General features: G+C 46.3%; 4 protein-coding genes across 8 annotated transcripts in view; 1 reads left to right on the forward strand and 3 right to left on the reverse strand.

Moving 5' to 3' along the window:
• Positions 1 to 1,230: 1,230 nt before the first annotated feature.
• LOC307062949 (nuclear envelope pore membrane protein POM 121C-like) lies at positions 1,231 to 21,994 on the reverse strand (the record flags this gene model as incomplete). 3 transcript variants are annotated; one of them, XM_079718889.1, is made up of 13 exons in its annotated part: positions 1,231 to 1,328; positions 1,684 to 1,806; positions 2,963 to 4,633; positions 5,540 to 5,710; positions 5,959 to 6,061; positions 6,176 to 6,300; positions 7,159 to 7,232; positions 7,881 to 7,972; positions 16,506 to 16,677; positions 18,113 to 18,193; positions 19,806 to 19,964; positions 20,269 to 20,484; positions 21,426 to 21,994. In XM_079718889.1, 13 exons carry the CDS (start codon positions 21,992 to 21,994, stop codon positions 1,231 to 1,233), a joined length of 3,654 nt encoding a protein of 1,217 aa, XP_079575015.1. The 3 variants fall into 3 exon arrangements, with proteins under 3 accessions (XP_079575015.1, XP_079575016.1, XP_079575017.1); XM_079718890.1 differs by lacking the exon at positions 5,540 to 5,710; XM_079718891.1 differs by lacking the exons at positions 6,176 to 6,300; positions 7,159 to 7,232; positions 7,881 to 7,972.
• Positions 21,995 to 53,947: 31,953 nt separating this feature from the next.
• Positions 53,948 to 209,048, reverse strand: HIP1 (huntingtin interacting protein 1; the record flags this gene model as incomplete). The annotated part of the gene is given in 34 exon segments (XM_079718551.1): positions 53,948 to 54,000; positions 54,759 to 54,867; positions 57,629 to 57,690; positions 58,139 to 58,262; positions 59,403 to 59,508; positions 60,182 to 60,282; positions 67,846 to 67,939; positions 68,330 to 68,388; positions 69,165 to 69,275; positions 71,042 to 71,178; positions 71,260 to 71,367; positions 71,573 to 71,659; positions 73,572 to 73,707; positions 74,155 to 74,298; positions 74,530 to 74,631; positions 75,615 to 75,731; positions 76,105 to 76,193; positions 76,932 to 77,115; positions 77,687 to 77,759; positions 78,123 to 78,220; positions 78,475 to 78,615; positions 78,715 to 78,790; positions 82,405 to 82,462; positions 84,173 to 84,313; positions 88,097 to 88,158; positions 88,614 to 88,690; positions 90,761 to 90,841; positions 98,800 to 98,856; positions 99,089 to 99,231; positions 103,187 to 103,250; positions 152,464 to 152,478; positions 152,480 to 152,512; positions 152,515 to 152,553; positions 208,929 to 209,048. Coding segments are annotated over 34 exon segments (3,201 nt in total).
• A 54,266-nt stretch (positions 209,049 to 263,314) lies between these two features.
• On the reverse strand, positions 263,315 to 264,989 carry CCL24 (C-C motif chemokine ligand 24; the record flags this gene model as incomplete). Its single annotated transcript, XM_079718894.1, has 3 exons — positions 263,315 to 263,483; positions 264,559 to 264,676; positions 264,917 to 264,989. The coding sequence occupies 3 exons, from the start codon at positions 264,987 to 264,989 to the stop codon at positions 263,315 to 263,317; spliced, it is 360 nt and encodes a 119-aa protein (XP_079575020.1).
• A 22,374-nt stretch (positions 264,990 to 287,363) lies between these two features.
• The window catches only part of RHBDD2 (rhomboid domain containing 2), a gene marked incomplete at its 5' end in the record, with an annotated part of 11,044 nt that continues 10,049 nt past the window's right edge, over positions 287,364 to 288,358 (forward strand). For 2 of the 3 annotated variants that reach the window (XM_079719192.1, XM_079719193.1), the window contains one exon: positions 287,379 to 287,556. In XM_079719192.1, the coding sequence (XP_079575318.1) occupies positions 287,379 to 287,556 (178 nt within the window). Of the gene's footprint in view, positions 287,557 to 288,358 lie in introns of all 3 variants that reach the window. The other variant, XM_079719191.1, reaches the window with a different exon arrangement.

The following is a 288,358-nucleotide window of genomic DNA, read 5'->3' on the forward strand; positions in this document are numbered from 1 at the left end:
AGTCCGGCACTACCAACATGCCGCCACTCATACAATTCAGTTCTTCCTCCAAACTCGATTCAAAGAGCAACAGACGTGAGCATCAGACAAAATAACAAACACAGGACAAGGCTTTAGACATACAATCCCGGAGAGGCAGACGAGCCCAGTGAGGCCAACGGGACGGTGGGCGAGGAGGCAGCTGAAAGCAGTGGGGGCGTCCTGCCTGCTCCAGGAGCTTCCCTCTCCTGGGGAAGGTATCACCCCTGGGTCTGCCAGGCTAACAGTCTTGAGCCACCAAGCTTTTAGGGGCCAAACTGGCAGAGAGTGTCGGGGATGAAACACCGGCTCGGACTTGGCAGGAGGAAGTGGAACAGCAGGAGCAGCGCCCACTGGGGTCTCCGAAGGCAAAGCTAGAGGCAGGATCATTTTAAATGGAATCGATCCTGCAAGGAACCAGTAAGGGATGAAGCAGCAAAAAATGGGGAAACAAGAGTCCCCTAATGGGACCAGAGGGGGAGAACCACTTTTTATAGCCAAGCCAAGCAAGGTAAAGTTTTAGGGATAATCCATCCCCCAATCCCGTCAAATGCGTATCAGAGATGCAAGTGGGTGAGGGCTCTACCTGCTGCCCTCCGGCAAAGATGGCTCTCGGGCTCCCCTGGTGGCGCAGTGGTTGGGAGTCCGCCTGCCGATGCAGGGGACACGGGTTCATGCCCAGGTCCGGGAAGATCCCACATGCCGCGGAGTGGCTGGGCCCGTGAGCCATGGCCGCTGAGCCCGCGTCCGGAGCCTGTGCTCCGCAACGGGAGAGGCCACAACAGTGAAAGGCCCATGAACCGCAAAAAAAAAAAAAAAAAAAAAAGTTGGCTCTCAGGAAAAAGGCGGGAAGGGAGGCCGCCTGACCAAGCTCATACACTAAACGAGAGTCAGGGAAGGCAGCAGACGATATGTACAGATGTTTCTTTAGTTCTCTCCAGCCTCACCAGTGGAACTGTTCAAGTAAGGTAGTAATAGGCTTCTGCCCTGCCACATCCTGCCTCCCCCTTCTCCCTCGAGAGGCCTGAGGCTTTTGCTTCCTGGAAGAGGGAAACAGCCCCTGGGGCTGCTACCACCTCCCTGGTGGCCGAAGCCAGAGGTCTGGGGCAGGTCTGTGATAGGGAACTGGAAGGGTCAGAGGCTCTTCCTAGCAGGTGCTGAGGTCCAGATTTGGGCAAGGGTGGCGGGGGTGTGGGGGGGCAGGGGCAAAGGCTATTTCTTGCGGGTGTGCTGCCTTCGGGCCTGCAGTCGCTGTCGAGCCCCTGGGGTCTTGGATCCCGCACCAATGGAAAAGGAGGGGGCCGCCGATCCTGGAAAGATTCAACAAGATCTCATCAGGGTAGCTGCTACCTGAGAGCAGTCTCTAAAGAACACCGGGTGCTGGGAGAAAGCCTTGCCAAGCTCTAGCAATTCTTCCAGGGGAGGGCTTATTAAAAAGGCAAAATCCCAAGACCACAGATAGGCTGGGAGCAAGGCCCAGGAAGGCATTTTTACCTGGCGTCCCAGCAGTCTGGCTCCTTCTCATCTCTGCTGCCCAACTCCAAACCTGGCTTGTGCTGGACTCCCAGACGGGCCTCGGAGAGCCGGAGCTGCCAGCCCACCCCACCCCATCTTCAGAGAGGAGATACGCAGGTCACACTGGCAACAAGGAGACTGGCCGCTTACCGAAAGGTCCAACTCCGACAAAGCCTTGGGCGGGTGTTGAGGATGCCCCAAAGGAGAGGCTGCTGCCTGATGTGCCCACCCCAGGGGCAGGGGTGTTCTGACCAAAGGCAGGTGTGGAGGTGCCTAGAATGAAGAGACAGCAGAGAACTGTAGAGACCAGGCCGGTGAGCAGAGGGCCTCAAAGCAGAGGGTAGTGAGCCTAGTGGGGAGGTCTGCTCCTGGCAGGGCCTTCCCCGCAGGACCCCTTAGCTCCCATTCAGCCCGCTGGAAGGAGGCCTTAACACGTGTTGCCCCAGGTGGGCCTCCCAGCCTGCTAACAGCTGTGCCGCAGTGGAGACAAGCCCCTCAGGTTGCCTTCTGACCACCTACGGCATAGGGCTTCTGCATTCCCTTGGCCACCAGACACAGCAACAGATGACCATCGGTGAACCGCCACCTCTAGCCTGACCGGGTTACCTCCCTTCCACCAGGACTGGAAGTGTTATGCCTCTTCTCCTTGTTCACCGGTCTCCTCCCCTCCACCCGGTGGGTCCCCTGATCTCCCCCCGGGGCCCACTGGGACTCAGCCGCCAGCAAACACCCCGCCCACACTGATTGCTGCTGTCCGCACCAGCTCCGCGGGGAGGGCCGCCTGCTCTCCCAGCTCTTCCTCGTCCCAGGGTGGGGGGCTGGGCTGGGGCGGGCATCTTTCTGGCTTCCTGGGGCCCGGCCTCGCCCCCGTCTCTCCCCCCACTCCCCACTCCCACCTCCCCTGCAGGCACTGCACTGGCTCCCCGCTCGCCACCGCAGCAACTCGGGCTCCTGCTTTTCCTCAGCCTCAGAGGACCTCCGGGCCACCGCCCTGCAACAGGCGGGCCTTGCCGGCTACCACTTATTTTAGGTCTGTATCTCGTAACTGAACGTCGCTGGGGAAGAACGGTGCCGACTGGCCTCACTGTAACTTCCCAAGCACGCTTTTCCAGCCTCAAAGCTGCCTGCGATCCCATTCTATCTTCTCCCCAGCTCCAAAGCGACCACTTTCAACAGGCCCTGTGGTGCCCTCACACACACCTCCCCCCAGCCACACCCCAAACTCTTCTTGCCACAGTCTCGGAGGTTAAATTTGTTACTTCCTCAGAAAGGCATTCCTCCACAGTCATTAATCACATACTTTTATCAAGACATTTATTGCTACCTGACACGCTATTTACACATTCAATACCTGTTTCTTCACTACCACAACGTAAAGCTCCACAAGAGCAGACTCTGCACAGCAGACCAAGTCAACTCCTGACCTTACCTCCAAACACAGGTTTGCTGTCCGGCGTGCTGGCCACGTTGAAGGCAAAGGGTGTGCTCTGGCTGGGCGCGCCTGAGCTGTTCTGACTCAAGCCTCCCCCGAAAGGGGTCGTGCTGCCAGTGGTCCCACTCTGTCCTGCTCCAAAGCCGAATGCTCCAGAGGCAGAGCTGGTGCCTGGGGTGGCCGCACCGATCCCAAAGCCCCCGCCACCGGCTGGGGCTGCCGGTCCCCCAAATGTGAAGGGCGACGGTGTCGTGCTGCCGAACACTGAGCTACTGGTCCCACTGCTGGCGGTCTGGGTTGTAGCTCCAAAGCCAGAGGTGGTGGCTGCACCGAAGGAGAAGGCAGCTGTGGTGCCGCCAAAGGCTGGCTGGGTGCTGGCAGGGGTGCCAAAGGCAGAGGCCGTGGCCTTCAGACCACTGAAGGCCGACTGCGCGGTGCCACCAAAGGCTGACTGGGCCGGGGCTGGCGCTGGAGCCGCAGTTGGGGCCGGGGCTGCAGAATTTCCAAAAGTGAAAGAGCTGCCGAAGCTGGGGATGAGGGCCGACTTGGCAGGCCCCTGCTGCTGCCCCTCCGCAGCCCCGAAGGCGGGCTGGGGGTTGGCTCCTGGGTAGGACGGGGGAGGCGGCTTGGCGCTCGAGCCGAAGGGAATGTTGAACGCTGGGGCGGTGGCGCTACTGAACGTCAGCGTGAGCTGGCTGCTGCTGACTGGGGCTGAGGCGGTGAGGGTGCTGCCAAAGCCACTAAAGCTGGCCGTGCTGCTGCCGCTGCTGCTGCTGCTGCTGGGGGCGGTCTGGGCGGCACTGGGAAGGGACTGGCCAAAGGTGGCAACTGCTGTTGAAGCGGGCATGGCGGGAGGCTTGCCAAATTGGAATATGGGGCCCACAGCTGGGGTGAAGCTGGCACCGGAAGCAGGGGGAGTCCCAAAGAGGAAGGGCTGGGAGGCGGAAGCGGTGGTGCTAGTCGCACTGCTCAGGGTGCTGGTCACGGTGCACACACCGAAGCTGAACGCGGGCTTCGGAGCAGAGTCTGCGGAGGTGCTGGCTGTGGTCATGGACACCACTGCAGAGGTGGTGCCAGCCTGGCCACTGAAGAGAGGGGCGCTCGCGGTAGTGGCTGGAGTAGCTGTTTGCTTGAAGGAGAAAGGAGTTAACATGGGCACAGATGCAGGTGGCCCCATGTTGCTAAAGATAGGCTTGAAAGTGAGGGGTGGGCTGCTGGTCGTCATGGGGACGGCTGAGCTGGAAGATGCCGCGGCTGTGACCTTGGAAGGGCTAGAGGGCAAGGGGCCCTCATTCTCGCTTTGAGGTGGGACCACAAAAATGGGCTTGAACATGGGAGATGCTGAAGACACAGCAGGGGCCGCAGAGGCAGGAGGGTCAGCAGGTGGGGTGCTCAGCATTCCAAACAGAATACTCTGCTTGGGGCTGGGAGATGGGGCGGACGGGGCTTGCGATTTGGCAGATGTCTCAGCCTGAGGGTCCGGAGGCGACTTGGCGTCAGTGACTGGTCCTGGGGAAGAAGCAGGGGTCAGCTCCAAGAAAGCGGTGGTGGATTTGGAGTCTGAGGAGGTGCCTGGAAGGGGTGCTGACTCTGAAGAGCCCAGAGGGGCCAGAGGGCTGGGTGTCTTCGGAGGCAAATGGGCCACAGTGGTTGCCACGCCAGCAGATTCTGGGAAGAAGAGTAGAGAAAGTGAATTTGGAATATCTCAAACATGATGCAGTGTTCAATGCCTAGCACAGTGCTAGGGATTCAACAGTCAACAATTATGAGCAAATCTATATCACAGGCCTTTAAACTTTTCATTCCTGAAAGTCAAGGAAGTGTTCATAATTTCTACCCTTCACAGGTCATAAGAAAGATACAAGAGGGTAAAACTTGGTCCAGTTGGGAGTTAAATGTGTAGAAACTAAGAAAAATCCAATTACCTGAACTCAAGTCCAATTAATTATGTAGATATACCTTATTCATCTAACAAAGATGTACTATATTACATTCACCCACCAGGCGCTAAGTACAGAGCATATGACCATGAATGAGATGGTCTCTGCCCATGAGCCCTGGGAGAGGCTGAATACCTAATATATTCTACACTATGATAAAGTGCAGTAGAGGAGTGTGTATATATGCAGTGCCAAGAAGGCAAGGGGCTGGAACAGCCAGCAGGTCCTTGGAAGCCTATTACCTTGTGCCTGCGGTCTAGCAAGCATGTGACAAGACACCTTAACCATGTGACCGTTTACACTTCAGGGACACCTCATGAGGTGAGCACTGTTCTTATTTTACCGATGAAGACAACAAGGCTCAGAGCAGCTAAGGGACTGGGTTTCAAATCAAGAGCTATTTGACTACCAAAGCTAAGCTGCCTTCCCCAGCTTTAAGTGTTGCAGCCCTTCCCTAAAATGTCCTGATTACAGATTTCTAAAGCTCTTAAGCTTGCACCAGCTCAGGTTTGGGAAGTTAGAATAGGTTCAACCTTTACAGCAATTTCCAGCAACTGATGGGCATGGTGCTTTTACTTCCACCTAAACAAAGGCTGATGTCATTACGTGCTCCAAAGTAAGCTCTCCCACTCACCGGGGAGGGATGGTAGGCCTGGGGAATTCTGCATCTTCTTCAAGCTCTCCAACAGTGGGTTAGTGCTTGGGAGGGAGGTTGGGGATGAAGCAGTCCCAGCAGCAGGCAGGGTAAAAGTGAAAGAAGACTGACTGGTAGGTGGGTTCTCAGTGACAGAGTTTGAGGCAGTATCTAGGGAAGAAAGAAAAGATGACATTGTCCTCCCTTGTTTGAGAATTCTTTCCAGTGGCATATCATAGAGCACGGGGAGTTCAGGGCCTCAGTACAACTCATTTAGAAAGGCTTCCCTTCAGTCTCAATGCTCACTGTTCTCCAGATTCCACTGAGGACCCAAATGGACTTCCCAGATGAGGAAGACCAAAATAAAACCAAAGGAAACAAACCCTCTCTGGGGTGTGAAACTGATCTACATTCCTTACCAGTCTTATCCTCCAAGACCTTGTTAAACCACTGTAAAGAAGCTTTCTTTTCCAAGTCTAAGTCTTCAGCAGTGATTGAATAACCAAGCTGGGGAGGTGGAGGCTACCAAAGAGAAAAAGAAGTTGTCAATCAGGAGAAACTGGAAGAATCCTATATTTAGCCTTCCTAAGACAGAGTTAAGCTGGGGTGGGCAGAGGTAGATGGACAAGACCATACCAAGGTCAGCTGGTCCCCTCGCCTGGAGGGCAGCAACTGAACCTTCCGTTTACGCTGCCCAGAGCTGCCAGGTGTTGATGGGGAACTCCACGAGTTCTGTTTCTTCCATGTGGTTTTATCTGCAACTAAAAAAAAGAAAGACTTGTTTTCTTCCTCCTCACTGCCAGAAATGGATAGGTTTGTCTATCCCTTTTTTTTTTTTTTTTTTTGCGGTAGGCGGGCCTCTCACTGTTGTGGCCTCTCCCCTTGCGGAGCACAGGCTCCGGAGCACAGGCTCAGTGGCCATGGCTCACGGGCCTAGCCGCTCTGCGGCATGTGGGATCTTCCCAGACCGGGGCACGAACCCGTGTCCCCTGCATCGGCAGGCGGACTCTCAACCACTGCGCCACCAGGGAAGCCCCTATCCCGTTTTTAACATTGAGTTTTCAATGGGTATCTCTGAAAGATTCGATCTTCCATGATTTGGGCTCTTGGATGGTGTCTGCAAGATTATATAGTCAAGGGCTTCCCTGGCGGCGCAGTGGTTGGGAGTCCGCCTGCCGATACGGGGGACACGGGTTCGTGCCCCAGTCTGGGAGGATCCCACATGCCATGGAGCGGCTGGGCCCGTGAGCCATGGCCGCTGAGCCTGCGCGTCCGAAGCCTGTGCTCCGCAACGGGAGAGGCCGCAACAGTGAGAGGCCCGCATACCGCAAAAAAAAAAAAAAAAAAGATTATATAGTCAAGAGGATATAAAGACAGAATTGCTCCAAATGCAGGTATACAACTGCTTGCTGGACAATAATTACCTGGATTGGTCACATTATCTGTAGCCCACTGTTACCACACGTTATACTGTACCTGTCTGTGTCACCTTTCTCCCTTACCTGACTATAAATTTCTGAAGGACAGAAACTCCTATCTCTGTATCTAACAGGCCCTTCACAAGGCAATGCTCAACACTTCCACCACCAAAAGCTACTCTAGTGCATTCATCAACTTACCCTTTTCTCCCTGGGACTCCTTGTCTGTTACCAATGGAGTTGAAGAACTAGAATGATGAGAAAGCTCCTCTTCTCTGTAGGAGGAAAAGGCAGAATTAAGTTTAAGAAAGACTTGCTGACAAAAAGTACTGGATAACTTCTTGTACCTGCTTACCTACCAAGGGGTCTAGAACAACCATGATATAAGACCTCAGTATGCCAGGACAAAAAATAAAAGAAGTCAAAAGAAAATTCCAACAGAAAAGAATGGAGGCAGTTCATGGAAACCAAGGAGAAGCCTTTGTCTTACAACAAGCACAAATCAGTGATCTTCAAAACCTTACTTACAACCCACCAAGTCCCTGAAAGTTCTAGTCACAGATCTGATCCCTAACAGAATGACATTCAACTTGACTGTAGGTACCTAGAAGGTCAGCTGGAGTCAAAAACATGAAGTCCGCTGCCCGATGACATCATTCACTCTGTTCATCCTATTCTGTGTGGCCTCTACTCTTGCACCCCCGTCACTCACGCTACGGTGTGAGGAAGAGAGCCAGAGGCCTCTACAGTTGGTACAAAAGAACTGTAAGAGATGAGAGTGATTCAGGCGGGCACTTCACTGTCCTCTAGATGTTAATTTCTTTGATCCTCCAAATCAGAGTTGCAGAAAGCCTAAGAGCCAAGTAAATGTCCCTCTTTGCCTGACCTCTCAGTAACCTATACAGCAAACAATAATGGATTACCTTATTTTCTTTGCTGGCCGCTCTGGTGTCTGGGAGCGGGATGAGGCTGGGCTAGAGAAGGGAGATGAACTGGGTCCACTCCTCTTCCACAGCTAAAAGTCAAACACAAGTAACATGACTGACCCTAGTTGATAGTTTATCATCTGACCTTCAATATAATGTTGTGGTTCTATTCATCACTGCATATAAAATCTCCTTTTAGGTAACTAAAAAAATATTTCTTTGTGAAGGAAGGCTCCTGAAAAGAAAGTCAATTGCCAGTATTAACTACAGGAGAAAAAGTCTGAAAAACTAATGGAACACAAACTAATAAATGTAGAAGGAATGAATGTACTTTTGGCGTATATTAAAAAGTGGACTGTCACATTCAGTAATGGTTTAGAGCTATGATGTGCATACACGTTTACTCTATATTGTCTGTGGAAATGATAAAAGTAAATTAAACTGTTCCAATGAAGATAAGCTAATAAACTAATTTAGTTTTGCTCTCATTAAATTTTCAGTTTTACTTTATTAACTTTATTTTTTTTAAATATACGATCATGACATCTATGACTTTTGCAGCATCAGTGGTATTTATCATTATAATGATCCATGCATCTGTCTCTTCACCAAGTGGAGTCCCCTGATAGCAAAGGTAGTCTGTTTTCATCTCTGCCTCCTTCGAAGGGGCCTAGCAGCAAAGTACTTGACAAAGAGCAAGCTCTCTGCAAATAGGTTCACTGTCTCTGGCCTATTTACAAAGATACTGAACTATCACCATAGGCATTTTTCCTATTGAGAAGCTTCTAGTGATTTCTTACTCAGTAAAATTGCATCATATAAGCACAAACAGGGAGGCAACAATACTTAATAAAAATTTTAAAAAGGTAAAGAGGGTTTTAAATCAAAGACAGGTGGTAAAGCAGTAGAATAGTTCCATAAGACTAATGTCAGGAAACCAAGGCTCAGAATGAGCTTGAGAAAAAAGCTGAAATCAATAATAGTTTTTAATGTTATGCTCAGGTAAATAACGAGAAAGGACAGCCATCTGAAAAAACAACAAATGCTTAGGCCTCACACCTGTATTTTTAACAAAGTGCTAAAGGTGATTCTAACCTTTAGCCAGGGTGGAAGACAACCTGGTTCAACAATTAGGAGGAAAATGTTCTGTCTCTACTTCATAGACTATACACACACACAATCCAGGTGTCATAAAGAACTATTTAAAAAAACCAAATGAGCTCTTAAATAACTTGGGGTAGGGAAAAGACTTTCTATTCCAGAAACAAAGGAAAGAAAACTGACAGACTGCCATAGGACAACTAAGAACCTCTCTAAATAAAAATGTCTCCATGTGGGAAGGAGACTTTACTATATACTCTGTACCATCTGAATTTTCAACCACAGTAACGTTTCCATAAACTAGAAATAAAATGTATGTGGGGGCTTCCCTGGTGGCGCAGTGGTTGGGAGTCCGCCTGCCAATGCAGGGGACGCGGGTTCGTGCCCCGGTCTGGGAGGATCCCACATGCCGCGGAGCGGCTGGGCCCGTGAGCCATGGCCGCTGAGCCTGCGCGTCCGGAGCCTGTGCTCCGCAATGGGAGAGGCCGCAACAGTGAGAGGCCCGCGTACCGCAAAAAAAAAAATAAATAAATAAAAAAAATAAAAAAAAATAAAATGTATGTGGACAGGAAACAAAAACACTCCAAAATGAAACAAAAACATAACTAGAAACAAAATTAAAAGGTTGATATATTCAACTAAAGTGATAAGCTAATATCCTTAACATGTAAAAATGAAAGTCTTGCAATTCCATATAAACATAATAAACATATCAAATGAAAAGTGGGCAAAGGCTATACCAAGGCAAGTCATAAAAAGAAACAGTCAATCTATGTATCCAGCAGTCAATTTAGTTCTGCACTGTAATTCAATTTTTGTCAAGTTCCTACTTCATAAAGGTACTATCCTTTATACTTTACAAAGAATACAAGGATAAGCAAGACCATTCCCATCAAGAAATTTACAATCTAGAAAAGAGACAGGGTGGTACACAAATTGACTATAATAGACAAGAGATGAACGAAGTCTCTAAAAAGGAGTCCAAGCAGATAAAGATTATGCAGAGTTCGGTTAGAAGAATAATAAAGGATGAAGGTGACATTTGTGATGGTCCTTCATAATCTGACAAAAACACCTGAAGAAAGACAAACTTTATAGGCTTGCAGTAGGATGGACACATGATTCCGGATGGAGAACAGAACAAGAAAAGGAAACAAAGCAGGAAGGAATTAGGTGCTCTTACAAGATAACAAATACCCTGCTTTGACTTAAATATAGGGTATATATGTAAAGGAATAATAAGGGACAGGATCAGAAATGCAAGCTAGGGTTTTGGGGTTTTGAGGTTTTGAAGGCCAGGGTTACTATTCCTACTTTGGAAAATGACAAGTCTTATATAGGACTTATGAAGATATCAATGTCATGCACAACGAGATCTAAGGACAGTTCACTTTCTCTAATTGGCACCAGTCTAATATTTGTAGTGATTTTATAATATCAAAGCTAGAACTTCTAGTTTGGGCAGCTGTGGGTTGGGTATATACTACTGCTCCTCTGGAAAAATACAATTAAGTCAAATATCTCTACTACCACTTGCACCAAATAGAAGGGCTGTCATCTCTATTGACTACTGGGGATGTTTACTGCTTCAGTACACATTTCTTTGAAAGAGAAGTTTCAACATAAAGAACTTTCATATTACTCTAATCTCCGCTTACAAAGACTTCCTCACTTTCCTGATAATTTAAAATAACTCATGCCATGGACCATTTCAAAGATAATTATGATCAAAATTGAAAGTACACTATGCTCTCCGTTCTAGAACTTCTCCTTCTGAGAGCATTATAGATTCAAATATCACACACAAACAGGGGACTGGTAACTACTTACAATAAAACACCCAGAAGCTATTAGTGTCAGTGAGTATATTACTTGCTGTAGGTCACAGGCTCTACCAGGGGTGAGGGTGCTTTAAAACAAAATCTGACCATGTTTCAGGCTATGGGTTTGTTTGTTGTTTTTTTTTGCGGTACGTGGGCCTCTCACTGTTGTGGCCTCTCCCGTTGCGGAGCACAGGCTCCGGACGTGCAGGCTCAGCGGCCATGGCTCATGGGCCCAGCCGCTCCACGGCATGTGGGATCTTCCCAGACCGGGGCACGAACCTGTGTCCCCTGCATCGGCAGGCGGACTCTCAACCACTGCGCCACCAGGAAAGCCCTGTTTGGTTTTTTTGTTTGTTTTTTTTTAATGCATAAGCACCATTTATTTAGTTTTTATTGATATATAGTTGATTTATAATGTTTCAGGTGTATAGCAAAGTGATTCAGTTATACACACATATATGTGTGTGTATACATTCTTTTTCAGATTCTTTTCTATTATAGGTTATTACATATTGACTACGTTGTTTCAGACCAACCCTGCTGTGGAGGACAAATAAAAAATTCTGAAGAAAATATAAAATACATATGTTTTTTTGTTTTGTTTTGTTTTTTTGCGGTACGTGGGCCTCTCACCGTTGTGGCCTCTCCCGTTGCGGAGCACAGGCTCCAGACGCGCAGGCTCAGCGGCCATGGCTCGGGCCTAGCCGCTCCGCGGCATGTGGGATCTTCCCAGACCGGGGCACGAACCTGTGTCCCCTGCGTCGGCAGGCGGCCTCTCAACCACTGCGCCACCAGCGAAGCCCAAAATACATACGTTTGAAGGTATGGTGGTATGGAGAGCTACCGAGGCAGTGAGACACTATGGAGGTAAGACAAAGAAGAGGAGCCAGCAGGTGAGGAGCCTCAGGGCGACTGCTCATTCCAAAAGTAAAAGCTGCAGTTGAGAGGCTGAGAAAAGCTGTTGGCAGCCCTGTAGGGCTGGGAAGACAAAAACCAGAATTCAGGGCTTTCCAAAGTAGAGGGGCCCTAATATACACCTTAGGCTTTTGGTTGGAATCCCAAAGACCCAACACAGCCAAAAATAAATAAATTTTAAAAATTAATTTCTAAAAAACTAAAAAGAAAAAAACAATACTAGAATTAAAAAGAAAGAAAAAACTGTTATTATTGTAGACAACATGATGTACATACAAAAATCCTAAAGAATATACAGATGAATATTTAGAATTTAGCAAATTTTCTGAATACAAAAATCAGTTGTATTACTATACATCAGTAACAAATTTCTAATATGCTATTTATAATAGCATCAAAAACATGTACCTAGGGCTTCCCTGGTGGCGCAGTGGTTGAGAGTCTGCCTGCCGATGCAGGGGACACGGGTTCGTGCCCCGGTCCAGGAAGATCCCACATGCCACGGAGTGGCTGGGCCCGTGAGCCATGGCCGCTGAGCCTGCGCGCCCGGAGCCTGTGCTCCACAACGGGAGAGGCCACAACAGTGAGAGGCCTGCGTACCGCAAAAAAAAAAAAAAAAAAGTACCTAGGAATAAATGTAATAAAAAATATGTAAAACCACTGCACAGATAAGTTAAAGATGATATAAATAACTGAAGACTACCCCATGTGCATGGACTGGAAGATTCAATACTGTAAACGTCAACTCTCTCCAAAATAATTGGTAGATTAAAGGCAATCCCAATCAATATCTTAGCAAATTTTTTGATGTGGAAATTGACAAGATGATAAAATTATATAGAAATGCAAAGGGCCAAGATCCAAGACAATTCTGAAGAGGAATGAGAGAAATGAGAAAGTTGGATGACTTACTGTACTAGATATCAAAACCTAAAGACTGTGTGGCATGTGGCAGAAAAACAGACCAGTGCAACAAAACAGAATCTATCAACAGAAATGGATCTACAGATATACTGACACAAATTATGACAAAGGTGGTGCTGCAGAGCAATAGGAAAAGGACGGGCCTTTCAATAAACGTTGCTGAGTCAAAGAGATACTTAGATGGAAAAATACTAAGTTTGATCCCTACCTTACATCATACATAAAAATCAATTTCAAGAGGGTTATAGATCTAAATGTAAAAAGGAAAAATAATAAAGCTTCTAGAAGGTAGCATAAGAGAATATCATCATGACCTTAGGCAGGCAAAGACTTCCTCAACAGTACACAAAATACACTAACCAGAAGTGAAAGAGTGAAGAGAATGAAATGGTGGGCCACAGAGTAGGATACTTACTTGTTGCAACACATATAATTCACAGAGACCTTGTATTCTAGAATATATAAAGACCTTATATAAATCAGTAAGAAAAAGACAGACAACCTAATAGAAAAGAGCCAAGAAACTTGAACAGGCCCTTCATAAAAAAGGACATACAAATGGCCAATGAACAGTTGATACATCTATTTCATTATTAATCAGAGAAATACAAATTAAGACCACAATGAAATACTACTTCACAGTCACTGGAATGGGTAATTAAAAGAGACAGGCAACACCAAGTGTTAGTGAAGATGTATAAACACAGGAACAAAATCTCATACTGCACTGGTAGGAGAATCAACTGAAACATCACCTTAAAAAGAATTATACAGGGAATAACCCTAGACCACTGGTGGTCCAGTGGTTAGGACTCTGCGCTTCCAGTGCAGGGAGCACAGGTTCGATTCCTGGTCGGGAAACTAAGATCCCACAAACTGTGCAGTACGGGGAAAAAAAAAAAAGACTTATACAAAGCAGCACTATTCACAACAGCCACGACATGGAAACAACCTAAATGTCCATCAACAGATGAATGGATAAAGAAGATGTGGTACATATATACAACGGAACACTACTCAACCATAAAAAAGAATGAAATAATACCATTTGCAGCAACATGGATGCAACTAGAGATTATCATACTAAGTGAAGTCAGAAAGACAAATACCATATGATACCACTTACATGTGGAATCTAAAATATGACACAAATGAACCTATCTATGAAACAGAAACAGAATCACAAACAGAGAACAGACTGGTGGTTGCCAAGGGGGAGGAGGTTGGGGGAGGGATGGAGTGGGAGGTTGGGGTGAGCAGATGGAAGCTTTTATATACAGGATGGATAAACAACAAGGTCCTACTGTATAGCACAGAGAACTATATTCAATATTCAATGATAAACCATAACAAAAAAGAATTTTTTTAAAAAAGGATGTATATGTATGTATAATCATCACTTTGCTGTGTAGCAGTAATTAACACAACACTGTAAATCAACTACGCTTAAATTAAAAAAAAAAGACTTATATAAGAATGTCCATAGCAGCATTATGCATAACAGCTCCCAACTAGAAACTCAAATGTCCAGTGGTAGAATGGATAAATTAATTGTGGTATATTCATATAATGGAACGGTATTCAGCAATGAAAATGAAAGACCTAGACCACATGCAACAACATGAATGAATCTCACAAGTAAAATGTTGAATGAAAGAAGCCAAACACAGAAGAAAGCATATTCTGTTTCCATTTATATAAAATTCAAAAACAGGGAAAACTATATATGATGCTAATATTCAGGAAGGAAGGAGGGAAGAAGTAGTGACTGTGAGTGGGTATGAGAGGGGCTTCTGCATGTTGAAAATGATTTATTACTTGACCTGGGTGGTGGTTACATGGAGCTGTACATCTATATTTGTTTTTCTGCACATTATACTCTAATTTTAAAACAGCCATTAGATAGATAACATGACATGGAATGCTATGCAATATATAATGATTAAAAAAGATGCAGAGGGCTTCCCTGGTGGCGCAGTGGTCGAAAGTTCGCCTGCCGATGCAGGGGACGCGGGTTCGTGCCCCGGTCCGGGAGGATCCCACATGGCCGCGGAGCAGCTAGGACCGTGAGCCATGGCCGCTGAGCCTGCGCGTCCGGAGCCTGTGCTCCGCAACTGGAGAGGCCGCAACAGTGACAGGCCCGTGTACCGCCAAAAAAAAAAGATGCAGAAAAACCATATATGTTATGATTCCATTTCGTTAAACAGACCAGAAATCTTGTGTATCATCTGTGTTTGCAACATAGTAGGAATGTTCACAATAGGTACCTACGGGATGGACACTGAGATAGCCAGGACAGGGGAATTTTTACTTAACAGTTATCTATACTTAAAAAAAATTCTGAAACCAGGAAAGGTAATATTGTAGCACATGTTACAAGTTCCAACAAGAATTCAGTAAAAAGTTTCCTTCCTATCCAATAGTTATTACAGTTTCTAATATATCCTGTCAACATTATTCTATGCACATCAAAAAATTAAGGAAACCAGCAGCATGAATAGAGGACACTATACACACAGTTCTGCACCATGCCTTTTAAATATAATATTTTGAGCTCATTCACATCAGTGCCTATTAAAGCTGCCTTACTGTTTTTAAGTTACACAGTATCTCAACTTATGGAAATACTGTAAGTCATTCAACCAGCCCCTTAAAAAGGTATGTTTACATTGTTTCCAAGCTTCTGCAAAAATAATGCTACAATCAACATCCTTGTATATGTCTTTGAGTATATGTGTAGGGTTAATTCCTAAAAGTAAACCTGCTGGATCAAAGGGCATGTGCATCTCTAATGCTAGTAACAATGGCCACACTGCCCTCTAGGGAACTGTAACAACTGATGCTCCCACTAGCATCCTTTTTTTTTTTTTGCTGCAGGTTGCATGGCTTGTGAGAGCTAAGTTTCCCCACCAGGGATCCAACCCAGGGCCCCCGGCAGTGAAAGCGAGTCCTAACCACTGGACCACAAGGGAATTCTGAGAAGCCTGCTTTTGCAAACATTTATTTTTATGGTTTCTATTTTACATTTAAATCTTTAGTTCATTTGGAATATGTTTCTCTAGTACTGTATATGAAAAGCTGCTCAAACTCACTCATAAGAGACACAAATTAAATACTATTCCTCACCTATCAAACTCATCTTTCATTTATATTACTGTAAGAGCCTTCTGGATTGATTAACTTATCTCAAAATTTTTCTCCCCTCAAAAATCTTCCTCCACATATGCTTCATTTTTTTCCTAGCTACTATATATTGGGTACCCACTTATTAACAGGCACTGTAATGGGTACTTTTCAAACACTACCTTCAGTCTTTACAATAATGATTTAGAAATGAGACAAAGAGAGTTTAAGTGATTTACTTGCCCAAGGCCCCAGAGCTACTAGGTGTCAGAGCCAAGACTGGAACCCACATCTGTCTGGTAGCAAAGCTTGCTCTGTTCCCCAGGCTATACTACATCCTCTTTCTAAAAAAGAATTACAACCACTTCTTATTTTAAAAACTTTCATTAAATTCTCAATGCCTATAGGATAAATTTCTTTTATGATCCAATGCAATCTGGACTCAATCTACCTTTTGATTAAATTAATATCATTTACTGAATTATTCGTCCTTTGCCCATTTGTCTTGTATCATGTTTCCACATATGATTGCTTTACTTTTTGGGCCTTCTATTCTGTTCCACTGGTCTATAGTTATCACTCAAGGGTTTGTATCTTCTGTTAGTGGTAATCCCAATATCTGACAGATAGAAGATATCTACAGATAACCAGGTAGTAACTGCCAGGTGGTAAACACTGGCTGATCGATTAATTAATGCTAGGAACCCATTTCTCCCACAGTGCAAGACAAATGTACCTGAGAGAGACCTCGAGTAGAACTGTAAGAACTGGTAATGGCATTGCGGCTGGAGCTAGGGATGCCACCTGTGTACATGCTTGTCAAGGAGCTCATAGAAGAGGTGCGGGATCTCTTATTCAAGTGATCATCTGAGCTCTGGGAATTGAGACCTCTCTTCAGAGACCCAGGCCTATTAAAAAGGGGAAAAGATAGTTAGATGTATTATTAAAGACATTCTTTTAAGGCTTTGTCCATGGACACAAAATCTTCCTTAAAAAAAAAACTTAATAAAAGAGCATAATGCTCTTAATTTTATTATTAATAGTTTGGCTAAATATATCTGACAGTCAGGAAGAGAAAGCCAAATATTTTAAAAATCAAATATATGAGTCCACTGATATAATATTCTAGAAAATGCACACTAATCTACAGTGACAGAAAACAGATCAGCAGATACCTGGAGATGGGGACAGGATGGAGGGAGGTATTACTAAGGGGCATGGGGAAACTTTTGGAGGTGATGTTTACATTCATTATCTTGACTGTAGTGATGGTTTCACAGGTGTATGCAAGTCAAAACTTATCAAATTGTACACTTTAGACAGGCAGTTTATTATTCGCCAGTTATACCTCAATAAAACTGTTTTTTAAAAAAATCAGAGTTAAGAGAAACCAACCATTTTTTCTCAGCTTCCAACTGAAACAGAAATTCCCTGTACATCTTTCCTGTAGAATAAGTCATCCAACCCATGTTATGATACTCAACCACTGACCAGTTTATTCTTATACTGGATGAAAATGTATTTCCTCTAACTTTCACCCATGGATACTATTTGGAGCCAAACCGAGCAAATTGTTTTTCTTTTTTCACATGACAGTCTTCCATATTTTGGAGACCATTATCCAAATTTCCTTATTCTCCTTGAGATTATTCTCCTCTGGGCTAGTATTCATACCCCTTCAAAACTGCCTTACCCACCACCAGCCCATAAAATCTTAGCTGCTCCACTCAGAATGAATTTCAGTTTGTGTACATCCTTACAGTGTAGTACAGCAAACCAAACACACTCCACAGACAATCTGAGAAGAGCGAAGAGGAGCAAGACTACTACTCACCAGCCTCATTCTAGTCTTTGTCCTTCTATCAGCACAGACTAGGAGCACATTAGCTTTTTTGGCAGCCATATCATACTGCTGACTCAAACTAAGCATATATGTTACCACAAGGCTTTTCACACATATTTCTGAGCCACTTTTCCTCCCAGCCAATTCCTCCTCAAATGTGTTTAAACTCAAATGTAGAGATTTAATATTTATCTTAAATTTCATATTGTTGCATTTTATCCATTGCACAAACCTTGTGATCTGTTTATATAACTGGTTATTAAATATATTTATAAACCCTCTTAGCCTTAGTGTGTTTTACCCATATTAATGAAAAATATTAAAAGGAATTAGAAGATAGTTATTGTGGCAAGTTACTCAAAATGTTCCTCTCTGACTTCAAAGATTTGAACCTGAACTAATAAAGCAATGCAAAAAAGCAAAGAAAGTCTACAGGACAGTAACTCTGATGATTCCCTTTTTCCAAACAGTCTATATCTCACCCATGGATTCTCACTTACTTAGGCACAAAAGAAGCAGGGACTCCATTGGCCACCAGGGGCTCAAATGCTGAATGTCCGCTCCCACTGCTATCATGGCGCCTAGACAAATCAAAAAACTCTCAATTAAATGAAGTTACTTTTCTTTCCCCTTAAATCATATTCCCATATTCTTGGGACCCTATACTATTCCTATGGAGCATAGGTTCCATGCTAGACAAGAAGAGGGATGCTTCAACTCCAAAGATTCCAAAAGGTAAATTTATGCTAAGAGTGTCCAGGCAGTAAGAAAAGTATGAAAATACTTCAAGACCTTTTGAACTCTTCAGGTGTATCAATTATTTGCTAACTTCTCACCAAAGTGTCAGAATCACAAATTTAACATCCTACCCTCCCCAAACTGAAAACAAAAAAAACCCTTTAGGGATTAACCCACACATCCTATAGTGCTCTAGAGGTTAATATGGCAAGTCTATTAAGGAAAAACTTTACATATCACATACAAGAAGGGCCTATGCATGGTGCACGTAATCACTGCTTATTCCCATCATGGGAAAGATAGTACAGAATCCTCAGTTATAGGCTCACTGGGGTCAAGCAAAATTACCACCCTGCAGAACATGAGAAACCTATCTGCACCATAAAAATAGTTATTTCTTCTCCCACCTCCACACCTCCCCACCCCCTGCCACTCCTACTTAGCTAGTTGACATTAGCTCAAATTGCTCACTCGTCAATCCTATCTCTAGTCATGATTATGTGATCTTCCCGTTACATACATACACTTGCACTGATTAACATTTCCCTACTCAATTTTGTCATCTACAGTATCAAAGCTGACCAATTTTGAACCTACAGGATATGAACAATCTTCTCTAGGTAATGGGGCCAATGATTTTACATGTGGGGTCCACTGTCTCCTCAGAGAGCACTTCTTTGCCCACCTTATATAAAGAAGCCCCCTTCTCATTACCCTCTGTTATATCACTCTGTTTTTTATCTCTATACACTTATAATTGATAATTATCTTGCTTATTTTATTATCCTTATTTTTTGGTCTCTTTTCCTCAAACAAGTCCCATGAGGACTCTGTCTTATTCAAAGCTCTCTCCGCTGTACCTAGAATAGGCTCTGGCACATAGTGGGTACTCAATTTATTGAATTAGAAAAATGACTGGACTCCTTAACTGACTCCTTTGCAGCCTGTTAAAGCCTTAACACCCATTTTCATTAAGTTATTGAAAACAAAATAATGAAATTGGTTTTACTCTCATTACTGATAAGTCTACCATACCCTAGTCCTCACTCTTCTTTGCCAAGCACTCCCCTCAGCACAATCACAATACTGCAACTGGCGGTTACCCAAATAATTAAACAACACGAGATTGCGAGGGGAAGACTTTAAGCATGCTCTCTCAAAAATAAAATTTAACACGTTTGTATCAAAAGTATGAGGCTAACATGGCTAATAGTGATTGGTGTATCTCTAGTACTTATGGAAAAGGTAAATTACAAAATTTATCTAACATGTGTCTTAGGAAATGAATAGCATTAAAGCCCTTGTTTCCAATCTCTTCCATGAAAGCCAAAGAACAGGACCTACTAAGGGTCACAAACTGGAGCTGCCTCTATATCTTTTGGAGAGTGATCTATATTTCAACAAATCCCGGGAGCCCACCCGAGAGGTCTGTTATTACTCTGTTGGGACTGTTACCTTCTTTTATTTTCCTGGCCATCAGCAAATATTTGGTCTTCCTCCTCCACTGTCCTTTTCTTCCTCTCTTTGAGGGCATTCAGTACGGTCTCCTTTGCACATGGGTCTGGGGCACTAGTTGATGGTGAGGACAGTGTTGAGTTGATAATTTGCTCTCGTCTACAGTGAAAGATAAGATTCCAGCATCAGGATATTTTAATTACCATGACACATAGCACAGACTTCAGTCACTGGACATCAGAAGCTAACCAACAAGCAAAAGTATAATTTATACACTCACAGAAATTGCCCTTTGCAATTAAAGCTACAGTCTAAGGCAAACAAAACAAAAAGATGGTTCAATTACTAGAATTTGGGATTTCTCATTCAAATAAGCAGCTACTTCTTTTTCTGCTTTGTCACAGGAATAACCAAAGAATAAAGTGGACAAACAGGAGTCTATTCTTCCAACGACAATACTCACATCGGAGAACGAGTCAATTTGCTGTCTGGAGGAGCAATCCTCACTGTCACTGGGCTGCACACCATTTTGGAATTACGAGCAGATAGCACAGTCTTCTTGTGGTAACCATTCCAGCATACTGTGGGAAGTACCCCCAGCAAGGAATATTGGGTCTGTTGAATTGGATATCTTCTTCGAGGTGTTATTACAAACCGATGTGATAAAGTCCCACAATCTCTGTGAAGAATGGGAGATACCAAAGAAGCTTAAAGGAATGTCAGAAAATTTAAATGACTAAAGAACCACGTGGGTTCCGATGTTTTCCAGAGAGTTTAAACCTCTTTCTAAGCAACAAAGAACACACGGTATTTTTATGGCAACTTTCCCCCATTTCGTCTAAGGGCAGAAAGTGACAGCTGCTTAACAGCTATCCCTACAATGGACTTCAACAATTTGAGAGGGAAATTGAAAACCTTGCCCACACAAGTAAACTACGATGGAAGAAAAGTGTGTGTTAGGATGTGTAGGGAGAAACTTTTCAAGAATGCTTCATTCTTTTATACTAATCCATCAGTAACATACACTCAAAGTTAAACATTTTTAACACCTAATAACACCTAAACATTCACCTTCTCAAATAAATGTACTTTTCAAGAATCTAATATTTTCACCAAATTTTTGTATTCTCTTGTATCACTCAGCTATTGGGACTAAATGAAACTCTTTGATTGGATCATCTTTATCTACCAAGTTTTATCAATCAAAGAGGTGTTTCCTGGGAACACCTCTTTGAGCTCGGCTAACCACAGAATTTCTCTTAGTGGTCCAAAGGAAAAAAATCTAACAAAACATACTCTATGACTACACTCGAAAGATAAAGACATTTTCACTAGAAGTAGGGATACTTAATGGTTTATCAAGTATTCTGCTAAATCTATACTGTACGAAAATTCAGACAGGTTTAAGAACTAAAAGGAAGGGAACAGCTGTGGCATCACATCTCATTCCAAAGGGTAAAGGGGGGCAGGAGACGACTGACACGCATCAAGGTGTTTAAGATGGCAAAACGACACAGAATCCACTGTGGACTTAATGAAAAAGAAAATCGGATTTGAAAGTCAAGTCCTCAATTCAAAGCCCGTCGACAGAGAGTGTGGGAAAGATCAGGGTTATCTTACCGGTGGGAAGGCCTCCTAGAGGATCGGAGGAGAGGAGTGGGGAGGAAGGGGTGAACTTGAACACCATGGGGATGCGCCGACTGAGCGGGCGGCGCGGTGCGGGCGGGTGGGCGTCGGCCCGGCCTCTCCCGCAGGTCCCTGCTGTCCGGGGCGGGGGCAGGCTGCGGGGGGCCGGGCTTGCCCAGGTAACTGCCCAAGAGGAGCAGTTCAGCGGGGTCGGGTCCTTCCAGCAGGCTCCGCGGCTCTAGAAGATTTCCATTTACTGCCGACTTGGCCGGAGGCGAGGGGAGCAGTGTTCGCTGACGCCTGGCGTTCCGAACCAGCGAGAAGGCGCGCGAACCCCGGGGCTCGCGGCTCAGTCCCCACCAGGCCGCGGTAGCCCCCACAGCCAGCCAGGCCAGCGCAGCCGCCGCCGGCACCAGGTACAGCACGAGGCCGAGCAGCGACAGGACGAGAAGCACCAACCCGGCCGGCCCGCCGCAGCCCCAACCCCGGCCCCGGCCGTCCCTGACACTCGCTAACGGCCGCCGTCGGTCGCCTCCTCCAGCCGCCGAAGCCGCCGGAGACATCGCGGCTCCGCGCCGCGGAGAAGACTTAAATATCCCAGCGTGCACCGCGCCGCGCGTGGCGTCACCGCGCGCCGACTGCGTCACTGCGCACGCGACTCGGACGCGCGACAGCGAAGGGAAACTCTACTGCCCGGCGACGCGCTAGACCCGACCCATTTCAGAAAATGCCGCCTCGCTAAATGCCGAGTTGTGATTCTTGTCCCGCGTCTACACCCGCACAGCACCCATCCAGAGGTGAGCCTCTTGGAAGAATCGCGTTAGAAATAAAAGCTCTGGAAAGCGACTACTCACGTAATGCTTATTTTCTAGGGGCCTAAATACCCTAGAAGAGATTGTCATCAGGCACTTTCACAACTGCTACCTGAGGCTGCGAGTTTTTTCAGTTACTCAGTTTTCTGCCAAAGTATAAACTGCTAAAGGGAGCTGACTTCAACAGCAATAGTAAAAATCAAGACCAACCCAAACTATCCACCCTCATTAAATGTGGATCTGGTACTAAAAAATTCCCGATCAAACTGCCTAATAGTCTAATAAACTGCAGATCAGACCTGAAGCTGCAATAGAAGTTTGCGTTTCTGCAGTACACATTGATAAAAGGGGGCAATTATCTACGAAATTTCACATTATGCTCCAGAATCGGGTAGATTTTTAGGATTTGTGATCAATTTACCTTTGTTAAGTTTGGTGGCCTGAGAAAGTAGATTAGTGTTTGTCTAGGTCCGGGGAGTGTGTTGGGCGTCGGGGGATGGAGAGTGACTACTGAAGGGTAGAGTTTACTTTTGGCGGGGACAAAAATGTTTAAAAATTAGATTATGGTGATTGTTGCACAACTCTGTGAAATTGTATGGTATTTGAATTATATCTTAATAAAACTGTTAAAAAAAAACTTAGTGGTCTGCTAATTCAGGCTTTGGCCTAGCTCAGCTTCCTTGGCCATTCATTCATTGATTTACTCATTCTATTACTGATAAACACATTAAAGAGAGTAATGGGGGAAAACACAGGGTCTCTGATCTCTAGAAGCCCTGAGTTTAGTAGGGAAGAAAGATGTGTAAATAGAAAGTTACAATTCATCGTGGTAACTGTGATAACAGAGGCACAAAAAGGGAAGGAATGATAAAGGGGAAGATGGGCTGGGAGGTGCTACTTGAGCTAAGAGAACTGGCTTAAAGCAGGTTCAGGGCAGATAAAGAAGGATTTTGCAGAAGCACAGAGATGGAAAGGAGTATGACACAAGAGTCTGCAAACAGTTCGATATGGCTGGAGATTAGGATGTTTGGTGGAATAGGGAGGTTGGAAAGATAGGAAAGGCTCAGAAAAAGATGCCTCTGGAGCAACTGGGAGAGATGAGAAAAACAAACTGTTCTTCTCTTCCCCAACACATTGCCAGGGCAATTCTGCTTCTATCTGTTCAATATACTGTAATTTCATATCAAACTTCATTCGAAAAGGAAAGGGTATGGGCTGTGTTCCTTAAGAAAAATATCTTGGGAATTCCCTGGCAGTCCAGTGGTTAGGACTCCGCACTTTCACTGCCGTGGGCTGGGTTTGATCCCTCATCGAGGAATGAAGATCCTGCAAGCTGTGTGGCGCAGTCAAAAAAAAAAAAAAAACTCAAACAGTACTGGTATCAGTGGAATAGTGGGACAAAGCCAAGGTGCAGTGGGTTAAAGAGTGAATAGAAGATGAGGAAATGGAGGCAGCGGCTGTGGACGTCCCATTCAAGAAACTTCAATAAGGGAAGAAGGAAGATAGTATCTTGCTCAGCAGGGGTCCTTTAAATAATCATATACTACTGGTGTTCAAGAGAGGAGCTAGATGTAAAAGCCATCAGTGTACAGATGCCACATGACTAAGTAAGATTTCTTGGGAATTAATGTAGATAAAGAGGTCCAAGGCCTGAGCCATGGGGCACCCAGTGTTTAGAGGTCAAAGAAATGGACGCACAAAAAGCACAAATCATTTAGCAAAACAAAGATAAATATGACTACATTAAAATTTAACACTTCTGTATGGGAAAAGACAGCACAGGCTGCTAAAAGACAAGCCAAGACCCGGAAAACACGATTCTAACTCATCTAACCAAAAAAGGATTAGTAACTAGAATTTATTAGGAACTCCTAAGAATCAGTAACAAAAAGATGACCCAATTGTTAAGAAGGACAGTGATATCAAATGCAATTTATTGAATAGGAAATCCAATAGCCAATAATAAATATATACATATGTTCATGTATATATATATGTATATGCATGTGTATATATATATATGTACATACACATACATATATATTTTAACTTCACCAGTAATCTAGGAATGGTTTATCAATGTAACAAGATAACATTTTGCATTCATTTGCACAAGTAGAAAAATGTAATAGTTCAACAAGATCAAATTTTGGCAAGGATGTGGAACAATTGGAATTCGTGTGCTGTATGTGGATATGTAAAATGATATAATTTGGAGAGCAATTTGGCAATATCACATAAAGTTGAAGAAATAATGTATCTCATAACCCTGTGGGTACAAAGATAGTCATTGCAGCAGCATTTGTATAATTGACAATTTGAATACATCTAAATGTCTAATGTCTACCAACACAAGAATGGATGAACACTGGTATAATTCATATAATAAAATACTACAAAAGCAGCTGAAAATTAACAACCTATCCAGCCATGATTAAGTGATACCAGACTAGTCCTCCTGCCATAAAAAACTATACAAATGGACAAAAATTTAAGAGGCAACTACTGTGAGAGTATTTCTGGATGAAGTAAACACTTGAATTGGTAGACTGAGTAAGGAAGATTGCTCTTTCCACAGTGGGTGGGCCTCAACCAATCCACTGAAGGGCTGAATAGAACAAAAGGGATGAGTCGGAATTCTCTCTGCTTGTCTTTGAGCGGGGACATCAGTCTTTTCCTGCTTTTAGACTTGGACTTGGACTAGAACTCAAACTATTGGCTCTTCTGCTTCTTGGACTGGAACTACACCAGCAGCTCTCCTGGGTCTCCAGCTTGCTGACTACAAATCTTGGGACTTCTCAGCTTCCATAATTACATTAACCAATTCCTAATTTCTCCTAATAGTAATAATAATAATAATAAATATGTGTGTGTGTATCTCTATCCTATTGGCTCTGTTTCTCTGGAGAACCCTGAATAATACAGCCAGGCTGTATATGCAGCGTGAGACAACCTGAGGCTTACCAGAAAGCAGGTATATGGGGCTTTCTGGTATATGGGGCTAAGATCAGAACAAAGATACCAGAGTTAGAGCAGTCCTTGGATAAGAGCATTGCCAAGGGAGTTGTGGCCCTGCCAAAGTAGAGGGATCTCATAAATGCATCTTTAACACGCTTGGCATCCAGTTGAAACAGTAGAAAGGTTACAGTTTGGGGTACAGACCATAGTCTAGACTTACTCTAGGTGTGCCCTAATAAAGCCTAAGTCAACCATGACAAGATCCACAGGAAAAGAGTTTGAAGGTTGAGTCTCACCAAGTTAGGCATGGGAAACACTTTAGGCTCTCCACTGATCTGTAAAAACAAAACAAAACCAAGCTTGAACAACTGTAAGATCATTAGCTAGTAATTACATTGCCTACTAAAACAAGAATCTATATACTTCATAGAGAGATAACAGACTCCAGAGTATTGTTCACAATGCACAATATTTGATAAAAGGTCATTTAGACATATAAAGAAACAAAATGTGACCCATAATCAAGAAAAAAAGCAGTATATATAAATGAACCCAAGATGGTCTAAACGTTAGACTTAGCCAACCAAGATTTTAAGGGAAATATTATAAATATGTCCAAAGAATTAAAGGAAAACATGGTCTTAATGAGCAAACAAAGAATTACAAAGAAATGGAAATTCTAAGGAAGAAACAAACAAATGATAAAACTTAAAAAATAAAATAATTGAAAAAACTCACTGGATAGGCTTAACAGAAGATCAGAGACAACAAAATAAAGTCAGTGAACTTAAAGACAGATAAGTAGAAATTGTCTCATAATGAACAGACCCTCTGGGACCTCTGAAGCACTATCAAATAGTGCTATCTATCATACGTGCTATCTATCAAATAGTGCTATCTATCATATGTGTAGCTGGACTCTCAAAAGAAAATGTGAGATTGGGGCAGAAATATTTTTAAAATAACATCCAAATTTCCCAAATGTGGTGAAAAATAACAACTTAAAGATCCATGAAGCTGAGCAAACCACATACAAATATGTTCCTTCCCATCAGAAACAAGACAGGCTAGAAGACAAATGGTTTCTTTTAAATGCTAAGGGAAAAAGGTTTATCATTCCAGAATTCTATGTTCAGCAAAAAATCCCTCAAAAATGAGGGAGAAATAAAGACACTTCCTTATGAATAAAAATACACTCTAAGAAATGTTAAAGGTTGCCCTTTAGACAAAGGGAGCTAAGACCAGATAGAAATCTCTAACTACGGGAAGGAATAAAGACCATCATGGTAAATAAATGAGTAAATATAAAAAACTATGTTTATGATAATCATGATTTAAGAATTGATTGTTTCAAATAAAAATAATAGAGATATTGTGAGATTAATACAACAAATATAGAAGAAAAAGATGTAATAACCATCACCAAAAGCTGGATTGTGGGGAGGATAAATGGAATTATACTATTGTAAGGTTATTACATTTGTGACAGCAGAAAGTGGGACACTTCAAGTGTCAGGTATGATGTGAGAAGGAATATGGTGAAATAGGAAAGTGAAGGGTGAAGACGTTCAATAGTATTCTATTGTCACTAAACATAAAAGGATTGATATAAAACAAAGTATGTTCTCTGACTATAACAGAATTACACTAGAAATCATCAACAGAAACATAAAAGGAGAATCTCCAAACACTTGATAATTAAACAACACAATTCTAAATAATCTATGGGTCAAAGAACAAGTCTCAAGGGACATTAGAAAATATTTTGAACTGAATTAAAATATAATGTATCGAAATACATGGAAAGGGACTTCTACTTCTGACCATGATGGAATAACAGGGACCACAGATTTACCCTATAACCTAAAACAACAACAAAAACTAGACAAAGTACATGCAACAGTGGTTTTCAGGACACTACACATTGGACAACAAAGGACAGAGATCACCGATAGTTGGGAAATAAATGAGATGAGCCCCACAATCATCACAGCTTACTGTCTGGAGTTTCCAGGCAGTAGCATTTACCAAAGCAGTAAAGTTTAAAAGGCAGAATACCAGAGAGGAGAGAACTACACAAGATCCCAGAGATGTACAGAGGTTCCTCCTTGAGTATTCAGCACAGAACTCAATAGTACATGTTTATGAGGAAACTACCCAAAGCCAAAGAAAAAGCCATCCAAAAGCATTAGAGGAAACAGGATCTGGCACTAACAAAGGGCCAGGAAAAGTGTCTCTTCCCACTGGTTAGACTGGGAAAACTCATAGGACATTGGGTAGAGTACTCAGGAAGGTGTTGCCTCAGTAAGAGGAAATAATCAGCCTTAGATTGAGCACTGATCTGGACCTACCTAGATCAAAAAGCAAAGCCTGAAAGGATCAAACTGTTTCCAAGGACCTTAACTGCATCCCAAAACAAAGTTCAAGAAAACATACGGGAATAAAAAATGGCCAGCACTCCACAAGGTAAACTTCACAATGTCTGACATCCAAACAAAGATTAACAGGCATACAAACAAGCAGGAAAGCATGACCCGTCAAGAGGAGAATAATCAATCAAAACTGACCCAGAACTGACAGAGATGTTAAAATTAGCAAAGAATAACATTAAAAGTTATTTTAACTGTATTCCATATGTTCAAAAAATTAAGTAGTGATATGGAAAAATACAAGAAGAAATAATGGCCCAAAACTTTCCAAACATAATGAAAAATATAAGCCCACAATTCTGAAAGCTCAATCCCAAGTACAAGAAATATAAAGAAAACTGTAACAAGTCACATCAAAGCCAAATTGTCAAAACCAGCAATACAGATAAAATTCTAAAGAAAAAAAAAAGATAAACATGATACCAAATTTCTTGTTGTAAACAATGCAAGTGAGAAGACAGTAGAGTAACAACTTTAAAGTACTGAAAGTAAAAAAGAACTGTAAATCTAGAATTATATCCCAGCAAAAAATATCTTTTAATAAGGTGTCTTCAGACATACAAAAGCTAAAAGAATTCATCACCACCAGACTAACTACAAGAAATGTTAAAGAATGTCCTTCAGGCAGAAGGAAATGATCCCATATGGAAATCTCCATCTGCACAAAGGAATGAAGAGCACTAGAAATGGTAACTACAAAGGTAAATATTTATGACTTTTTTTCTTATTATTTAAATCTTTTAAAAACATAATTGAACAAAACAAAACAGCAGAGTAGGCAGCTTCAAGCTCCCATCCCCACCCCCCAGAAACATCAAAAAACAAAGCAGTGGGCTTCCCTGGTGGCGCAGTGGTTGAGAGTCCGCCTGCCGATGCAGGGGACACGGGTTTGTGCCCTGGTCCGGGAAGATCCCACATGCCACGGAGTGGCTGGGCTCGTGAGCCATGGCCGCTGAGCCTGCGCGTCCGGAGCCTGTGCTCCGCAACGGGAGAGGCCACAACAGTGAGAGGCCCGTGTACCACAAAAAAAACAAAAAAAAACAAAGCAGTGACTGTTAGAATCCAACTTTATCAGAACTCTGGAAAACAAAAGTTTACAAAAACCAAACAAATGCTAAATAAAGAAAATAGCAATTTAAAAGTGTTAGAAAGCTTTGTGGCATTTATACTTGCTTTTCTCCCACCCATTCCCAGGCTTGGCAGCAATCTTGAAGACAGAAACCTGCATTCCCAGTGTGGGAACCTGATCCCTGGCTCCACAGGGAGCAGAGCATACCTTATTTGCAAATTATCGTGTATTTCTGCTCCAACCTGTATGGGAGCTACCTGAAGGAATAATGCAGGCACTCACCTCTGTTCTGCTGAACTTGGAACTCAGGCCAGAAAAGTAGTGGGCATTGCTTGAAAATACCGCAAGGTGAACAAACCACAGATGCCTGGGGCAAAATATGACAGTTAAGACACACAACGGACTGCTGTTATGGACTGAATTGTGTTCCCCCAAAATGTGAATATTGAACCCCAATCCCCAATGTAATTGTATTTGGAGATAGGGCCTTTAAAGATGTAATTAAGGTTAAATGAGGCCATATGAGTGGGGCCCTAATCCAATATGACTAGTGTCCTTATAAGAAGAGGTAGAGACACCAGGGATGTATGTGTATGGGGAAAAGGCCATGTGAATATACAGCAAGAAGGTGGTCATCTGTAAACCAAGAAGAGAAGACTCAGGAGAAACCAGCCCTACCAACACTTTGATCTTGGATTTCCATCATCCAGTACTGTGAGAAAATAAATTTCTATTGTGTAGGCCACTCAGTCTCTGGTATTTTGTTATGGCAACGCCCTAACAGATTAATGCAGACTGCCTAAAGTCTGGGAGGAAAAACTGGGGAGAGTTTCTTTGGGTAATCAGAGCATTCATAATCATCTATGTATAAGAGAGAATTTAGAAGGCCACGTGAATGCCCAGGGCAAGACGCATGCTCAGAAAATACCTGACAAAACAGAAACAGATTCACATATGTAGAGAACAAACTAGTGGTTACCAGTGGGGAGAGGGGCAAGATGGGGTAGGAGATTAAGAGGTACAAACTACCAATGTATAAAAGAAATAAGCTACTGGCTTCCCTGGTGGCACAGTGATTGAGAATCCGCTTGCCAATGCAGGGGACACAGGTTTGAGCCCTGGTCCGGGAAGATCCCACATGCTGCGAAGCAACTAAACCCATGCGCCACAACTACTGAGCCTGCACTCTAGAGCCCATGAGCCACAACTACTGAGCCCACACACCACAACTACTGAAGCCTGCACCTAGAGCCTGTGCTCCGCAACAAGCGAAGCCACCACAATGAGATGCCCGCGCACCGCACCGACGAGTAGCCCCCACTTGCCGCAACTAGAGAAAGCCCACGCGCAGCAACAAAAACCCAACGCAGCCAAACATAAATAAGCTACAAGGATATGTTGTACAGCACATGGAATATAGCCAATATTTGAATAGCAACTTGTAATAGCAATAAAACATGAAATATTTAGAGATAAATTTAACAATATATGTGCAAGACTTCTGCACTAAAACATTACAGTAAATCTGCAAATAATTTTTTAGAGACATTAAAGAAGATCTAAATAAATGGAGAGATACATGTTCATGGATTGGAATATTCAACATGAAGATAGCCATTTTCCTCATATTGATCTATAGATTCAGTACAATCCCAGTGAAAATCTCAGTAGGTTTTTTAACTAGAAATTGACAGGCTGATTTAAAATTTATATGGATATGCAAAGAACGCAGAATATCCAAGTCAATTTTGACAAAAGAAACAATAATAACAAAATTGGAGGACTTACACTACCTGACTTCAAGACTACAGCAAAAGTTATAGTAATCAAGATAGTATGTTGGCATAAACAAGAGTCTGTCATACAGAGTGAAGTAAGCCAGAAAGAGAAAAACAAATATCGTATGTTGACGCATATATATGGAATCTAGAAAAATGGTACAGATGAATCCATTTGTAGGGCAGGAATGTAGATGTAGAGAATGAACATGTGGACATGGGGGGAAAGGGGAGGGTGGGACGAATTGGGAAATTAAGTTTGACATAAATACACAACCATGTGTAAAACAGCTAGTGGGACCCTGCGGTATAGCACAGGGAGCTCAGCTCGGTGCTCTGTGATGACCTAGGGGGGTGCGATGGGCGGCAGGAGGGAGGTCCAAGAGGGAGGGGATATAGGTATACATATAGCTGATATACTTCGTTGTACAGCAGAAACTAACACAACATTGTAAAGCAATTATACTCCAATTAAAAAAAAACAGAAAAAAAACCGAAAAAAACCCACAGACATATAGCTTAATGGAACAGAAGAGAATATCCAGAAGAAGACATGTGGTCAACTGATGTTCTATAGTGGCACCACTGTAATCCAATGGGGAAGATGCTGGAACACTGGATGTATTTGTTATCTGTCACTGCATAACAAATTACCCCACTATTTAGTAGCTTAAATCAACAAAACTTTCTTACAGAGCCAGGAATTTGGGAGTGGCCTAAGTAGGTGGTTCTAGCTCAGGATGATGAGGCGGCTGTCAAGACATCAGTGAGGGCCACAGTCACGTGTAGGATCTGCTTCCAAGACAGCTCACTCCCCTGGTTATCTGGAGGAGGCCTCAGTTCCATGCCAGCTGTTAGCAGGCGGCCTCAGTTCCCCACTACATGGACCTATCCATAGGATTGTTTAAGTGTCCTCACCACAAGGCAGCTGGCTTCTCACAGAGCAAGTAATCCAAGGGAGAGCAAGAAAGGGGGAAGCCATGATGCCTTTTAGGCCTTAATCTTGTGTCTCACACCACCATTTCTATCATATTCTACTCATTAAAAATCAAGTGGGCTTCCCTGGTGGCGCAGTGGTTGAGAGTCCGCCTGCCGATGCAGGGGACACAGGTTCGTGCCCCGGTCTGGGAAGATCCCACATACCGCAGAGCGGCTGGGCCCGTGAGCCATGGCCGTTGAGCCTGCGCGTCCGGAGCCTGTGCTCCGCAACGGGAGAGGCCACAACAGTGAGAAGCCCATGTAATGCAAAAAAAAAAAAAAAAAAAAAAAAAAATCAAGTTTCATTGGAACTGAGACACACTCATTAGATTTTGCATTGTCTGTGGCTGCTTTTCCACCACAAGAGCAGAGTGGAGTAGTTGTGACAGAGACCACATGGCCTCTAAGCCTAAAATATTTATTACCTGGCCCTGATTTACATCATCTACAGTGCTTGGCTTAATGTCTTAAACATAGTAGGCTCTCAAGAAACGTGCTAGTGCTCATAAACCGTGCGTGTTGGTTAGTTTGTTCAATAAATATTAGTTGAGCTCCTACTAAATGCCAAGTAATATCATAAGTGCTGATTATATATAGTCAACAAGACAGCTGGTTCCTACACTAATTTTCTTCACTGCAGAGGTCCAGGTTGCCTCGGGGTGTAATACGTATAGGACTTTATTGTGCTGCTTCCCACTAGAGGGCAGCCTGAAGCTCGTCCACAACGGCGCAGTAGTCGTGTTAACCCCAACAGTACTATCAGTGAAGAACTGTCAGAAAGGACAAAATACCAAACTACGTAAGATCTGTATTTATTCTCTCAAGACTGTTGTTAACAGAATTAAAAAATGGATCAGGGGCTTCCCTAGTGGCGCAGTGGTTGAGAGTCCGCCTGCCGATGCAGGGGACACAGGCTCGTGCCCCCATCCGGGAAGATCCCACATGCCACAGAGCGGCTGGGCCCATGAGCCATGGCCGCTGAGCCTGCGCATCCGGAGCCTGTGCTCCGCAACGGGAGAGGCCACAGCAGTGAGAGGCCCGCGTACCGCAAAAAAAAAAAAAAAAAAAAAAAAAAAAAATTGTGGCTGAAACAATCAGGTGCATCTCTCACCAATAGATCAGTCAGGGTTGGGAGAAAGAAGTGATTCCCGGGGAGGGATGGATCAACCTGGTAAGCACAGAACCGCAGGCCAGAAGCAATTCTGGGAGCAGAAACACGTGCCTGGTGTCTACCACATTAAGAGAAGAAACACATACCTTCTAGTCATTAGTTCACTGTTTACTGTGCACCCACTACCTACTTTGCACTATACGGGATACAGCAATGAGGACTACAGACATAGTACCAGACCTCAAGGAGGATGTACTTTGACAGGGAAGTCAGACATTAAACAAATAGTTAGAAAAGCACTGAAACTACCAAAGTAGTAAAGACTGTTTCGGTTACTAATAGCTTAAGGAACCAATAAAGAATGCAGTGGCATAAAACAATCATTTTATTATCCTCAGAGATTCTTTGATTCTAGCTTGTTTCTGCTCCGCAATATCTGAGAGCTCAACTAGGAAGACTCAAAGGCTAGGGGTGATTGATGGTAGGGGGTTGGAATCACTTAGAGGCATCTTCACTCACATAGGTAATGGCTGTCAGCTGGGATATCTGCTGAATTGTGGGCCGGGAACATGTACACATTTCTTCTCCATGCTGTCTCTCCGCGTGGGTTAGTTTGGGCTTCCTTGGAGTATGGCAGTTTAGTTCTAAGAGCCAGCATTCCCAGATAGAAAAGTGGAAGCGCACAGCATTTTGATGACCTAGCCAGGGAAGTACCATAGAGTCACTTCTGTCCTACCTTACTTGGTTAAGGCAATCATAAAGATCTGCATAGGTTCAAGGGGAAGAGACATACCTCCCACCACTCGATGGAAGAAGCTTTAAGGTTATATTGTAAGATGAGCATACGTGATGGGAAATATTACTGTGGCCATCTTCAGAAAATTCAATCTGCCACAGGCTGTCATGATAGCATAGGAAGGGGGTATAACTTAGCCTAGGGGGTCAGTCAGCAAAGGCCTCTGTGAGGAAGTCTTGTCTTTGGTTGAGGGGATGAAGTGCTAAGAGGAGCCTTGGAAAGAGCTTTAGGTAGAGGAATCAACAGGTGTAAAGGTTGCAGTCCAGCTGCCATGGCTCACGGGCCCAGCCGCTCCGCGGCATGTGGGATCTTCCCGGTCCGGGGCACGAACCCGTGTCCCCTGCATCGGCAGGCGGACTCTCAACCACTGCGCCACCAGGGAAGCCCAAAGGTTGCAGTCCAAAGAGGCTGGTGTGTTTGCTGCGTTTCGGAGTGATGAGAGCCTGGAGGGCAAGGGAAAAGTGCTGCAGGGGAGGATACAGACAGGAGATACCATGTGCCTTGGCTCATGCCCTCCGTGCTGGATCCCCTGAGAAGAGAAGCAGCCTCCAGTCAGCAGTGTCTTAGGAAGAAAGAGACTGGAGAGGACAGAGCAGGCAATGGCTGCTCCCAAACTGGTGAAAGTGGGGAAAAGCTGCATGCTTTAGTAACTATCCTACCCCAGCGGCCCCATCATGGAAAATAAAATTGAATCTGCCCAAGTCTCATCCAGATAAAGTAAGGGAAGTCTGTAGAAATAACTATGCCTGAGGCAGCTGTGGATAAAAAGAGACCGTACAGGGCATGTCAACAACACAATGGAGGTGGGGAAATCCAGCAAGACTACAGTTAAAGACTTAAGTTGCCATCACATAAGCATCTGCTGCCCTGTACTCTTTCCCCTCGTCCTCAATCCAGATCGATGACTGAATGTTTTATTTATTTTTTCTCATTTTATACTTTGGATTGAATGTGTCTCCAGCTGCTGGTCTTGTCTCAAGAGTCAGATCCAAGAGGTTTGTAAAGAATGGACACTGTGTATCACTGTGCAGGTATTAATACATTATATAAGATGAAATTATAAATATCTGTATGCACATGACAAGAGAAAAAGCTAGAAATATATGAACTAGATAACCAACAAGGACCTACTGTATAGCATAAGGAACTATCTGAAGTAGAATCTAGAAAAGAATAGATATATATGTGTAAAACTGAATCACTTTGCTGTACACCTGAAACTAACACAACATTGTAAATCAACTATACTTCAATTGGAGAAAAAGAAAAAGAATAGATTAAAAAAAAAGCTAGAAAATTAAGTAGGGACTAGATCATGAAGGACCTTGGAAATCAGTTAGAGTCTGTCTTGTGTGCTTCTCTAAACATACAATTTCAATCCAACTGCAGACATATGACAGATTATGTGGGTACTAAACCACCTGCCACACTGATTTAAGCTTCTGAAATTTTGTTCCTACTGCTTATCCATGAAATGCCTTTATTCACCCGGGCAAAAGCTACTTACCTTCCAAGATTCAGCCTAAGTGTTACCACCTCTGTGAACCCTTCCTCAGCCCCAAACACATGGCCACTCCCACCCTGGTGTCCCCATTATCTTGCACAGACTATTTTCACTGCATTTATTTTTTTTAATATAAATTTATTTATTTTTATTTATTTTTGGCTGCGTTGGGTCTTCATTGCTGCGTGCAGGCTTTCTCTAGTTGCGGCGATGGGGGCTACTCTTTTTTGCGGTGTGCGGGCTTCTCATTGCGGTGGCTCCTCTTGTTGCGGAGCATGGGCTCTAGGCGCCCAGGCTCCAGTAGTTGTGGCACGTGGCTCTGTAGTTGTGGCTTCACAGGCTCTAGAGCGCAGGCTCAGTACTTGTGGCACACGGGCTTAGTTCCTCTGTGTCATGTGGGATCTTCCCAGACCAGGGCTTGAACCTGTGTCCCCTGCATTGGCAGGTGGATTCCCAACCACTGCACCACCAGGGAAGCCCCTCATTGCATTTATTTACTTAATTGTGCTCATTCACATATACATTACTCCCCACTCTAGTCTCTGGGCTCTTTGAAGACAGGGATTGTGTCTCATTTGTTCATCTTTTGATACTCAACGTGGTGAGCATTCAATAAATGTTTGCATGAGTGAATTTCATCTTCAAACTGAAGCTGACAAGAATCTGACTTCCCTACTTTGGTGGGATACCATAGACAGTTTGGGTTTCTTTTACTTAAAGCTGAGGCTATGCCAAATTGAGGGTATAACAACCACTACTATGATTTAAGGACTGCTTATTCTATGCTAGCTGCTGCTTTAAGTGCTTGACATGTATATCTATTTAATCTTCCCAACAGTCCTACCGTAACTTCATCAAGGGTTGAAAGGCTACAGCTGGCCACCTGGAGAAGAGGGCCCAAATGGACAGATGAAACGAGGAAGAAGATCTGGAGAGGTCTCATGAGCCCAGAGTACCAAGGCAGAGGGGCTGAAGAGTAGAGTTCTTTAGGAAGATGGTCTGGGTTGTATACTGGAGTTAGGTTTTTACTGGCTGCTGCAGTATGAGACCATGAGACATAATACACAAAATGGGTACGATTCTTCATTACACAGGAACAAATGTACTGTTACTAAAATGAGAAGTTACGCTCTAAAACTTATCAAGAAAACAATTTTAAATGCCTTATGTTGTTTCCAGTTCCATAGAAGATGGAGTATGCACATTCCATCATCTTCCTCTTGCTAATTACAACCAAAATTCCTGTTCAAAATACATGATACAACTATCAAAAAACCTCTCAAAAGGTGGAGAAAAGAAGGCAAACTGGCTGGGGCCTCAAGGGACAACTCAGTTCCCTGGGTGGTCTGTTTGTTTGTTTTGCCTCCTATATATTTTGGCTTGGGTGTTAGAGCAGTCTGCAACTAGAAAAATGCCAACAAGCCCCTCCTGAAACAAAACAAAACAAAAAAACCATAAAAACCAAGCCCTAAGAAAAGCCCATTCTGGGACTTCCCTGGTGGTCCAATGGTTAAGACTCTGCACTCCCAATGCAGGGGGCCCAGGTTCGATCCCTTGTCAGGGAACTAGATCCCACATGCCGCAACTAAAGATCCTTCATGACACAACGAAGATCTCGCACGTAGCAAGGAAGATCCTGAGTGCCACCACTAAGACCCAGTGCAGCCAAATCAATCAATCAATCAATCAATCAATCAGTATTAAAAAAAAAAAGCCCATTCTCTCCAGCAAATGACCATGAGGAGGGTAGCTCTGCAGGATGGTTACAGCCACCCTACTCTAGGCAAACACCACAAAAGAACACATACCTTTCTTCCTCCCCACCTGGTATTGCAGAGACTGTGGGACAAAGCCCTGTTGACCATCCCCATCTTGTACCAGCAAAGCAGAGGTGGCATCTCTCCGCTCCCCACCAGGTACTGGAGACTGTGGGGAGGAGCCCTGTTGGCTATCCACAACCTGTACTAATTGAATAACTGTAAAAAGTGGCACCTCATCCCCTCTCAAATAGAGAGTAGGGAGCTAGAAAAAGGGATTCTCTAAATATGTGTATGATGTACTGGTCATGCCTTCCCAAGCAGTGCATGTGTGAAACCAATTAGTATCAACACAGAAAAAGCTCTGGGAACCGAACTACAATGTGGAATACTCTGCGGTTTCAAATCGGCCTCAGGGTAGCACACAAGTGGGGCAGGCCAGAACTGCTCTGAAAAGGCTGTGAAAACGTAATTGATCTTCAAACCAGAGCCCACAAAATTGGACCAGAATGTGCATTCTGAATATAAACATATTGATATTGACTTCCTGCTAAAATAGAAGATTTACATAAAAACTAGAGCCTCATAATATTCAAAATGTCCATGATAAAATAAAAAATTACTCCTCATACTAAGAACCAAGAAAAACAACTCAAATGAGAAAAGACAATCAACAAATGCCAACTGCAAGGTGAAAAAGATATTGGAATTATTGAACAAGGATTTTAGAGCAGCTGTCATAAAAATATTCCAAGAAATAATTATGAATGCTCTTGAAACATACTGAAAAATACAAAGTCTCATCAAAGAAAAATATCTAACGACCCAGATGGAAATTTCAGAATGAAAAATTAAAATAAGTAAAAAATTCACTGGATGGACTCAATAGCAAAATGGAGATTTAAGAGGAAAGAATCAGTGAACCTAAAGATGTGTCAGTAGAAATGATCCAATCTGAACAAAAGAGACAAAACAGAAAAAAAAAAGAATAAGTACCTATGGGACAATAACAAAAGATCTAATACTCATGTTACTGGAGGCCCAGAAGGAGAGGAAAAGGAGTGCAGTGCACAAAAAACATTTGAAGAAATAATGGCTGAAAACTTCCCAAATTTGGCAAAAGACATAAACCTACCAATTCAAAGATCTGAGAAAACCCTAAAAGAATAAACTCAAATAAATCAACACCCAGATACATCATAATCAAATGTCTGAAAATTAAAAATAAAGGAAAAATTTTGAAAGCAGCTGGAGAGAAACTAAGTATTACCTACAGAGAAGGAACAATTTGAAAAACTACAGATTCCCCATCAGAAACCATGGAGGAGAGAAGAAAGTGGCAAAATATTTTTAAAGTGCTGAAAGAAAAGAATGACAACCCATAATTCTGTATCCAGTGAAAATATCTTTCAGGAATGAAAGTGAAATAAAGATATTAAGAGATGAAGGAAATGAAGTGATTTGCCACTATCAGATCTGCTCTGAAAGAAGTGATAAAGGAAAAGTTCTCCAAATGAAAAGAAAATAACAGCAGCTTGAAACATCAGAAATGAAAAAAAGCAATTTTTAGGGTAAATATCTGTGTGGATATAATCTCTTGAATTTTTAAAGTTATGTTTGATGGATGAAAGCAAAATTATAACATTGTCTCATGTGGTTCTCAATGTATGTAGAGGTAAAATTTAAGACAATAATGTCATAAAGGAAGAAAAAAGGGACCTAAAGGTGGTAAAGTTTCTACATTCATTTGAGCTGGTAAAAGGTTGATACTAGTAACCTATCATAAGTGTGTGTAATGTAATCTCAACAGCAACCACTGAAAACCTATACAAAGAGAGCTATATTTTACAAATCTATAGCCATCTTAAAATGACATACTAAAAAATGTTCAAGTATCCCATAAGAAGGCAAGAAAAGGGAAAAGGAGGCACAAAAAAACAGAGGGAATAAACAGAAAGTAAGTAAAATGGCAGACTTAAATCCTAACCAATCAAAAATTATATTAAATGTAAATCATCTAAACAGACCAATTAAGAAAACAGAGGTTATCAGAATATGTATTTTTAAAAATATGACTCAGTGATGTCACACAAAATGGCAGAGTAGGAACTAGGGGTTTGTCCCTTCACCAAAGCAATCATTGAGCTACAAAGAAAGATTGAAATCAACTATTTTGGAACTTGGAACATGACCAGAGGAGTCATTTTAACTTGGAACATGACCAGAGGAGTCACTTTTAACAACCAGAGGAGTCCTTATAACAATGAAGGGAAAGGTTGCTGATCTTTCACAAGTGAGCAACATGTGCAAACTAGTCAATATCCCTCATTCCTCAGACGTGCTGCAGCTGTATGGATAGCAGCCTGCATTCCTGAAGAAGCTGGCTGATGCCAGAGTAGATGGTGGAAACACTGTCCTCCAAAAGTTTGGGCTTACAGGGACCTCCCTGGTGATCCAGTGGTTAAGACTCCGCGCTCCCACTGCAGGGGGCGCTGCCGGTTCCACCCCTGATCAGGGAACTAAGATCCTATATGCCGTGCTGTGGGGCCAAAAAAAAAAAAAAAAAAGTTTGCAGTTACACAGTTTGATCAGTCTGATGGATCCCTGAGGATCAGATCAGCACAGATGCTTACTTTGGATTTGACCCTACTGGCAGCTTTAGCTTTCCCGGGAGCATCTATCAGATTTAAAAAGACAGAATACCCCTCTCCTACCTCCCTATTTAGAGTCAAACATTTAAGGAAATCTATGACAGGTCACTGACTAACTGCAGAGAAAATGGAACAGAAACTTCACTGACCACAGAAAAACAAGGAATACACACTTCGCAAAAACAGTTTGTAAAAGTAACAGCTCCAACACTCAACAAGCAAAAACTAGCAATCCCTAATGAGTAAGAATCACATTTTGAGAGTTACCACATTATAACACTTAGAATGTACAGTTCTCAACAAAAAATTTTAAAACAAAGAAACAGAAAAGTATGGACCATTCGAAGGAAAAAAACAATTTGACAGAAACCATCCCTAAGGAAGCCCAGACAATGGACTAACTAAACAAAAACTTTACTTTATTTATTTATTTTAATATAAGTTTATTTTTTTATTTTTGGCTGCATTGGGTCTTCGTTGCTGTGCATGGGCTTTCTCTAGTTGCGGCGAGCGGGGGCTACGATTTGTTGCGGTGCGCGGGCTTCTCACTGGGTTGGCTTCTCTTGTGGAGCACGGGGTCTAGGTGTGTGGGCTTCAGTAGTTGTGGCACATGGGCTCAGTAGTAGTAGTTGTGGCTCTCAGGCTCCAGAGCGCAGGCTCAGTAGTTGTGGCACACGGGCTCAGTTGCTCCGTGGCATGTGGGATCTTCCCGGACCAGGGCTCGCACCCATGTCCCCTGCATTGGCAGGCGGATTCTTAACCACTGTGCCACCAGGCAAGTCCCTAAACAAAAACTTTAAATCGACCATCTTAAACATGCTCAATGAGCTTAGGAAACCATGGAAAAAGAAACTAAAGGAAATCAAGAACATAAAAGATGAACAAAATGAGAATATCTATAAAAAAATTATAGAAAGGAAACAACCAAAAATTCTGGACTGAAAAGTACACTAACTGAAATGAAAAATTCACTAGAGGGGTTCACCAGCAGATTTGAGAAATAAAAGCCCAGAAGACTTGAAGAGAGGTCCTTTGAAATTATCCAGCCTGAGAAGCACAAAGAAGACTAAATTAAGAAACCAAACAGCCTGGGGTACCTGTGGGAGAGCAGTAAGAATGCAAAGAACAGAACGATGGAGACAGCTGTATAGGACCTGGCACCTCACAGAATGATGGGGCTACAAGGGTGGTTAAGAGTAAAATCTGACAGTTTCGTGCTTTAGTGACTGTGGTGAGTTTAGTGAACACACAAGAGGTGGGGGATTGGGACAGAAAGTGAACATTGTGACTTCAGATTTTAGAAGGAGTCTGAGGTATGAAAAAAGGCACACAAAGCTGCCTTACAGACAGATAAAATGCAGCCCTAGAGCTTAGAAGTCCTGTTAGTTGAGAGCACTTAAGGAACCATCTAAATCACCCTGGTAATTGAGGAGATGTTACAGGAGACCATCATCTGTTAAAAGAGGGCCAAGAACAGAACCCTGAACAGAGACATGTTGCCGAGCTGAGGAGCAGATATCAGGGAAGGAGCAGCAGGCACAGAAGGCTGAATGTCTTCCAGGAGCAGCACCTTGGGACCCACGAGGGCGGGAACATAGAAACCAGTGACGAAGACCAAGAAAGAACGGCTGGGGTGATCACTAAGCAACAAATGCTGTGCACCTACTACGTGCTGAACTGCCTTGTAAATTTGACGTGCTTCACACACACACACCCACACACACACATGGCTCTGCGTCCACCACCTCGTCGGAGTCGGAAGCCGCGGGTGACCAGCTCAGAGGGGAGCCTGGGAGACGCGCAGGGCCTAGGCGGCCTGAGGGCGTGTAAGGGGCTTACCCGACTGCGCACCTCCAGGTGATGGCAGGGCCATGGCTCCCGCAACAGGCCAGACCAGGTGGCTGCGGCCCGCAATGGCCCGACGTGCGCCAGTCCGGGCCGCGAAGACCTGCCCCCGGCCTCCGGGACCTGACCGCCCAGAGGCAGCCCGAAACCGCGTGGTCCCAGCATGCTCTGCGCGCATCTCACGTCACTGTGGGCGACTCCCGCCTGAGGCGCGAGACGCATCCGGTTGCCAGGCAACGGGGTAGGCCACTCTCTGCCCGCAGTGGGCGGGCAGAGTCTTAGGTGGAAGCGGGAAGAGCGCTTGGTGAGGATCGTTGCGTCACCACCTTGCAGACCGGGGGAATCCTACTCAGTGACTCTTTTCTACAGGAGGGGGCATCTACTCAGTCCCAGTAACCCACGCTCCCTACGGTAGTGAGTTCCTCCAAGGCTGTGGCTCTTTAAGAGCCCTAATCCCCTCTCTGCTCTGCCCTTTGCAGATGCAAGGTTTTTCTGGGACAACCCCCCTCCCCCCTAGGAAGAGCACCCACACACGGCTGGAGATTCCCCATGGTTGGTTGGCTGGATTTTGTTCTGTTCTTTGTAAGCTACGCAGATCATTATAAAGACTGCCTGGAAAACGGTGCATTTAGAACCGGCACTTATTTAAACAATTGGTAAGAGGATTTCCTCCATTACAATAATTCTATTACAAGATCTAGCCCAAACTGAACAGCTAATACCTGTTCTACTAGTCTGAGGGTTAAAGAAAAGCCCTTTTGGTGGCTTTCAAACTCTGAAATTCCTTCAAATTCTGATTCTGTCACTCCTCTCGCGCCTTCATTTTATTGAGAATAGTTCACATTCCTCCAGTTCTACTTCAAATACACTTTCATCCTTAATCCAGCCTGTAGGGCTCTCTTGCTCTAACCAGCAGCATTCTGGGCTTCTCTTCTGTCCCCAAATAGCTTGGATATTATGACCAATTATTTCAACTCTCACCTCAGTGATTTTTCACTTTGCCTTTTTGCCAGTTTCCACCCCTCGCTAAACCAGGCTGTGTGCTTTCTCCAGTCTGGCTGCAGAGATACCAAACATGGCTGGTGAAAAGCAAAGAACGTTGCTCTCACTCTTCCACAAATGTGTGCTTTCTCACAGCTTTGTGCTCCTTCCTATTGTAGACTGGAAGTTCTATCCATTCTTGTGACCTTGCTGTCATATTAACTACATTTCCCCCAAACTTCCTATAGTCTGCCACAAACTTTCCACTCCATCCCACTCTGCTTTTGGTAAGTGACCTCACCTACATCTACTTTGCATCTGTATTTTTTTATATATATATAAATTTATTTATTTATTTACTTTTGGCTGCATTGGCTCTTCATTGCTGTGCACGGGCCTTCTCATTGAGGTGGCTTCTCTTGTTGCAGAGCACAGGCTCTAGGTGCACGGGCTTCAGTAGGTGTGGCTCACGGGCTCTAGAGCGCAGGCTCAGTAGTCGTGGCACACGGGCTTAGTTGCTCCATGGCATGTGGGATCTTCCTGGACCAGGGCTCAAACCTGTGTCCCCTGCATTGGCAGGCGGATTCTTAACCACTGCACCACCAGGGAAGTCCCTTAGTCATCTATTTAACCAAAGTGACAATAAAAGATTTTAAAGGCAAATACAGAAGGTCACATGGGTGTGAACAAAACTTAGCTCTTTTGATACTGAGAAGACTCAATCAAAGACCTGATAAAGACAACATGAAGCACAGAAAATAATTACAAAACACAAAATCTGGTTTCCCAGGCAGATTACTTAAAAGATAAATCTTTTTTCTTTTTTCTTTTTTTTTTTTACAATTTCTTATTAAGAATGGACCAATAATCTAAGAAATCTTTGTCATTTTAACGGAGACAGAAAACCAAATTTTAGGTGTGTATCAGTGTACAATTAACACTAAAGCTAATTTAAAAAAAAGAAACCTTATAAATAAATCTGTCCAATCTTAGCCAGCTTTGACCACACAAAATAAGATTCCTTTTCCAAGATTCCTTTTCCACAAACCTTCAACAATTAAAAAAAAATCCATTTAGGTTTTGTCCTACTCTTTTCCTCCATCTCATTCTAGAACAACCAGTCATTCTATTTTAGGACAGAATTTCTCTTTTTCCCTTAACAAAAATATGTCCTTCATACTTTGCATGTTTGGCATATATAGCTGTTTCACTTCATCCTTATGGTTTCTAGTAGTTTCATTTACATATGTTGATTATAATTTTTACCCATTAATAATCTTTAGTTTTCTGTGAACACTAGGAAGTAAGCAATTGTGAACTGTCTGCCACGTACTATCATTCTGTAGAAGATTAATACATTTTACAAATATACTGTCTCATAATTTTTTATGGGTATATGCTTCCTTATAGTACAATTTTCAATTTTTAAAAATTGAAGTATAGTTGATTTACAATGTTGTCTTAGTTTCTGGTGTACAGCAAAGTGATTCAGTTATACGTATATATACATATTCTTTTTCCTATTCTTTTCCATTATGGTTTATTACAGGATACTGAAGATAGTTCCTTGTGCTATACAGTAGGATCTTGTTGTCACAGTACAATATTCCATGTGGCAAAATTCACGTTCACTAATAAACCCGAATATCTTTTGTCTCTGTAGAATTTAAGAAGCCCCAAATAAATAAACTTATGGTCAGCAATTAATGTTTCAGTATTTTACCTTATTTGGAAATGATCTAGATATTCATTGAATATCATTTAACTTAGAACAGCTTTAAGGTTTCAAGTTGTCAAAAGGTTTCTGAACCTATTTTTTTTTTTTTTTTTTTTTTTTGGTACGCGGGCCTCTCACTGTTGTGGCCTCTCCCATTGCGGAGCACAGGCTCCGGACACGCAGGCTCAGCGGCCATGGCTCACGGGCCTAGCCGCTCCGCGGCATGTGGGATCTTCCCGGGACCGGGGCACGAACCCGTGTCCCCTGCATCGGCAGGCGGACTCTCAACCACTGCGCCACCAGGGAAGCCCCTTGAACCTATTTTTAAGTAGACATATTAGAAAACAAAATTATTGTTGAAAAGTTTATTTATAAACTTTTTTCATTCATGTCTATTTAATTCTCTTGTTCTTAACACTTTTGAATTAGCAATGCTTGACTTGCTTGTGAAAATGTCATGAGACAATAAACAAAGCTAGCCATCATCTCAAGTTATTTTTCTCGTTGACAGATCAGGCACGTATCAAAAATATCACAGAAGCAAAGAGCCTTCAAAGTTAAACATAATTTTTTTAAATTGCCATGCTTGACACATCAAGCAATTCATTTCTATTGTGAATTTTGTTCTTAGGTTGGATTTATAGTTTTATAATCTTAAGTATCTAGTAGAGATAACTTAAGCTTGTTTGACTTAGTATAAACCTAGGTGGGAAAAAAATGTATGTCTGCATTATATTTAATGCTGACAACTCCAAAGACATGCCCGTTTTTATTCTGCCAACAATTTTAAGACTAGCTTTATTTACCAAATATTTATCCCAGATCATGTGAACTTAAAAAAAAATTGGGTTAGTTTCTATATTTCTCACTCATTTATCTCTAAGCCAATTCAGATAGAACTTCTTTAATGGATTTTATAACTAATTTGGTAATACCATCCAAAGGTAGAAAAATATCACCTACACATAATATACATGCATAGACATACACATACATACAGACAAATGCAGTGATCTAGAGCTTTCATTTTATAATTTTAAGCATGAGTCAGTAAAACTTAGTAATACAAACTCACTGGTTTATACCTACTTTATATATATATTTTTAAATACTTATTTATTTGGCTGAGTTGGGTCTTAGTTGCGGCACACAGGATCTTTGTTGTGACGCACAGGCTTCTCTCTAGTTGTGGTGCGCAGGCTCTAGAGTGCACGGGCTTAGTTACCCCGCAGCATGTGGGATCTTAGTTCCAGGGATCGAACCCACGTTCCCTGAATTGGAAGGTGGATTCTTAACCACTGGACCACCATGGAAGTTCCTATACCTACTTTATATATATATATATCTATATATCTATATCTATATATCTATATCTATATCTATATCTATATATATATATATTTTTTTGCGGTATGTGGGCCTCTCACTGTTGTGGCCTCTCCCATTGCGGAGCACAGGCTCTGGACGCGCAGGCTCAACGGCCATGGCTCATGGGCCCAGCCGCTCCATGGCACGTGGGATCTTCCAGGACCGGGGCACGAACCCATGTCCCCTGCATCAGTAGGTGGACTCTCAACTACTGCACCACCAGAGAAGCCCCCTACTTTATATTTTTAACCAAATTGTGTTTCTGGCAAATGGGACAAGTTGAGGTTACCTATTCAATATGAGGGCTAATTCTTTTTATCAATATTTGTGCAGCAAGTTTCTAGGATTTTCACTTGACCTGATAGGTAATCTCATGGAGGCTGAGAACTACGCTTTAGGTGAGTGACTGAGGAGACATCTAGCGGCTGTCTGGATGTCTCCAAAGCTCATCTGAGTGGATAAAATATTCAGCCTTTTTGCATTAGCCTTTTTCCTTTTCAGCCTCAGGTAGTTGCTTCTGGGGGACCCTCAGTCCCTTGAGAGCAGGGACCTAAAGTTCAAGTGGCTGAGGGGCTGGTGTATAACAAGGTCTGGCAGAGGTGGACGGAAGGATGGAGGAGCCAGGGGCTTGAAGGGAGTCACAGCAGAGGACTCAAGGGAAGTGATGGAAGATCAAAGAAGGCACAGGGGAAAAAGAAGCAGAAGCAATGGCAAGGGAGAGGTTGAAGAGGGGCCAGTTTGGGGAGATCTTATGTTTCCCAAAGAATCCAATGACGAGCCAATTATCCTCAGCAGCATCATGTCAACAAGAAGGAGAAAGACAGGGCTTCCCTGGTGGCGCCATGGTTAAGAATCCGCCTGCCAATGCAGGGGACACTGGTTCAAGCCCTGGTCCGGGAAGATCCCACATGCCGCGGAGCAACTAAGCCCGTGTGCCACAACTACTGAGCCTGTGCTCTAGAGCCTGCGAGCCACAACTACTGAAGCCTGTGCGGGTAGAGCCGGTGCTCCACAACAGGAGAAGCCACCGCGATGAGAAACCCACGCACCCCAACGAAGAGCAGCCCCCACTCGCCACAACTAGAAGAAAGCCCACGCACAGCAACGAAGACCCAATGCAGCCACAAATAAATAAATAAAATAAAATAAATAAAACATTAAAAAAAAAAAGGAGGATGACAGGTCTGCTGCACCATACAGTTGGCAGGGGCTCGAGAAGGGGGTTTCAGTTGACAGAAGTTCCCATGGAGCAGCAGGACCACACAAACAAGAGACACCTTAAAAAATAGCTCCTATCAGGGTCTGAATATCAGCTTCCAATTAAGCCAACTTCTGACAACAGAGCTCGTTAAAAAAAAAAATTTTTTTTTGGCGCAGCTTGCAGGAATCTTAGTTCCCCAACCAGGGATTGACCCCAGGCCATGGCAATGAAATCACCGAGTCCTAACCACCAAGCCGCCAGGGAACTCCCCTCAAAAAAAATTCTTTCAAATATCTTATTATCAGCTGAGATAAACAACAAATATTCCTGGCAGTGTTGACTACCCCTTCCTTTTTTTCTTTTTTAAAACCAAAGTCATACCTATGCCAACTGACTCAAAACCCAAACCAGTAAAAGCTGTTTATGACTTAACAGAGGACACAAGAGGCCTCCGCACAGAGGGTGCAAGTATGCAGTCCTCCTATGATCTGGAGCCACTCCCAAAGAGAGCCAAAAGAAAGGAAGAAAGATCATTGTTTCCCCCAGAGAGCTGGGAACAATTGGTAGGATGTTAGCTGCAAATGAGGTGCAGCCCAGATTTCTGTGCAGCCATATTCTTGGGGATCCTACCTGCTGGTTGGCCTCCTGCACAGGCAAGAACTGACAATTTTCATGCTTTGGCAGGAGGAAAGCCAAGACAAGCCCCCAGGACACAAAACAAGACAAACAGGGGGCTTCCGTGGTGGCACAGTGGTTGAGAGTCTGCCTGCCGATGCAGGGGACACGGGTTCGTGCCCCGGTCCGGGAAGATCCCACATGCCGCGGAGCGGCTGGGCCCGTGAGCCATGGCCGCTGAGCCTGCGCGTCCGGAGCCTGTGCTCCGCAACGGGAGAGGCCACAACAGTGAGAGGCCCGTGTACCGCAAAAAAAAAACAAAAAAACAAAACCCAAGACAAACAGGAAAGCAGGAGTTGACAAACAAGAGAGCAAGATCAATAACCAATGGGCCCCCCAAACCAAATTTAACCAGAGTCACAATCCAAATAATTTTTTAAAAATATTTATTTATTTATTTATTTTGGCTGTGCCTGGTCTTAGTTGTGGCACATGGGATCTTCGTTGCGGCCCATGGGATCTTTAGTTGCAGCATGTGGACTTCTTAGTTGGGGCATGCATGTGGGATCTAGTTCCCTGACCAGTAATCGAACCCGGGCCCCCTGCATTGGGAGTGTAGAGTCTTAACCACTGGACCACCAGGGAAGTCCCACAATCCAAAGAATTAATTTTGACACGTTTTTCTCGTGCTAATCTGAATTTGAAAAGGAAGGGACAAGGAGATATTTTTTACCTTCCTCTCTCAACTGGGCCCTACAGATGGAGATCCGGGAGAGCTGACTTGCGTAGTACAGTCTTACCTTTCACTGGTTTTGGTTAGTTTTCCCAGGATCCTGTCTACAGGCCGCAGAGCCAATGAGGTGTCCCAGCCATCCCTCTGTGGTTGCCAGAAACTATAACAGAGGGAAAAGGTCATTTCCCTTTACCCTTCTATGTTCGCAGCTGGGGCCCTTGTAACAAAAGACTAACAAGAGAAAAGCACACAAATGTCTTTGATGTAAGTTCTATGTGATGTGGGAGCCTTCATAAGGGAATGAAGACCTAAAGAGGCAGTCACACCTGAGTGTTTTTATGCTCGATTGGATGAAGAGCGGAGAATTAAGGGAAAATGGGAGAGGAGGAAAGGACATGAGCTGAGTGTAGGAAACTGGGGAAACAGCGAGGGCTGCTCAGATTCCTCTCGGCATCCCTCACGTGGAGATAAGGAGGTTCCTTTCCTCTGGGTACAAGGAGGGCACCTCTCACATGATCTGCTTCAGAGGAAGGTCAGAAAGTCCCTCCTCCATATGCCATTCTCAATCTCCTTCAGTTTCAAATATTCCACAGGCCAAAGTGCTATATTTGGGGGTAGCACGTCCTGAACCCCATCAAAACAGTCCAGGTAAAAACGAAATTCCCTTTGTACCCTACCCCAGTGGCATCCTTACATGCTCTCAGAGAACTCTGTCCTGTTCCTTTACTGCACTTCCTCCAGTTGTCGTTACACACTTGTTACTGTGATTATTTGATTATCCTATTTGTCTCCTCCCATAGCCTGTAAGCTCCAGAAGGGTGGGACCGCATCTATTTTTGCTCTCCATCCTGTTCCCAGTGCCTGGTAGAGTAGACACTTAACAACGACTAATGAATATGTTAATGTAAGGACAGGGAACGGAAAGGCTTCATTGGAAATTTCAGAGCCTGCGCAATGAACGGATGCATAAAATATGTGTATAAGTAAGAATGTGGTGTAAAAAGAGTTCATTCACTCCAAAATGTTTAAACGTACGTTGGGTAATGTGTTAGAGGCTGAGTACAACCACGGTGAGCAAGATTAAACCTCAGTGGCTTTAAGTCACAACAGTGTGGTATATATGATATTTTGGCTATATGCCCTTGGCTTCAATTTCTTCTAGGCTACCCTCCCATTTCAACCCTTTGTTCATTTTCACTTTGCCAGGGCCACCCCTAGGTCCCAAACAAGTTTGGCTCCTGTCTGTATAAACCCTAACTCCCCCTCCTTCCTTCTGTATGGCTTGTTAGCCACAAAACATTCTGGTGGCCTGATCTCACGATTCCCCGTAAGAAATACTCCACTGGCCAGAGTGACCAGCCACCCAGGCTGCCCTCTTAGAACTGGGGCCTGGCCACAGGGCCCCGGGAAGACCCCTAAGGGGGTAAGTACCAGAGCCTCTGGGGCATCTGGTCAATGTCACGTGCAGGTTTCGGGAGAAGGCAGTTCAAAGCTTGGGGCCCCTGTTTGTTCCAGGTGGTCCTCTGCTTGCCTTTCTGGACCTCTCAGTTTCACACTCAAGCTCCAGGAGTGACATGCAAGAGGGCTGTGACCAAGAACCATCCATTCTATCTGTGGGGCTTCAAATGGAGCAGGCTCACCTTTGTATCCTGCTAGAGAGAGGAGAAAAACACAGCTGTAGGCAAGTGTTTCCCATTTTCTGTATTTATCAAGATCATCTTCCCCACTGGGCACTTTCAACACTATTTTCCTTCAGTTTTCCTGATTATTTGACCTCCTTAGTTATAGACTCTACCGATGGCTTGCTTCATTCTCTCTGTCCTTTGTGAGTCATTTGGGCAATTCTCCTGCTTGCCAACCCCAGGCCTTCCCCATCTCCCTTCCTCCCTTGCAGGTCCCCTTGGCTTAACACACTGGCAGCATTAGGTTACAGACGATCCTGCCAGGGAAAGTCACCATGCAGCCGGCCCCATTCTGTCAGCTCCTTCTGCAAATCCTCTGGTAGCTGTGACTGGCTTGCTCTGAATCCCCTTATGATTGGCAGCTTCTGGCCCTGCGCAGAATTCGCCCCATCCATTTTTAAGATGGCAGATTATTTTTTCATCTTTAGGGTGGAGAAGGGAATATCCATAGCTCAAGACCCCAGATTTCATGCAGTGACCTGGCCTTCTAGATAAATTACAGTACTATATTGAACACTCAGACACTGTCTGTTTGATCACTCCCAAGGACAAGAGAGGGTACAGAGGATGGAAAAGTGCTAAGGGGTGCAAACTAATGTTTCTTTCTTCTAAAGTAGCAAAGGAAATGCAATCGTTTTACGCTTCAGAAAATGTCCTGTTTTTAAGACATATTCCCAGAGGTGCAGAGCTAAGTGGATTCAGTGAACCTTGGGATATAAATGTAGGCTTTTCACTGAAACCCCAGACCTCAAAACCACTTTGATTGGTCAGTTATCACCACTCCTCTCCATTGCCAGGTTGAAATATTTATTGAAAAATTGAAAACACAGATGCAATGTATTATACAAAGAAAAGTCTTAATACCATAATAAAAGTACTGTTGGAAGGAAACAAAACCAGTGGCTACCTGCCCTGGGAAGGTAGGCACTCAGTGAAAAATGAAGTTCATTTATAGGAACTATTCTAATGGAAAATTGGGGAAAAGGTTAAAAACAGAAGAAAAAACCCAATCCCATCCCTGAAAACCTAAACGTGAAAGTTTGTTATAAGTTTGAGACAATTGCGTCATCACCAAGATTTATCTGAACCCCCTCAGTTTGCCCCTTTGAGTAGTAATCAGCCTAATTTAGGGCCTTCAAACCTGAGGTAGTTGAGGGTCACCTGAAAGACATGTCTGGAAATCACCTACTCTCAGAATCGGACCCAACGATGTTTGACCAATTGTTTCATGCTGCTTTGGCTCCTGGGGCCAAGTTGCCACTGTGGGTTGCTAATCCTGTATTTGGTCTGGACCTGGGAGATGTGAGCAGTAGACAGCTGGCCCGGTATGCTGTGTTGACGGCTGGCAGGCCCGAGGTGGTGGTTTTCTATGCAACAGGCAGCGCGGTCTCTGGAGGACCGAGGATGGCGGAGAGAGGGCAAAGCCAGTCTGGTTGGAAGGCCAGTGCCAGGACTGAAGGCTTTCACTGGCAGAAAGGATTTCCAGAGACGCAGAAAGGTGGTAGAAGGTAGCAAGTACATCACCACTTGGTAAAGACCAAGGTAAGTGGAGCCAGGAGATCCCTCTAGACTAAGGAGCTAGCCAAGAAGCAGGCACCACCCAGGTGCAAGCCCAAAACCAGCTCCTCAGTGAGAGGCCGAAGCAAACCAACCGGACTGGAGACATGCGCTTATGATCCCCGTGGTACCCAGTGTAAACCCTGCTGTCTGCCTTGGCAGCTCAGACACTTCCAAGAAAGGATTCTCTGGACAATGGTTCTTCCAGCCACTGGGTCAGGGACTCAAATTCAGGTAGGATCCTAGGGATCCTGCTGTGGGCAGCAGAATCAGCAAACAATCTAAATTCGAGTCTCATTTAAACTCTGTGCTCAGATATAAATACCCCACAAAGGTAGGTCTTTCCTTCAATTTTTTTCCCTTATTATGTACACTCATATCCTTACTCTAGAGATATGAGACACTGTGCTACACAATTAAAATAATGGATATGGCTGTATTTCGGCCTCTCGTCAACCCTAAGCCATCACTTCACTGTTGTCCTGCCTTGCTCTGACCCATTTACACTGACCCATGAGACTCAAGTCACGAATGATGCTCAGTGAGTAATTTAAAAGGCTGTGAGGTTCATTTTTAGCCTGAGGATGTGATTCCTGTTTTAACCAAGGCATTTCACACCCAGGATAACACACTCATTTTTAGAGTAGCCAAGGTACGACATTTTGATTTGGGCTAGAGAATGGACTAGCTTCTAAGTCAAGCGATTATAAAAGTAATTATACTAATTCTGACATATATTTCCTCATGTGAGACTGAATTAGCCTGTGTTCCTGTTTAAGTGCTTTCTTAACTGTTTAATTACTCCGGAGAGGCCCATGAAGGTTTTAAAAATTACTATGGCTTCTTTTTAGAGGGAGTGTTACTCAGGGAATCCTAATCTGGTCCCATATACTAGATTTTCCCCCCAGCGGTAATTTGGAGCACAATAGTCTGAATGGCTGAGATTCTGGAAGTGAGGACCAGCCGCCTTTGGAAGTGTTGACCCATGCTGAGAACACACCAACTGGCTGAATAGGCACAGCTGGGCCAGGGATGCTACACATCATTCCTTCTGAGGCTTGGGTGGAAAAATAGTTGAGCACAAAGAAGCAGTAAACATAAGACCGGTCAATTTCTACTGCTGCTATCTCGTTAGCCCAGTATGGAGATCACACATCTGAGTCTCATAATCTGAGCTAATGGGACGCAGTTTTTTGAGTGCCCTAGTTAGAAAATGCAGAGAAAGGGAGTTGGCGGTGGGGGCTTGGGAAGGAGAGTTGATTCACAGTGATCAAACGGGAGTCTCACAACCTGTCACGTAGCAACACTCAGCAATGGTCCTTGGGGACAGGTCCTGGGAAGTGCTTGTTGGCTACTACCTATGAATTGCTACAGATAAAGGAAGGAAGACATTGTTTGTCCAAGATGGGAAGGTCACTTAAATGCCGGGGTCCATGTGGAGGTGAAGAAGTGCTGGCGGGCTGCCCACCTCCAGGACATCGTTCAAGCTCCTTCTGTCCTCATCCTGTCCGCAAGTCAGCCAGGGCCCGGGATGTGTGGTTGGAAGGGGTCAGAGCCAGTGGTCCCCCTCTCTTGTTTTCCCTGACCCAGATGCTCTGAGGAACTTTCTTCCTTCAAGATCCAAACCGGCAACGACAGATCGGGATGGCCTCTAGGTCTTGTTTCCGATTCTTGAAGACGGATGTACTCAGGCAGCAACGCAAGCCTAGCCATAGTCACACCTGAAATCCTGGTTGCTGCCAGCACTGCTGCTAATGGAGATTAGTCATAATATTCAAGGTACCAAACCAAGCCCAGGGTCTTTCCTGCTGGGAGCAAGTTGGCCTGATCTTCTGGGTCTGTCCATTAGGTAGAACATGGAACTATCTTCTTGAGATTCAAGAGGATGCCAAGGCAGACATTTGGAGAAAGGGATTGGAAACCCCTCACGTGTTCCGTCTTAGGGCCCTGCCTGGGTATGAAGGGAGGTGTCAACTGAGGGGCCATGGAAGATTCCTTCCGGGGGGAGGAAGTGTGGCTACTCTCACCGGCTGGGTTCAAGCATGGGATAAGGCTTTTCAGCCCGGTCACAAGGAGTTTCCAAGAAAGGTGGTCTCCTGAAGACCTGGGCTGTGTGCACCCTTCCTCTCCCTCTCTCTGTTGCCCCTCACTTGTGAAGGTGGGCAGAGGCTTTCGGCTGGGCTCCAGCTTTAGAAGGCAAGGCACTCGCTCTCCTTCCGCCCGACCCCGGGGAGTGGCCTCGGCCGACCCACACTCGCTCAGCAGGACACTTGGCTCGGGGGGCCGGCGGGGAGCACCGTGGCGAAGCCTAGGCAGCACCATTGCTGTGAGCTGCTGTGGTTAGGGGCCCCCAATAGCTCAGGGCTTCAGAGGCGATCCCCTGGGAGTGTTGGCTATATGAGTGAAACTTGGGGAAAAAAACACCCGACCACCATAAGAAGCAGTGGGAATCCATGGAACTGCCAAAAGAGGGGGGCACTGCCTGGCACTGCCAGGACACTCCTGCTCTTCTTCCGACTCCGTGCAGCCTCAGGGTCGGGTCACGGTTTGGAATCCACCAGTCCCCCGGTGTTCACAAGTTTGTGCAAATGATGAAACAGAAAAGGCTAAGAAGAAAACAGAAAAGAAAACGTGTAAGATCTTCGCTCTCCAGCTCAACAGCAGTAGCAACAAGCCTCCCACCCCACCCCCCAACAAGGACACCAACTGTTTGGGGGTAAAACAGGCAGGACCGGGAGGGAGGTCCCCTCTGTCGGGGTGGCCCTGGGCTTCCCTCTTCTTGGCGGTGGGGGAGGAGTGAAAGAACACAGATCATGGGCTGTGGAGGGAGTCTTCGGAAGGCTGGGCAGGTCCTCAGCACTGGATGATGGGCGTGGCGCACACTCCCAGGGTCTGGCCCATGACTGGGGGAATCACACACACACAGATGGGCAACAAGGATTTACACTCTGACCTGTGGGACGTCGGTGTGACTCTATTCTTTCTCGGTGATCGCTTCTTGCAGCGTAGGTGGTGATGCTTCTGTTCCTAAAAGACAATAGTCACTTATGTTTCACAGTGTTTGGTGCACACACACATTCATCTAGCCAACAGAAACGGCCGCCAGGTTGGGCTCTAAAATACATAATCATAACCACCTATTCCCTGGGTCAAGTGTCCAGGAATGACTGGGCGGCATCTGTGGCGGGTTCCCAGAGTCAGTGAGCCCAATGAGAATCACGATCTTGGTTGTGATCAAGTTGGCCACTTTGGATGTTCAGAGAAGCAGCCCGCACAGACTCCGGGCGACCAAGAGTCCCTGGGCTGGCGGGGTGAGCCTTACTCCACTCCACACTGTTTCTAGCTCCTGACCCTTTCTATCTCTTGCCATTGTTACCCATAGCTGGCTCTAGGCAGCCAGAAGCTTGGAATTCACTTGCCCTGTCTGCTGGACCTTCACTGACCACTATTCATTCGTTCACTACTCAACTTGATGCTGGCCTGAAACAACTCCTGGGGAGAAAAAGCAGGCTAACTGGGTCTGGAAGGCAATGGAGTGAGTGAGTGACCATTCAGTCCACTGGTCAACATTCAGGTCTTGAAAGATGACCACAAAAGCTTTCTATTCACCACAGTGTACCCCAGTTTGGGGCTTATGGGTTATTCACCACTGGAGAAAAAAGATGCCCTGTGAATAGAAGGGAGGAGGGAGAAGTTCCTGGTTCCGCTGTATGGGAGGGGGAGGCCCTCATCACACAGCATCCCCCCACCTCCCTCCCTGGGGGCTGTGCCAGTCCTTGGCTCACCTTCCTCCCAGCCCTCGGCGACACCAGCGAGCTCGTAATGCTTTTTCCGAAGCTCTCCCAGTTTTTGACGCTCCTTTTGCAGTTCGTTTTCTAGCTCCAGCACCCTAACCTGTGGGGAAAGTGGCCTTTGCTTTGAGCAGGGACCTGAGAACGGTCTCATGTCGACCTAATCCCTTTGCTCTGTGGTCCAGGACTCGCTGTCCAGGTTATCCATAGCTTACCCAGTCCTCAATTTCACCCTTGTCTCTGCTCTAATTTCTCCATCCTCTCGTTCATCCATCTATCCCAATGGCTTTTATGCTTTCTCACTGGGACCCTCTACTGGAAATGAATGATACTTTACGGTCCAAATGCCTAAATGGGAGTAGGGCTTATCTTCCGTTCCTCTGATAAATCACTAACTAAAAACATACGACTCAGCTTTTAAAAAAAAATGAAAAATCTTGCCATGTGCAACCACATGGTTGGATCTAGAAGGTATTTTGAAAAGTGATGTAAGTCATAGAAAGACAAATACCATATGATCTCACCTAAATGTGGAATCTAAAGAACAAAACAAAATAACAGGAAAGAGACTCACAGATGCAGAGAATAAACAGGTAGTTGACAGAGTGGAGGGGAGGTTGGGGGGGGTGAAATATGTGAAGGGGATTAAGAGGTACAAACCTCCAGTTATAAAATAAATAAGTCACAAGGATATAATATACAGCATAAGGAATATGGTCAGTGGTATTGTAATAACTTTGTATGGAGACAGATAATCATTAGACTTATTGTGATGATTATTTCGTGATGTATGCAAATGTCAAATCACTATGTAGTATACCTGAAACTAATGTAACAGTGTAGGTCAACTCTATTTCAATAAATAAAAAGAGAAACAATGGGAAGAAAAGGACAACTCTAATGTTTAGTCTATCTATATGATACATTCTAATCCAGTTGTAACCCATCTCCTTCAACCTCAGTTCTCTGGAAGTCTAGGCAGGAATCAAATACAATGGTTCTGGCATTTTTGAGGGGTTGGTATAACTTAGGGTTATTATTGTGCAGGAAAAGGTACAATCTCACTAAAGGAAGGGTTGGTTCTTGGCTATTCCTCCTCCTCATTAATTATTTTATTTATTATTGCAAGAAATATTTGCTGAGCACCCATAATGGACCCCAGGCTCTGTTACAGGTGCTGGAGACACAGCGGTGCCTGGACAGACAAGGTCCCTGCTTACCTCATGGCGGGAAGAGACAAGCTAATGAACAAGAAAAGACCTGATCATAAAGCAAATGACACAGGGCGACTTAGTGATAAAGACTAAGGGTGGGCAGCAAAGGCTACTCTCAGGAAGTAACTTTTGACCGGGAGAGAGTCATGAGGTGAGGTTGGAGCAATAGGCAAGGATCATTGCGACTGCGGCCCACGGGCCAGGGGGAGGAGTCTGGGTATTACTCCAAGTCCAAAGGAAGCCAGCGGAAGATTTTAAGCAGGGAACTGACATGTAGTCATTTACATTTTTACAATATGTTGAGGCTGAATGCATTGAACATGGGCAGAGTGGAAGCAACTAGACCCAGTAAGGTGGTTCGTTTTTTTTTGCTTTTTAAACTTTTTATTATGGAAAATGTAAAACATATACAGAAGGATGGAGACTGGTACAGTGAACCCCACCATATACCTTTCATGTTGTTCCATCAACTACCAACTCGTGGCCAGACTTGTCTCAGCAATACTCTTTCCTGTTCTCCCTGCCCCGCCATGGGATAATTCTAAAACACATACTTGCATACAATATAGGTAAGTTGCTTCTGCAGTAGCTCAGCAGGAGACAACAGTGGCTTAGACTAGGTTAGGGAGATGGAAGACTGGAAAGGTTAAGGCTATGTTTTAGAGACTGAGAGTTGACAGGACTTGCTGGTAGGCTGGATGTGGAGGGGGAGGGAGAGGAACCAAGGACGACTCCCAGGTTTGGGGCTCAGCACCCAGGTGGGGGGTGGTGGTGCCATTTACTGTGATGGAGAAAACCAGAGGAGGAACAGATTTGGGTGAGAGGGAAACCAAGAGACCTGTTCTGGACACACTAAGTCTGGATGCCTGTACTTCTTGGGCATGAAGTGGAGACATCCCGTAGGCAATTGAGCAAGTACAGAGCTCAAAGAGAAGAATGTGGGGACCTAAGTTGGGGAGAAGAATGGGGTATTTATCGGCACATAGATGGTATTTAAAATCAAGAGGGATGGGAAGAGAACAGAAGCAGGAGGGTGTAGATGGAGGAGACTCAGGCCTGAGCCCAGTTCTTTCAGTGTCTACAGACACCTGGCATATGACTTTTCCTAAAAATGCTGAGTGACCCACCTATAGACTTCACCAGTCTCAAGCTGGACTTTACCCCAGGACTGTGACCAGAAATTCTAGAACAAGGATGTCAGGTATTTTCCAGGATCCTATTTTGCATGGCATAACTTTACTAAAACTGAGAAATGGCATCACCTTTGATGGGTTAACAGTGGATTGACTTAAAAAAAAAAACAAACCTGAAGGTCATATACAAATAATTCATATTGAAAGTTTTCAAAAAATTGTTAATATAAGACTATTAAATACCAGTTTATGGTCTGCTTAGGAGAGAGCTGGTAATATTTTGAGGGGTGCCAGACCAAGACGGGGGGGCAAGAGTTAAGATTCTGATCTTTACTAATCACCTCTGTCCACCTCCGCTGTTTCTTCCAGCATCACTTACGTTCATTCTTGGGGTGATATGTACCTCTGTGTTCATTTCCCCCGCGAGTTTCTCTGTGACTTCTCCCCATGGGAATAATATTTGGGGTCAGTGTCATAGGCCATAGAGTCTGACCAGACTTAGAGATGGAGTTCCTACCTGGGAATCCATCTCCTGGCGTTTGATCTGGGTCAGCGTCATGCTTGAGAAGTCCATGCTGTCTGCAATGATGGAAATAGGAGGGTCTTGTCGAATGACACCCCAGCTGACACTTACCTGAGAGGTGGCCGGTGCCAGTGCTCTGCTGAAATGCTTGGTTTGTCATTTACCAACATACGCGTGAATGTAAGTGAGGGGTGGAGAGGGAGGAAGACAATGACAGGGTAACCAGGGTCAGACCCCACCCCAATGGACAATCAGGCCTGTGAAGTCATTTCTCTGAATTCAGAGAAATAGCTAAATGGAAAATCTAGCTAAGGCCTGTCCCTAGAGTGATGAATAGCATGCTTATGTGGTGTCTCAACTTTTGAGAAGGTAAGTTTGAATGTACAAAGATAAAAAATAAGACAGAATTTGGAAACAGGACTGTGGGAAATCGGAATCATGGAGAAGAATGTAATGAGCAGCCACATAGGATGGATGAGAAAAGCATTGCTTCTGAAAGGCTACCTGTGTCCTCGATCTGTGATTTGCCAGAAATGGTTGAGGCCACAACTGCGGCGGTGGCCTGATTCACGCCCCGAGAGGCCTGCTGCAGCTGGGCCAGGTTTGGGCTGTCCTTATCAGCTTTCACCTGCCAGGACCAAGCAGATTTAGGGTCACACAACATAGAGCAGCAAGGATGGAATCAGATAGTCGGTCTGATGGTGCTTGACAAATATATGGGCTCTGCTGTGGTCACCAATCAACTCAAAAATCGGTACCTAGGGGGTCAACTCCTGGCATCCCTCTAATATCAAAAATCATTCCTGGGGCTTCCCTGGTGGCGCAGTGGTTAAGAATTCGCCTGCCAATGCAGGGAACACAGGTTTGAGCCCTGGTCCAGGAAGATCTCACATGTCGTGGAGCAACTAAGCCTGTGTGCCACAACTACCGAGCCTGCGCTCTAGAGCCTGCAAGCCACAACTACTGAAGCCCGTAAGCCACAACTACTGAAGCACGCGAACCACAACTACTGGAGCCCGTGAGCCACAACTACTGAAGCCCGTGTGCCTAGAGCCCGTGCTCCACAACAAGAGAAGCCACTGCAATGAGAAGCCCGCGCACCGCAACAAAGAGTAGCCCCCACTCGCTGCAACTAGAGGAAGCCTGCACTCAGCAACGAAGACCCAACACAGCCAAAACTAATAAATAAATTAAATAAATTAATTAAAAACAAAATCATTCCTGGCTTATTTGCTTGGTGGCCTTAAACTCTAGCTTTATCACTTATTTTGGAACAACAATAAATAAGGACAGTAAAAGAACACTCCCTGGGGAACTCTACAACTCATGGAAGGATTTTGGTGATGAGCTTTGCATTAGGATTAGGTGGGGCAATGGTTCAAATTTGGACCCTTTTGAAGAGAGGCAGACATTAATTGTGGAACTTCAGAGCCAAGCCAGGTAACCAGCTTACTGGGCCAGCATTTTCCTTATTTGAGCACTCCTTGAATGTATGATTGCTCATCAGAGGTTGGCATGGCTGGACCCTTAAAGGCCACTTGCAATAAAAATGATGAAGACAAAAGGCATGCATGTGGAGAGGTGGGTTAGAGGGGCTCCCTGCTGAAAGGCTTTTAGGGGGCCCTCGGAGGCAGAATTTTTATCTGGGACTCAACCTACCTGGATACAGGACAAATAATCAGTTCTTGGGGCCAGTGCCATGGTCCAGGTATATTTTCTAACCCAGTCAGAACATAGAGTGTCCTGGGAAGCCCAACACAGGTCCTACCTTGGATGCGGCCACAAGCTGGGCGGTGCTAGCAGCAATTTCATGCGAACAGACCATCAGCTCCTCAAATTTCCCTCGGCCTTGTACCACCAGATCAGCTGCATCCCTGGTAGTCAGGAGAGAACCAGACGGGTTATGAAACTGACAGCTGCAACCCCTAATGACCTCACCTTTAGACCACTCCCATCACCCTGGCAGACAGGGAGCCCAGCCAGCCTGCCCCACCCCGTGTTGCTCCAGGAGACCCAGACTCCTTTTTTTTTTTTTAATTTATTTTTTTATACAGCAGGTTCTTATTAGTTGTCTATTTTATACACATCAGTGTATACACGTCAATCCCAATCGCCCAATTCATCCCACCCCCCCCCCCACTTTCCCTCCTTGGTGTCCATACGTTTGTTCTCTACATCTGTGTCTCTATTTCTGCCTTGCAAACCGGTTCATCTGTACCATTTTTCTAGATTCCACATATATGCGTTAATATACAATATTTTTCTCTCTGACTTACTTCACTATGTATGACAGTCTCTAGGACCATCCATGTCTCTACAAATGACCCAGTATCGTTCCTTTTTATGGCTGAGTAATATTCCATTGTGTATATGTACCACTTCTTTTTTATATTCAGACCCAGACTCCCTTTTAAACTTTCAGTCCTATTAACTTCCCTATCAACAGTTCATTTCTAGGGGGCAAATTTTTCCCCTTAGTTGTTCTCTAGGGTGGATCATTGGAAAGCAGGGTGAAGGTGAGGAGCCTTGGGAAGGACGGATACTTACACCATGACAGTGGCTCCCCAGCCCACAGCTTTAGAGGCTGAGATAAGTCCTTCTGTCCATCGAGAATTCTTGGCATAAAACTCTTTAGGGGATGCTGTACCCTAGGGAAGTGAAAAATACTATTAGCTATCTTTTATTGTGTGCCTACTATGTGCCAGGTGCTTTTATATATATTATCCCATGCAGTCTTCACAGTAACCCCGAGGGGTGAGCATTATTATTCCCATTTTTAAAGATGAGAAAACTAAGATTCAGAGAGGCAAAAATACTTTCCCTAAGGATATGTAGGAAATAAATGGAAATAAATCCTCAGCTTTTCTGACTCCAAAGCCTATAGCATTTCTATCACATCCCAATATCTCTATATTGTATATATTATATATATTATTTATATGTATATACAAATAACATGATCTGAGGGGAGTCTAGCCGCTCTCTGTGATTTGCCAAAAGAGGACAGTGAATACACAGTGAGTGATTAAAAAAATAATTGCTATGGGGTGGGGGAGGGAATTGGAGGGAGCCAAAAGGTGTAACTTCCAGTTATAACATAAATAAGTACTAGGGATGTAATGTACAACATGATAAATATAATGAACACTGCTGTATGTTATACATGAAAGATACTGAGACTAAATCCTAAGAGTTCTCATCACAAGGAAAAAACTTTTTTTGTTTCTTTCATTTTGCATCTATAAGAGATGACGGTTCTTCACTAAACTTACTGGGATAATCGCTTCATATGCGTTGTCAAAGCATTATGTTGTACACCTTAAACTGATACAGCACTGTGTGTCAATTATATCTCAATAAAACTGAAAGAAAAATACAGTAATTCCTACTTGGAATTTTAAAATGCTTTTATGCTTCGGAAGTATCTGACAGTCTGAGAATGTACAGATACTCCTTGCTCAGTCCCTCTTTCTATTTTGGGGGCAGAAAACATCACCTCTCGGACTGATAAAAAGTGCCACCAAAGCAGATACACTTTTGTTCTTTTGTTTTTTAATTTAATTTTATTTATTTTTTTATACTGCAGGTTCTTATTAGTCATCAATTTTATACACATCAGTGTATACATGTCAATCCCAATCGCTCAATTCATCCCACCACCACCATCCCCACCCTCCTGCAGCTTTCCCCACTTGGTGTCCATATGTTTGTTCTCTACATCTGTGTCTCAACTTCTGCCCTGCAAACTGGTTCATCTGTACCATTTTTCTAGGTTCCACATATATGCGTTAATATACGATATTTGTTTTTCTCTTTCTGACTTACTTCACTCTGTATGACAGTCTCTAGATTCATCCATGTCTCAACAAATGACCCAATTTCGTTCCTTTTTATGGCTGAGTAATACTCCATTGTATATATGTACCACAACTTCTTTATCCATTCGTCTGTCGATGGGCATTTAGGTTGCTTCCATGACCTGGCTATTGTAAATAGTGCTGCAATGAACACTGGGGTGCATGTGTCTTTTTGAATTATGGTTTTCTCTGGGTATATACCCAGTAGTGGGATTGCTGGGTCATATGGTAATGCTACTTTTAGTTTTTTAAGGATCCTCCATACTGTTCTCCATAGTGGCTGCATCAATTTACATTCTCACCAACAGTGCAAGAGGGTTCCCTTTTCTCCATACCGTCTCCATCATTTGATGTTTGTAGACTTTTTGATGATGCCCATTCTAACTGGTGTGAGGTGATACCTCACTGTAGTTTTTTTTTTTTTTTTTTTTGCAGTACGCGGGCCTCTCACTGTTGTGGCCTCTCCCGCTGCGGAGCACAGGCTCCGGACACGCAGGCCCAGCAGCCATGGCTCACGGGCCCAGCTGCTCCGTGGCATGTGGGATCTTCCCGGACCAGGCCACGAACCCGTGTCCCCTGCATCGGCAGGCGGACTCTCAACCACTGCGCCACCAGGGAAGCCCTCATTGTAGTTTTTTTGTTTTTGCTTTTTTTTTAATTTATTTATTTTTATTTTTGGCTGTGTTGGGTCTTCGTTTCTGTGCAAGGGCTTTCTCTAGTTGTGGCAAGCGAGGGCCACTCTTCATCATGGTGCGTGGGCCTCTCACTGTCGTGGCCTCTCTTGTTGCGGAGCACAGGCTCCAGACGTGCAGGCTCAGCAGTTGTGGCTCACGGGCCCAGTCGCTCCATGGCATGTGGGATCTTCCCAGACCAGGGCTCGAACCCATGTCCCCGACATTGGCAGGCAGACTCTCAACCACTGCACCACCAGGGAAGCCCCCCCTCATTGTAGTTTTGATTTGCATTTCTCTCATAATTAGTGATATTGAGCAGCTTGTCATGTGCTTCTTGGCCATCTGTATGTCTTCTTTGGAGAAATGTCTATTTAGGTCTTCTGCCCATTTTTGGATTTGGTTGTTTGTTTCTTTAATAATGAGCTGCATGAGCTGTTTATATATTTTGGAGATTAATCCTTTGTCCGTTGGTTCGTTTGCAAATATTTTCTCCCATTCTGAGGGTTGTCTTTTCGTCTTGTTTATGGTTTCCTTTGCTGTGCAAAAGCTTTGAAGTTTCATTAGGTCCCATTTGTTTATTTTTGTTTTTATTTCCATTACTCTAGGAGGTGGATCAAAAAAAGATCTTGCTGTGATTTATGTCAAAGAGTGTTCTTCCTATGTTCTCCTCTAAGAGTTTTATAGTGTCTGGTCTTACATTTAGGTCTCAAATCCATTTTGAGGTTATTTTTGTGTATGGTGTTAGGGAGTGTTCTGGTTTCATTCTTTTACATGTAGCTGTCCAGTTTTCTCAGAACCACTTATTGAAGAGACTGTCTTTTCTCCACGTATATCCTTGCCTCCTTTGTCATAGATTAGTTGACCATAGGTGTGCGGGTTTATCTCTGGGCTTTCTATCTTGTTCCATTGATCTATGTTTCTGTTTTTGTGCCAGTACCACATTGTCTTGGTTACTGTAGCTTTGTAGTATATTCTGAAGTCAGGGAGTCTGATTCCTCCAGCTCCATTTTTTTCCCTCAAGACTGCTTTGGCTATTCGGGGTCTTTTGTGTCTCCATACAAATTTTAAGATTTTTTGTTCTAGTTCTGTAAAAAATGTCATTGGTAATTTGACAGGGATTGCATTGAATCTGTAGATTGCTTTGGGTAGCACAGTCATTTTCACAATATTGATTCTTCCAATCCAAGAACATGGTATATCTCTCCATCTGCTGGTATCAACTTTCTTTCATCAGTGTCTTATAGTTTTCTGCATACAGGTCTTTTGTCTCCTAGGTAGGTTTATTCCTAGGTATTTTATTCTTTTTGTTGCAATGGTAAATGGGAGTGTTTCCTTATTTACTCTTTCAGACTTTTCATCATTAGTGTATAGGAATGCAAGAGCTTTCTGTGCATTAATTTTGTATCCTGCAACTTTCCCAAATTCATTGATTAGCTCTAGTAGTTTTCTGGTGGCATTTTTAGGATTCTCTATGTATAGTATCACGTCATCTGCAAACAGTGACAGTTTTACTTCTTGTTTTCCAATTTGTATTCCTTTTATTTCTTTTCTTCTCTGATTGCTGTGGCTAGGACTTCCCAAACTATGTTGAATAATAGTGGTGAGAGTGGACATCCTTGTCTTGTTCCTGATCTTAGAGGAAATGCTTTCAGTTCTTCACCATTGAGAATGATGTTGGCTGTGGGTTTGTTGTATGTGGCCTTTATTAAGTTGAGGTAGGTTCCCTCTATGCCCACTTTCTGGAGAGTGTTTATCATAAATGGGTGTTGAATTTTGTCAAAAACTTTTTCTGCATCTATTGAGATGATCATATGATTTTTTTTTTTTTTTTTTTTTTTTTTTTGCTGTAGGTGGGCCTCTCACTGTTGTGGCCTCTCCCCTTGCGGAGCACAGGCTCCGGACACGCAGGCTCAGTGGCCATGGCTCACGGGCCTAGCCGCTCTGCGGCATGTGGGATCTTCCCAGACCGGGGCACGAACCCGTGTCCCCTGCATCGGCAGGCGGACTCTCAACCACTGCGCCACCAGGGAAGCCCGATCATATGATTTTTATTCTTCAGTTTGTTAATATGGTGTATCACATTGATTGATTTGCATATATTGAAGAATCCTTGCATCCCTGGGATAAATCCCACTTGATCATGGTATATGATCCTTTTAATGTGTTGTTGGATTCTGTTTCCTAATATGTTGTTGAGGATTTTTGCATCTATATTCATCAGTGATATTGGTCTGTGATTTTCTTTTTTCGTAGTATCTTTGTCTGGTTTTGGTATCAGGGTGATGGTGGCCTCATAGAATGAGTTTGGGAGTGTTCCTTCCTCTGCAATTTTTTGGAAGAGTTTGAGAAGGATGGGTGTTAGCTCTTCTCTAAATGTTTGATAGAATTTACCTGTGAAGCCATCTGGTCCTGGACTTTTGTTTGTTGGAAGATTTTAAATCACAGTTTCCATTTCGTTACTTGTGATTGGTCTGTTCATATTTTCTATTTCTTCCTGATTCAGTCTTGGAAGGTTATACCTTTCTAAGAATTTGTCCATTTCTCCTAGGTTGTCCATTTAATTGGCATAGAGTTGCTTTGTAGTAGTCTCTTAGGATGCTTTGTATTTCTGCGGTGTCTGTTGTAACTTCTCCTTTTTCATTTGTAATTTTATTGATTTGAGTCCTCTCCCTCTTTTTCTTGATGAGTCTGGCTGATGGTTTATCAATTTTCTTTACCTTCTCAAAGAACCAGGTTTTAGTTTTACTGATCTTTGCTATTGTTTTGTTTCTATTTCATTTATTTCTGCTCTGATCTTTATGATTTCTTTCCTTCTGCTAACTTTCGGTTTTGTTTGTTCTTCTTTCTCTAGTTCCTTTAGGTTAAGGTTAGATTGTTTGAGATTTCTCTTGTTTCTTGAGGTAGGCTTGTATAGCTATAAACTTCCCTCTTAGAACTGCTTTTGCTGCATCCCATAGGTTTTGTACGTCGTGTTTTCATTGTCATTTGTTTCTAGGTATTTTTTGATTTCCTCTTTGATTTCTTCAGTGATCTCTTGGTTATTTAGTAACGTATTGTTTAGCTTCCATGTGTTTGTGTTTTTTACGGTTTTTTCCCTGTAATTCATTTCTAATCTCACCGCGTTGTGGTCAGAAAATATGCTTTATATGATTTCAATTTTCTTAAATTTACTGAGGCTTGATTTGTGACCCAAGATGTGATCTATCCTGGAGAATGTTCCGTGCGCACTTGAGAAGAAATTGTAATCTGCTGTTTTTGGATGGAATGTCCTATAAATATCAATTAAATCTATCTGGTCTATTGTGTCATTTAAAGCTTCTGTTTCCTTATTTATTTTCGTTTTGGATGATCTGTCCATTGGTGTAAGTGAGGTGTTAAAGTCCCCCACTATTATTGTGTTACTGTCGATTTACTCTTTTATAGCTGTTAGCAGTTGCCTTATGTATTGAGGTGCTCCTATGCTGGGTGCATATATATTTATAATTGTTATCTCTTCTTGGATTGATCCCTTGATCCTTATGTAGTGTCCTTCCTTGTCTCTTGTAATGTTCTTTATTTTAAAGTCTATTTTATCTGATATGAGTATAGCTACTCCAGCTTTCTTTTGATTTCCATTTGCATGGAATATCTTTTTCCATCCCCTCACTTTCAGTCTGTATGTGTCCCTAGGTCTGAAGTGGGTCTCTTGTAGACAGCATATATATGCGTCTTGTTTTTGTATCCATTCATCAAGCCTGTGTCTTTTGGTTGGAGCATTTAATCCATTCACATTTAAGGTAATTATCGATATGTATGTTCCTATGACCATTTTCTTAATTGTTATGGGTTTGTTTATGTAGGTCCTTTTCTTCTCTTGTGTTTCACACTTAGAGAAGTTCCTTTAGCATTTGTTGTAGAGCTATTCCTTCATCTGGTACATAGCCCTCTGCCTGTTCATCTTGTCTATCTTTCTATCAATGTGGTTTTTGTTCCACAGGCTGCAGGATTGTAGTTCTTCTTGCTTCTGCTGTCTGCCCTCTGGTGGATGAGGCTATCTAAGAGGCTTGTTTAAGTTTCCTGGTGGGAGGGACTGGTGGTGGGTAGAGCTGACTTACTCTGGTGGGCAGAGCTCAGTAAAACTTTATTCTGCTTGACTGCTGATGGGTGGGGCTGGGTTCCCTCCCTGTTGGTTGTTTGGCCTGAGGTAACCCACACTGGAGCCTACCTGGGCTCTTTGTTGGGGCTAATGACAGACTCTGGAAGGGCTCACGCCAAGGAGTACTTCCCAGAACTTCTGCTGCTAGTGTCCTTGTCCCCACGGTGAGCCACAGGCACCCCCCGCCTCTGCAGGAGACCCTCCAGCACTAGCAGGTAGGTCTGGTTCAGTCTCGCCTGGGGTCACTGCTCCTTCCCCTGGGTCCTGATGTGCACACTACTTTGTGTGTGCCCTCCAAGAGTGGAGTCTCTGTTTCCCCCAGTCCTGTCGAAGTCCTGCAGTCAAATCCCACTAGGCTTCAACGTGTGATTCTCTAGGAATTTCCCCTCTCGTTGCCGGACCCCCAGGTTGGGAAGCCTGATGTGCGGCTCAGAACCTTCACTCCAGTGGGTGGACTTCTGTTGTGTAAGTGTTCTCCAGTCTGTGAGTCACCTACCCAGCAGTTATGGGATTTGATTTTACTGTGATTGCGCCCCTCCTACCGTCTCATTGTGGCTTCTCCTTTGTCTTTGGATGTGGGGTATCTTTTTTGGTGAGTTCCAGTGTCTTCCTGGCGATGACTGTCCAGGAGCTAGTTGTGATTCTGGTGTTCTCACAAGAGGGAGTGAGAGCACGTCCTTCTACTCCACCGTACATTTATGATGAGCCAGAAACATTTTACTCATCAAAATATTAAACAATTCTGGAACCTGAGAAGTTCAGACTCTGGGTGCTGGCAGATTTTACTTTTGATGAGACCCTGCTTCCTAGAAGGCTGGCAGTCATTTCACTGTAACATCACGTGGTAAATGGTATAGCTTCGTTCTTTATAGGATTGTTTTTAGGCTCATAGCCCCCTCTCTGGACCTTTGTCTCCTGAGCTGCAGCCGCACATGGGGATGTGAGAAAGGAAAAAAGAGGCTGATGACACCAGCAAAGGAGCAAGAAAACTGAAGTGATGATGTTAACAGGGACGGAGGCAGAGTCTGTCTGAATCACTACGAGTTAACTGCTGTTGGAAAGAGACATGGCAGGGAGTTCCCCGGCAGTCCCGTGGTTAAGACCCTGTGCTTCCACTGCAGCGGGTGTGGGTTCAAGCATGCACAGAAAGAGACACGGGCAGAGCCCACAGTGGAGAGTCAGCACCAGGTTGACATTTCTGATTTGCCTGGTTTTAAAAGTCCTCACTCCCTTCTCCGAGAGTCCAGACTTGCAATGAACACTGGCCTTCCATGGCAGGTTCCAGTGACATCCACCAGGGTGAATGAGCCTGCCACTGGAGGCTCTGACCAACTGCACTGTGGGGACCTGGCCATGCCCCAGCTTCTTTCCATAGCATTTGTTGATGTCCATGGGAGTGGCAGCTGTGCCCTCAGGTGGGCACATATGGCTGGACGGCAGCACACCTAGACCTCACTGAATGTGTATCGAGTAGACTCCACCTCTCACTGAGCTGGGAATCAGTAACCGATGTTTGCTCTGTCTAGGGCCCTCACCCATGCTTACCCGGCCACTCTCCACTATCTCTCTCTGGAGCTCCTTTGAGGCCACGATCAGGACCTGAATAGCCTGCATTAGGCTGGTACAGGAGCCAAGGATCCTGCAATAAGCAAAAACAACAAAAAAGTCAGGGACACAAAACAGAGACCAAAAACAATGCGGAAGACTTGTTTTCTTTTTCTCTCCTGAACACACTTGGGATGGGAAAAAAGGCAGGGAATATTCTGGAGGTGAAGCTCTGAAGGAAAGGTGGGTGAGAGAGGAGACGACTGTGGATCTTCTTCATAAGGAATAGGTAAGTAGTGACTCTTGGGGTTTCTTTCCCCTATAATGCAATATTGATACCATGGTCATCATTAATACTGATATTGACAATTCCATAGACTCAGCCCTTCCCTGTGGCGGCTAATGTTCTATTCTAATCAGTATGATCCAGTGCAGGAAAGACAGATCCTGATCACCTAGGTGTCACCACGCTGCTCAGACTGACCTTTCATTCACCTCCAATTTAACTCCTGTGTCTCCAGCTCGGGATTTGCTGAGCATCTCCTATTAAAAAAGAAGCAGAGTTTCTCAGTACATCACAGGTACTGAGAACCCACTGGTGTCCTGCTACACCTGCGGTCCGACATCCTGCAGTAGCTGAGAAACCTAGAAGTGCCCACCCATGTCCTCGTGAGAGTCAGGAAAAGGACCCAGACCTCCGATCTATTCAGTGGGAGGCAGCTGGAGCTACAGTCTGTGTCTTGACATTTTGGAACCTGGGCTGATGTGCACAGAACTCTGAGAGCTACAGCACCATGCCAACAGGGGCAGCTGCTACCAGGTCCTCGAGGCAGGCAGCACACCAAGGCAGATGGCCTGAGTCTTCCATCAAAGGAGTAATATGTGACCTTTCCAATGGTGCCCGCTCAGCTTTTCCCTGAGACAACAGTTACCGTTGGTTTACTGAGTGCCTGGCACTGAGATCCATGTGCATTACCTCACTGAGCTCTTTACAACACCCCTCTGAGGAAGGTACTGTTATCATCACCATCATATAGAAACGGAATCTGAATCTTAGCGGGGTTAACGTAGCTTAGCGGTCAGTTTGGAACTTGAATGTAGGATGGCCTGACACCAAAGTATGTGATCCTTGAGGAAACTGCTCATCTTCCCTTGGAGAACTTTCTATTTTCTGTACCTCAGAGATCCCAGGGGATTTGGGTTTTGGTTTGTTTTATAGGGGGCTCTGCAGAGAACGGCTAAGATATATCCAGTGGGCAATGCTGCCGAAAGGTAGTTGCACAGCATCACTTTAGGTGATCCTGCAGAGACTTCCATACCTCTATTCTGGCCGTAGCAGTTTCAATGGCAGCGGAAGTGGCAGCCATCTCTTTGTCCACCAGGTCCCCCAGTTCCTCCTGTTTGATGTCCAGGCCTCTGGGCAGGAGCTCCTATGAACAGCATCACGAAGGCGGAAATGACCCTTTGACCTCCTCTCTACCCTCCCGTGGTGGACAGGTAACCCCCACATGACGGCAGAAGGTAGGAGGGTCCCACCATGTAACACACTTCTGCACGCCGTGCTGGGACTTGTCTGGAACTCTCTACCACGTGAGCTCTGCAACTCCACGCTCCTCCCGCCTCTATTCTCACTCAGAACCCACTTCTTTCCAGAAGGCCATCCTGTCGAACCCCACACAAGGCCATTCAGTTGCAGCCGCTCAGACCCTGACCCCACCATTGTGCAGCACTGACTGTATTTCGTGCTTGGGAGGTACTTTAAAAACACCTTCAGGGCTTCCCTGGTGGCGCAGTGGTTAAGAATCCACTTGCCAATGCAGGGGACATGGGTTCGAGCCCTGATCCAGGAAGATCCTACGTGCCGCGAAGCAACTGAGCCCGTGCACCACAACTACTGAGCCTGCACTCTAGAGCCTGTGAGCCACAACTAATGAGCCCACGTGCTACAGCTACTGAAGCCCATGTGCCTAGAGCCCGTGCTCTACAACAAGAGAAGCCACCGTGATGAGAAGCCTGCACACTGCAACGAAGAGTAGCCCCCGCTCGCCGCAACTAGAGAAAGCCCACGTGCAGCAATGAAGACCCAACGCAGCCAAAAATAAAATTAATTAATTAAAAAAAAATTCAGATGAGGGAAGTCCCTGGCGGTCCAGTGGTTAGGACTCTGCGCTCTCATTGCCATGGGTTGGATCCCTGGCCGGCGAACTAAGATCCTGCAAGCCGCTCGGCGGAGTTCGAATGAGAGATGATGAGGATATGACCTCTGGCCCTGGTCTCTTCCTTCTCTGAATTTATCATTCCCACTATTTTAGGTGGTAATATTCCTACTATTCTAGGAATTAGAAGCTGCCTTGCACTGTACTCCTTAAATAGATCTGTATCACACTGTATAGAAATGGTTGATTTCCAGGACTCCCCTGATGGTCCAGTGGTTAAGAATCCACCTTTCAATGCAGGGGACCCAGGTTCAATCCCTGGTCAGGGAACTAAGATCCCACACGCCATGGGGCAACTAAGCCCACGTGCCACAACTACTAAGCCCGCGCACTACAACTAGAGAGCCCGTGTGCCACAAACTACAGAGCCCACGTGCTCTGGAGCCCATGTGCCACAACTAGAGAGAAGCCCGCTTGCTGCAACGAAGAGCCCATGTGCCGCAATGGAAGATCCTGCATGCTGCAAGGAAGATCCCGCAACTAAGACTCAACGCAGCCAAAAATAAAATAAAAATTAAAAAAAAAAAAAAAAAAAGGTTGGTTTCTTCATTTTTCTTCCCCAGGGAGACCATGCCTTCCCCAGGGGACCTATTCGTCCTTGTACAACTACACCTGGCACAATTCCCTGTACATAGGTCATACTCACTACATCTTTATTGAGTGAATAAATATATTACCTTCATTTTAGGTGTTACCTGCCCAGCCAGATAAAAACCCTTGAAAACAGGAAAACTGTGCTCATCCTTCTCTGACACTGCTTAGCACAGTGATGATCACATAGAAGACTCTCAATTAATATCCAGTGAATTAAATATAACTGGAAAGTCATTCAGAAGGTCAAGTTTTACAGTTCTAACTCTACTTTCCAGAATCAAGTTTAAAGTACAGAAAGAACTGGCTTAGAACATCACTGATCCCTGAAGAAATCCCCAGCACTCATACCAAAAAATGACTTTCCCCAGGGATAACACTGATGATACCTCGCCAATGGCTGTGATCCTGGTGAGGCAGCTCCTCATGGCTGTGCTGTCGGCATTCTTGACGATTCCTTCCTCTTCCAGGAAAGACAGATAGGTGAGGGTCTCCCTGCCATACTGCTTACAGGCCTCGGTCAGAGCTGCAGAAGCAAGGCGACAGAGACTTTTAAAGGCCCTCTGCTGCCCGTGCTGTGGTGGTGGCCCCTCACCCTGGTACTTACAGTCGGCAGGCTCTGGTGGGGCTCTAAGGCAGGTGGTGCTGCCATGAACAATGGTGTCACTGGTCAAGTGGGCCAGGAGGGTTACCGAGTGCAGAAGCCCACTGATATCTGCCAGGAGTTTAAAGGAAACTTTCTCAGTCCTGCTGGAGGGGGAGGGCAGTCACTTTCATACCTCCTTCCTCCCCGCTTTGCAAGTTAGACACACACATTCCTTTCTGGGTGCCTAGGAAATGGTCGCCATTGCCACATTCCAGCATTTCGGACCCCTGCCCAGTTGTCACTAGTGACAGACCCTATCCTTCACCTCTCTTACCTTCTGGGCAGGCCAGATACTGGCTCCAGCATTTTTCCAGTTGCTCGATGCAGCTGGAAACGGACCTGACCTTGGAGAGTAGGTGATCTGTGAGAGGGAAGACAGGGCAAAGTCAGAGTCAGAGTTGTCTCAGCTCGCTTCATCCTTGTTAGTTAAGCTGCCTGATGGATGACCTTCCCAGTGGGGGTCCCCAGCCCTGCAGGAGCTTCCCTAAGAAGGGGGAGGGAGGAGAGGTTGATGGCTATGCTGGTACGTGATTCTCTTACTGCAGCTTCAAAGGCTGTACTTCTGAGCCTACCTGGTCCTTTGGCCAAGAACCACGGCAATGGCATCACGGTCTAGCTTCTGCCCCTCATTTCCCATCACTGCCACTGAATCAAATCTAGGCCTTTCTGTTAAGTGTTCCGATGCCCTTGGACTCCCATTACTCTTGGGCTCAGACCCCTGGCTCCATGAGGGCTAATCTACACTCATGTTCTGCCCACAACACCGTCATTCCCACTGCTGTGCCTCTGTGCACTGGTCCACAGAGACTGAATCGCACACACAGGAGTTAAAGTACAGGCTCTTGCGTCTCGTGGCATACGTGTTTTAGCTCCTGGCTCTATCACAATTGGCTGTGTTCTCAGGCCACATGCGCCTGCTTCCTCATCCAACAAAGGAGGAATAATAGTACCACCTCCTGGCATCACAGTGAGAATTGCTGGGCCAAGGCACATAAAGTGCTTAGAATTGTGCCTGGCATATTGCAAGCACTCGGTAAATGTCAGCCATTTTTATGATTATTATTCCCCACTCTTCTTCCTCTCCGTGGCTTTATGTCTCTCCTCTTCCTTCAAAACCCAGCTCGTACCATCTCTTGTGGAATCCGCCCACAGCTGCCCCATGTCCTGGTGTTCTCGCAGTAAATGAGGTACCCAGTGCGCTACTTCATTTGCAACTGTTGGATTTCCCTACGGACGGGTTCCCCACTGAACAAGATATCACAGTCCTTCCTGAAACACTTCACAGAATCGAGACCTTTCTAGCTGATAATAAAAATCACCCATCAGGGCTTCCCTGGTGGCGCAGTGGTTGAGCATCCACCTGCCGATGCAGGGGACACGGGTTTGCTCCCCAGTCCGGGAAGATCCCACATGCCGCGGAGCGGCTGGGCCCGTGAGCCATGGCCGCTGAGCCTGCACGTCCGGAGCCTGTGCTCCACAACGGGAGAGGCCACAGCAGTGAGAGGCCCGCGTACCGCACAAAAAAAAAAAAATCACCCATCAGCTGTTTCCTCCCGTCTGCCTTGTTCTGAACGGGACCTCTCAAGACTATCAAGTCCCCTCTGCTCGAAAATGAGCTGTAATGAGATCTGTTCACGGCCACGGCCACGACTTCACAAATGCCCCGGGCCTGGATGCTCTCCCATCTACTGTGCACCAAGGCCCTCCTCTCATCACGGGGGTTCCTCTGACGTCACCACACGCCCTGAGGACTCTGGGGCACACAGGGTGGGCCCTTGCTCACACCCGTGACCCTGTGGGGATTTTATCGTTTCTGCCTCTCCATGCTTAAGGATGATGACTCCCTTTCTAGATTTGAAGCTCATGGCAGCCACCTCTGCATTCAGACCACACTGTTCTCCTTAGAGACACAGAGGCCTGTCTGTTCCTCCTCCTTCCGGCATTCAGAATTGTTATCAGGCCTCAGCTCCTGGGATGCATTTCATCAGCGTGATCCACGACCAAAGCAGTAGTTATCACACCCGGGGGGTGAGGGGTGAGAGCTGGGGGGTGGTTTAGAAGATACTACTGCGCAGGCCCTGTGCTGCAGAGCTGCCGACTGAATAGAACTTAGGCGTGGGGGTGGGGGGGGCCCTGGGCATCCCCAGGTGATCCTGACATGCAGCTGGGCTGGGAACCCCTGAGATCAGGGTCTCACGGGATTCAAGGCCGACGCCGAAGAGCACTGGGCTGTAAGGATCCGGCACCTGCAAGCCGGGCAAGGGGAAGGGCACCTGCAGATCCGGCGCAGCTGAAGAGAGCGGGCTCCTCAAACCGCCTCAGGGCCTCCTGCACCACCTGTTCGGCAGCCCTCCTCGACTCCGCCAGAAGCATTTTTCGTTGGTCCTTCGCAAGTCGGTCTACAGATTCCTAGAGATGGTCCAGGGAAGTGAGAGTCGGCCATAGGCCCCCTAATGAGCCTCCATGCAGCATCCACCTGTGACACAGCTGGGATTCCTGGTACCTTAGCTCGAGTTGCTGCTAATTAGGCCGAAGCCAGTTAGCTTGACACAGAGAAAAAGCCTTTAACTTTGTCCACAGGTGTGTGCCACCGAGCACAGGAGGCTATGGGGATGGACCACAGCAGCCTGTCCTCCACCCTTGGGGAGAGAGTGCCAGGTGCATCTCTTCTCATCTGCTCTGTGTGCAGCACAGGGCACGCTGGCATTAGGAGCTATGCCCGCAGAATATTCACCTTTGCGATCCGGCCAAAGGCCCCAAACCCCTTTCACAGCCCCCTGCCTCCACGCATACACTGCCGAGGCCCATGGCTATGAAATTGGACTTGGTCAGCCCCAGTGGGTGTCCGTTACTTGCCTGTGTGCTGGACAGTTTGATCTCGGTGTATTCCAACTGTTCCCGAAGAGTGGACAGTTCCTCCTCTCGACAAGCCACAGCATCCACCAGGCTGCCCCGCTCCTTCTCCAGCTCGGCGATCTGGGCGGTCCGTTTTGCTTCTGACTGCAGGGCGACCGAGTGGGAAGAGGGAGTTGCTGGGAGAATTAAACGGTCCCCTTTCCAGAGGTCCAAACCCACCACCAGGCCACAAGGAATCTGCCCCTTCCCAAGGACACACTGATCCCAGATGGGACCAAGGTGGGCCATGTGCTCATGGTGATGGATGCCGGGTGCCAGCAACACCAAAGCCAGAGATGGAAAAGAATGAGGAAGGGAAAGACAGGTGACGCTTACCTGGGCCGAACTTTCCAGGCTGCCTTGGACAATCTGGAGTTCCTGTTTGCTGGCGGCAAGTTCTTGCTTCAAACTCTCTAGTACTTCCGTCTGTTCTTGAGTCTGAAAGAGAAGAAAAACAGGAGCGCTCCAATCTGGGTGGTGGTTTCACAGGATAAACACGTGTAAAAATTCCCAAGCTATACTTATGAGATTTGTATACTCTTTTATATAGAAGCAAGTTTTACCCTGACAAAAAGCAGGGGGAAGGCGAGAGCTCAGAATGTACCAAAAAAATTTTTTTCCAGCTTCAGGAAATGTCAACGGCGGCGGGTGGGGGGAGTTTTAGGGACATTTCCCAAATGTCATGCTTGAGCCCATAATACTAATTAAAGCAGAACGAGATCTTTAATTCAGGCATCCCAACACCCAGTAGGTATAATGCTGACTCACCCCATCTCACCGTCTTGAAACAATTTCCCTTCTTTGATTTCTAAGTGGTGTTTTTCAAAGAGCGGGTTGTGACCCATGAGTAAGAATTCACAGCTAACATTTTTAAAAGAATGCAGTAAACAGAGCTCCCCCCCAAAAAAATCCACATGCATTCACATAATAAGGATAAGTATTGCTCTGTGAAACTTTGATTTCCATTAGATGTATTTTTCACTTTGGGTCACAGGAAAGCGTGAAAGCCACTACTCTTAAGTGTACGGCGTTCCATGTTATCCACCCGACATCTCTTTACTCCAGTCGGACCTGCCGCCAACCCCATCCCAACTCATGGGAGTTCTGGCTGTGGGTCTTTATAAATGCCACTTCTCTCTGACATCCACCTGCTTCGACTTCAAAACCTCCTCGAGACTCGTCCTAGCTGATGAGCCCCACTCAACTTCAGACCCTTCATCACGTCATGCCTCTAACTCCTTACACATGGGTAACCACGTCCTGTCCTGTACGGTCCCTTGTCACCCTCCCATAGGGCTCTACCTGCTCGTGAAGCAGACGACGAGGTCTTTCAATCTGTGCAGTGCTCAAGGCCCACCTCCATCTCGGACAGACACCCTCCCCTCCCCCCCCACCAATTCCCACCTACTTCTTCTACTCACCTTCCGCTGGGCCTGGTCGCTTATGCGCTGGAAAGAATCCTCTAGCTCTTTTTTCTCTCGTTCCAAATCCACTTGGGCTTGTCTGGCCACGGACACCTGTTTGGTCACCTCTGCATTCTGTAAGAGAAGAACAGTGTCTCGAACTAGCGTATCTCCAGCACAGAGGCCATCTTCCTTCCGGAACAAATGATGGCATTCAGACCGTGAGTGCCCTAGAGTCGGACACAGACATCACTTTCCCACCTAGAAGGAAACTGTCACCTTCAGATGCTCAACTCTCCACTATTTGCCAAAATGATAAAGATGGGGGATAATGCTAATGCTAGTGGGGCTGGCACCTAAGGTGGAGCTCAAGATACAGGAGGCCAGGGAGCTGCGGTTCCCAAGAAACAGCGGGGGCGCCAGCCCTGGAGAAGCCACGTGGCGTAAGTCACCGTCTCCCCCGTGCGGCGGGGCCTGCGTGTGCCGATGGGGGCGGGGAGGGTCCTACCTTCCGCAGCAGGTCGGCGTGGTTCTGCACCAGCTCGCTGTACTTCTCCTTTAGCTTGCTGTAGCGCTGCTCGTTGGCTTGGGCTTTCCCTGTATCGTCAAGGACCAAGGTGAGGGGTCTGCACTGGCAGGGACCCTCTGCCCTCCTTCCAATAAGCCAGAACCCCTAGAAGATCGTCCCTCCTTTTTTTTTTTTTTGAGGTACATGGGCCTCTCACTGTTGCGGCCTCTCCCGTTGCGGAGCACAGGCTCCGGACGCTTAGGCTCAGCGGCCATGGCTCACGGGCCCAGCCGCTCCGCGCCGTGTGGGATCTTCCCGGACCGGGGCACGAACCCGCGTCCTCCACATCGGCAGGCGGACTCTCAACCACTGCGCCAGCAGGGAAGCCCCGTCCCTCCTTTTCACAAGCATATATACCTCCTTCTCCCTCAAAAACCCTACTGAAATAAAGTCCCCTGGGAGGTCTTCTTTAATGAAGAATTCACCTAATTCAAACCCCTCCACTGATGCATGCCTTGAGCATTTCATGCTCGGCATTTACTTTATCAGGGTTTTTGGCTTTTATGCCATGAATTTTCTTAGGCTCCCTCTCCTTCGTCATCCTCTGTAGCCCCATCTCCGTGTTCACAGCAGGGCCTCAAGTGGGGCTCTCAACCTGCCCGACGCCGATCTGCCCTTCTGACTGGTGACACTGGCATTCACGACAGCCTCCCGGACAGACTCGAGGCGGGGGCTCCGGCGCCTGGCCTCAGCCTCCATCCGGGGTCTCGCTGGGCTCCGCCCTCCCCGGCCCCACCCTCACGCCCAGCCCGGCGCTAGCCGCTCACTCTCGATCTCCGTCAGGCTCCGCTGAGCCTTCTCCGTGTCCTCTCGCTTCTTCTTGAGCTCGTCCAGCTCGGCCCGTTGGAACTCGCTCTCGTCGGCCGCCTGCTGCCGCAGGTGCTGCTGCTCGGCCAGCTCGGCCTCCAGTTCGCTGATGCGGCCCTTCAGCTGCAGCATGGCTCGATGGCTCTGCGGGAGGGCCCGGGGATGAGCGCTGGGCGGGCCGAGCGGGGCCGACCTGCCACGTCTCCAGCGCCGACCACATCAACACCTGGGTCTTCCCAAGAGGCCCACTCCCAAGGCCTCACGAGAGTGGAGGCTTCTGGTCACTACAAGCCGCCCCCCAGCAACAACGGGGGGTGACGGCAGGGGAGTTCTGATCCTGTTCGAGGGGCCTGGGAGCAGTGATGGACCAGCTGGAATGAAGAAGGAGAGGACATTTGCCGGTCCCAGGGAAAAGCCTCAGCACCAGACACTGCGAAGTGCCAGCAGAGCTATAAGTCAAACCTTCTCATCGCCAAGTGAGAAGAGTAGGTCTCTCACCGCACAGCTTCATAGCCAGCTGGTGATCACAATTATCTCCCACTATCACAGGGCCCCTGGGGCGTGGCTTAAATGCTGCTCTCAAGGATAAGTGCACTGGAAATGCATAACGACCTGGTCAAGATGTGGCCCAACAGGGTGGATGTGAAGCAAATTTAATATTAAAAGCTGTCATGTTCCAGTGAAGCCCAGACGCAGATCAGAGCCCAGTTCATACCTCAGTCTTCATGTTTTCCAGCTGTGCTTTCAGCCCACTGATCTCTCTGTACAGTTGATCAATTAAGTGATCCCTGGGAACAGAAGCAGAGCAAGTTTGCTTCCACTGTGCTTCTGTCCCTTGCCTTTTAAATGTGAGCTAGGAGACCCAGGGAGGAGGTTAAAAGCCGATGTTAATTTGGGAACAATTCTTTGAAATCCTGTAAGTTATAGGCTAAGACCATCAGTGTTTCCAGATACTAATCTACCACCCACAGGTCCATGGGTATTTCAGCCTCATTCGATTTTCCTCTGGGATTTTAAAGGGGCCAGTATTCGAAGGTCAAGACATTTACCAAAGAAGCCCAAGAATTCCTCTTTGGTTGGGTGTGGCAAGTGAGATCATGGCTTAACTTAGCTTTTGCACCACGTGCTTTAACTCCACAGCCCGGACTCACTTCTCGTCCTTGTTCACGCCATTCTGACTGTTGAAATTGAAGGGATCACTGCTGGAGGAGCTGCCAAAGATGTCATCGAACTTGCTGTCGTATGAATTCTGCGGCGACCAGAAAGGAGTAAGGACAAGGTTAGAGACCCAGAGAGGTCAGCTTGGGTCTCACGAGTGACACGTGGGAACGGATGCTTTCTTAATCTGGTTCAGGTCCACTACGGCGCCTCCTAGGGACCGCAGGGCAGCGTGATCAGCCTAGGTCAGCGCTTGGGTTAGAAGGTGGCTGAACTTGTCCCAGGTCCTCCCACCCTCCCCGGGGGCAACGGGAAGGCCTGAGCTTCCTCCTAAGTGGTCCTCACCTGCTGGGAGGCATCCATGTCCATGAGGTCATCCTTCTCTAAGACTGGCTCGCTGTCGGGGGATGAGGCCTCGGCTGGGATCACCACCACGGGGCTGATGTGCTCTGACAGGGCAGAGGCTCGTAGGAAATTGGGTGGGTTCTGAAAAGCGAAGACGCATCCTCAAACCCTGCCCACCTGCCAGCCTCTAAGACAGCCTCCAGGACTCAGCAGCTCCCTGGGTGTGGCCGGCACACTTACCTCTGGCAGCTGAGGGATCTGAATGAGCCGCTTGAAGTACTGAAGGTTGCTGGAGCGGTAGAAGAGATCTTTCAACCTAAGGGTGGAGAAAGGCCTGAGGGCTGCTGGGGGCCTTCACCAGCCCCGAGGAGGGGACACCCTACTTTCCTACTGCCTGCCCAGCCCCCGGGCACAGGCTGCCAAGGAGATGGGCTCCATGGTGCTAGGATGCAATTATGATGCTGCAGGGAGAGATTATTTATAGTCAGTCCTCACTGATCGGGGGAAGAGTAATTCAAACCACAAAATCCTTTGGAAGAGTAGACAGTCCAAAAACTGATTTCTGCATCACCGTAGAATATACGCTGTTGTTTGGCAGATGTATCTTCCTAGCAATGTTTGGCTTAGAGTAATATTAAAATAAATTTCTGAGGATAAACCAACTAATGATACGAAGAGGGAAGGGAACTTAATTACTAAGGTATCTCTTTTTAATGAATTCCCCTTATTTGAGCGCTATTTGTTATCTCCTCAACTAGACTGTAAGCTTCTAGAAGGCAGAGACTAGGCCCTGCTGAGCTAGGTTTAAAAATAGTACCGGGCCAGCCATAAAAAGGAACGAAATTGGGTCATTAGTAAAGATGTGGATGGGCCCAGAGAGTGTCATACAGAGTGAAGTGAGTCAGAAAGAGAAAAGCACATCTCGTATATTAACGCATACATGTGGAATCTAGAAAAATGGTATAGATGATCTTATTTGCAAAGCAGAAATAGAGACATAGACGCAGAGGACAAATGTATGGATACCAAGGGGGAAAGGGGTGGGGAGGGAGGAATTGGGAGACTGGGATCGACACATATACATTATTGATACTATGTATAAAATAGACAACTGATGGGAACATACTGTAGAGCACAGGGAACTCTACCTAATGCAGTGTGGTAAAATGGGAGGGAAGTCCAAAGGGAAGGGATATCTGTATGTGTATGGCTGATTCATTTTTTTGTGCAGTGGAGGCTAACATAACATTGTAAAGCAGCCATACTCCAATAAAAATTAAAAAATAAAAATAGGGCTTCCCTGGTGGCGCAGTGGTTAAGAGTCCGCCTGCCGATGCAGGGGACACGGGTTCGTGCCCCGGTCCGGGAAGATCCCACATGCTGCGGAGCGGCTGGGCCCGTGAGCCATGGCCGCTGAGCCTGCACGTCCGAAGCCTGTGCTCCGCAACGGGAGAGGCCACAACAGTGAGAGGCCCGCGTACCACAAAAAAAATAAAAATAAAGTAGTACCAGGCATGGAGGAATTACTCAGCAATATTGGTTGAAGAAAACCCATTTATACTGTGTCCTAATCTTGGATGAATATGGGAATAAAGAAACCCCAATTTTTTCTCTTCCTCAAGTCTCCATTTTGAATCTAAACACTGAAGGCCAACAAAACTGAGAGCACCAGACATATTTTCCGAGATATAATAAAAGAGGGTCAGGGATCTCAGCACCCTCTCTCTGCAGCACAGAATTTTCTCCAGCTCAGCCCAATAAACAAAACTCCTGGGGTCTCACAATAACCCTTCAGACCCCAAGGTTAGGACTGTTCCTGTGACATCACTGTTGCTTTCCCCGAATTCGGGGACATTGGGGCCTCAGCCGCCGTATCTGTGGAAGAGAAGGTGAGGCGGCACTCATGGGAAATGCTTTTATAAGCTCAAAAAATGAAAGGAAACAGGATCACCTGACCACACGTTCCCCGCTTTCTGGGCTGGAGCCAACAGTAATAGGCTCTGCTGCTTTCCTAAGCTACTGGAATTTAACATTCCAGGAAATCAGCCCCAGGGCCTGTCTCCTAGCATTTAATAAGTCATTTATTATAGAATAAACATACGAGGCTTTTCAGACTGAACAAGGAAACTGGGAGGATAGCACAACCCCGAACTTGCCCTCTCTGATTGTTGCTCAGGAACCAGCAAAAGAAGCCTAAGCTTGGGATCCGGGGGGTGGGGGTGGGGGTGGGGGTGGGGAGGTGATGCTTTTCCTGCTGTCAAGGGTGAAGAAATTAACAAGGAAAACATCATGCTCATGCTTTTCCCGGTACCCATCCCCCCCCGCCCCCATCCTCCTGTCTCTCCCTCCATTCCCTCCCTTCTTCCCGGGACATGCTTAACTGAAAGATGAGCTGGACTTCTCATCTCGTCACCAATTTTCTTTCCCAAATGCACCAGAATAATTTGCCCTTTGTCAGACAAGCTCTTCCTCTTCTAGACTAGCTGATTAGCTTATTAATTCATTCAAACATGATTGAACGCTATAGGCTTAATTAACTGCTGTGAATCAGGTGCTAGAGATACAATAATGGGCAAGACAGTCAAAAATAAAGTCATGCTAAGAACTAGGAAGGAAATAAACAGGGTGCTGTGATGGAGAATATGAAGGTGGGGTTGGAGGAGCAGAAGGTAGGGAAAAAGACCCCAAATGAGGGGCCAAAGACTGCCTTTGTGCGGAGGTGACTGAAGATGACCTGGATGGAGCTGGCCAGGCTGGGAGAAGAGCATCCTGAGGACAGGGGACAGCAAGTGCTAAGCCTCTCAGCGCAGGCTATGTTCCGGGAACTGGAAGAGGACCTTATGTGGCTGAAACACTTGGAGAACTGGAGACAAGGTCACAGATGGCAGGCAGGGGCCAGATCATGTAGGGGCCTTGCAGACCACAGAGAGGAGCTTCGAATTGATTCTCAGTGTAATCAGAAACCATTGAAAGGTTGTAAGCAAGGGATTTATGTTTTTACAGGGTCGTTCTAACTGCTGGGTGGGGATAGGATTGCAGAGGGCAGGAGCTGAAATCCAGAGCATCCCGTCCATATCAGAGGGTCCTGGTAGACAGCAATGGAAGTGGAAGAGATGGGAGATATGACCAGAGACAAGATCTCTTTGTCAATTATCATCTGAACTTGCTAATAGATTGGACATGGGGAATGAGGAAAATGGTGAGTTCCGGATCTCTGTCCTAAGTGGATGGTGGGCAGCATTTATTGAGATAGAAGGGAAAGAAAAAGGTTTTTGAAGAAAACCTAGAGTTTAGTTTGAGATGTAAGTTTGGTATAGTGATGTCAAATAGACCACTGCGGATGTAAACCTGGAATTCAGAGGTAAGGTTTGGCTGGAGTTATATCTTTGGGAGTTGTCAGCATGCATACGGTATAAAACCATGAGAACTTAGGGAGAAGAAAAACAGAAGAGGATGAAGCCGTGGGAATAAAGCAGGATGACTGAATGAATGAAACTGTCTTTCTCTATGAGATTTATTAGAGAACCGATAGCTTCCCCAGCCATTGGTAGGTTTGCTGCCATCTTCTTTTCCTTCACTTTTTTTTTTTTTTTTTTTTTTTTTGCGATACGCGGGCCTCTCACTGTTGTGGCCTCTCCCGTTGCGGAGCACAGGCTCCGGACGCGCAGGCCCAGCGGCCATGGCTCACGGGCCCAGCTGCTCCGCGGCATGTGGGATCTTCCCGGACCGGGGCACGATCCCGTGTCTCCTGCATCGGCAGGTGGACTCTCAACCACTGCGCCACCAGGGAAGCCCTTCCTTCACTTTTTAAAGCATTAAAGCAGATACCCTCACCCCTCAATGATTTAAAAGCAAGTGCTTCCTGCATGGATTAACTGACTTTATAGCACCTTTAGATTCGCCTTCCTTTCTCTCACTTAAGCCGCTTACTTTGTGAACTGCTCCATGAAGCGGTCCCGGTGGCCTTGCAGGGTGTCGGCTGGAAGACCTGGAAGAAATTGGAAAAGACTAAGAGGGAATAGGAGGACCAGAGGGCAGGCAAGACACAGCGGGAAGGGACCATCCCTCCCGGGGCTGGGGGCCAGTCCTGCAGGAAGGCATTCTTGACCTAGAGTTGCCCTGGGACTGGTAACCAAGAGGGCCCAGTGGGGCCAGCAGGGACTCTGGGGCTACTTATCAGTCAAATCTTTCCTTCTGTTTGCTCCTGGACTGCAAGCCACTCTCCGCAGAGCAGGATGGAAGTTACGTCCCTGACTACAGCAGCGGTGACCTGACCCAAGCAGCAGGGTGGACCACGGCAGGCCCCAGAGGGGGGCTCTCTCCCAGAGGTTGTGTGCACTGGGCGCACTGGGTGAGGCCCAGCACAGACATGAGTCTGGGAGAGATCCAGAGAGCCTGCCAGAGACAGGCAAAGACCGCAGGACTGAGACCCTTGGGTTCAGGGGTATATGGGAACTCTCTGAACTATCTCTGCAACTTTTTTGTAGATCTAAATCTATTCTTAAAAGAATACGTTTATTTTCAGAAAAGCATATACTGTATGGAGCATCCCTTTTTCCCTGACCACACAGTTCTCGAAGGTCTTGTGTATTGCTCTGCCTTTAAAGAAGGCCTTTAAACCCAAATAATTACCTGTCTCTTATCACAACTCACCACTTTATAGAAGGAAGTGGGGATGTCCTAGTGCACAACTGGTTCTGTAGTGTCTTAGGAACAAGTTCATCTGTATTCAGAGCTTCTATGCAACTGCCTGCCTTCTTTTCTTGGAATTTAGTCTTCCCTCTCTGCTTCCTTCAGACACGCCCCCCTGCTCCAAAACCCTTCTAACCCTTGAACATAGAATTCCAACCTCCCTCCCATGAAACCCTCCTAGATTAATGACAGTGATGCCGCTTCCCTTGTTCTGGTCCAAATAACCAGATCTACTCCTTGTCAGTGACCTGTTCCAGAGTACCCCTTGTCCTAGACTTCTGCAATAAAACCTTGCTAATATCCATTTGAGTCTTGATTTTTCTCGGTTTTCCATCATCCATGCACTCTGAATGTGTACACCCTTCACGATGGCCACCTCACAGTGTGACCCAGGGACCACCCACATCAGATTCATCTGGGATATGGTTTAACAATGCAGACCCTGAGGAAGCAGCATCCACACACATCATTTTAAATAAGAAGCACATAAACGGTTAAGAACTTCCACAAGACCAGTAGTTTCTAAAATACATTCCGTGAAACTATCCCAAGGATTTGTGGCTAGGGAAGTTATGGCCTTCCATTTATTTGAGCAGCCCTGTTTTATATTTTACATTTCTCCACAAAAACCCATTTGTACAAAGAGACTGCGTTGATGAACTCTTTGGAAACTGCTGCCTTTGCGCCTGTGGGTCTAGGCCAGGTCTGTTCTCATCTGTGTGGTCTGGAGAGTACATGACACATATGGATGGAGACGTGGTAAAGCTGGAGGTGGAGGGTGAGGACCATCCTGAGTCACTGCTCTGGCAGGCCAGATGCTTCCCTGAGCACAGCAAGGCTTGGCCCTGCTCTTCTATTCCCAAGACAGTTGGGAGCTCCAGGGCCTTCTGGATCAGGAGCAGAAAGCCAAGGGCACCGGGGGGAGCTGCTTCCCTCCAGGGACAGCCTCAGGCTGTGAACCTCCTTCCGGCCAGAAGTTTCCAGAGATCAAGCCCCGTATACTCACAGGAGTGGAGTTTGAAGAGAAGTTTGACAGTGTAATCATAGAGGTGGCTGCAGTCCAAGATGACCTGGATCAGTGGGGCTAGGCGGCACTGCCCGGCTGTCGTCACTGACACGGAACGGGACATGTCCAGGGAGTTGAACACTAGGGGACAGAAAGGGGAGAGGCAGCAGAGCTAGCAAATTAGAGGCGACCTTCTCAGACGGGAGAAGGCAGGAGTCTAACACACGAGGACCTATTCTGTGCAATCATGATCTCATGTAATGCGTTTAACCCTTTCAACACTCCTATGGGGTAGCTAAGAGTATCCCCATCATACAGGGGAGTAAGTAACTTGAAGGTGGTCACAGGGGAGTAAGTAACTTGAAGGTGGTCACAAAGCCAAGAAGCGGTTTTGCTGAGAGATGGTGAGTCAAAAGCCAGAGCCCCTGTGGCCAGCGACGGCTAGACCAGGAGCCTGTGGCCCTGGCAGCCAAGATGCTCTGTGTGTCACAAACAGGTGAAATGAACTTGCTCTACTCTGTGCACAGCCCGGCGGGAGCCGAGGAAAGGGATTTACTGGGGGAGCATCCCGAATGCCTCCTTCCGGTCTGAGGAGCTTCATGCTTCCTCCCCCACCTCCCTCCCATATGGGCAGGAAGACCACATCCCCTTTTTTTGTTTGCCGTACGCGGGCCTCTCACTGTTGTGGCCTCTCCTGTTGCAGAGCACAGGCTCTGGACGCGCAGGCTTAGCGGCCATGGCTCACAGGCCTAGCCGCTCCGCGGCATGTGGGATCTTCCCGAACCAGGGCACAAACCCGTGTCCCTTGCATTGGCAGGCGGACTGTCAACCACTGCGCCACCAGGGAAGCCCAACACGTCCCCTTTTAAGGTTTCTGATTTAATGGGGAGGTGGGCTCTTGTTCAAGGGAAGCCCTCCGTTTTATGGGGAATCAGTATTTCAGGATCGAAAGGGGCTTTGGACAGCCAATCCAGCCCTCTGTCTCAGGCATGAACTTGGCCTCACGGTGGTCTTGACCCTGAGAAGCACCCAATCTGGTAGTGCAATAGAAAACATGTGGGGAAACTATCAAACATTGATCAGAACACGAAGGAGGAAATAATTCAGCCTTGGCTTCCTGCTGGCTTGTCACAGGGTTCTTGGAACACCACAAGGGGGGAAATGCAGGAACCCTGGTGGACAACTGGAGGAGAGGCTGCGAGGACCCAGGGCAAGGAGCCAGGAAGAGGACGAGCCATCAGGATCAAGGCTGACGGAGGTCCTTGGGGGAGCCGGTCAACGGAAGTACTGCTCTCCACTCTCCCGGGCTCCAGAGAGCAAGCTGCTCCCACAGACCCCTCCACGTTAACCCCCTGCCCCTTGCCCCTCGCTCCTAAACCAAGCAACTAGATGCCTGGCCGTGGACCCTGAGTGCACACCACTGGCCAGGGCTGATTTCCTCCCTGCAGAGGCTGCCCACCGCCTCCGGAGACCCTGCACGTGGCCGGCACCGAAAGACTTTCCCTGCAGTCCCTCAGCGAGTGGGACTGCCCCGGAGGAAAGCCCAGAGCCACTGTGCTCGGCCTTCCCTGGCTGTACTAGTCCCTGTTAACAGGTTTAGTCTGGCAAGTGAAAGAAAGAAAAAAAAAAAAAGCCCAAACGGTTCTAATTAAAAGGCAGCTTTTCTTGACACAAATTAAAAGCAGCTGTCACTGCGAGGTGGCCATCCCCAAATCTCCTGGCTTCCTTAGGCTCCATGCTGGCAAGGAATCCCAGGCTGCTCCATCTCCCGGCCTGCCTGCCGCTTTCCAGGAATGCCCCTTGGCATCTAGTAACATCTAGAGCTGTGTGACCGTGGGCAAGTTACTCAACCTCTCTGTGCCTCCAGATGCTTTTCTGTAAGATGCAGATGGTTCTGATAGCACATACCTCTTAAGGGTCTTGTAAGGAGGTCTCGTAAGGATTAAATGAGAATGTCCTATAAAGTTCATGGTAACAGTGCAGTGGTCCTTCCCATTTGCATTAAGACTGATTAAAATCACCTGGGGAAATTTGAAAACTACTAATGTCTGCCTGCAACTCCTCCATGCCCCCTTCTTTTTTAATTGGTCTGGGGTAGGGTTGGGGCATTAGTGGGTTTCAAAAGCCCCCCAGGTGATTCTAATATGCAGCCAGGGTTGAAAACTATTTTCTAGCTCAGTGCTTCTCAAACTGTAGCATGCATCAGAATCCCCCCATAGGATCACTCCAGTAGAATTCTGTGATGATGGAAGGGCTCTGTACGTGTGTCCAATATGCTAGCCATGTGTGGCTGCTGAGTGCCTGCAATGTGGTGAGTGCAACTGAGGCCCTGACTTTTGAATGTTACTTAATCATAATTAATTTAAATAGTCACACCTGGCCAGTGGCTACCCTGTTGGACTGCAGACGTGGGGAGTTTGTTAAAACAGATGGCTGGGCCCCACCTGCAGAGATTCTAATTCAGAAGGTCTGGGGTGGGACCCGAGAATGTGCATTTGTAATACGTTCTCAGGTGATGCCGATGCTGCTGGTCCAGGGACCACACTTTGAGAATCACTGCAAGTGCACCAAATAAATGTTAATTGTAATTGGCCCACGTTTCCCACAGTTGAAAATGCAGGGCCTCCTTCCAAAGGTTCTGGTCCCAATCTCACAGGGTCACAGACTAGGACTCAGAAGCTGGACAGACTTCTTCTAATACCAGCTCTCTCGATTTCTGTGGCTCACAAGAGGTGACTGAGGATGGGGAGCGGGTGGGGAAACGTGTAGAGGACGCTCTTGATTCCAAATCACTGCTCTCTGGGGGATGAGAAAACCACCGCCATTTATCCATGGAAGAGTTTGTGCGAAGACTTGGGGGAGCTCTCTCTAGAAAACTCTAGCTAATTCTCCCCAGATAATTCCAGAGCATTCAGCTGGATGTTGACAGTATTTTTTTAAAATAAATTTATTTATTTATCTATTTATTTTTGGCTGAGTTGGGTCTTTGTTGCTGCCCGTGGGGGCTACTCTTCATTGCGGTGCACGGGCTTTTCATTGCAGTGGCTTCTTTTGTTGCAGAGCACAGGCTCTAGGCACGCGGGCTTCAGTAGTTGTGGCTCGCAGGCTCTAGAGCACAGGCTCAGTAGTTGCGGCTCACTGGCTCTAGAGCGCAGGCTCAGTAGTTGTGGCGCATGGGCTTATTTGCTCTGCGGCATGTGGGATCTTCCTGGACCAGGGCTCGAACCCGTGTCCCCTGCATTGGCAGGCAGATTCTTAACCACTGCACCACCAGGGAAACCCGTTGACAACATTTTATGAACTCTGTCCACCTGTTGTTTCTTCACTGCTGTTCACGCAGAAGGCAAGCATTCTAAACTTGGTTGTTGAGCACTTGCTACATGCTAGGCATGGGGCTAGAACAGAGGTGAGCAGGCATGGTTCCTGATTTTTGAGGAGGAGCTCAGTGTCTATTGCTAATAACCCAAGTGATCAGTGCATATGGAAACAGAGCCAGGTATCATGGGATGCGGGGGCAGAAAGGGTGACTGCACAGGCCACCTGGGCAGAAATACACCCTGAGGGCCAGCCCAGCTGAGCAGCACGCAGGCCTGGGCCAAAGGACCAGCCAGTGCTGGGGCCACAGTCTAGCGTCTGTCAGAGGTCGCAACTGTCTTTGGACTCTTGGAGGCCTGGGCTTAGCGGGGAGGCCAGCAGGGTGGGGATTGCAGTCTTTCCGCTCACATGAAAATGCCCTTGGGCTTCAGCCCTCCCTGCACCAGGGCCAAGAGAACAGACACAGTGTGGGCAGCTCCATCTCCCTGGCCCTGAGCTGCACAACTTGTATGGAGATGGGGGCTAGGCCAGCTGGTCCAAGCAGGGAACCAGGCTGGGGGTTAGGTGATGCCCAGGAAAGCCTGGGCCAGACGGTAGGGACAGACTCACCAGTTTGGAAGAGGTTAAGTTCACACTCCAGGTAGTCGAACATTTCCACTGTCAGCTGGAAACTGGACCCAAGAGGAAAGAGAGCTTATACTCCACAGCCTGAGGCCAGCGCTCCACCTGTCCCTGCCCCCAAGCCCTGTACTGCCGCCAATGTACACGTGTGCGCGCGCGCACACACACACACACACACACACACACCAGCTTCAATTCTTAGCCCCGACCTAAGTGGGTATTAAGGCCATTGGAAGTTCAAGCAGGGCGAATTCAACAGTGACAGCAGCAAAGAAAGAGGGCAGAGGGGCACAGAGAAGGGAGGCCTGGAGTGGGAGACGCCCTGGAAGGGTTCTTGAGGAGGCGCCAGGAGTAAGTGGCTCCAAGGTCAAGTCACTCAGGGGCTTTAGTCCCCACCCCAGCCACTGCCCTTGCCCTCAGGCCCTCTGTGACCCTAACCAGAAGTGACAGCATCTACCCAAGCTTTCTTTCTCATAGAGTCCAGAATGTGAGGACAGCCACTTACAAGTTGTTAACATCACTCTCTCCGGCCTCGTCCAGCTGCCGGTCACTCATCTGAAGGTTGCCTGGGAACCTAGGATTCTGGAAGGGAGGCAGAGGAAGTCAGAACAGGGCACCTCAAGAGCTCTCTACACAAACCAACTAAGCCGACATCAAGCAAGCCAGCCCCGCTGAGCTCAGGCTGCAGCAGGTGGCTTCTGCTTGGTGCAGGTGCCTGCATGCTCCCTGAGGAGGTGTGGCAGCGCTCACAGCCTCACACACGCACACACAGGTCCTGTGATTGGTTCACGGCAAAGAACACCCACCGCCCATCATCATAGGGGAAGGCTTCATCCCAACACTGGGACCCAGGGGAGGACCCCTCGCTCACAGCCTGTGCCACGGACATCTTCTCTGTGGTGCAATGACACCGAGCGTGTGAGAGTGGTCGGTCTTCAACTTGACACCCACACCATGCAAGCAGTGCAGCCTTTGCTTATTTCCAATATGTTCTGAGTACTATCCAGGCTTCCCGCTGCCCTCTGGCCATTTCCTGAAGTGGCTATTGTGAGCTCAGGGCAGGCAAACCCATTCTCATATTAACTTTAGCAAAACATAATCAGTCAAATAAACTTGAAGGCTGGAAAATATTACATCAAGCACCTGCACGCTCAGGGGAAATTATGTGGGACCATCAGCTGTTAGAGTATCTGTATCCCACTCTCTTCCTCGGTGTGGTCTGTCTGGAGCGGGTGGAACACAGGGCAGCGGGGCAGGTGGAGGGGAGCACAGAGAGATGGGTGGCCAGTCCACCAAGGGGGCTCTAAATGCCAGTGTGAGTTCTTCAGGCTCTGAAGACAGAAATCCTCCACTCCGGCACCTCCCTCTCTGGCTGTAACACCCGGCGCTCTGCCCTTGCAGCCCCTTCCTGCCCTCAGGCCCACCACCCCTGCTCATCTGCCTCAGAGACTCAGGCCGGTGCCTTTATCCTTCTGGTCGCATTTACTTCCTCACTCAGTCTGGACATTATGATGACCTGGTCCCCTTCTCCATTTCCACCACCAGCTCCCTAATTCTGGCCATTTTCCCTCCCACCTGGCATGCCATTCTTCCTTACCTCCTATGTGCCTCATACCCACCCTTCAAGGACCACCTCAAGACCCAATTCCTTCATTCTGCCCTTTAGGATGCCATATCCCTCCATCATTTCAAAACATCCCTGGCACTTTTCTGCAGGCACACATACCTGCCCGGCACCATTACACAGCTACTGCAAGTGTATAAACTTCTCTCTTCCACAGATCTGTAAACGCCTTAAGAGTAGACCCTTTTTTCTTATTCTTATATGCCACTTGGCACAGTTTTACATGCATTAAGTGTGTAAGAAATACCAGCTAGGGCTTCCCTGGTGGCGCAGGGGTTAAAAATCCACCTGCCAATGCAGGGGACATGGGTTCAAGCCCTGGTCCGGGAAGATACCATGTGTCACAGAGCAACTAAGCCTGCGCGCCATAACTACTGGGCCTGCGCTCTAGAGCCCACACGCCACAACTACTGAAGCCCACGCGCCTAGAGCCTGTGCTCCGCAACAAGAGAAGCCACCGCAATGAGCACCGCAACAAAGAGTAGCCCCCGCTCGCCACAATTAGAGAAAGCCCGCGTGCAGCAAAGAAGACCCAATGCGGCCAAAAATAAATAATAATAAATAAAATAAATATTAAAAAATCTTATATATAAAAAAAAGAAATATCAGCTAAAGTCATATCTTGATTAGAAGGTCCTGTGTGGAAACTTACTATATAAATGAAAGGCGTTGTTTCTATTAACAGTCTAGTCAGTGCTTCTGAAGTATTTTTATAAGGCCACCTGGTGAATCGGGTTCCTCTTTCTATTTGCAAAATGGGGAACAAAAGGTGCAGAAGACCTAGGCCAAAATCCCAGGCCCCTTGTCACATCCCAGGTGCCTGACTGCAGTCACTCTATAAAATGTTTCCTCTTACATAGCTGGGATATGGTGTGAACACTCCCTGAGAAACCAGGCTATCTCATTACCTGGAAAACCTGACAATTAAGCCCAGCCAGGTGTGAGGGGACAGGGCGAGGAGGTGGGAGAAGCGGGGGCGGGGGGAGTGCATGGCTGACAGTGGCAGCAGAATTGTCACAAAGACTCACTTTGGTGTGGTACTCCATCTTCGTTCTCAGCAGTTTGAGGTAGATGCTGCAAAGCTGCCCATACCCCTCACTCAGGTGGCCCTTTCAGGATGAGGAAAGAAATCAGGGTGTCAACATGAAGAACATTGGGTTGAAAGATCTACAGCCAGGATTTCTTTTTGAAAGAATATATATTTTTTGTGAGTATGAAAATAACATACATCCGCTGTTGAAAATTTGGAAAACGTAAAAAAGTACATGTGCAAACAAATCACCCTTAACCTAACCATCAGACATAATCATATATACACTATTGATACTATGTATAAAATAGATAACTAATGAGAACCTACTATATAGCACAGGGAACTCCACTCAATGTTCTGTGGTGACCTAAGTGGGAAGGAAATCCAAAAAAGAGGGGATGTATGTATACATATTGCTGATTCACTTTACTGTACAGTAGAAACTAACACAATACTGTAAAGCAACTATACTCCAACAAAAATTAAAAAAAAAGAACTACAATGAAATACCATCTCACATCTATTAGGAAAGCTAATATCAAAAAAAAAAAAAGTGCTGGGGAGGATGTGGAGTAATTGGTACCCTTGGACACTGTTAGTGGGGATGTAAAATGGTACAGCAACTGTGGAAAACAGTATGGCAGCTCCTCAAAAAATTACAAATAGAATTACCATATGATCCTGAAATTCCACCTCTCAGTATATACTCAAATGAATTGAAAGAAGGATCTTGAAAATATTTGCACACCCATGTTCATAGAAGCATTATTTACAATAGCTAAAACATGGAGGCAACCAAAGTGTCCATCGACAGATGAATGAATAAACAGAATGTGATATACCCATACAACAGAATATTATTCAGTCTTAAAAGGAAATTCTGACATGTACTACAACATGAATGAATCTTGAGTACATTATGTTAAGTGAAATAATCCAGTCACAAAAGGACAAATCGTGTATGATTCAATTTATATGAGGTACTTAGATTAGTAAAAAATCTTGAGACAGAAAGTAAAATGGTGGTTTCTAGGAGCTGGAGGTGGGGAGGGGGATGGGGAGTTATTGTTTAACGGATATAGATTTCCAGTTTTACAAGATGAAAAGTTTCAGACATGGATGGTGCGATGATTATACAACAATATGAACGTACTTAATACCACTCAACTGTACACTTAAGAAATGGTTAAGGTAGTACATTTCATGTTATGTGTATTTTACCACAATAAAAATTTGGAAAAATTTTAATAAAATGTTGATATACATTGTAAAACAAAATTGAAAGAACATTTGGAAAATGTAAAAAAGTATATATGCAAACAAATCACCCTTAACCTAACCACCAGATATAATCATGGCTAACATTTTGGGGCTCACAATGTTATTTTTTCAATTTAAACAGACTTAATTTTTTAGGGGAGTTTTAGGGTCACAGCAAAATGGAACAGAAAGTACAGAGATTCCCCATGTCCCCCCTGTCCCCACACATACACAGCCTCTTCCACTGTTAACATCCCTCACCAGAGTGGGACATTTGTTATAATTGATGAACCTGACACATCATTATCACCCAAAGTAAAGTTTACATTAGGGTTCACTCTTGGTGCTGTACATCCTATGGGTTTTGACAAATGTATAATGACATGGATTTACCATTATAGTGTCATACAGAGTAGTTTCACTGCCCTAGAAATCCTCTGTGCTCCACCTTTATTTTAAAAGATAAAATGGGATCAATATGGTTTTTTTCAATTAATATACTGCAATTTTCCCCATCTTCTTAAATTTTCTTTTGTATCATTATTTTTCATGACTACCCAGTACATTATAAGTCTGTACTGTAATTTATCAGACCAGCTCCCTACTGTTGTATGTTTTAGTTGTAGACAAGTTTTTCTATGGTAACTATGTTTCGATGAACATTCTTACAGTATCATCTTGTGTACAAACATCCTTTGGGTAAATTCTGGACGATGCTTCTCATTTAAGAACCTTAAGTCTCCCATCCTTAGTAATCACAGTCTGACCATGGGCTATCTCCTTCCTTTTGTCTCTCTATCTAAACACAGGAGAGGAAACACCTCCTCCAGATGGATTTCAACAGACTAAGAGCATCTATGGTATTATACCTGGGATGGGGGTTTGAAATGGGACTAAACCCAGCTGGTAAAGAAGAAGCCTTCCCATGGAGTGTGCCCATGCAGTCACGTCCTAGGTGCCTGGGCAGAAGCTAGGCTTAGCAGAGTGATGCTGGCAACTCCCCATTATATACAAAAGAAAAGGGAAATGGGGCACAAAGAACCTTAAACTGAATAACTGTGGCTCCCACGTGAGTCTTGACTTCTACATTTTCTTCTAAGTGCATCTACATCCTCTAGAGTAGACAAATCCTTTGAAAGATGCCTCAAGGGGCACCAAAGAGAGCTGAGTAATCAAAGGACTTTAAAAACATCAATGCCAGAGATGACAGTATTTCATAATGTATTAATTTTCTATGAAAATTCATATTTTATGATATACTTGTTCATTATAGAAAAATCAGAAAGTAGTGAGAAGTAGAAAAAGCAAAAATACACTCATCATCAAAGACAACTATACTTCATGTGAAAATGTATGAGGATCAAAAAGGTGGGGACTTCGCTGGTGGTGCAGTGGTTAAGAATTCGCCTCCTAATGCAGGGTACGTGGGTTAGATCCCTGGTCAGGGAACTAGATCCCACATGCATGCTACAACTAAGAGTTCCCATGCCACAACTAAGGAGCCCGCTGGCTGCAACTAAGGAGCCCACCAGCCACAACTAAGACCTGGAACAACCAAAAATAAATAAATAAAATGAATAAAAATTTAAAAAATGAATTATATTTTTAAAAAAGTAAAAGGTGAATGAATCAAAGACTTAAATGTAAAATGCAAAACTATAAAACTCCTAGAAGATCACAAAGGAGAAAACCTGGATGACCTTGAGTATGGTGATAACTCTAGATACAACACCAAAGGCACAACCCATGAAAGAAATAATTGATAAGCTGGGCTTCATTAAAATTAAAAACTTCTACTCTGGGACTTCCCTGGTGGCGCAGTGGTTAAGAACCAGCCTGCCAATGAAGGGGACATGGGTTCGAGCCCTGGTCCGGGAAGATCCCACATGCTGCAGAGCAACTAAGCTTATGAGCCACAACTACTGAGCCCACACACTGCAACTACTGAAGCCTGCGGGCTCTAGCGCCCGTGCTCCGCAACAAGAGAAGCCACGACAGTGAGTAGCTCGTGCAACACAAAGAAGAGTAGCCCCCACTCGCCGCAACTGGAGAAAGCCCGCGTGCAGCAATGAAGACCCAACATAACAAAAACAAACAAACAAACAAACAAAAACGTCTACTCTGCAAAAGACATTGTCAAGAAAATGAGAAGATAAGCCACAGACTGGGAGAAAATATTTGCAAAAGACATATCTGATAAAGGACAGTTATCTAAAACATATAAATATACTCCTAAAACTCAACAATAAGAAAACAAACAATCCAGCTAAAAAATGGGCCTAAGACCTTAACAGAAACCTTATGAGAGAAGATGTTTAGATGGTCAATAAGCATATGAAAAGATGCTCCACATCCTATGTCAACAGGGAAATGCAAATTAAAACAATGAAATACCACTACATACCTATTAGAATGGCCGAAATCCAGAACACTGACAACACCAAATACTGATGAGGATGCAGAGCAACAGGAACTCTCATTCACTGCTGGTGGGAATGCAGAGTGATACAGCCACTTTGGAAAATAGCTTGGTAGTTTCTTACAAAACTAAACATACTATTACCATATGATTCAACTATGGAGCTCCTTGGTTTTCACCCAAAGGAGTTGAAAACTTAAGTCCACACAAAAACCTGCACATGGATGTTTGTAGCAGCTTTACTCATAATTACCAAAACTTGGAAGCAACCAGGATGACCTTCAGTAGGTGAATGGATACATAAACTGTGATGCATCCAAACAGTGGAATATTACTGAGCAGTAAAAAGAAATGAGCTATCAAGCCACGAAGAGACGTGGAGGAAACTTAATTGAATATTACTAAGTGAAAGAAGCTAGTCTGAAAAGACTACAAACTATATGATTCCAACTATATGACATCTGGAAAAGGTAAAACTATGGAGACTGTAAAAAGATCAGTGGTTGCCAAGAGTTGGGGGGGTGGGGGTGGGGAGTGAGTATGGGTGGGGTGGGATGAACAGGTAGAGCACAGAGGATTTTTAAGTTGGTGAAAATATTCTGTCTGATGTATACATTTGTCCAAACCCACAGAATGTATACCACCACAAGTGAACTGTAACGTAAACTATGGACTTTGGTGATTGTGATGGATGTGTCAGTAGGTTCATCCATTAGGGGAGGCTACGCATGTTTGGGGGCAGGGCAGGTATATGGAAACTCTGTACTTTCCACTCAATTTTTCAGTGAACCTAAAACTGCTCTTAAAAAAAAATAAGGTCTTAATTTTTTTTAAAAAAAGTAAAAGAAGTTTCTAACTTCAGAAACTCTTAGTCAAATGGAAGAGACAGACTACATAGGAAAAAAGACCTAAAAGAATTCTATTTTGGATAACAAGGCAGGCAGGCTAGGTACCTGGGTTGACCTTCCCACTGAAAACTACTAACAATATTGAGTGAAGGGGCTTCCCTGGTGGCGTGGTGGTTGGGGGGTCCGCCTGCCGATGCAGAGGACGCGGGTTCGTGCCCTGGTCTGGGAGGATCCCACGTGCCGCGGAGCGGCTGGGCCTGTGAGCCGTGGCCGCTGGGCCTGCGCGCCTGGAGCCTGTGCTCCGCAGCGGGAGAGGCCACAGCAGTGAGGGGCCCGCGTACCGCAAAAAAAAAAAAAAAAAATTGAGTGAAATATTAAAAATGCTTTGAAGGCGTTAATGAACTTGCAAGAGAGTAAGGAATACTCAGGCCAGGAACTGAGTAATCCAGATATTCAGAGAGCAAATGACTTGATGGGGTCAGGGAATGGTGGGGAGGGGGCATTTTGCCACACCAAGTGAACCTGAGTTTTGGTTTTCTGGGCCTTAAGGCCCAGGTGGTGAACAGGAGGCAGGGCTCTCACCTGCCCAACTTGAGGAGTCTAGTGGAAGAGCCAAAAGACTTTCTCCTTGGTGCAGGGGAATTAGGGGTAAATTGGAAATAACACACATGTACTCCTGCACTGAAGGAGTCCTCCCTGAGGACTGCAAAGAAAATCTACTGCCTTAAACCACTGTTGTGATCAGAGGGCGGAAAATACTACTGCTGAGAATTGGACCTGTGAGCCAGTCCTCAAGGGGATCTGCTCAGAATTCACAAAACTTTTAAGCTGAGAATTTAATTTAGAGTGATCTTAATGGATGCAAGTGCCAGTTCCCTCTGGAGGAAGCTGCCTTTGTTAGAATTCAAAGAATTTCCATCAAAAAAATCTCCAGGAAAATGAGCAGCTCACAGTAGAAAAGTAACTAAATACAAAAAGAAACTACATAGCAGGAGCAAAATTCATCAAAACAACAGATGGCAGAAACAGACCTCTAAGGGCTTTAGATACTAGAATTATAAAAAGTGATATATAAAACCACTATATTTAACAAGCCTAAAAAAATTAGAGACTGTTTCAAAATATATGCAGGGCACAATAAATTATAAAGAATGCCAAGCAGATTAGAAAAAACCAAACCAAACCAAACCTAAAATTCCAAAAAATGAGGATGATACTAAAATTGAAAACCTTATGGAGAGGTTTAGCAACAGATTAGACCCAGCTGAAGAGGGAATAAGTGAACTGAAAGGTAGATTTACTGAAATTATCCAGAATGCAGTATAGAGACAAACAAACAGGTAGAAAAAAATCAAATAGTGGTTTAAAGACATGGGGAATAGAGTGAGAAAGTCTAAAATACTGCTAACCAAAGTCTCAGAGGAAAACAAAGAATGAAGCAAATCAATATTTAGAGACAATGAGAATTTTTCATAACTGATAAAATATAATAATCTACAGATTTAAAAAGTCCAAAGAATCTAGAATAAATTCACACCTAGATAAATACTAAGAACTTAAAAACAGAGAAACAAACACAGATTAGCTTCAAGGAAGCAATGGTAAGTCTGACAGCAGACTTCATAAAAATGATGGAAGCCAGAAGTCGGTGGAAGGACATCTTGACTAAAATCTTCCATGTGCTGAAAGAAAAGAACTATTATCCCAGAATTCTAAAGTCAGAGAAAATATCTTCCATGAATGAGGGTGAAATAAAGACATTCTCCATCAGGTAAAAGTGGTTGTTTGCCACCAGCAGACTCTCACTAAAGGAAGTTCTAAAGGAAATAACTCAGGCAGAAAGAAAGAGATCCCAAATGGATGGCCTGAGATGTAAGAGGAAATGAAGAGTGCAGAATAAGACAATTAAAATAAAATATCTTCTAGGGTCTAAAAGTAACAAAAATTAAAATGCATGACAACAACATACAAGGGAGTGAATGGGGTTAAAATATTCTAAGGTCTTTGTGCTATACTGGAAACAGATATGATATCTAGACATTGATATGAATTTTAGACATTGATAACCTAAGCATGCACTTTGTAATTATTAGATAACATTATCAAAAAATTTAAAAAAAACAAAACCTCTGCTTTTATTTTTTTATCTTCCCACTAGTAATGAGGGGGAAATTGAATGAGAAAGAAAATACCCAATCAATCCAAAAGAAGGCAAACAATGAGAGAAACAGAAACAGAACAGATGGGACAAATAGCATAAAATAAGATGGGAGATATAAATCTAAACATATTATGAATTATAATAAATGTAAACAGAGTAAGTGTACAGTTGAAAGACAAAGACTGCCATCTTGAATTTTAAAAAATCCAACTAAATGCTATTGACAAATATATTTCTAAGACAAAAGAATATAGAAAAGTCAGTCAATCACTATGCTATACATCTGAAACTAATATAGTATTATAAATCAACTATACTTCAATTTTAAACAAAAACTGACCATGAGCTAGCTCACACAGCAAGTCTCAAAAAAACTTCAAAAATCAGTATCATTGATTCTCTGGCCACAGTGCAATAAATATATATGTAAAAAATATTAAAAAGAATATAGAAAAGTCAAAAGTAAAAGGATGAAAAAAGATATACCAGATAAATTCTAGCAAAAAAAAGGAAAAAGACCTAACCTTTCCATGTTACAGAAATATAACAGAAAGCTCTCTAGCATACAGTTGGGAGTTTTGGGGACAAACCTCTGCTTTGTTTAGGTTAACTAGTCTTGTGACATAGGAAAAGCCGCTTCCCTCTCTGGGCCTGTATTTCTCATCTATAATGGGTAGATTGGACAACATAATTGCTAACATTTTGTGAGTGCAGACAGACACAGGTAAGAATTTGAAGGAAAGGGCTAACATAGTAGTTCTTAACCAGTGGGGCAAAATGACACATCAGAATCACCTGGAGAGATTCTTCAAAAGGCAAATTACCTCCTGTCCATACACATACTCCTTGAATCTAGAGGGATTCCAGTATGTGTACAAAACCACTCTTTTCAATGTATTCTGATATTGCCACCTACCTCCTCCCTCTTCCTAAGGCAATGAGAATCCCTAGACAGGAAAGAAAAACCACTGGCATTAAGGATTGGGAATGCCAATTCTCAATGTACTGTGACCCCAATGGGACCAGTAGAAGGAAAGAAGTAGGAGCTGTGACAGTGTCACTGCCGAAGGATCCCAATGCCCAGAGAGCATTATGACATGAGCTTCCATCAGCAGGAGAAGCTCCCAGGCCCTAGAACTTCCCTACAGCTTCCAGGGACCCCAGGTAAGACTGTGGATATCATGGTTCCATTTGGGGGCATCTTTGACTCCCTCCCTGATGTTCATGAGAGAAATCCTAAACAAGCTGAAAGAGATGAATTTGCTCCATTCCACAGTCCTTGTTCTGTGGCCTCTGGGAAAGGAGAAGGTGGCACAGGTGGCCCCTGGGTGCATGTCCAAACTCACCCACATCCTGCTCATGTCACTCAATTCATTTTTGTATCTCAGAGAGTCCTTCAGGACCTGGAGAGAGAGGGAGAGGAAACAGAGGATGGTGAAACATGGGGCAGAGGAGAGAGGGTGATGGGAGAGAGACAAAACCGTCTATGAAATTGGTACCCAGGAGGCCAGGAGATGGGGGCAGCGGCCATCCCCTGTGCAAGAGTGGACAGTGGCTCTTGTGACTCAGGCAACTGCACTTTCCCCACATGGGTCCCTGGATCCCTGCCCATCCCCTGCAGCCCCAGGAACTCACGTTTGGGTGTCCATCCCGGAGGAGTTTGTGGAACACGTGGCAGAACTTCCAGCAGAGCACGGCGTTGCTGGAGAGGGGCAGCCGGTTGACAACAGACCAAAAGGTCTGTGCCCCCTTTTCATGGTGGGTGCCCAGTATGCACGGTGAGGGAAGGTCATGGAAAACAAAGGCAACCAACCCTGGAACGAAGCCTCTAAAGGCCACTGCGGGGGCTGTGTGTTGTTCATGGCGCCTGGCACTACCCATCAGAGGGCACCGCTTATAATGAAGGCACCACAGATCTGTACAAGTATCCTGGCAGTTTTTGGCGGATGGCAAAAAAGTGCCTCCTTCTAATAAAATCCATTTTATTAGATGATTTCCAAAGAGACAGCCATGTCTTTTGGGAGGGGTGTCTTTTCCTAATTTGCACAAGTACATTCTGGGCCAGCAGTGGCTCTGGTTGGCCTTTAGTGGGAAGATGCTTTGGTTGGAATTAGGGCTTTGCTGTGGGAAGACAGACTCTGCCCTTCCTCTAGGTTTGCTGAGTTTGTGGTGGGGCCTTTGTGGGGAGGTGGGTGGAGGGTGTGGTGTGTGCGCATAATTACAGCTAACATTTTAACAACACAATACAGCCTCTCAAAATTCTTTCTTATGCACTATTCCAAATCAAGGGTGCGCTTCAGCTCTTCAAGTGCCCTGGCCCCTGCTGGGGACCCTACCCACTGGCTACTGACACCCTTGGCTTCTCTTCCAGGTAGCGTCTGACTCCCCTCCCATTAGGCACTGTGCTCTTACCCTGAAAGCGGCAGTCTTTGTTTAAAATGTATTTTCCCTAAATTTAAAAATGACGCTTTCGGGACTTCCCTGGTGGCGCAGTGGTTAAGAATCCGCCTGCCGATGCAGCGGACACGGGCTCGAGCCCTGGGCCGGGAAGATCCCACGTGCCGTGGAGCAACTAAGCCCGTGCGCCACAACTACTGAGCCTGTGCTCTAGAGCCCGTGAGCCACAGCTACTGAACCCATGTGCCACAACTACTGAAGCCTGCACGCCTAGAGCCCATGCTCAGCAACAAGAGAAGCCACCGCAGTGAGAAGCCTGCGCACCGCAACGAAGAGTAGCCCCCGCTCACCGCAACTAGAGAAAGCCCACACGCAGCAACGAAGACCCAACACAGCCATAAACAAACAAACAAACAAATAAATAAAATGACGTTTTCACTCCACCTCTTCTAAAAACCTTCCTGGCCTCGTTCAGGGGTGCCTTCATTTCCCAACACCTTGAATTCCCTGTACGCAGACTCCTGCCTGCCATGCTTTGCGTGTAATAAATGTCCTTCTGGCCTCGAGTGACTTTAACAGAGCTCCAGGCCTCCGTGATTAGGGAGCCCCCCCCACTTTTTTTTTTAACTTGGAAGACATTTACATTTATTTTTACTTTCCCACATCACCAATCATGGATGAGTGGCTTGTATCTCCATCAGGAAAATATAGCACTATCGAGTTACTATTAATATTATATCCAATAGAGAACTCAATCTTTGGTCACAGCGTTAAGAGCTCCTGGATTTAGTCCCATCGGCCCTTTCTGAAATGACCTAAGGGAGCCCTTTTTGAGGCAAGTAGAGGATTTCCGCATTTCTTTTGTAATGGATGCTTACACAGGCCTCACACACCCAGTAACTGGGCACCATTAACCCAAGAATGGCAATGTCATCAGAACTTTCGGCTTTTTAATCCAGGCTCAGGTAAGAAGCACCGCACCATTTAGGAAAGACTTGCCTCAGGTTAGAAACTATAGGACTCCCCTGAAAGACATGTCGTTTTGCTTCTGAGCTGGAAAGTGTGGTAAAGTTCCCTCCCTGGACTGAAATTTGCATTTTGAGAGGGGCTGCCTTGAAAACGGACTTTTGGGTCTAGAAGCTGAAATCAGCTTTTGGTCTTAGAGTGATTCCGAAATAACTTACGGTTTCACTTCAAGCACAGCCCCCTGGGACTAGAAGGAAGCCAAGAGGAGAGATGGACAGCCCCCTACCCTCATCTGAGATGATTTCTTACAGTAGGTTGTGGCTCCTTTACCGGAGAGCAATCTCCCGAAACAGAAGCCAGGGACGTGTGGAGCTGGCCGGGCACCCCGGCTTGGAAAGAGGCAAGCAGACCTTTCTGTCTTTCTTTAATTTTCTGAGCATTTTAACGCACCCAATTCGTGTCAGGCACTTGGGGATATAAAGAAAATAAGACTTCAGCCCTCAGCCCTCCAGGAGTGGATACCACAGTCGGGGGTGTCAACGTGTTCACCAGGCACCAGGGATAAATGGTTGTCTGAACAGCATTTCTAAATGAAGCCAGGTTTCCAAATGCTCATTCAGTTGGTAGTGAGGGTAGCTGATGTTCTTTAAAAGTATTGATAAAGAATAAATGTTTTGTGAGATCTTTAGGCTTTAAAACCCTACTGTATGGAGCGGATCTTTTCAACATGTATCCGCCCCTTAGAAATTGTGAGGCAGAGAGACTCCCAGAATGTCAGAGCTGGAATGTTAGGCCTTTGAAAGCTTCTTTAGCCAACACTTTCAATTGACAGACAAGGGAATTAAGGCTCACAGAGGTCTCACTGGGCCCACTCGAGGTCCCAGAGAAAGTCAGAGAGCTCCAGAGATGAGATTTCAGAATCTCCCTCTAGGTCTGTTCCATCGCCCCAGGGAGCCTCCCTGGCAAGGTGAGACCTGGCCCGGCCACTACAGGCCTGGCCCTCTCTGTGCTCACACCCATCCAGAGGAGCACACTGTCCTGTGACAACTGTCTCTCTCTTACTTCATATCTTGAACCAGACTCACTGATCAGTATGCTTAGCAGGGAAGGGTCAAGACTGGGTAACTTCCCGTGAAAATCAATTGGGCCATTAATAATGAGGGCTTTTCTTGGTTTGGTTTTCTTGACTCAGTAAAGCATCAAGGGAATAAAAAGGCAAGGTCTGGCCAGGCTCACGGTTGGGCCAGGCTTCTGGGGTTCCCGGTAGAGGTTCTATAGCCCCATCTTGCAGCAAAGCCTTAATTCCAACCAAAGCATATTCTGCTAAAGACAAGCTGCTTTCCTTCCAGTGAAGAGCAGTACATGCTGTTAGCAACATTTCCTGAGGGCCTGACCTGTTCTGGGCATCGCACTGGCAGTGCCGGGCTTCCATGGCCTTCTAACCTGGAGGGTCTCCTCCACGGAGGGGCGGGTGTGGGATGACTTCAAGATAGGTTGTTCCAACCCAACTGGCTGTGGTGCAGCCACCATGCTGAGCCCCGGCAAGAAGGAGCTTCCCCTCGCAGACAAAAGCCCAGCCTCCCCTTGTCCTGTGCTTGGCCCCAGCACACACAGAGACCAAGCCTTGGTCCACTGGCAGCCTCTTCTCCAGGCTTTGGGGATTAGCCCTCGAGCACCTGGACTTGACCTCAAGGGCAGGTCCGGAGGGATCCATTGGCCAGGCTGGTGCACTTTCCTCCAAAGCCACAGACCCATGACGGTGGTCGCCCAGGACCTCCAACAACTCGGCATGGGGGGCTTGGCGAAAATCTTCAAATCATCACTTCCCTAGTCCACCCTGACCTTCTCATCTTCTTCCCTCTGGTTTGGGGTGAACCAGTTCACACAAGTGGCTCTTATTTCCATGGTAGAGCCCTTGTGTCGGCTTAAGGCCAACCGCTGCCGCCAAGGCCTCTATTTTGCTTTCATGTTCAGAGAAGGGCATTTGAGCACGTCCCCAAGGGGGTGGTCAGTGTGGCAAGGTGCAGGGCCAGAGCACTTTGATGGTACAGGTGAAAACCCCTCTGGTGCCCCGAGGAAATCTCTCAAGGGAGAGTAAGTTCAAAGGACTCGGCAGTTCTGAAAAGCTAAGTCCCAGGAGAGAGGCAAGACTGGGCCAGATGGCCGCTTTGGTCCCTTCCACCTCAACAGGCTGTGGGCTCTGAGGCCAGCTGTTGCCAACCCACACTGTTCAGACCCTGCTGGGGCCTGGCCGGTTCTCCTTCCTGAAGCTGAGCAAGGATGGCTCACCCCGACCTCATTCCCCACCCCCGCCCCCCGCCATTTGACCCCCCTTGGGGTCCGTCCTCCGAGCAACATCCAAAAGGATATTTCTGGCGTGTTTTTCCTTTACAGCCACTTCCTGCGTATTAATGGCCTTATTGATGCTGACAGTCTGAAAAACAAGAGGGAGGGGGGAGGGGAAGGAGGATGACATGAATAAGCTTCTGACAGTTGCTGGGACCCTCCCAGACGCCCCGCCCCTTCCCCTCCCTCCGCAGACCCCTCTGCTCTACTGTCCCCTTGCAGGGCCCCCTGCGGGGGGCAGAGGTGGGCAGCACTCCCAGGCCAGCTGGCCCGGGCTGTCCTAAGGCAGCGGGCTTTGCTGCCTGGCATTGGCTGTGCCCAGCTGCTGCGCCCGCATGCCACTCATTCACTTGGCCCAACATGGCAATTAAAGCCTGCACAAAGGGATGCCTTTCATCTCCCAGGGAAACATTATTTCTCTGGGAGCAGGAGGAAGAGGCGCTGAGATCAGGGAGGGGCTGTGGCTCAAAGACCGTCCAGCCACCCCTCTCTCACAGCTAGAACCTTCCATGGAGCCTACCCTAGCTGGCCCGGGTTGACAGTGGTCACTCTCCTCTCTTGTTTCCCTGCTCTTGAGCAGTTTCCAGCTCCTAACCAAATTCCCTTTTATTTTCTTACTTCTATCATAGGGCATGCTGAATATTCACTCCTTTCTGGTCGTTTTAAAAATCGTAACTCTCTTCTGAAGTAAGCAAAGCACGTTATACATGTAAATATAACTTACACACACACATACATGGGATCGTATCATGTAGGCTGTTTTTTGAAATACAGCCTTTTTCTGTTTTGCTTTGCTTCCTTCCACAGACATCATTCTATCCCCAACCCATGTTAACAACCTGTTATGCATCCTGCACACGTGCACGCACACACACACACCCCTACATTCCAAAGGACTTATTTTTGTCACTGTTCTATAAAACTGGGACTGTCATGTACAGACTTTTTTACATCTTGCTCTTCTCACTTGAAAATATCCCATGAAACATTCTCCAAGTGAACTGGTAAAACGCTAGTTCATTCTTTAAAAAGATAACATAATATTCCATGGTGTGGGTGGATGTGATTTATAGCATCCCGTATTGGAAGGCAATTTATTTCCAGTAAACTATTTTAGTAAACATTCTTATACATATACCCTTATTAATTGAGGCTTTCGTTTCCAAGGGATAGAGTATTAGGAGTGAGATTACTGGGTCCACTTTTTTTTTTTTTAAACTTTTCATTATGGAAAAGTCCAAGCACACACAAATATGATGATTAGTCTAATAAGCCCTCATATAGTCAGTCCCCAGCACCAATTATTATGAACTTGCAGCCAAACACGCATCCTTATGGGTGAGGGGTCACAGACATTTTCTGTAGAGCCAGTTAGTAAATATTTTAGGCTTTGCAGGTCACATGGTCTCCATCACAACTATTCAGCTCTGCTGCTGGAGGGAAAAAGCCACCTCAGCGATACTAAATGAATACGGAACTGAATGACTGTGGCTGAATTCCAATAAAACTTTATTTACAAAACCAGGAGGTGGTCTGGATTTGGCCTGCACCTCTAGTGTGCTGACCCTTGCTTTATACCATTGGTCACTGATTCCCTTGCTCCCTGGATTATCTGAAGTAAATTCTAGGCGTTATACCATTTTATCAGTAAATATTTCAGTATGAACTTCTAAGAAAAAAAAAAAAAGACTCTTTAAAATTTAACCATAATACTATGATCACACCTAAAATTTTAAGGATAATTTCTTAATGTCATCAAATGGTTAGTGTTCACATTTCTCTCTTGTGTTAAAAAAACAAACAAACAACTTTCTTGCAACTGTTCTAATCAGGATCTAAACAAGGCTGTCATTAGGCTTTGTAAACAGGCTCTAACAATTAACATTTCCACTGGCGATGTTCAAAAGTATCCCCTCCGGGGGCTTCCCTGGTGGCGCAGTGGTTGAGAGTCCGCCTGCCGATGCAGGGGACACGGGTTCGTGCCCCGGTCCGGGAAGATCCCACATGCCGCAGAGCGGCTGGGCCCGTGAGCCATGGCCGCTGAGCCTGCGCGTCTGGAGCCTGTGCTCCACAACGGGAGAGGCCACAGCAGTGAGAGGCCCACGTACAGCAAAAAAAAAAAAAAAAAAAAAAAAAAAAAAAAGTATCCCCTCCAACAGGGGTTATCACTTCTTTTCATTTTTGTCGGTCTTACGGGTGTAGCGACATTTCATCATGAACTTGTAATTTCCTGACTGCTAGTAAGTTTTGAGTATTTTCTTATATGTTCTCATGGTTGTTGACTGCCTTACCTAGTGAAGTATGTTCATCTTATCTTTTATAGCTTCTATGTTTACTTACGGTTTCTCCTGCCCCATGTTTATACTGATAGACTCTTACGTTTTCCTCTAAGTGTTTTATTGTTTGTATTTTATTGTTTGTGTTTGAATCTTCATCTGGAAAAAATACATACTTATGTATATGTCATATATGTATATGTCCATGTATATGAGTATATTTGGTACAAAACAGGTTATACTAAGATATGGTCTTTTATATCTGGTTTACATAACTTTTGGGTGTGTTCTTTAAGTCCACTATTGCACGTATTTTTTTCCTCTACCAGAATCAACTCTTTTTTTTAAATTGAGATATAGTTAATTTACAATGTTGTGTTAGTTTCAAGTGTACAGCAAAGTGATTCAGTTATACATATATATATATTCCTTTTCAGATTCTTTTCCCATGTAGGTTATTATAAGATATTGAGTATAGTTCCCTATGCTCTATAGTAGATCCTTGTTGTTTACCTATTTTATATTGGGTTCGCCAAAAAATTCATTGGGTTTTAAGTACAAATAAAAGATGTTTTTCATTTTCACGAAGAACTTTATTGAACAATGTATTCACTAACCGAACGAACTTTTTGGCCAATCCAATATATAGTAGTGTGTATACGTTAATCCCAAACTCCTAATTTATCTACCTCCCTCCCCCATCCCTTTTGGTAACCATAAGTTTGTTTTCTATGTCTGTGAGCCAGACTCAACTTCTTTAATAGCATAAGCTCTGTTGTGGGTTGAACTGTGTCTTCCCAAAAAAGACACGTTCAAGTTCAAATCCCCCAGCGCCTGTGAATGTGATCTCATTTGGAAACAGGGTCTTTGCAGATGTAATTAGTTAAGATGATGTCATACTGGATTAGGGTGAGTCCTAAATCCAGTATGACTGGTGCCCTTATAAGAAGGCCAAGTGAAGACACAGGGACACAGACACTCAGGAAGAAGACAGCCATGTGAAGATGGAAGCTGACACTAAAGTGATGTGTCTACAAGCCAAGGAATGAGAAAGACGGCCAGCAACCACCAGAAGTTAGGAAGAGGCAAGGATGGATTCTTCCCTAGAGCCTCCAAAGGGAACACGGCCCTGCTGACACCCTTATTTTGACCTTCTAACCTCCAGAACTGGGAGAGAACAAATTTCTGTTGTTTTAAGCCACACATTATGTGGTAATTCATTATGGCAGCCCCAGGAGACTAACAGAGGGTCCTTTCCCCATCATGCTCAGTCACCTCCGAAGACAAGGAGAGTGCAGACACTCCTTTCCCTCTTCCCTACAGCACACGCAGGGGGCTCCACTGAGCACAGCTGTTGGCTGTCAGTGCAACGGTTAAGACCAGTCCAGAAGGAATCTCATATAAGAGATGCTGCAAGAAAGAAGTAAAAAGTTTATCCCCCTAAAATCTCCCAGTGAGGCAGCACTTGTATCCTGTGGAGACCCAGTGCTTCCAGCTTCCTCTTCACAAGTCCTTCCTTGGAACTTGTTTCTCAGCTTCTGCTTCCAGGCCTGTCCCACGTCATCCTCTTTCCTACAGATTTCCTCAGGTGAGTTACATGCTTTCAACTATGTTTCTCTCCTGGCTCTAGAACCATGATGGGATCCTGGCTGCAGACAGACCTCTGGGCAAAGTGACCACATTTGCCGAGCCTTTAAAGGTTGCCTGCGTCCATAAGGAGTTATAAGGGACCTAAATATGTAAGGTGACACCAAGAGATGCAAATCCAGTACGGTGCGAACTGGATGTGGTCAAGTTCTAGGTGGTTGGTAGAGACAGCCAGTAGCACAGGCTGTGATGGAAAAAGAGAAATCCATGTTGGCCGGAAATGCTAGAAACTGCGTCAGGGCCTTGAGGGAGGACTGTGATGGGTGGGGTTTAGACTTAGTCCACAAATATCTATTTATACTGATGGACCAAAGACCAATTGCCCAAGCTTGTGGTCAGTATGAGCCTTGCTTACAAAAATAAACAAAAAATCCTTAAAATTCCCTTAAGCCACATAAAATAATATACCATGAGTTTGTAACTGTAGACTGTGTGTGTGTGTGTGTGTGTGTGTCTGAAAACTGAAAATATCCTATACTCTACATGTTGAAAGGAGAGATCCTGTGAAACTGCGATGCTGCTCAGGGAAACTTTGTCAAAGGAAGAAAGGGGTCACCTGTCTGTCCCCGGTGCCTCCCCTGCCATTGACTGACTTCTCTCAATGACGCTGCCTACAGATTCGAGGGCACTTATGGTTGTTGCACAGAAAGGCTAAGCCACTTGCCCAAGGTCATACTATTCGGGTGGCCGGATCCTCGAGCCCAGCTCCGGAAAAGCTTGGAACACGAGGGCCGGTTCTGCTGCAGGGCCACATGTGTGCAAGGGCAGAACGGGGGATGAAGGCAGAAAGGGAGGTAGCACTGGGTGTGCAGGGCCAGTGGGCTTCGGAGGGGGCGGGAAAGGATGGAAGCAGCTGAAGGGAAGAGAGTTGAAGGAGGCAGCTATTAATAGCAGAGAAGTGAAGGAATAAAGGGCTCAACCTAAAAGATGGAAGTGAAATGGAAAGAACCCGACACAAGGTGGGCTATGACGCAATTACAATAGGATTGGCCAGTAGGAGCTTCCAGTTACAGGGAACATAACAGAAGGAAGAATCAAAGATGCTGCAGAGGTTTTGAAGCTGGGCAGGTGGCAGAAAGAGGCAGGCATCTGGGGCTGAGGGGACACTGTAAGCAAAGGACAATGAGGCTGGGGGGGCTTGGGGGTGAGAAACAGTCATTTTTAAAAGATTGAGGAAGTGAACTAGCAGTAGCGGTGGTTATAATCATCAAGATAATGGCAGCTAATGAGTGCTTACTACCCAGCCCTGTGTTAATAAGTATTTTGTATGAATTATCTCATTAAAGTCTTATAACTCTACATCCTACAAGTGAGTATTAGTATCAATCATCTTCATTATACAGATGAGGAAACCAAGGCTTAGAAAGGCTATGTAAATTGCCCAAGGCTGCTCTACCAGCCAGTGTAGAGCTGGAACTCAGACTCGGAAGTGGGGCTCCACAGCTCAGGCTCTGGATCACAATCCCCACATGAGACATGGCCCTCCACACCACAGAGACACAGAACCAGAGTCCAAATGATTTCCACAGACTGGAAAAATGGGTGAAACTTCACTAGATGCAATCTAGCAGGTATAAAGGAAGTTTCCTATATTTAGGTCTAAACTCACTGGCACAGGGGAGATATGAGTCAAAGCAGCACTTGTGAAAATGATTTAGGTGTTTTATTTAGCTTCCAACTTAATATAAGCAACACTGTGATGTGGCTGATCAAAATGCAAGTCTGAGCTCTGGATGTATTAAAAGGAGTACAGTGTTCAGAATGAGGGAGAGGATGGTTCTAATTCTCTATGAAGATAAATTCACATGTAAAACACTATTCAGTTTTAGACCTTGTACATTATGAAGGAAACCAACAAACTAGACTACTTCTAAAAGAGAGTGACCTGGACTGGGATAAGCCTGGGGCCTGAAGAAAACTTAGAGGAATATCAATATTCTTAAAGGTGGTCATGTGGAAGGAAGAATAACTCCAGGGATCAAAACTAGACCAATGGGTAGAAGTACAGTCAGGCCATTTTTGGATAAACTTAAAGCTGTCTCATGAAAGAGAGAATTCCCCATTATGAGAAGTATATAGGCAGAGGCATGGCAACGTCTTCTTAGGGTTACTGTGAAAAAGACTTACAGGCTCAGGCTGGATTAGGTGATTTTTAGGTTCCTTCTCACTGTTAGACTCTGTAAACGTCCTTCAGATGATGGTGGGCTTTGTATATAAAGGCAAGAAATTGTGATCTGGTGGACACTGAGATCCACAGAAGGCTCTTCTGTTTTGATGTTTTTTATTTTTGGCCGTGCTGTGGCATGCGGGATCTTAGTTCCCTGACCAGGGATTGAACCCATGTCCCCTGCAGTGGAAACACGGAGTCCTAACACTGGACCACCAGGGAAATCCCAACAGAAGGCTCTTGAGCAGGGGAGGGACCGGATACAAACGCCACTCCGTCCTCCTGAGTTTGAGGAGTTACCTTTTCAGTGCCCTGAAAAAGGAAAGTGTGAAACAACTTCTGTGTGGACATTCAGAGTCACAGCCCCAGTACGAGCCCAGGACCCCAACACAGCACCTAGCCTAGCTCTGGGCTATGGAACGAAGTCTCTACCCAAATCAATAGCTACAAGACACCTGCAAGCCTTGTCTGCCCTGGTCAGGACTGCCCCAGACCCTTCTCTTGCAGCTCTGGCAGGTTCCTGGGAGTGCCCACCCACTGCAGCCAACATGCCCGAAGTTCTCCAACCAACGCTTCCCTACCGAGAAGTCGGGCAGGGTCCAGTCCACAGCTGCAGGCCCACCACCCGGTTTCTGTAGCAGGCTTTTTGGGCTCAGAGGCAGGGCTGAGCCTCTGGGCCCGTAAAGGCAGGCTGTGGTCCTCCAGGGCCCTCGGAATCTCAGACACCGGATACATCCAGGGCGGAAGTTCCACGCTAGGCTGAGTTTCCTGTACTTGTGCAATGCTCGGTGCCTGGGATGCCACCCCACGTCACACACCCCTCACTTCCTTCTGCATCCCAAATCCTGCCCCGTCTTCTGAGCACAGTCCAAACTTGACCTTCCTTTAGACTTGCGAGGCCACTCTGGCCAATCATTTCGAATTCGTTCCTTCTTTCTTTTTAAATTCCCATTTCTCTTCGTGTGTTTGACAACAAGTATATTGTCTTACCTCCCCGCCAAGATTAAAATCCCAAGGGCGAGGACCCTGCCTTCTGACCTCGTGGGCCCGCAGCTGCTAAGGCGGGGCAGAGTCTTAATAAATTATTAAATCATTAAGGACTTAATGACTGCTTCCCAGTGCGCCTGCCTCTAAAAAGTACCAGGTATGTGATTCATGGTCTCTTGAGAAAATCTGCTCTCTTTCCCTTCCCTCCCCAGACTCTCTCTGAAGTAAATAATTGGGTTCGGAGCTGGGCAATGCCTGGGGGGCGCTCCCAGGGCTGAGGGTGGGAAGTTCGGGGCTCCACTGCCCACCTCCGGCCTAGGTTAGAGAACATCCTCTGAGAACAGGCTGTTCTACAGATTTCGCCGGAGTCACACAGGACCTCAGACCGTGCAGTGTCCCCCCTGAAAGAGCAGCATTGTACACCACTTCCTGACCCAGCTGGCCCTCGCGTCCCAGGCTGGTTCCGGAGGGCCAATTATCAGCAGGCACCGTAGGAAGGGCGGCTTTCCGCTCCCCCCCACCCCCAACCGCCCCCGGCCCTGTCCTCTGCTCCCTCAGACAGCCTCAGCCAGGCTGCAGCCAATGGGAAAACTTCGGGCTTTGCTTCTGCGGGGGGCCAGGCCTGGGCCCGTGCTGCGGGGGCAGCTGGCCACAGTCAGGTCACGCACACAGCTGCTGGCAGGGACCAGCGCTTGGGCTGCCAAGGCCGGGCTGGCTCGCAAAGGTTCCATGGCAGGGGCAGGCACGGAGGATGTGCCCAGTGCGGGAGGCAGGTTCCAAAGCCAGGGACCAGAGGGCCCAGTGCCCGGGCCAAGTGTAGGAAAACCTGCGACCAGGCAGGGCAGAAGGAGAAAGGAGGAAGTAGGCTAGAAAGGACACAGAAGGAATGAAAAGGGCATCAGTGGGCGGGAGGCATTTGCTCAGCAAAGCCAGAGGTGGCCACCACCGATGGCCTTGGTGATGCTGCCCAGCACGGGGGCTGCACGCTGCATGCCTCACCGCATCAGGTTTGGAGGCTTGGGGTAAACAGATGAGGCAGGTGGTCCTGTTAATACCTGCTGCGCAGGGTAGAAAGGGATGCTTTGGGCCGTCAGCTCCTCCTGGAGAGGAACAAGGCTGGCAATGGGGGAGGGTGGGCTGTGATGCCGGAGAGAGACAGACTCAAAAGACTGCTGGGGCACGTCATGGTAATGGTGGGGGCAGCCTGAGCGAGGATGACAGATTCAGAACCGAGTCGCAGTCACATGAGGCTCGGGGAAGAGACAAGCGAGGCACAGAAGACCGAATATAGCCTTCAGCACTGAGTGAGACTGCTCTGGTCTTGGCCATGATACTTGGAAGTGGATGTCCGACATCAAGTCTTTTGAATTCTTCTCTTGATCAGAAATAATAATAATAGAATGTCGTCATTGTTGTCACCGGATTGATTAGTGGTAGCAGCTGAGCCCCTACCAGGTGCTGCACGTGGGGATTTGCTTCTGATCCTCCCTCCCCTGTAGGGCAGGGAATCTGACCCGTTTTCCAAGTCAGGTTGCCCAAAGCAGCACAGGCAGCCATGGGTGGAGCCAGAATTCAAACCCAGGTCCCTCTCCCCACACTGTGCTACCTTCAGCAACTTGGCAGCCTCAATGCCATCCACCTGACTGACTTTCTCTCTTTCTTTTTTTTTCTTACTTTTTGGCTACACCGTGTGGCATGCGGGATATCTTAGTTCCCTGACCAGGGATCGAACCCGAGCCCCCTGCAGTGGAAGCGTGGAGTCCTAACCCCTGGACCTCCAGGGAAGTCCCCTGCCTTGCTTTCTACCCCACAGCAGCTGCGCCCCAGATCGCTACTGCTCCTGAGTGATCTCAACCAGGCCCATGGCTTTGAACTCTTCATTTCTGCCAACATGCCCCACTGCCCAACTATTCCTCTCCCAGTCTCCCTAGAAGTCACCCTTAACTGCTGCCTTTGTCTCAGTGCTCCCATCCAACCCATCAGCAATGCTGCCCTTTCCGCCTCCCAAATCCCTCTGTTATCTCTCCATCTCCTCTGCCTCCAGCCAAGCCCAAACCTCTATCATGTCCCCACTGGACCACTGAAATAGCTTCCCAAGTGCATTAGCCCTCCCCAAGCGTCTCTCTGCCCAGCAGCCAGAGTGATCTTGATAAACCACACCTGAGATCACGCCACCTGGAGCAGAACCCGCCACCACCAATGAAGCCTGCCCTCCCACAAGGCGGACAAAGCCCTACACTGGCATCAACTCCCATTCGCCCTCTTACTTGTTACACCCCGACCACATGGGCTGCCTCTTTGTTCAAACATTTCAAATTCTTTCTGTCTCTGATGCTCCTTATGCCTGGAATGGTCAGATTTTTGCCTCCCATTCTTTGCAAGGCTGGATGTTCCTTCTTTTCCAGCCTGTTCAAATACCACCTCCTACGCAGCCTCTCTAATCTAAAGCATCTCCCAACCCCTTGGCCTGCAGTACCTCTTTATCATGACACAACCATCTTGGTTATTTCCTGTAGAGGCTCTTATCTCAACCTGAAATTCCCTTGTTGGTTCCTTTGCTTGTTGTCGGTCTCACCACTAGACAGTGAGCTCTGTGCTGGCAGGGACCATGTGATCCTGCTGTTCCCCCCCCACCGGTGCACACACTGTGCCTGACAGGTGGATGGGCTGACAGAAGAAGAAGGCTGCTCGGCCCGGCCCTCTCCAAGCAGATATCCTCATCAGCACGTGATACCTTGTTTGTTCCACTCACCTGTCTAGAAACCTCCATCTTCCCCTTCCCAAGTCACATTTCTTTCTCTCCAATGAAAAATCTTGCTGATATTTAAATATAAGCTGCCTTAACTAATGATATCCAGATATCCTTTCTTACAATCCTTTAGCACTTAGCTAGGCTCCATATGGCTAAATACTTTGCCTCATTTAAATGCTTTTATAAAAGGTATGTGCTATGGGGCTTCCCTGGTGGCGCAGTGGTTGAGAGTCCGCCTGCTGATGCAGGGGACACGGGTTCGTGCCCCGGTCCGGGAAGATCCCACATGCCACGGAGTGGCTAGGCCCGTGAGCCATGGCCACTGAGCCTGCACATCCGGAGCCTGTGCTCCACAGTGGGAGAGGCCACAACAGTGAGAGGCCCACATACCACAAAAAAAAAAAAAAAAAAAAGGTATGTGCTATGGACTGAATTGTGTGCCCCCCAAATTTGTATGTTGAAACCCTAACCTCCAGTGTGATGGTACCTGGAGCCTTTGGGAAGTACTTAAGGTTAGATGAGGTCATGAGGATGGGGCCCCCATGATGAGATTAGTGACCTTAAAAAAGAGACACCAGAGCAGGCTCCCTTTCTCTTGCTCTCTTTTTCTCCACTATGTGAGGACACAACAAGAAGGTGGCCGTCTACAAGTCACGAAGGGAGCCCTCATGGAGATCCAAATCAGCCAGCACCTTGCTCTTAGACTTCCCAGTCTCCAGCACTGTGAGAAATAAATTCCTATTGTTTAAGCCACCCAGTCTATGACATTTTATTATGGCAGCCTGAACAGATTAAGAGTATTTTTTTTCTTTTTTTTTAGTATTTTGTGAGTCTTATCTACTTCATAAACTGAGGACTATTGAAATTAGGATCACATCTCCCCCTCCCCTCCCATTCTAAAGCCCCCAACTATCCTCTGGCTTCTGGAGATGTGGTGAGTAATCCAGTTATCTGGACATGCATATTTCGAAGGGTTTAGCAAAAGGAAAGGCACTCGCTCTTCTGCAGTCTGATAATCTGGAGGGGAAGATGGAGTAAGAAAGTTGAGAAGATTAAAAAATGTCAGTCAACTCTGTAATAGGTGTACAAACCTGTGTTGGGAGCAGGGTGGCCAGGACTGTGAAGCACCCAGAACAACTGAAGAAACAAGCAACCAAAGTGGAAAACACTGGGGGAAGCCATCCAAGTGTCCATCCACAGAGGAATGGGTACACAGAACATGGTCTATCCACACAATGGAATATTATTCAGCCCTGAAAGGAAGGAAATCCTGACACCTGCTACAACATGGTTGAACCTTGAGGACATTATGCTGAGTGAGACAGGCCTGTCACAAAAGGACAGACCCTGTTGGATTCCACTTATATGAGGTACCTAGAGCAGTCACATTCAGAGAGACAGAGGTAGAATGGTGTTTGCCAGGGGCTGGGAGGAGGGGGAAGTGGAGAGTTATTGTTTAATGGGGACAGAGTTTCAGTTTGGGAAGATGAAAAAGTTCTGGAGATGGATGGTGGTGATGGTCACAGAGCAATGTGGAAGTACTCAATGCCACTGAACTGTACACTTGTAAGTGATTAAAATGGTAAATTTTATGGTATGTACATTTTTACCACGATAAAAACACACACCCACACACAAAAAGGAGGCACTGATTATGCTATAACAGGGATGAATCTCAAAAACATGATGCTAAAAAGCCAGACACAAAATGTCACATATTGTATGATTCCATTTATACAAAATACCCAGGATAGGCAAATCCATAAGAGACAGAAAGCAGATTGCTAGTTGCCAGATTCAGGTAGGAGGGAGAATGGGGAGTGACTTGCTTGATGGGTACAGGGTTTCCTCTTGGGGCGATGAAAAAAATGTGCTGAAGTTAGATAGTTGTGATTGGTGGCACAACATAATGAATGTACTAAATGCTACAGAATTATATACTTGATGTTGGCTGAGATGGTGAATTTTATGTTATGTGTAAAACAATTTTTTTTTAAAAGGTGGAAAACATGGAGGAATTATGATTCTGACTGAATACCTACTTTTTGCAGGGCAGGGCCGCCATCTAGGCTGTAGGACTATGCTACACAATTCCAGGTGGGCCTCTCCCAGACTGTGAGGGATGATCCCTGTACCTAGACCCGCTGCCTGGGTGCAGGACACCATACGCAGTGCTGCTGGAGACGCGGGAGAAAGTGGATCTTGTCGCCAAAGAGTTAACTGTTTATAGGGAGATAAAGACCATCCTCTTCCTGTTCCTCTTTCTATTCTTTCCTTCCTTCTCCTCTGACTGCAATTTCAGAAGTACTTGATGAAAAAAGAAAGCAGCATGGGTGCACATGTTACCTATGCCTGTGTGTATGAGCAGGATCAGAAAGCTAAAGCCAAAATGAGATGAGGCTTCCAGAAAATGTGTGGGACCCCCAAAAGGGCTACTTTATTAAACGAAAAGCAAAAAGAACAAGAAGGGATGGGCACGCTGCTTTCAGCAATGGTGAGATGTTGATGATAAACTTTTTTCTTTTTTCTTTTGGCTGCGCCGCGAGGCATGTGGGATCTTAGTTCCCCCACCAGAGATCCAACCCGCGTCCCCTGCATTGGAAGCAGGGAGTCTTAACTGCTGGACCTCCAGGGAAGTCCCAATAAACTCCTATTTTGCTTCTGTCTTTTCTGTCCAGAATGATCTTTGAACTGAAAAAGGCAGAGAGCGTTGAAAGAGCAAACCCAAGGTGAGTTAGGAGACTGTCAGAGAATTCCCGGTGCTGAGTGAGCTCAGGCTTCCGACTCGGACGAGGAAGACACGAGGGGTTAAGAGTAACACGCTTGGCGAGATTGTGGGGAAATGGAGCGGTGCCCAAAGACCACGCAGGGTGAAGATAATCGTGATTTACCGAAAGAGAAGGTGGCAAAATTCCACCTGTTATTCGTGAGAGATTCCCAAAAGGAAAGGCGGCGCCGCTCACCAGGCACCAACTTACGTTCAAGGAAGCAAGCCAGGCCAGACTGACCTCGTTTCCTCGTTAAGACTCTAGGCCACCGTTTCGGGAAAACATCAACGTGTGTGTCTGATTTTCCATCATCAAGGTGCTTACCAGTCTCTCTCTCTTTTTTTTTCCGGTACGCGGGCCTCTCACTGTTGTGGCCTCTCCCGTTGCGGGGCACAGGCTCCGGACGTGCAGGCTCAACAGCCATGGCTCACGGGCCCAGCCGCTCCGCGGCATGTGGGATCTTCTTAGACCGGGGCACGAACCTGCGTCCCCTGCATCGGCAGGCGGACTCTCAACCACTGCGCCACCAGGGAAGCCCTTACCAGTCTCTTATAACATCTCATTGACAAGGATGAGAAAGAACAGGGGCTACTGGGGGTCAAAACCACTGACTGCCAGCCAAACCTGACCTGCAGCCTGAGTATAACCTATGAGCCGGGATTGGTTGTGGGATCTTAGTTACCCGACTAGGGCCACCGGCAGTGAAAGTGCGTAGTCCTAACCACTGAGCCTCCAGGGAATTCCCCTGGTTTTTACATTTTTAAAGGAAGCAGAGGAGGTGGATGAGGAGGAAAGAGGAGGAGGAGGGGGAGGAGGGGGCAGGAGTAACAGCTGCAGGAGCAGCTGGCCACAAAGCTAAAACTATTTACTGTCTGGCCCTTGGCAAAAAAAGTTTGGTGTCCCCTGAGCTAGACAGGGAGGTCCATGAGGGTCGATGTCCGCCTTTACAGGTGCTGGTTGCTGGCTACCATCATCTTGATGTTGGGAGTAAATGCATTTGGATGATACTGGTAGACCATGACCATGGGCTAAAAACAACAAAACAGAATATTCCTGGGCCCAGAATCCTAGTACATATGGGCGAACAGCAAACCAGGTGAAAAGGACCGCACTTATTCCTGGTAAGTTCGTTAACAGTACGATGTGACCACCATAATAAAATAAAATTTAAGAAGGTAATTTCATTTTGAGCTACATCAACAGAATTATAACATCTAGAACAAGAGCCAATCCTTGGTTTTACAGCTTTCAGCCTCACCTGGAGTACTGCTTCATCCTACCACGTGCGGAGAGGCTGCTGGGCAGCGAATAATGCGTTCAGCTCCGGGCGCCCCATTCTAAGAGAATTACAGACCAAGTGGGCGTGTGCAAAGGAAACCAACTAGGATGGTGAACCACAGAAGGTCAGATGAGAGAACAGAAATCAGGGAAAGTGGTGGTGGGGAGGAGTGATGGGGAAGAAAGGTCACAGGTGTCTTCAAATATATTAGTTCCCGGGGGCTTCCCTGGTGGCGCAGTGGCTGAGAGTCCGCCTGCCGATGCAGGGGACACGGGTTTGTGCCCCGGTCAGGGAAGATCCCACATGCCGCAGAGCGGCTGGGCCTGTGAGCCATGGCCACTGAGCCTGCGTGTCCGGAGCCTGTGCTCTGCAACAGGAGAGGCCACAACAGTGAGAGGCCTGCATACCGCAAAAAAAAAAAAAAATTATATATATATATTAGTTCCCAACACCCGTGAGAAATGGAAGGTCTCAGGGCCAGATGGGGACCCTTGAGTGAGGATGAAAAGAAGCCATATTCCGTCTTCATCACCTCCCCAAACTGGGAACAATCCCAATGTCCTTCCACCTGGGGACAAACTGCGGTATAGCTACACCACGGAAAGCTACTCAGAAAGCTACTCAGAAATAAAAGGAAAAAACTACTAATTCATGCCAACTATAGGATGAGTCTTAAAAGTATTATGTGAAGTGAAAGAAGCCAGTGTGGTTGGTGTGTTTGGGGAACAGCTAGAAGGCTGGTAAGGCTGGAGCAGAGCGAGAGGAGGGCAGGAAGCAGCCAGACTAGGCAGGGCCTTGAAGGCCATTAAGAACTTTAACCAGAGGAGGAACAGGATCTGATTCTGTTTTTGAAAAGGAAAAGAGGCCCAGATGGAGCCCTGGGCCATTCCATCCACATCGGGGAGGCAGGAGGAACCAGGGAAGGAGAGGGAGATAAAGCAGCAAGCCAGGCAGGAGGGGAATGGAGGCAGCAGGGGCGTGGGGAGGGGAGCAGAGACCCGGAGGAGGTGTGGGAGACAGTGGGGACAGAACGGACGTCTCCTCCCCTCCCAGGGCCCGGGGCTCAGCGCTGGGGCTCTTGGGGCATATGAACAGCCCCTCAACTCCAGGCCCCCCTCCCCCACCAGTGACCCCATTTAGAACCAGCTCCCTGGCTGGTTCTCCATCCCCTGATGGGGTCACATAGACAAGAAATACAGACTCCCTGTCTGCAATCTTTCTAGATTGGGTGTAGAGAGGCTGCAAAGAACACTCTTTTTCCAGAGACAAATACCTATATTTCCTTCTCTGAAAACTATCCAGGATGCTCGTAAATCCCCAGAGAAGTGATCTCCCTTTCTACATGACAAGACCCCTCCCCAGCCATGGTTCCAGATTCTGTGGGGACAGAGTGAGAGAGCTGACGGAAGCGGCCTCCCTCCTGTACCTTCAAGCCTCTGAGAGGCCTTCCCAGGGCAACCCGGGCCCCTTGCTGTCGTGCAGCCCTCGTCCTCTTGTTTTCTCTGCCACTATGCTGGGAGAGAACCCCTAGCTCTGCATCCCCAAAGGTCCCCAGAAATTTCCTACAGACTGTGAATCAGACCATCCAGCACAGGGGCAACTGATTACAGAAAGGGGGACCCCAACGTGTCCTCCTGACCCGGAGAAGTAGCCAACAAGCTCCGTCTTCCCTCCCTCATTTATCAGGACTGCTGAAGAGTCCCCTTCAGCCAGGTCATCCTGCATATCCTCCGGCAAAGATCAGCATCTTCCCTGCACTTTGTCCCCCAATGTAACCCAAGCTCAGGTCACCCACCAACTTGAGCAGCCCAATGTCTCCTGTGGGTCTCAGCCACTGTGCACACCAGCAGCCTCCTCCCAAGGGAGAGAGTCTGTGACAACCACAGGGTACCCACGTGGGCCTTCAGAAGGTCCCAGGATGTAGGGCAGGAGGGTTAGATACTGAAACGCCGGGTCTCAGGGAAAAGGAGATGCTGGCCCATCTTCCCTCTTCCCCACCTGCAGGCGGCTGTGGCTCCAGAGAGGCATGCCCTGGCCCCCACCATTCTGTTTCTCTTGTCACAGAGGAAGCCTTGGTTCTGCCTTCCTAGTGACCCAAACTGCACCACCACGTTCACAGGGGCTGCACCAACTCATTAGAGTCCCTCTTAGGGCCAGGCCTCTGCCTAGAAAGTGATGTCTGGGGCCGGCCCATCAGACGCATCCCGATCATTCAGGAGGCACCGAGCCAAGCTCGAGTGGCCTTTCGCAATGGCCTTGGTTTCCAGATAGACAGCTGGTCTGCAAGAGTGGAAACCCTGCACTGTGTCTTTCCCCAAGTCACCAGCATTGCTCAACTTCCTCTCCTCCCCCCACCATGCCCTCCAGCACTCTCCACCTCCCAGATTTCTAATGGGGAGGTTAGTTTTGTTTCTTCTCTTTCAGCAGCACAGAGCAACTTTGCTCGGACTCTCTCAAGACACAGGGGGGAGGTAGTGGCACAGCACAGGATCCACCCTTCCTCAGCTCCGTGCCTCTCCCAGACCCCATTCCTAAGAGTGTCTCCGTGTCAAATGAATGAGCCAGGAGGCACTTGAGAGACCTAGACAATGCCAGAGCCTGCCACTTCCCGCCCCCCAAACCTCTTTTATCTTCTATTTCTACAGCAAACTCACCCCCATATTACTATATAACTGACCCTCTACCTCTACTCTCCACCACTACGGACCCTAATAAAGCAGCAAGAATAACTTTCCTCCTGAGTTCTCCCAGCTGAGAAAGCGAGGGGTCCCTGATCTCGTGAAATCCAAACTCTCCCACGTGGCTTCAGCGACACCCCTCGCGTCTCCTTCTTCAGCTTCACTTCTCACTTCAGATGGTGGTCTTCACAAGACTGTGACCCAATTTTCCCGAAATGCAATTTATAAATAAATAGGGTCCCATTGTACACAAGAGGGCGGCTGCGGGAAGATATGTTACTTGACTCCAACAATGAATTCGGTAACCTTAGATCTTCCCAATTCACCTGTTTGGCTCATTCAAATGTGTGAAGACCAGGTGTGCATGGAATATGATGACAATAGCATTTCTCCTCTATTGTCTAGCCCTTCACAGTCTGCAAAGAGCTTTCATTTGCAGTCTGACTGATGTTGAGAAACCCTGGTGAGAGAGCTGGGCACACTTTATAGGTAAACAAGTGGGCTTGGAGAGGTCCAGCCACACCAATCGGGCACATGCTCTACACTCTACAACCTATATGGTTACAACTGAACGCTTAGCCAGAGCCAACTTGTTTACTAACCCCCTGCTCTGACCTCTGATGAGAACCAAAAGGAGAAAGTTTTTCAGAAAACCTAGAGTGGGTACCTGAAGAAGACCATCCCTGAGGTCAAACAACCTCTCAACAAATCAGCTTGTACTACTGTCACGGAAGCAGGCTCTGGTCTTAGTTGCTTGCACACCTCCCACCAAACCCCCATAATACACAGTTTTATTCTTTCTTGGGAGGAACCTGTTCCAGTCTGAAGGGAGACAGATTGGATGTTGGGCCTGTGAAGTCCAAGGTCACTGCAGGCAGACACTGTTGAGAGCACCTGGACTAAACTCCATCAGGCAGAGGTCCCAGGAGCTTGCTCTCTTCTGAGATTTCCGCAGGTGGGTGACGTACCGAGAGGGGATAGTCCACAGCCCTGAACTCCAGCCCCCAGACAAATCAGCCAGTCCGGTCACAGTCTATGGCCAAATTCACATCAAGCACCTTCTGCAAAGCCCCATAGGGGATGCCCGTCCAGCCTCATTCAACAGCCTCAAATAGCACACAGTGTTTTTTTGGTCAGTGGTTCTCCAATCTGGCTGTACCTGAATATCACCTAAGAACTGACCCCTGTACCCCCCGTATGCATTCACCCACCCCTAACAGACTCCTTTGCTCCACCCAGGATTGGACTCATCTGGTCTGAGAAAGGGCCACTGTTCATCACACTCTAAATCTGGCCGTGTTACAGAAGAACATTCTATGTCAGAGTCTAAGGGAGGAAAAAAGCTCAGCTAAAGGACAAGCAGGAATGAAGAGGGGGAAGAATGGGAGGAGCAAAGAAAAAGGGAATAATAAAGACTTTATAATATTGACTTTTATAATAATAAAGTGGAAAAATGGAAAATGAAGAGATTTCCTCAGCTCAGACAAGCATACCTTGATTTAAGTAAATATAATTTTTTTTCCGGAAAATATGAATTGACACTAAGGACAAATAAGGAGATTAGTCAATTTACCAAAGAATTTGACATCAGATTCCTTTAAATAGCAATCTCTGCTAGTACATTTAAAATAGGATTCCTTTTACAGAAGTGTGATTTATACAAAACCACATCTGTTGCAGAAACCTCAGAAAAAGAGCTCTCTTGCCATATACTCTGCCTAACTATAGAACTGGCCCAGTACAGATGGTCACCTGTTTTCTTCCAAAAGATACCCAGCCCTGCTCTCTGTCACCTATTTCTCTGTTTTACCTCATTATGGTTCATTGATTCCTAAGGGCCACTGGATTCTTCCAGTCTTCCCTAAACTCAGGGAGCAACTGCTCTGAATTTTCACTCATTCATTCAACACATATTTCTTTTCTTTTCTTTTTTTTAACATCTTTATTGGAGTATAATTGCTTTACAATGGTGTGTTAGTTTCTGCTTTATAACAAAGTGAATCAGTTATACATATACGTATGTCCCCGTATCTCTTCCCTCTTGTGTCTCCCTCCCTCCCACCCTCCCTATCCCACCCCTCTAGGTGGTCACGAAGCACCGAGCTGATCTCCCTGTGCTATGTGGCTGCTTCCCACTAGCTATCTATTTTACGTTTGGTAGTGTATATATGTCCATGCCACTCTCTCACTTTGTCACAGCTTACCCTTCCCCCTCCCTATATCCTCAAGTCCATGCTCTAGTAGGTCTGTGTCTTTATTCCCGTCTTACCCCTAGGTTCTTCATGACATTTTTTTTTCTTAGATTCCATATATATGTGTTAGCATACGGTATGTTTTTCTCTTTCTGACTTACTTCCCTCTGTATGACAGACTCTAGGTCCATCCACCTCACTACAAATAACTCAATTTTGTTTCTTTTATGGCTGAGTAATATTCCATTGTATATATGTGCCACTTCTTTATCCATTCATCTGTTGATGGACACTTAGGTTTCTTCCATGTTCTGGCTATTGTAAATAGAGCTGCAATGAACACTGGTACATGACTCTTTTTGAATTATGGTTTTCTTAGGGTATATGCCCAGTAGTGGGACTGCTGGGTCGTATGGTAGTTCTATTTGTAGTTTTTTAAGGAACCTCCATACTGCTCTCCATAGTGGCTGTATCAATTTCCATTCCCACCAACAGTGCAAGAGTGTTCCCTTTTCTCCACACCCTCTCCAGCATTTATTGTTTCCAGATTTTTTGATGATGGCCATTCTGACCGGTGTAAGATGATATCTCATTGTAGTTTTGATTTGCATTTCCCTAATGATTAATGATGTTGAGCATTCTTTCATGTGTTTGTTGGCAATCTGTATATTTCTCTGCAACACATATTTCTTGAAGGCCTATCATGGGCACTACTCTAGGGGTACAGCCGTGAACAAAAAATGATGTCTCTGGTCCTGTGGATCTTATATTTTAGTGGTAGAAAGAGGGTAAATAATTAAAATACACAGTATGTGAGACGGTACTCTATGGAAGAAAAATAAGGTCTACAATGAGGCTGGTGCACACTAGGCTGGTGTTAGCACCTCACACAGGGTCATCAGGGAAGGCTGTACTAGGAGACAAAGGGCTGCATTTGTAAGTGATGAGGAAGCAAGCCCAGCAGACACCTGGGGGAATAGTTCCAGGCAGAGCCCACCTGGCAGGTATGAGGAACAGCTAGAGGTTAAGGGTGGCTGTCGTTGAGAGGTCAGAGGTGGGAGGGGCCACATCACAAGGGGCTACTGTAAGGACCAGCCTTTGTTCTGAGAGAGACAATAGCCACTGGGAGGTTTTTGTTTTTTTTTTTTTGCGATACACGGGCCTCTCACTGTTGTGGCCTCTCCCATCGCGGAGCACAGGCTCCAGACGCGCAGGCTCAGCGGCCATGGCTCACGGGCCTAGCCGCTCCACAGCATGTGGGATCTTCCCGGACCGGGGCACGAACCCGTGTCCCCTGCATCAGCAGGCGGACTCTCAACCACTGCGCCACCAGGGAAGCCCTGGGAGGGTTTTTTTTAAGATTCTTTCCTATTGGTTTCACATTAAAGCGAGACAATCTCTTTTTAACATTTATTTATTTTATTTATTTATTTTCCTTTTTTTGGGGGCTGCATCAGGTCTTAGTTGCAGCACACGGGATCTTTTTCGTTCTGGTGCGGGGTCTGCTCTTGTTTCTCTCTAGTTGCAGTGCGCGGGCTTCTCTCTCGTTGTGGCGCGCGGGCTCCAGAGAGCATGGGCTCTGTAGTTTGCAGCACGCGGGCTCTCTCGTTGAGGCGCGGAGCTCAGTAGTTGCGGCACGTGGGCTTAGTTGCCCCGCAGCACGTGAGATCTTAGTTCCCCAACCAGGAATCGAACCCGCATCCCCTGCATTGGAAGGCGGATTACCACTGGACCACCAGGGGAGTCCCCCTCACGTTTTTTTCTTTTTGAGCAAAAGGGTGACATTATCGGACTCAGTGTTTTAGAGGACCCCTCTGACTGCTGTGTTGAGAAGAGGCTACAGGGACCAGCCTGCAAGTGGAGGGGGGATGATTAAGACTGCTGCTTTAATTCGGGCCAGAGATGATGGTGGCTCACATGCAGCTGGCAGCAGTGGAGGTGCTGAGATGTGGTGGGATTCGGATACATTTTGAAGGTAGAGCTGACAGGATTTGCTGCTGTTTGGACGTGGGGTATGAGGAAGGAAGGAGTCAAGGAAGGCACCATAATTATTTGCCAGAGTAACGAGAGGGCCCGAGTTGCCATTAACAAGATGGAAAGAATCACGGGATGGCAGGCATGGGGCGGGGCAGATTGGAGCTTGTTTTTGGACATGTTAAATAAGAGATGTCCATTGGATATCTAGACAGAGCTGTAAATGAGCCGGGGGATATGCAAGCCTGGAATTCGGGAGAGGTTTACGCTAGATGCATCAATTTGATAGTCATCAGCATATATAGAGATGGGATTTAAGAATGGATAAGGTCACCGAGGAGTAAGTCCAGATGAGAAGTCTGGGGACAGCCTGAGTACACTCAACGTTCAAGAAAGAGAGACATGAGGGAATGAGTAACGGAAACAGAAAAGCAAGCAGGAGAGGGTGTGGCCTCCTGGAACCGCATGAAGAAACATACTTGAACTTCAGTGGTGCTGGACGCTGCTGACAGATCAAACAGGATGAGAGCTGAAAACTGACCACTGGCTTGAACATCGTGGTGACCTTCACCAGGGCTTTTTGGTGGAGCAGAAGAGAGAGCCTGATGGGGGGTTCAGGAGAAAAGGGGTAACAGGGGCACTGGAGGCAGCAAGTGCTGGTAAGGGGGGCAGAGAAAGAAGAAGGTGGGGTCTAGGTTTCCTTGTTTTAAATGGCAGAAGGTATGACCTGTCTGTATAGACGTGAGGGGAGAGAAGGGAGAGGGTCGCTGGGATGGGGAACGGGTCCAAGGCACAACAGGAGGCAGCCGCCCTGTTAGAGTAACAGGCCAGGTCACAGAGTACAGACACAGGTGTAAGCAGGTGCGCTGGAGACAGCTTGTGTGATGTGAGCTCTCTTGGGATTGCATCTCCTTTCACAGTGAACTAGGAAGCAAGGTCAAGGGCTCAGCGTGAGGGCAGCAGAGGAGAAGGCAGGAAGTACTGCTGAGGAAAGTGGAGGGCTGCTTAGACTGCGGGGATGCACAGGCCTCTGGGAGCAGCACCAGCACCCACCGAGGAAGGAACTTCAGCTGGCCCTCTGCCTCCTCTTCTCCCAGCCAATTCTCCTCCATCCCTTTCACTTTTCCTCACACCAACTCTTCTCCTCCTTCTCTTTGCCTTTCTAGATTTAAAACAGTTTGGACCTTGATGGACTCAATACTCAGATATACTTGGTCACTCTGGTGCCCTTCTTCTTCTTCTTCTTCTTCTTCTTCACTGAGGCCTTGCAGGAAGGAGAGGTGGGGTTGACCTGTGCTTGCTTTCAGAACATGGGCACCAGGGACTTGGTGGTTGATGTGTTTGTTTTCAGGGGATGAGGTGGGGTCAGGAGTCTGGGGGAAGCAAGGGAAATATAAGGACAAAACATCCAGACTCCCATCACATCAACAAAAAAAAAGATAGAAACTACATGATCATCTCAGATGCTGAAAAAGCATCTGATAAAATTCAACATCCAGTCACGATAAAAACTCTTGCCGAAGTGGGCACAGAGGGAACATATCTCAACATAAAAGCCACTTATGACAAACCCACAGCCAACATAATACTAAACAGTGAAAAGCCGAAATCTTTCTCACTAAATTCTGGAACATGACAAGGATGCCCACTCTCACCACTTCTATTCAACATAGTATTGGAAGTTCTAGCCACAACAATCAGACAAGAAAAAGAAATAAAAGGTATCCAGGGCTTCCCTGGTGGCGCAGTGGTTGAGAGTCCGCCTGCTGATGCACGGGACACGGGTTCGTGCCCCGGTCTGGGAAGATCCCACATGCCGCAGAGCGGCTGGGTCCATGAGCCATGGCCGCTGAGCCTGTGCTTCCAGAGCCTGTGCTCCACAGTGGGAGAGGCCACAACAGTGAGAGGGCCGCGTACCGCAAAAAAAAAAAGAAAAAAAAAAAAAGGTATCCAAATCAGAAAGGAAGAGGTAAAACAGTCATTATATGGAGATGACATGATACTCTATGTAGAAAACCCTAAAGACTCTACACAAAAACTATTACAACTGATAAATGAGTTCAGCAAGGTAGCAGAATACAAGATTAATATACAGAAATCTGTTGTATTTATTTACGCTAACAATGAAATAACAGAAAGTAAAAAAACAATCCCATTTAAAATCACATCAGAAAAACAAAAAACAAAAAATCTAGGAATAAACCTAACCAAGGAGGTGAAAGACTTAAATGCTGAGAACTATAAAGGAAATTGAAGATGATCCAAGGAAATGGAAAGATATCCCATGCTTCTGGATTGGAAGAATTAATATAGTTAAAATGGCCAAACTACCCAAAGCAATCTACAGATTTAATGCAATTCCTATCAAATTACCCATGACATTTTTCACAGAACTAGAACAAATAATCCTAAAATTTATATGGAACCACAAAAGACGCAGAATTGCCAAAGCAATGCTGAGGAAAAAGAACAAAGCTGGAGGCATAATGCTCCCAGACTTAAGACAATACTACAAAGCTACAGTGACCAAAACAGCATGGTATTGGCACAAAAACAGACATACAGATCAATGGAACAGAATAGAGAGCCAAGAAATAAACCCACACACCTATGGTCAGTTAATCTTCAAGAAAGAAGGCAAAAATATACAATGGGGAAATGAAAATCTCTTCAGAAAGTGATGCTGGGAAAGCTGGACAGCCACATGTATATCAATGAAGTTAGAACATAACCTCACACCATTCAGAAAAACTCAAAATGGCTTAAAGACTTAAATATAAGACATGATGCCATAAAACTCCTAGAAGAGAACATACACAAAACATTTTCTGACATAAATCTTAGCAATGTTTTCTTAGGTCAGTCTCCCAAGGCAATAGCAAAAATAAACAAATGGGACCTAATCAAACTTATAAGCTTTTGCACAGCAAAAGAAATCATAAAACGAAAAGACAATCTAGGGGCTGGGAGAAAATATTTGCAAATGATGCAACCGACAAGGGCTTAATTTCCAAGATATACAAACAGCTCATACAACTCAATAACAAAAAACCAAATAACCCAATCAAAACATGGGCAGAAGACCCAAACAGACATTTCTCTAAAGAAGACCATCTGGCCACAAGGCAGATGAAAAGATGCTCCATGCTGCTAATTATTAGAGAAATGCAAATCAAAACTATAATGAGGTATCACCTCACACCAGTCAGAATGGCCACTATCAAAAAGTCTACAAATAATAAATGCTGGAGACGGTGTGGAGAAAAGAGAATCATCCTACACTGTTGGTGGGAATGTAAACTGGTGCAGCCACTATGGAAAAGAGTATGGAGGTTCTTTAAAAAACTCAAAATAGAGTTACTATATGATCCAGCAATCCCACTCCTGGGCATATACCCAGAAAAGATGAAAGCTCTAATTTGAAAAGATACATGCACCCCTATGTTCATAGCCACACTATTTACAATAGCCAAGACATGGAAGCAAACTAAGTGTCCATCAACAGATGAATAAAGAAAATGTGGTACATATATACAATGAAATATTACTCAGCCATAAAAAAAGAATGAAATAATGCCATTTACAGCAACATGGATGGACCCAGAGATTACCATACTAAGTGAAGTAAGTCAGATAGAAAAAGACAAATATTATATGATATCACTTATATGTGGAATCTAAAGAAAAGATACAAATGAACTTATTTACAAAATAGAAACAGACTCACAGACCTAGAAAACAAACTTACAGTTACCAAAGGGGAAGGGAGGAGAGGGATAAATTGGGAGCATGGGATTAAAAGATGTTCACTACTATATATAAAATAGATAAGGACCTACTGTATAGCACAGGGAACTATATTCAATATCTTGTAATAAACTATAATGGAAAAGAATTTTAAAAATAGATATAGGGCTTCCCTGGTGGCGCAGTGGTTAAGAATCTGCCTGCCAGTGCAGGGGACACGGGTTTGAGCCCTGGTCCGGGAAGATCCCACATGTTGTGGAGCAACTAAGCCCATGCACCACAACTACTGAGCCTGGGAGCCTACAGCCCGTGCTCCGCAACAAGAGAAGTCACTGCAATGAGAAGCCCGCGCACCGCAACGAAGAGTGGCCCTCACTTGCCACAACTAGAGAAAGCCCGTGCGCAGCAACAAAGACCCAATGCAGCCAAAAATAAAATAAATTTTAAAAAAGAAAAAAAATAGATATATACATATATCTATATATAACCAAATCACTTTGCTGTACACCTGAAACTAACACAATATTGTAAATCAACTATACTTCAATTTTTAAAAGAAGAAACAAAGAACCCATCCAGACTCCCTCCTCAGTTCTCTCACCTTCCTTCCTTCTCTCCTGTCACCCCCTCCCTCCTTTTGGTTCTCAATTTTCTTATCTAAAAACACAGACTAAAGAGTCACTTACCTCACTGTGGCTCAGGTGCTAATTCTCTATTTCAATTAACCTGTCCTGGCCTGTAATAGATCCCAGATTCATTTGCGTGCCTTCTTTCATGTAACCCTTAGAGTAACACTGAGACTGCTACCTCCATTGACTGGATGGGGTAACTGAGACTCAAGAATGGTTAAGAGACTTGTCCAGCTAGTTGTGATGCCTGACTAGCTAGATGACCCGGCTGGTAAGTAGCAGAGCCAGGATTTGAACCAAGATCTCACTCCAATTTCAGGCCCATCCATCCCAGCAACATTGTTCCAGGCCTGGGAAGGATCATTCTGACTCATTTCCACTGAGAGAACACACAGGTCAATGTCAAGCCCAAGGTTCCAGGAACTGAAGTCCTTATTAACATATAACTAAAGCACAGGCTCACTGAACTCAGCTCAGACCCAAAGAGAAGAGAGTGGAGTGAGTAGGGCAGGATCTGGTTACCCCCAGGAGGCCATCATCTGTCCCAGCTGGCAGGCAGAAACCCGAAGGATATTTCCAACCCCAGACCCAAGGAGTAATAACGAGCTGGGGTGGATTTGCTAAACGGTTTTCTAAAGTGGAGAGACGGGTGGTTGTTAATTCTGTAAGTGGATTTCGTCATCAGCTGTAGGGCTGTGATGTGACTTCCTCAGAAATCAGAGCAGCCAGAAACTCTCACTTCTGTTTCTCGAGGGGTGAAGGAGAGTCCTTCCTCAGGGGAAAAGCCACAAGGTTCAGGAGAAGTGTAGGGGTGTAGAAGGAGACACCCAAAGGGCCCAGGCAGGGTGAACCCCCACTGGGCACCCAGGCCTGACATCTTGCTGGTTTCTGGGCTACCAGCACCTGGTGGTCATGACACGGCCAGACCTCTCTTTCTAAAGCACAGCTCCTGGACTTCCCTGGCGGTCCAGTGGTTAAAACTCCGCGCTTCCACTGCAGGAGGCACGGGTTCGATCCCCAGTTAGGGAACTAAAACCCCGCATGACACATGGCACGGCCAAAAAAATAAATAAACAAATAAACAAACAAATAAATAAATAAAGCCCAGCTCCAGCGATGCCAGACACGTCCAGGGGCTCACAGCTGCACCCCAAGCCTTTGCTTCAAGCCACCCCTATAATCTAGATTAACCCCATCTTCCCCAAACCATCTGTTTAGTTAAGTCCTGTCATTAATTAGTCAGTCATGATTGTATTCATTCAATAAATTCAGCCACCAAACAAATACTGAGCACCTATGTCAAGTGCTGTACTAAGTTAACTCACAGATGAGTGAGACTTAAGTCCTGGCTTCAAAGAGAGTGATCTAGGTGGGGAGAAAAATGGTAGCATTGCATACACAGCCCGTGGGAGGAGGCGTTGGTGGGTGCAGGTGGTAGGGAGGGTGGGGTGAGCATCGAACCAGGCTGAACGGGTCAGACCCCGCGGCACTTCCCTGGACCCAGTGAGCCGGCCTAGAGAAGGGGCCTGTAGGGGCATTCAGGGGAGAGGCCAGCACCCGGCACGAAGGTGGGGGCCAGTGCACAATGGCAGTGTTGCCGGAGTGTGAAAAAGAGAAGAGGAGGCCGGGCCCAGAGAGCCTAGCGTACAGTTTTACGGCAATGGAACAGAGAACCGTCCAAGCAGCTTTCCCTGTAAGCACCACTCAGCCCAAAACACACCAATTAAGCCCAAATCTTTTTTTTTAAATTAATTTTTTTATTTTTGGCTGCATTGGGTCTTTGTTGCTGTGCATGGGCTTTCTCTAGTTGCCGAGAGTGGGAGCTACTCTTGATTGTGATGCACAGGCTTCTCATTGCAGTGGCTTCTCTTGTTGGGGAGCACAGGCTCTAGGCGCGCGGGCTTCAGTAGTTGTGGCTCGCGGGCTCTAGAGCGCAGGCTCGGTAGTTGTTGAGGACAGGCTTAGGTGCTTCACGGCATGTGGGATCTTCCTGGACCAGGGCTTGAACCTGTGTCCCCTGCATTGGCAGGCAGCTTCTTAACCACTGTGCCACCAGGGAAGTCCCAAGCCCAAGTCTTAAAGCCCAAGTTATTGAAGTGTAAAGCAGTGACCAGATAGACACCCTTAGATATGTGTATAAGGATCTCACCTCAACTGTGGAAAACGGATACAGCTAAATGTCTATTAGTGGGAGAGTGATTACAATGAAACGATACATGGCTCTACTCATCTGGAAATATGAATTGCTAACAGTTGCTGAATCTGCCTTCACAACAACCCTCTACAGAGGTTACTGTGATTATCCCACTACACAAGTGGGAAAACGGTGGCTCAGGGAGCCTCGGTCCCCTGCCCCGGTGAATAAGTGGTGGCTACGGAATTTGAACTCCAGGACCGATGCCCTTCACCACTCTGATATAACTGTTTCTAGATCTAAAGTGTAGTGAAAGCTAAAATACAAGTTTACAAAACTGTATTATGACATGGCCCCGTTTTGTTTAAATATGTATTTGTCTATGTGTATATGCCTGTATTTTGTTAAATCAAATGAACATTTGGCCATTTTTGACTCCTAAAACATCCTTTGTCCTTTCATATGGTTCAACCTAGCACAAGTGCATGTGTGTTGGCGTGCACACATTCACACCCACGAATAAAAAAGTCTGTAAGGATCTATACCAAATTATTAGTAGTTTTGGATGGTGGGAGTATGCCTGATCTTGTTTTTTTTTTTTTTTAACACTTTTTCATATTTTCTGAAAACTAGCATAAGTTAAATGTTTTCCTGAGGGTTACCTGCTTCCTCACCACAGCTGCTGATGACTACAGCTATGTGAGATTAAAATGTACCGAAAGTGCAGGAGCCCAGCCCTCCTAAATTACAGCATCCGAGGCCAGTACACTCATGGCCATCTCCCCTCGGGAGCTGAGAAGTCAAAGCATAGGCAGAAAGTTGTCACAGAAAGAACTCAGAGTCTGCTGATTCAGGGGACAATGCTGACATATGCATAGGACAAAAAAGGATGATAGCCAGGACCCTAGCTGACAGCACTGGGAAAATCGCCGTCCAGCACTAAAACTGCTGACACAGACCTTTGAGCTAGGGGGGCCAAGGAGGCAGTGATTTGGTAAGACTACTTCCCTAAGAACCCAGCCTGGGAGAAATCCAGCAAAAGAAAGCTATTTTAGGTCCCAGAAAATGAGGCTGAACTCGTGCTCCAAAGAGAGGTCAAGATAGAAAGTTAATGAAATGCTCATCTCCAAAAAACTTTCCCCCACCCATGGTGTGCAGCTCCCACGCGTATCCTGGCACCAGCAAGGGCCACCTCCAGGCACTGGGACCAGAAGCAGGTGTAAGCCTGTTGGCCAGAATAGCACTTTCGGGTCTGACTGTTCAGTGGAGACTGCCTCACTTATGCAACACCTGCTGATTATTTTTAACTTGGACCCTCACTCCCTGCTCCCACTCATCTCTCCTCTCTCATTCCTCTGGCCCTACTCCTGAAAAACCTCAACATCCGTTCACCTGCACACAACGCCACTCTCCTAACCGGAATGTCTTCTCACCACTTCATCACCCATTCAATCAGCACCTACTGTGCGCCATGTATTTTCATCAATGAAATCACCACTCCCCAGACTCACAACACAGCTTAAACACCACCTCTTTCCAGGAAACACAACACCGAGGTATAAAGATTTAGACCCAATGTCCTGGGAACTTTGCTAGTCCCACGGAAATAGGGACTGCACCTAATCTTCTGGTATAAAGAGCTGGTGGTTCCCGAACCCATACAGTGGTCTTGTGACCTTGCGCCCTTTTGCACGCGTGGCTTTCTCTGTCTGGAATGCTCTTACCTTCCTTACCCTCTGGGCAAATTCCTTCCCCCCCCCCTCCTCCAGTTTTCTCAGTGAGCCCCTTCCTCCAGTGCCAGGCAGTTAAGCCCACCCTCTCCCACCCTAGCACATCCCTCAAAAGTACCCTGTGCGTTTTACCACTTGTACTGTAATTACTTATAACATGTCTGATTGCCCTGATTACCAGCAGAGGGGTGGTCCCGAAAGAAGGACTGTTCTACTCCTTCACCTAAAGTTTCAAGGTTTTATTTGGTCCCTCTTGGAAATTGATGGCTTAAACAACACAAAAAGCAAAATACAAAGATAAAGAGATAGATTAAGGTTAAACTAATAAATATATGGAGAATTCACCCAACAGAGAACAGACATCCTTTTTGGGTGCACATAGATCACTCACAAAAATTAAACATGGACTAGGCCATAAAGGAAGATTCAGTAAATGCCAGAGAATCAACATTATACAAACCATGTTGAGACCATAACATAATAAATTTTTAAAGTATTAACAAAAGGATTGCTTGTAAATCCAAAAAAAAGATTTTATTTGTTGCCTAAATGAATAAGCAAAAATACTAATAATTATAGCCATGGCTTACGAAGCCCTTCCATGTGCCAAGAACTGTAAACAGGCCATCTCAGCCTCTCACAAGTTGGCAGACACCAATCGATCTGAGAAAGTTAGCTGATGTATATAGCAAGGTCAGCTAACCTGTCCGTGGTCCTAGAGTGGCAAGTGGTGGCATCAGGATTTAGCCTCTGGCCTTTGTGACTCCAAAGCCCCTGGTCAGCAAGTAGGGCAGTCTCAGGACACAGAAGTCACCTCCTGATCCTCTGTGTGCAGGGGGCAGTGCTGGCTCCCACTCACGTTTATAAATATGCCTCCCACCCTGTAATCCCTGTCCTATTTGCTCACAAGCAATCACCTCCAGATCAAAGACTCACTAGGATTTAAGAAATGTAGAGGAGACACGGAGATTTTTTTTTTTTTTTCCTTAAAATGGCTTAATTTCGGGGCTTCCCTGGTGGCACAGTGGTTGAGAATCTGCCTGCTAATGCAGGGGACACGGGTTTGAGCCCTGGTCTGGGAGGATCCCACATGCCGCAGAGCAACTAGGCCCGTGAGCCACAACTACTGAGCCTGCGCATCTGGAGCCTGAGCTCTGCAACAAGAGAGGCCGCGACAGTGAGAGGCCCGCACACGGCGATGAAGAGTGGCCCCCGCTTCCCACAACTAGAGAAAGCCCTCGCACAGAAACGAAGACCCAACACGGCAAAAGTAAATGAATAAATTAATAAACTCCTACCCCCCATATCTTCTTAAAAAAAAAAAAGGCTTAATTTCTTTGGTGGCCCGGGGAACATGAATTTTGTCTGACTGCGAAAATCCTTTGGTTCAGGGGCAGCTGCCAGACTACGTGCCTGTCTGGCTTTGGACTGGGACCTCTAGGGTAAGAAATAAGACAAAGGTAGAGCGGAAACAGCCCCTGGACGTGCTCTTCAAAAAAATCACCCAGGTGTGTCTGGGGGGATGGGGTTTGGGGTGAGGGGAGTGGAGTGGGGGGAAGACGGCAGGGAGGGTCGGTCGGCAGGGAGGACTGGTCATCTGTGGGCTGGGCTGTCTTAAAACCTACATGTGCATCTGTGAACTTAGGACACTAAATCCTGTTTCTTTCCCAAGGCTATTTTGAGGGAGCAAATAATCCAGCTGAGAGTGTTCCATCAACTACAAGTGTCTATGAGTCCTCCCACTCAAAGCATTTCAAGGAAATCTGTCTCCCTCTCTTGACTCTAAGCCTTGCAAGAGCCAACTCGGCCACCCTCAGCTCTGGGTCCCCAACATCTTAAGACCCACCCCCCAGGGGCCTGAGCATACACTGAGGATTCAACATGGTCTGAACTGAACGGAACCTCATCCGGGTAGGATCAAATCTTAGTGTTCAGTGACAATAAGAGACAGCAATCAGATGGTAAATCAAAAACTCTTTTTTTCGTAAGCATTTTAAAAAGAGGCAAATAACAGATTTCCTTCCCCACTGGCACTTGGCTGAGGCCAATGTCATCTCTGATCCCTGACCTTATTCCACGGGCTGTTTGGAGAAGGTGGCTGGTCCGTGATGCTCTGCTCAGTTTGAGAAACTGTGCTTGGTGATGCATAAAGCTCACTTCTCTGGAACTGCTCCCCAGTGTGAAAAGGAGCTGCCTTTCACCTGGGGCCAGCCACACCTTAGCCGAGGAATGACAGGTCTGAGGGCTGTTCCTGAAGTCTGAGCACTGAGCCAGAGTCTCTAGGTTGGCAAGGACTCGGAGGCCATGCTCCTCCAGGGTCCTTCAGCAGCTCCAATGGCCAGGGAGGTGCTCTCCCTCTTCAGGGAGTTGATTCTGCCATAGGATGCTCTGCTGTGGGGCGGTCCTGGTCAGCCAAAGCCCCATGTCCCAGAGCTCCCCCCACCCCCGCCCAGTACATAAACCACCTCTTCCTCCCCACAGCCCTCAGCTGTCAATCAGCCTCTCTGCGGTCTTCCCTTCCACAGACTGAACTACTCATTTTACGAGGCTGACATCTTCCTCACCGCTCTCTGGACAGCCTCTAGTCAGAGGCTTCAAATCTTCTTTGACTCTGACCACAGTATAAAGCACATCTTACAAGGCCAGTCCATGCTTGTGTGTGCGTGTGTATACAACCAAACCAATTTCATGAACCTTCGTACATGTAATATACTTGGATGTTTTCTAGTCTGTTTCACTCTTTCAAATGCTTAGCTGCAACCCACTAAACCGATATTTTGTGACCCAGAACTGAAAACACTGCTCTGGTTTCACCAAGCCGGTCATCCATGTCCAGCTTTGACTGATTATTTAGCTCAGACACTAAGCCTTCCTTTCCACATGGTTTAGCTGATGCAAGCTGTGGGTAGAGTCCTGGGCATCATTCTACCGTGGGATCTCTCTGGCTTCGCGTTTCCCTCTACCACGCCTCTCCTCGACCCAGCAAATACACACGAACCTCAGCAGACAGAACCTCAGCAGGCGGCAGGTTGGCCTGAAGCTTCTTCCTGCCCCACCATCAACATCATTTACTCAGAACACCTGAGACGCTTCTCTCCCCTTTTTTCCTGACCTCTTCCCATCTTCCTGCTGTGTAAGCTGGAAGATCCCAGGGGTCAGAAGTCTCACATTTAAAGCAGGCAGCCGAGATTCATAAAGAAACCCCAAGCATTAAAAACAGCTGTAGATGCCTGACGAGGGGCATAGTCCACATAGATGGGTGCTAATCCCTTCTCCCTGAATCTTCTCCCCTCGGGGACCCAGAGGCCAAAGGCCTCCACGTCCAGCTCATCGTTTTAGATTAGCTTCTGTCCATCCTAGAATCTGTTCACTAAATCTTTTTCCTTACCCTTTATTGGCTTTGTCATAATTTTGGTGATGTGGGGAACTGGGGATACCACATCTTCCTCCAGGATTTCACTTTTCTGAACTTCAGTTTTCTTATCTGTAAAATGTGGCTAATTCTTTCTGCCTTGCTTTTCTCATGAGATTGTGGTGAACAGGAACAGGTGTGAAATGCATTGTAACCTGTAAAGCACTATGTAAATATAAATCGTTACATAAACTATACGTCCTCTTGCTAAGAAATGACAGCGATGTCTCTGATCCCCTAATTACAGCATGGTGCATTCATGCTCTGTATTCAGTAAAGGCACAGACCCCATCATCAACCCCCAAAAGGCATCTGCACTTTACCCCTGAGTGCCGGGTTAAACCAGCTCTCCCTTGGGCAGATATCTGATGTCATCAAAAATTCATTGGGTCACAGCAGCTGGCGAATCCATTGTCTCCACTCATTTGTACCTTCATTCAGAAAGATAACTAGACCTGGGAGAATTGGTCCCCAAAGCAGTCAACTGAAATACAGCCTAAGTTCAGCTCTTTAGGCCAATCAAGAAAATAAAGGCTGTGTGTGTGGGGGGGTGTGTGAGGGGGAGGTCAGAGTCATCTTAGATCAGACTTTGGGGACCATCATTATCATAATAGCCACCATGTATGGAGGACTTACTATGCTAGGTCCTGTGCCTTAAAGAATTATTTCCAACCTTGATGAGGATGCTCAAGGCTCATTTTACACACGAGGCTAAAAGGTTAAGAAACATGCTCAAAGGGAGAAACTATAATCTGCTTTTTCTCATTCAGCAATAAGCAAGTGAAACCCCAAGGCTGGTGTTGGGCTTTGCCAAGGATGTGACTGAAATGCTGGGTTTGAGGTCTACCCTGGAGCCAAGGGCCCCCAGAATGAGGACTTTAAACCGGAGATGGGGCTTTCATGGTCAGAACAGAAAGTAACTTCGGCCTTTTGCAGGAATAGGAAGCAGATGCCAATTCCCTGGGGTGGGTAAGGTTCTTGTTGCTACACAGTCCAGGGTCTGTGCTCTTTACAAAGAGCTGAGAACAATTGTTTCTGGGCTGGAAGCTTGGCTGCTCAATGATTAATGAGAATCTAATATCACTTTTGTTTGGACCCCAAGCTAAAAGAGGAAAGAGGCAACACATGTGCCTCTCCTGTGTCCAAAATTCTCTGAAGGTTACCCACTGCCTACAGGCCAAAGTCGGAATGCTTTGGCTGGCGTTCAAGGCCTTTCTGGTTGGGCCCCAACCAGAGATCTTAACATTTTCTGATCTCAAACCTCTGTCCCAGCCAGACGTCCTCAGCCTCACTCAATGGGTTCTGCCCATTTGTCTTCCTGCAACTCCTAACAGGCAATGCCCCTCACTGCTCTCAGCAGAGCTGACTCCACTCAGCCTTGAAGACCCAGCCTAGGGCCTCGTCTTTCTTCTGGACTCTGCAGCCCATCCCTTTGCAGACCACACAGCCTTCTGATCGGGGCCTGCACTAATAGCTGTTAGGTTGACCTGCATCTCTCTGGACCCCTCACCCAGATGCTAAGGACCTGAGGAGCAAGGAGGCCATACGTTACGTTTCTGTGTCCTTCACGCAGCACTTGCTATAGAAATGACAGGAATTAAAGAAACACTGTTGAGTTAAAGAGGGGATGGAGGGAGGTGGTAGTGTCAGAAGTGGACCAGATCTCTAGAGACAGAGGTCCCTAAACCCTGTAAGCTGGTCCTCACAGACCAGCCTTTGGAAAGAATCTAAGCTCAGGGACAGAAGGAAGCTCAGAGGTGATCTGGTTTGGCAGCCACTGGACTAGAACCTCAGGTTCCCTGTCCCTCCCACCCGCCCTCCCCCAAAGCCTAGACGGGTGACTCTGGTCTTGCTAAGACACCTCTTGGAAAGGGCCTGGCTGCTGCTCAGCTTTCCACCTTCCCACCCCCACCGATGCATAGATGACTTTTTTGAGGGGTATTTCTAATAGTTACCCAGAGAAAATAAGCTTTCACGATACACACATAGGGAATGGTGGTCCAGCCTCTTGGCATTGCCCAACCATGGGCAGGTTTGTGTCCTCAGACAAAGATGAGAGCCAGTGAGGCTCCTTGCCCCAGGGGCAGCACTCAGTTTGAGAGTGGTCTCCTGCCACGGGAAGGAAGGACTCTCACCCGTCCTCTGCTCCCTATCCCACTGTCGCCTACCCAAGACAGAATGCCAAGGCTTGGCAGGGCCCAGAGCTTACTGGTCTTCTCCAAAGTGATGGCTACTTCCAAAGGACACTTTGTGGGAAAAACTAGCCTAATTCTGTACAAGACCAACTGAAATTCCAGTACCTTCCCTTCCCTAAGGTATACGCAGATCCAGAGTCCCCCTTCCCCAGACACACCCCAACCCAGGTGTTTTCCTCTGAAGCCCTGGGGCCCCCATGAAGCACAGGCCATCATGGGGTACCTCTCCAACCTGAGGCACCGGCCCTCAAAGGTTGTAAGGCTGGGGTGTGGGTCTAAAGCCAGGGTCAGGGTGGTAGTGTCTCAAGGACACCTTTAAATCTTCATTCAGAGTGAGAGCCAATCAGAACTCCTAGACAAACCTGCCCCAGGTCTCCAAGTGCTCCCAGAGAACCCCTCCCTTCAGAGTCCCCCAAATCACATCCCACCGCTACTCCCACCCCAACCCCCAGGGCTGTTCCTCAATCAATCAATGAACAACACTGTATTCTGCTCCTACTGTGCCCCTGGGGGAGTGGAGGGCTGCCCTGGGGGAAGAATCAGCTCCCTCGAGAATTAGATGCTTAAGAGTCAATGGTGTCTGCTGCCCCCTAAGCCAAGGCAGTTGGGGGTCTACAAGTGGTAAATCTAGAACACCCCTCCAAGGATTCTATGCCAAGGGCTCCATCCCTGTCCCCTCACCCTGCAGGATGGTTAAAGCCCGGGCTTCTCCTCACTGCTCTCCCAGGAGGCCACCCACCTGTGCCCTCCTGCCCACTGGCTCAGTCCAAAAATCTTCCCATAAATCTCAAATACGTGTGAGAGCAGGGGCTCTGGAGGAGGTAGGACGAGCCCCCTTCCCGCAGCCCTGCCCTCCCTCCACCAGGCTGGTTCCCCAGTGTGGGAGGCGAGCTCAACAGCCCTCTCTCCCTGGAGTCTAGCGAGCTCTCCGGGGCAGCCCTGGCGGCAGCGCGGCGGGAAACCGGGAAGCCCAGCTGTGTCGGCCACCCGCCTCCAGAATCCTGGCCCCGCTCCCTCCTCCAGCACGCCTGGAGTTGGGGCCAACAGGCAGGATCAACCATCCAGAAACTTTCAATGGATCAAGCCGACTGGGAGGGAGAGAGGGACGGGGACGCGGACGCGGAGGTTCCAGGGCAGAGCCCCCGCTCTACACTTACCATCTTGCTCACATCCATGACCGAGGCTGCAGGGCACCCCCCGCCCCTGGAGATCCCGCGTGCCCCGAACGCTGCTCCCGGCTAATTCAGCCCGGATGGTGCCATGCTGCGGCTCGGGCGGCCGGCAGGGCCCCCGCGGACCGGGGAAGGCGGCGGCGGCGGCGGCGGCGGCGGCGGCAGGACCGAGGCTGGTCCGGAGAAAGGAAGGGGAGGAGGAGGGGAGGCGGGGAAGGGGAGGGGGCCGCGCGCCGAGCCGCAGCGCGCACCGGGGGCGGGGGAGGCGCGGCCCGGCGCGATGGAGCGCCCGGGGGCCGGGGAATCCCGAAATCTGCTGCAGGCGCCCGAGCCGCCGCGGCGGTGGCGGTGACGGTGACGGTGCTGGAAGTGCGGGGATGCCGGGCGGGGTGGGATCAATGGACGGATTCCCGGGGCCGGAGCCTGCGGCCCGGGCGCGCGGCGAGGGTGTGATTTGAATAACAAAAGGTCGCTTCTCCCCGAGGCCCGCGGCCAGGATCGCTGAGCCCGCAGCGAGGCCGCCGGGGATTGAGTGTGAGTGTGAGTGTGTGCGCGGGTGTGCGCGTTTGGGTGGTGGGGTCAGTGGGACTCAGGAAGTGGGCGGCGGAGGCGGCTGAAAAGCGGGGAGAGCTCGGGGGCGCACGGAGCCGACATTCCAGTGGGGGCAGGGGGTCTGCTCGGCCCCTCCCCACTTGGCTTCACTGGACAAAGGCGGAATTCAGACCCAGTGGTTAGCCGCCTGCGGCTAATCCGGAGGGGACGCCCAGAAGAGTCTGGGGTCCGCAAACAGATGGACGAATAGCAGGAAGTGGTACAGGTATCCCCGGAAGGCTCCGAGGCCCCCCGCAAGGGAGCCCAGAGCCAACCTGCCTACTGGCTTCTAAATGATGTCTGCCTTGAGCTCAGAGCCCCTTTCTCTCAAGCCAGAGACTCCCTTACTCAATGCCTAGTCTGCCTAAGACAAATGGGAGACAGACTCCTCTCTGCAAGGAGTTGCGGCTGGTGGCGGAAAAGGGCTCCTGGCAAATGCTCTTTTGGGGCACGGTCTCCAGAAAAAGGCCGGAGGCCCAATGGTTTCAACACAGGCTGCCTCACATCCTCGGAGGAGCAGGAAGAAGCAGCCTTCAGCTCAGCGGAGTCAGCACGGACCTCAGTCCACTTATACCAACCCTGCTTTACAGGGTAAGGAAACTGAGGCCCAGAGAAGGGGAGTGATTTGCCCCAGGTCACACACCTGGCAAGAAATGAGGGCAGAAGAAACCTCACTAAGGACAGTGCAGCCCAAGCCCAAAAGAGCTTCTCATGCTGCCACGGAGTGAAATCCGTTTTTATAAACAGGTGACAGGATGCATCCACAACTCTGGCCCTCCGACCCACACCAAGGGGCTGGGGAGGCAGCACTGGTAAGTCCCCCATCCTGGCCCCAGGGCCTGCTGGGCTGACTAGGACAGCACCCTCCCCTTCAAAGCTGAGTTCTTGATCTATGTCATAGGGGCTGTTTCTCTGCCTGCCTTCTAGGGGGATGTGAGAACCCCATGATATAAAAGATGATATAAATAAGATATAAAAGCAGAAGTACAGGAAGGTCAGGGGCTTTTTGTCATGGTGGTTATTTTTACTTCCCAGCTCTGGAGCCCAGTCCAGGGTCCCTCAGCTTCAGGAATAGGCTCTCTGGGCCCAGGTCTCTCTGTCTAACCCTGAGTCTGGACCGCACACTGACTCTCCCGCCCCACCCCAGGGCTGCCCCTGGCAAGCCCAGCTCTTCCAGCACTGTGCCCCAGCCAGGGAAGGCAGGAGGGTGCCCTGGTCAGTTCTGGTATTCTGGGCTCCCATAGACCCTGCTACTGACATGTCCACAAGAGTCAACCCAAATGAGGTACGAGGCAGGAGGGAAGCATGCCACCACTTCCTCATCCTCCAACCCGGACACCCAAGGGAGGTCAGGGCCAGGTGAGCCAGCAGGAGTCACCCAACGCAGAAATGAGTTTTGGATTATCTGCTGGCTGTTTAAATGGACAACCACCGTTTTTCTTTAAAAAAAAAAAAAAAAATAGATTTCATGTTTTAAAAATATTATGAACCCGGGACTTCCCTGGAGGTCCAGTGGTTGAGACTCTGTGCTTCCAATGCAGGGGCCACGGGTTCAATCCCTGGTCAGGGAGCTAAGATCCCATATGCTGTGCCTCGTGGCCAAAATAATAATAATAATAATAATAATAAATGAAAAAATGAAAATAAAAATATTATGAGCCCTTAGACCTGGGGTTGATCAAGGTCTCCCAATAGATCTTGACATTTTAGCTGGCAAAGCCCATTTTCTCATTGCTAAAATGGGGATAGTGACACCTGCTTCACACACAGGTGTTAAGGGTTGAATGAAAGATCTTTCCCAAACCTTACCTGTAGTAGGTTGAATGATGCTCCCCCACCGCCGCCGCCACACACACACCACCAAAGATATCAGGTCCTAATCCCTGGAACCTGTAAATACTACTCTATGTGGCAAAGATCACGTGCACATATGATTAAGCCAAGGCTCCTGAGGTGGGAAGAAGACCCTGGATTATCTGCGTAGACCTTTGATGCAGTCTTGGGCATCCTTGTAAAAGGGAGATATGACACACAGAGGATGTGGAGATTAGAGTGATGCGGCCACAAGCTAAGAAGTGCTGTCAGCCACCAGAAGCTGCAACAGGCAAGGAAGAGATTCTCTCCTAGAGCCTGTGAAAAGAGTGGGCCCCGTCAACACCTTGATTTTGGCCCAGTGATGTGATTTCGGACTTCCGGCCTCCAGAACCAGGAGAAAATCAATTTCTGTTGTTTTAGCTACCAAGTTGATGATAATTTGTTACAATGGACACAGGAAACTAACATACTGCCCAAAGGCAGTGAGGGCCAGTGTCACCGCTCCAGACAGGCGCCTGCCTCAGGGCTGCTCTCTCTGCTGGACTTCTTTGCTGGGGAGCTGCTCTTGTGAAAGAGAGGCCAGCAGGAGCCATGAATAGGGCTGTTCCTCTCCTGTTCCATTTGGGGGGCAGTGTGGGCACCCTGGCAAATAAGAAATTACCTACAGGCAAGCATACGGATGCACGTGCGCACACAACATACAAATACAGGGAAGGAGCAGACGGCTTCTTAAGAGAGCCTGGGCTTCTTTGCCTTGGCTAACCCGTCACCTGCTAGGCCTGCCCAGCACACAAACATCTTTGGGTGCCTGCCTTTCCTGCAACTCTTCTTGGGGTGACAGGTTCAGACTTAGAGAAGAAATGAAAAGATGGGGGCTTTGCATTCCCCATTCCACAGCGGCTGTGCCACGAGGCATCTGTGGTCTCAGGGGTTTTTTTGTTTTTTGTTTTTTTTAGCGGTACGCGGGCCTCTCACTGTTGTGGCCTCTCCTGTTGCGGAGCACAGGCTCCGGACGCGCAGGCTCAGCGGCCATGACTCACGGGTCCAGCCGCTCCGCGGCACGTGGGATCTTCCTGGACCGGGGCACGAACCCGCGTCCCCTGCATCGGCAGGCGGAGTCTCAACCACTGCGCCACCAGGGAAGCCCCTGGTCTCAGGTTTTTAAGGAAAGGCATTTCTAATTGTGTCACTACAGAGAGAAGCAATTTGAAATATGCATGAAACCCAGCTCAGGCTGGAGGAGTCTCTTTTGAATAAACTGGATAGAAAGAGAAACAGTAGGTCAAAATAAAAATGCTGTGCCCCTCAGGCTGCTGTCCTTTCTTCATCAGCTCCAGGTCACTGTATTCAACTGTCTACCGGACATCAACACCTGGGGAAGTCTCACAGGCACCTCATACTCAAGGAATCCAAAGATAAAATTTTCTTTTCCCTCTGTTTTCACAATCTGCTCCAGCTCCTGTTTTCTGTCTTCACTAATGGTTCCACATCCACTTAGTTCATCAGGCTAGAAACATCAAGGTCAGCCTTAATTCCTCCATTGACAACTGCCACTCTCACCCCATCTAATCAGTTCCCGTGTCCATGCAGTTCTTTCTTGCCAACTGTTTCCAGTCTATGTCTTCCCTCCCCATACCAATTGCTCCTGCACTGGATAAGACTTTAAACCACAGCCTCCTAACCGGCCTCCCTGCCTCCAGTCGCTACATGTCCAGTGCATCTTCTACACCTTTAGCTGTGACTGCTTACTGGCTGACCCCAAATGGAAACAAAAACAAAATGAAACAAAAAACCCTTGCACAGTTCATCTGGCCCTCAAGGTCCTTACTAACCTGGCCTCATCCCCCTCCATCCTAGCCACCTTCTCCCATCCTTTCCTGTCCACCCCATCAATGAAGTCCTGGCCCACCGCAGGACACTCCTGAAATGCCCTTCCCACCTCCTCAGCTTGGAAGATTCTTTCTCACCTTCTAGAACCCATCTCAAACATCACCTTCTCTACAAAGACATCCCTGACCCATCCAGCCAGTCACTCAGAGTCCCTTCCTGCAATGGACAGCCTCTGGGTATAGCCTGCATCAACCTTGGATGGGGGTGGTCCTTGCCCTGGGCTCTCTCTGCTCACCTGTGAGTTCCCTCAGGCAGAGGCTGAGCCTCCCTGAGTGCCCCACCCCATACTTACTTACCTGCCCCAGGCCTCTTGTCAACCCAAATTCCACACGGGAATCACTGCTCCACCTAACTTCAGCTAAGAAGTGCTTAATGGACCCAGGAAGCCGGTACAGAAGGTACAGAGGATGTGTCCTGGTGGAGGGTGACACCTACTGGAGAACCGTGGTTCTGCCGCCTAGCCCTACAACGACCACACTGAAGACCCCGCTGAGAGGGTCAGGGCTGGGCGCTCAAGTACTTTGAGGCATGAGATTCCATTAATTCCCAGTAATGAGGTTTAAACTAAACAATAGGGACATCCCTGGTGGTCCAGTGGGTAAGACTCCGCCCTCCCCATGCAGGGAGCCCAGGTTCAATCCCTGGTTGGGGAACTAGATCCCACATGCCTGCCGCTCAACTAAGAGTGCACAAGCCGCAACTAAAGATTCCGCATGCTGCAACTAGGAATTCCACATGCCGCAACTAAAAGATCCTGCGTGCCTCAACTAAGACCAGCGCAGCCTAAATAAATAAATATTTAAAAAGCAAAAAACAACAATATTCCCTACAAAATGGCCTTATATATGCATGTTACTATGCTACCTGCTACCACTAACAGTAAGCATATACAGAGGGCTGCAAAGTTTATAAAATGTCTTTTTGCCCATTATCTCATTCAACTCAGGTTAAGGCAGATAGAATAGGTATTATTATTATTACAAGACTTATTTTGCATGTGAGGTGTTGTAGAAGAAAGCAAGCCGGAAAAGGCACTGAGATGGGGAGTGGAGGTCCAAAGCTTCTTTAGCTTTGCCTCACGTGTTTTAGCATTTCATAAGGAGAATGTAATGAAAGATTTTACCTGCATCATAACGGTGGCTGTTAAATTAAATGGTGGCTGTTACATTTCTTTCTCGAAAATGTAGGCTCCGGAGTGAGACAGACCTCAAGTTGAAATCTGGCTGCATGACTTTCTAGATATGGGTAAGTTCCTTAACCTCTCTGAATTTTAGTTTTTTTCCCTGAAAAGAAATAAATATTCTACCTCCCAGGACTGATGTGAGAGTGAAAGCAAACCAGTGCCTGTAAAGCACACAGTACCGTGGGAGGCTGGCCCCAGGCTTGGCTTTAGCACACTCATCTCCCCATTTCCTGGGTGGCTAGTTCCTGAAAAGTTCTAGATATTTTCTTCTTAAAAAGCTGAATTCATAAGAAAAAAGAAACCAAAAAAAAAAAAAAAAAAAAAGCCAAGGATAACAGTAGTCATTCTGATTTAAATGACAGTAAGTTAATAGGTTTATAGGGAGAAAAAATATAGAACTACAGCCACTATACCCAGCCGAGCCACAGAGGACATTAACCAGCAGCCACCAGCTGAGTAGCTCCTAATATTCCCGTGCGGGCACATCTGCAAACAGAGGCTTGGCCAGGGTGACTGCGATCCCAGCACCGCCTGTGATCCTGCTGGCTCCATCATGGAGTATTTCCATGGGTCTTTCTTTGGACAGAACTTGGCCTTTTCAAGGAGTCACTTTGACTCCAGAGGGAAAAGCCTTCCACTGCCTCTCTCTGCAGGGGCATGATTACCCCTAAAAGTTGAAAAAGAAAAAAACCTCAAGATGCATAAAGAGTCCCCTGACCTAGAATGTATCTCAGGATACCTGAAGGGCAGGGCATCACAAGGAGAGTGGGAAGGGGGGTGCTGCTGGCAGCAGGGGTGGGAGGTGAGGGGGCACTGTGTCATGCTGTGAATAATAATAGCAACTGATAATGTCTCCTGAGTTCTTGCCAGGTGCCAGGAACTATGACAAGTACTTTACAGGCGTTCTTTCTTTTAGTCCCCACAACAACCCTGTATACTAAGCGTTACTATTATTATCCTTATTTTACAGATAAGGAAGGAGACCCAGAGAGGTTAAGTGCCTTTGCCAGGGCCCCATAGCTAATAGGCAGGGGAGCCAGGGTTGAACGCAGGCAGTGTATTCCAGGGCCCCCGCTCGTAGCCCCTACTCTGCTCGTAGCCCCTATTGCGGGTTCACGCTGAATTGCACTGGGCAGCATCCTGGGCACCTGGCTCTGCCCTACCTGTGGGAAACCTGCCCTCACTGGGGTTGGCAGGAAGTGTGAACTATGTTATTGTTAGTATGTATTTTAATTTACGGGGTTGTTTTTCTTCATTTAAAAACTTTGTTTATTAATTATATATTAATTACACTGAATTTGGCTGCCTTCCCCTCCTTCCCCTAAGTGATTTGCATAAATCCCCAGTGCCAGGTACCGCAGGGCCTGCTAGCTGCCCCTTGGACTTCAACCCTTATTCCCTCTTCGCTGTGTGTGCTGCTGTATAATAGGCTTATCTGCTATGGATATGCAAGGATGGGCCCTAAGAAATGACTCCTTAAGTAGTTGAAACATTTCCCCTGAACACACCAAACAGGCCTGTATCTTCGAGATACCTGGCATTGTCCCAAATTCTGAAACTGAAGTTAAAATAAATATTGACTATAACATGCCAGGGAGAGAGAAAATGATTGCAGCTTAGGCAGGAAACTGTAATCAATGAATGAGATATCTGGGCATGACCAAGAAAATCCCTTAACCATAAGGGAATGAGGGGAAGTAAAAGAAAAGCAGAGAATGCAGAAGGGAGACCCCAGAGTTAAGAAAGTACTAGAAAAGAGAGTGAACTACTAGGTAGTGACTAAAATTCCCACCTCCTTGGTGGTTACAAATGTTACCCCAGCATCTGGAGGTTACAAAGGGAATCAGCCTCCATCCCCACATTATCTTGCCAAAACCTCTCAGCTGGAAGCAGTGGGAAGTCTTTCCCATGACCTCTTGGAGCATACCTCTAATTTATATGGAATCCTAGTTATTTGCTTTCAATATGCAAATTTCATTCTATAGGAACCTCTCAGCAATAGCCAGGTGCTGGTGACAATGGTGACAATAAAATGTGAAGCTGATAACTCTCTTGGGGAAGCCCTTGGCTGGCAGGGGCAGCTGGTGGCAAAAAGGTTACCCACCTGGACGTTTCTGCCGAGCCCTGGATCTCAGTGGGCATCCGTGTGAAATGACTCAGCTCAATGAGTTGCCACAGCTGCCCCCAGAAGCTTCATCCTTTGTGGTCCTGAAGGGCCAGGTTGTCAGAAGCTTAACTCATCTGATTGGAGTCCCAAGCTCACGCCACAGCCAGGTACCGGGTCTGCAGGAACCCCTGGCTTTCTTGTGGACAGGCCACCAGCCCTCCTCACCCGGGCCAGCCTCAGGTGTGTTGATGTTCACAAGAGGCCCAAACAGGAGCATGGGTGGTAATCTCCATAAATCTCCATTTTGGGCACTGAGCAGGCAGTGCCACCAAATTGGCACAAGGGCTCTGGCCTGGCCTCTGAGCAGCCGCTCAATAAAGGTTTAGCTACTGAAGGGCAGTGTTGAGCCTGCATTAAAAGTAATAAACATCTGTGAGTGGCCTGCCCATCACAGGGTACATGGGAGCAAGGAACTCACCTGCAACGTGCCAGGCACCAGACCAGATGCTCTGCCTACACTGTCCTGTCTCATCCCCCCAGCTCACAGATATGGATGCTGAGCTACGGAGAGGCCAGTGTCTTCCCAAGGTCCCATAGATGCGACTATGACAGGTCGTCTGCCTGCAAATTCCCTGCTTTCCCTCTGTATCCACAGCCCACTTTCGCAGGGTAAACTCGGGCACTGCTGGGGCTCAGATCACTGTCTGCTGACAGCTTGTCAGCCTTCCAGGAGCAAGGCCATGGAAGCCCCTCCATCAGCTGGGATGAGTCTGCCCCTGCTGGGACTGCTGGAGATGTCACAGCTACCCCTGGGGACCCTCAGCATAAATGAGTAATGAGAAGAAGCCTGAAGTGCCACTTAAGAGTTGGGAAAGGTCAAGGGCTCTGCTATCATCAGGCCCCCTCCAGCACCAAGGGAGTTGTGGGCACATACTCGGGAGCCCGGGGGTGCAGCTCCTGGAAATGCCCCCTCCTGGTCAGGGAAAGGGCCATCCTAGGAGGAAGGGCCAGTGGTCTGGGGTACCCCCTCACTCTGGCACTAAGTGTGCATGAGCCTGAGTGCCTGAGCCCCGGTTTTATCATCTGTGAACCTCCAGATCTAGAATTCTATTTCCAGTCCTGCTTACCAGTGGCTCCCTTTGGGACTTCAGTTGCTGCAGCTGCTAAAGCATCCGGGAAATGTGCTTCCCTCCAGAGAAATGATACACATAAATGGGCTGGGGCATGAGTGGGCAGACAGCAGTTTCAAATCGAGAAAACCAGAAGCTCTCAGGCAATTTATGAGGACTGTGCAGGGCTGCTACCAGGTCCCTGCCAATCCTGGAGCAGCTCGTGCATCTACATGGACAGGGACTGCCCTACACCCCATTTCAACTGCCAGCGCACTTGAACTTTCCTCCTGTGGGGTCCGGGAAAGGAGCGTGTGGATGGAACTGTGGCGGGAGATGGGCAGCTGGGGAAAATCGGAGCACATGCAGGAAGACTGGGCAGCAGGGCTGAGCAGGAGGGTAGCGTGACCAAGCGTGGCGAGTGAAACAGGCCACGTGCATCTGTGTGGAAGCGGAGCTGTCTCACCGAGCAGGTCCACGGGGAGGGAGAGGGAGTCCCAGCTAGGACACTCAGGCTCATGTGTAGGCAGCAGAAAGACAGACAGGCTGCTGTGTACGAAGAGCCAGACACAGACTCAAGAGGTAAAGCAGGGCTAGTGACCCTTGGCTTTCGGAGCTGGGCTGAGGCTGGCTGGAGCCCCTGGTGAGGGTGGAGGGGAGTTAGGCCATAGAGGGTGGGCTGAGTGATGGCTCCTGCTGCCCCTCCAGCCTGTAGATCCTCTCTTGCCCCGCTGTGTTTGAGGCCAGCCGCTGGGAGTGCTGCCTGGGAGGCTCCAGGGAGGAGACAGGCTGGAAGCTGCAGGTGGTCAAGGGCAGCAGTGGGGAGCCAGGAAGACAGGGCTTCAAGAAGGGGACAATTGGGAAAGGGGGAAGCTGCAGGATGAAGGCGGGGCAGAGGAAGATCTGACCCTGGGGGCTGGGGGCAAGTGGTCCTGTAAAGAGGAATCAGGAGGAATTAGGACAAGGGCCCTGCTTTCCGGGGCACTGCGGAGAGGAACGTGGTCTTCACTGCATTAAGTCCGCCCTGCTGGCTGGCCACGTTCCCAGGGAGGGCCTCTGGCCACGCTGCAGTTTGCGTAGGTGGGGCTCAGAGACGCAGATCCAGGAGTCTCCTGGGAGTCAAGGGAGCCAGGAGGGCCATCTGGGAGGCTCGCTTGGTCCTCAGGACAAGAGAACCCAACTCAGGCCAGGCCCAGGTGAAGGCAGTAAAGCTCTCAGAGGATGGGTCATTTGCTGGCTGTGGGTGAAGGGGAACCTTTGTTTCTAAGCCCCTTGGGGGACTTCCCTGGTGGTCCAGTGGTTAAGACTCTGCACTTCTGGGCTTCCCTGGTGGCGCAGTGGTTGAGAGTCCGCCTGCCGATGCAGGGGACACGGGTTCGTGCCCCAATCTGGGAGGATCCCACAGGCCACGGAGCGGCTGGGCCCGTGAGCCATGGCCGCTGAGCCTGTGCGTCCGGAGCCTGTGCTCCGCAACGGGAGAGGCCACAGCAGTGAGAGGCCCGCGTACCGCAAAAAAAAAAAAAAAAAAAAAAAGACTGCACTTCCACTGCAGGGGGCGTGGGTTTGATCCCTGGGGAACTAAGATCCCTCATGCCAAGTGCACCGTGGCCAAAAAATTTAAAAAAAAAAAGAGCCCTTTGGGACCTTAAGTACAACTTTCAAACTGATCTTTTCCCTTCAGTATTTATAGGGGACTCTTTTTTTTTTTTTTTTTTGCGGTACGCGGGCCTCTCACTGTTGTGGCCCCTCCCATTGCGGAGCACAGGCTCTGGACGCGCAGGCTCAGCGGCCATGGCTCATGGGCCCAGCCGCTCCGCGGCGTGTGGGATCCTCCCAGACTGGGGCACGGACCCGCGTCCCTTGCATCGGCAGGCGGACTCTCAACCACCACGCCACCAGGGAAGCCCTAGGGGACTCTTTTTAATGAAGTCATAGAAAAGGACTTTTCGAATGCTTCTAGTCCCTAGAGTGTGGCCTCAATTGTCATCATCATCGTCATCATCATCATCATCAATGGCACAGCAGCCCTCAACATTATTTACCAAGCCCGTTATGTAAGACATGATGCTTGGTGTGGCAGTGCCCACCTCTGAATTTGAGAAATCAGAAGCTGAGAAGCAAGGCGGAGGGTGGAGGAAAACAGAGGTTATTGCCAGCGGTGGCTCACCACCCCTGCTGCATGCTGCCATCACCTGGGAAGGTGGGGCCCCACCCCAGGGATGCTGATATAACTGGCCTGGGGACAGAGCCTGGGCACTGGCATTTTCAAGCTCCCCCAGGATGTGCTGATGTGCACCCGAGACTGGGAACAACTGAACCACCGACCAACCACACAGCTGGGGCGCAGGAAGCCCCGCCCCAGTCCTGGCTGAAGCCTAGGGGGGCAGAAGACTAGGAGGTGTGGCGCTTCCCTTAGCACTTCTACACTGGGAATTTCTGAGCTTCCACCTGGAATTTTCCATCCCTTGGCCAAAGGTTCAGCATAAGCGGGGACCTCTGAACCCTTTGCCCCTGGTAGGTTTCTTTTCCCGCTTTACATTGCCATTCCATCCCCCCTCCCCCCGCCATATTAAACACCAGTGTCCCCTTCTACATATTTGACATCACAGGGGAAAGAGACCTCAAGCACGGCTGAGCTGTACAAAAATGCCTGGCATAGCCCCAGAACCAATCCATTCTGCAAGACAGACTCTGCCAAGGAAGAAACGTAGCCCACTCTCAGGATGCCGCTTTTAGCTGGCGGGTTCTGGGCAGCAAAGATCTGCTGGATTTCTAAATCCTCTCCAGGCAGCCTGTGGGTGGCTGGTGGGGGTAAGGGGCCTGTTAGAAGCACAGAGACAGATGCGAGCCATTCAGCCAAGTCCCTGAGTCAGTAGACGGCCTGGAAACCTCGATGCGGGGGCCCAGGCTGCCAGAGAGCACTCCGCTCCTGCCCTCCAGGCTCCTCCCTGGAGGCAGGAATTTGGGGCTCCCTCAAATGGCCCAGCCCAGAAGCTGCCAGCCTCTCACTTGGAGGGCTTTTTCCACTGCTCCTCCATGGGGAGGACAAGTTCAGGAATCTGCCTCGCCCAGTTATTTGATGAACAAGGACCTGTCCCAGAAGCATGGACCAGGGCAGGAAGGCAGCAACTTGGAGACGTCTGTAGTGACCAACGGCCGCCAGGCTAATTCCGTGTTATTACAGCCTTACAGGAAGCCAGCCTGGCCCAGCTGTCAGCCAGCAGCAGTTTATGGGCCTTGGGGGCAGAGGGAGGGAGGGAGAGGAGAGAAAGGAAAACACAGACCTCTCCCCACCCCAATCCACCCCACCCAAAAAATTGATCTGGAGTTATTTTTAGGTGCTTATTCATCCCACACATTCCTTTTTAAGAGCCAGGACATGGGCTCTGTATAAAAGCCATTTAGCAGAAGGCAGTTGCTCACACAGGCAGATGGGGCAGGGGACACCTGTGAGCACAGAGCCTGCGGGAGAAGGAGGGAGAGAGTGAGAGGGTCTTCGAGGACCCCCTCACAGTAAAAACATCCCAGGATTCTGAAGGCAGAGTCAGAAGTCTGGATGAATAAAGGTTTTTAAATCCAAATTCCCAGGTTCAAGTCCAACCTCCAGCTTTCTCTTGCCATATGGCCTTGGGCAGCTTACTGGGAAAGTCAGATAAGACCCTGGGCTGCAACCCTGGCCACATGTGGCCTTGGGCAAGTCACTCAACCTCTCTGTGCCTCAATTTCCCCATTGATGAGAGGAGTCTAGTTAATGTAGGTAAAACACAGAGAATTGCCTGGTATATCCAATGTTATGTAAGAGTTAGCTGTCGTTTCTATTATAGCACCACACATATGTTAATTATCGCTGTCAGTAATAATAATCATTAAAATAGTACATTGGAGTAGGATGGAGTATGAAGCCACAGAAGGTCTGAGGTGGAAAAGAGGTAAAGTTGCAGCAAGTTGTAGTCACGACCCAACACCTGCCAAGGATGGGAAGAGGCTTTGCTCTGTTTAGGTGTGAATGCTGAGACTTAGTTTCTCTTCTTGTATGTAGGGTAATACCCACTCTTGGGGGGCAAATGGTTGCACATTGCACGGCCACAGCGGGGTGCTTGGTAATACTAGTTGACTCTGAAATCACCTAGCCTGCTGTGATGGCTAATTTTGTGTCAACTTGACTGGGTCACAGGGTGCCCAGATATTTGGCTAAACGTTATTTCTGGGTGTGTCTGTGAAGGTGTTTCAGGAAGAGGTTGAATCAAGAAACTGAGTACAGAAGATGGCCCTTCCCAAAGTGCGTGGGCATCATCCAAGGTTGAAGGCTTGAATAGAACAAAAAGGCAGAAGAAGGGAGATTTCAGTTCTTTTTCTGCCTGATCACATGAGCTGGGATATCAGTTAGGCCTGGAACTTACACCACTGGCTCCCCTGGTTCTCAGGCCTTTGGACTTAGACTGAATTACACCACTGGCTTTCCTGGGGTGTCTAGCTTGCAGATGGTAGCGTAAGCCAATTTCCTATAATCAATCAATCAATCAATCAGTGTGTGTGTGTGTGTGTGTGTGTGTGTTGTTTCTCTGGCTGCCCAGCCAATCAGACCCACATCTGGCCTCTCTCTGCCAGCCATCACCCTTATTTGCACGGGCCACCCTCCACCTGCCCCCTCCCCGACACCCACCTGCCTCACTTGTTGCTCCTTCTGCCCTCGACACCCCTTACATATTAACCCAACTTTTACTAACCTCTCCCTTCTAGTTCCATTCAGTAAACCTTTACTGAGTGTCTACTATATGCAAGGCACTGGGCTAAGTGCCATGACTACTGAGACAAATAAAGCCAGGGTCTCAGCCCGCAGATCATTTCAAGCCCATGTGAGGGTTACCTGCACAAGAAGACAGTGCAGGTGGCCAGGGAGCACCAAGCAGAGGCTGGAGGCAGGTGGGGGAAGGGGCAGAAGGCCAGGGACATCTTCCTACAGGAAGTGACAGATAAAGGTGTTCCAAGCAGCAGTGCTCACAAGCAGGGAGGGGAGATGCGGCAGGGGGCCTGCAGGGGAGGCACAGGGAGAGGAAGCGAATTCCCACAGCTCTCACTGCCTGTGGCCCTCACGTTGGCCCCTGGTCAATGTGGTCCGAATCCCACTCTTTCCACACCTGTTCACCTCCGTTGGGGCTGCTCCTTCCTCCCTGAAATTCTCCCAGGCTGAGCACCTCAGCAGAGACTCAAGGGCCAGGGTCCACTTCTGTCATGGTCTTTTGGTCTTAGGTGGCAAGATGCTGGGGACAGTGGTCTCCTCTCCTCCAGATTCCCCATCTGCCACCTCAGGGATCATTCAGAAACAGGCAGATCATGCCCTTAAAAACCCCAAGAGCTCCCTACCCATGGCTTTCGAGGGAGAATCCCAAGGGCCTTCCTCTGACTCGCTGCCCCTCCAGCCTCATCCCACATCACTCCTTCCACAGGGCCTCTGCATGAGCCGGCCCCTCTCCCTACAAGGCCACCTGTGTTCCTGTCTCTGTTTCACCTCTTCTGTGACGTCTTCCCAGACAGGGTTAGTCTCCCCACAGCACTTTGTGTACATCTCTAGCTCTGGTGGGATTACATGTGCTGGCTGATCGTATGGGGTCAGGAACCTCGTCTCATCCCAAGCCCAGCCCAGCCCAGGGCAAGTAGCTCTTCCAAACTTCAGGTGAGACCTTGAGGAATATGTGCAGGAAAGATTCTGCCATTACTAAATATACTGACATCACTGGGGGTGACAGTCCCTTTAATAAATGATGATTGTATGAAGGCAAAGCTAGGTTCATGTTCCAGAGAAAAGACTGGTAAGTAACAAATATATGTCAATTGCATTCACTAGAATACATGCTTTGAGTAATAAAGGTGTGGGAAAGAAACAAACTGTGACCTCATTAGGCTGAGGAATTCCTGCTCCTCCTCCGGGCTGGGGTCACCTCTGCTCTGAGAATCTCACAGGAAATGAAACACTTGATAAGGCTGTTGCCCACAACTGTCAGGTTGCCCCCCCCCCACACACACACTAGCAGTGTAATCTAGGGCACTTACTCTCTGTCTATAAAATGGGTATAAAAACCATTGCTCTTGTGGGCTTCCCTGGTGGCGCAGTGGTTGGGAGTCCGCCTGCTGATGCAGGGGATGAGGGTTTGTGCCCTGGTCCGGGAAGATCCCACATGCCGCGGAGCAGCTGGGCCCGTGAGCCATGGCCGCTGAGCCTGCGCATCCGGAGCCTGTGCTCTGCAACGGGAGAGGCCACAACAGTGAGAGGCCCGTGTACCGCAAAAACAAAAAAAACCAAAACCATTGCTCTTAAAAGAGGTTGTTATAAGGATCAAGTGAAAAAACATGTGAAAGAACTTTGGAAACTACGTATTAGTGCCCATAAAATTTTCCGAGCTCCAAAAAAATCCCTTTATTGCTAAGTTTATTAATAAATCATAAAACCTGTCCTTGTGGGTGTAACAGGTTTTGTTACCTAGAGTCTCCTGCCAATTCTTACCCTATCAACCTTGCTGCTCCTCCCTTTGCCTGGCTTCTGGGATCTGGCTCAACTAGGGTCCAGGTAAGAGCAAGGATTCTGGCTCTGTTGTGCATAACTGCGTGACCCAGACTGAGGCCATTACTTTCCCTGAGCCTGTTTTCCGGAGGTGATCAAGGGCTGTGGAGAGGCTTCAATGAGATGATTGATATGCAGTGCATGGGATGTGTGCTCAGTGGCCATGAGCTCTTGGGTCACCTCCAAGGGCTCCTGAGGGGCAGGGCTCAGTGACCAAACCAGATAAGCCAACCTCTGTCTCCCATGGGGCCAAGCAGGGCCAAAGTGTCACCAGCAACATTCCTAGGCAAACCTAGTGTTGCAGAGAGCCTGGTGACAGTCGCCCTGATTCCCACCCCTAAACTCCTGCAAGAAGAGGCTTGGAGGCTCTCACATTTTTCCTGTGGGTGGCAGTCAGGGGAGTATCTGGAATCTTTTCTCTCCCTTTGCTTCACATAGAACCCCCCAAAAGCTCCCCTCCCTCACGGCATTTCAAGCTGCTTGATTTGCCAAGTACCTGGCCTATTCTTTGTTTTACATTTTCAAATCCATTTTTCTCCTTAAAGCTGGAGACACCTCCTTAAAATATAAGCTCTCCACTGGCATTTCTTGCTGTGTTTTTAAAAAGTCTAGAGTTGGTACCAAAAGCATTGGGAAGGCAGTTAGGACTCTTGGGGCTTGTTCTTGGATCTTGTTCTTGAGCAGATTGATGAGGCCAGGGCCTTGTTGTCTCTCTTGCTCATGGCTGAAGCCCAGCCTCCAGAACACTGCCTGGCACAGAGCAGGCACTCAGTAGACAGTGGTTGGATGAAGGAATGAACGCATGCAAGAAATCAGTTCACCGATGTGCCAGGCTCTATTCTGAGTGCGGGGTACACATGGGACTCTGCGATCTCTCCAGCCAGTGAGTGCCTTTGACTTCAGCAAAGGGCTTTCATACCCAGATCTCATGTCTCAACATCCTGTCCAGCAGGAGTGCAGTTGCCTTTCACAGCTGAGCTAAACAAGACACACAGAAACTAAGGGCTCATGTAAGAAACAGAACTCAGGTCTCTTGTTGGATGCATGCAGCAATAGTATGGCTGCAGGCTCTTTCCATTGCTTCTTGCTGTCTCGTTATACAGTCAGGGAAAATCTTGCTCTTCCAGTGGTCTGGAGTTCATCTGTCCATCCACCCACCCACCCAGGCTGGCCTTTACTTGGTACCACCATGTGCCAAGTTCTGTGCTTGGCTCCAGGGGTGGGGGGAAATGTGGGCAGGTGAATGTAAAAATGGAGTAAGAACAGGACTCAGGGACTGATCTTTCTACTAACAGTGAAGGAAATGACATCTCCTCTGTGGCCACCAAGGAAAAGAGTTAAATACAGAATTACCATAGGACCCAGCAGTTCTACTCCTGGGTATATACCCAAGAGCATTAAAAACAGGGACTCAGGTAAGTGTACGCCAGTGTTCAGAGCAGCATTATTCACAATAGCCGAAAGGTAGAACAACCCAAGTTGCCCGCCAACAGATGAACGAATGTATAAAATGGAGTATATCCATACAATGGAATATTCTTCAGCTATAAAAAGAAATGAAGTTCTGATATATGATACAATGCGGATGAATCTTGCAAACTTATTCTAAGTGAAACAAGCCAGACACAGAAGGACAATTATTGTATGATTTCACTTATGTGAAATCTAGAATTTGGAAATTCACAGACACAGAAAGTAGGGTAGATGTTACAGGGCACAGGGTTGGAGGCGAAAAGGGAGCTATTGTGTAATGGGTAGAGAGTTTCTATTTGGACTGATGAAAAATTCTGGAAATAGTGATGATTGTTGTACAACATTATGAATGTGATTAATGCCACCTGTATATTGTATACTTAAAACTGGTTACTTAAAACTGTTACTTAATACTTAAAACTGGTTAAAATGAAAAATTTTATGATTATATATATATATATATAAAACCACAATTTTTTTTTTAAGGACAAACACACTCAAAACATGATTGCAGTAGTACAGGAGCAAACATTGGGTTAGTGAAATAGAACAGCAAGTCTAAAAACAAAGCGGACTATTCAGGTGGTACCAATACAATGGAAAAAGTCCCCCTCCCTGGGGCGGGGTGTGTGGAGCCAAATGTAAAAAGCAAAACTACAAACTTTGAATAAAATTAAAGAAAAATCTGTTTATACCTTTAGCAATGAGAAGACCTTCTTATGCAAGACATGAAATGATGACACCAAAAAAGAAAACATTTTTCCTGTGGTAGTACATACAGTCTTTGATCTGGACAATCTGCCAGGATCTAATAAAATTTCAAATACATATAAATATATATATCATCTAACCCCTGGGCATCTGTCCTAGAAAAATGCTCCCATGAGCCATGTTCAAGGGCATTCCCTGAAACATTGTTCCTAGGGAAAAAGCAAAAACAACTTAAATGTTTCCACAAGAGCAGAAAGTTCAAACAAACTAGGGCACGTTAATTCTAAGGAATACTATGCAGTAACCAAAAATAATTAGGTTGATCTAAAAATGCTAACAGAAAAAAAATCTCAAAAAAAAAAAAGAAAGAAAGAGAAAGATACCCTGGATCACTCCAAATGGATCTGCTTGCTGGCTTACCAGCTTCTTCCTCATTTTCAAAGAATTTTGCAGGTGGAATACCCATCTGCCCAGCTCCACGATGACACTGTGTGATGCTATTTGAAGAGCTGTCAGACTTGTGATAAGACCTTGGAACGTCCTACCCTAGCAGCTGAACTCTGAGGGAGGGAAAGTAAGGAAGGGGGCACCTGGATTGGGTAGTGGTATTCACGCATGTAGTGGGGGCCAAGGGAGGGAGGAAAGCAGAGAAAAAACTATAAAAACAGCTGGAAAGCAAACTAAGGCAAGCCGGTGTGAAGGCCAAAAGGGCGATACCAAGTGCAGAAATATTCTAACCACTGGCCCGTCATTTATGGGTGGAGACACATCCTGTGATATCAGCATGTCCTCAGATGATGCTTTAGGTCATTCTGTCTCCTCCTACTTCTGACCACTTCCAGGGCTGAAACTGTAGATCATTCATGGAGGATCCTGGGTTACGGCAAACGAGGGCAGTCTCGCAGATGGCTTTCCCCCAAAGCCTGCAAAAATGCTTGGCTTTGGTCTCACTGGGTGTCCTAGCGTCCCCCACGCTGGTGCCCAGCCCACTCCATTTTTCCCAGCTCCTTTCATCTCAGGAAGGGGAGGGGACTCACATTTCTTGAGCATCCAATATCACATTTCATCCTCACGATTACCGTAATTAGAAAGGTAAGCAATGTGCCTGAGGTCACGCAATGAACAAGGATCAAGGCCAGGATCAGCATCAGAGTCTGGGTCTGTTTACATCTAAGACTCATGCTCTTCCCATCAGCTGATGCTCCTGAGGAACACTGAGTACCCCCTACATGCAAGCATCTCTGTTAAATGTTCCAGAGTTAAAATAAGTCAAGTCCTGATCTCCAGACAACCTAAGTGAACTGATGGACAGTATGAGCTACAGTACGTGGTAAAATGACTACAGTGCCATATTTGACTGGTAAGAGAAGTATGACCAGAATGATACAAAGGTCACGAGCGGGGGGTAAGACACAACAGGTAGAGAAAGACCATGAGGCAAAGAAAGTTTGGGGCACGTCCAGAAAATAGCGAAACCAACATGTGGCTTGCTGGTCTCCTTCCAATCCTTTTTGCTGTACCCTAAGGAATCCCTCATGCCATTCTGCCCAAACCATCCCCCCCAATAAAAAGCCAACAAAAACCCAGCAGTACCACCAAACCAATCCAAAGAACTCCCCCTATCCTCAAAGTCTTCTCAGCACCTCTCTTCATCTCCTTGTTTATTATTATAGATAATGGAGAAAGTGTCAAGAAGAGAAAAGACCGAGGACAGGGCATTGGGGAAAGTCTCCATCTAGGATGGGAGGAGCGGCCACTGCAGGAGCCCAAGAAAGTGCAGACAACACAGTAGGAGAAGATGAGGACCAGGGGCTGCCCTAGAAGGAGGAGTTGGCCAAATCCTTCAGGGAGATCCCCGAGGATGGGAACCAGGGGGAGAGGGGAAGGCAAGGCACTAAATTAAAGATGCTGGGAATTCCGTGGTGGTCCAGTGGTTAGGCTTTCACTGCTGAGGACTGGGGTTCAATCCCTGGTCGGGGAACTAAGATCCTGCAAGCCGTGTGGCATGGCCAAAAAAAAGAGAGACGCTGGATAGGTCTCTGATGCCATCTGGGGAGCAGCCGCAGCAGAGGAATTCAGGCCTAAGTCAGACTGTGAGATGTTGAACATCTGGGGAGAGGGGAAAGGGGGAGGCAGGGAAGTGGCCTTCTTTTTGGAAAAGGCTAGTGGTGAAGGGCAGAGGATCCCAGGAAGTTCCTAAGGGGATGGAAAATACTTGAGAAGGCAGTCGGGTGTGTAAGGAAGGGGAAGATCTGTACCTGCTCGTGGGCAAAGCGGAAGGAATGGGCAAGAAGTGCAACAGAAGAGAGATGGACGACTGAGCAAGGAGGAGGCGGGCTCAAGGGAACCAGGGAGTCGGTGAACCATGGTCAGGGAGAGGTGGGGAGGGCGGGGTGTATCTGACGACGTCATGGTGGAAAAAATCAGAAATGGGCAAGCAGTTTGCATTGGAGGGTCTCCATCTTTCCCATAAGGCTAAGTTAGCTCCTGGAAGGAAGGAAGAACCAAGAGAACGTGGTGTCCTGGAATCAAAGGTGGGAAAAGGGTTTTCGGATAGTAAGCAAGGGGATGGTGAGGAGGGGAGGCGGTGAGGATCTCTTCTTTTGAGAGTGTGAATGGAAAGGATGGGGAGGGAGGCATCCTGAGGAAGTGGGTTTTAAAGGTTGGGGGACACATGGGCATGTTTACAGGCTGAAAGGAAGGATGGGAGGGAAACTTACTGAAGAACGAGAGAGAATGGGGACAATGACAGAGCAACGTCTCCGGGACACCAGCTGGGCAGGCCAGCATCCCAGCAGCGTCCTGCAGCCTCACCACACTGGCGACCCACCTCGAGGCTGCTTCCCCAGTGAAAATCCCCACCTCTTATCACATGAACTGCTGTAAAGCCATGGTGGTCCACCGAAAATACACACGCCTGTTACTTTTGGATGTAACTACAGGAATTTACACTTAACCTAATGACATTTCATAAATTGTCTTTATGACCATCTGTTCCAGTACAATGATCAAGAAAACATTAAACTCGGTCTATGGTTTGCCAAGTCCCTTTTCAGTTCAGCTGTAGCACTGGGTACGTGCCAGGCCATGTGAAAAACAAGACACTATCCTTGCTCTCAAGATGCACATAGTGTAGTGTGGGGACAAAGACAGACCATTTTAATACAGTTTCAATATAGTGACAGATGCTATGAAGAAAAGAAGTGGGACGGTTCCCATTGCCCTAGAATTGGCTGCTGGGACCCAAAGCTGAGGTTCAAGCGGTGATATGAGCTCTACATGCTAGAGTCACCTCCCAACCAGCCTCCTAAGAGGCATCCAGACCAGCAGGCTGCTCAACAAACCACTTAGGAATGTGCAGGATGCTAGGATTACCTGGAGGAGGGGGTGTCACGTCCCCAGCCTGGGGCTCAGGGCCGAGGATGGCTGAGCCGCCGGGTGAAGTAGGGCAGTAAGCGTGTTCTTGGAAGGAGTGGGGTAGGTGTGTGGCACGTTGCTGTCACTAAGACATAAAGTCCAAGGCAGGTGAATCTGGGGAGCTGGGCAGTTAGGGGTAGTGGAGGAGAGGGCTTTGCAATGGCAAGCTATCAAGGTCTGGGACTCGAATGGCATGGGAGGCTTTTTTCCAAATTATAGGTGCTCCCTTACCAACAAGGGGATTCCTTCCACACGGCTCTGACCCCCAAGCTACAGCAGATGAGACTGACCTATGGCAGGGGATGGGAGTAGGCCTGGGTTTTAGATGCTCCGCTGGCACCTGTGCGGAGGACAGCATCAAGGATGGCCAGGTTGATGGTGGTCCAGTGGTTAGGACTCCATGCTTTCACTGCCGAGGGCCTGGGTTCAACCCCTGGTCGGAGAACTAGGATCCCACAAGCCACGAGGCGCAGCCAAAAAAACAAGGATGGCCAGGTTGAAAGAGACCAGTGAGGAAGCTACTGCAATGGTCCAGGCGTGAAATGATGAGGCCTGCCCCCAGAGAGCGAAGGGAGAAAAGAGAGGAGAGGGCAGAGACAAGATATATCTAGAAGGTAAAACCCAGCGGGCCGGGGTAATACACAGGCTGGGAGCAGCAGGGAGGGCAGGCTGACTTGGGCAATTAACAAAGCCACAGTCCTACTAGAGCAAGATGGGATGGGATCCCAGCACAGAGGCGGCGTTAGCTTCAGACAGGAGGGGAGACGCCTGTTATAACAGGTGGGAGGTGGAATGGATGGGTTTGAGTTCAAATACATTTTGAGGTCTGGTGGTGGAAGCAGAGAAAATTTGCACCTGATGACTTTGGTTTTCTGTGTAAAGTACAAGCCGAGCAAATGAGAGAGTCACGGAGCAGTGTTAGAGCCCCATTTGAATGTGGAGGCTGTTTTGTCTTTTGACTTTGCTTATGGTATGTTTTCCTATACTGAAGCTTCTAATTTTTACATAGCCAAGTCAATCAACTTCTCCTTTATAGCTTTTAGGTTTCATGGCATGCCTTGAAAAAGCCTTCCCCCTATATGGCAATTTAAAACAAACAAAATGAAATAAACAAACAAAACAAAAGCAAGGCAGTGCCCTATGTGCTGATATAAACGACATCCAAGATGTATATTGTTAAGTGAAATAGCAAGTCCACGTTGACAAAAAGCTTGCAGATGCACAGACTGCCTCAGGGAGACAGTCCAGAGACTGTAAGGGAGCTGCCTCTGGGCAGTCAACTGGTTGGAGTGGATGTTACGGAGGTCATGGGGCGGGGGGTGCACAACAGATCGGAGGGTATGAGCAAGATGAACTGACAGCAAGGATGCTGCTGGCCAAGGGGAAGGGGAGAGGATGTGTTTCAGACACAGAGCAGTTCCTGAACCCAGGAACAGAGATCACCTGGTCTGAGAGGAGAGTGCACAGGATAGACCATATTTTGCACTAAGGTTTGTAATAGCTAATATTGTTCTAAGGTACAAAAAGGCTTAGTAGCATTGACAAGGGCGCACAGCTAACAGGCCCTTTACATTCCGGCTTAAGGGCCTAATTAACCTTCACCACAAGGCCATGCCACGTCTCACAACATCATACTATGTGAAAAAGCAAGACACAACACTGTTTATAGTATGAGTACAATTTTATTAAAAAATTATTAATATATATGTATGTGTATATATATGTGTGTATGTGTATATATGTGTGTACATATTTATAGGCAGTATATTTATTTATAGGCAGATACTGGAAAGAAATACACTAAATTGTTAACAGTAGTTATCTGCATGGGATTAAAAACAAGTTTTTCTAGATTTTCTACAGTTAGCATTAATATTATTAACAGAAAAGAAATGTTATTGGAAATAATCACTGGAGTGGGCAAGCATTAAAGACATTTTACAAAAATAGACTTTCTGGAAAAAGATACCTTGGCAACATACCCTGAGAATTTGAATAGACAAAAAAAGAAGTACTCTGCTTGATTCATGGGCTAATAGTGGAAAGAATGTGAGATTTAGGAGACCTGGATTCAGACTACTTAGAAAAGTGTTAACTCCCTAAGCCTCCATTTCCTTATGTAAAATAAGTGTGAAAATAATAAAACTTGCTTTACGTGGTTGTTGTAGAGACCAAGTGAGACACTGCAGGTGAAAAAATTATGTCAATCAATTAAACCATTAATAATCAATTAATATTATTAGTCATGCTACCTTATACTCTTTTATTAATGCATATACCCAATTCAGATGGGCATACACCCAATTCAAAATTAAACTGTGGACTGATTCACTTTGTTCTAAAGCAGAAACTAACACACCATTGTAAAGCAATTATACTCCAATAAAGATGTAACAAAAAACAAAATTAAACTGTGGGGGATTTCCCAGGTAGTCCAGTGGTTAAGACTTCGCCTTCCAATGCAGGTGGCGCAGGTTCGATCCCCGGTCAGGGAGCTAAGTCCCACATGCCTCGCAGCCAAAAAACCAAAACATAAAACAGAAGCAATATTATAACAAATTCAATAAAGACTTTTAAATGGTCCACATCCGAAACAAATCTTTTTTTTTTTTTTGGCTGCGTTGGGTCTTCGTTGCTGTGCACGGGCTTTCTCTAGTTGCGGTGAGCAGGGGCTACTCTTCGTTGTGGTGCGTGGCCTTCTCATTGCAATGACTTCCCTTTTGTGGAGCATGGGCTCTAGGTCTGCGGGCTTCAGTAGTTGTGGCACGCGGGCTCAGTAGTTGTGGCATGTGGGTTCCAGAGTGCAGGCTCAGTAGTTGTGGCACATGGGCTTAGTTGCTCTGCAGCATGTGGGATCTTCCCAGACCAGGGCTTGAACCCATGTCCCCTGCACTGGCAGGCGGATTCTTAACCACTGCACCACCAGAGAAGTCCCCCCAAAAAAATCTTAAAAAAAAAAAAAAATTAGGGCTTCCCCGGTGGCACAGTGGTTAAGAATCTGCCTGCCAATGCAGGGGAGCCCTGGTCCGGAAAGATCCCACATGCCACGGAGCAACTAAGCCCGTGCACCACAACTACTGAGCCCACGTGCCCCAACTACTGAAGCCCGCATGCCTAGAGCCCGTTCTCCGCAATTAGAGAAGCCACCACAATGAGAAGCCCGCGCACCACAACAAACAGTAGCCCTGCTCGCCGCAACTAGAGAAAGCCCACACGCAGCAATGAAGACCCAACACAGACAAAAAAAAAAAAAAAAAAAAAAAAAACTGTGATTGTAAAAATACAAGGCCTATTCTTGACTAATCAGTCACTTTGATTTCATAAAACAGAATTAAAATCAGGCTATGGCTTGTATTATTGAGCCATAATTATAGAATACCACAAGTTTCCTCTTATTCTTTTTTTTAAACATTTTTTTAAAATTGAAGTATAGTTAATTTATAATGTGTTAGCTTCAGGTGTATAGCAAAGTGATTCAGATTCTTTTTCAGATTCTTTTCCATTATAGGTTATTACAAGACATTAAATATAGTTCCATGTGCTATACAGTAGGTCCTTCTTTCTCTATTTTATACATAGTACTGGGTATATGTTAATCCCAAACTCATAATTTATCTCCCCCCCACCCCCATCCCCTCTGGTAACCGTAAGTTTGTTTTCTATATCTGTGAGTCTATTTCTGTTTTATAAATAAGTTCATTTTTATCAATTTTTTAGATTCCACATATAAGTGATATCATATGATATTTGCCTTTCTCTGCCTGACTTACTTCACTTAATATGATAATCTCTAGGTATCCCCCTGTTGAAGTTTCCTCTTATTCTAGCTCAAAAATCACTGTTAGGTCCAAGAGGACTGCTTCCTTGACATGCAGCCCTGTATACCCAGTCTCAGGGCTCCTGATCTTCCTGGAAGCCAAGGCCATGTTCTCTGCTTGCCCACAGCTATTTCAAGCTTCCAGACATCATCTGCCCACAATGGCTCATAACCCTTTCTGTACCAAACCAAAAGACAGATTCAATTTTCTAGAATGCCTACCCCTGTGTCTACATTCCTTCTTCCCTCTTACTTCGGTGTTGGGAGTTGTCCCTCTTCCTGCTGAAGCCAGCCTCTCCAAAGGATTCCTGTCCTGAGCTTTCCTATCTTTTTAAAGTCATCACGTCCTTGGCCTTAGAGCGCCATCAGCTCACCACTAGACTAGACTACAACAACCTTCCAGTTCCCACTCTCAGTTGCCTATGGTCCATCCCTATATGCAGCCAGAATAATCTTTTTTAAAAAGTTGAGATATAGTTCAGATACCATAAAATTCACCATTTTATACTCCCAAAGTATGAGGATTCCAATTTCCTTGATGGGAATGCTAGGCCAAAAGGATGATGGCATTAAAAGATCTACATTTCCTTCTAAGGGTTTTATAGGCTTAGCTCTGACATTTATGTCTTTGACCCATTTGGAGTTCATTTTTGTATAAAGCATGAAGTAGGGGTCCAACTTCATCTTCTGCATATGGATATCCAGTTGTCCCAGCACCGTTTGTTGAAAGGACTATTCTTTCCCCATTGAATGGTCTTGGTACCCTTGTTGAAAATAAACTGACCATAGACATATGGGTTTCTTTCTGGACACTCAATACTATTCCACTGATCTGTATTTCTGTTCTTGTGCCAGTACCACACTATTTTGATTACTATAGCTTTGTAGTAAGTTTTGAAATTGGGGAGTATGAGCCCACCAACTTTGTTTTTCTTTTTCAAGATTGTTTTGGCTACTGGGGGTCCTTTGAGTTTCCATATGAATTTCTGTATCAGCTTGTCTATTTCTACAAAAAGGCATTGAAATTTTGATAAGGATTGCATTGAATCTGTAGATCAGTTAAGGGAGTACTGCCATGTTAACAATATTAAGTCTTCTGACCCACGATCATGGGATGTCTTTTCTTTATTTAAGTCTTCTTTAATTTCTTTCAACAATGTTTCATAGTTTTTAGTGTAGAAGCCTTGCACATCTTTGGTTAAATGTATTCCTATTTTATTCTTTTTGATGCTATTATAAAAGGAATTATACCCTTTATTTCATTTTTGGATTTTTCGTAACTAGTGTATACAAATCCAACTGAGTTTTAAAATATTGATCTTGTAACCTGTAACCTTGTTTGATTCATTTATTAATGTAATAGTTTTCTTCCTTTTTTGGTTGTTGTCATTGCTGGACTCTTTAGAGTTTTCTATACATGTAAGATTATGTCATCAACCAATAGAGATAGTTTCACTTCTTCTTTGCCAACCTGGATGCTTTTTATTTCTTTTTCTTGCCTAACTGCCTTCATTACGACCTCCAGTACAATATTGAACAGAAGTGTAGAAACAGACATCCTCGCTTTATTCCTCATCTTAGGGGGAAAACCTTCAGTCTTTCACTATTAAGTATGATGTTAGTTGTGGGGTTTTTGTAGATGCCTTTTATCAGGCTGAAGAATACCTTAATTTCTCCTTCATTTTTGAAGAACAGTTTTACCAAATATAGAATTTTTGATTGGCAGTTCTTTTTCTCCTTTCATCAAATGAATACATCATCCCACTGCCTTCTGGCCTCTGTGTTTTGTCTTGTTTTTTAATGAGAAATCAGCTGTTAATCTTATTGAGGATCCCTGTACATGATGAGTCACCTTCCTCTTGCTGCTTTCTCTCTTTGTCTTCGGCTTTTGGTAATGTGATTATGATGTATGTAGGTGGCGATCTCTTTAAATTTACCCTACTTGGAGTTCGTTGAGTGTCTTAGATGTGTAGATGAATGCTTTTTCATCAAATTTTGCATGTTTTCAGCTATTATCTTTTCAAATATTCTATCTGCCCACCCCTCCTTCTCTTTATGGGATTTCCATTATGCATATGTCAGGTCACTTGATGGTGTCCCATAGGTGTCTGTCCCACAAGTTCATTTATCTTCATTCCTTTTCTTTCTGTTCTTCAGACTGGATAATCTCAATTGACCTATCTTCAAGTTCACTGGTTCTTTCTTCTGCCTCCTCAAATCTGCTGTTGAGCCTCTCCAGTGAATATTTTTGTTTGAATAATTATACTTTTCAATTCCTTAATTTTCTCTCTGGTTCCTTTTTATAATTTCTATCTGTTGATTGTCTCTATGTGAGACTCCATTTTCGTACTTTCCTTTCATTGTTTACATAGTTTCCTTTAGTTCTTTGAACAGATTTAAAATAGCTGATTTAAAGTATTTGTCTAGTAATTCCAGCTTCTGGGCTTCCTCAGGATCAGTTTCAATTAATTGCTTTTTTTCCCTCCTGTGTATGGATCATATTTCCTTATTGTTTCTTTGCATGTTTCATAATTTTTTGTTGAAAGCTGGATATTTCAAATAATATAACGTGACAACTCTGAAATCAGATTCTGCCCCCTCCACAGGGTTTGTTGTTGCTTCTTATTGTAGTTGTTGTTTGTTTAGTGACTTTCCTTAAATAATTCTGCAAAGTCTGTATTCTGTGTCAGGTATACCTACTGAAGTCTTTGCTCAGTTAACTTGAGTGGTCAGTTAATGATGAGGCAGATATTTCCTTAACCTCCTGGAAACAATAAATTGTCCACTCTTCACTGAGGGGTTCTGTATGTGTGTTGGGACATACCTTTACCACTCAGCCAGGCAGTTTATAACTCTGCCTCAACTTTCATGTCCTGCTTGCACAGAGCTTCAAGGGGATACAGAGGTGACAGATTATTGCCTTCCCAAGCACACGGCCATCACATGCACATAGATTCCAGGAATATGTCAGAGCTTTTTAAAGCCCCCTATGGACACTTCATTCCTCAGCCTTTCCTTTTTAGTTTTATGTTAGTTTATTGTTTACGCCAACTGTTATCCATTGCCTCAGGCAGCTGTGATGTCAAAATCCTTGACAAATGCTCCCAGGAAAGGCATTGGGACAGTTCAAGTAAGGTCAAAAAAGGACAAGCCTTCCAAGTGAGGTCTTCAAGGGAAGCACTAGTCAGGTCAAGTAATGACTATTCTGCATGATCTGGCTGCTGCCTAACTTTCAACTTCATCTCCTATCCTTCTCTGCCTCACTCACTCTGTTCTAGATACTCAGGCATTCTTGCAGTTTCTTGAACAAGCTTGTTCCTGCCTCAGGACCTTTGCACATACTGTTTCTGCTGCCTACAAAACTCTTTCCCGGGCTCTCTGCTTGGCTGGTTCCATCACTTCATTATGGTTTGTGGTTAAGTGGTACTTGATCAAGGAGGTTTTCCAACTACCCTCTCTAGTATAACCTCCTTCTTACCCAACCCCCACCTCCAACACTCACTATTCTCTTTCTCTCTCTCTCTTTTTTTTTTTTTCCAAATAGTACTTTTCACAGTCAGGCATCATATCACATATGCATTTGCTATTGTCTGATTTTCCCGCTGGAACCTCAGTTCTATAAGGACGAACTCTGTCTAACTTACATTGTATCCCCAGCTCCTAGAACTGTGCCTGGATCCACTAATAAACGAATACTTGCCTAAAAATAAAGTCACCTCCTAGGATGGATTTGTATTCTGTCAGATTAGCAAAACTGAACTACACTTTCCTTGTATAGTTCCAAATTAGTATGAGACTTTGCCCAAGGTTTGGAAGGCAGCCATGAAGGAGCGACCATGCTCCTTTATGCTCAGAAGTTGGTGCAGGGCACCAGGCACGGCTGTAGCTCATGCACATTGCCAGGGTCATCTGGCTGCCCTGGAGCAGCAGCTGGGCCTGCACCTCCTCCAGCCCTAGCTTCTCTAACTCCTGGGCCAGGTGCATGTTTAGCTCTGTGACAAACACCAGTACCCCACACGACATCCTCATTATCCAAGTTGGAGGAATGGAGTCAATGAGAAATTGACAAGGGTTCCAAGCCATCTTTGTGGGTTCCAGCTCAGCCTATAAGGTTCCAGCTTTTTCTTGCTTTCTCCACTTCACATCCCTCTTCCCTTCCCAACTGGCCTATGGCCTTCAAGGTCCCTGTGGCCTTCAAGGTCCAGCACCAGACACAGAGACAACAACTTCTCAATGACAGGGTAATGGGCTCCCACAGCTGCACAAGGTCAAATCTTTATGATAGATCTCTTATTACATGTATCTCTAATCTGCTTCTCTGATTGAACCTATCTAATATGCCTCCTCTGTCCTATAACTTCAACCATTCTCTATTAATTTATCCTTATCTGTTTTTTTTAAAAAAGTTCCCCAATTAAAAAAATTAATTCCCTCCTTGAACAACCCCTTCTCCCTTTCCTAGTCAAACTTCTTGAAAGACTGCACTCACTCACTGTCTTCATTTCAAGAACTCCTCTTGCTCTTGCTAGGTCAACAGTAAGTTCCATTTGCAAAATCCAAAGGACACTTTTTTTTAGTTCCGTCTAACTAGAGCTTGTCACTCTGACCTCCATGAAATTCTCTTCCCTTCGTCTCCATGGTACCAAGCTTTCCTGGTTTCCCTCCTTTCTCTCTTCATTTTCATTTCCTTGGCTGGCTTCTTCTCAACCTGTGTGTTAAATGTTGGAGTCCTCAGGGCAGTTGCAGACCCCCTTAGCCCTCTGCACTCTCTCCTTCAGGGGCCTCATCCACCCCCATGCCTCCAATTACCACCCATACACCAGCATAACTTCCATCTTGCTGATCTCCAGATCTTAGCAATGCCACAGTGACCTCAGACTTAACACGTCACAAATCCACCCTGACCATCCCTGCAAATCTAAAAACACCATTCTGCTTTCAGTTGTGGCCAAAACCAGAATCCTGAGGATAATCCTTAACCAGTGACCAAGTCCTGGCAATCCAGTCTTTTAATGCACCCCACCCCAAGTCCATGTCTCTCTGTTTCTATGGTTACCACCATCATCCTTCTAACTGACCCTTTGCCCCCCCATCCCATTCTTCGCAATGAGGCCTTCCTTTCATCCTGTCCTACCACCTCATTCAAAAATTTATAGGGTCGCAACTATATGCCAAAAGGATCTTTAAAAAGTGCAGGGGCAATCATGACATTATTTTGCCTTGAAGGTTTTCCATTGTCCTTAGGATGAAATATAACACTCTCAACACAGCTTCAAGGCCCTGTGCATCTGTCCTGTCTCTTCATCCCTACCTTAAGCCCTTTAACCCTTCCTTGTCTACCCTGCAGGCATGCCACACCATTCCTGGAATGAGCAGCATCTTCCTAACCCTCTGGCCTTTGCACCCTGGAATTTTCTTGACCTTCTCTTCCAGCTAATTCCTGCCCTTCCTTCAGATCTTGGCCTGAATCTCCCTTCCTGCCATCCCCAGACCAGGGTGGTTTTCCTATTATTCACGCCATAGTACCTGCTCTTCTTTATGGCCACGACATGTTTGTCATTACACGTTGAACATCTGTCCACCCACCAGACCCACGAAGGTGGCACCCGGTCCTGCCTTGTCCACCCACCATAGGTGCCAGCAAGGCTGGCACAATGCCTGCTCATAGCAAGCAAGCAATAAACGCCTGTTAAATAAATAAATTTAAAAGGCTTGAAAGCTGTTTATCTAGATCAATATCCTCATTTTACACACACACACACACACACACACAGAAACACACACACACAGCCCAATACAAATTAAAAAATCCTGTAGCCCAGAGGGAATTAATATTCCTGTTTTCCAGGACACAAGAGTTTTAGTTGTTTCTTCAGGTCTTTGACCTTGGAATGCTTAAGGAGGCATTAACAAATACATATATACACACACTGGAACATTCCAAAACACACCTGCTACAAAACTCATAAACAGAAGCAAACTGTTCTGACCACGCACCCACCCCCTCCTTGCTAATGTGTCCCCAGTTGCTGCCCTAGAGGGATTTGCTGCTAACCCATTCTTGCTCTGCTGGTCAGGCAAGGCCAAGGTACCCGGGATGGGGCATGCTATTCAAGGACTTTAGGAGTGAGGCTGGAGGATTTAAATGAACTCCAAGTGGCAAACGTTAGTATTCATCATCCACGTAAGATTTATGAAGGACTGGGAGGTGCCTGGAGTGGGGCACTGTGGAGAGGATCTAAGCATGCATCAGATGAGATTGTTTGACCAAATGAGCTGTGAAGGTCCCTTTGGACCCCAAAAGGCTGTTCCTGTGAGGTTCCTGGGCAGGAACTGATCGGAACAGAGTGAGGAAGATGGTTTTGGTAGCTGTCTACACGCTGGAAGAGAGGTGGCCTGGCAGAAGGCACAGGCTTTCCTTCAGGCTTGTGGCAGAGACGCATAGGACAGCAGGGCGTGTGCATGTGCATGTGTGTGCGTGTGTGCACACGCATGTGTGTGGATGTGCCTCAGGGAAGCCGTAGGGGCAGGAGGAAAACAAGCTTGGAGGAAGAAATGAGACCACTTGGGGCCTCTACTTTTCGGGCATGGAGGAGAGAAGCATCTTGAGGCTGTAAGCCTCTGGAAGTGCAGCTCGTGGAGGTTCAGAGCTCACGGGCATCTATGTATCCTGCCCCTGCCCCTGCCCATGTGGCACTGGGGAGAAAAGAGCACCTGGTCCCCATTTATTAAAGGGTCTCTTCTGGTCTCTGAAGTTCATCAAGGAGGAACGAGAGACAAAGGACAATTTGTACAGCCCTTCACAGTTTATAAAACCCTTTCGTGGGCATTATTCCAAAATGGGAGGCAGTGTGGCTTGAGTCAAATCCCAGCTCTGCAGCCAACCAGCTGGTGAACTTGGACCAACTACTCCCCGGAGCCTCAGTTTCCCCATCTCTAAGTTAGGGTTAGAGATCACCTCTAACCACTTTGTGGGTTGCTGATTAAATCTGGGAAAGTACAGCACAGCATCTGGCTATATACTTGGAATTTATTTTTTAGTTTGGATATAAAGTAAGATTCTAATCTTGTTTTATGTTTCTCCTATGGAAAACCAGTTGCTTCGGCATCATTTATTGAAGAATCCATCTTAGTTTGGGTTCCCACAGAAGCAGACTCCAAAGATAAAAGGATTCTAGAGCAGACAGTTTATTTGAGAGGGGTCCCAGGCAACCCTGGGGCAGGGGGTCAGGAAGGTGAGTTGAGGAATTCCTCTTACTATCGGATGAGCACTTCTATGCATGTGAAAGGATATTTGTTCTCTTTATTTCACGTTTCTAAGTGTTTGGGGCACCAGGGTTTTCAGGTTGTCTGGTCCACTCTGAGGCTGTAACCAAAAGTCTCCAGCGGCTCCAGGACCTCTCCCCAGGAGCCCAGCTGGCGCCTCATATCTGCCCCCTCATACCACGCCTTTAAAATCTAGGGTGACAAACACACTCCATCTGGGCCCAAACTTCCTTCCCAGCTTCATTTCCTCTGTGCCTCACTCCCTTCCCAACCTGTATCCCCAAACTCTCCTTGATCCCAGAACACTGATCTCTTTCATACCTCTGGGTCTTTCCACATCATGTTTTCTTCACTGAATCTTTTCTTTGGTGCCCTCAGCTGTAAGACTTCTTCAAGGCATGGCTCAAGGGTTACCTCCTCTGTAAGCTTATCCTCCCTGTCTATTAAGAGTCCTTCACGTCCCTCCTAGAGCCCCTAGAGCATCCCTACAGCCCTCAGCTAGCACATTCATTCTAGCTGGGGATGAGTCTCTCCTCCAAGAAACTGGGTGCAATGCTGGTATCTTTCCTCCATCCTGGACCCAACACAGCACCTGCCCAGGCTGCTGATGCCCCACCCTGTGAGCCACAATCCCAGAGGTACTGTCTGCAAACCCACCAGAGCGTCCTTGCCTTGAGCCGGGTGGGACCTCACAGAACTTTCTGTGATCGGAGAGTGAGACTCCCACCACCATGAAAACAGAAGGCTCTCAGCCCCACAGTGAGTGGGCAAGGCTGTGAGGACCCAGAGAATGTGGAGCCCGGGTTCCAAAGGGGTGCCCACCTTGCTGGGTCTGCAGGAGGGGGGTGGGGAGGGGCTCTTGACAGAGACCCTCAAGGAGTGAGTGGCTGGAAGGCGGCCAAGTGCGGCCTGGAAGAGAGGGAGCTGGGTTGAGGGGAGATGTGCTTGGCCACCCCTCCAGATGAGGGCACCCAGGACACAGAGCTCCACCTGTCAGGCTCCATGCAAATCCTCCACCTGCCTGGTTCTCCCAGGCCTGGCCCTGTGCCCGCAACCAGCAGCTGCCACCCTCCCTCCCTTGCTCCCTCCCTCCCTCCCTCGGGGGCCTCTGGTCCTGTCCCGGGGACAGCTGCACTGCAGCAGCAGGCGAAAGGGGGTTTATCATAGGCCTCCCACTCGGGCTCCTAAGAGCAACGTTCAAATTGCTGGATCCTCCCTGGCAGCCAGTGGCAGAGAGTGGCCCCATGGCACCTGGTGTCCTCAACTTGAGTGACAAGCAAAGGACAGGTGCTTCCAGCTGACTGGTTGACCAGAGGCTCTCTTCAAGGCCCCCTTCATCCCCTGTGAGCTCCGCTGGCACAGCTCCACACTGTGGCTATGCCTGGGACCCCTGTTCTCCCTCTGCAGAGCCTTCTGGACACCCTGCAGCCAACCCAGACAGCAGGACAACAGAGCAAACACACAGAATGAAATCCTAAAGAGAAATACAAAGCAGACTCTTTTTAAATTTTTTATACAGGCAATACCCGCTCATTGTACAAAATTATGTATACATGTATAGATGCATTCGTGTATAAATTTATGTATACACATACATGTAAGAATGGATACCATAAATAAAAATTTTGGCTGTGCCCTGGCACTGGGGGGCAGTCTCCTTGGAGTACAGTCAGTGACTGCGTCTGTGTTTCCATGAGGAGCCCAGGCCACAGACCACGAGAATAAATAGAGGGTGACGACTGTCAACAAAATGAACACTCAGGTATCTTAGAAACGGCTGCAAGTAGAGAGATGTCAGCTGAGTGGGTTGTGACAGGTGCATGCACGGAAGATGGTCTGGAGCCCTGATGGATTTTATTTGATCTTGCATGTGAACTCCGTGGTGTGAGAGGTTTCTTGAACTTTGTGTCCTTGGTCCTTGGTGCAAAACGGGTGCTGGTAAGAGCTAGAGAATAAATTTCATGCATTTTGCATTTCCCAGCATGCTCAGAGTGAGATGCCCCAGCCCCAAAGAAGGCAGAAAACTTTATGTAAATAATCATACAGGGGCAGCGAGAGCCCAGCCCAAGCTGTAGTCTCCACTTTCTGCTCATTCTCTCCCCCCGCCCCCGGTGACAAAATCCTGGGGAAACTCTCCTAGCTGAGACAGGTTGGATGACTGTGCAACAGCTAAGGAGATGGTGTATTTTTGATTATTTAATATTCCACCACCCAGAGGTAACATTTTTATTTACTTCCTTCTTTTCCCTATGCTACCTTTTCATCTTTATTTTTACCTAATAAATAAAATCTTTAAAAAAAGAGATGGTTGGGAGACTAGGAACCAAGATGGTGGAGTAGAAGGACGTGCTCTCACTCCCTCTTGTGAGAACACCAGAATCACAACTAGCTGCTGACAATCATCGACAGGAAGACACTGGAACTCACCAAAAAAGATACCCCACATCCAAAGACAAAGGAGAAGCCATAATGAGACGGTAGGAGGGGCACGATCACAGTAAAATCAAATCCTATAACTGACGGGTGGGTGACTCACAGACTGGAGAACACTTATACCACAGAAGTCCACCCACTGGAGTAAAGGTTCTGAGGCCCACGTCAGGCTTCCCAACCTGGGGGTCCGGCAATGAGAGGAGGAATTCCGAGAGAATCAGACTTTGAAACCTAGTGGGATGTGACTGCAGGACTTTGACAGGACTGGGGGAAACAGAGACTCCACTCTTGGAGGGCACACACAAAGTAGTGTGTGCATTGGGACCCAGGGGAAGGAGCAGTGACCCCAGAGGAGACTGAACCAGACCTACTTGCTAGTGTAGGAGGGTCTCCTGCAGAGATGGGCAGTGCCTGTGGCTCACCATGGGGACAAGGACACTAGCAGCAGAAGTTCTGGGAAGTACTCCATGGCGTGAGCCCTCCCAGAGTCCGCCATTAGCCCCAACAAAGAGCCCAGGTAGGCTCCAGTGTTGGGTCGCCTCAGGCCGAACAACCAACAGGGAGGGAACCCAGCCCCACCCATCAGCAGTCAAGTGGACTAAAGTTTTACTGAGCTCTGCCCACCAGAGCAACAGTCAGCTCTACCCACCACCAGACCCTCCCATCAGGAAACTTGCACAAGCCTCTTAGAGAACCTCATCCACCAGAGGGCAGACAGGAGAAGCAAGAAGAACTACAATCCTGCAGCCTGTGGAACAAAAACCACATTCACAGAAAGATAGACAAGATGAAAAGGCAGAGGGCTATGTACCAGATGAAGGAACAAGATAAAACCCCAGAAAAACAACTAAATGAATTGGAGATAGGCAAGCTTCCAGAAAAAGAATTCAGAATAATGATAGTGAAGATGATCCAGGACCTCGGAAAAAGAACGGAGGCAAAGATCGAAAAGATGCAAGAAATGTTTAACAAAGACCTACAAGAATTAAAGAACAAACAAACAGAGATGAACAATACTGAACAATAACTGAAATGAAAACTACACTAGAAGGAATCAATAGCAGAATAACTGAGGCAGAAGAACAGATAAGTGACCTGGAAGACATAATGGTGGAATTCACTGCCATGGAACAAAATAAAGAAAAAAAGAATGAAAAGAAATGAAGACAACCTAAGAGACCTCTGAGACAACATTAAATGCAACAACATTCGCATTATAGGGATCCCAGAAGGAGAAGAGAGGGAGAAAGGACCAGAGAAAATATTTGAAGAGATTATAGTCGAAAACTTCCCTAACATGGGAAAGGAAATAGCCATCCAAGTTCAGGAAGTGCAGCAAGTCCCATACAGGATAAACCCAAGGAGAAACACGCCGAGACACATAGTAATCAAATTGACAAAACTTAAAGAAAAAGAAAAATTATTGAAAGCAGCAAGGGAAAAATGACAAATAACATACAAGGGAACTCCCATAAGGTTAACAGCTGATTTCTCAGCTGTTAACTCTACAAGCCAGAAAGGAGTGGCATGATATACTTAAAGTGATGAAAGGGAAGAACGTACAACCAAGATTACTCTATCCGGCAAGAATCTCATTCAGATTCGATGGAGAAATCAAAAGCTTTACAGAGAAGCAAAAGCTAAGAGAATTCAGCACCACCAAACCAGCTCTACGACAAATTCTAAAGGAACTTCTCTAAGTGGGAAACACAAGAGGAGAAAAGGACCTACAAACACAAACCCAAAATAATTAAGAAAATGGTCATAGGAACATACATACTGATAATTACCTTAAGCATGAATGGATTAAAAGCTCCAACCAAAAGACACAGGCTTCATGAATGGATACAAAAACAAGACCCATATATATGCTGTCTACACGAGACCCACTTCAGACCTAGGGACACATACAGACTGAAAGTGAGGGGATGGAAAAAGATACTCCATGCAAATGGAAATCAAAAGAAAGCTGGAGTAGCAATACTCATATCAGATAAAATAGACTTTAAAATAAAGAATGTTAAAAGAGACAAGGAAGGACACTACATAATGATCAAGGGATCAATCCAAGAAGAAGAGATAACAATTATAAATATATATGCACCCAACATAGGAGCACCTCAATATATAAGGCAACTGCTAACAGCTATAAAAGAGGAAATTGACAGTAACACAATAATAGTGGGGGACTTTAACACCTCACTTACATCAATGGACAGAACATTCAAAATGAAAATAAATAAGGAAACAGAAGCTTTAAATGACACAATAGACCAGATAGATTTAATTGATATTTATAGGACATTCCATCCAGGAACAACAGATTACACTTTCTTCTCAAGTGCGCATGGAACATTCTCCAGGATAGATCACATCCTGGGTCACAAATCAAGCCACAGGAAATTTAAGAAAATTGAAATCATATCAAGCATCTTTTCTGACCACAACACTATGAGATTAGAAATGAATTACAGGGAAAAAAATGTAGAAAACACAAAGATATGGAGGCTAAACAATATGTTACTAAATAACCAAGAGATCACTGAAAAAATCAAAGAGGAAATCAAAAAATACCTAGAGGAAAATGACAATGAAAATACGACGATACAAAACCTATGGGATGCAGCAAAAGCAATTCTAAGCAGGAAGTTTATAGCTATACAAGCCTACCTCAAGAAACAAGAAAAATCTCAAATAAACAATCTAACCTTACACCTAAAAGAACTAGAGAAAGAACAAACAAAACCCAAAGTTAGCAGAAGGAAAGAAATCATAAATATCAGAGCAGAAATAAATGAAATAGAAACAAAGAAAACAATAGCAAAGATCAATAAAAGTAAAAGCTGGTTCTTTGAGAAGATAAACAAAATTGATAAACCATTAGCCAAACTCATCAAGAAAAAGAGGGAGAGGACTCAAATCAATAAAATTACAAATGAAAAAGGAGAAGTTACAACAGACACCGCAGAAATACAAGGCATCCTAAGAGACTACTACAAGCAACTCTATGCCAATAAAATGGACAACCTAGAAGAAATGGACAAGTTCTTAGAAAGGTATAACCTTCCAAGACTGAATCAGGAAGAAATAGAAAATATGAACAGACCAATCACAAGTAATGAAATTGAAACTGTGCTTAAATATCTTCCAACAAACAAAAGTCCAGGACCAGATGGCTTCACAGGTAAATTCTATCAAACATTTAGAGAAGAGCTAACACCCATCCTTCCCAAACTCTTCCAAAAAATTGCAGAGGAAGGAACACTCCCAAACTCATTCTATGAGGCCACCATCTCCCTAATACCAAAACCAGACAAAGATACTACAAAAAAAGAAAATTACAGACCAACATCACTGATGAATATAGATGCAAAAATCCTCAACAAAATACTAGCAAACAGAATCCAACAACACATTAAAAGGATCATACACCATGATCAAGGGGGATTTATCCCAGGGATGCAAGGATTCTTCAATATATGTAAATCAATCAATGTGATACACCATATTAACAAACTGAAGAATAAAAACCATATGATCATCTCAATAGATGCAGAAAAAGCTTTTGACAAAATTCAACACCCATTTATGATAAACACTCTCCAGAAAGTGGGCATAGAGGGAACCTACCTCAACTTAATAAAGGCCATATACGACCAACCCACAGCAAACATCATTCTCAATGGTGAAAAACTGAAAGCATTTCCTCTAAGATCAGGAACAAGACAAGGATGTCCACTCTCGCCACTATTATTCAACATAGTTTTGGAAGTCCTAGCCACAGCAATCAGAGAAGAAAAAGAAATAAAAGGAATACAAATTGGAAAACAAGAAGTAAAACTGTCACTGATTGCAAATGACGTGACACTATACATAGAGAATCCTAAAGATGCCACCAGAAAACTACTAGAGCTAATCAATGAATTTGGGAAAGTAGCAGGATACAAAATTAATGCACAGAAATCTCTTGCATTCCTATAAACAAATGATGAAAAATCAGAAAGAGAAATTAAGGAAACACTCCCATTTACCACTGCAAGAAAAAGAATAAAATACCTAGGAAAAAACCTACCTAGGGAGAAAAAAGACCTGTATGTAGAAAACTATAAGACACTGATGAAAGAAATTAAAGATGATACCAACAGATGGAGAGATATACCATGTTCTTGGACTCGAAGAATCAATATTGTGAAAATGACTATACTACCCAAAGCAATCTACAGATTCAATGCAATCCCTATCAAATTTCCAATGGCATTTTTTACAGAACTAAAACAAAAAATCTTAAAATTTGTATGGAGACACAAAAGACCCCGAATAGCCAAAGCAGTCTTGAGGGAAAAAAAACAGAGCTGGAGGAATCAGACTCCCTGACTTCAGACTATACTACAAAGCTACAGTAATAAAGACAATATGGTACTGGCACAAAAACAGAAACATAGATCAATGGAACAAGATAGAACGCCCAGAGATAAACCCACGCACCTATGGTCAACTAATCTATGACAAAGGAGGCAAGGATATACAATGGAGAAAAGACAGTCTCTTCAATAAGTGGTGGTGGGAAAACTGGACAGCTACATGTAAAAGAATGAAATTAGAACACTCCCTAATGCCATACACAAAAATAAACTCAACATGGATTTGAGACCTAAATGTAAGACCGGACACTATAAAACTTAGAGGAGGGCTTCCCTGGTGGCACAGTGGTTGAGGGTCCGCCTGCTGATGCAGGGGACACGGGTTCGTGCCCCAGTCCGGGGAGATCCCACATGCCGCGGACCGGCTGGGCCCGTGAGCCATGGCCGCTGAGCCTGCGCGTCCGGAGCCTGTGCTCCTCAACGGGAGAGGCCACAACAGTGAGAGGCCCGCGTACCGCAAAAAAAAAAAAAAAAAAAAAAAAAAAAAAAACTTAGAGGAAAACATAGGAAGAACACTCTTTGACATAAATCACAGCAAGATCTTTTTTGATCCACCTTCTAGAGTAATGGAAATAAAAACAAAAATGGGACCTAATGAAACTTCAAAGCTTTTGCACAGCAAAGGAAACCATAAACAAGACTAAAAGACAACCCTCAGAATGAGAGAAAATATTTGCAAACGAATCAACGGACAAAGGATTAATCTCCAAAATATATAAACAGCTCATGCAGCTCAATATTAAAAAAACAAACAACCCAATCCAAATATGGGCAGAAGAGCTAAATAGACATTTCTCCAAAGAAGACATACAGATGGCCAAGAAGCACATGAAAAGCTGCTCAACATCACTAATTATTAGAGAAATGCAAATCAAAACTACAATGAGGTATCACCTCACACCAGGTAGAATGGGCATCATCAGAAAATCTATAAACAACAAATGTTGGAGAGGGTGTGGAGAAAAGGGAACCCTCTTGCACTGTTGGTGGGAATGTAAATTGATACAGCCGCTATGGAGAACAGTATGGAGGTTCCTTAAAAAACTAAAAATAGAATTACCACATGATCCAGCAATCCCACTACTGGGCATATACCCAGAGAAAACCATAATTCAAAAAGACACATGCACCCCAATGTTCATTGCAGCACTATTTACAATAGCCAGGTCATGGAAGCGACCTAGATGCCCATTGACAGACGAATGGATAAAGAAGTTGTGGTACATATATACAATGGAATATTACTCAGCCATAAAAAGGAACAAAATTGGGTCATTTGTAGAGACATGGATGGATCTAGAGACTGTCACATAGAGTGAAGTAAGTCAGAAAGAGAAAAACAAATATCATATATTAACGCATATATGTGGAGCCTAGAAAAATGGTACCGATGAACTGGTTTGCAGGGCAGAAATTGAGTCAGATGTAGAGAACAAACATATGGACACCAAGGGGGGAAAGTGGTGGTGGGGTGGGGGTGGTGGTGTGATGAACTGAGCGATTGGGATTGACATGTATACACTGATGTGCATAAAATTGGTGACTAATAAGGACCTGCTGTATAAAAAAATAATTAAAATTAAATTTAAAAAAATGGTTGGTCCATATTCCAGATAAACTTTTAAATGTCATTTTTGCCTTGAAGCTTAAGAATTTCATATTATTAAAAATAATATAAATACAATTCCAGAAGATTGCATAATATCTCATCCTATGGATGTTTCGGTTCATTCAGCAACTACTTATTTTATGCCTACTATGTGGTAGGCATTTTCAAGCACTGGGTGTATCAGAAATTACTCATCCACCATCTGTTGAATGTTTAGGTTGTTTGCAATTTTTTATTCTTAAACTAACACTATGATAAACATCTTTGTATGTAAGAGAGTTTTTATATTTCAAGTTATTTTCTTAGGGTAGATTCTTAGAAGTTGAATTACTGGGTCAAAGAGCAACAATATTTTTAAGATTCTCAATACATTGTGCCAAATTGTTTTCCAAAAAGGCGTACCAGGGACTTCCCTGGTGTCCAGTGGTCAAAACTCCATGCTCCCAATGCAGGGGGCCGGGGGCCCAGGTTCGATTCCTGGTCAGGGAACTAGATTCCACGTGCCGCACCTGAAAGCCCACATGCCTCAACGAAGACCCGCTGCAGCCAAATAAATAAATAAATATTTAAAAAACAATGAGGCATACCAATTTGTACTTTCTTTATCAGAAGAGTATCTATTTTGTATATCCTGACATTATTCAATTTTGTCACTAGGGAAAAAAGTACAAATATCTTATTAGATTAATTTGTATCTCTTACTAATTTTTCTTGTTTTTAATTTTTTTTTCTTCCTTTGTGAGTCATCTATTCATGTCCAGTTATCTATTGGAGTCTGTGTCTTTCTTAGAGGTCTGTATAAGTTTTTTATATACTAAGATAGTTACTTTATCATTTTAAAACATATTATCTTTAAAAAATAATATCTATGATTTTATTCTTTTACTAATTTTAATTTTTTAATAAAGATCATCAAAATCACACAGGAATATAGTTTTAAAATCAGATGGTAACACTATCAAGAAGTGAAAAGACAGAATGGGAGACAATATTTGCAAATCATGTATCTGATCAGAGTCTAGTATCCAGAATATATAAAGCACACTTACAACTCAGCAACAAGAAAAACAATCCAGTTTAAAAATAGGTAAAGGACACGAATGAACATTTATCTAAAGAAAATATACAAGTGGCTAAAAAGCACCTGAAAAGATACTCAACATCATTAGTCATTAAGGAAATACAAATCAAAATCACAAGATATTACTTCACACCCACTAGGATGGCTATTAAAAAAAAACAGAAAATAACAGATGTTGGCAAGGATGTAGAGAAACTGGAACCCTAATACATTGCTGTTGGGAAATGTAAAATGGTGTAACTTCAGTGGAAGAGTTTGGGAATTCCTCAGGAAGTTAAATATAGAATTACCACATGACCCAGCAATTCCACTCCTAGGTTTATACCCTAAGAATTGAAAACAGGTGTTCAAACAAATACTTGAACAATGAATGTTCATAGTGTCACCATTCACAACAGCCCCAAGTGGAAATAACCCAAATGTCCTTTAGTTACTGAATGGATAAACAAACAAAGCTGGTATTATTCAGGCAAGAGAATATTATTCAGCCATAAAAAGGCACGAAATACTGAGACATGTTACAACACGGGTGAACCTCAAAAACATCATGCTAAATGAAAGATGCCAACACAAAAGGTCACATACTGTGTGATTCCATTGAAATCAAACTTCCAGAATAGGTAAATCAGTAGACAGAAAGCAGATTAGTGGTTGCCTGGAGCTGGAGGGTGGGGGTAAAGAGACAGGGGGTGGGGAGGGGCTGCTTGATGGGTATGTGGTTTCCTTTGCAGGGGGGCATGAAAATGTCTTAGAACTAGACAGGGGTAGAGGTTGCACAACACTGTGAATGTACTAAATGCTACTGACGTGTATACTTTCAAATGGTTAATGGTTCATTTTATGTTATGTGAAATTTTACACCACCACCACCAAAATCAAGTGGTAAGGACAGTTTGTAATCATCAACAAGCCGTCATCTGTTCCATCCTCCCGATTCTACTTCCCAAAGGCAGTCACGCTTTTGATTTCTTTTCCCTTCTCATAATGAATTCGAGATATCCAATTAATATACTTATGCTGCCATTTCTTCATTTACTAATTTTAAATGTTACCTAATGACTTCCTATTATGACAGATAAGATATAATTCCCTTAGCTCTCCCACCACCTCTCCTTTCTCATCTCTCATCATAGTTATACAAATATTTTAGTGAAATAATCAGTGTTTAAATGATGAGAAATGTCACTCAGGACTTCCCTGGTGGTGCAGTGGTTAAGAATCCGCCTGCCAATGCAGGGGACACGGGTTCGAATCCTCGTCCGGGAAGATCCCACATGCCGCGGAGCAACTAAGCCCCTGTGCCACAACTACTGAGCCTGCGTTCTAGAGCCTGCGAGCCACAACTACTGAAGCCCGCGCACCTAGAGCCCGTGCTCCGCAACAAGAGAAGCCACCGCAATGAGAAGCTCGTGCACCACAACAAAGAGTAGCCCCCGCTCTCTGCAACTAGAGAAAGCCTGCGTGCAGCAACGAAGACCCAACACAGCCAAAAATAAATAAATAAAATAAATTAAAAAAAAAAGAAATGTCATTCAGCACAGATCCAAGTGGAAAGGGATGACTACATTTCCATTCTTGCTCAATTTTTTACTTTTCTGGGAGTTAACAATTCCTCTGTTCTTTTAGTTGCATAATTTTCTACATACACGTTCTGAAAGTTTCCCAACTGCTCTGTTGTGTCGGATATTGTGTGGGGTGTCTCATCTCCAGGAGGCAACCCTCACAGCATCCTTTGCCACTTGCCTGTGCTGGATCCACTTTTCCTGAATCTCACGTTCCCCCTTCCTCTTGTCTTACTGAAGTCCACCTTCCAGTAAAAGGAGTCCCAGAGATACATTTTTTTGCATCCTAGATTATCTGGAAATATCTCTGTTCTGCTTTCACACTTTATTATTAGTCACTTGGCTGGGTATGAAATTGATAGAAAATCCTCTTTCCCCGCAACCCCGGGGGGCATGCGACACCTAGCCTCCAGAGTCACTCGAAAAAATTTGGTCCCATCCAACTCTCATTCTTTGGCCTGATGCCTGTTTTTCCTCTCTGGAAGCTTGTAGAACCTCATTACGCCTGGTGTTCTAAAATTTCACTACATTGTGCCTTGGCGTGTCTTTTATTATGCTGGCAACTGGTGGTCTGCAATTGTGTTCCTTGTACAAATTCTCTGATTTCCTCACCTCTGTTGCCTCTGTGTCTCTTTCCAGAACTCTAAGTGTGTTTATACTGAACATTCTGGATTGATTCTCCATGACTCTCATCTGTTCTTTTCAACTCCTTGTCCTTTTTTGCTACTTTGTGAGAGATTTCTTCCGGTTCAGCTCCTCTACCTTCTACTGAAATTTTGAGTTCACTGCCCCCTTGAACTCTATGAGAATACTACTTGGAAGTTCCTGAAGTTTTCTTCTGAACTGGCATTTCGTTTTTTATAGATTGCTCTTTCCTGATTGTTAAGTTCTTTTGTTCATGCAGGGGCTTGCCTTTCTTTATCCGACAGCTAATCCTTTTTTTTTTTAATTAAGTAATTAATTTAATTATTTTTGGCTGCATTGGGTCTTCACTGCTGCGCGCGGGCTTTCTCTAGCTGTGGTGAGCAGGGGCTACTCTTCATTGTGGTGCCTGGGCTTCTCATTGCGGTGGCGTCTCTTGTTGAGGAGCACGGGCTCCAGGCGCGAGGGCTTCAGTTGTTGTGGCATGAAGGCTCAGTAGTTGTGGCTCACGGTCTCTAGAGTGCAGGCTCAGTAGTTGTGGCGCACGGGCTTAGTTGCTCCACGGCATGTGGAATCTTCCCAGACCAGGGCTCAAACCCGTGTCCCCTGCATTGGCAGGCGGATTCTTAACCACTGCACCACCAGGGAAGTCCCTGATGGCTAATCCTTGATTAGCTGTTTCTATTAACTGTGTGGCTCTAAAAAGTTAATTGGAAGTTCCATGTGGAAGTTCCAGGGGGTGTAATGTATCAACTGGCAAATTTCATTTTAGGGAGGGTGCACAGGGAGCCAGGCCACCTCTGGGCCTCCCAGAGATCAGGCTGGGGAGGGTTCTGCTCTGAGAACTTGAATTTCTCCAGAGAAGCACCTTCTGATCACCTGCCTGGGAGGTGGATGTACTTGACTCATCTGGACGGTGTGAAGGTTCCAGGCTAATCCCTTGTTTTCAATACCCTCTGCTACATGGAGTTTCTTTTCTTTTTTTCTTTTTTCTTTTTTTTAGGGTGTGTGTGTGTGTGTGTGTGGCTGTGCTGCGGGCTAGCAGGATCTTAGTTCCTCGACCAGGAATCGAACCCGTGCCCCCTGCAGTGGAAGCGCAGAGTCCTAACCACTGGACTGCCAGGGAATTCCCAACAAGGAGTTTCTGAGTGAGGATCTCTCCTGGGTCAGTTTCTCCCACCTGGTTCACAGCTGCAGTATAAATACCTGCCTGCTTGAATACAGCGGGCGCGGCAGGGGGGGTGGTCAGTTCTTACAGACGGACATCCTCTCCACCTGACTTCAGTCCCGCCTCCCCCCCTACCCCCATCCCCACCACGATGCCTCCAAGCTCAAGCGCATCTGCACCCAGCAGAACACATCTGCCCTCCTCCTGTCATCATCTCTTCCATTCTCTCCAAACTGTGTTAAGCATCTTATTTGATAATGACCCCTTTCTCATTCTTTGTCTTGGTGGGTCTTCATCATTCTTATTTTCACTATTATTGTAGCAAATCTTGGGAGATGAAGGTGTGCAGCCAATCCGCTACTTTAGCTGAAGTCCTGTGTTGTGCTTTGACACATGAAGCCAGCGATGAGTTAAATGACGTCCCCCAAAAAAGATATGTTGAAGTCCTAAACCCTATTACTGCAGAATGTGACCTTATTTGGAAATAGGGTTGTTGCATGTGTAATTAGTTGAGATAAGATCACACTGGTTAAGGATGGGCCCTTAACCCAATATGACTGGTGTCCTTATAAGAAGAGAGAGACACAGAGACCCACAGGGAGAACTCCACAGGAACACGAAGACAGAGGCTGGAGTGATGCACCTATAAGCCACAGGCTACCAAGGAGTGCCAGCAAACACCAGAAAATGGGAGGCAAGGAAGAATTTCTTCCTGTAGGTTTCAGAGGGAGCATGGCCCTGCCGACAGCTTGATTTTGGACTTCTAGCCTCCAGAACAGTGAAACAGTAAATTTCTGTTGTTTTAAGCCACCTAGTATATGGCACTTTACTACAGCCAACCTAGAAAACTAATACAGAACCCTTAGCTTTTTGTGATTACATAAATCATAGTTGTTTTCACTTGTGATTTTTTTTTTTTTTTTTTTGCTGTGTTGGGTCTTCATTGCTTCACACAGGCTTTCTCTAGTTGCGGCGACCAGGGGTTACTCTTCACTGTGGTGCACAGGCTTCTCATTGTGGTGACTTCTCTTGTTGCAGAGCATGGGCTCTAGGCACGCGGGCTTCAGTAGTTGTGGCACACGGGCTTAGTTGGTCTGCGGCATGTGGGATCTTCCCGGACCAGGGATCGGACCCGTGTCCCCTGCATTGGCAGGTGGATTCTTAATCACTGTGCCACCAGGGAAGTCCTCACTGTGATATTTTTGACTGCTTTAAAACTCAAAGGTCCTCCTCTACCCCAAACTTCCTTCTACCTTCTTCAAGTGTTTTTCTAATGGTTTGATTTTTTCCCCCTCAAATTTTTTTTTTTTTTTTTTTTTTTTTTTTTTTTTTTTGCGGTATGCGGGCCTCTCACTGTTGTGGCCTCTCCCATTGCGGACGCGCAGGCTCAGTGGCCACGGCTCACGGGACCAACCGCTCCGCGGCATGTGGGATCCTCCCAGACTGGGGCACGAACCCGTGTCCCCTGCATCGGCAGGCGGACTCTCAACCACTGCGCCACCAGGGAAGCCCTCCCCCTCAAATTTAACTTTTTTATCTGTTTGGAATTTATACAGGCATGCAGCTTGAGGTGAGAATCTAAAACACGCTCTTCTCCCAAACAGCTAACCAAACGAGCCCCACCTAATTTATTAAATAATCCCTCCATTCCTATTGACTTGTGAGGTTACTTTTGACATAAAATTAATTTACATGTGTATAAAGTATGTTTCTGGGCTATTTATACTATTCTACTGATCTACTTATTCTTAAACGAGTCACTATTTTAATCATTAAAATGTGTTTGGATATTTAGTAGGGAAAGTTTCTCCTCACTGCAATCTTTTTCAAAGTTTTAACATTTTTCTTTTTCTTTTCTAAATTTATTTATTTCATTTATTTATTTTTGGCTGAGTTGGGTCTTTGTTGCTGCGCACAGGCTTCCTCTAGTTGTGGTGAGCAGGGGCTACTCTTCATTGCGGTGCGCGGGCTTCTCATTGCAGTGGCTTCTCTTGTTGCGGAGCGCGGGCTCTAGGCACGTGGGCTTCAGTAGTTGTGGCTCACAGGCTCAGTAGTTGTGGCTCGCAGGCTCTAGAGCACGGGCTCAGTAGTTGTGGTGCATGGGCTTAGCAGCATGTGGGATCTTCCCGGACCAGGGATTGAACCTGTGTCCCCTGTGTTGGCAGGTGGATTCTTATCCACTGCGCCACCAGGGGAGCCCTTAAAATTTTTCTTTTTTATTCTTCCTGATAAATTTTAGAAAAACTGAAGCTCCAAAATAAATTCTACTGGGGTTTTGGTTACAAATAGGACAAGTATAAATTACACTAGGAAGAGCTGACCTCTCTACGAATTCCATAGTTTCCATCTGGAAACAAAGTACGTCTCTCCACTAGCACATCTGCTTTATATCTCTCAGTAAATTCTTATAATTTTCATCAGGACCCCTCTATCACATATACCCTCCCCCGCCAAAGTCACTCCTTATTCCTTTACCTTACCCTGCATGTATAGTATATTCATCATTATAAGAATAATAAGAAAAGCAGCTAATATTTAGGGGGCTCACTAGATGCCAGACATTGTTCTAAGCCCTTTTATAAGCATCATCTCACTAAATTCTTGCACCAGTATAAGTTGGTACCTAACATTTCCACTTACATATGAAAACAACTAAGACACAGAGAGATAATTAGTTCAAGGTCATAGAGACAGAACCAGGTTCAAATCCAAGCAATTTTAGTCTGGAGTCCATGGTCTTATCTCAAATCAATATTTTTACTATTCAGCTGTAAAAAAGAATGAGGAAGGCTTTTATTTGCTGATATATAAAAACTGCCAAGATAGCTGGTTAAGCGAAAAAGTGATTCTGAACTATCATTTATATAAAAAGTGGGGAAGAGGGTAATATTCCAGTATATGTATATTTGCTTATACATAAAAATAAAATATTTGAATGGACACAAAAAGAAATTAGTGGGCTTCCCTGGTGGTGCAGTGGTTGAGAGTCCGCCTGCCGATGCAGGGGACACGGGTTCGTGCCCTGGTCTGGGAAGATCCTACATGCTGCGGAGCGGCTGGGCCCGTGAGCCATGGCCACTGAGCCTGCGCGTCCGGAGCCTGTGCTCCGTGACAGGAGAGGCCACAACAGTGAGAGGCCTGCATACCTCAAAAAAAAAAAGAAAGAAATTAGTAAGTGAGTGGTTCTCTCTCTTGGAGTTGAGCAGAAACTAGGCAGCAGGGGGACAGGAGTGGGAGGGAGACATTGTGCTTTTTTTTTTTAATCAAGTAAGTGTATTACTTCCTCAAAATTAAGTGAATTAAAAATTTTTTAATTTAAAATAAAATACATAGCAGACACTCAGTAAATATATTATAAGTGAAGGATTAACGATTACATAGATTCTTACAAAGATATTTTATGGTCTTGCTGCTTCTCTGAATAGGATCTGTTTTATAGTATAGTTTCAAGCTGCTTGCTAATATATAGGAAAATATGTTATTCATTTTTATAATCTCACTCCTAACACTTTTATTCCTTATAGTGAACTTGCTTATTAATTCTAAGACCCTTTTCCATTGGTTCTTCTGGGTTTTCAGTGAACAGGGCAGGTCCATAAATGTGTTCAGACAGGCCAGGGATGAAAATGAGGAACGGTAAGGATGGTGGTAAAGGAAAGAGTGTGTTTTCCATGTAAAGACACTGAGTTCCATTTTTAAAAAAACACCGTGTGGGCCAAACGAAACAAGCCCACAAAAGAATCCAGCCCTCGGGCTGCCAGTCTGCGGCCTCTCCTCTGCTTGCAGTATTCCCTGTTCACTCATGCTTTCCCGCTCCCTCTTCCCCTCAGCTACACCGGCCCTATGCCTCCCCCCGCCCCGCCTCCCCCCACCGCATTTTCCAAAGCCTTCCTCCAGACCCACCTGCCCCCAGGCCTCCCCAGCTCCTCCAGTCTGCATGGAGCTTTCTACTCTTCTCCACAGCTGTCAGGTTTAGAACCACTTTTAGAATCATGGCAAGACTCAGTGTGGCCCCGGGCTCTTTAATAAGCAACTTGAGACAGTTAATCCTGCCCTGCTGGGCTCCTCCCACCCTTGCCAGCATCCTCTGCTTCTGTGGTTAGCGGATCACATCACAGTGACCGTTCAGCCCGCCCATTCTTCCTGGGGTCTAGGAGCAACTTAAACTCAGCAATCAAGTCTGATTCATGCACGACGCCTGGCGCCTGGCACTGCAGGCGCTTGGGAAACCTTGTCTGCTGAGTGACGAAGGCCGTCGGGCAGGTCTTCCTCTTGGCAGGCATTCCAACTAACCCACGCATCCAAAACCCTGATGGAACTTTGTAGAGCAATCCAAAGAGGATGATGGCACCCCTGTCCTCCAGGGACCAGGCACAGCCTCCATGAGGGTGGGATCTGGTTTTTACACCTGTCATGTAGAGCAAGCCCTCAGAAATGTATTTATTGGCTGGCCGACATGATGTTTACCACCCGTACAGCCACCCAGAGGGGAAAAAAAAAAAGGACGTATGAGGGACACCAATAAGAAGGGGGTGAGAAAAGTCTCACGGGGCTTCATGACCCTGGAGCACCCATGGAGCCCCTCACTGAGACGTGAATACTTTTGCCCCTAAATGAGAATGATTGCCTTCGCCCCTCCCAAGGCTGTGCGAACATTCACATTTTATTCTAGCAAAAACTCTATCTTCTATGGTGGTCCTCACTTTAGAGATGAGAAAATAGAGACTGGGAGAAGTTAAGTGACTCGTCCAAGATCACACGGGGAGTGTGCCCTGCAGCCAGAACTGGGACACTGAACTTTGACTCTACCTCCACCGTTCTTTCCTGGGAGATTCCAGGTAGGAATTCTGAAGAGAGGTGGCAGGGGTTTGAATGACGTGACCTGCAGAGGAGAAGCCTGGGGTTAACTGCTGTCCCACTGTGCTGTGGTAGAGACTGAGGTTGTAACTGCAAGCAACACAGATCCTTCCGTTGCTCATGAAGCCCCCATTCTGGCATTGGTGGTGGGAGGGAGACAAATGATGAAACCCGAAAACAAATAAACAAGGTGACTCTATACCCAGTGGTAAGTGTCATGAAGAAAATACAATGAACTGATGAGACAGTGAGTGGGTACAGCTTTCTGGGGAGTCAGAAGAAGCCCCTTTAAAGAGGTAGCAATTGGATGGAAAGCAAAGAGCAGATGCGAAGTTTCTAAGACAGAAGCAAGAGGCTGACACATGGTAAGCAAGCTGAGGTTGGTGAGGGTGTGGGCAGCTTACAGAGGACCTTACAGTTCAGTTAACGAAGGTGGATTTTATTCTAAGCAATTAGGAAGCCCCTGGAAGGTTTTAAGCAGGACAGTGAAATAATCTGATTTATGTTTTTGGTTTTTTTTTATTTTAAGCTCTCTGGCTATGCTGCAGAAGATGAATAATGGGGGACTAAGACTCAGATAAAAAGAGCAGACTGAGCTGTCATACATATGACCTCTCCCACATAATATGTAGACGTACTAGAAAAAAACACATTAAAAAAATATCATTAACATGGAAATGAACTTGAAAGCATCTCCAGGTACCAGAAAGCTACCGTGGCAAATGAGATTTGAAGCCACATGCTACGGGATAAACACACCAGATATGTGCTATGAGGCAGGGGTACCTAACCCCTGGGCCACGGACCAGTATCCCGTGGCCTGTTAGGAACCGGGCCACATAGCAGGAGGTGGGTGGCGGGCGAGCGAGTGAAGCTTCCTCTGCCACTCCCCATCGCTCCCCATCACTCGCGTTACTGCCTGAACCATCCCCCCGCACGGTCCGTGGAAAAATGCTGGTCCCAGGAGTGGGCAGAGCAGCTCTTACACCTCCCTGTGCACTCCACCTCCCCCCGCCCCCCGCACCGTGCCGGGCTTGACAGGGAGGGCACACTCGTCCGAGGTAACTCTCCAGGACAGGAGGTAGTTTTAAATACAGACGAGAAGGAATTAACAAGAAATGACTCCCTGGCCCCAAGCACTAAGCCGGTGATTTCATAATTAAGACACTGACACCATACCTGCACTCCACTCTGCTCCCTGTGGACCCACAGAAAATCTGGTATAACTTCACTCTTCTATCAAGAAAAAAAAAGTTATTTTCTTCTCCTTCTTCTCTCTTCAGACATAACATCATCAACGCAGCTCTTTAAATATCTGTGCCAGGAGGCTATATTTAGTGACTGTTTGGCCCTTAAAATGAGCCTGATTTCCTGTGGCAAAAAGTTCTCAGCAACAAGGAGAGAGGCCTGGAGAATTCTGAAGACAAACAGCTTTAAAGCTGGAGATGTTCAAACAGTGCAAGAAAGGAGTTGACTGCTTTTTTCTTGAGCGATGACTGGCGTCCAAGATAGAGGGAGAAAAACCATAATAAAAGGGTGCTCGCTCTGAACGCCACCAGCCACCAAAGTCGTTCGAGAGAACAGCCTGACACCAGGCAAGTATTTGGGCCGATAATTGAATGTGGTACATAGTCTTCTTTCAGAAAGGCAGGAGGGAGATCAGTTGTACTCATTCATTCACTCACTCACTCACTCATTCATCACTCACTCATTCACTCATTCATCACTCACTCATTCACTCATTTATCACTCACTCATTCACTCATTCATTCATTCACTCACTCACCCACTCATTTACTAACCCCATTTGTGCATTTCCCCACGTGCAAAGCCCTTTGGTTTACAAAAGCTCTAAGTCATGGGGCAAATAAGATACACAAACCATGGGACTTCGAAGGGTGTCCCTAGAAAGGGCCCTTGGAGGGACACAAAGTGACTGCTGTGGGGGACCTGGAGGGCGATGGGCACTTCCACGGGGGCCGTTCAGGAAGGCTTCATGGGGAGGGGAAACCACCACCAGCACTGGCTACTGCTCTGGGCCCTCTCATCCAACCCACTCACTGAGCCCGGATGTCAGTACATTACCCCATATTCCAGATGAGGAGTTTTCCCAAGGCCCCCCCAAGATAAGTAACCAAACTGGAGCTGGAACTAAGCTTGTTTGACTGCTAAGTGCTCAACTACGTGGGCCAGGCCGTCTGCAGCAGAAGGAGGCCAATAGAAGTACATCTGCCAGACTGCAGACAAAGGTCTTACGCCACTTCTCCCTTCAGGACCTGGGGCACTCACAGCAGCTCCTCTCTGGAAAAGGCACGGGATCTGCTCCCTCCTCCAATGCAACCTAGACTTTCCACACTTTCCCTCCTCAGACACCACTGTCCTGTCCCTCTGCATGTGGGGTGTCTGGGGTCTCCACAATGACCCAAGGGAGTAGAGGAATGCACATTTACTTAGCCCTGACTAACGTTTGCCAAGCAACATGCCATTCTTTTTTTTTTAAAACATTTTAGTTTGAGATAATTTTAGACTTTCAGAAGAATTGCAAAAATAGTACAAAGTTCCTGTACATCTTTGCCTGGCTTCCCCTTATATTAACTAACATCTTATATAACCATAGGAAAAATCATCAAAATGAAGAAATTCACTTCGGTACAATATTATTAACTATACTACAAAATTAATTTGGATTTCTCTAGTTTTTCCATTAGTATCCTCTCTTTTTTTTTTAACTGAAGTATAGTTGATTTACAATGTTGTGTTAGTTTCAGGTGTACAGCAAAGTGATTCAGTTATTTTATATATATATATATATATATATATATGCACATATATATTCTTTTTCAGATTATTTTCCATTATAGGTTATTAGAGAACAATGAGTATACTGGGACCTCCCTAGTGGCGCAGTGGTTAAGAATCCGCCTGCCAATGCAGGGGACATGGGTTCAAGCCCTGGTCCAGATAGATCCCACATGCCATGGAGCAACTAGGCCTGTGGGCCACAACTACTGAAGCCCATGTGCCTAGAGCCCGTGCTCTGCAACGAGAGGCCACCACGATGAGAAGCCTGCACACCGCAACAAAGAGTAGCCCTGGCTCACCGCAACTAGAGGAAGCCCGCGCACAGCAACGAAGACCCAGCACAGCCAAAAATAAATAAATAAATTTATATATATATAAAAAAAGAATATTGAGTATAGCTCCCTGTGCTATACAGTAGGTCCTTGTTGGTTATCTATTTTATATACAGTCGTGTGTATCTGTTAATCCCAACCTCCTATTTTATCCCTCCCCCCAGCCCCCAGTGTCCTCTTTCTATTTCAGGATCCAATCCAGGATCCCAGCTTGTATTAACTGTCACATATCCTTAGTCATTCCTGGTCTTTCATGACCTTGACATGTTTGAAGAGGACTGTTCAGTTATTCTGTAGAACATCCCTCAATTTGGGTTTGTCTGATGTTTTCTCATGATTAAATTGAGGTTATGCACTTTTGGCAAGAAAGCCACATAGGTGATGTGCCCAGGTCAGTCTACATCGTCATTCATTTCAATACACTGCCCTCTCTGACTTTCTCTGCATCCTCAGGGCAAATCCATTCGAGAGGTATTACTACCCCCACTATATAGATGGGAAAACTGAGGCAAAGAAGTTAAGGCATTTGCCCAAGGTCACAGGGGTGGTAAGTAACAGAGACAGGATTTGAACTCAGCTCTGTCTTTGGATCATGCTATTACACACCAAGCTGCTACTTCAAGTCTTTCTAGTTTAAAATAATTCATCATGATCTTGACTGAATATAGGAAGTTGGACTTGGATGTTAATATAATTATTCCTAGTTCTACAAGTGTGATTCTAAAACCAATGAACAATAAGGATAACAGCTAACATTTACTTATTGAGCACCTACTATTTCCCTGGCATAGTACTTCATCTTTTCCATCTAAGGTATTGTATTCAGATCCTTCCAACAACACGATGGAGTGGGCACTCCAGGGCACAATCCCTTATCCCAAACTCTTGGGGGCTGGTGTGTTTGGGAATTTGGGGGTCTGGGTAACACCTTCTACTCAAACACAGTAACATCTTTCTTTGCAGCGTATCGTATGACCATCCATTCTAAGATGGGCAAATAACAGACTATAAATAGGCCCAGACAAGAACAGGTTGGGTACCAAACTTTGAAAAGAACTTGAGGTTTCCAGAACCTCTGGGATTTTGTGGGGATAACAGACTGCAGGCCTGTACTATTATGTAAAGTAACTTGCAAATGAGGAAACAGAGCTCTAGGGCGTCTCACAGCCAGTCATTACCCAGGCCTGCCCCCTCACTCTGAGGCCTAATTCCCGTGACATTTAAGACTCTCTCCTATCACTTGGTTTTTATTCCCTGTTTTCCATGACAAAACACATTCTAAATATACTCAACTGGCACTCAGAATAAACGAAAATAAATTTTCAAAACTCCTAGGCTCAGCTGTTCCCGGAGCAGGGGTCTGGGAGAGATGCAGGTTGTTCTCAATGACATAAGGACACGCTTAATTGCTCAGACTTTCCTTCATAAGTCCCAGCTACATCATCTATGACTTGATCCAAACTCCTCATGGACCTGGAAACACGTGTAGCCTATTTTGCCTCTTGGGTTGGATGTGCCTTAGTCCCCACTCTTTTCACAGGGAGGTATCCTTTCATTTGCCCTATAATTACTGTCCAGTTTGAAGGTTTGTGAAGAAAGTTCCGGACTGCAGCCATTATCCCAGGTCTAGGTCATCTTCATGATTCCTGACTCCTTACCAAGCCCCTGTCCATCCGCATTCTCACTTGACCCGAGGATGATGAAACTGACAATACATACTGTATTAAGTAGGTGGCGATTTACACACTGGAGGGATGGTCCTAGATAAATCAGTGATGAACCCAAGCAAACAAAGACAATTCATTACTCCAGGAATAACAAAAATGCATGCAGGAATGTATATCAAAATATAGGAGGGGGGGGCTTCCCGGGTGGCACAGTGGTTAAGAATCCGCCTGCCAGTGCACGGGACATGGGTTTGAGCCCTGGTCCGGGAAGATCCCACATGCTGCAGAGCAACTAAGCCCGTGCGCCACAACTACTGAGCCCGCGCGCCACAACTACTGAAGCCCACGTGCCTAGAGCCCGTGCTCTGCTCCAAAGAGAAGCCACCGCAATGAGAAGCCCGCGCACCACAACGAAGAGTAGCCCCTGCTTGCCGCAACTAGAGAAAGCCTGTGCGCAGCAACAAAGAGCCAGTGTAGCCAAAAATAAAAATTAATTAATAAAAAATATATATATATATAGAAGGGGCTCAGCTGTCTCTAGCATGGACAGGGTCATGATAAAGTTGACACTGAATACAGAGTTAAAACTCTGGGGGGATAATGAAGGGAAAGTGATTGTCAGGGGATGGAAGGCACCTATATTAATGAAAGCGAGATCTTTCTCTTATGTAATGGCAGGTTCATACTAATGGCTATAATGAAAGCAGTTTAAGCAGGAAATAGTTGGGGAGGGAGAAAGAACTGGGCCAGGAGACTGCTGGTTTTTGGTAACAAGCCTGTGGAACTGACTCTTACCTCCTGTACGTGTATACCTTTAAGGAAAATAAAATCACACAACTAGTCATGGGTACAGCCTCGACCCAAACCCCATGCCCTGCCCTGGGGTCCTGTGTTCTCTCCCGTCTGCATCCTTGCTTCAGCCTCTGTCTTTCCAGACTGGGCAATTCTCACTGCATGCCCTCTGTCACCTTAACTGTCACCTCTGAGCCAGCTTTGTGCCTCAATGTCTTTCCTGAGGCCTTAGAAACAGAAATGCAGATTCCTCCAAGCAGGCGGTTCACCCGAGATCCTGTGCAAAGGCAGGCCGATGTGTTCAGGTCATGGTCCAGGAAAACACCTCCTGAGATCTCTGGGTAATTCCTCCTGTGGTTCTGCACACCACCCTCTGAAACGGCGCCCCTGAAAACCCGGGGACTTCCCTGTGTAGGTCCTCGTCTAGATGAGCCTCAACCCAGGCCTCATCAGGGAGCAAATAAACCAGACCAAGACTCATCCATTTACTTATCCAACAGCCACCTACACTCTGTGCCAAATAGTGCACTAACCCCCAAACTCAGATGTTACTAAGTACAAGTAAGAGAATAATTATAAGGGCTGATATTTCCGAGTGCTCACCACGTGGAAGGCAACGCATTCAGCATCTTTCATGTATTATGTCATTTGATCCTTTCAACAACCCTATGAGGTAGGTATTTTTATTACTATAGATGCTCTTTCAACAAATCTCTACTTCATTGATCCAGATTAACCTATGCCCACCAGCATCTCTGTAAAGCGGGCTGCCTGGGACCCCAGGCAGGTAAACCGTCTGGCTCTAAAGCCCATGCTCATCATGTCTACAGAGTCTTGGGGCACAACCCAGACCCAGACACAACTGGGTCTGCCTCAAATTTGGGCACTGACTTGCAGTATGGACCCTATTTTTCTTTTCTAATCTTCATTTCCCTCTAGGAAACTGGATTGAATCAGAGGCCATATCTAGATAACAACAGGAACCAGGGGGGTAAGGTCAAAGCATGAAGCAGGCTGGCAGAAGCCAACAGAGAGTGGTGGAGACTGGAAAATCAGTGTTTATGCGCTGGCTACAGGTTTCAGGTTTATTTGTAAAATTTAAAGAAACACATCTGTAGCTGCTAGCTTGAATCTCGTACATTCCTTCTGGCTCTAACACTCTCTAAATCGAATAGATTTCATAGGTCGGGCCTCAAGTTCACTGCAACGGCATAATGACAGACACTCCATGTGGCCTCTGATTCAGTGTCAAAGAGTTTTTCTGGAAAAAAAATTTATGCTACAAAGTTAGGCCTGATGGGTTACCACTGGGAAGGTGAAAATCAAAAGACACTTCCAAAGTTGTGCAGTGCTCAGCCTGGGCAGACGTACCTGGCAGTTCTAAGCAGAAGACAGAAGATGGTGCCTGGGCAGAAGTGACCAATTGCAAAGGACTTCTCACTGGGTGTTTTCTCAGTGACTTTGGGAGGCCAGTTCTTTTGGTGGGGGGACAGGTCCATCTGACCAATGCAGAAGAAGTTACCCATAGAAACTAAGTGCAGCCAGGGTTATCCAGGAGGAAAGGTCTCACACAGAGAGGAAAGCCAAACAGAATTCAGTGTCTGAAGCTGAGAATCAAAAGCTGGGGTAACAATGGCCAGGTGTTGTTAGAAGGCAGTCAATTCTGACAGGGCTGTTGCTTCAGTAACTACACTTGCAAGGAATCCCAATTTTCTAAGCCTTTGGGGCAATCTTATCCAACCCCCTCACTTCACAGACCTATAGAGGGTAGGGAACATGGCAGAACAGAGAGAACCACAGCCAGGAGAGGCCAGGCTTCCCAATTCTTAATCCCGAGTTCCAGGACCTCCTGGCTGCTCTGCAGCTAAGTCCAAGGATACGGGAACATTCCAGACCACCAGCGAACCTGAATAAGTCTCAGGACACAGCAGGCCCACCCTGAGGGAAGCCCTTCATTTATTCCCACCTGTGCTTCCTGCCTTTAAGTCAGTTCCCTCAAGCAAAGACACCATCAGGATCCTATAGTAACACTGGGATTTCCCACCTGCCTTTTTTTTTTTAATAGACAGCACAGCACTTGATCAAAAAAAATTTTTTTTAAGGCTAAGTAACTTACATCTATGATCCTCGAACTTGGAATTGCACCAGAGAACTCCATGGCCCAGCAGGAAAGAATGTTTCGAACAGGCTGCTGAATTGTTTTTTCCAGGATAAAACACCTGTGAATAAGTGCCAAGCGTGGAGATCCAATGTTTTATCTATGGCCACAACAAGCATGGATGAAATAACAAGTGTTCCTCTAGGTTTAAAAGCATGGCCTGTCTGTGCAGCGAGGCCTGGGCTCCACTGGGCTTCTTGCCCTGGAGCATGCGTTACCTGTTACCATCCTGTATTAGCTTTTAACACTGCTGTAACAAATTATCACAAACTTAGCAGCTTAAAACAACACCCATTCACCATCTCACAGTTCCACAGGTCAGAAGTCCAACAAGGTCTCACTGGGCTAAAATCAAGGTGTCAGCAGGCTGCATTCCTTACTGGAAGCTCTGGGGAAAATTCACTTTGAAGCTCACTCCAGTTGTTGGTAGAATTCAATTCCTTGCTATTCGAGACCCGAGGTCCCCATGTCCTTGCTGGTTGTCGGCCAGGGGCCACTCTGAGCTTCTGGAGGCTTCCCTTGGGTCCCTGCACGTCGGCCCCTCCATCTCAGAGCCAGCAATGGCACATTGAATCCTTCTCTCACTTGGAATCCCTCTGACTTCCCCTTCTGCCATGTCTCTCTTCTGCTTGGCAGCCAGAGAAGATTCTCTGCTTTTAAGGGCATGTGTGATTAGACTGGGCCCACCTGGATACTCCAGGCTCCTCTCCGTATCTTGGGGTCCTTCATTACATCTGCAGAGTCCCTTTCGCCAGGTAACAGAACATAGTCACAGGTGGATATGTTGATGGTGGGGACGTTATTCTACCTACCACATTTCACTTCACATTTCTGAGCTGCAGAAAGAACACCTATCAGTCCACCGACAGAACATAAATCAGGCTCCCAGTCCGCTGGCTCTAGGTGTACCGTGCCTGCACACGGAAGCCACCTCTGTAAATCTGTCCCTCCCACTGAATTCTCCACTCCTAAAACACGCTCACCTTGAACCCACCAGTGTTGCCAAAACTTTCGTTTCAGCCCAATGTGACACGGATCAGATGCGTTCACCTCGGTGTTAAGCGCCTGCCTTGGGGTGGGAACTGGGCCCATTCCCTTTTCCGTTACAGCAACAATCAAATACAATTAGGTCCTTAAGATGCATCATTAGTTCATTTGACAAACATCTCCTGAGGTCCTACTGGGCACTGAGCCCTTTGTTCAGGGTGGGGAGCCTACAGAGCAGGCTAAGCTACAAGAAAGCTCACGGTCCAGTGTGGGACAGACACCCAGATAAACACGGTAGCACAGAACACACAGCAATAGCAGTCAGTAAATCTGCCTGGGCGGGGGTGGAGGGAGACTTCCCAGAGGAGGGGCCATAGGGGGTGGGACTTAACAGATGAAAAGAGTTTGGCAGGTGGATGAAGTGGGAGAGGTGTTCTAGGCAGACGAGAATGCTGCCACCTGGAAAAACCCAGGAGTGAAGCAGCCGTGGGCTGTGCTGGGAAAGCGCTAAGGCGCTTGGTAGGGCTGCGTGTGTTAACACTAAGGCTGGCCAAGCTGGGCTGTGTGCCGTGACAACGAGCTTGGGTTTCAGCTTAGAGTAACGCATAACAAACAGAGGTTGTTAAAACCTGGAGTGATACAAACAGTTGGACCTCTTAAAACCAAACTCTGATGGCCAAGGAGAGGGTAGATCTCATGAGGGTCGAGACTGGAGAGCAGGAGGGCCGGGTGGGCCATGCAATAAGTAGGTCGGGCTTGAGATGAAGGCCTGAACTAAGGTGGAGAAGGCGGAGGCGGTCGTGGAGAAGTTGGGGCAATACGGCGTGCAATCAAGGAGGCAGGAACAACAGGCCTCTGTGACTAGCTGCAGGGGTGCAGAACAGAGGGGTCTCCTAGGATGACTGGCAGAATTTCAGGTGGAACGGCCCGAGATGGTTTATAAACTGAGATCTCTGAAACTGTGAACAAAGGAGAATGAGCAAGTCTGTGGCAGGAGATGGAGACCAAGTTTAGGTGGGTGGGGTTTTTCTTTTTTTTTCTTTTTGTTTTTGCAGTATGCGGGCCTCTCACTGTTGTGGCCTCTTCTGTTGCGGAGCACAGGCTCCAGACGCGCAGGCTCAGCGGCCATGGCTCACGGGCCCAGCCACTCCGCGGCATGTGGGATCTTCCCGGACCGGGGCATGAACCCGTGTCCCCTGCATCGGCAGGCGGACTCAACCACTGCGCCACCAGGGAAGCCCTCTGTTTTCTTTTTTGAGTTGGATTTTTCTTATCAGCAGTAACAAGGCCTTGGCTGTACAGGGAGATCCCATCCTGGAATAAGGGTCTCAAAGGAAGCAGGAGATTGCAAGTCACTGCCGAGCATGAGTCAGGGAGTTGACATTCAATAGGAAGTCCCCAAGGACCACCCACAGTTACATCAGAGAGACGGTGTCTTCAGGGTCCCTCTTGGTGGCTCCAATTGTGCTCATGTGACCCCAGATTCAGGGTTCACAAATCAGGGTTCACATTTTAGAACTGGGACCAAAAATGGTTGATGCACATTTAGTCCTTCACCCAAAATATTTTATCCTTCATTCCACGAACCCTTATCAAGAGTTGCTCGGGGCCAGACACTGCGCCAGGAACTTGAGCTGACAAAGAAAAGGCACTCAACATATATATTTTTTGAATTTCTACCATGTGCCAAGCCCAGAGAGGTGGAGCCCCGAGATGACCTGTGACTCCAAGGGAAGCTGATCTGGATCTTGCTCGGAGGGAAAACCACAGAGCTCATGCCTGTCTCTTCCTGAAGGATTATGGGAAATGGGAGGGAAGAATATAGCAGTAGTTAAGCCAGATCCAAGGAAAACCGAACAGAGAAGGTATTTGCTTCCAGGCCAGTATGGGAGAGGGGACACGTGACAGCCTAGTAAGACATAATAACACACACAGTAACTGTCTAGCCTAAGAACTGTCACCATGGGCTGGCCTCAGGGACCACACAGCCAGACGGAGACCTCAAAGAACCACTGTTAGAAGGTCAGCGTTTCTGCCATGTTCCCAGGTGACATTCTCCAAGCTCCCAGATTCTCACAGTGGCTCACCATGCCTGGCTTGATCTAAAGCTTTGGAACAGGAGCCAAGCCTGAGGTTCTGTGTTTCAGAAGCCTATCACCCAGGTCTTTGGTTTATTCAAATGTGCTTCTTCTGAGCCTAGAGGCACGCTTTCTTCTCTCATTCTCTCCTTTGAGAACTTCTCACCGCCTAATTTATTTCGTATTTAACAGACATCCTGAGCTTTGGCTGGTGTAAAGCCCTCTGCTAGACACTGGGGCAACTCACCAAAAGATGAGTGAGAAACGAAGGCCTGGGACTTCCCTGGTGGCGCAGCGGTTAAGAATCCGCCTGCCAATGCAGGGGACATGGGTTCGAGCCCTGGTCCGGGTAGATCCCACATGCCGCAGAGCAACTAAGCCTGTGAGCCACAACTACTGAGCCTGCGCTCTAGAGCCCCTGCTCCGCAACAAGAGAAGCCACCGCAATGAGAAGCCCGCGCACCGCAACAAAGAGTAGCCCCCAGTCGCCACAACTAGAGATAGCCCGTGCGCAGCAACGAAGATCCAACGCAGCCAAAAATAAATAAATAATTTGAAAAACAAAAAAAGAGAAATGAGGGCCCGTCTGCCACGAAGGAAGGTAGACACAAGACACACATGAACGGGAGCCAAGGGCACCATGCCTAGTGTGGGCTAATGATAGGTGTCAACTTCCCGGCTACGTGTTACAGCAGGGCTCAGGGTGTGCTGCTTGCATATGCGTGATTCATATATCAAACATTTCCCAGTTCTAGGGCAGCATCAGAAGTGCTTTCACGGGGGAGGCTGTGTTTGAGAGAGACCTCAAAGGGTGGGTGGATATCTAAATGGCAGGTTCTTACTTAGCCTCCTTAAGACTGTCTCCTACTCCCTGGGAAGAGCCTTTTTATAATCCTTTGTATTCTGAAATATATAAATAGAGAAAACTGCATGAAGCAAAAATGGACAGCTTAATGAATTATCATAAACCACCACCCAGGCCAATAAACAGATGGATGGCAGGACCTCAGAAGCTCCCCTGTTCTGAGCATCCTACCCATCACTAACCTCTCCTGCACCCAGGGATGACCTTTATCTGGACTTTTATAATAATCACTCCCTTTTTTTTCTTTTCAGTTTTACCATCTAAGCAAGCACCCCTAAACCCCAGTTTTGCTTTGCCTCTTTTTTTAACTTAATATAAATGGAAGCCTTCAGAGTTATCCTTTGGGGTCTGCCTTTTTTCCCCTCAACGTTATGTTTGCAAGAGTCACCCGTGTTGTTGAGGGAAACTACAGTTTGTTCATTTTCACTGCTGTATAGTATCCCAATGAGAGACCAGATCACAATTTATTTATCCATCTACTGCTGATGGGCTTTTGGACTGTTTCCAGTTTGGGGTTATTATAAGACATGATTATGAATAGTCTTCTAAATATCTTTTGGTGCATGTGCATGCATTTCTGTTGGGTATATAGCTCACTGTGGACTTGCTGGGTTACTAAGTGTGCTTATCTTCAATTTGGGGATAATACCAGGCTGTTTTCCAATGCAGTTGCACGAGTGTACACCCCCCTCAGCAGTGCATGAGTGCTTTCACTGCTTCCCATGCTTGCCAACACTTGGCACTGTCAATTTTTTTTTCATTTTTATTTCAGCCATCCTGTATCTCACTGTAATTTCAATGTTCACTTCCTTGATTTATAACGAAGTTGCACACTTTTTCATATGGTTACTGGCCATTTGCTTATCCTCTTTTGTGAAGTACCTCCTGCCTGTTTTTCTATTAGGTTGTCCTTTTTTTTTCTTTTAAGTTTTTTTTACATATTCTGGATAAAGGTCCTTCGATAGTTACGTGTGTTGCAAAAAACCTTCTGGGAGGAATTTCAAATGTCCAAATAAGTCAATTTGGAAAAGACCTGGGGGGGGGGGGAAAGAAATCTCTGTACCTTTTCTAAGTTACCAGCCCCAGGCCAGGCTTCAGTTTTAGAGGGAAGTATGGAAAGGAAAGTGTACAATTTGAGATCAGACCCACGAGGTTCAAGCCTCAGCTCCTCGGGCCACTTCCTGAGCGCTCTTAGGCAAGTCACAGAGCTCTCTGGGCCTCAGTGTCCACACTTGAGAACTGACCAAAATTACCTCCTGCACGGTTGTTCTGTGGCTAAAAAGAGGTTCTGTGTAAACGTACTTTAAAAACTGCACATGGTGGTAGCTGTAGTTAAATCAGAAGCAACTGGCCACACTGGCTTCCTGAACGGCCCGACCAGCTTCCTGAGTTGTGTCCCAGCACTAATAGCAGAGGTGGCAGCAGCCACCTTTCAGATCCAAGAAGATCCCTTCTCTCTTTCCCGCGGGCTAAGCCAGAGGAACCTTCAATCCCCAGCTCTCTCCCCGCAGTATCAGACTGTATTGCCCACAGACTGGAACAGGGCTCCTCCCTGCCTGCCCAGGCAGGAAAACAGGAAGCAGTCCCCACCCTGCCAGGAGGTGGGGCTGACTACTTCCCTCTCCTAGGTGGGCATCTCTCCAGGACATCAACCCTTCTGGATGCAGGAGAAGCACTGACCGCTGGCCAAGCTGTGCCCTATGCCCCGCCCAGGTCACTCCCACACTTTGTCCCGAGGTAGTGGAATAAGTGGGTCCATGCATGGGGAGCATAAAACAGGCCTCATCAGTGCCTCACAAGCAATGAACCCTTTCAGTGCCCAAGTGGGGCTGGGAATCTGCTCTCTTGGACCACACGGACACACCCTATCCCTTCCCAAGGTCCACTAGCATCCTTTCATGAGCCCCACATCACTGGTACCTGGGGCCCATTCCACATACAGGGGGCAACTGGAAACCCCTTTCAAGAGAGCAGTTGAGAGCTCAGAAGAAATGTGTGTCCTTATTCTAATGGCAAAGGCTGCTTACAGGAGTTTTATAAGCTGAAATATTTGAGAGCTGGAAGGACCCTCAGAAATCTTTTCCAGCCTCCTCATTTTGAAATGAGAGACGCAGGGGCAGAGCCAGAGATAGATTTCCTGTCTCTGCACTCATCCTAACATCCCTTATGCCCTGCTGCAAACTACAGCACCTGCACGCAGGTCACTGCCATCAGCCACGTCCAGGGGCCCGGGACACTAGGCCAGTTTCTCTCCCTTCCCTGTAACCTCTTCTAGCTCAGAAAGATCTGACCTGAAGCAGAATGAAGCCCTGGGAAGTCCAAGACCATAGTTTGGGAACGTTTATCAAGTGTTCTGAATTTGACGGAAATTCAAACTGTCAACCTTGAGCCCTAATTCTGTTTCCAGCCCCTGCAGGCTCTTTCCTAAATGAAGTCTCCAACCTAGTGGGCCATGTACTTCCATGGTACCCTGGGTGCCCAGGCCTGGCACACAGGGCAGGCACTTCGTGAGATATGCTCATTGGGGAAGTCAAAGGAGACAGAGGGAGAATCTCCAAAATGTGCAAAGGAAAAGTACTCTGCAAGTGGAGGTCTGCCTGCAGCCCCCAGGCTGCTGTAGATCCTCCAACTGTTGTATGTTCACATGTTTGGCAAACAGGCCTCATGCAAGGGCCCACTGGGCACTGAAACCCAGACCCTGCCCTCAAGACCTTCCAGTCTGGAAGGGAAGCCAAGATGTGCACGTGGATGAATGGGAGGGACGTACAGTAGCTAAGGGACCCTGCTCACCTGAACCAGACTGCAGGGGCTGCCTGGTGGAGGGATGCCCTGTAAGTTAAGGCCTGCAAATGACAGGGACTAGGGACCCTGATGGTGCCACATCATGTGGGGTCTCTGGGCAGCCAGCAAAGGTTCCTGGAAAAAGGGAGTTATACGGGCAGTGCTGGGCTTTAGAGGCAATCCATCTGGCATGAGGTGCTTTGGGAGGCAGGGAGGATGGGATTACAACGATGCAGGCAAAGGAGGAAATAAGGGCAGCGACAGCGAGAAGCAAAGGAGGGAAGGACAAGAGAAACATCACAGAATAGAGTGTGGCTGTGAGGGCAAGAGGCGGGGAGGGCTCAGAGCTGATGCCCGGGAGATGATGGGACTGATGAGGACCAGGCACAGGCGTTCACAGGCTGGGGAGGCCCAAGTAGAGTTTGGGGCATGTGTGGTTTATCAGGGGGCAGATATCCAATGGGAAGTGGTCACACAGGCCAGGAAGTCAGAGAGTCGGCGTCATTGAGGTGAGAACAGAAACCATCAGATGGAAGTGAGGACAGAGGAAGTGGACAGGAGGAAAAAGAGAAGTGGGGTGAGGACAGAGCCTTGGGGACCCCAAGTGTTAGGGGAGGAAGGAGGACGAGAGCTGGAGGGGGCCAGGCAGTGCCACAGGGATGGCAATCGGGGCCAGTTTTCCTGGGTTTGAGTCCCAGCTGTCACTTACTCACTTCAGAACCTTGAGCTGGTTATTAACCCCTCTCAGCCTCAACTGCCTCATCTGTAAAATAAGGTTTATAACCCATAAGTTTGTTGTAAGACTTGAAAGGGGAGATTTGTGCAAGGCCCTTACACTTGCACAAGAGTAAGTGTGATAAGTGCAGGCTTTTCTCATTAGTATCAGTGTGAGGAAACCAGAAGAGGACAAAACCACAGACCCAGAGAAAGCTCTTGGCATCCTTTCTAGTTTTCAATACCAACTAAGGGAGCAAGCAGGGGACAGGAGAGGTACAGCACCTTGTATGTTAGAAACCATTCCTGTGTAGCCAGGGTTGGGACCCACTGATCCCTCTAGCCCAATCCTAAAATTTTTCAGCTGGTTAATCGAAGGTTGAACATCTTCTGAAGATCATGAACGAGATGGCAGAAACACCCCCTGACTTAAACGTGAAGAAGAGGACTTGTCATCTCATTTTGAAGCTCTGGTTTGTCTGTCTACTTGCTATGTGGCCTTGGAAAAGTCACTTGGCCTCTCTGAGCCTGAGCTATTAAATAGGTTAAAGGCTGTAAACCCCCTAGCATGTTCCTAGGACCCAGCAAGCCCTGCATAAATATTTGTTTCTGTTCCTGGCTCTTCCCAGTGTATGACTGGTTAGGATCCTTTACTCTATCGTGGGCTCCATCCAAGAGATTGTGATTAACGGTTTGTTCCTTCCCCTGTGTTTCCAGAGCCCCATCCTCTCCTCTGATCCCAGGATTCACCTGCCACAGAGCAGAGCTGCTCAAACTTCTGTGTCTGATTGAAATGCAGGCTCTGATGCAGCAGGTCCTGCCTTGCTAATGGCTCCAGTGATGCCAGTGCCACGGGTCCTCTGTTCCCCTTGCAGAGAAGGCCCGCAGTGGCCGGTCCACCTCCCTGCTGACGCATGAGCTCCTCTGGGGCCACTCTCTTTATACTACTCATCTCTGAGTTCCCTTCATGGTAAGTACACACTAAATGGATGTGGAAAAAACAAGTAAACCATACAGAAAACCATTTTCCAGATAAGTAAATACAGACAGGGTATTTTGTTTGTGAGTGGCAACCCTCCAGATTCATTCCAGAATCGCCCTCTTGCCCGACTTGAGGACAGTGTGGTGGGCCTGAGACCTGGAACCTGGAGTCCTGGGTTTGAATCCTGACCCTTTCACTCACCAACCAGCGGCCCTGGGCAAGTCACCAAGCTGTCATCCATAAAATGAGGGTGATAACACCCAACCACAGTGCAACCTCAAGGATGGCTAAAACCTGCTTTATAAACTGTAAAGTACTCCAGGCAACGTATCATTATTACTGCAGCTTTTTTGAGGGCGGGAACTACTTTTTATTTCCCTAGAGCCTGAAGGTTGCTTGTGATGGGATGGGTGGGAGACACACCAGGGGTCTGGTTGCAGGTGGGGACTGAGGCAGGCAGGGCAGGGGTCCCCACTCTGGCAGGGACACTGGCCACGTGAAGTGTGAGGATGATCCCAGGAGAGTCAAGGAGGGAAGTCTTCCCGGAAGAGGCTGGCAGTGGTGGGGAAACAAGGCGGGTCTGAGGGCACAGGCAGCTGGGGAACGGGCCTGACCGGAAGGAAGGCAGAGAAATCAGAGTCCCCTGATAGGCCTGGGGCAGGGCTCCGGACTGAGACTGTAGAGACAAGGCAGGACCAGGAGGGAACTTGGGGCCATTAGGAAAGAACATCAAGTAATTACAGATGTTCCCTGCAGCCCAGAGCTGAGTTCCCCATCCAGGCCAGGCCTCCCTGTGGGACCAACCAGTCACTTTGTACCCTTGACTACAGCCACTTCACCACTCACATGAGCCTCAGGCATGTGAGGACAGAGGCAAGAGCAACAAGACACAGTCCCGCCCTCAGGAAGCTCACAGTTTACTGAGGGTCACAGAGAAATGGGGACAGGACAGGTGGCAGGTGCGAGGCGTTCAGAGGTGGAAGGGACCAATTCTGCTCCTGTCTCCACTCAGCCAGTAAGTCTCATCCACACCCATCTCCAGACCATTCCCCATTCCTGGAATGCCCCTGTTCCTCCTCTCCACCCAGCAAGTGCTAGCTCAGGCTGAAGGGTGGGGTTCAGACCTCAGAGGGCGCCCACCCCCTTCCCACCCCCATAGCCTGTACTTTAAGCACACACTCTTAGTAATTATTGCGTTAACTAGTAGCACTTCTGCCTTTTTACTGAAGAGTTAATCACAGCCCGCCCCAGTACTTACCCTTGGGCTTTTTTTCAGGTCCCCTCTCCCCCTCAGAGTATAGCAATCATCACTGCAACAGTGCTCCTCAAGTTTACAAAATGCCTTCACGCATATTATTTAATTGAATTCCCCACAATCAACCTGTGACGTAAGTAGTATCCTTATTTTACAACAAGGAAACTGAGGCTTAGAAAGGTTAGACAGGAACTTCCCTGGTGGTCCACTGGTAAAGAATCTGCCTTCCAATGCAGGGGATGCGGGTTCGACCCCTGGTCGGGGAACTAAGATCCCACATGCTGCGGGGCAACTAAGCCTGAGTGCCACAAACTACAGAGCCCAAGCGCTCTGGAGCCCATGCGCCACAACTAGAGAGAAGCCCACGTGCAGCAACGAAGACCCCATGTGCTGCAACTAAGACCGGATGCAGCCAAAAAATAAATAAATAAATAAATAAGTTAAATAAAAAGAAAGGTTAGACAACTTGCCTGGGGCCACACCACCCACCCACGTGCCTGGCAATCAAACTCCAACCTCTTCTAGCTCCCATGCCAGTGCTCTGCCCAGTACTCAGAGGCCACACAAGGTAGTAGTTAAGGCCACACAAGGTAGAAGTTAAAGGCTGGGATCAATTCCAGCTGTGTGACCTTGGGAAAGTTACTTAACTTCTCTGTGCCTCAATTTCATCCAGGTAAAATGTGGCTGATACCCACCTCATAGGTCCTTATCAATACTACCTCACAGGACCTTACTGAGATTAAAGAAGGAAATATAATAAAGTACTTAGAACAGTGCCAAACACAATAATTAGTTACAATTATCATTCTACCGTCGCTAATTCTCATGGTTTCTTAACTCATTAAAAATTTTTTTTCTAACTCATGTTTATATCTCATAATACATTTCATAGGTAGTCATTAAACAAAATACATTTTTGCAGCTTGACTAAGGTGAGGTTTTAGGATTATCCTCTTTCCTTTTCTTCACTCTCCTACTCCCCTAATAGTTTCAACAATAGAGAAACTCTCTTTTCCTGATTCATTCTACCTCCCCTCCACACTACACACACACAGACACACACACGCACGCGCACACATGCACACACAATGCACGTGCACACACACACATGCATGTGCACACACACACAAGCCACTAGGTCAAATTTGGCCAATTATCAGTGTTCCATAGAATGTAAAATACTGGCAAACACTGACCTAGACTCTCCTTATTGGGCTGTCCCTGGATAGCTAGAGAAGCTTTCATAAACCTAATTTCTATCACTATAATGGGTCAAAGTCTTACGTGTATTTCTCTATTGCTCCAGTTTTTACTTATTTGAGACTCTAGAAGGAATGAATTACCATTTATTTTCCTTTGCCATTAAAGAAAAAAAAAAGATTCACACTGTTTCCTGGAGCAAAAAGCCTCATGTGCCCAGGCAGCTAGTTGAGGCCATAATGCCCACAGCAGACAGGTAGCTTCCTTCTTTTCTGGGGTCCAATCCACAAAGCAGAGAATAAACCTTAAACCCAGCTGGGCCCTGGGAGACAGAAGTGAACAGCCGTCTCTCCCATCCCACCTGGGGTAGGATGATGACCTAGGAAGGGGACACTCCCTATTTTACATCACCCAAACACACCTGTGAAGGGCCTGGAAAAAGAAGAGGAGGAAGTCCTCTGGGATGAAAAGCTTCATTTTTTGCAAGATTCTCTATATAGAACACTCAGTCAGGACCTCACCATCTGTATCTAAAACCCCAAAGCCCTTCCCTCACACGGTACTGTATTTGGAGGTGGGGGGCGGGGAGCAGAACACAGCAGGAGAACCAGCCTCTGGCAGTGGAGGTCCCACTGGATCTTCCAAGGTTCCACTCTGAGAGCAAGAGTGAAGAAAAAATGTGCCCATACAGCTTTGGCCCTGGGATTAAAAGAGGTACTGTGCCCTTAGAAATGGATTTTGCATACAAACGAGCCAATGAACACCATAAACATGTCAGCTTTATTCAGTCCAATCAATACACAAGGCATTAAAACTCTGAGGTAAAAATGGATTGTGGCTTTTTGTTGATGACAGTGAGGAATTTGGGCCCCCAGCCCTGCTCAGGCTGGACAAATGGGGCAGTCTGCCTATTAGTTGTCAGGCACATCTTGGGGGATGAAACCAAAACCCCAATTCAGGGTTCCGGGCACCCCAGGGCAGCTCAACTTGACCAGCATGGAGCCACTGGTCCAAAAGCCTCAATTCCTGCCCCCGGGCCGGCCCCCTCCTCCAGCCCCCAGTCATCTTCCAAACTCGGCCACACATCACATTTCCCACATTCCTTCTCACCGCTCAGACCCCTTCAGCCGGGCCCTCGGAGACCGACAGCTGGGGGTGGTGTGAGCCAAGCAAGAGGCACAAGGAAGGAGGTGCTAGGGGTGGGGGGAATGTCAGCGCAACCCTGAAGTGATCGAGAGGGGAGGAAAGGGCTCCCCACCCTTCACATCCCCGACCCACTCTCGGCCGCCAGTAGCCCCCTCAGTAGCCTCAGTAGCCTCAGCTACCCTCAGTAGCCCCCCAGTGAGCTTCCCCAGCCTAGGGGCAAGCCTTCCATTCGGCTCCTTTTCGGGTTCCTTCCCCTCTCACCGCCCCTGTGACCCCTGCCTTGCCCCGCCGGGATCGGCTCCCCTCGGTCGCGCCGCACGGATCATGTCAGCTCCTCGGAGCCGCCCTGCCCTCTTCCCCAGGACAGCCGGGTGCCCCCGGGGTCCCCAACCTTCCCTGACCGCCCTGACCTGCGCACCAGATGCCCTCTCTCGCGGCCCCCTTGCTCTGTCCTTTCCTGGGTCTGCAAGATCCCTACTCCCTTCAAGTCCGCTCCAGGACACTGCGTCTCTCGGGATGCCCCAGCCATGCGCGACCCGGGGTCCCCCGGTCCTCACCTGAGTCCGCTCGAAGCTCTCCCGCTCCGCCGCCTCCATCCCCGCGCCGACCCCACGTCGGCTCAGCACCTTTGGCAGGGGGTTGGGTACTTGCTTCATGGAGCTAGTCATCCGGTCCATGTCGCCCCGCGGAGCCGAGTCAGGGGCCCTCAGCAGCCCCGGGATCCCCACTGCTCCGCCCGCCCCGCCCTACCCACTGGGATCCGGCGCTAACGGGACGGCTCGCGCCTCCCATTGGCTGAGAGGACTGCTACTCTCCTGAGGCCCCGCCCCCGCCCAGAGGCTTCCCCGTGCGCTCCCGCCCTCTCCAGAGCCCCTTGACTCACCCTACCCGGCTGGGCCCTAGGGAAGGTGAGGCGGGCCGTGACCGGCCCGGAGGCCTGTCCGTCACCGGGCCCCACCTCCCCGGGCGGGGGCGGGCCTGGGGCGGGGCTTGGGGCCGGCCTGACCTGCCCTCGCCCTCCCCTCCCCCGACGCCCAGCGCACCGCTTTCCCCGCCCTGCTGGCTCCCGAGTCTTCCACGCGACCAGCGCTCTACCAGTGTCGGGGCCGCTGCGAGATCCCGGCTTGGTGGGCGGGGGTCAAGCTGGCGGGGACTCGGACCGCCCGCAGGGAATCCGGGCCCGCTTGGGACTGGCCTGTTTACTCCTTTCGGGCCGGGGACGAGAGAGCGCGCGTTGGACCGGCTCGGCGGCCGGAGTCCCAAGATGCGCTGCCTTGAGGCCCGGCTTGCGCAGGTTGGGTCAGCTTGTTGCAGACCTGGCCGCCATGGGTAGCGACTCCCGCCCAGCTCCCTCTGCTTCCTCCCTTATCCTCCCCATGCCCCGAATCCCTGCCCATCCCTTTTGTAATGTTCGCAGACCAGGGAGTGCTGGGCTAGGTCGGGTCAGTGGAAACTTCTCGACACCTTTCCAAACCTCTCATCATCTGGATCTGGCCAGAACGTATTCAGACACTTTATATTTATCCCCGGCTCTGGGACACCCCTCCCGTCCTGCTCAGTCATCAGCCAGGGAACCGACAGGGATCCTTAGCGGAGATGCTGAAGAAAGTTTAAAAAGTTTTCCGTTCAATGCCAGTTTTGGTGTTTTTAAAATAAATGCTTTTGAAACTCAAAGCCGTTACTTTTTAAAAAAAAACGAAGAGCTTTTGATAAAAATTTGCACATTCAATAGAGAAGTGGAAGAGGGGGTGGGCCTCGGTAGGCACTAGGGAGCTACTGAAGGCTTTGCCAGCTGGCATTGTGTGGATGGGATTATGGGGGCGAGAGGGAAGGGAGGGAACCAATGCGGAGACTCCAGCAGTAGGTGAGACAACGAGGGCCTCCACTAGCGAGGAGCGGAGAGAGTTCGGTCCTGTGGGAGGTTCTGTGAATAGGTTTGGACAAAGGGAATGCGGGGAGGGAGTGTCGGGGCCAGAATTTCTGTAGAAGAAGAATTTAAGGGTGGCATCGTGATGAAGGGGAATTGCATTGAGGCTACATTTGCATAAGAACCCTGGTTTCGCCTTCTTAGATTGTGTTTTTAGGGGAGGACTTAGGAGTGGCTCTCCTTGGGTTTCTCTGGGATGGGGTTAGCTGTCACCTAGTTTTGGGTTCTTTGCTCTAGTCATGGGAGAGGAGGCACCTGACAAGAATTGTGACCTAAGGTAGAAAACCAGTCACCGGGAGACGGCAATCTCTGTCTTTCCCCTCCTCTCATTTCCTACTAGTGCTTCCCCCTGGCCAAACCCAGCTGGAGGCAGTGAGGGCGAAGGGTGATGGGTCAGGTACTGCCTCCTCCCCTCCTTGCAGGATCAGAGCAGAGTGGAGAAGAGTGGAGGCTGGATCTGGAGGTTCCCAGCATGGGGTGGGGGTGGGGAGGGGCTCACAGGAGTCTACCTACAAGGAAAACAGACAAGCTTCCTAAGCTTTACTTCTCTGTGCCCGTTCTGTTCTGTACCCACCTCCTGCTCTGGACCCAGCTAAAGAGTGATTTATGATCCTTTGCCCTGAGTTTATGGCTTCAATAAACAGCGCCCCTTTAAACAGGGATTAAGGGATCAGCCTACTTCTTATTAGAATAAACCAGAGTAGGAGTCAGGAATTTGTGGTTTGGAGGCACCCTGTGGAGAAAGATTCAAGCGAGTTACCTTCCACTGTGAAACTCAAGAGTAAGTTAAAAATAAGATTTCCCACTTGCCACAGCAGCAAAACCCTTTGCCAAGGGTGGAGGGAAACCCACCCCCAGGAGGTAAACTACAGGACTCTGCCTGCTTCCTTCAGCTCTTAGCATCTCTCCCAGCAACGTTGAAACCACTTGTTTTATACGTTCTAGGGATGCCGTTTCCAGACGTGGAATCTATCTCTGGGAAACCCATAGGGGGATCATAACTGTCTTATTACCTGCCTCTCCACAACTGGTGAAATCTGCCCTACCCCACACCTAGTTTGGATCTGATTTAATATCTTAGGATACATAAGCTGACCACACTGTTCCTACGGGTTCCTGGAGCCCAAGTATACATATGTTGATAGCTTGATGAGATATAATTAATATATATTAAACTGCATATATTTAAAGTATACAATCTGATGAGGTTTGACATACATATATACACTCATGAAAACATCACCACATCAAGAACATATTCATCAACCCCAAATGTTTCCTCATGCCCTTTTGCAATCCAGTCTTACTTCCTCCCAAACCTCTGTACTTAGGCAATTACTGATCTGCTTTCTGCCACTACAGATTAGTTGCATTTTCTAGAATTTTATATAAATAGAGTCATACAGGATGTACTCTTTTTTGTCTCCCTTTTTTTCACCAAGAATCGTTATTTTGAAATTTATGTATATTGTTACATGTATCAATAGTTTGTTCCTCTTAATTGCTGAGTAGTATTCCAGTGTATGGATAGTCCACAATTTGTTTATCTATTAACCTGCTGATGGACATTTGGATTCTTTCCAGTTTCTGACTATTACCCTCCTCCCCGAAAGATGCTATGAACAGTTGTGTACAAGTCTTTGTATGAACATATGCTTTCATTTCTCTTGGGTGGGTATCTAGCATCGAATGTCTGGGTTGTATGTATGTTTAACTTTTTTAAAAATTGCCAAATTGTTTTCCAAAATGGTTGTGCCATTTTACATTCCCACCATCAGAGAGTTCCAGTTGCTTCACATCCTTGTCAACACTTGACATGATAGACTTTTAGATTTTAGCCATTCTAATGAGTGTGTGGTGATCTTATTAGTTTTTAAATTTGCATTTCCCCAATAACTAATGATGTTGATTGTCTTTTCAGATACTTATTTGACATCTGTATATTCTTTCTGGTAAAGTGTTTATTTAAATATTTTGCCCATTATAAAAACCTTTTTGTATTGAAATAAGAATAGACAGAGTTGCAGGATGGTGGTGGTGTCTATCATTTTTCTCCACTGTGAAGTTACTGTTTTTCCTTTTGTAATAAATAAAAGTTGGGGGGAGATACTTTGAGGCTATGCCAATACGCTGCTTCTCCTTAAATATTTCACCCATCTTTTAATTGGGTTGTTTGTCTTTTTATTGAATGAATAAGTGAGTTTAGCAAGACTGAAGGAATCAGAGTCAATATACAAAATTCAATTGTATTTCTGTACACTAGCAGTTAACAATCAGAAAATTTAAAACAATACCATATAGAATAGTATCAAAAATATGAAGTACTTAGGGATAAATTTGACAAAAGACATGAAAGTCATGTACACTGAAAACTAAGACATTCCTGAAAGACATAAAGAAGACTTAAATAATGGAGAGCTACACCATGGTCATGGGTCTGAGACTCAATTTTGTTAAGGTGCTAGTTCTTCCCAAATTGACTTACAGATTTGATGTAGTTCTGATCAAATTTCCAGCAGCTTGTTTGTAAAAGCTAATAAGGTGATTCTAAAATTTATATGGAAAGGTAAAGGATCTAGACTATACAAAATGACTTTGAAACAGAACACATCTCCACTATTTACATTACAAGATCAAGACTTATAAGGCTACAATAGTCAAAACGGTGTGGTATTGGTGAAAAGGTAGATATATCAATCAATAGAACAGATTAGAGAGCCCAGAAATAGACCCACACATACATGGTCAGTTGATTTTCCGAAAAGGTACCAGGAAATTCAACGGAAGAAGGATAATCTATTTTAACAAATGGTGCTAGAACAATTGGATAACCATTAAAAAAAAAATCCAAATACTTCAGTCCTTTCCTCACACCGTATATCAATACAAAAATTAACTCCAGATGGATCATAGACATAAGTCTGAAAACTAAGACTAAAACTTATAAAAGAAAACAGGAGAAAATCATAGTGACCTTAGGTTTGGCAAAGGTTTGCTAAATACAACACCGAAAGCGTGAAGTACAAAAAGAAAAAAAAATCAATAAAAAGGACTTCATCAAAATTAAAAACTTTCGCTCTTCAAAAGACAGCTATGGGGCTTCCCTGGTGGCGCAGTGGTTGAGAGTCCGTCTGCCGATGCAGGGGACGGACACGGGCTCGTGCCCCGGTCCGGGAAAATCCCACATGCCGCGGAGCGGCTGGGCCCGTGAGCCATGGCCGCTGAGCCTGCGCGTCCGGAGCCTGTTCTCCGCAACGGGAGAGGACACAACAGTGAGAGGCCCGTGTATCGCAAAAAAAAGACAGCTATGAAAATGAAAAGGAGTGCACAGACTGGGAAAAGGTATTTGTAAAACATTCATCCAACAAAGAATTTGTAACGAGAATATATCAAGAATATATTTTTAAAGTTTGCGTGGCTTGGATTTTAAATTGTTCACACAGATCAGGATGACCCAGGCACAAGAAGACAGTGTAGGGAACTACATACAGACTTTACAAGGACAGGGATCTGAGTCTGAGCTGCTGCTCCACTAAATTTTTTTTTTAACATCTTTACTGAGTATAATTGCTTTACAATGGTGTGTTAGTTTCTGCTCCATAACAATTTAGAAGATAAAATTAAGAAAATGTAAACATAATAGTTGATAAACACAGAAACAACAAAACACACCCCAAGAAGTGCTTTTAATGTCGGTTAAAACAGACTCTCAGCTTATTACCAGCTGGTGCACAGTAGGAGCTCCAAGACTGAAAACTTTCCTTAGTTATGCAGGGATGACTTATACTTTATTATCCAAAGGCTTTGCCAGATCTTGGAATGTTCATGCTGGTACTCAAAATGTTAACTCTGTGTATGTGTGTGTGTGTGTGTGTGTGTGTGTGTGTGTGTGTGTGTGTGTGTGTTGTAGGGGAGTCAGGATAGATTGGAGAGAAGGGTGGTGACCAGTAACAGGGCAGCAGAGACCTACCAGGAATGGTCTGGGGTGCCCCACACCTGACCAGGCCAGGTAAACTGGAATGGGGCACCTATCCTGGTTGAATCAGAAGCTGAGGCAGAACCTGATACTGGAGACCGGGGCTGTGTCAAGTCAGAAGCCAGGGAGACAGGAACTAAGCCAAAATGGGAACCCCAGCTAAAGCTGGACAAGCAGCCTGCAAACCAGGAGTGGGGGGACAGTGCTGAACTGACCCCAGTGATGGACCAGGGTCAAGTGTCTGCAGGGCAAGCTGATCTTCTCCTGCACTAACAAAATAATGCCATTAACCGAGATGAGGAATACATTCAGGGAAAGATAATGAGTTCACTTGTGGACACTCCGGGGTTCAAATGCCACACAGAGATGTACATCAGGCTACTGGAGCCTCAGAAGGGCTGTCAGAGCTGTAGATGGAAGCTGAGTGTCACCCTCATAGAGAGGAGAGGGGAAGCTGTGGGCCTGGATACAGAGAGAAACTTGGAGCAAGCCACACACTGGGAGAAAATATTTTCAAAACATGTATCCAATAAAGGACATGTATCTAGAATATACTAAGTATACATGTTTAAAGTTTACCTGGTTTTAAATTATTCACACAGGTCAGGATGACTAAGGAGCAAGGGGACAGTGCAGGGGACCAAGTCAGGGATTTGCAACAACAAGGATCTGGGTCTGAGCTTCCACCCCACCGTGTTTAGTTATCACTTGGACAAGTGATAAGAAGCATCCACAAGAAATGGTCAAGGAAAAGGAGATTGAGAAAACGAGGACAGAGAAGTAGAAGGGAAGCCAGCAGATCTCAGTGCCATCAGAGCCCAGGCAGGAGAGCATTGCAAGAAAAAAGGGGGCCAATAAAAGTGTCAAAGGTCACAGAGGATGAATGGGAGAGGACCTCGAAAGTGGAAAGTTGTGCCTCTGATGCAGCAGTTTGCGTATGTGTATGGATGCTGCAATGTTCAGGGGTCCCCAAGGTTTGATAATTCACTGGAAAGGCTCACAGAATTCACTGAAAGCTGTTAGACTTGTGGTTACAGTTTATTACAGTGAAAGGACACAGATCGACATCCTCTAAGGACAGAGTCCAGGAGGGCCCTGCACTTGGAATTTCCAGTTTTCCCTCCCAGTGGAGGTGTGGGCAGTGCTAACTTCTCCCAGCAATGACATGTGACAATATGCATGGAGTATCACCAACCAGGGAAGCCCCCCACCCCCAAGCCTTGTGTGTGGAATTTTAATGAGGCTCCATCACATAGACATGGTGGTTGCCCTTTAGTCTCCATCCCCTCCAAAGGTCAAGCTGATACTGTGTGGCCCCACGCCCCCATGATAAATCACACTGTTAGACGGTCCAGTGTGGCCAAGGCCCCCAGGTAAACAGAGATGCTTTTATCAGACAGGATGCTCAAAGGGCTTTGAGATCACCACCCAGGAGCTGAAGCCACAGCCAGCCCTCTCCTTGGGTAAGGTCAATGCTTTAAGACACAGATGCTAACTTGCAGTGAGTTGAGAAGTGAACTAAAACATGAGCAGGGGAAGTTGTCACTGTACCTCTATGGCACTAATCCAAATCATGTGTCAGGAAAAATGAAGGTGGAGAAATGGGGAGGAGGAGAAAAATGGAAAGATGATGAGGGGCTACAGGAATGCAGAGATGCAGGCTGCCACGAAAGCACAGAGTGGAGTCCAAGGCCATGAGAGAGGAGACAGGTGGAAGACACTTAGGTTGTGTCCAGAGAGGGGTAGGATTGGCAGAGGATTTCTGCAGGGAAGATGAGGTTCCCCATCTGGCAATGAGATTCTAAAGTGGGACCAGGTATCACCTCCGGGAAAGGAGGAGACAAAGAACTGGGGGTGAGAGTTGATGGGGCCATTCACACTGGACGTGAGATAGAGCAAAATCAGAAGAAAAATTCCCTGAAGGGAGAAATCTGTGACTAGGGGTGTGGCAGGATAATACTGAGTTGGCCAAAAATTTGTTCAGGTTTTTCCATTAGACGTTACGGAAAAACCCGAACGAACTTCTTGGCCAAACCAACATTTTTGCAATACATCACTGAGGTCCTCCCTCACCACGCTTCCCACAGTATATTCCCTTGCCCCTTACCCAGGGGCATTTACTGCCTCAGGGGAAGAGAGATACAGCAGAAAAGCAGAAAGAAATGCTTTGGGGTTACAGAAGCCTAGAATTTGAGTTTCCAAAGCCTGGAAGGGCACAGTTATGCCATAAACAGTAGATAGGAAAGAACGGAGGAAAGATCAGGCTTTCCCAGCCTCAAACCAGAGAAGTCAGAATGTCTCCCATGGACCCAAGAGCTGTGGGCAGTGGCCCAGGGAGCTGGCATCGACTTGTGGGGACCATGCTCTGAGGGCACAGAGGGCATAAGGATGTCTCGGGGGTGTCATTGTGGCCAGATGCTGACAACCAAGGACCTGATGGCTCCCCTCCCCCCAATTCCTTAGCACTATAAGAGCCCCCTGGAGAAAGGCACCATGAGGCCCTGAACTGCTGGAGATGGGCTCTGCCCTCTGGAAGACCAGGAGCTCAAAGGAGAACTCCAGCTCGCTTATGAAAAAACAGGTACATTTCATCAGACTGTGAATTTTGCAATCTGGATAACTAACACGTGTAGACTAGGGAAGGACTTCTTTCTGATACAGTGTTTGGACCAAACTTCCATCCTTATTTGCCCAGGGTTCCATTTTATAATACCCATCCGTTTTCTTGATTATGGGGAAACATAGCCTTTCTTGAGTAACACTTTTTTCTCTGTAGTTTCTAATGGTCTCCAACCAATAAAAAGGGCTGCTAAGGTCATTTTCAGGAAGAACTGAAGGAGCCAGCCAGACTCCAGCAGTAGTGAGTAAGAGAGGGTGGAGGGCTTCTATCGGCAGCAGTAAGCAGGGTCATGGTGGGTGGCAGGGCACATGGAAAATAGGGCCAAGGGTGATCCCAAGTCCTCAGTTACACTCTGGGATGAAGCAAGTTCCCCTACAAAACCTCTTCCTTGAAAGACTCTTTTGTCCTTTCCAGGACCATGTCTCTGTGCTCCTGACCATATGACAGGGCCTGTTTGGCAGCCTTTGCCCCCACCCATCTCTCCATCATTTAGCAGCAATGGGCTGTTATGGGCTAAATGCGTCCACCCAAATTCATGTGTTGAAGTCCAAACTCTCATTTCCTTAGAATGTAACTGTATTTGGAGATAAGGGTCTTTAGAGAGGTAATTAAATTAAATGAGGTCATTGGGGTGGGCCTTAATCCAATGACAGTTGTCCTTATAAGAAGAGGTGATTAGGACACCAAAACATACACAGAGGGAGGGCCATGTGAGGACACAAGGAGTAGGTGACCATCTACAAGCCAAGGAGAGAGGTGTCAAAAGGAACCAACTTGCTGACACCTTGATCTTGAACTTTTAGCCTCCAGAACTGTGAGAACATAAATTTGTGTTGTTTAAGCCACCAGGTCTGTGGCACTTTGTTATGGCAGCCTGAGTAGACTAACACACCTGCTACTCAGAACACTTAACCCTCACCCTCTAATGTGGGGATATAACCTCCTTTCCAGGGACTTACATACCTGTAAAAATATGTTCAGTTGAGAAACTCAGGAGAACAGAATTTCGCTTGTGTTTTCATCTTGCCTCTTGCCATCTTGCCACAGGAGGCTCCAATCCCATTTCTCATTCATTCAGCTAATATCCATGGCTGATTTTGTGCAGGAGGACTACTCAGGCAGAGAGACAGACATGGTCCTTGCCTGCATGGAACTTGCAGTCTGGTGGCAGGGCATTGTCAGCCTGAAAAATAATACAGGGCCATAGACACACAAATGCCACAGATTCTAAAGCAATATGAATCATCTGAAATAGAATGGTATAGAGAAGAGAGCATGAGCTTTGGAGTTAGACATATCTGGGTTTTCATTTTCCTTTCTTGTCTGTTCTTTTTTTCAATTAAATATTTAATGACCACTTGCTATCCCTGTCCACAGACGTAGGGATGGCCACAGAAGTTACTATCTTTCCCCTTAAGAAGCACATAATCAGAAACTGTTCTTAGGATCTGATATATAATTTACATTTGTGTCAGTTTGCATTCATCAAGAAACACTGGCTCAGTGTCTCTACATGCTGGTCTAGTGTGCATACAAATATGAATGGGAAAAGTTACTCTATCATAGAGCTTTAGTAGAAAGAAAGAAAGAAAGAAAGAAAGAAAGAAAGAAAGAAAGAGAGAGAGAGAAAGAAAGAAAGAAAGAAAGAGAAAGAAAAGGAGGAAAGGAGGGAGGGAGAGAGGGGGAAGGAAGGAAAGAAAGAGGGAGGGAGGAAGGAGAAAGAAGGAAAGAGTTAATAATTCTGGCTCATTCAAACACACGGGAATTTATAGGAAGACTATCTGGCAGGCCTAGTTACATAATTTGGAGAGGCCAGTGCAAAATGAAAATGCAGGGTCCCTTTTTCAAAAAGTATCAAGAATTTCAAGACAGAAACAGCAGAGCATTGAACAAAGTATGGGACCCTTCCAACTGCAAAGCCTTGTAAAACTGAACACACAGGTCATAGGCCCATGAAACAAAGCCAGCCCTGCTATGCAGGAAGGGCAGGCAGGAGAATAAGGCTTGCAAATGGGAAAACCATGACAGCTACAAAGGACTCATCAGTGATTTCAAGTTATGTTCACAAAATCTTTAATCCACACTTTAAGGGGTGGAGCCTAATTCTCCTCCTCTTGAATGTGGGCTGGACATAGTAACTGGCTTCTAATGAATAGAACAAAGCAGAAGTGACAGAGTGTGAATTTGGGGACTGGGTGGTGAAAGGCACTGCAGCTCACTGGGGGGAAGCCAGCTGCCATGACATGAGGACATTCAAATGGCCCAGGGAGAGGCCCACAAGGCAAGGAACTAAGGACTTCTGCCAATAGCCACATGTGTGAATGAATCACCTTGGGAGCCCATCCTGCAGCTGCATTCGAGCTTTCAGATGACTGCAGCCCCTGGGGACACGTTGGATGAAACCATGGGAAACCATAAGCTGGAAACACCTAGCTAATCTACTCCTGAATTCTCAACTGTGAGGTAATGAATATTAACTGTTTCTGTCACTACTTTTTGGGGCAATTTGTTACACAGCAGTAGACAACCAACACAGCACAGAAGCTGGAGCTACATGATAGGTCTTACAGTAAACCTTTCTGGTGGATCCATCCCTTCCTTCTTCAGCCTTCAAGCCCTTGCTCAAGGTGTCCCTTTGACAGTTTTCTGTCTTAATGGGCAGGTACTTTGGGTTTACCCTCTCTCTGAGGTTGTCCATATTGGGAGAGGAGTGCTGTTGGGAAGAGAAAAGGGCCCAGGTACAACAAATGTCTGCTAGTTCTACTTAGGGAACACAGATCAGATTCAATTTTTTTTTTTTTTTTTTTTTGGCCACAACTGGTGGCTTGCAGGATCTTAGTTCCCCAATCAGGGATCGAACCCAGGCCCCCTGCAGTGGAAGCTTGGAGTCGGAACCACTGGACCTCTAGTGAATTCCCAAATCCAGATTCTTAACACATGAAAGAGGACTCACAATAAAAGTGGCCAATGAGCATCAAGGGAGAGTCCTTGCTTTCATGATGGCTGTGGGGTGGGAGGTTCTGTCCTCTCTTAAAGGAGTTTCAGGCATCTGTAGCAGACAAGGAAGGAGATGCTGGGCCTGGAACCTTCCCAATGTCCATGCACCAGGTGGCTGATCATTTCTTCCTTTGACAGTGAGCCTGTGCAGCTGGGGAAGCACAGATTTTGGGGTCAGCCGACCTGAGGCCAAGTGCCAGACCCACTTGCTAACTATGTACTCATCACTTAACCTCTTTGACCCTCAACTTCCTCATCTGTAAAATAAGTATTTAACTAATTCTTACCATAGTAAACTCTTAGATCCAAGGAAATCAAGCTGGAATTATCTTTCTTTTTTTTCCTTTAAATTTTTTTATTTTTATCAAAGTTGTAATGTTTAGAGTTTTAAAATATCAAATAGTAGTTCTCTAAGGCTAGTAAACCAAAGAATCAGCCTCCTCCCCTCCCCTCCTTCTCTCCCCTCCCCTTCATGATGGCTGTGGGATGGGAGGTTCTGTCCTCTCTTAAAGGAGTTTCAGGCATCTGTAGCAGACAAGGAAGGAGATGGGTCTGGAAACTTCCCTTGGGACCACCCATCCCAGGTCAGCTAATTCCTAAAGATGGCAACTTCCCTGGGAGTGTACCTTTCATATGCAAACCCCGTACCCCAGGGTTCACACCTTAACCCACTCCTTTATGGAGTGCTCATTCCAGGCTGCTACCCACCTGCCCTCATCACCCCTGGGCCAGGTACCAGACAACTAGGGACGACCCTGTCATACCCCAGAGGCCGCTGAAATTATCCAAAGGAGCCAATCCTAAACCTATTGACCCTGCCTCGCCCATTAAAACCACAACAAAGGCTCTTGCCATTTTCCTTTCTCCCTCTGCCTTCTGATGGGATCTGTGAGTTTAACAAACTACTTTTTCAATGGCAGTCATCTCCCGATCTGTCAGCCTTGCCAAACCTGAGTAATAATAAAATCTGCATTTTAAAACATTGATGATTCTATGTTCCTGGCTCACTGTCACTCTCATCAACATTACTCCGTCTTGATTCCTGGTGATTTCCATTTGCATGCAAATCATCCTCCCGCATCCCCGGTTCTCAGTTCCTTGTCCTCCACCCAATCCCAGCCACCCATTCCCAAGTTCATACCCTTGACTTCATAGATATCAATCACTCAATTTTGTGCTTTCCACTCACTGACCACCACCTCTTATCCTTCCACCTTCCTCCTCTAGAACCCGACTCCAGTTCTGTGGGGTCTGCAATCCTTTGAGTCTACCACCTCATTGCCCCCGCTGCCACAGTCCCCCATTCCTCTCTTAGCAATGAAACCAAGCAGGACACTGTGGGGCTCCTGGGCACAAAAGGCTTTCTGTGTCCCCTGTTTCTTGTGTGTAGGAAATAGACTTCATTCAGCCTCCACGATCTTCCCTGAGTTCCAAAGGGCAGGTTCAAACAGTTGCTAAGCAGGGAAGGGAGGCGATGCAGAGACAAGGGAGCAGAAGTCAAGATACAATAGTGCAGCCTTGGGGCAGGGCCCTGGTTCCCCCTCAAGGGATACACATAACTATATCTTTGAGCTCTTATGCAGAACTAAAGTCCCCAACAAATGGAAGATGTTAACTGCTAGATGAAGCATTCTTCACTCCAGAGAGGTCACAGTTCACCCATCACCAACTGATGCCAGATGATCTCTGGATTGAAGGAATGTGGGCCCTGCAGGCACCCTGATCCTTATCAACAACCCCGCCCCTGGTTTATAAGACTCCTCACACACACACACCCCACCCCCATCCCCAGGTTGCCACACTCAGTTTTGCGGGCATTAGCCTACTGTGGCCCCCTTTACCTGGTACAGCAATGAAGCTATTCTTTTCTGCTTCACCCAAAACTGTCTCTCAGATTCAATTTCGTACCAGTGCCCAGTAAGAGCCGAGGTCTTGACAATAAGCCACAAGACCCTGCATGCTTTGTCCCCCATTATCTCTCTGATGTCACCTGCTAATCCTCTTCACTTCATTCACTTCTCTTTCATTATACTATCTCCTCTAACAAAGCCAGGCACACTTCTACCTCAGGCCCTTTGCACTGGCTACTGCCCATCCCTGGAACATTCTTCTTTCAGATACCTGCAGAGCTCATGCCCTCACCTCCTTCAAGTCTTTGCTCAGAGGTCACCTTCTCATTGAGACTTTGGCTGAGCACCTCCTACCACTTCTATTCTTTCAGAGCTCTTACCTTCCAATGCACTATCTAGTTTACTTATTTATTATGCTTATTGCTTATCATATAGCTCCCCTCCCCCCACAAATGTGAAGGCAGAGATTTTTCTCTTTCATAGCTGTATCCTCAGCCTCTAGAAGAGTGCTTTGCATACAATACATGCTCAATAAACATTTAATGAATGAACAGAATTTTAGCCCCTGAGAGGACCCTGAGATCATCTTGTCCGACTTTCTCATTGTAACAATAATAAAGACAACAGGAGACCCCGCTGCAGCAACTGACATAGTTAATCACTGACCATAGACCCGGCCCTGCGCTCTCAGCTTTTAATGCATTACCTCATTTAGACCTCAGAGCGACCCCTTGAGCTTAGTGTCACTACAATCTCCACTTTCCTGGTAAGGAAACCGGGGTTAATGGAGAGTTCAGGTTCAGGAACTTATCTTAGATACGTAAAGTGATAAGCGGTGGTGCTGGGCCCCGAGCCAGGCAGCCTAAATCCAAGCCCGAACTCCCAGCCACCGGCTCTGCTGCCTGCAACATGCAGATCACGTGCAGAACGTCCCGGAATGAGAAAACTGCTTCACAAGCAGGAGGAATTATTATGTAGGACGCTGGGAACCTGCTTGGTGCAGACGTCCTTAGTCAAGCTCCTTGAATTTGCTGGGGTTCCTGGTTGGGGGGAGGGGTGGGGAGTGGACAGGCAGGCTGGTGGGTGAGTGGTGCCTCTCTGCCCACACCCTCTCCACTCTAATGCACTTGGTGGAGCCTGACAGTCCCAGGAGAGCCTTAATGGACCTGCAGAGTCACAACTTCAGCTGAAACAGTGGATAATAATGGAGGAGGCAAGGTCATTAAGGATCAGAGCAGGGAGGGAGAGGAAAGAAGAACTGTGATTGGCTTCTAAAGATCCAGCCCCACTCTGGCCAATCCTTGGCTCCTATCTCTCCATCCACAGCTTCTCTCTTTTCTGTTTCAGGGTCCCAGTGTCTACCAAGCCGCCAATCCATCCGTATGCCTGGGTTTCTCACCTGCCAGGAGTCCACCTCACCTGATTGCTTATCCCCCAACCTCCATCCCACCTGAGACTGCACTGGAATTTGGGCGTGGCGCTGGGACAGGATTCCTTGAAGGGCAGGAGCAAGTTTATGTAGTAAAAGCTTCCCTGTGATTCTACGATGCTACTCCCTCTCTGCTGTGTCTGCTGAGAGCCACTGCTGCGGAGTTCCGGTTTTTTTATTCCTTCCTTCCTTCCTACAATACATTGGTATTAAGAATTTACTGTGTCAGGCATTAGCCCAGGCACTATATCAAAGATGTATTAGATAATTGGACAGCTACATGTAAAAGAATGAAATTAGAACACTCCCTAACACCATACACAAAAATAAACTCAAAATGGATTAAAGACCTAAATGTAAGGCCAGACACCATCAAACTCTTAGAGGAAAACATAGGCAGAACACTCTATGACATAAATCACAGCAAGATCCTTTTTGACCCACCTCCCAGAGAAATGGAAATAAAAACAAAAATAAACAAATGGGACCTAATAAAACTTTAAAGTTTTGCACAGCAAAGGAAACCATAAACAAGATGAAAAGACAACCCTCAGAATGGGAAAAAATATTTGCAAATGAAGCAACTGACAAAGGATTAATCTCCAAAATTTACAAGCAGCTCATGCAGCTCAGTATCAAAATAACAAACAACCCAATCCAAAAATGGGCAGAAGACCTCAATAGACATTTCTCCAAAGAAGATATACAGATTGCCAACAGACACATGAAATAATGCTCAACATCATTAATCATTAGAGAAATGCAAATCAAAACTACAATGAGGGGCTTCCCTCGTGGCACAGTGGTTGAGAGTCCACCTGCCGATGCAGGGGACACAGGTTCGTGCCCCAGTCCGGGAAGATCCCACATGCTGCGGAGCGGCTGGGCCCGTGAGCCATGGCCGCTGAGCCTGCGCGTCTGGAGCCTGTGCTCCGCAATGGGAGAGGCCACAACAGTGAGAGGCCCGCGTACCACAAAAAAAAAAAACTACAATGAGATATCATCTCACACTGGTCAGAATGGCCATCATCAAAAAAATCTACAAACAGTAAATGCTGGAGAGGGTGTGGAGAAAAGGGAACACTCTTGCACTGTTGGTGGGAATGTAAATTGATACAGCCACTATGGAGAACAGTATGGAGGTTCCTTAAAAAACTACAAATAGAACTACCATACGACCCAGCAATCCCACTACTGGGCATATACCCTGAGAAAACCATAATTCAAAAAGAGTCATGTACCAAAATGTTCATTGCAGCTCTATTTACAATAGCCAGGACATGGAAGAAACCTAAGTGTCCATCAACAGATGAATGGATAAAGAAGATGTGGCACATATATACAATGGAATATTAGTCAGCCATAAAAAGGAACAAAGCTGGGTTATTTGTAGTGAGGTGGATGGACCTAGAGTCTGTCATACAGAGTGAAGTAAGTCAGAAAGAGAAAAACAAATACCGTACGCTAACACATATATATGGAATCTTAAAAAAAAAAAAAAAAAGGTCACGAAGAACCTAGGTGCAGAATGGGAATAAAGACGCAGACCTACTAGAGAATGGACTTGAGGACACGGGGAGGAGGAAGGGTAAGCTGGGACAAAGTGAGAGAGTGGTAGTGTATATATATATGGACATAAAAACACTACCAAATGTAAAATAGATAGCTAGTGGGAAGCAGCTGCATAGCACAGGGAGATCAGCTAGGTGCTTTGTGACCACCTAGAGGGGTGGGATAGGGAGGGTGGGAGGGAGGGAGATGCAAGAAGGAGGAGATATGGGGACATATGTATATGTGTAACTGATTCAATTTGTTATAAAGCAGAAACTAACACACCATTGTAAAGCAATTACACTCCAATAAAGATGTTAAAAAAAAGATGTATTAGATAATTCATAGTAGTAGCATAATAGAAGCAGACAATTTTAGAATAGAATCAAAGCATGTGAGCCCTGAAGAGGATCCAGGTGGGAACAGCAGCCTCTGGATTTGAACTCTGGGTGATGCAGGAGTTTATCTCTCCCCATCCTGCCCCCGCCCCCCCCCCCCCACCGCCATCCTGCCTGTGTGCGGCCCTCAGCATTTCTCACATGGACTCTGTAGCAGTCTCCCTACCATTTTTTTAAAAAAATTAATTTATTTATTTATTTTTGGCTGCATTGGGTCTTCACTGCTGCGCGTGGGCTTTCTCTAGTTGTGGAGAGCAGGGGCTACTCTTCCTTGCGGTGCGTGGGCTTCTTCTTGCGGTGGCTTCTCTTGTTGCGGAGCGTGGGCTCTAGGCGCATGGGCCTCAGTAGTTGTGGCATGAGGGCTCAGTAGTTGTGGCTCGTGGGCTCTCAAGTGCAAGCTCAGTAGTTGCGGCACACGGGCTTGCGTGCTCTGTAGCATGTGGGATCTTCCCGGACCAGGGCTCGAACCTGTGTCCCTGCATTGGCAGGCGGATTCTTAACCACTGCGCCACCAGGGAAGTCCCCTCACCACCATTTTAAAAAAGCTATTTTTCATTGTGGTAAAATATACATAACATAAAATGTATCATTTTAACCATTTTTAAGAGTACAATTCAGTGGCATTAAGTACCTTCACAATGTCATGTGACCACCACCACTATCCATTTCTAGAACTTTTCCATCAAGCCAAACAGAAACTCTGAACCCATTAAATAATAACTCACTACTCCTCCCTCCTGGTCCTCAGTAACCTCCCTTCTACTTTCCATCTCTATGAATTTGCCTCTTCTAGGTACCTTATATAAGTCAATCATACAGTATTTATCCTTTTCTGTCTGGCTTCTTTCATTTGGCATAATGCTTCTCCATGTTGTGTTATGTATCAGCATGTGTCCCTTTTAAGGCTGAATAATATTCTATGGCATGTATATTCCACATTTGGGTATCCATTCAGTGGTTGATGGGCATCTGGGTCATTTCCACCTTTTGGCTATTGTGAATGATGTTGTTATGAACACAGGTGCATCCCTGCTTTTGATCGTGTACCCAGCCTGTTCTCCATACAAATGTCAGACATGATCTCCTAAAATACAGATTTGATCATTTACTCTCCTACTTAAAATCCCCCAAATGCTCCCTGTTGTTCACACAATCGAGTCCACACCTGACCTCGGTGTTTGAGTCTTTTCACAATTCCAGCCTATGCTTTCTGCTCCCCTGTAACCTTCCCCTGTGGTGCTCTGTGTGTTCACCCTGCCCTTCCCAGCTCCCGATGTTTCTGCATGTGCTCTTCTCTGCTTGCCAAGACACAGCATAAACACCAGCCTTCTTCAATCCTGATAGTGAATGAACCCTACCTTCTGCCATGTCCTGGCTCTGAGGATAGACAGAAGGGATAGGAATTCCCACCTCTGTCACTTGTTAGCTGGTGACTTTGGGCAAGTTTCTTAACCTCTCTGAACCTCTTTTCTCATCTCTAAACTATATTATTGAAAGATAACTTTCAGAAAAAGGCAAAATCATGGCTTCATACAGGTATAAAAATGAACACACGGTAAAGATTTTATTTTACTCATAATAAGGGAACCAGGCAGACGTTAATGACTGGTTCAAAAGAGAATCTGAGAAACAGACACCTTTACAGATCAAGAATATTGAAATGAATATGCAAATAGAGACAAACTGGTTTTTCCACAAAGAGAGAGTGCGCTTAATTTAACTTCTGTCAGATGGAACAGAATTCACATGTCTATCAGTTACCTGCACCTTACAGAGTTGTAAAAGAGTTCCCATAGAATCAGAATCTGATAGAGCGAATGGTATGCTATAGATACTGCATTGCTCTCTCTATTTGACTTTAGTTCCCATCAATATTTTTTTCCTTTCTGGGCACAAGGAAGACGACTTCCAGGCCCCCTTATGGTTGACTGAGGTCTTGTGGGGGATCTGTACAATGAATGGACAGGTGTCACTATGGGCCACAACATTTAGCTGCTGGTTCAGAGTTCATTTTATCCTGTCGTTGCAATCACAAAAGCGAAGTCAAGATGGAACCTCAGTTGGCCTGAATCCCTGAGTGACCATGTGAGCAAAGCTTCTTGCCCACCCATGTTAGAGTGGGACATGTATGAGTGGGACATAAACTGAGATTTGGGCTTATTTGATCTGGAGCATAACTTAATTTGTCCTGACTGATCTCAAAGGAAGTTGTGACCAAGCCCTTTATGCAGGGCTTAGCATATAGAAGCTACCCAATCACTGTTCTTACCTTCCTCAACATTCTACTGTAGCACTTATTACATTGCAACATAATAATATGTGTCTATCTTTTTTGCTAGAACATGATTGCCACAGGCTAGGGAGCATAATTTGTTGGCCTCCATATTCTCAAATAGCACCTGGTCATCCAGTGGTTCGTAATAAATATTTACTGATTGAATAAATCAAGTATCTGTTGAATTCAAGCTCTGTCACTTGAGCTAGTTATAAATTTGGGGAGCCTTAGTTTTTTTTTTTAATCTCTAAATTAGAGGGAAAAATTTCCTAACAGAGTTGTAAAGAATGAAAAAAAATCATGAGGGTGTGGGAACATGTTATCAGTTTTAAAATTACATGCAAGTGAGAGGGATTATTATAAATTAAAAAACTAAATTATAAATTAAAGGTCCCCAAAGATGGAGTGACTGAGCTCAAACCAGGACTAAAACTTGAGATTTTGAGACTTAAAAGTTCAGTGTTGAAGGGACCCTGAGAGGCCTTCTGGAAGTCTCTTTGGGGGCATCAACCATATGGATCTCCAGGGTCCTACATGAGTATACTCCTTTTTTGACCAAATGGAACTGGAGACTGAGTGACTCACTGCTGATGTCAGGGGCTCAGCAGGGAGGGGCAAGTGTCTCATGAGATTCCCAGCAGCCTGGGATGAGTTTGAGGGTCCCTGGAGAGCCAGTAACCATGGGACAGGGCAAGGACACCAGCTCCTGGCAGTCACTCTGGGAGTATATGCTACCCAAGTAGCCCAGGATTTCCCTCAGGGGACCAAGAGGTTTGTTTGTTCCCTAATTAGTAAAGAGTAAAGGAGGCTTTTTCTGATGTTCTGGCCTGAGAGCCAAGATTTTCGATTTTGTAGCTGACCAGCGGGGTCTTATTGCAGCATGAGGAAGTAGACAAAACCACAGGATATGGATCTGGAGAAACTGGTGATAGCCTATGTTCCACCACTCCCAGAAGTGTGACCTCAACCCCAGTACTTCATGTTTCTACCTCTGCTTCCTTGAAAATGGGAATACTTGTCTTCCTCACCTCACAGGATTGAGGAATACTCTAGATGTGTTTTTTAAACGATAAGGCAATAGGTATATCAACGTTAGCTATTTTGACAATTCTTATCGCATGGCACTGTACAAATTTCACTGTAAATATTCGTTGGCATGTCAGTTCTCCGTTAGACCATGAACTCCTAGGAATCAGGGAAAGTCTTTGCCACTTTTATGTGTCACTCCTCCCCCGCCTCAGGGCCCCCAGCACCTAGCAGAGTGTCTAGCACAGAGCCTGTGAAAGTGGCTGAGAAGAAGAAAGGACTGAATGGGAAGAACCAGGTGCAGTATGGACAAAGATGTTTATTTCTACAATTGCCTCTCCCTTACCAAATCCTGCCCATCTTTCTGGACCCAGCCCCAGTCTCCTTCACAAAACCTTGCAGAGCTAAATGTGCACATGGTGATCTCTCTTTTAGCATCTATTCCAACCTTCTGATTTTACGAATGAAGAAACTGAGGCCCAAGGAGATTGTGTCTCCACTCAAGCTCCCGCAGGTCCCGTATCTTGTAGGGGATCTTAATTGTTTTGTGTGCATTTCCTTCCCACCCACTCCAGACCCCCAATCCCTGAACTGTACCCTCTGAAGACTGAGCCAAGTCTTCCTTTTCTCATATCTCTCCTTTGCCTTCCTCCTCCAGTGCCTGTGTGTGACCCTGGATCTCAGGTAGATCCTCAGTAAAGACTCAGAATGGACTTCTGTGCAAATTGGCCCCTTGGCAGGGAAGAGGTAACAAGAGTCTTGGAAAGATGGTAAGTGACTGTTGCCATCTTCTGGTAGCTATGTGGAACTACAGACAAAAGTCTTGCAGGCTTGCATGTCTTTTGCCCTCTTCCTGTATATAAACCACTGTTACTGGAGCCAAGGCAAAGAGTGTCTGGCAACGTTCGCGGCATAATCCACAAATGTTTGCTGAGTCCTTCACTTCTGCAAAGATATTTACACTTAACTCCTGACCTCCAGGAGCCTACAGTCTGGTAGAGAGCTAAGAACATCAGTAAATATGTCACAATTGTAAACAAGTACTGTAGAGGAACAAACAAAATATGCCAGTGTCCTCCAAAGGCAGGAGAGGTCTGCTACTGTTTGGGAGCATGGAGGAAATCACCAACACCCTATGGAAAATCTCAACATTCTCATCAAAGGGAAGGAGCATTTTGGCATTTGGGGTCTCATTTGGCAAATAGAATTTTGAAGGGATAGACTGGGACAGAGAGGGATGCTTTTGTAGAGGAAACAGCATTGAGAAGATGGAAGGCAATTACCACTTGAAGGCCTGAAGTGAGCTAGGGATTGTCTCTCACGTTATTCAGGAAAGCACAGAGTGGCCCAGTGTGTTTGGTTGGGTAAGTCGGCTGGAAAAATAGGCTGCAGCCTCGTCCAGTGAAGCTGATGTTGTCAGTGCCCCGCTCATAAGCCCTCAGGCCTTACCACTGTATCCCAGCATGCCAGCATCTGCATCTCTTGAAGGGTCTCTCTGGTGGCCCACTCTGCCCTCATACACAGCAGAGAGGAAGGGCATCCCTCCTGTACCCCAGCATCCATTAGCCCATGACTGACTGGAATTGGTATATAAATACCCCTGCTCCCTTGCCCCTTGTGTTGGGTTAACTCTGAGACATACGTTCGACCATCACTTCCTAGAGGTCCCCCAACAGGACTAAGCTCAGTTGCCCACAGTGGCAACTTGCCTAATAAGACACCCTTATTCGTTGCCTTCCCTTCCCTGACTCACTTCACCATTTCTTACTGGTGTCTCCTCAGACCACTTCCACAATATATTATATACTTTCAAATTTTTTATCTCAAGGTCTGTTTCCAGGGAAAGTCAATCTAAAACATCATGGAAGACCTGGGATGTAAGTTAAGACGATTGGACTTCGAGCAATAAGTGCTTCCTTAATGCCAAGTCATAATATAAATGTTAATTATTATTATTTTTTTAAAGTAGCTTTTCTTTTATTTATTTTTAATTTTTTTAAAAAAATTTTATTTGGCTGTGTTGGGTCTTTGATGCTGAGCACCGGCTTTTTTTTGTTTGTTTTCTAGTTGTGGCGAGCGGGGGCTACACTTGGTTGCTGTGAGCGAGCTTCCCATTGCAGTGGCTTCTCTTGTGGAGCACAGGCTCTAGGCACGCGGGCTTCAGTAGTTGTGGCACGCAGGCTTCAGTAGTTGTGGCACACGGGCTCAGTAGTTGTAGCTCGTGGGCTCTAGGGTGCAGGCTCAGTAGTTGTAGCGCACGGGCTTCATTGCTCCGTGGCATGTGGGATTTTCCCGGACCAGGGCTCCAACCCATGTCCCCTGCATTGGCAGGTGGATTCCCAACCACTGTGCCACCAGGGAAGTCCCCATGTTAATTATTTTGAAAATCCTTATCTCATTGCACCGTACAAATTGCACTGTGATTATTTGTTGGCGTGTCGGTTCTCCCATTAGACTTTGCACATTATTTGCAGATAGTGTCTTATAAACTGCCATCCTCTCCTCCACATTCTCTCTTGTGGCTGTGGGGCTCTCCCAGCCAGTCTGCACTTAGCTGGGCACATATACAGTGACCCAAGAATGAACACATCCTAATCTCTGCCCTTACTTTGAAGATCTAACTCAGCCTGATGGAAGGCTGCATTTTTTCATCTACTATTGGTCACAAATTTCCAAGATTCCTTCTTTTATCATTTCCCTTCTGTTTAAAGAACTTCCTTTAGCCATTCTTTTAAGGCAGGGAGCCAGGACTTTCACCCGCTCCCAGCAGTCATTAGGTATTGCTCCTTACTGTAAATGGATTAAATGTACCAGTTAAAAGAAAAAGATTGGCAGAACAGATTTTTTTTATTTTTTTTTGGCTGTACTGCTCGGTTTGCAGGATCTTAGCTCCCCGACCAGGGATTGAACGCGAGCCAAGGCAGTGAAAGCGCTGACTCCTAACCACTGGACCACAAGGTAACTCCCCAGAATAGATTTTTTTAATGACAAAACTATATGCTGTCTGTCTATAAGAAACTCAATTCAAATATAATGATACAGGTAGGTTAAAAGTAAAGGGATGGAAAAAGGTCTAGCATGCAAATATAAATCAAGAGAAAGCAGCCAGGGTTATATTAATATCAGATAAAGTAGACTTCAGAGCAGAAAAATTACCGAGGACAGAGAGAGACATTACATAATAATAAAGGGGTCAATCCACTAAGAAGGCATAGAAATCCTAAACAGCAGACCTGCAAAGTGTATGCACCAAACAGCAGAGTTGCAAAATATGTGAAGCAAAAACTGATAGAAATGAAAGGAGAAATAGACAAATCCACAATTATACTTGGAGGTCTCAACACCCCTCTCTCAAAAACAGATAGAACAACTGTACAGAAAATCGGCAAAGATATAGAAGAATTCAACAACACCATCAACAAATAGGATTTAATTGATGTTTATAGAGGGCTCCACCCATCAACAGCAGAATACACATTCCTTTCAAATACCTGAGAAACATACATCAAGATACACTCATATTCTGAACCATAAAACAAACCTCAGATCAAAAAGAATTGAAATCATACAGAGTGTGTTCTCTGACCACACTGGAATAAAACTAGAAACTAATAACAGGGATAACAAACACTTGGAACAAATATTTGGATACTAAACAACAGACTTAAAATAATCCATGGTTCAAAGAGGAAGTCTCAAGGGAAATTTTAAAAATATATTGAGTGAAACTACAACATATTAAAATGTGTGAGACACAGCTAAAGCAGAGGAAAACTTATAGCACTAAATGCGGACATTAGGAAAAAGAAACAGTCTCAGATCAATCATCTAAGCTACTACCTTAAGATATTAGAAAAATAAAAGAATAAACCCAAAGCAAACAAAAGGGAAGAAATTATAAGAAGTAGAAATCAATGAAGATTGAAAACAGAAAAACAATAGAGAAAATAAAAGAAACCAAAAGCTGATTCTTTGAAAAGGTCAATGCAGTTGACAAACCTCTAGCAAGAATGACAAAGAAAAAAAGAGAGAAAATGCAAATTACAAAATTCAGGGATGACATGGAGGAAACCACTATAGACCCTGCAGACTTCAAAAGGTTAATAAAAGAACACTTGGAACATCTACGTGTAGAACATCTACACGTACGAATTCGACAAAGATGAAATGAACCAGTTCCTCAAAAAATACAAACTATCACATCTAAACAACAATATGAAATAGATAATTTGAATAGCCCTGCAACTGTTAAGGAAATTGAGTTTGTAATTTAAAACTCCTAAAAAAGAAATCTCCAGGCCCAGATGTTTTCATTGGAGAATTTTGCCAAGCATTTAAAGAGGAATAAATGTCAATTCTACACAATCTCTCATAGAAAGTAGAAATGGAAGAAGCACTTCCCAATTAATTTTATCTAGAACTACTCTGATACCAAAACCAGACAGACAGTACCGAGAGAGAGAGAGAGGGGACTACAGACCAATATCTCTCATGACTATAGACACAGAAATCCTTAACAAAATCTTTCAAATAGAATTCAGCAATATATACACCATAACAAGTGAGGTTTCTTCCAGGGACGCAAGACTGGCTCAATATTTGAAAATCAATCAACATAATCCATCATATTAACAGACTAAAGGAGAAAAATCACATAATCATTTTAATCCAAAAAAGCATTTGACAAAATTGAACACTCATGATAAAAGTGTTTTTCATGATAAAAACTCCCAAAAATAGGCATAGTGGGGAACTTTCTCAATTATGAGCAAAAAAAAAACAAACCACCTAAACAACTAGAACTAACAGCATCCTTAACGGTGAAAGATTGCTTTCTCCCTGAGATTGGGAACAAAGCAAGGATGTCTACTCTCACCACTCTTATTCAACAAAGTACTTGAAGTTCTAGCTAGTGCAAGAAGTCAAGAAAAGGAAATAAAAGGCATACAGATCAAAAAGAAAGAAATAAAACTGCCCCTTTCTGCAGTTGACAAAACTGTCTGCTTAGAAGTTCTAATATCTAATAAGGTTCCAGTATTTAGAATATATAAATACCTCTTACAACTCAACAGTGAAAAGACAAAGTCAAAGGATTTGAATAGACATTTCTCCAAAGATGTACAAATGGCCAATAAGCACATGAAAAGATGCTCAACATCATTAGTCATAAAGGACATACAAATCAAAACCACAATGAGATACCAATTTCCATTTACTAAGATGGCTAACATCAGAAGGACAGACAAGGGTTGGCAAGGATATGGAGAAATTAGAATCCTCATACATTGATGGTGGGAATGTAAATTGATGCAGCTGCTGTGGAAAGCAGTTCTACAGTTTCTCAAAGAGTTAAACATAGAGTTACCACATATCCAACAGTTTCATCTGTACATGTATACCCAAGAGAAATGAAAATATATGTTCATAAAAATTTGTACACCAGTGTACACCATCATTCATAATAGCCAAAAAAGTGGAAACAGACCAAATGTCCTTTAACTAATGAATGGATAAACAAAATGTGGTATATCCATGCAATGGAATATTATTCAGCCATAAAAAGGAACAAAATACTGACATATCCTACAACAGGAATGAAACTTGAAAATATTATGCCAAGTGAAAGAAGCCAGATGCAAAAGGCCACATATTGTATGATCTCATTTATATGAAATGTTCAGAATAGGAAAATCTATAGAGACAGAAGTAGATTTGTGGTTGCCAGGGCTGGGGGATGGTGGGGGAAGAGGTTGCCAGGGCTGTTAGGGAGTGAATACTAACAGGTATGGGGTTTCTTTAGGGAAGTGATGAAAATATTCTGGAATTAGTAGTGATGATGGTTGCAGCACTTTGTGAATATACTAAAAATCACTGAATTGTACACTTCTAAATGGTGAATTTTATGGTGTGTAAATTAATCTCAAAAAAATTTTCTTTAATTGATTTTATTTATGAAGCAGATGAGACAGAATACAGCCCAGATATAGCTCCACACAAGAACTGAAGGGCAAAAGCAATTCAATGGGGGAAGAAGAGTCTTTTCATTAAACGGTGCTGGAGCAATTGAGTTGGTAGGTAGGTAGGTAAGTAAATCAATCAACCAACCAACCAACCAGTCAACCTTGACCTAAACCTCACACTTATATAAAAACTAACACCCAATCTACCCTAGGTTCAAATGTAAATGTAAAACTATAAAACTTTAAGGAGAAAACATAGAAAAAAAAATGTTTGGGACCTAGGGCTTGGTGATGAGTTCCTCAGGATGACACCAAAATCATTCTCCATAAAAGGAGAAAATCAATAAATTAGACTTCATCAAAATTAAATCTTTGAGGCTTACCTGGAGGTACAGTGGTTAAGACTCCCCACTTCCACTGCAGGGGGCACGAGTTTGATCCCTAGTCGGGGATCCTTCATGCTGCACAGTGTGGCCAAAAAAAAAAAAAAAAATTAGATCTTTAACTCTGTGAAAGACACTGTTAAGAAGATGAAAAGACAGGTTACACACTGAGAAAAAGTATTTGCAAACCACATATCTGACAAAGGACTCATATCTGGAATTTATCTGATAAAGGACTCATATCAAAACTCAACAGTGCTGGGGCTTCCCTGGTGGCGCAGTGGTTGAGAGTCCACCTGCCGATGCAGGGGACGTGGGTTCGTGCCCCGGTCCGGGAGAATCCCACATGCCGCGGAGTGGCTGGGCCCTTGAGCCGTGGCCGCTGAGCCTGCGTGTCCGGAGCCTGTGCTCTGCAACGGGAGAGGCCACAACAGTGAGAGGCCCGCATACCGCAAAAAAAAAAAACAAACAAAAAAACAACCTCAACAGTGCTATTTACAATAGCCAGGTCATGGAAACAACCTAAATGCTCATTGACAGATGAATGGATAAAGAAGATGTGGTACATATATACAATGGAATATTACTCAGCCATAAAAAGGAATGAAACTGGGTCATTTGCAGAGATGTGGATGGATTTAGAGACTGTCATACAGAGTGAAGAAAGTCAGAAAGAGAAAAACAAATATCATATATTAACGCATATGTGTGGAACCTAGAAAAATGGTACAGATGAACTGGTCTGCAGGGCGGAAATAGAGACACAGATGTAGAGAACAAACGTATGGACACCAAGAGGGGAAAGCGGCAGGGGTGGTGGTGGTGGGATGAATTGGGAGATTGGGATTGACATATATACACTAATATGTGTAAAATAGATAACTAATAAGAACCTGCTGTATTTAAAAAAAACAAAAAACTCAACAGTGAAAACAAGCACTCTAATTAGAAAGTAGAGAAAAAACACAAGAAACATTTCACCAAAGAGGATATATGGAAGGCAAATAAGCACATGAAAAGACATTGCATAGTGATAGCCATTCAGGAAGTGAAAATTAAGACCACAATGAGATTTTCAACTGGAGCAGGGCCCTATGGTCCTTGCCCCGCCATGTCCTCAGCCTGCCTTTTGTCTGTGGAAAAACTTTAGCCAAAGAATAAGTTTAATCAGAGAAATTAGAAAATGCAGAAACAAAGGAAAACAGTCAAAGGAGACCAAATAATAATAGTTTAGTCACTAAGCATAGTCAAGGACCTTTAGTTCCTCCCCACAGGCTACAGATAATATTCTGAGTCATATCCTGTAAGTTGTCTTATAGATACTGAAACCCACACCAGGGGGAAGAAGTTAACTACATGATGACCAGACTGTAGCCATGACGTAAGCTGCCGCAGTTCCGAGAACTGGCTTCAAGGAAATGGGAACAAACCGACCCTGGAACTGAAGACTAACTGTACTTAAAACAATCAAGGGCTTCCCTGGTGGCGCAGTGGTTGAGAGTCCGCCTGCTGACGTAGGACACACGGGTTCGTGCCCCGGTCCGGGGGGATCCCACATGCCGCGGAGCGGCTGCGCCCGTGAGCCATGGCCGCTGGGCCTGCGCGTCCGGAGCCTGTGCTTCGCAACGGGAGAGGCCACAACAGTGAGAGGCCCACGTACCGCAAAAACAAACAAACAAAACAAAACAAAAACAATCAAGATGACGCTGGTCAGACCACTTCATGATTAATTCCAAGATGACTGTCAGAGCTGACTGTGCTGTTTCTGCACGTAGCCCCCTCCCCCCGCCTATAAAAGCTCTTGCCCCCTGATTGTCAGTGGGGGGAGTCGGCCTTTGGACAGGCGTCCGCCCTCCCCCACCCCCATTATCAGCATCCAAAATAAAGCAAACTTTCCTTTCCACCAACTTGGCCTCTTTATTGGCTTTTGAGCGATGAGCAGTCAGACCACACTTTCAGTTACAATATCACTACACACCTATTAGAACAGCTAAAATGAAAAACAAGTGGGCTTCCCTGGTGGCGCAGTGGTTGAGAGTCGGCCTGCCGATGCAGGGGACACGGGTTCGTGCCCCGGCCCGCGAAGATCCCACACGCCGCGGAGAGGCTGGGCCTGTGAGCCATGGCTGCTGAGCCTGCGCGTCCGGGGCCTGTGCTCCGCAACGGGAGAGGCCACGGCAGTGAGAGGCCCACGTACCACAAAAAAAAAAAAAAAAAAAGTGATAATACCAAATGCTAGCCCAGATGCACAGAAAACCGGTGGAAACATATGTTACTCGTGGAAAGGTCAACTGACACAGTCATTCTGGAAAATGGCTTGGCAGTTTCTTTTAAAAAAAAAACTAAACATACATTTAATTTATGACCCCAGCAATTAATTGCATGCCTGGGCGTTTATCTCAAAGAAATGAAAACCTATGTCCACTTGAAAACATCTGTGTGCATGATTGTTCTTATTAGCTTTATTTGTAATAGCCCCAAAATGAAAACCTACAGGAGGGTAGTGATTAAATAAACTGCAGTGTGTCACTCCATGGAATACTAGTTAACAGTAAAAAAGAATAAACTATTGAAACCCACAACAACTTGGATGTATCTCAAGAGCATTGTGTGAAGTTAAAAAAAAAAACAGTATCAAAAGGTCATGTATGATATGATATGATTGTTTATATAACCTTCTCGAAATGACAAAATTACGGAAAAGAATAGATTAGTGGTTGCTAAGGGTTAAGGATGGTGGGGGAGGGGAGATGTGACTGAAGAGAGAACACTGGTGAGATCTTTGTGTTGATGGAAAAGATCTGTATCTTGGTTGTAATGGTGGCTACACGAATCTACGCCTGATAAAGTAACAGAACGATACAGACACTTTATACCAATGTCGATTTCCTAGGTGTGATATTGTACTGTAATTATGTAAGATGTGAGTTGGGGAAAACTGGGTAAAAGGTACCCCTGACTTCCTAGTATTATTTTTGCAACTTCTGGTGAATCTATAATTATTTTTTTTAAAGTTCTTTAGGCTATACAGACATAGGCATCTTAGGATTGGTAGGTAGACAATATTCATGCTTATTAATTAATGCCTTATGAGAAAACACAGCCCAATATGGATGCATTTCATATACCCGGCACCAACAGGCTATGAGGTGTTGTACAGAGTTTAATTTTCCATACAACATAAACTTATCTCTCTAAATAATGTTAAGACATTTCATGGGCATTTTGCCAAAATATATTAACATTGTCCCTGCTTTTTTTGCCCAAACAAAAACATAAGGCAGAATTCAATACCAGGGTCAGTTTAGGGATTGGAGACTTGCCAGGCAGTCAGCTGCAAATAACGACTGTTTTATTTTCTTTGAAGAAAACTCAGTTTTTATTGAATAAGAATGTTTATTGAGCAAGTGAAATCTTTATTAAAAAAAAAAAAAGACTGGTGAAAAATATCCTCTCCTCCCCACCAGACCCATGCAGCCTTCTGTTGGAGAAATTCTCCAGGCTCCACCAAGGGGGGCAGAGTCAAGAAAAGAACAGGATCCAGGCGTTTTGGACTGAGAATTCAGCGGTCACAGTTGTTGCTGGGCTCTTAGTAAAGAAATGTATTTTTGCACCCATGCTTCCTTCGGTGTGGCACAGAGTTTCTGGCCTCTTTTGGTGGTGAATCTACGGAAAAGAGATGCTGACAGTCAATGCTAAAAACTTTTGCCTCCCGGAAAGGGATGGAAAGGGAGGGGCAGCCCCCCATCCTGATCTTCTTGCTCACTTTGCTGTACCCCTGTCACACTGTCCCTGCTCCCTCTTCTGGCCCTTAACCTCCCTCTTCTCTGCTACCCTGTTTTCCACTGGAAACCACACTTCCTGGCCCACCTTCACCAGGAAAGATGTAACAACAGCTCTGGTCTGAAGCAGGTAATCTGCACCTTGCCTCTTAACTCTTTCATTTTAATATAACAGTTTTGTTGGGATATAAGTCACTAATTTGCCCACTTAAAGTGTACAATCATAATTCATTGGTTTTAGTATATCAACAGATGATGCAACCATCACCACGATCAATTTTATAACATTTGTATTGCCCCACAAAGGAACCTCTTATGTACTGTACCACTTAATTCTTAATCACATTATCGTGGGTTGTTAGCCACGGCTGCTTATATGGATATGATTCTTGCCTTCCTTACCACACTGTGAGCTCATTAAGACTGGGGGTTGTGGTTGATGTCCCTGAATGGCTTCCAGCCTTTACTCCCTGAGAGTACTTGGAAGTGACAAGAGCCTAGGTCAGGGGGTGCTCTAACCTGGAGCAGGGGAGAAGAGCCAAAAGGATGGGGAAATAAGAGAGAGGAAGGGCTTTGTGGGTGTTTGAACATCCATGTGACATTGCTCCCATTGAGAGATGGGAGTCTATGTCCCCTCCCCTTGAATTTAGGCCAGTCTTAAGGACTGGTTGACTAATAGAGAATGGCAAAAGTGATGCTGTGTGATTTGGTAGCTAAGTCATAGAAGGTTGTAGAACTCCTGCCTGGTTCACTGAGCACTTACACAGGAGCTTTGGACTTCCTCATAAGGAGTCCTACCACCCCAGCTCACCATATGAGGAAGCCCAAACTAGCCCAACAGAGAGACCACACAGAGGGGTCCTGGAGGGAGATGCCTCCAGCCCCCTGAGCTGTTCCAGCTCCAGCACCATCTGTCTGCAACCACACAAGAGACGCCTATCCAGAACCTTGCAGCCAAGCCTTTCAGGAATTCCAGACCCATGGAAACCACGAGAGATAAGAAGATGACCATGGTTGGATTAAGCCACTAAGCTTTGGGTGGTTGGTTATGCAGCAACAGTTGACTGATAGAGGCCCCTCACCTTCCTTCTACAAATGAGGAAACTTGATTTGCCCAAGGTCACACAGCTTATAAAATGAAAGAGCCACTGCTTTGAGCTCAGCTCAGGGCTCTTTGCCAGCTGTTGGTTAAGTGTTGGTGTCTTTAAAACTCCAGAAAGCCAATCAAGACACAAAGGAGAAGACCCAGGACATCCTGAGCCCTGGAGCATCCCCCTCCATATCTAGGCACTTGAGTGCCTCTTTCCCGTCCTTAACTGTCTCAAAATGATAACATTCAGCTTCGTCCCTGGAGCCCGTTTTCTCCCTTTCCGCACCGTTCTCTCATGCTCAGGAACTCAAGGTCCCCTGATTGTGTATTTGCACTTAAAGATCGCTTCCATTTGCTGAACATTTACTGTGTGCAGGCTCAGCGCTAAATTCTTTGCATATATTAACCTCATTTAGTCCTGCCAGGGACCCTTCCAGGTGTGTGTCATCTCTCCTGCTACCGATGAGCTTGGCATGACATGCCTCCTGTCTACCTGTCTGCCTAGTCAGTAACATGTTCATCCTTCTCCCCTCCACCATGCTCCTGCCTGCCCCCTTCACCTGGGCCACTCTCGCTTAGCCTTGGGGGGTCTCAGGGTAATTGTCACTCCATGCAGGAGACCCTCCCAACTCTAAGTTAGGTCCTCCTGTGACTATGATGAAGGGTGGCCGAATATGCCGCCCCCAAATATGCCAGTTTGACGTGAGGATTATTTTGAATGAAAGACACTAAAAAAAAACCCCATTGAAACAAAACAAAACAAAAAAACCCCAGCAGGGGGCAAGAAGAGCGTTCTGACCTCCCCTTTTTTCCCTGAAAGCAGGAGATGAAACTCCCATGTGAAAAATGTCCTCCTTGTACCAGGAGGAAAGACATATTCTTAACCCCAGAGATAGAGTCAAGGCCAAGAGAAGTCTGTAAAAACAGATCTTGTTACGATAACTCTTATCAATCTTTAGCTTTCTCCACCCCCATATATTTTAATTACTTTCCCACAGTTCCTTCCTTGTTCAAAAGCATGCAGGTTTTGTATAAAAGCATGTAGCTTTTGCCACTTCTTTGGGTCTTCATCTTGCTGTGGGGCTCCTGTGTGCATGTAAAAAGCGATATGTTTTCCTCTTGTTAATGTCTTATGTCGATTTAATTCTAAAGCCCAGCTGGAGCCCGTAAGAGGGTAGAGAGAAAGTTTTGCCTGCCCTACAATATGCTCCCTCCTGCTCTCTCTCCTGCTGTCTTTTTCAAGCACTCATCACAATCTTGATTATTTTGTGCAAATGTCTTTTAATGCCCTCTTTCTTATGCTAGATGTAAGGTCTGTAAGGGCTGTTTATTCTTTTATACCCAGCACTTAGCACAGTGCCTGGCAGGCGCCCGGCTCATGGTCTGCAAGCTAGGAAACCAAGCTCAGGGTTACGCTTCTTAATGCCCGAGGTAAGGTGATAACCCAAGTCACTGGGTTCCCATCTTGAGGCTCATCCTGGCACTGCGGGGGTCTTCCCAGAATCCATCCAACAGCATGAATGGTAAGGGACCCTAAAAGCCCAAAGGAGAAATACTCACATCACAGCCTGCTGGGAACAGCTGTTCCTGGTGAATTCATAGTTACTCACCCACCTCCAGGGAGGAATCTTGTGGGTGTATTGAAAGCAGCAGAACTTAGCCACGTCACTGCCACCTAAATAAACAGGGAGAGAAAGGAGCTTGGAGATGTCCCTTTGCTTCCATCCCTAGTCAGCCTGGGAAGGGAGTTGGACAGTGGCGTACGTGCAGCAGCTCCGAGATGGACGCTCAGGATAAAAACCAGGAAAAGAGGGAAAGCCGCGGGGAAGTTCTTCATGGTGCTACAAGCCGGGTCCTTCACAGCCTTCTTCCCAATTCCTCCTGTCTCAGCAGTACCCTCTTTTATGGGGCTGAGTGGTCCCTGAAGATAATTCCAGAGAATTTTATGGTAGAGCGCAAAAGCAGCTCTTTTATACTACAGTGGGGAAGCAACCTGATACCCATGAAAAGGAGAGAGATTGGGAAGTGAGGAGGTGTCATGGGGCGGGAAGGGGAGGTGTCAGCACACCCTTGAGAGTCTCCCAGCCAGTGCAATGGTCTGAGGCAATGCTTGATTGCTCGCAAAGCAAAAGCAGAGGAAATGAAATAAGAATTCCAGAGAATTGACCTTAGTTGTTCTAGATAAATTCTTGGCTCTTGGCCAGAGTCGTCTTCTCTTTTTTTCCCCGCATGGCATGTAGGATCCTAGTTCTCTGACCAGGGGTCGAACCTGTGCCCCCACATTGGAAGCATGGAGTCCTAACCGCTGGACCACCAGAGAAGTCCCTTTTCTTGGTTTTCTAAACATTGTTTATCTCTTGTTGAGGTCTAGACAGTCTCAGGACAGGAGCATAGAGCAGCCTGACCACACAATGGATGTTCAGGAATGAAGCTCCTGGAGAAGAGCTTCAAGATGGTGGAAGAGTAAGACGCGGAGATCACCTTTCTCCCCACAAATATATCAGAAATACATCTACATGTGGAACAACTCCTACAGAACACCTACTGAACGCTGGCAGAACACCTCAGACCTCCCCAAAGGCAAGAAACTCCCCACGTACCTGGGTAGGGCAAAAGAAAAAAGAATAAACAGAGACAAAAGAATAGGGACGGGACCTGCACCAGTGGGAGGGAGCCGTGAAGGAGGAAAGGTTTCCACACACCAGGAGCCTGTTCGCGGGCGGAGACTGCGGGTGGCGGAGGGGGGAAGCTTCGGAGCCGCGGAGGAGAGCACAGCCACAGGGGTGCAGAGGGCAAAGCGGAGAGATTCCCGCACAGAGGATCAGTGCCGACCGGCACTCACCAGCCCGAGAGGCTTGTCTGGGCTGGGAGCTGAGGCTCGGGCTTCGGAGGTCGGATCGCAGGGAGAGGACTGGGGCTGGCAGCGTGAACACAGCCTGAAGGGGCTAGTGCGCCACGGCTGGCCGGGAGGGAGTCCGGGAAGGAGTCTGGAGCTGCCCAAGAGACAAGAGACTTTTTCTTCCCTCTTTGTTTCCTGGTGCGCGAGAAGAGGGGATTCAGAGCGCCGCTTAAAGGACCTCCAGAGACGGGCGCGAGCCGTAGCTATCAGCACGGACCCCAGAGACGGGCATAAGACGCTAAGGCTGCTGCTGCCGCCACCAAGAAGCCTGTGTGCAAGCACAGGTCACTATCCCCACTTCCCCTCCCGGAGCCTGTGCAGCCCGCCACTGCCGGGGTCCCGGGATCCAGGGACAACTTCCCCGGGAGAACGCACGGCGCGCCTCGGGCTGCTGCAACGTCACGCCGGCCTCTGCTGCCGCAGGCTCGCCCCGTACTCCGTACCCCTCCCTACTCCCGGCCTGAGTGAGCCAGCGCCTCCGAAGCAGCTGCTCCTTTAACCCCGTCCTGTCTGAGCAAAGAACAGACGCCCTCCGGTGACCTACACACAGAGGCGGGGCCAGATCCAAAGCTGAGCCCCAGGAGCTGTGCGAACAAAGAAGAGAAAGGGAAATCTCTCCCAGCAGCCTCAGGAGCAGCAGATTAAATCTCCACAATCAACTTGATGTACCCTGCATCTGTGGAATACCTGAATAGACAACTAATCATCCCAAATTGAGGAGGTGGACTTTGGGAGAAACGCTATATATTTTTTTTTCCCCTTTTTCTCTTTTTGTGAGTGTGTATGTGTATGCTTCTGTGTGTGATTTTGTCTGTATAGCTTTGCTTTTACCATTGTCCTAGAGTTCTGTCTGTCCTTTTTTTTTTTTTTTTTTAGTATAGTTTTTAGCGCTTGTTATCATTGGTGGATTTGTTTTTTGGTTTGGTTGCTCTCTTCTTTCTTTTTTTTATTTAAAAAATTCTTTCAATACTTATTTTTTATTTTAATAACTTTATTTTATTTTATCTTCTTTCTTCCTTCCTTTCTTTCTTTCTTTCTTTTCTTTTCTCCCTTTTATTCTGAGCCGTGTGGATGACAGGCTCTTGGTGCTCCAGCCAGGCATCAGGGCTGTGCCTCTGAGGTGGAAGAGCCAAGTTCAGGACACTGGTCCACAAGAGACCTCCCAGCTCCACGTAATATCAAACGGCAAAAATCTCCCAGAGATCTCCATCTCAATGCCAAGACCCAGCTCCACTCAACGACCAGCAATCTCCAGTGCTGGACACCTTATGCCAAACAACTAGCAAGATAGGAACACAACCCCACCCATTAGAGAGAGGTTGCCTAAAATCATAATAAGGCCACAGACACCCCAAAACACACCACCAGACGTGGACCTGCCCACCAGAAAGACAAGATACAGCCTCAAACACCAGAACACGGGCACTAGTCCCCTCCACCAGGAAGCCCACACAACCCACTGAACCAACCTTAGCCACTGGGGGCAGACACCGAAAACAACGGGAACTACGAACCAGCAGGCTGCGAAAAGGAGACCCCAAACACAGTAAGTTAAGCAAAATGAGAAGACAGAGAAACACACAGCAGATGAAGGAGCAAGGCAAAACCCCACCAGACCTAACAAATGAGGAGGAAACAGGCAGTCTACCTGAAAAAGAATTCAGAATAATGATAGTAACGATGATCCAAAATCTTGGAAATAGAATGGAGAAAATACAAGAAACGTTTAACAAGGACCTAGAAGAACTAAAGAGCAAACAAACAGTGATGAAGAACACAATAAATGAAATTAAAAATTCTCTAGAAAGGATCAATAGCAGAATAACTGAGGCAGAAGAACGGATAAGTGACCTGGAGGATAAAATAGTGGAAATAACTACTGCAGAGCAGAATAAAGAAAAAAAATGAAGAGAATTGAGGACAGTCTCAGAGACCTCTGGGACAACATTAAATGCACCAACATTCGAATTATAGGTGTCCCAGAAGAAGAAGAGAAAAAGAATGGGACTGAGAAAATATTTGAGGAGATTACAGTTGAAAACTTCCCTAATATGGGAAAGGAAATAGTTAATCAAGTCCAGGAAGCACAGAGAGTCCCATACAGGATAAATCCAAGGAGAAACACTCCAAGACACATATTAATCAAACTATCAAAAATTAAATACAAAGCAGCAAGAGAAAAACAACAAATAACATACAAGGGAACCCCCATAAGGTTAACAGCTGATCTTTCAGCAGAAACTCTGCAAGCCAGAAGGGAGTGGCAGGACATATTTAAAGAGATGAAGGGTTCCACATATATGCATTAATATACGATATTTGTTTTTCTCTTTCTGGCTTACGTCACTCTGTATGACAGACTCTAGGTCCATCCACGTCTCTACAAATGACCCAATTTCGTTCCTTTTTATGGCTGAGTAATACTCCATTGTATATATGTACCACATCTTCTTTATCCATTCATCTGTTGTTGGACATTTAGGTTGTTTTCATGTCCTGGCTATTGTAAATAGTGCTGCAATGAATATTGGGGTACATGTGTTCTCTTGAATTATGGTTTTCTCAGGGTATATGCCCAGTAGTGGGATTGTTGGGTCTTATGGTAGTTCTATTTTTAGTTTTTTGAGGAACCTCCATACTGTTCTCCACAGTGGCTGTATCAATTTACATTCCCACCAACAGTGCGAAAGGGTTCCCTTTTCTCCACACCCTCTCCAGCTTTTATTGTTTGTAGATTTTTTGATAATGGCCATTCTGACCAGTGTGAGGTGATTCTTGTGATATTGTGATTTATAATAATAAATAAATATTTGGTCTACATCCCCTGGCACACAGCTCCTAAAACCCTTGTAATTTTCTAAGCAATAAGAGGAATGGGAGCATCTTTTGATTCGATATTGGGTCTTTTGTCCTCAGTTCTTGAAGTAGCTCCAGAGCAAAAAGGTGAAAAGAGTGTCTTTATTCACAACAAGCCCCTTTCAACCACACCTGAGTTTATGTTAATGATGTGATTTTGGAAAACCCCTAGATAACCACAGGATGGGGGCTGGTTGCCAAGGGAACCAACCATGTGATTGATTACAGGGTTGGAACTGTCAGCCCCACTCCTTAACCTCCAGGGAGGGAGAGAAGCTAGAGGTTGAATTAATCCCCAATGGCCAATGACTTAATGAATTATCCTACACAATAAAGTCTCCATAAAAATCCCCCAAGAACAGGGTTTGGAGAGTTTCTCGGTTGGTGAACACGTAGAGGTGCTGGGAAGATGGCATGCCTGAAGATCTGTGCCCCTTCCCATACTTTACCCTATGTATCTCTTCCTCTGGGCTGTTTCTGAGGTGTATCCTTTATAATAAAGTGGTAATCTAGTAAATAAATCTAGTTTTCCTGAGTTCTGTGAGCCACTCTCATAAATTATTAATCCCAAGGAAGGGGTCATGGGAAGCTCTCTGATCTGTAGTTGGTCGGTAAGAAGCACAGGTGCTTCCAAACTCAGGTTCGGCTACTCGTCACTCAAGAATCCCATACTGAGAGACAAGTGTTGGGTAAAAGGAAAGATAGCTTTATTGAGGAAGCTGGCAATCCTGGGGAGAAGGAGGACTCATGTCCCAAAGAACCAACTCCTGACTCCCCAGGTTTTACTCAGAGATTATATAGGGAAAAGAGGAAGGGGCTATGTGCTGAGGAGGGGCTAATCTTCTATTTTCAAAGATGATTGTCCCTATCACACGGTTCCAAGTAGCTGTCATGTCTCACTTGTGTTTGGAGCATTATCTGAGCCATAAATCTCTGGTCAGCTAGTCCTTCTGCTTCCAACAGGTGTGGGGTCTATGTGCTTGTGGGCAGCATACAGTTAACTTCTTCCACCTGGTGGAGGTCTCAGTATCTGCAAAATAGCTCAAAGGATATGGCTCAGAATATTATCTTTAGACATTGAGGAGGAACTAAAAGTCCTTGACTTTGTTTAATAGCTGAACTGTTATTATTTTGTCTTGCTTGACTGTTTTCCTTTCTTTCTGCATTTTTTCATTTCTCTGATTAAATTTATTCTTTGGCACTCAGGGAAGGCCTAGGAGGCTAAAATTTTTCTACAAATGAGAGGCTGGCGGAGGATAGAGGTGGGGTGGGTCTGTCCCGGGAAAGACCCATAGGGTCCTTCTCAGTTACAAGGTGGCAACCTGGGCTTTCAATGGGCATCTGAAGTGGGGGCAATCTTGTGGGACTGAGCCCTTAGGCTGTGAGATCTGACACTATCTCCTGGTGGATAGTATTGGAATTGAGTTAAATTGTAGGATACTCAGCTGGTGTCTGAGAATTTCTGGGTATGAGGAAAACCCTCCCATATCTGGTCAGAAGTGAACTATTGAGAGTAGAGTGCTGTAGTGAGTAGACAGGAAACAGAGAGTATTTTCCCCTGTCAGGTCTAAAAACAATGACTGGTGTCCCTATAGGAAGGCCACGTGAAGAGGCAGAGGGACACACAGGGAATAAGCCCACGTGAGGACAAAGGCAAAGTTTGGATTGATGCAGCTACAAGCCCAGGAATGCCCAGGATCTTCCAAAAGACAAGAAGAAGCAAGAAAGGATCCTTCCCTAGAGCCTTCAGAGGGAGTGTGGGCCTCCTGACACCTTGATTTTGGACTTCTAGCCTCCAGAAACATGAGAGAATAAATTTCTGTTGTTTTAAGCTACCTGGTTTGTGGTCATTTGTTTCAGAAACCCTAAGAAATGAATGCAACCTATTATCTGTAAAAGGACGAGAATTCAGAATATATAAGGAACACTAGAAATCAACAAGAAAAAGACGGACAACCCAATAGAAAAAAAAGGTGGCCAAAACTCAAACATTTTATGGAAGAGGAAACCCCAGTGATGAAGGGAAAGGGGCTTGATTGTATGAGTCATCAGAGAAATGCAAACTTAAACTGTAATGTGATATTACTTACATACCCACCAGAATGACTAAAATGAAAAAGATGGAAAATACTGAATGGCAACGAGAATATGGCACACAGGAAACTCACATACTGCCGGCGGGAGTGGAAAACTCTTGGCGATAGTTACTAAAACTGAACATACACATATTCTACAATCCAGCAATTCTACTCCTAGGTGTATACCCATCAGAAGAGTGTACATACGTGCACCAAAAGACATTGTTTGTAATAGCCTCAAGCTGGAAACTACCCGAATATCCATCAACATAGAATGGCAAATAAATTGTGGTTTATTGTTGTAATACAATACTGTACAACGAGAATGAACTGCAATTACACATAACCATGTGGATGTATCTCATGACCTAATGCTGAGGAAAAGAAGCCAGACATGAAAGAAAAATATTGTAGGGTTGCATGTATATAAAGTACCAAATAAGAAAAACTAACCTATAATGATGGAAGTCAGAATAGCGTTACCCCTTGGACATAGTGACTAGAAGAAAGGAACATCCAAGGGGGAGCTCTAGGGGGCTGGTACGCTCTGTTCCTTGATCAGGGTGCTAGTGGACCCTTTTATCCTTGTGAAAATTCATTGAGCTGTACCCTTAGGATTCGTGTATTATATTTCAATAAATTAGTGAAGGGAAAGGAAATGATACTGCAAATAAAGCAAATCACTATGCAATGAAGAAAATGTTTTATCAGAGTCATGACCTTCTCATTTCCTTTCCTTCCTCCTCCTTCTTTTGTATTCAGAATGTTTCCCATTTCAAAGAAAAGCGCTGGCTGGCTGTCATATCAGTCTGCATCTTGTTTGCACTGTTTCTGCTTTCTTCTTCCAAACCCTGACTCTCCCGGACCTGGCAGAGTCCATACCAAGAGTCATGGCTCAACTGCAACTTCTAGACTCCTGCTTGTCCTCTAGAGTTTGCCTTTTCTGCCATAGTCCCTGGATCTGGGGCACCCCAGGAGTCCAAGTTAGGACCTCTTCTTAGCTTAAATATTATATCTGCAAAAACCCCTATTTCCAGATAAGGTCACATTCTGATGTTCTGAGTGGATGTGAATTTGGGGCGGGAGTATGATTCAACCTAGTACATATGTATTGCAAAAATCTTTTGTGGGCCTGCAGATTGCTTTTTCACTCTCTTATTGGTGTCTTCTAATGAATATAAGTTCCAAATCTCAATGTAGTCCTATTTATCATCTTTCCCGCCTTATGATTAGTCATTATGTATTTATGAGACATTTGGATCCCTTCAGCCAAGGAGCATGTCTATAAGTGGACTTCTGCTGAAACCCCTCCTCCTTGGTACTTGTGTAACAGGCCCATCTGGCCAGGGCCTTGAGTATGTCCTTAATGCCAGCCCATGACTGGTGGCCCTGGGTCCCACTGTTCCTCCCAGCCCCTTCCCTATGGCTGAAACCTCTGCCCCTACCTTCCAACCTGCTGGCTGGGCTCCCAGCACATATGTAGGGATTTCTCAGAGCCTCCATCCCATGTGGTTCCCAAGTTCTGAACTGTCATCTGTATTTCCACTGCTATGGACACTCTTTTAGAATCAGGCCTACTGTTCTGTTGTCATGGGCACTGGGCTTCAGCAGCCTACCTTGCCTCTCTAGGCCCTCCTTTCTTAGATGAGTTGCTTCTTCCTAGTTCCCCTCTTTATGGACTGAATTGTGTTCCCCTCATATTCATATGTTGAAGCCCTAACCCCCAATGTGACTATACTTGGAGACAGGGTCTTCAAAGAGGTAGTTAAGGTCAAATGAGGTCATAAGGTTGGGGCCCTGATCCAACAGGACTAGTATCCTTATAAGAAGTGGAGGAGACACCAGGGATGTGCGTGCATAGAAACAAGATGGTATGAGGACACCAGGAGAAGACGGCTGTCTACAAGTCAAGGAGAGAGGCCTCGGAGAAGCCAATCCTGCTGACACCTTGGATTCCCAGCCTCTAGAACCGTGAGAAAATAAATGTCTATTGTTTTAGCCGCCCAGCCTGTGGTATTTTGTCACAGCAGCCCGAGCTGAGTGACACAGCCTCACACTTCAGTGAAGGCTTGTCCCCTCCTCCTTGTTTCTAGGGTTGGGTTCTCCCAGAGGCAGATCCTGAGACAAGAATTTGAGTGCAAACATACTGGGGTGGAAATTTCGGGAAATGCCAACTGGGGTGTGGGGAAGTGAGACAGAGATGGGAGGGCAGCTGATAAAGAAAGGGCACTTTGGGCTTCCCTGGTGGCTCAGTGGTTGAGAGTCCGCCTGCCGATGCAGGGGACACGGGTTCGTGTCCTGGTCTGGGAAGATCCCACATGCCGCGGAGTGGCTGGGCCCGTGAGCCATGGCCGCTGAGCCTGCGCGTCCGGAGCCTGTGCTCCGCAATGGGAGAAGCCACAACAGTGAGAGGCCCGCGTACCGCAAAAAAAAAAAAAAAAGAAAAAAAAAGAAAGGGCACTTTATCAAGCATGTTCCTTGTAGGCAGCTGGGGCTCAGTCAGACCTGTGGACTACAGCCAGAGTCCTTGCAGTTGAAGGCAAGGAAGTTGCAGCCTTCCCACCCATCGCCACTGGCTGGGGGCACTTGGGCCGGCCCTGCACATGGGCCAAGAGGGAGCCCTCAGGTGGAGCACCTCAGGTGCATGCTGATGGAGGATAGAAGGAACAGTGAGAATGGGAGGGTGGGTGCTGAAGGATGTGAGCTGGGCACCCCCAGTATCTGCTACATGTGGACTCACGGGTAGGGACCGAATATCCTTCCACTGGGGGCAGAATGCCCCATTCTGTGTCTGCAAAGACTTCACCCCTCTGTACCTATGACCTGTGTCACCAACTCACAGAAGCTTTCCTCCATCCTCCATTCCAAGCTGGACTGGGTAGCCCTCCCCTGGTTTCCAGAGAACATTGTGCCATGTTGAATCACAGACACCATCCTCATCCCTTGCACACTCATCAGCCTTCTTATCTGCCCTCCTTCCTGGCCAGTGAATTCTTTCCATTCATTTCATCACTGACTCATTCAATAAACTTTTTTGTGATCTCTGCACTATGCTAGATGCTGAGATCCACAGGTGAACAAGACAGACACTGTCCTTGCTGTCGGGAAGTGTATATTCTAGTGGAGGGACTAGACTGAGCAGAAAACAATTACTCAATAGATTATTAATGCTACCTGGGTGGAGAAGCACAGGGAGCTTTAAGAGTGTAAACTAAGGGCATGTGAACCAGGCTAGGGAGTCAGAAAATCTTCCTTTAAAGAAAGTGGCCTTTGCACTAAACCCTGAAGGACAGCGTGCTGCTTATTCTCCAATTGCATGCACGCACACGTGTTTGCGAGCACGTGCGCGCACACGCGCGCACCCACACACACTCTGCCCCTGAAATGTGTCATTCTCTACCCTCCTCTGCCCTGCTCAGTGCTTGGGGTTGACCGCCATGGACTGCATCTCCAAGCTTCCTGGCCCTCTGACTGCCTCCTGGGTCCTGCTCATCCTGCTCTCTCCCTGCCTGGCCATAGCCTTGGCAATGACCTGTGTCTCTCCATGGATTGAATTGAATCATGCAGGACCCTGTTTATCAGCAGAGAACCCTTGGAGCTGGCTACACGCCAGGTACTGTCCTACAGTGCTTCACCCAGTGAGCTCCTAACACAGCCCTATATGGCAGATCTGTTACTACGTATTCTCTTTTTACAGGCGAGGAAACTGCGGCACACCTGTAAGTGGTGACACCACAATGTGAATGCAGGTAGTCTGGCTCCAAAACTCATGCTCTTCACCTCCAGGCTTAGGGGCGGATCTGGGTGTGGTGGAAACTAACGCTTATACAATTTGGTGGCCCTCTTTTTTTAAAAAAGACACAATGCTACCAAATGAGGCGCAAGGCTCTCGAAGGGACCCTGCAAGTGAGGGGCCCGTGGTGAATCCCCTCTGACTGCATTCTACTGCCTCCTGTACAGAGCATGGGTCGAGCATTTTCCTCTTTATCCTAAACACTATGGGGAGATATTAAGGAGTTTAAAGCAGGGGATAAAGTTAGAGGAGGGATTTATAAAGACTTCCCTGGCTGTTGTATGGAGGATGCACTAGAGAGGGACAAGGTGGGACGTGGAAGACCAGTACGAAGCCTCCTTGTTTGTCTTCACAAGCCTTCAGCACAGAGTCTGGAACCCATTTATGGCACAAACGTTTGTTGAGTTCTTACCGGGGGCCCAGGATCTGTCAAAGGCTCTGGAGGTGCATGGTAGACAAGACCCCAGCCCCGTCCTTGCCAAAGCTGAGTAAATGGACGTGAACCCCCCACCTGCTGTCGCAGTGGGACCTCGATCAGGGAGGGGGAGAGGCCAGAAGGAGGCACAGTGTGTTAGGAGGGTTTCGCCAGAGCTGAGAAGCTCCCCCAGGAGGTAGGCAGTGTCCTAGTTTGTGTCTAACAGAAGCTGGATGGAATCAAGAAAAGAAAACATGTTTCCAGGAATTGGAAATAGACAAACCTTTTTTGGTTTGTTACCAGCTACTCCATCTATCTTCATAGCGGTTCTGTGAGGGAGGTTTTCTTATCCTTCCTTTTCATCCAAAGAAACTGAGGTTCAGAGAAGGGAAATGATTTGTTCAAGGTCACACAGCTAGCAGGTGGCAGAGCCAAGGTTCAAAGCCAGGTCTGTCTTATGCCTGTGCCTTGTGCCTCTGAGTGTCTTAGGGTCCTGTCCCCTGGGCCCCTACCCTGAAAAAGAGCCTTAAGGTTAACTTGCTTCAGGCTCTGTCCTGGAGCCAAATGACTCCGCAATTAAGCAGGACATCAAAGCAAAGGGCTAATAAGGACTGAATAGATAAGGTGCAGGTGCACCTGTCAGGCTGCGAGGGCTGGCAGACTTTCAATGAGCCAATACAGAATGGAAAGTGCAATCAGTCCCAAGATTCACAACATAAACAACATAAAAACGAACCGCTGGTTGCATGGGATTCGTGCTCTTCCCAATTCTGAGGCCCGAGAGAAGTTTATCCAGGTGACTCTTGGAAAGAGGTCACTGGGTGATATCTCAATGGGGCCATACCCACAGCATCCTGACAAGAAGTGCTTGTTCCACAGGGCTTATCATTATTCTGAATTTAGAAAGCCAGGAGAAGAATGGTGAGATTTCCAGGGAAAGCCAGTCACAAGATATTTTTTCTCTAGAATCAGGAAATGTAGAGGCCAAAAAAAGCTTTTTTGAAAGTGGTTATTCCCCTTGGCAAAGTGGGAAGCAGCAGCATAGCACAGGGAGATCAGCTTGGTGCTTTGCAACGACCTAGGGGAGTGGGATAGGGAGGGTGGGAGGGAGACTCAAGAGGGAGGGCATATGGGGATATATGTATACATATGGCTGATTCACTTTGTTGTACAACAGAAACTAACACAGCATTGTGAAGCAATTATACACCAATAAGGATGTATTAAAAAAAAAAAAAAAAAAAGAAGGAGCAGCAAGAGTAGAAATGGGATTGGTCAGGAGTCGAGGTGGGGAGGGTGTCTGGGGTCACTTCGCGGTCCCGTTTTCCTCCGAGTCTTGCCTGTGTCTTGGGTGGAATGCTGGGTTGAAAGACCCAGGCACACAGCTTTAGGAGAGCAAATGCTGCATATATTCTGAAGGGATTTCCTGGAAACTGATAAGCCTGTAATTCTGGGAATTTAGATAACTCCCTTTTTTTTCTTTGGCTGCTCCGCTTGCAGGATCTTAATTCCCTGACCAGGGATTGAACCTGGGCCCCTGGCAGTGGAAGTGCAGAATCCTAACCACTGGGTGGCCAGGGAATTCCCAGATAACTGCCTTTTAACAAGGCCTTGGAGAAACAAGGCCATGGAATTCTTTGGAACAAATAGCTTTGCAAGAGTTGAGAGTTAGATCTGCAATGAGTCCAGAAGTTCTGACAGCAAAACATCTTCCTCTGCCAAACAAGCCTCTTGCCAATAACCTCTCCCGGCACATCTGTTTCCAAGAAAGAAGTGGGAATGGGGAAGGAGAGAGAGGCTGCCTCTCTGAGGGAACCAATCACCGGGCGGACAGCTGTGCAGGGACTCGCATCGTCACATGGTTGTCCTCTCAAGGTGGGTGGAGCCTTGCTGAACCCAGTCAGAAGACTGGCTGGTGGGAGAGAGGAGAAAAACCCAGGGAGGAGGAGAAGAAAGAGGAGAAGGGAGGGGATGAAGCTCTGAAAACTTCAAAGGCTTTGAGCAAGTATAAGACTTTATGATGTGGATTTGGAAGAATTAACATTGTTAAAATGACCATACTACCCTTGGCAATCTATAGATTCAATGCAATCCCTATCAAACACCAAGGGCGTTTTTCACAAAACTAGAACAAATAGTTTTAAAATTTGTATGGAAACACAAAAGACCCCGAATAGCCAAAACAATCTTGAGAAAGAACAGAGCTGGAGGAATCACACTCCCTGACTTCAGACTATATTGAAACTGTGCAACTCAGATTGGGACTTGAACCCATGTGCCTGGACTTGAACCCAGACAAAACCCAGATTGGGATTTGAACCCATGGTCTTTTAACTGAGATCACTCACTTGGTCTCAGGACTTAATGAAGCTCAGGTTCTTGATGTCTCATCGCAGAAAGAATTCAGTGAGAGACAAAGTGATAGGTAAGAAGTGGATTTATTTAGAGAGAAACACACTCCACAGACAGAGTGTGGGCCATCTCAGAAGGCGAGAGCAGCACCAGAGTATGGGGTTGTCAGTTTTTATAGGGGTGGGTAATTTCATAGGCTAATGAGTGGGGGGAGTCTTCCAGATATTTGGGGGAAGGGATGGGGATTTCCAGGAATTGGGCCACCACCCACTTTTGGACCTTTTATTGTCAGCCTTGGAACTGTCATGGCACCTGTGGGTGCATCATTTAGCTTGCTAATGTGTTACAATGAGGCTCAAGGTCTAGTGGAAGTCGACCCATCCACCATCTTGAACCTATTTCGTTCTAATCAGTTTATGTTGTGTCCTCGGGCTATGTCATTCTTTTAAAGGTTGTGCCCTGCCCCCTTCCCTCCTGTTTCATTACTACAAATGACAGTAATCAAAACAGTATGGTTCTGGCATAAAAACAGACACATAAATCAACAGAACAGAATAGACAGCCCACATACTTATGGTTAATTAGTCTATGACAAAGGAGGCAAGAATATATAATGGAGAAAAGACAGTCTTTTCAATAAGTAGTGCTGGGAAAACTGGAGAGCTACATGTAAAAGAATAAAATTACAACATTCTCTAATACCATATACAAAAATAAACTAAAAATGGGTTAAAGACCTAAATGTAAGACCAGAAACCATAAAACTCCTAGAAGAAAACATAAACGGAACACTCTTTGATATCATAGCAATATTTTTCTGGATCTGTCTCCTAAAACAAAGGAAATAAAAGCAAAAATAAACAAATGGGACCTAATTAAACTTAAAAGCTTTTGCACAGCAAAGGAAACCATCAACAAGTTGAAAAGACAACTTACTGAATGGAAGAAAATATTTGCAAATGATATGACCAATAAGGGGTTAATATCCAAAAATACATAAACAGCTCATACAATTCAACATCAAAAAAACAACCCACTTAAAAAATGGGCAGAAGACCTGAACAGACATATTTCCAAAGAAGACATACAGATGGCCAACAGGCACATGAAAAAATGCTCAACACTGTTTATCATCAGAGAAATGCAAATTAAAACCACAATGAGATATCGCCTCACACTTGTCAGAATGGCTATCATCAAAAAGAACACAAATAACAAATGTTGGTGAGGATGTGAAGAAAAGGGAACCCTTGTACACTGTTGGTAGGAATTTAAATTGGTTCAGCCACTGCAGAAAACAGTATGGGGTCTCTCAAAAAACTAAAAATAGAACTACCATATAACCCAGCAATTCCACTCCTGGGTATAGAGCCGAAAAAAAAAGAAAACACTAATTTGGGTTTTTTGTGGGGTTTTTTTTTTTTGCTGTACACGGGCCTCCCACCGTTGCGGCCTCTCCCGCTGCAGAGCACAGGCTCCGGACGTGCAGGCCCAGCGGCCATGGCTCACAGGCCCAGCCGCTCCGTGGCACGCGGGATCCTCCCGGACCGGGGCACGAACGCGTGTCCCTTGCATCGGCAGGCGGACTCCCAACCACCGCGCCACTAGGGAAGCCCAAAAACACTAATTTGAAAAGATACATGCACACCAATGTTCATGGCAGTACTATTTACAATAGCCAAGATATGGAAGCAACCTAAGTGTCCATCAACAGAAGAATGGAAAAAGAAGATGTGAGATATATATATATATATATATATATATATATACACACACACACACACACACACACAATGGAATGGAATATTAAGCCATAAAAAGAATGAAATTTTGTCATTTACAACAACATGGAAGGACTTGGGGGTATTATATTAAGTGAAATAAGTCAGATAGAGAAAGACAATTACTGTATGATATCACATATGTGGAATCTAAAAAATAAACTAGTGAATATAACAAAAGAGAAACAGACTCACAGATTTAGAGAACAAACTAGTGGTTACCAGTGGGGAGAGGGACTGGGAAAGGTGCAATATAGGGGTAGGGAATTAAGAGTACAAACTACTATGTGTAACAAAAATAAGCTGCAAAGATATATTGTACAACACAGGGAATATGGCTGATATTTTACAAGAACTATAAATGGAGTATAACCTTTAAAACTTGTGAATTTCTATATTGTACACCTGTAACATATAATATTGTACACCAACTATACTTCAATAAAAAATTAAAAATAAATTAAAAATAAAACAAATTAGTGAATATAACAAAAAAGAAACAGATTCACAGATATAGAGAACAAACTAGTGATTACTAGTGGGGCGAGGGAAGGAGGGAGAGGAAATATAGGGGGAGGGGATTAAGGGGTACAAAGTACTATGTGTAAAATAAATAAGCTACAAAAGCATACTGTACAAAACAGAGAATGTAGCCAACATTTTAAAATAACTATAAATGGAATATAACCTTTAAAAAGTGAATCACTATGTTGTACACTTGAAACTTATATAATATTGTACATAAACTATACCTCAATTAAAAAAAAAAGACTTTATTATGACCCCAACATTATTTTGCCGCTCCAGCTGCCACCTGGAAGGAGAGGTGGCTGAGACCAGACTCTGCTCAACAACTGCCCCTGCCCCCAAGCAGGGGTCCTGAGTCACTTAACCCAGCTCAGCACTTTTCAACTGGTCCTCCTGTGCCAGATGAAGCCCAAGGTCCCTCTCTTCTCCCCGGTCCCTTGTCTGCCAGAGTGGGAGATAAAGTCTGTCAACCTGGCTGGCCGTGACAATCGCCTGGACTACTTTTTTTTTTTAATTGCAATATAATTGATGTATAACGTATTCATTTTAGGTGTATGACACAATAATTTGATATATGTATACACTCTGAAATGCTTGCCACAACAAGTTAACATCCATCACCACACAGAGTTACACATTTTTTTTTCTTGTGAGCAGAACTTTTAAGATCTACTGTCTTAGCAACTTTCAAATATACAATACAGTATTGTTAACTACAGTCACCATGCTGTACGTTATATCTCCAGGGCTTATTCATCTTATAACTGGAAATTTGTACCTTTGACCTCCTTCACCCATTTTGCCCAACCCCGAGCCCCCACCTCTGGCAACCACCAATCTGTTCTCTGTATATATGAGTCTGGGATTTTTTGTTTTATTGTGTTTTAGATTCCACATATAAATGAGATCAGATGGCATTTGTCTTTCTCTGTCTATCTTATTTCGCTCAGCACAATGCCCTCAAGGTCCATCCATATTGTCGCAAATGGCAAGGTTTCATTCTTTTTTATGGCTAACATTCCACTGTGTGTATGTGTGTGTGTGTATTTTTTTCTTTATCCATTCATCCTCCAGTGGACACTTAGGCTGCTTCCATGTCTTGGCTGTTTTAAATAACGCTGCAATGAACATCGGGGTGCAGATATCTTTTAAAGTAAGTGTTTTCATTTCCTTCCGATAAATACCCAGAAGTGGAATTGCTGGATCGTATGGCAGTTCTGTTTCTACGTTTTTGAAAAAGCTCCATACAGTTTTTGATAGTGGCTGCGCCAACTGGGGCAACTTCTTCAAGAATGCAGATTTCTGGGCCACATCCCAGCAGAGTCATCACGTATGGGGCAGGGCCCAGGAATCTGCATTTTAAGTCAGATTCTGATTCTAAAGCCCCGCTAGGGTTGAGAACTGCTGTTCTGTGGGTCTTCTTTGTTCCTCCTCCCACCCCTTGGACTCAAGGTCTCACCTGTGCTTGCTTCCTCTTCCACCCTTGGATTATGATATACCATATAGTATATGAAAGTATGATATACTTTTTGATATACCAGCCGTGGGCTATAGCAGAGCTTAATGAACTCAGTTTCAGTGAGTCATAGGACAGGTTTTGTCCAGGGTGGAGCACTCTCCCAAACACAGACCAACTTTGGCTTAACGTGGCCACAAACTAAGCCCGGTCCCTCCCTGACCACAGCAGCTTCTGGCACCCCTCCATCTCCAGAATATCTCAAGGTAGCTTGAGAAAGACTGTGGGTGACTCAGTGCATTGTCATTGTGCTGGTGGTCGGCCCAGAACCAGGGCAGGAGATGTGACCTCCCCACACACAGACTGGCCATCCACGGCCAAGGCTCGCATCCCAAAGCAAGATCGGGCCAAGGCAGGCCAGGATTTCTGGTGGACAGTTCAGGTGCCCCATGATCAGCACTCCAATCAGTGCCTCCTTTCTCCAGAGGCATTTAATGGCCACCAGAGAAATGAGATAGGAGGAAGCAGGGAGCACAGAGCCACTGGAGTGGCCATAGAAGTATTAGCTGGGTGTCCTGGCCACAGCAAGACCAGCTTCAGCTTCTCTGCCTTTTGCCTAAACTTGAGCCTGCCCACAGCCTTTACTATGTGCCAGGCATTCAGCTAAATGCTTCCCATGCATTAATTGCCTGTTTAATACTCACAGACCACCCATGAAATAGGTACTTCCATTATGCTCATTTTACAGATGTGGAAACTAAGGCCCGAGAGCTCAATTAGATTCCTCCAGCACCACACAACCAGAAACCGAGGAGGCTGGGATCAAATCCAGGTCCATCTGACTTCCTAGACCAAGTCATTTCTCCTTTATTTATTTATTTATTTGTCATCTAAACTAGTTGACTTGGTTTGTATTCTCCCAAATACAAACCCTGGGACAAGGGTTTGGGAGTATGTAGTTTATTCAGGAGAGGCAGAGACACCGGCGAGAAGGGCAGGCAGCCAGAAGCGTGTGTTGTCAAGCCAGTGACTGATTGGGAAACAGGGCAACGATTGGCAGACAGCGGAGAACACACTCCCTAGAGCTATTCCGACCAGGGAGTTAGGGACCTGGGATGGTGGTTAGACACCCACTTTAATTAGCTGCTGGTTGAGGGCTGCCCGGGGGCTGTTCATTCCCTGGCACTCCTGGCCTGACCCAGCAGAGCAGCCTTTGGGGCGAAGCACCCAGGCCCAGAGACGCAGATCCTCCTGGCTGTTGGAAGAAGTCAGGAGCATGATGAAAGATACAGTCCGAGGGAAAGGCACACGGGCAATGCATCGACAGCTTCTGTACACTAGTTTTTATTACAAAAGGAATAAATGCACATAGCAAGAAGTTTAAACACCCCAGAAAAGTACTGATAAAGATGTATCTTCTCTCTCCCTGACTCCCAGTCTGACTTGCCTAAGGCAACCACCTGTCACCTACAAATTGGCACTTGCCCTCTACCTCTACAAGGATCAAATTATGAGCTGCTGCAGCTGATGACCATTGACACCCCCTGAAAGGAGTTCAGGGTGGAGATCAGGAATGAGGCCCTCTGTGCTCTGGGAAAAACTGGCAGAACATGTCTTTAGATAGTTAGATATTTTCAGGAGAAGACTTTATGAGCCCAACTCTTGCATCTCCTTGTACCTAGAAAAGCACTAAAATCCTTCATGGTGACATCTGCTCCTCAAGACTAGCAGAGCCTTCTGCAAAAAATATGTGCTTGGGCTTCCCTGGTGGCGCAGTGGTTGAGAGTCCGCTTGCCGACGCAGGGGACACAGGTTCGTGCCCCGGTCCGGGAAGATCCCACATGCCGCGAAGTGGCTGGGCCCGTGAGCCATGGCCGCTGAGCCTGCGCGTCCAGAGCCTGTGCTCCACAACGGGAGAGGCCACAACAGTGAGAGGCCCGCGTACCGCAAAAAAAAAAAAAAAAAAAAAAAAAAGTGCTTGATTGCATGTACTCCCCCTTCACCAAAATCACATATATACTCGTCTTCCCCCCTACCTCTTTGGAGCAGTTTCTCAGAGCTATCTGAAATGCTGTCTCCTGGACTATAGTCCTCATTTTGCCCCTCATTAAGTTTGTAAAACGTAACTCACAACTCTCACATTGTGCATTTTTTTCAGTCAACACAACTTTGATAGTTTGCATCCATCAAGTTGCTAAGCATATGTGTATTTTTTTTTTTTGCATGAATAGGATCATACAGTGCATGTCCTTGTGCACCTTGGTTTTTTTCACTTAAAAACATATCTTTGCTGAGTCCCCTATGAATTGGCAATTAGGTTGTTGCTAGTTTTCTATAACCACAAGTAGTGCTGCCTGCATCCTTGTACATGAACCTCTGTGCAAATGTGTAGGACACATTTCTGGAGGTGGAACTGCTGGGTCAATGGCATATGTGTGTATGTATGTATATATGTATGTATGTATTTATTTTGGCTGCGTTGGGTCTTCGTTGCTGTGCGCGGGCTTTTCTCTAGTTGTAGCGAGAGGGGGGCTACTCTTGCGGTGCGCAGGCTTCTCACTGCAGTGGCTTCTCTTGTTGCAGAGGGCAGGCTCTAGGCACGCAGGCTTCACTAGTTGTGGTGTGTGGGCTCAGTAGTTGTGGCTCGCAGGCTCTAGAGCGCAGGCTCAGTAGTTGTGGCGCACGGGCTTAGTTGCTCCGCGGCACGTGGGATCTTCCTGGACCAGGGCTCAAACCCGTGTCCCCTGCGTTGGCAGGCAGATTCTTAACCACTGCACCACCAGGGAAGTCCCAGTATGTGTGTCTAGCATTTTAACATATGCTACCAGACGGTCCTCCAAAGAGGCTGGCTCAGGAGACACACCTGCCAGCAGAAGGACAGGGTTCCAGCTTTGCACACTCTTGGAGGCTCTCCAATCCTTCCATGGCCCTGGCTGCAACTGTACCAGATTTTACAGCTTCCCTGATGAAATAAATGAGAACCATCAGATGGGAACCAGCAAAGGTAGTTTATTTAGTGCTTGCCTAGCAAGGGAATCACACGCATCACCTGTGTTTGGCAGAGACTCACAGGCCTCCAGGGAGTGGGAGAGCTTCAGAGAGGACCAGAGGGAAAGCACAGGTATATCTTGAATGGAGGCTGTTGGCCCGGGAAGCTGGAGGCGGGATAATTAGAAGCAGACATCTATCTTCTGTGATTGATTCGGGAGTATATTTGGCCTTCTCTGGTTGGTTCTGAGTTGGAGAAAGGGGACAATTAGGAAGCTGGCAGTCACTCGCCAATCTCATGATTCTGGGTTTTTGCTGCAGAGGCCGTGCGTCAGAGTTCTGCTGTCACCTACAGGCTGACCAATGTCTATTTGTAGTTCCGTCTCTCACCTGAAGACACCAGCTCTCTTCCATCCTTAGAAAAACATTCTGTGGGAATTCCCTGGTGGTCTAGGGGTGAGGACTCTGTGCTTCCACTGCTTGGGAACTGGTCGGGGGTGAGGGTGGGGAACTAAGATCCCTCATAGCTGCGCGGCACAGCCAAAAAAAAAAAAGGAAGCAAAGACTTTTTAAAAAGAAGAAGAAGAAACACTATTCTTTAGAGAGTGAAAGCTCAATCACCGTTCAGAGGCCAGCTCTGGGCCGAGGATTTCTGCAGGCTCTCTTCCCCCATCAGAATGTCCTTTCTTGCTGTTTAACGCTACCCTTGATTCTGCTTTGTATCGAGTTAAAAGAAACTTCGTCTGCTGCCAGGACTTTCCTGTGCTCTGCAGACTCTCTGCACCTGAAGGCTTGTTTTGAACCGTGGAAGGTTGCCCTGCTCCCACCTGCAGGAAGACAGACCCTCCCCGCAGCTGACAATGACTAATGGAGGGGGTGTGATTCTGAGGGGTGGGTCTCACACCACTGCCCTGTGGCTGGAGCTCTAATTCCCCTCTGCTTGATAACACACTCTTACTGGCAGCTTTCCTTCCCTTGTATTACCTCCTCATTTTCCTGGTGTTGTTTCCTGTACCTCCCAAATATAATATCAGAACCCAAATCTTTGTTTTCAGGGACTGCTTCTGGGGAAAACTCAAACAAAATGGAAAGGTTTCCTTATCCGCATTTTACAGATGAGGGAAACTGAGGCTCAGAGAGGTTAAGTAACATATTTCAAAGTCATGCAGCTTATCAATCAGGATTGGTATTAAACCCACACTGCTCTTGATTTGTGAGTGTGGATGTGTTATTTTTCTCCCTAATCCTTTGAAGCCAGAGGCCAACCGCCATTTATAATTTAATAGTCTTTTGATGCCTAAACAGCTCCTTGTGCAATAATATGTTCTGTCAAAATTTTTTACAAATTTAATTGAATCCAGCTATGCATGTATGTTTTTCAGGGATCATAACAGGACTCCCAAGGGCAGACCAAGACCACTCCTGGGATACCCTGTGCTCAGGCTGTCTTCATTCCCCCCCAGCCTCAGATGGGCAACTCAGGGTGATTTCTGGGGCAGGTGCTCCACTGTTGACACCCCAACTCTGCCACCCAAGGGAGATGAGAACAGGCAAGACACGACCACCTTCGAAGGAGAAATCACATTTTACTTAGATTGTTATTTGAGAACAGCAAGTGTGTCCATCTACACTCGACATACAAATCACATAGTATAGAAAAAAAAAGAAAAAGCTGGGATCCTCTCCCCCCTCAGCTCCTACCCCATCTTCCCCTCACCAAAATGTGGGCAAAGACCAGCCTTAAAGGCAGAGAGGGTCTTTGTCCCCAAAGTAGCATGGAACACGCTGTGCCATGAAGCAAAACATCTCCTTAAACCCATATCTTCACAAAGGAATTCAACTCCCCAGGCTGGCCCCTCATCCAGGTCCTCCAGGTCCATTTCATTATACAAAAACCAATGAGTTCCTGAAAAACTTTATTAGTCGTATCCCACGAGAGGTGTGCAAGGAGGGCCAGGATCTGGCAGTGAACGCAGCAAAGAGCCCTATGCTTTTGTTGGGTTTTTATTCACCTGGGAGGCTGCAAGTGGGACAGGCCAGGAGCATCCCCACTGTAATGGAGAGCTATGGGTGTTGAGAGGTCACCCATCCCCAGACAGATAGACAGACAGCCCGTAGGCCCCACTGTAAGACCAGAGGGCCCATAGAAGACAGCTGCAGGCTAAGGTACAAGCAGAGTCTGTCTGTAGGGTAGGACTCATGCACTTGGGCTCTGATGGAACCCAGAAGTCAGAGAAGTGCCAGCTCCAGCTCAGGGTGAGGACAAAGGACTGCCATGGCCCTCCTTCTGGGACCTTCTCCCCCAGGTCAGGAAAGGCAAGAGGCCCGGGATGCTTGGAGCCCTCATTCAGCCCCCAGGAGCAGGCCTCCCCTGCCTTGGGTTTTTAAAATAGATTAGACACATCCCCTGAGAATGATGCTAAGAAACAAGACCGTTAGCCCTTTGCCTATCACCGCTGGCTCACCAGGCCCCAAGCAGCCTTTTAGGAGGCGAGACCCAGGCCCAAGCTCAGGGCTAGGGGCCGGGCAGGGGTTAAATGAAGGTACTGTTGGCAGGGTGCCTCTGGACAGCGACTTTGGCACCCATCACTCTGGTCCTAGTGGAGGCTTTCTTCTGCTTGGCATCCAAGTTCTTCATGTACCTCTGGACCCACAGCAACTTGGGGTTGCCACAGAACCTCTGGCCCTTCCTGGTGGTGAAGCTGTGGGAAGAGTGACAGGGCACATGTGAGGTCTGGCAGGGGGTTTGGATCCCTTCACTTTCTGAGGAGGTCATGTGGAAGCCCAGAGGACACGCTGCTGTCCCAGCCTCCTGGCAGGTTCCTGACACAACGTCTCCTCTCTGTGCGTCTGCATCTTTTTGTTTCAATAACCTCACGTTCACATTCAGTAACCTCCTTGTCATATGGGGGAGGCCCAGCCCTGCCTTTAGATAACACTGGGTCTGAAGAGAGAGACACAATGTCTGCTCACAGGGACAAGAGAAGATGCATTGAAAACCCCAAAGAAAAAAGACCTCCAGTTCGCACAGTGTGCAAGGAAACGTGGCCAATAAGGATGCCAGAGCTGGGAGTGGGCAGTGGGATGCCATTTTCCAAGCCAGCTCCGAGCGGTGGATGCCAGGCTGTGGAGCTGGGTCTGGAGACAGTGGGGAAAATTACGGTTAATAATTAATTTTTTTTCTCAAAGATGAAGACAAAATTAAGATTCAAAGTTTTAATTAATTTCCATACTGATAAAAATAATTCCATGAATTCTGTAAACCATTGCATAAATGCTATAGTGTAAAAAAATTTAAACAAGTATTAACAACTTTAAACAATTCACTACAAGTAAATGATTATGCATTATAAATACTACCTTCTGGGTTAAGAAGAGATCACATTTCTAGGGCATGCCACTGTTTACACAGTGAGCTCACATTTGCTGTCTTGTAACTGAAGTTATCTGGAGTCCTAAGTGACCTTGAATAGGTCACCTTTCTGAGCCTTAATTGCCTCCTGTAAAATGAGGATAATCAATCCTAGCTCATAGAATGGCTGAGAGGGTTAGATAAGGGAATGTTATATGGCCCGAATGGTGCCTCTTATATATTTGGTGCTCAATACATGATTATTGACTCTGAATCCTCTTCCTAATCTTACGGATGAGGAAGCTGAGGCTCAGAGAGGTGAGGTGACCTCCCCAGGATCACAGAGCAGGGCTCTCAGTGATCCTGAAGGCTCATGTCTCCCTGCCCACCTCCTGCCAGGTGGCCGAGGAGCAGTAGTTTCTTACATCACTCCTGCCTTGGGGCAGACACTCCTGTTGGACAGCTGGTAGTTTATTACTCGTCTCTCAGGAATTTTCTTGGAAATGAAGGCTATGCAGCAGGAAGGGGGGATGATCATGGAGCCTAAAAGACAGGAGAGAGAAGAGCCAAGTTCTTTGCCAGCCTGCTCTAGACTCTGGGCTTCAACATGGAGCCTGTCCCCTGCACTAAACACCTCCAGTCCAGCCACTGGGCTGCCCCCTTCTCAGCAGTCCCCTCCAGACCCAGGCTGCTCAGTCCTCCATCCTCTGCTGTGCCATTCCAGCCATGCCCTTGGGACGGCTGTCCTGCATGAGAGACCCAGGGTGGGGTCAGAGATCTTACCTGCAGGGACAATGCAGTAGGTGCACAGCGCCATGAGCAGGAGGCTGGTTGCCATGGTCATGGGGGCTGCCATGTCCTGGAGAGCAGAGGAGGCAGCTCAGAGCTCAAAGCTGGGGGCAGGAGGGGCGGGGCTGGGACAAGGGGTGTGGTTCCCTGCGAGCACTCCAGATACCCTCTGGCCTTTACCAGGGCAGCTAGGAGGAAACATGTGCTTATATAGCCTCCCCGGGGAGCCTTCCCCTCCCCTCCTTCAAAGTCCTAGAAGCCTCTGAGATCTGCAAAAAGGAAGTCGTTGCTAGCTGAGTCAGGGGTTATCTTGTACTCTAAGAAAGGGCTGGGGGGGAGGGCATTGCCCTGCTAGGGCGAAGTGCAAATGCATTGGATGCATGATGGGGATCCTGGCTGCACTGCTTATTTCCTGTGGGACCCTGGGTAAGTCATTCACTTCACTGAGCCTCAGTTTCTTCATCTGAAAATGAGTAAAGTTATCCTCTCTCCTTCCACTCATTCATTCATTCATTCACCAACTCTTGTTAAGCATGTGCCATGTGCCAGGCTTCTACTGTGGAGGCAGATGTGAGACCAAGTGTGCAGAATCAACTATTACAGGTGCTGGCAGAGTGGGCATAGAGGAAAGCAGATGCCGTCATTGTTCATTACTATCTCCTCGGACCCCTCTCCCATGTTCATGCGGCACCGGCTCTTGGTGACCTTGCATTCCCAACCCCCAAGCTGCCGGAGCCACCTAGCCTGCAGGCTCTAGGAAAGTGGGAAGTGCCTGGAAACTTACATCCTCAGGGAAGCCCTTGACCAATGCCTGCTGGAGGGGTACAGACTCCAGGTCCAACGTGACATGTACTGTTTCTCGAGTTCCTGGAGGGGTGGAGCCAGTTTCCCTCTGTGAGGCAAGACTTGGCTGTCCCCTCCCCTTCGGGGTCTGCTTCCCCCTCCCCTACTGGCTTCCCCTGGAAGCTCTGCCTGATAAACGACTGGCCCACGAATCCTCGTCTCAGGATCTCCTTTGGGGACCCCAATCTGAGACAATGGGTATGTGTGAGGGAGTGAGGCACATAGGGAGGACTGGCCAGTTCTTCTTGGGGGAGAGTGGTGCATGCACTTGTGGAGTGTGAGGTTGGCTGTGCTGAGGTTTGGAAGACGAAAGGCAGTGGGGACCGCACTGGGGCTTTGTAAACCATAATACTCGGCTCAGGTGTCAGACAGAGTGGGACATGCCACCCACCCACCCTCCGCCCCCATTCCAGACTCCCAGCCTGGGACCCCATGTTTAGAGACTCTTGTCACTGCTGCTTCCATTCCCAAACCCTTCGCGTCCTCTCCATTTCACCTCTCATGGAAATACTTGGTTTTCTCCAGCCTCCCTGCTGTGGCCTCCCAGGAGCACACCTGTGTGGCAGCACAGTGGCCCACATCACCTGGCTGATGATGACCAGCTGTGTGTCTACATCTCCCACTTGACCACGAACACCTTGAGATCAATGTCTCATTTCCACGCCCACCAAGTCCCGTGCAGATCACCTGTCCCATGGCCAGTGTTTGTAGAATGAATATATAATGGACCGATTCTGAGTCACTCTCCTTTGGATCAGGGACTCCCATGTGGTCTCTGCCCAGCATGACTGGGGTCAGTGCGTACACAGGGGAGCCATGCAGCAGGTCCTCTGATGGGGACAAGACTGAAGTTGGGGAGGCCAGCAGTGCCTGATCTCATAGTCCTTATTTATGGAGTGAAATATGGTGAGTACCCCACTCAGCTCTTCACTAGCTTTGCACATTCCCCTCCCCAGCCAGCAGTAACGACCCTCACCTGGCAGAGGATGGGGAGCATTCAGTGAGAGCCCTTTACATATGCAAGGGCTTCTCACTGAGTCCATTTTAGGAAGCTGCTTCTAATCTTTGCTCCTCAACAATTCAGAGGGGATAGCCTGCTTTCTGTCTGGGTTTTATAACAGGGGGCACTGGGAGCGGTGGCTGGAGATGGAAGAGACGGAGGCAGCACGCAGGAGAAGGGTGAGGACTGGCCTGAGCAGGGTGGGAAGCTGTCGCGCGTTGACCATGTGTTGCAACTTCACTGGGATGGCAGAAGGTCACTGGGCAGGAGGGTTTGGGGTGGGGTGCCTCACCCCAATTAGTAACACTATTTAGGGGCTTTCCCAAGACGCTTTTTTTTTTTTTTAAGGCATTTCTTTTTAAGTTTATTTCTTTTATTTATTTATTTTTGGCTGCATTGGGTCTTCATTGCTGCACGCGGGCTTTCTCTAGTTGCGGCGAGTGGGGGCTACTCTTCGTTGCGGCACGCATGCTTCTCGTTGGGGTGGCTTCTCATGCTGCGGAGCAAGGGCTCTAGAGCACAGGCTCAGTAGTTGTGGCTCACGGGCTCTACAGCGCAGGCTCCAGTAGATGTGGCGGACGGGCTTAGTTGCTCCGCAGCATGTGGGATCTTCCCGGACCAGGGCTCGAACCCTTGTCCCCTGCATTGGCAGGCAGATTCTTAACCACTGCACCACCAGGGAAGCCCCCAAAGAAGCTTTTTAAAAAAACACCCAGTCTCGCTGCTCTGTCTGGGAAAGTAAGTAAGGCAGGGACTACCAACCCATTTTACAAAAGGAAAAGCTGAAATCTACAAAAGGTAAGTGAGTAGACGCCACCACGGAGCTACTTATGCTGACTCCCAAAATGGGAAATGCACGTTCCTGCTGGAAGGGGGGATCCCAACAGCCCGAGCAGTTATGCAAAGTAAGAGTGGGAGAAGTAGGAGGTCCCAGGAAAGAATAGAAAGGGATAACTAGTGTAAACAGTGCTGCAATGAACATCGGGGTGCATGTAACCTTTTGGACCATGTTTTTCTCCAGATATATGCGCAGGAGTGGGATTGCAGGATCATATGGTAAGAGAGCTAACATTTAGGTAGAGAAGGAGGAGGAGAAGGAGAAGGAGGGGAAGGGGGAGAGGGATAGGGGAGGGGAGGGGGAGGAAGAGGAGGGGGAGGGGGAGGAGGAGAAGAAGGAGGGGGAGGGGGATAGGGGAGGGGAAGAGGAGGAAGAGGAGGGGGGACGGGGAGGAGGAGGAGAAGGAGAAGGAGGGGCAGGAGGGCAAGACAGCAGATGCAGGCAAAGACTTGGGGAACGGGGCTTCCCTGGTGGCGCAGTGGTTGAGAGTCCGCCTGCCGGTGCAGGAGACACGGGTTCGTGCCCCGGTCCGGGAAGATCCCACATGCCGCGGAGCGGCTGGGCCCGTAAGCCACAGCTACTGGGCCCACGCACCACAACTATTGAAACCCGCGCGCCTAGAGCTCGTGTTCCGCAGCAAGAGAAGCCGCCCCAGTGAGAAGCCCGCGCACCGCAACGAAGAGTAGCCCCCGTTCACCGCAACTAGAGAAAGCCCGCGCGCAGCAACAAAGACCCAACTCAGCCAAAAATAAATAAATAAATACATTTTTTTAAAAAAAGAAAAAATATATTGTCTTATTTATTAAAGAGGTAGTTACTATATTTCAGCAAACAAAAAGTGGTCATTCTTGTTTTGTTGTTTTTATTACAACTTGTTTACAAGCTGGTGAACTGACTAAGCAATCCACAGGCTCTTCCGTGACCTTTAATATATCATGGCATTTAATCTAATCTTTACAATAATGACCCTGTGGAGTAGATAACATTCATTTTGTTGCACAGAGGTGAAGTAACTTGTTCTGGTCACAGTCCCTGACTGCACCTTGTTTGCAGCTGAAACCTGAAAACAAGGGTGTTAGAAATATGGGGAAAGTGAGGGAGAAAAAGGCTAAGAAAGAGGAGGAAAATGGACAAGATGATCCTAAAATTCATGTGGAAATGCAAGGAGCTCAGAACAGCCAAAACAATCTTGAAAAAAGAAAGACAAAGTTGGAGGACTAGCACTTCTGGATTTCAAAACTTACTGCACCCTAAAGTAATCAAGGTAGTTTGATACTGGCATGAGAATAGACATACAGATCAACAGAACAGAGCCGAGAGTCCGGAAAGAAACCCTTACATTTATAGTCAATTGATTTTTGACAAGGGTGCCAAGTTCATTCGATGGGAAAGAACAGTCTTTTCAACAGTTGGTGCTGGGACAACTGGATATCCACATGCAAATAAATAAAGTGAAACCCTACTCCATACCACATACAAAAATTAATTCAATATGGAGCAAAAATCTATGGGCTTCCCTGGTGGCGCAGTGGTTGAGAGCCCGCCTGCTGATTCAGGGGACACGGGTTCGTGCCCCGGTCTGGGAGGATCCCACATGCCGCGGAGCGGCTGGGCCCGTGAGCCATGGCCGTTGAGCCTGCGCGTCCAGAGCCTGTGCTCCGCAACGGGAGAGGCCACAACATTGCGAGGCCCACATACCGCAAAAAAAAAAAAAAAAAAAATATGGAGCAAAAATCTAAATGAGAGATAAAACTATAAAACTCTTAGAAGAAAACAGGTGTAAATCTTCATGACCTTGGATTAAGTAACAGTTTCTTTGATGTGATATCAAAAGCACAAGCAAACAAAGGAAAAATAGATAAGCTGGACTTCTTTAAAATTAAAAACTTTTGTGAATCAAAGCACACTGTCAAGAAAGTGAAAAGCCAACCCACATAATGGGAGAAAGTCTTTGGAAATCACCTGATAATTCTAGTATCCAGAATATATAAACAAGTCCACAATACAAAGACAAATAACCCAATTTAAAAATAAGCAAAGAATTTAACTAGACATTTCTCTGAAGAAGATATACAAATGGCCCATAAGCACATGAAAAGATGCTCAACTGTGGATTGCTTAGTCAATAGGGAAAAGCAAATCAAAACCACAATGAGATATCACTTCACACCCACAAGGATGGCTATGAAAAAAAAACAACAACAACAGAAAATAAAAAGTGTTGGCAAGGGCTTCCCTGGTGGTGCAGTGGTTAAGAGTCCGCCTGCTGATGCAGGGGACACGGGTTTGTGCCCCGGTCTGGGAAGATCCCACATGCCGTGGAGCGGCTGGGCCCATGAGCCATGGCCGCTGAGCCTGCGCATGCGGAGCCTGTGCTCCGCAACGGAAGAGGCCACAACAGTGAGAGGCCCGCGTACCGCAAAAAAAAAAAAAAAAAAAAAAAAAGTGTTGGCAAGGAAATGGGAACTCTCATATATTATTCATGGGAATGTAAGATGGTATAACCACTATGGAAAGGTTTGGCAGTTCCTCAAAAAGTTAAACATAGAGTTACAATATGACCCAATAATTTCACTCTAAAGTATATACCCTAGAAAACTGAAAATATTTACACAGAAACTTGCACATGAAGGTTCAGAGCAGCATTATTCATAGTAGCCAAAAAGTGGAAACAACCTAATGTCCATCAATTGATAAATGGATAAACGAAGGTACAATGCAACATACAGTGGAATTTTATTCAACCATAAAAAGGAATGAAGTACCGATATATGCATTATGTTAAATGAAAGACACAACAGGCCAGATATTGTATGAGTCCATTCATAAAAAATGTTCATAATAGACAAATCCATAGAGACTTAAAGTAGATTACTGGTTGCCAGGGGCCTGGAAGGAGTAGAAAGTAGGGAGATACAGGGTTTCTTTTGGGGGTGATGAAAATATTCTAGAATTCGATAGCAGTGAGCGTTGTACAAATTGTGAGTATACCACTCCCAGGTACACTTTAAAGGGGTTAAAATGATGAAGTTTATGTGATGTGGATTTTATCTCAATTAAAAATTAGACGAAAAAAGAAAGAAAGAGAAGATGCTGTGGAAACGTTCAAAATGTTTGTTCAAATGGTGGGGCCTTTATTAATGGCTTTATTAAAGCTGCACCCAGTTTCAAAGATCTCATCTGACTCCCTCATGTGGTCTGACTTTCATCAAACAGTCTGATATATTAGACTAGAAACCGAGAGGGCACAGGCAGTGGGTTTTCCCCCGGTCCTCCCTTACCTTGGTCACACTTCCTGGCAAGCAGGCTGACAAGGAAGCTTCCTTTAGTGGGTCCCATGGCCGAGTCCTTAGAGAGTTGAGGCTTGAGGGCCCCATTCTCTCTCTCTTTTTCCTCCTGTGACTGTCCTCAGACCCCAGTGCCTCCTTACTCCCTCCATCCGTTCTTACATCAAAACCTACTTTATAGACAGGCAATAAAAGGCACACATTCCCTCGACACCTAAGTGACTGATAACAGCTTAAAATAAGAGGCTTCTTGTATTCTAGGCCTCTGCAAATGAGGACCATTGAAGCCAGGTTTCTGCTTCTTGGAGAGGGGCATTGAATATATGCAAAGGGGGAAGGAGTGTGTGAACCCAAGGTTGCTGAATTGAAAGCAGAGGTATCCATGTATATATCATCTTTTATAAACACTGATATACCAATAGCGATGAGCATACCTAGCAAAGATATTTCTCCTTGGAGAAATAAATGATTCTAGTCCTGGGTCAAAGAAAGTAGAACCTGGAATATCTTTTTGGTGCCAGAAAGTAAGAAGTTGCTCAAAGAATCATGGGGATATGTCAAAAGGACATAGGAGCCAGCTCTCAGGGGCTCACACTGGCCAAATCTGAGACAGTGGGACCAGTAATAGTTGATAGTGATGTATTGAATAAAATAAGAAATCAATCAATCAATGAACAAACAAAGTAAGTTTGAGGTTGAATTTTGTCTCCCCACAAAAATGAATGTTGGGGTCCTAACCCCCAGGACCTCAGAATGTGACCTTATTTGAAGATAGGATCTTCACAGAGATAATCAAGTTAAAATGAGGTCATTAAGGTGGGCCCTAATCCAGTATAACTGGTGTCCTTACAAAAAAAGGAAAATTGGACACAGAGATAGACACGCAGAGGGAATATGATGTGAAGATACAGGGAGAAGATGGCCATTTACAAACCAAAGAGAGAGGCCCGGAAGAGATCGTTCCCTCAGAGCCCTCAGGGAAGAACCAACCCTGCTGACACCTTGATCCCAGACTTTTAGTGTCCAGAACTGACTGGGAGCAAATAAATTTCTGTTGTTTAAGCCCCTCAGTTCATGGTGCTTCGTTATGGCAGCCCTAGAAAACTAGGGAGAGAAGAGAAAGCTTTACCCTACAGTAGGATGCCAACTAATAAATATAGAAGAAATGACGGAGTTAGAAAATCATCCATGGATGCTAAAATTAGTGGGTAAACGGGTGATGAGAGATGGGATATTTACATAGTCTCAAAGTATCTCCCCACAAATCACATGTTAATTATAAAGAAAATCTCGGTGACTCAACAGTGAAGAAACCTGGGAGACAAATTTCTTAAAAACCATGTGAGTCTTCCTAGGAAGATTTGGAACTGGATTGGGGATCAAGGAGAGAATCAGCTATGGTATACTGGAATGTTCTGTATCCAGACCGTGAAAAACTAGCTGTGTAAACTTGAGCAAGTCACTCACTTCTCCCAAGCTTCAATTTCCTCATCTATGTAATGGGCAGGGGGTGTGGGTGACATGATCATGAGACTCCAAGGAAGTTATATGGATATGAGAGCTTTTAGTAAACTTCAAAGCATGGTGCCCCTGCAAGTCTTCACCATCTAACAGCAATCAGAGCCTTAAACTAGAGGAATTAAGCCCATTTCAGGCATTAGACAGCAGAGGAGCAAATATATGGGGTCATTGAGGCCTTTCTTGGGCCCCTAAAATTGAATATCAAGGCAGTTTGGCTGTGCTGGCTCTTTTTCTTTTCTGGGCCGCACCACATGGCATGCGGGATCTCAGTCCCTCTACCAGGGATGGGACCCATGCCCCATGCAGTGGGAGCCTCAACCGCTGGGCCACCAGGGAAATCCCTCTGCTGGCTCTTGAATGGGCTTTAAGGAAGAAGGGAAATGACTTGGAAGATAGGACCAATATTGGTCTTGCCCTTTTCTTGGGATCTGGGGTCTGGGTGACAGACAGCTGTTTCAAGATCCTTCCTGGGGTAGATGAAGTGGATGTGTTTTAAGAGGTTAAGAAAAATCTGTCTCCTGGCCCTGCTAGTCTGATACAGATAATTGACAATTGCCCTCTTAAATAACTCACCCTTTGTTAAAATGCAAAGGTGTTGCTTGGTAGGGATAACAAATCCCTCACGTAAACCCACTAATAAAACTTAACCAGGGCTTCCCTGGTGGCGCAGTGGTTGAGAGTCTGCCTGCCAATGCAGGGGACACGGGTTCGTGCTGCGGAGCGGCTGGGCCCGTGAGCCATAGCTGCTGGGCCGGCGCGTCCGGAGCCTGTGCTCCGCAATGGGAGAGGCCGCAGCAGTGACAGGCCCGCGTACCGCAAAAAAAAAAAAAAAAAAAATAGATAGATCAGATTGACCTCTGTCACCTCCCCCAGCATACTCACTTACATCTTTTAATTCCTCCAGCCAGTGGGTGCCTTTACCATCTACTGTAAACAGGCTCTCTCTCGGATTTCTCCTTTAGGTTCCTACCTCGCAGCAGTGAGGAGTTTATACTTCACTTCCGGTGGTGAGGAAGTCACAGGTGGGATTTGAGCCCTATCTGTTTTGGGAGGAGATTGATCTGGTACTAGTGGAGGGTCAATAATCACAGCTACAATTTTTTGGCCACTTGCTTTGTCATGTATCTTACATATATTACTTCTAATGTTTTGAGGGAAGCTTTATTGTACCCATTTTACAGATGAGAAAGTTAAAGTGAAGAGGATTAAGCCAGGTCCCCAGCTGATGAGTGGCAAAACCAGGATTCAACCCCACTTCTATTTGGCTCCAGCATCTGTGTCCTTCCTGTGTCCTCTCCAGAGGGGAAGCTCCTGGGGAAAATGGAGACCTAACTGAGGACAGCACAGTGGGAATTTAGTGCATGTGGAGAGGCAAGATGTAAGTCCTCGGGAATGCAGTCTGGGTTGGCTGGGGAGTGGAGGAACTCCAGTAAATTATTTTTGGATAGCACGTTATAAAACACTTCCACAAATATTAACTTGTTTGTTGCTCTTCACAGATTTGGGAAGTAAATCCTATTATCCCCTTAAGTTCAGGTAACCTGATTCAAAAGCTGATGCATGTATTCCCACCTTCTCACCCTCCCACCCACTACCAGCAGCACAAACTCTAGGGAATAAACTCCTATAAAAGAGATTTGACTCTTAGCTCTGGTGTAATTTTGGGTAAGAGCAGTGGCAGCTATAACAGGGTGGGCAGGATATTTTCCATCCCCCAGACACACCCTCCACCCTTCTCCATCCTTCTCTGTGGAGTAGGCTGACCTTTATGCGTCACATCAGGAGGCTCCGTGGCCATCTGGCTTCAGGGACATTGACCAATGTGGGGCACCAGGAAGTTAGCTCATCCCTCTCCTGGTACAGCTGCCCTCATCAGGCCCAGGAATGACACCCTTCTCTTACCCTTCAGGCCCTGGAGGTGTAATGACTCTTAGTCATTCCCAGCCCTGGGGTACCTACCAGCCTACCTGGCCCACACCTTTACAAAGAGTCCCTTTACTAACTTTCCCTCAAGGACCCCATTTTGAGTGCGTCTACCATCCTTTTACTCCAGGGCCTTAATAAGAAAGATAGACCTGCAAATCTCAGTGGCTTGACCCAATGAAAGGTTATTTCTTGATCATGTCACAATCCATTGCATGTCTGTGTATGTGTACACATGTATAGGAACTCTGGGGGAGGAGATGGAGGAAGTTGGGTTAGACAGTATAGAAAAAAAGTTGTGGGTGGAGGGTTTGTTTCTCTGGAAGGCTTAGGGCATGCTGACTCAACTTGACGTTTGGCCATAGTTCAGAAAGTGACTTTGCAGGTCAATGTGCGTTCACCGTAATGAAGGTTCGTCAATCACAGAGAAATAGAAACCTCTTGTCAGCATTAAGCTGTGGAAATGAAAGAGTAATTGCCCTAAAGGTGCTGATGTTTGCCCAAAGAAAATAACTTTGATTTAATAATCATTTACTTTAATCTGCAACTTCTAAGCATAAAGCAATGTACTCACCTCTCTGGGAGTTATCAATTTGATGCAGACATAGGGTCTACCCTCAAGAAACTTGAAGTTTCTTCATACTTAAAATTTATTTTTAAATTCACACACAGGAAAATTCATTCTTTTTGGCCTACAATCCTATCAGGTTTTTAGTTTATTTTAAAATTTGTATTCTTTTGCACATATTTTCATTGCGATATAATTCACATACCATAAAATTCACCATTTTAAAGTACCCAGTTCAGTCATTTTTATTTTGTAATTATTTTAATTTTTATTTTTTTGGCCGTGCTGTGCGGCTTGTGATCTTAGTTCCCTGACCAGGGCTAGAACCTGGGCCCACAGCAGTGAAAGCACAGAGTCCTAACCACTGGACCACCAGGGAACTCCCTCAATCATTTTTAGTATATTCGGAGTTATGCAACCATCACCACTAATTCTAGAACATTTTTATCATCCCCAAAAAGAGACACCATACCTGTTAGTACTCACTCTCCATTCTCTTCCGCGTCTGCCACCCCTTTGCAACCTCTAGTGTATTTTCTGTCTCTGGATTTGCCTACTTTGGGCTTTTCATAAAAATGGAATCATACAATATGTCCTCCTTTTGGACTTGTTTCTTTCACTGAGCATTATGTTTTCAAGGTTCATCCATGTTATAGCATGTTTCAGTACTTCATTCTTTCTTTTTTTTTTGGCTGTGTTGGGTCTTCATTGCTGCACACGGGCTTTCTCTAGTTGCGGCAAGCGGGGGTTACTCTTCATTGCGGTGTGCGGGCTTCTCATTGCGGTGGCTTCTCTTGTTGCAGAGCACCAGCTCTAGGCGTGCAGGCTTCAGTAGTTGGGACACGTGGGCTCAGTAGTTGTGGCACACGGGCTTCGTTGCTCCGTGGCATGTGGGATCTTCCCAGACCAGGACTTGAACTTGTGTCCCCTGAATTGGCAGGCAGAATCTCAACCACTGTGCCACCAGGGAAGTCCCATTACTTCATTCTTTTTTATGGCTGAATATTTCACTGTGTGTATACACCACATTTTGTCTATCCATCCATCAGTTGATGGACATTTGCGTTGTTTCCACTTTTTGACTATTATGAATTATGCTGCTATATACATTCCTGTGCAAGTTCTTGTTTGAATGCCAGTTTTTCAATTCTCTCAGGTTTGTACATAGGATTAGAATTGCTGAGTCATATGGTAATTCTACGTGTAGCTTTTTGAAAAACTACTGCTGTTTTCCACAGTGGCTTCAGTATTTTACACTCTCTCCAGCAGTGTATGAGGGTTCTGACTTCACATCCTCACTGACACTGTGATTTCCTCTCTTTTCTTTTTTTTTTTTTAATTATAACCATCTTGGGGAGTGTAAAGTGGTATCTCATTATGGTTTTGATTTGCCTTTCCCAAATGGTTAATGATGTTAAGCATTTTCTTATCGTCCATTTGTATATCTTCTTTGGAGAAATGTCCATTCAGACACTTTGCCCAGTTTTTTAATTGGGTTTTCTTTTATTGTTGAGTTATTTATATATTCTGGATACTAGACCCTTGTCAGATATATGGTTTACAAACATTTTTTTCCCATTCTGTGTATTGTCATTTCATTTTCTTGATGGTGTCCTTTGACACATAAAAGTTCTTAGTTTTGGACTTCCCTTGTGGTACAGTGGTGAAGAATCCTCCTGCCAACGCAGGGGACATGGGTTTGAACCCTGGTCCGGGAAGATCCCACATGCCGTGAAGCAACTAAGTCCGTGCACCACAGCTACTGAGCCTGTGCTCTAGAGCCCATGAGCCGCAACTACTGAGCCCACATGCCACAACTACTGAAACCCACGGGCCTAGAGCCCATGCTCCACAACAAGAGAAGCCACCGCAGTGAGAAGCCTGTGCACCACAACGAAGAGTAGCCCCCGCTCACAGCAGCTAGAGAAAGCCTGCATGCAGCAGCGAAGACCCAACACAGCCAAAAATAAATAAATAAATAAATTTTAAATAAAAGTTCTTAGTTTTGATGACTTTCAACTTATCTATATTTTCTTTGATTGCTTGTGCTTTTGATATGAAAACTAAGAAATTAGTGCCAAATCAAAGGTCACAAAGATTTACACCTATATTTCCTTCAAAGAGTTTTCTCCCATTCTGTGGGCTGTCTTTTCACTCTCTTCACAGTGTCCTTTATTGCACAAAAGTTTTGTATTTTGATGAGCTTCAGCGTATCTATTTTTTTTTTATTGCCTGTGCTTTTGGTGCCATATCCAAAAATAACTGCCAAATCCAATGTCATGAAGATTTTCCCTGTGTTTTCTTCTAAGACTTTTGGAGTTTTAGGGTTTTAATCCAGTTTGGGTTAACTTTTTTTGTATATGGTTTTTTGTATAAGGATCCAACTTCATTCTTTTGCATGTGACATCCAGCTTTCCCAGCATTATTTGTTGAAAAGATTATTCTTTCCCCATTGAATGGCATTGGCACTCTGTCAAAAACCAATTGACCACACATGTGAGGGTTTATCTATTATGGGACCTCTGCTTCACACCACTCATCCATATGCCTGTCCTTATGCCATACCACACTGCTTTAATTACTATAGCTTTGTACAGATCATTCCTCATTCATCCTGCTTCCCTGTTTCTAATGCCTTCCCTGCCCTTTCAGACTCTCCCAATCCTTCCCCTCCTTCAAAATGATTTCTGTTGTTGCCTTAGTCTTCTTCTCCCCCTTAGTTTTCCCCAGATCTTCAAGGGGTACCACAATTCATGTAGGCATTCCCCTTGACTTTTCTCTTTCTCTTACTCTGCATATGCACTCCATCAGCTAAATCATAGGTGCCACCTCCAAATTATATTCCAAATCCACTTATTTCTCTCCACCTTGGCTGCTGTGTCCAGCCATGGTCATCTCTCTCCAGGACATCTTTTTTTGGTTTCATTTTTAATATTTTATTTGTATTCAAGCATTTCACAAAATGACCATGATCATTAGTCATCATGGAAATGCAAATTAAACCAAAACGAATACTCCCCTGTATTGACAAAGATGTGAAGCAACTGGAACTCTTATTTACTGCTGGGGGGAGTATAAAATAGCCCAACCGCTTTGGAAAATGGTTTGGCAGCTTCTACTAAAATTAATTTTATGCTGGTGCCGGCTGGGTTTTCTGGGAAGCACATTCTGAGAGAGAGGTGATCATTTATTGGGAGAGCGCTCTTGGGATCAGCACCTAGGGAAGGGAAGGGAGCAGGACTGGAGAGAAAAACTGGGGTATGATGCAGTTTGGGTTAACTTTTGTATATGGTTTTTTATATAAGGATCCAACTTCATTCTTTTGCATGTGACATCCAGCTTTCCCAGCATTATTTGTTGAAAAGATTATTCTTTCCCCATTGAATGGCACTCTGTCAAAAATCAATTGACCACATATGTGAGGGTTTATCTATTATAGGACCTCTGTTTTACACCACTTGTCCGTATGCCTGTCCTTATGCCGTACCCTAGTCTTCTTCTCAGTGAAGGCCTCAGTCTGTAACCGAACACAGGTTCGGCCCCTCGCGTCACTAAACAGCCAATTAATCGAGGGACAAGCTTTGGTAGAGAAGAAAGGTACTTTATTCAGAAAAGCCGGCAATCTGGGGAGATGGTGGACTTAATGTTGAGAGACCAACTCCGAAGATTCTGCTGAGCCATGACAATTTTTGAAGGGAAAAAGGGGAAACGATCTCAGTTAATCATTAAGGCAAGAGGTCAGACTCTTTGTCATCTTTCCATTGTATGCAGACCTGCTGACTTCTCTTGGTCTTACTTGGGATGCTGTCTTGTTCACGTGGTCTGCCTGCAAGTTTACTAAGGGTAAGCTAGGGGTAGAGGATCATTCATTTTTTAACTGCTTAATTCTTTATTCTTACTCCTTCTAATTCAGGAAAGGAATCAACAGGTTCCTTTCAGGAAACAGGAAAAGTGTCATATATATATATATATATTTTTTTTTTTTTTTTTCTTTTGGCCACGCTGCATGGCTTGTGGGATCTTAGTTCCCCAACCAGGGATTGACCCTGGGCCACAGATGTGAAAGGGCCGAGTCCTAACCACTGGACTGCCTAAAATGTTGTATATATTCAGTAAAGCAGAAATCAGGAGCTAAATTTAATGTTTTCTAATGCTCTCATCTCCTTGATTAATATCTAAAGAAAACAGGGATGATCAAACAGAAAAGAGGCAAAGGAGCTGCTTACAAGTCGACCCCTGGGGAGTTTGAAGCTGCCATGATCCTTCAGAATTGTCACAAGTTGGGGTGAGGGATGCACCTTTATGCTCCCAGTTTATGTCATTGAATGTGGGCCACCAAGGAAAGTGTTGTGACCTCAAGCAAGGCAGCTTGCTTTAGCCGAGCCAATCTCCATAGAGCGCCCATAGTGGAGGGCTTTCTGCAGGTAGCATGCCTAGCAGTTGGGAAAATAGGCCTTTGTTTCTAAAGGGCTATCTGAACGGTACATCACTGTGTCCACTGTGTCCACCACATACACCTGTCCTCCACTCCTAGATGTAAATACCCAGTGCAGATGTATACACATACACACACACACACACACACACACACAAATCATGTATAAGAATGTTCATTGACGCTTCATTTATAATAACCAAAGGAAAAGAACAACAAAAAAGGAAAACAACCAAATGTTAATCAACAGGAAGATGGAAACATAAATTATGATTTATTTATACAACCCAATATTACACACAGCAGTAATAATAACAACAGGACAAACTACTGCTACTTAGAACAATGTCAATGAATCTCATAGATAATATACTGAATGAGGGAAGCCATACATAAAAGCATACTACTATATGATTCCATTTTTATGACGTTCAAGAAAGGTCGAAATGAATTCATGATAACAGCTGTCAGAATAAAGGTTATGGGGGGGTAGGAGGGAGGGGAACGGCTTGGGGTGGGGCAAGGTGGAAACTGAGAAAGGGCAGGAGAGGACCTGAAGCGATGCTAGAAATTCTCTTCATCTGGGTGAAAGTCACATGAGAGATATACATACATATATATGTGTGTTAAACTTGCCAATTATACTTAAGATTAACTTTTTACTGTAAGTTAGAGATGCTTTCATAAAAAAATTACTGAGTAAAAACATTTCATTAATTTTATTTACTTTTTAAAATAGGGGGCTTCCCTGGTGGCACAGTGGTTGAGAGTCCGCCTGCCGATGCAGGGGACACGGGTTTGTGCCCCGGTCCGGGAGGATCCCACATGCTGCGGAGCAGCTGGGCCCGTGAGCCATGGCCACTGAGCCTATGAGTCCGGAGCCTGTACTCCACAGCGGGAGAGGCCACAACAGTGAGAGGACCGCGTACCGCAAAAAAAAAAAAAAAAAAAATAGTATTACTTGCACATATGTCTTAGTCCACTTGGGCTGCTATAACAAAATACCATACACCACGGGGCTTAAACAACAGACACTTCATGGGACTTCCCTGGAGGTCCAGTGGTTAAGACTCCGTGCTTCAAATGCAGGGGGCGCGAGTTCAATCCCTGGTCAGGGAACTAAGATCCCACATCCCTCGGGGCGCAGCCAAAAACAAACAAACAAAAAAACCCAGACACTTCTTTCTTAAAGTTCTAGAGGCTGGGAAGTCCAATATCAAATTGCTGGCAGATTTGGTTCCTGGTGAGGACCCTCTTCCTGGCTTGCAGAAGACCACCTTCTTCCTATGTCTTCACATGATTCTGGTCTCTTCCTCTTTTTATAACAGTAATCCCATCATGGGGTGACCACTCTCATGACCTCATATAAATCTAATTACCTCCCAAATGTCCCACCTCCGAATACCATCACCTTGGGGGTTAGGGCTTTAACGTATGGATTTGGGAGGAACACAAACATTCAGGCCATAACAAAATTTTAAATGTACAAAAGAGATTACGAAAGAGCAAGCCTCCCCAGTCACTCAGTTCCTCTCCCTGGAAGCCTCAGAATTATTCCACTCAGAGTAAAGTATTCTTTTCTCCCCACCTCTTTATATTTATTGTAGCACACTATATCCACTGATAATAGCCTTGCTTCTCCACTCAACAAAATATTTTAGGTATCATTCTATATTGATACATAGCTTTCTCAGTTTTTTGTTTCTTTTTATGACTGTGGAGTATTCCTTTGAAGGGATGTACCATCATTTATTAATCATCCCCGCAATGACGGACACCTGGGCTGTTTCCAGTAGTTACTGTTGCAATCAACACTGCAATAAATAGCTTTTTACATGAGACATTTCCCACGATGCAAGTATGTCAGTAGGTTAAAATACTAGAAGTAGGATTGCTGCATCAAAGATATGTGCATTAGTCTTTTTTTTTTTTTTTTTTTTGTGGTACGCGAGCCTCTCCCTGTTGTGGCCTCTCCCGTTGCGGAACACAGGCCCCGGACGCGCAGGCTCAGCGGCCATGGCTCACAGGCCTAGCCACTCCGAGGCATGTGGGATCTTCCCAGACCGGGGCACGAACCCGTGTCCCCTGCATCGGCAGGCTGACTTTCAACCACTACGCCACCAGGGAAGCCCTGCATTAGTCATTTTGAAAGATGCTGCCAAACTTCCTTCTACAGAAATTGTACCAATATTCGATCCTCTCAGCAATGTCTGAGGGTGCTCATTTTCCCCACTTTCTAAACCATAAATGGTTGATGACACTCTGGCATAACCCCTCTAAACTTCCCACTTTCTTGGAATAACATCCGCATTCCTCACCACAGCCTGCAAGGGCTTCCACTGTTTGGCTGCTGCCAACCTTTCTTCCCGGGCCCCACTGAAGCCAAGTGTTGGGGGAGATCCAAGGAGGATCATTGTAGAAAGTGGGATGCCAGCCAGAAGGGGTCAGGGAACCGGCATTCCTTTCCCTGGGGGGATGTGTGTTTAGGCAGTGAGCTTGCTGCCGTGCACCCCATGCTATGAGTGTGGGAAAAGAGAGCTGGGGCGAGATGGCATGGCACCCGAATGCCACGGAGGACTGAAGTTACACTGCTTTGGGGGTAGCCATCCAGGATTTTGGACCTACTCAGCTGTCCCCGAATTTAAACCATCCGTCTGAAAGAGAAAGACGAATACCGTATGCTAACACATATATATGGAATCTAAGAAAAAAAAAACCGTCATGAAGAACCTAGGGGTAAGACGGGAATAAAGACACAGACCTACTAGAGAATGGACTTGAGGATATGGGGAGGGGGAAGGGTAAGCTGTGACAAAGCGAGAGAGTGGCATGGACATATATACACTATCAAACGTAAAATAGATAGCTAGTGGGAAGCAGCCGCATAGCACAGGGAGATCAGCTCAGTGCTTTGTGACCACCTAGAGGGGTGGGATAGGGAGGGTGGAAGGGAGGGAGATGCAAGAGGAAAGAGATATGGGAACATATGTATATGTATAACTGATTCACTTTGTTATAAAGCAGAAACTAACACACCATTGTAAAGCAATTATACTCCAATAAAGATGTAAAAAAACAAAAACAAAAAACCCATCCGTCTAGATGTGGGCTGCTTCCCAGGACAGCCAGCAGGGGGGCAGTATTCTGCTTTGGGATGTGGCCTCTTCGCCAACAGACTAGAGGAACCCTACACAGGGTTGTCCACCAGGGGCCAGTAAGGACGTGCCTTGGAGGCTCCACAGCAGCTTTTTGAAGCTGGAATTGGGAACTAGTTAAGAAACGTCATTCTGCACCGCTGCCATCCTCGGTGGAAATGAGGAGGAAAGAGAGGGACTTGTGGGCCAGGAAGGAGCAGCACTGCTCAGTGGGGTCCGCCCAAGAGGGACCCGAGGGACCTGCTCTCCTGTGCCTCTGGAACTGCCCTTGGGGATGGATGAGGTCCAGTCCCCACCCTACCCCTAGCCCCCCAGAGCCCTTCGGTCATTCTGTACCTTCTGCAGACGTGCACTGGGGGTGGGGGGCGGTAAATCCAGGAACATCCCTGCCCCATCAAGTTGGGTGGTTGGCACTGGTCCCAGTGCTGCCTCAGCTGTGTGAAGTGAGACAGCTGGTGTTTGTTTAACACCTCCTCAAACCCTCCACAGCCTTTCCTTCCCCACACCAGAGACACCAGCTGTGGAGAGCAGGGACTAAACAAGTATTTCTGGGTACCATCTGTGTGCCAGGCTCTATCCTAAGTGCTGGGATATGGCAGGTCCCTGCCCTCAGGGAGCTTGTAGTCTAGTAAGAGTGACAGTTAGATAAGTAAAGACACAAACAGGGGAGTGCACTGAAAGAAGTAACAGGAAGAGGTGACCTGGGAAGGCCCTCATGAGGAACAGCATCTGAGCTGGAGACCTGATGGCTAAGAACGTGGCCACTATACTAAGAGCCAGGAGAGCATTTCAGCAGATGAAAGAGCATGTGCAAAGGCCCTGAAGTGAGAACGACCTTGGCTTGTTTGAAAAACAGAGACCAGTGTAGTGAGTGAGGGAATGAATTCATTTCTTATCATTGCCATAACAAATTACTACAAACTTAGTGGCTTCAACAATGAGAAGCCCGCGCACCGCAATGAGGAATAGCCCCCACTCACCACAACTAGAGAAAGCCCACACAAAGAAATGAAGACCCAATGCAGCCAAAAATCAATCAATAAATAAAATTTAAAAAAACAACAACAACTTAGTAGCTTAAAACAATACAAATTACCACTTTGCACCCATTAGGATGGTTACTATCCAAGAAACAGGAAATAACAGGTGTTGACAAGGATGTGGAGAAATTGGAATCCTTGTGCATTGTTGGATGGAATGTAAAATGGTGCAGCCACTGTAAAACAGTATGGAGGCTCCTAAAAAAATTAAAAATAGCATGACCATATGATCCAGCAATCTTACTTCTGGGTATATACCCCAAAGAATTGAAAGCTAAGTCTCAAAGAGCAGCATTATTCCAATAGCTAAAAGGTGGAAACAACCCAAGTGTCCATCAACAGATGAATGGATAAAGAACGTGTGGTCCATCCATACAATGGAATATTATGCAGCCTTAAAAAGGAAGCACATTCTGACACCTGCTACAACATGGATAAGCCTTGAGGGCATTATGCTAAGTGAAAGAAGCCAGTCACAAAAAGCCAAATACGGCATGATTCCACTTATATGGAGTACCTAGAGTGCCTGGAGTACCAAATTCATAGAGACAGAAAGACACATAGTGGTTGCCAGGGACTGGGGCGAGTAGAGAGTGAGGAGTTATCATTTAATGTGTACAAGATCCAAAGAATTACAGAGATGGATGGTGTTGATGGTTGCACAACATTATGAATGTACTTAACACTACTGAACTGTACACTTAAAAATGGTTAAGATAGGGCTTCCTTGGTGGTGCAGTGGTTGAGAGTCCGCCTGCTGATGCAGGGGACACGGGTTCATGCCCTGGTCCGGGAAGATCCCACATGCTGCGGAATGGCTGGGCCCGTGAACCATGGCCGCTGAGCCTGCGCGTCCAGAGCCTGTGCTCCGCAACGGGAGAGGCCACAACAGTGAGCGGCTCGCGTACCGCAAAAAAAAAAAAAAAGGTTAAGATAGTAAATGTTGTGTGTACTTTCCTACAATGAAAAAACATTGGGAAAAAACCCCACATGCATTTATAATCTTACAGTTCTGGAGGTTAGAAGTCTGAAATGGGCTTTACAGGGCTACTTCAAGGTGTCAGCAGAACTGTGTTCCTTCTGGAGGATCTAGGGGAGAATCTGTTTCCTCGCCTTTTCCAGCTTCTAGCGGTACCCTCATTCCTTGACTCGTGGCCCCACCTCCGTTTTCAAGCCTCATATCTCCACCCTCTGCTTCTGTCATCACATTGCTGTCTCTCCCTCTGACCCTCCTGTTGCCTTAAAAGGACCTTCACAATTCCATTAGGCCCACTCAGATAACCCAGGATAATCTTCCCATCTCAAGAGCCTTAGCTTAATCATACCCACAAAGTCCCTTTTGCTACCTGAGGTAGCATATACATAGAATCTGGGGATTAGGACGTGGACAGCATTGCTCGTGGGTTTCATCTAGAAATGTCCACACTGGTATGTGTGCTCCCTGAGAAGTCACCTGTCCCCCAGCCTCCAAGTCTGGCACGTGGAAAACTAGACGCTCTTCAAGGAGGTGGAACGTTAAAAAAGGCATCTCCCGGTAGCACATTTGAGACCTGAAAATGTTTGCAGACCAAGAGTGAAAAGACGGGACAAAAAAGATTCATGGTACTGGGTTGCCCCCTCCCCGCGCCCTCTGCTGAAGAAGGCTCTGCTTTGCTCATGCCGGTCCTCTGTCCCCTGAGCTGCAGAGAAGGTCTTGGGGTTTTCTGGGGACATAATTGGACAAAATGAGAAGAGGGAGGCAGAATCAGAGAGAAGGGAGACCATTGGGTGCTCCCTGCATTAGACTACACAGCCCTTGGCTGTAGGATATGTGATGTCACCACAACTCTCATCCTGCCAGGAATCCAAATGCAATTATCCCCAACCCCCCTGGTAAGTGGCAAATGTATCAACACTCCATACGCTTGTGTTTGTATATGGAGTCTTAGAACTGAAGGTCCAAAAAGATTTTTAAAGGCATCTAGTTCTACCTCCAAACTGATGCTTGAATCACTTCAATTTTCTCATCAAGTCCCCAGATTGCCTCTGCTTGCACACTGTGGTCACAGGGAGCTCACTACCTATTAAGGCAGCTTATGCCATGGATAGACAATCCAAACTGTCAGAAAGTTCTTTCTTTTTTTAAAAAATTTATTTATTTATTTATTTGGCTGCATTGGGTCTTCATTGCTGTACATGGGCTTTCTCTCTAGTTGCAGTGAGCAGGGGCTAGTCTTTGTTGTGGTGCACGGGCTTCTCATTGTGGTGGCTTCTCTTGCTGTGGTGCGTGGGTTTCAGTAGTTGTGGCACTCGGGCTCAGTGGTTGTGGCTCACAGGCTCTAGAGCACAGGCTCAGTAGTTGTGGCGCACAGGCTTAGCTGCTCTGCGGCATGTGGGATCTTCCTGGACCAGGGCTTGAACCCTTGTCCTGTGCATCAGCAGGCAGATTCTTAACCACTGCACTACCAGGGAAGTCAGAAAGTTCTTTCTTAAGTCAAGTGTGTCGCCCTATCATTTCCAGGTCTCCCCTCTGGAGTAACACAGGATAAGTCTACTCCCCCTCTTCAGGAAAGCCCTTCACATAGTTAGAGCCAGTGGTCTGGACCACTGAAGCTTCCCCACGGAAGTCTCCCTGGTCCCTTTAATTGTCCCTCGTCAAGATATGATTTGAAATTTCCCCCTTTCCTCCCAGTCCTAGTCACTTTTTGTTGGACAAGCTCTAATTTTCTACATCCTTTTTCAGAATATATGTCTGAAAGTAGACCCAGAACTCCTGGAGTGGCCTGATGGGCACAGAGGAGATGGGACCACCACCCCCTTCCTCTTTCCAAGGCCCAGACTTTGGTTCCAGCAGCCCAAGTCCCCACTCGCTATTTTTAGCTGCTCCACCACACTTCTGATTCCTGTTTTGCTTCCTGTTGAGTAAAACCTTAATTTTCATGCCCCCTGCTGCATCGTGAGCAGCATTAGTTTAAATATACGTAGCATTCATTGAGATATGTCCCATTGCTGTATATTTATATCCAGAAAATTACATGGTTATATTTTAGTACTAAACGCAAAAGATGAAAATAATCTTAGGTTCTCTTCCTGAGGTTCATGGGCACACAGACATTGCCAGAACTACTGAGGGGGGCAGACTAGGGCTGGGAACGGATCTGAATGTCCAGCACAGACAGTGAAGCATTTGTTTATTTTTTAGTAGTCGAATTTACATACATGTAGCAGTAGGCAGGATATTAGAGGGAAGTAGTGAAAAGGGAAGAAAATCGGGGCCTAGCAAACAGGAATTCAGATCCTAGTCCTACTGCTTCCCACTTGTGACCTTGGGCAAGTCACCTTCCAAAGCATCTGTAATCAGGGAAACCATATTCCAGTTGGCTACTTTAAACAGCTGTTCTCTGGTGAAGGTGCTTTTCAGACTTTAAGTGCTGAAATAGACCTTGGTTATCACTGTTGTTATATTACATCCCTTCGGGGCCTTCAGTAGAATCCCTCCTTCCTCTCCCACCCGTTTCTCTAACCCAGTCGCCTTGCCAGGAGCCACTTCCAGGCCATACCAACGGGGGGAACCTGAGTTCTAACTGTCTTTGCCATTTAACTGCATTACCCAGGCACCAGTTTCTTCATTGGTATAATGGGGGTAAACACAGAAAAGAGGGGGCGCTGCCGCCAGAGGGCGCTGTCCTACGCGCGGGGGAGACTGGCCAGCGCGACCGGATTGGGCAACTCTGCATGGGGCGGGGCGTCGGGGAGGCGGGGCTTCCGGCCACCTCCTCCGCTGTTGCCATGGGAGACAGCCGCAAGGAGGCGGAAGGAGCCGAGAACCTGCCGGAGCCGCCTAGGGGAGCGGGATACTTGGCGGCCATGGCGGTCTCGGAGCCCGGGTACCGGAGCTGGTCCCTGTGGCCCGAGGTGCCATCCGCCACCTTCTTCACCGCACTGCTCTCGCTGCTGGTGTCTGGGCCTCGCCTGTTCCTGTTGCAGCCGCCCCTGGCGCCCTCGGGCCTCTCGCTGCGGTCCGAGGCCCTGCGCAACTGGCAAGGTGAGCAAGGCGGGGCCGGGCCCCGGGTGCCAGCCCTTTTCCTCCGACCTCGCCAGGCCCTGGGCTCTGGCCTTCCAGCATCCCCGCCACCCCGTCTCCGTCTGCATCATCATTCTGCCCACCTGGAAGACAGCCCCATATTCCACGTCTTTGTGCAGAGCCCCATCTTCGTCACCACTGTAATGCTTCCCTACCCAGATTTGTTCCCTTCCCTGTCGCCATCCGACTGGTCAAGGCCCCCGTATCCATTCGTAGCAAATAGGTTTCATTCACCTCTGCTCGATCTCCAAGGAGGATTTTTCTGTTCCCCTCCCTTGTCACATTCACACCTACGTCTGCTTTAGGGCCCAACCCCCCACTGAAAAAATTTTTTCTTTCGCCTTCGTCAAGACACTTGAGCTTTATCTGTGGCCACCCCTATAAGATCCTGGCTTCCTGGGGTTTCGAATTTCTTGTGCTTCTTCGTTTTTATCTTAATCCTCACTCCGATTCCCTGCTCATGGCGGGAGGGGGTATCTTGTACCTTTGGGAGAGGTGTTTGTTTTCTCGGGGAGGGTGAGAGATTTTGCAGACCAATTAAGTATAAACATCTGCTCATAAAAGATGTTCCTAGTCTCTGTTTCTTCCGCATTCTTTTCTGGGGAGGAAAATGGGAAATTTGTATGACTTGTTTTGCAAAGCACATTCACATGCATTAATCTCATTTAATCCTCACGGTGATCCCATGACGTAATGTAGGCTTTATTGTTGCCCATTATTCAGATGAAACTGAGGCTTAATGCGAAGACTCGCAGAGCTGTTG

Source organism: Hyperoodon ampullatus, assembly GCF_949752795.1.
Source record: "Hyperoodon ampullatus genome assembly, chromosome: 14".
Classification (NCBI taxonomy): domain Eukaryota; kingdom Metazoa; phylum Chordata; class Mammalia; order Artiodactyla; family Ziphiidae; genus Hyperoodon; species Hyperoodon ampullatus.